This window comes from Trichoderma camerunense (genome assembly GCF_050948025.1).
Source record: "Trichoderma camerunense strain CBS 138272 chromosome Unknown V8C40scaffold_12, whole genome shotgun sequence".
Taxonomy (NCBI): Eukaryota; Fungi; Ascomycota; class Sordariomycetes; order Hypocreales; family Hypocreaceae; genus Trichoderma; species Trichoderma camerunense.
In genome coordinates this window covers 489490-742116 of record NW_028145358.1, presented here as the reverse complement: position 1 = coordinate 742116, position 252627 = coordinate 489490, and the positions used below count along the sequence as shown (strand labels likewise).

The 252627-nt window shown below is 51.4% G+C and overlaps 81 protein-coding genes across 81 annotated transcripts in view; 43 read left to right on the top strand and 38 right to left on the bottom strand.

Annotated features, from left to right (window-relative positions):
- The window catches only part of V8C40DRAFT_280455 (NAD(P)/FAD-dependent oxidoreductase), a 1512-nt gene extending 454 nt beyond the window's left edge, over positions 1–1058 (bottom strand). Inside the window, exon 1 of the mRNA XM_083221399.1 lies at positions 1–1058. This exon is cut by the window's left edge and continues 454 nt beyond it. Within this exon, the coding sequence (XP_083071667.1) occupies positions 1–940 (940 nt within the window). The 5' untranslated portion in view covers positions 941–1058.
- A 4492-nt stretch (positions 1059–5550) lies between these two features.
- On the top strand, positions 5551–7599 carry V8C40DRAFT_249340 (uncharacterized protein). Its single transcript, XM_083216732.1, has one exon. It carries the CDS (start codon positions 5853–5855, stop codon positions 6921–6923), a length of 1071 nt encoding a protein of 356 aa, XP_083071666.1. The 5' UTR covers positions 5551–5852; the 3' UTR covers positions 6924–7599.
- Positions 7101–7741, top strand: V8C40DRAFT_45563 (uncharacterized protein). Its single transcript, XM_083222997.1, has one exon. The coding sequence runs from the start codon at positions 7277–7279 to the stop codon at positions 7682–7684; it is 408 nt and encodes a 135-aa protein (XP_083071665.1). The 5' UTR covers positions 7101–7276; the 3' UTR covers positions 7685–7741.
- Positions 7742–13558: 5817 nt separating this feature from the next.
- V8C40DRAFT_249333 (ABC1 kinase family protein) lies at positions 13559–16204 on the bottom strand. Its single transcript, XM_083216731.1, has one exon. It carries the CDS (start codon positions 16181–16183, stop codon positions 13853–13855), a length of 2331 nt encoding a protein of 776 aa, XP_083071664.1. The 5' UTR covers positions 16184–16204; the 3' UTR covers positions 13559–13852.
- A 243-nt stretch (positions 16205–16447) lies between these two features.
- V8C40DRAFT_249331 (splicing factor ESS-2 family protein) lies at positions 16448–18280 on the bottom strand. The gene has a single exon (XM_083216730.1). The coding sequence runs from the start codon at positions 18042–18044 to the stop codon at positions 16704–16706; it is 1341 nt and encodes a 446-aa protein (XP_083071663.1). The 5' UTR covers positions 18045–18280; the 3' UTR covers positions 16448–16703.
- A 120-nt stretch (positions 18281–18400) lies between these two features.
- On the top strand, positions 18401–20972 carry V8C40DRAFT_249330 (protein serine/threonine phosphatase). Its single transcript, XM_083216729.1, has 7 exons — positions 18401–19084; positions 19160–19240; positions 19307–19742; positions 19802–20045; positions 20107–20468; positions 20536–20660; positions 20726–20972. Exons 1-7 carry the CDS (start codon positions 18944–18946, stop codon positions 20762–20764), a joined length of 1428 nt encoding a protein of 475 aa, XP_083071662.1. The 5' UTR covers positions 18401–18943; the 3' UTR covers positions 20765–20972.
- Positions 20468–21453, bottom strand: V8C40DRAFT_249328 (uncharacterized protein). Its single transcript, XM_083216727.1, has 2 exons — positions 20586–21453; positions 20468–20513 (listed from the first exon to the last, which is right to left on the bottom strand). The coding sequence occupies exon 1, from the start codon at positions 21390–21392 to the stop codon at positions 20958–20960; it is 435 nt and encodes a 144-aa protein (XP_083071661.1). The 5' UTR covers positions 21393–21453; the 3' UTR covers positions 20468–20513; positions 20586–20957.
- A 283-nt stretch (positions 21454–21736) lies between these two features.
- V8C40DRAFT_249326 (transcription elongation factor SPT4) lies at positions 21737–22548 on the top strand. The gene is made up of 3 exons (XM_083216726.1): positions 21737–21945; positions 22018–22271; positions 22335–22548. The coding sequence occupies exons 1-3, from the start codon at positions 21868–21870 to the stop codon at positions 22366–22368; spliced, it is 366 nt and encodes a 121-aa protein (XP_083071660.1). The 5' UTR covers positions 21737–21867; the 3' UTR covers positions 22369–22548.
- V8C40DRAFT_249324 (domain of Kin17 curved DNA-binding protein-domain-containing protein) lies at positions 22459–23726 on the bottom strand. Its single transcript, XM_083216725.1, has one exon. The coding sequence runs from the start codon at positions 23596–23598 to the stop codon at positions 22597–22599; it is 1002 nt and encodes a 333-aa protein (XP_083071659.1). The 5' UTR covers positions 23599–23726; the 3' UTR covers positions 22459–22596.
- Positions 23727–23868: 142 nt separating this feature from the next.
- V8C40DRAFT_249323 (mRNA splicing protein YJU2) lies at positions 23869–25151 on the top strand. Its single transcript, XM_083216724.1, has one exon. It carries the CDS (start codon positions 23975–23977, stop codon positions 24875–24877), a length of 903 nt encoding a protein of 300 aa, XP_083071658.1. The 5' UTR covers positions 23869–23974; the 3' UTR covers positions 24878–25151.
- V8C40DRAFT_249322 (uncharacterized protein) lies at positions 25092–26611 on the bottom strand. Its single transcript, XM_083216723.1, has one exon. It carries the CDS (start codon positions 25893–25895, stop codon positions 25680–25682), a length of 216 nt encoding a protein of 71 aa, XP_083071657.1. The 5' UTR covers positions 25896–26611; the 3' UTR covers positions 25092–25679.
- A 3288-nt stretch (positions 26612–29899) lies between these two features.
- V8C40DRAFT_249319 (uncharacterized protein) lies at positions 29900–31196 on the bottom strand. Its single transcript, XM_083216722.1, has 2 exons — positions 30903–31196; positions 29900–30832 (listed from the first exon to the last, which is right to left on the bottom strand). The coding sequence occupies exons 1-2, from the start codon at positions 31098–31100 to the stop codon at positions 30089–30091; spliced, it is 942 nt and encodes a 313-aa protein (XP_083071656.1). The 5' UTR covers positions 31101–31196; the 3' UTR covers positions 29900–30088.
- A 141-nt stretch (positions 31197–31337) lies between these two features.
- On the top strand, positions 31338–33170 carry V8C40DRAFT_45441 (HAD-like domain-containing protein). Its single transcript, XM_083222996.1, has 2 exons — positions 31338–31907; positions 31973–33170. The coding sequence occupies exons 1-2, from the start codon at positions 31399–31401 to the stop codon at positions 32817–32819; spliced, it is 1356 nt and encodes a 451-aa protein (XP_083071655.1). The 5' UTR covers positions 31338–31398; the 3' UTR covers positions 32820–33170.
- Positions 33042–34923, bottom strand: V8C40DRAFT_249312 (uncharacterized protein). The gene is made up of 4 exons (XM_083216721.1): positions 34792–34923; positions 34532–34718; positions 34236–34284; positions 33042–34177 (listed from the first exon to the last, which is right to left on the bottom strand). Exons 1-4 carry the CDS (start codon positions 34819–34821, stop codon positions 33211–33213), a joined length of 1233 nt encoding a protein of 410 aa, XP_083071654.1. The 5' UTR covers positions 34822–34923; the 3' UTR covers positions 33042–33210.
- A 139-nt stretch (positions 34924–35062) lies between these two features.
- V8C40DRAFT_249309 (mitochondrial 37S ribosomal protein uS9m) lies at positions 35063–36576 on the top strand. Its single transcript, XM_083216720.1, has 2 exons — positions 35063–35975; positions 36088–36576. The coding sequence occupies exons 1-2, from the start codon at positions 35144–35146 to the stop codon at positions 36177–36179; spliced, it is 924 nt and encodes a 307-aa protein (XP_083071653.1). The 5' UTR covers positions 35063–35143; the 3' UTR covers positions 36180–36576.
- Positions 36577–42399: 5823 nt separating this feature from the next.
- On the top strand, positions 42400–44329 carry V8C40DRAFT_45350 (uncharacterized protein). The gene is made up of 3 exons (XM_083222995.1): positions 42400–43594; positions 43649–43906; positions 43969–44329. Exons 1-3 carry the CDS (start codon positions 42838–42840, stop codon positions 44037–44039), a joined length of 1086 nt encoding a protein of 361 aa, XP_083071652.1. The 5' UTR covers positions 42400–42837; the 3' UTR covers positions 44040–44329.
- Positions 44330–47710: 3381 nt separating this feature from the next.
- V8C40DRAFT_249298 (calcineurin regulatory subunit B) lies at positions 47711–48909 on the bottom strand. The gene is made up of 5 exons (XM_083216719.1): positions 48693–48909; positions 48571–48623; positions 48355–48428; positions 47913–48247; positions 47711–47813 (listed from the first exon to the last, which is right to left on the bottom strand). Exons 1-5 carry the CDS (start codon positions 48742–48744, stop codon positions 47803–47805), a joined length of 525 nt encoding a protein of 174 aa, XP_083071651.1. The 5' UTR covers positions 48745–48909; the 3' UTR covers positions 47711–47802.
- Positions 48910–49813: 904 nt separating this feature from the next.
- Positions 49814–52486, top strand: V8C40DRAFT_249295 (enhancer of polycomb-like-domain-containing protein). The gene is made up of 3 exons (XM_083216718.1): positions 49814–50174; positions 50527–51297; positions 51376–52486. The coding sequence occupies exons 1-3, from the start codon at positions 50028–50030 to the stop codon at positions 52150–52152; spliced, it is 1695 nt and encodes a 564-aa protein (XP_083071650.1). The 5' UTR covers positions 49814–50027; the 3' UTR covers positions 52153–52486.
- A 1699-nt stretch (positions 52487–54185) lies between these two features.
- Positions 54186–55241, top strand: V8C40DRAFT_275739 (tRNA N6-adenosine threonylcarbamoyltransferase; the record flags this gene model as incomplete). Its single annotated transcript, XM_083220759.1, has 1 exon — positions 54186–55241. The coding sequence occupies one exon, from the start codon at positions 54186–54188 to the stop codon at positions 55239–55241; it is 1056 nt and encodes a 351-aa protein (XP_083071649.1).
- A 246-nt stretch (positions 55242–55487) lies between these two features.
- On the bottom strand, positions 55488–57485 carry V8C40DRAFT_45254 (5'-AMP-activated protein kinase beta subunit, interation domain-containing protein). The gene is made up of 3 exons (XM_083222994.1): positions 56541–57485; positions 55859–56429; positions 55488–55782 (listed from the first exon to the last, which is right to left on the bottom strand). Exons 1-3 carry the CDS (start codon positions 57350–57352, stop codon positions 55735–55737), a joined length of 1431 nt encoding a protein of 476 aa, XP_083071648.1. The 5' UTR covers positions 57353–57485; the 3' UTR covers positions 55488–55734.
- A 1166-nt stretch (positions 57486–58651) lies between these two features.
- V8C40DRAFT_249281 (uncharacterized protein) lies at positions 58652–59946 on the top strand. The gene is made up of 3 exons (XM_083216717.1): positions 58652–59325; positions 59440–59454; positions 59550–59946. The coding sequence occupies exons 1-3, from the start codon at positions 59110–59112 to the stop codon at positions 59844–59846; spliced, it is 528 nt and encodes a 175-aa protein (XP_083071647.1). The 5' UTR covers positions 58652–59109; the 3' UTR covers positions 59847–59946.
- Positions 59770–62571, bottom strand: V8C40DRAFT_249278 (kinase-like domain-containing protein). Its single transcript, XM_083216716.1, has 6 exons — positions 62071–62571; positions 61916–61997; positions 61757–61859; positions 61257–61653; positions 60969–61160; positions 59770–60897 (listed from the first exon to the last, which is right to left on the bottom strand). The coding sequence occupies exons 1-6, from the start codon at positions 62214–62216 to the stop codon at positions 60228–60230; spliced, it is 1590 nt and encodes a 529-aa protein (XP_083071646.1). The 5' UTR covers positions 62217–62571; the 3' UTR covers positions 59770–60227.
- Positions 62572–63497: 926 nt separating this feature from the next.
- On the top strand, positions 63498–66182 carry V8C40DRAFT_249275 (asparaginase-domain-containing protein). Its single transcript, XM_083216715.1, has 2 exons — positions 63498–64154; positions 64301–66182. Exons 1-2 carry the CDS (start codon positions 63968–63970, stop codon positions 65680–65682), a joined length of 1569 nt encoding a protein of 522 aa, XP_083071645.1. The 5' UTR covers positions 63498–63967; the 3' UTR covers positions 65683–66182.
- On the bottom strand, positions 66044–71133 carry V8C40DRAFT_249274 (ubiquitin-specific protease UBP15). The gene is made up of 10 exons (XM_083216714.1): positions 70339–71133; positions 70120–70267; positions 69586–70045; positions 68569–69511; positions 67855–68504; positions 67640–67788; positions 67150–67579; positions 66777–67091; positions 66590–66719; positions 66044–66526 (listed from the first exon to the last, which is right to left on the bottom strand). The coding sequence occupies exons 1-10, from the start codon at positions 70571–70573 to the stop codon at positions 66417–66419; spliced, it is 3570 nt and encodes a 1189-aa protein (XP_083071644.1). The 5' UTR covers positions 70574–71133; the 3' UTR covers positions 66044–66416.
- A 2251-nt stretch (positions 71134–73384) lies between these two features.
- V8C40DRAFT_45128 (protein kinase PKP2) lies at positions 73385–75495 on the top strand. The gene is made up of 4 exons (XM_083222993.1): positions 73385–73779; positions 73913–74032; positions 74097–74379; positions 74441–75495. The coding sequence occupies exons 1-4, from the start codon at positions 73595–73597 to the stop codon at positions 75239–75241; spliced, it is 1389 nt and encodes a 462-aa protein (XP_083071643.1). The 5' UTR covers positions 73385–73594; the 3' UTR covers positions 75242–75495.
- A 53-nt stretch (positions 75496–75548) lies between these two features.
- On the bottom strand, positions 75549–77695 carry V8C40DRAFT_249266 (septin CDC12). Its single transcript, XM_083216713.1, has 4 exons — positions 77321–77695; positions 77059–77221; positions 76663–76973; positions 75549–76604 (listed from the first exon to the last, which is right to left on the bottom strand). The coding sequence occupies exons 1-4, from the start codon at positions 77423–77425 to the stop codon at positions 76026–76028; spliced, it is 1158 nt and encodes a 385-aa protein (XP_083071642.1). The 5' UTR covers positions 77426–77695; the 3' UTR covers positions 75549–76025.
- Positions 77696–78175: 480 nt separating this feature from the next.
- V8C40DRAFT_249265 (snoRNA-binding rRNA-processing protein PWP2) lies at positions 78176–81265 on the top strand (the record flags this gene model as incomplete). The annotated part of the gene is made up of 3 exons (XM_083216712.1): positions 78176–78254; positions 78386–78498; positions 78576–81265. Coding segments are annotated over exons 1-3 (2699 nt in total), but the record flags the coding sequence as incomplete, so codon positions are not given.
- Positions 81266–81268: 3 nt separating this feature from the next.
- On the bottom strand, positions 81269–82944 carry V8C40DRAFT_267385 (questin oxidase family protein; the record flags this gene model as incomplete). Its single annotated transcript, XM_083219848.1, has 5 exons — positions 81269–81737; positions 81808–82243; positions 82320–82620; positions 82733–82774; positions 82831–82944. 5 exons carry the CDS (start codon positions 82942–82944, stop codon positions 81269–81271), a joined length of 1362 nt encoding a protein of 453 aa, XP_083071640.1.
- Positions 82945–83592: 648 nt separating this feature from the next.
- V8C40DRAFT_249259 (nucleosome assembly protein) lies at positions 83593–85735 on the bottom strand. The gene is made up of 4 exons (XM_083216711.1): positions 85401–85735; positions 85197–85329; positions 84169–84891; positions 83593–84091 (listed from the first exon to the last, which is right to left on the bottom strand). Exons 1-4 carry the CDS (start codon positions 85554–85556, stop codon positions 83985–83987), a joined length of 1119 nt encoding a protein of 372 aa, XP_083071639.1. The 5' UTR covers positions 85557–85735; the 3' UTR covers positions 83593–83984.
- A 656-nt stretch (positions 85736–86391) lies between these two features.
- V8C40DRAFT_249257 (copper homeostasis CutC domain-containing protein) lies at positions 86392–88229 on the top strand. The gene is made up of 2 exons (XM_083216710.1): positions 86392–86702; positions 86784–88229. Exon 2 carries the CDS (start codon positions 86834–86836, stop codon positions 87770–87772), a length of 939 nt encoding a protein of 312 aa, XP_083071638.1. The 5' UTR covers positions 86392–86702; positions 86784–86833; the 3' UTR covers positions 87773–88229.
- V8C40DRAFT_249252 (alkaline-phosphatase-like protein) lies at positions 88210–91260 on the bottom strand. Its single transcript, XM_083216709.1, has 5 exons — positions 90011–91260; positions 89762–89946; positions 89623–89701; positions 88892–89565; positions 88210–88809 (listed from the first exon to the last, which is right to left on the bottom strand). Exons 1-5 carry the CDS (start codon positions 90551–90553, stop codon positions 88326–88328), a joined length of 1965 nt encoding a protein of 654 aa, XP_083071637.1. The 5' UTR covers positions 90554–91260; the 3' UTR covers positions 88210–88325.
- A 1153-nt stretch (positions 91261–92413) lies between these two features.
- Positions 92414–93381, top strand: V8C40DRAFT_280441 (uncharacterized protein). The gene is made up of 2 exons (XM_083221398.1): positions 92414–92947; positions 93012–93381. The coding sequence occupies exons 1-2, from the start codon at positions 92740–92742 to the stop codon at positions 93299–93301; spliced, it is 498 nt and encodes a 165-aa protein (XP_083071636.1). The 5' UTR covers positions 92414–92739; the 3' UTR covers positions 93302–93381.
- Positions 93382–93426: 45 nt separating this feature from the next.
- V8C40DRAFT_249248 (tRNA-guanine(15) transglycosylase-like protein) lies at positions 93427–95194 on the bottom strand. The gene is made up of 2 exons (XM_083216708.1): positions 94736–95194; positions 93427–94676 (listed from the first exon to the last, which is right to left on the bottom strand). The coding sequence occupies exons 1-2, from the start codon at positions 94977–94979 to the stop codon at positions 93475–93477; spliced, it is 1446 nt and encodes a 481-aa protein (XP_083071635.1). The 5' UTR covers positions 94980–95194; the 3' UTR covers positions 93427–93474.
- A 713-nt stretch (positions 95195–95907) lies between these two features.
- Positions 95908–98244, top strand: V8C40DRAFT_249247 (uncharacterized protein). The gene has a single exon (XM_083216707.1). It carries the CDS (start codon positions 96041–96043, stop codon positions 98105–98107), a length of 2067 nt encoding a protein of 688 aa, XP_083071634.1. The 5' UTR covers positions 95908–96040; the 3' UTR covers positions 98108–98244.
- A 148-nt stretch (positions 98245–98392) lies between these two features.
- Positions 98393–99505, top strand: V8C40DRAFT_249246 (alpha/beta hydrolase). The gene has a single exon (XM_083216706.1). The coding sequence runs from the start codon at positions 98636–98638 to the stop codon at positions 99410–99412; it is 777 nt and encodes a 258-aa protein (XP_083071633.1). The 5' UTR covers positions 98393–98635; the 3' UTR covers positions 99413–99505.
- V8C40DRAFT_249245 (Spc98 family-domain-containing protein) lies at positions 99459–102406 on the bottom strand. The gene is made up of 2 exons (XM_083216705.1): positions 102204–102406; positions 99459–102124 (listed from the first exon to the last, which is right to left on the bottom strand). Exons 1-2 carry the CDS (start codon positions 102273–102275, stop codon positions 99584–99586), a joined length of 2613 nt encoding a protein of 870 aa, XP_083071632.1. The 5' UTR covers positions 102276–102406; the 3' UTR covers positions 99459–99583.
- A 122-nt stretch (positions 102407–102528) lies between these two features.
- On the top strand, positions 102529–104549 carry V8C40DRAFT_249243 (glycolipid 2-alpha-mannosyltransferase-domain-containing protein). Its single transcript, XM_083216704.1, has 4 exons — positions 102529–102945; positions 103026–103286; positions 103361–103979; positions 104045–104549. The coding sequence occupies exons 1-4, from the start codon at positions 102798–102800 to the stop codon at positions 104199–104201; spliced, it is 1185 nt and encodes a 394-aa protein (XP_083071631.1). The 5' UTR covers positions 102529–102797; the 3' UTR covers positions 104202–104549.
- Positions 104550–104555: 6 nt separating this feature from the next.
- On the bottom strand, positions 104556–105883 carry V8C40DRAFT_44919 (WD40-repeat-containing domain protein). The gene is made up of 2 exons (XM_083222989.1): positions 105686–105883; positions 104556–105613 (listed from the first exon to the last, which is right to left on the bottom strand). Exons 1-2 carry the CDS (start codon positions 105729–105731, stop codon positions 104595–104597), a joined length of 1065 nt encoding a protein of 354 aa, XP_083071630.1. The 5' UTR covers positions 105732–105883; the 3' UTR covers positions 104556–104594.
- A 683-nt stretch (positions 105884–106566) lies between these two features.
- V8C40DRAFT_275730 (uncharacterized protein) lies at positions 106567–109322 on the bottom strand (the record flags this gene model as incomplete). The annotated part of the gene is made up of 2 exons (XM_083220758.1): positions 106567–108331; positions 108394–109322. 2 exons carry the CDS (start codon positions 109320–109322, stop codon positions 106567–106569), a joined length of 2694 nt encoding a protein of 897 aa, XP_083071629.1.
- Positions 109323–116442: 7120 nt separating this feature from the next.
- V8C40DRAFT_249234 (uncharacterized protein) lies at positions 116443–117198 on the top strand. Its single transcript, XM_083216703.1, has 2 exons — positions 116443–116685; positions 116741–117198. Exons 1-2 carry the CDS (start codon positions 116515–116517, stop codon positions 116804–116806), a joined length of 237 nt encoding a protein of 78 aa, XP_083071628.1. The 5' UTR covers positions 116443–116514; the 3' UTR covers positions 116807–117198.
- Positions 117199–130253: 13055 nt separating this feature from the next.
- On the top strand, positions 130254–131767 carry V8C40DRAFT_249215 (PQ-loop repeat-containing protein). The gene is made up of 3 exons (XM_083216702.1): positions 130254–130709; positions 130792–131004; positions 131069–131767. The coding sequence occupies exons 1-3, from the start codon at positions 130543–130545 to the stop codon at positions 131481–131483; spliced, it is 795 nt and encodes a 264-aa protein (XP_083071627.1). The 5' UTR covers positions 130254–130542; the 3' UTR covers positions 131484–131767.
- Positions 131768–133209: 1442 nt separating this feature from the next.
- On the top strand, positions 133210–134931 carry V8C40DRAFT_44679 (uncharacterized protein). The gene is made up of 3 exons (XM_083222987.1): positions 133210–133408; positions 133572–133745; positions 133930–134931. Exons 1-3 carry the CDS (start codon positions 133303–133305, stop codon positions 134595–134597), a joined length of 948 nt encoding a protein of 315 aa, XP_083071626.1. The 5' UTR covers positions 133210–133302; the 3' UTR covers positions 134598–134931.
- Positions 134932–135044: 113 nt separating this feature from the next.
- V8C40DRAFT_44675 (methylenetetrahydrofolate reductase (NAD(P)H) MET12) lies at positions 135045–137773 on the bottom strand. Its single transcript, XM_083222986.1, has one exon. It carries the CDS (start codon positions 137617–137619, stop codon positions 135595–135597), a length of 2025 nt encoding a protein of 674 aa, XP_083071625.1. The 5' UTR covers positions 137620–137773; the 3' UTR covers positions 135045–135594.
- A 445-nt stretch (positions 137774–138218) lies between these two features.
- V8C40DRAFT_249207 (leucine--tRNA ligase NAM2) lies at positions 138219–141467 on the top strand. The gene is made up of 2 exons (XM_083216701.1): positions 138219–138887; positions 138964–141467. The coding sequence occupies exons 1-2, from the start codon at positions 138366–138368 to the stop codon at positions 141325–141327; spliced, it is 2886 nt and encodes a 961-aa protein (XP_083071624.1). The 5' UTR covers positions 138219–138365; the 3' UTR covers positions 141328–141467.
- V8C40DRAFT_249206 (cystinosin-like protein ERS1) lies at positions 141291–142999 on the bottom strand. Its single transcript, XM_083216700.1, has 2 exons — positions 142368–142999; positions 141291–142207 (listed from the first exon to the last, which is right to left on the bottom strand). Exons 1-2 carry the CDS (start codon positions 142516–142518, stop codon positions 141534–141536), a joined length of 825 nt encoding a protein of 274 aa, XP_083071623.1. The 5' UTR covers positions 142519–142999; the 3' UTR covers positions 141291–141533.
- A 2356-nt stretch (positions 143000–145355) lies between these two features.
- V8C40DRAFT_249199 (uncharacterized protein) lies at positions 145356–145993 on the top strand (the record flags this gene model as incomplete). The annotated part of the gene is made up of 1 exon (XM_083216699.1): positions 145356–145993. A coding segment is annotated over exon 1 (236 nt), but the record flags the coding sequence as incomplete, so codon positions are not given.
- Positions 145994–146076: 83 nt separating this feature from the next.
- On the top strand, positions 146077–147572 carry V8C40DRAFT_249196 (uncharacterized protein). The gene has a single exon (XM_083216698.1). The coding sequence runs from the start codon at positions 146226–146228 to the stop codon at positions 146997–146999; it is 774 nt and encodes a 257-aa protein (XP_083071621.1). The 5' UTR covers positions 146077–146225; the 3' UTR covers positions 147000–147572.
- On the bottom strand, positions 147120–150464 carry V8C40DRAFT_249194 (citrin domain-containing protein). Its single transcript, XM_083216697.1, has 3 exons — positions 149927–150464; positions 148572–149762; positions 147120–148490 (listed from the first exon to the last, which is right to left on the bottom strand). The coding sequence occupies exons 1-3, from the start codon at positions 150113–150115 to the stop codon at positions 147756–147758; spliced, it is 2115 nt and encodes a 704-aa protein (XP_083071620.1). The 5' UTR covers positions 150116–150464; the 3' UTR covers positions 147120–147755.
- A 1406-nt stretch (positions 150465–151870) lies between these two features.
- On the bottom strand, positions 151871–154726 carry V8C40DRAFT_249191 (cyclin-like protein). The gene is made up of 4 exons (XM_083216696.1): positions 154644–154726; positions 153437–154582; positions 152833–153372; positions 151871–152767 (listed from the first exon to the last, which is right to left on the bottom strand). Exons 2-4 carry the CDS (start codon positions 154553–154555, stop codon positions 152483–152485), a joined length of 1944 nt encoding a protein of 647 aa, XP_083071619.1. The 5' UTR covers positions 154556–154582; positions 154644–154726; the 3' UTR covers positions 151871–152482.
- Positions 154727–156978: 2252 nt separating this feature from the next.
- Positions 156979–157875, bottom strand: V8C40DRAFT_249185 (uncharacterized protein). The gene has a single exon (XM_083216695.1). It carries the CDS (start codon positions 157788–157790, stop codon positions 157164–157166), a length of 627 nt encoding a protein of 208 aa, XP_083071618.1. The 5' UTR covers positions 157791–157875; the 3' UTR covers positions 156979–157163.
- An 885-nt stretch (positions 157876–158760) lies between these two features.
- Positions 158761–160227, top strand: V8C40DRAFT_44515 (uncharacterized protein). The gene has a single exon (XM_083222985.1). It carries the CDS (start codon positions 159108–159110, stop codon positions 159843–159845), a length of 738 nt encoding a protein of 245 aa, XP_083071617.1. The 5' UTR covers positions 158761–159107; the 3' UTR covers positions 159846–160227.
- Positions 160228–160930: 703 nt separating this feature from the next.
- V8C40DRAFT_249179 (uncharacterized protein) lies at positions 160931–161275 on the top strand. Its single transcript, XM_083216694.1, has one exon. The coding sequence runs from the start codon at positions 161041–161043 to the stop codon at positions 161251–161253; it is 213 nt and encodes a 70-aa protein (XP_083071616.1). The 5' UTR covers positions 160931–161040; the 3' UTR covers positions 161254–161275.
- A 299-nt stretch (positions 161276–161574) lies between these two features.
- On the top strand, positions 161575–161998 carry V8C40DRAFT_267363 (uncharacterized protein; the record flags this gene model as incomplete). Its single annotated transcript, XM_083219847.1, has 2 exons — positions 161575–161638; positions 161898–161998. The coding sequence occupies 2 exons, from the start codon at positions 161575–161577 to the stop codon at positions 161996–161998; spliced, it is 165 nt and encodes a 54-aa protein (XP_083071615.1).
- An 85-nt stretch (positions 161999–162083) lies between these two features.
- On the top strand, positions 162084–164388 carry V8C40DRAFT_44443 (Zn(II)2Cys6 transcription factor domain-containing protein). Its single transcript, XM_083222984.1, has 2 exons — positions 162084–163023; positions 163097–164388. The coding sequence occupies exons 1-2, from the start codon at positions 162280–162282 to the stop codon at positions 164222–164224; spliced, it is 1872 nt and encodes a 623-aa protein (XP_083071614.1). The 5' UTR covers positions 162084–162279; the 3' UTR covers positions 164225–164388.
- Positions 164389–167514: 3126 nt separating this feature from the next.
- V8C40DRAFT_280427 (major facilitator superfamily domain-containing protein) lies at positions 167515–169260 on the top strand (the record flags this gene model as incomplete). Its single annotated transcript, XM_083221397.1, has 2 exons — positions 167515–168585; positions 168748–169260. Exons 1-2 carry the CDS (start codon positions 167728–167730, stop codon positions 169258–169260), a joined length of 1371 nt encoding a protein of 456 aa, XP_083071613.1. The 5' UTR covers positions 167515–167727.
- A 128-nt stretch (positions 169261–169388) lies between these two features.
- On the bottom strand, positions 169389–170822 carry V8C40DRAFT_44424 (Alpha/Beta hydrolase protein). Its single transcript, XM_083222983.1, has 2 exons — positions 170334–170822; positions 169389–170268 (listed from the first exon to the last, which is right to left on the bottom strand). The coding sequence occupies exons 1-2, from the start codon at positions 170465–170467 to the stop codon at positions 169518–169520; spliced, it is 885 nt and encodes a 294-aa protein (XP_083071612.1). The 5' UTR covers positions 170468–170822; the 3' UTR covers positions 169389–169517.
- Positions 170823–173254: 2432 nt separating this feature from the next.
- On the top strand, positions 173255–176622 carry V8C40DRAFT_44404 (alkaline phosphatase-like protein). The gene has a single exon (XM_083222982.1). It carries the CDS (start codon positions 173437–173439, stop codon positions 176095–176097), a length of 2661 nt encoding a protein of 886 aa, XP_083071611.1. The 5' UTR covers positions 173255–173436; the 3' UTR covers positions 176098–176622.
- A 2344-nt stretch (positions 176623–178966) lies between these two features.
- On the top strand, positions 178967–180532 carry V8C40DRAFT_267358 (uncharacterized protein; the record flags this gene model as incomplete). The annotated part of the gene is made up of 6 exons (XM_083219846.1): positions 178967–179134; positions 179198–179305; positions 179361–179657; positions 179725–179813; positions 179880–179947; positions 180012–180532. The coding sequence occupies 6 exons, from the start codon at positions 178967–178969 to the stop codon at positions 180530–180532; spliced, it is 1251 nt and encodes a 416-aa protein (XP_083071610.1).
- Positions 180533–182269: 1737 nt separating this feature from the next.
- Positions 182270–183721, bottom strand: V8C40DRAFT_267357 (uncharacterized protein; the record flags this gene model as incomplete). The annotated part of the gene is made up of 1 exon (XM_083219845.1): positions 182270–183721. The coding sequence occupies one exon, from the start codon at positions 183719–183721 to the stop codon at positions 182270–182272; it is 1452 nt and encodes a 483-aa protein (XP_083071609.1).
- A 424-nt stretch (positions 183722–184145) lies between these two features.
- Positions 184146–185882, bottom strand: V8C40DRAFT_267356 (RNA polymerase III RPC4-domain-containing protein; the record flags this gene model as incomplete). Its single annotated transcript, XM_083219844.1, has 2 exons — positions 184146–185341; positions 185414–185882. The coding sequence occupies 2 exons, from the start codon at positions 185880–185882 to the stop codon at positions 184146–184148; spliced, it is 1665 nt and encodes a 554-aa protein (XP_083071608.1).
- A 510-nt stretch (positions 185883–186392) lies between these two features.
- V8C40DRAFT_249155 (UreD urease accessory protein-domain-containing protein) lies at positions 186393–187780 on the bottom strand. The gene is made up of 2 exons (XM_083216693.1): positions 187607–187780; positions 186393–187552 (listed from the first exon to the last, which is right to left on the bottom strand). The coding sequence occupies exon 2, from the start codon at positions 187450–187452 to the stop codon at positions 186460–186462; it is 993 nt and encodes a 330-aa protein (XP_083071607.1). The 5' UTR covers positions 187453–187552; positions 187607–187780; the 3' UTR covers positions 186393–186459.
- Positions 187781–188067: 287 nt separating this feature from the next.
- On the top strand, positions 188068–192333 carry V8C40DRAFT_249154 (cohesin subunit IRR1). Its single transcript, XM_083216692.1, has 3 exons — positions 188068–188570; positions 188652–188860; positions 188940–192333. The coding sequence occupies exons 1-3, from the start codon at positions 188177–188179 to the stop codon at positions 191811–191813; spliced, it is 3477 nt and encodes a 1158-aa protein (XP_083071606.1). The 5' UTR covers positions 188068–188176; the 3' UTR covers positions 191814–192333.
- Positions 192108–194796, bottom strand: V8C40DRAFT_44305 (uncharacterized protein). The gene is made up of 4 exons (XM_083222981.1): positions 194493–194796; positions 194294–194433; positions 193238–194237; positions 192108–193181 (listed from the first exon to the last, which is right to left on the bottom strand). The coding sequence occupies exons 1-4, from the start codon at positions 194644–194646 to the stop codon at positions 192403–192405; spliced, it is 2073 nt and encodes a 690-aa protein (XP_083071605.1). The 5' UTR covers positions 194647–194796; the 3' UTR covers positions 192108–192402.
- Positions 194797–195222: 426 nt separating this feature from the next.
- V8C40DRAFT_249149 (karyopherin alpha) lies at positions 195223–198424 on the top strand. The gene is made up of 3 exons (XM_083216691.1): positions 195223–195879; positions 196202–196711; positions 196770–198424. The coding sequence occupies exons 1-3, from the start codon at positions 195646–195648 to the stop codon at positions 197679–197681; spliced, it is 1656 nt and encodes a 551-aa protein (XP_083071604.1). The 5' UTR covers positions 195223–195645; the 3' UTR covers positions 197682–198424.
- A 401-nt stretch (positions 198425–198825) lies between these two features.
- Positions 198826–203279, top strand: V8C40DRAFT_249147 (RNA helicase). Its single transcript, XM_083216690.1, has 2 exons — positions 198826–202826; positions 202890–203279. The coding sequence occupies exons 1-2, from the start codon at positions 199037–199039 to the stop codon at positions 203138–203140; spliced, it is 4041 nt and encodes a 1346-aa protein (XP_083071603.1). The 5' UTR covers positions 198826–199036; the 3' UTR covers positions 203141–203279.
- A 279-nt stretch (positions 203280–203558) lies between these two features.
- V8C40DRAFT_267350 (DNA 5'-adenosine monophosphate hydrolase) lies at positions 203559–204571 on the top strand (the record flags this gene model as incomplete). Its single annotated transcript, XM_083219843.1, has 2 exons — positions 203559–203667; positions 203775–204571. 2 exons carry the CDS (start codon positions 203559–203561, stop codon positions 204569–204571), a joined length of 906 nt encoding a protein of 301 aa, XP_083071602.1.
- A 10-nt stretch (positions 204572–204581) lies between these two features.
- On the bottom strand, positions 204582–206115 carry V8C40DRAFT_249144 (uncharacterized protein). Its single transcript, XM_083216689.1, has 2 exons — positions 205305–206115; positions 204582–205205 (listed from the first exon to the last, which is right to left on the bottom strand). The coding sequence occupies exons 1-2, from the start codon at positions 205708–205710 to the stop codon at positions 205087–205089; spliced, it is 525 nt and encodes a 174-aa protein (XP_083071601.1). The 5' UTR covers positions 205711–206115; the 3' UTR covers positions 204582–205086.
- A 520-nt stretch (positions 206116–206635) lies between these two features.
- On the top strand, positions 206636–208375 carry V8C40DRAFT_275720 (kinesin-3 family protein uncB; the record flags this gene model as incomplete). The annotated part of the gene is made up of 2 exons (XM_083220757.1): positions 206636–206711; positions 206814–208375. 2 exons carry the CDS (start codon positions 206636–206638, stop codon positions 208373–208375), a joined length of 1638 nt encoding a protein of 545 aa, XP_083071600.1.
- A 197-nt stretch (positions 208376–208572) lies between these two features.
- Positions 208573–209795, bottom strand: V8C40DRAFT_280425 (uncharacterized protein; the record flags this gene model as incomplete). The annotated part of the gene is made up of 1 exon (XM_083221396.1): positions 208573–209795. The coding sequence occupies one exon, from the start codon at positions 209793–209795 to the stop codon at positions 208797–208799; it is 999 nt and encodes a 332-aa protein (XP_083071599.1). The 3' UTR covers positions 208573–208796.
- A 1048-nt stretch (positions 209796–210843) lies between these two features.
- On the top strand, positions 210844–212584 carry V8C40DRAFT_249136 (translation initiation factor eIF 4e-like domain-containing protein). Its single transcript, XM_083216688.1, has 3 exons — positions 210844–211310; positions 211378–211685; positions 211758–212584. Exons 1-3 carry the CDS (start codon positions 211141–211143, stop codon positions 212090–212092), a joined length of 813 nt encoding a protein of 270 aa, XP_083071598.1. The 5' UTR covers positions 210844–211140; the 3' UTR covers positions 212093–212584.
- Positions 212294–215943, bottom strand: V8C40DRAFT_280422 (beta-lactamase-like protein; the record flags this gene model as incomplete). Its single annotated transcript, XM_083221395.1, has 12 exons — positions 212294–213262; positions 213353–213540; positions 213603–213627; positions 214612–214694; positions 214757–214783; positions 214842–214976; positions 215044–215135; positions 215213–215426; positions 215492–215525; positions 215591–215662; positions 215734–215821; positions 215919–215943. 12 exons carry the CDS (start codon positions 215941–215943, stop codon positions 212884–212886), a joined length of 1362 nt encoding a protein of 453 aa, XP_083071597.1. The 3' UTR covers positions 212294–212883.
- Positions 215944–216314: 371 nt separating this feature from the next.
- V8C40DRAFT_249128 (ribosomal biogenesis LAS1 family protein) lies at positions 216315–218074 on the bottom strand. Its single transcript, XM_083216687.1, has 2 exons — positions 217330–218074; positions 216315–217038 (listed from the first exon to the last, which is right to left on the bottom strand). Exons 1-2 carry the CDS (start codon positions 217812–217814, stop codon positions 216444–216446), a joined length of 1080 nt encoding a protein of 359 aa, XP_083071596.1. The 5' UTR covers positions 217815–218074; the 3' UTR covers positions 216315–216443.
- A 631-nt stretch (positions 218075–218705) lies between these two features.
- On the top strand, positions 218706–220051 carry V8C40DRAFT_249124 (uncharacterized protein). Its single transcript, XM_083216686.1, has one exon. The coding sequence runs from the start codon at positions 219317–219319 to the stop codon at positions 219872–219874; it is 558 nt and encodes a 185-aa protein (XP_083071595.1). The 5' UTR covers positions 218706–219316; the 3' UTR covers positions 219875–220051.
- A 2002-nt stretch (positions 220052–222053) lies between these two features.
- Positions 222054–223010, bottom strand: V8C40DRAFT_267343 (uncharacterized protein; the record flags this gene model as incomplete). The annotated part of the gene is made up of 1 exon (XM_083219842.1): positions 222054–223010. The coding sequence occupies one exon, from the start codon at positions 223008–223010 to the stop codon at positions 222054–222056; it is 957 nt and encodes a 318-aa protein (XP_083071594.1).
- An 11172-nt stretch (positions 223011–234182) lies between these two features.
- On the bottom strand, positions 234183–235750 carry V8C40DRAFT_249106 (Ribokinase-like protein). The gene has a single exon (XM_083216685.1). The coding sequence runs from the start codon at positions 235610–235612 to the stop codon at positions 234875–234877; it is 738 nt and encodes a 245-aa protein (XP_083071593.1). The 5' UTR covers positions 235613–235750; the 3' UTR covers positions 234183–234874.
- A 960-nt stretch (positions 235751–236710) lies between these two features.
- V8C40DRAFT_249102 (ATP-NAD kinase-like domain-containing protein) lies at positions 236711–239077 on the top strand. Its single transcript, XM_083216684.1, has 3 exons — positions 236711–237088; positions 237168–238377; positions 238460–239077. The coding sequence occupies exons 1-3, from the start codon at positions 236966–236968 to the stop codon at positions 238903–238905; spliced, it is 1779 nt and encodes a 592-aa protein (XP_083071592.1). The 5' UTR covers positions 236711–236965; the 3' UTR covers positions 238906–239077.
- A 113-nt stretch (positions 239078–239190) lies between these two features.
- On the top strand, positions 239191–240559 carry V8C40DRAFT_249101 (Emopamil-binding protein). The gene is made up of 3 exons (XM_083216683.1): positions 239191–239832; positions 239900–240035; positions 240095–240559. Exons 1-3 carry the CDS (start codon positions 239431–239433, stop codon positions 240295–240297), a joined length of 741 nt encoding a protein of 246 aa, XP_083071591.1. The 5' UTR covers positions 239191–239430; the 3' UTR covers positions 240298–240559.
- Positions 240473–240936, bottom strand: V8C40DRAFT_249100 (glucose-repressible protein Grg1). The gene is made up of 2 exons (XM_083216682.1): positions 240733–240936; positions 240473–240672 (listed from the first exon to the last, which is right to left on the bottom strand). The coding sequence occupies exons 1-2, from the start codon at positions 240852–240854 to the stop codon at positions 240585–240587; spliced, it is 210 nt and encodes a 69-aa protein (XP_083071590.1). The 5' UTR covers positions 240855–240936; the 3' UTR covers positions 240473–240584.
- Positions 240937–244527: 3591 nt separating this feature from the next.
- V8C40DRAFT_275718 (uncharacterized protein) lies at positions 244528–246533 on the top strand (the record flags this gene model as incomplete). The annotated part of the gene is made up of 4 exons (XM_083220756.1): positions 244528–244754; positions 244811–244971; positions 245024–245400; positions 245463–246533. The coding sequence occupies 4 exons, from the start codon at positions 244528–244530 to the stop codon at positions 246531–246533; spliced, it is 1836 nt and encodes a 611-aa protein (XP_083071589.1).
- Positions 246534–247126: 593 nt separating this feature from the next.
- On the bottom strand, positions 247127–247916 carry V8C40DRAFT_267336 (dolichyldiphosphatase; the record flags this gene model as incomplete). The annotated part of the gene is made up of 2 exons (XM_083219841.1): positions 247127–247786; positions 247860–247916. The coding sequence occupies 2 exons, from the start codon at positions 247914–247916 to the stop codon at positions 247127–247129; spliced, it is 717 nt and encodes a 238-aa protein (XP_083071588.1).
- Positions 247917–248275: 359 nt separating this feature from the next.
- On the top strand, positions 248276–251443 carry V8C40DRAFT_249093 (uncharacterized protein). The gene is made up of 3 exons (XM_083216681.1): positions 248276–248568; positions 248651–249344; positions 249411–251443. Exons 2-3 carry the CDS (start codon positions 248765–248767, stop codon positions 250925–250927), a joined length of 2097 nt encoding a protein of 698 aa, XP_083071587.1. The 5' UTR covers positions 248276–248568; positions 248651–248764; the 3' UTR covers positions 250928–251443.
- Positions 251444–252627: the final 1184 nt, after the last annotated feature.

Here is a 252627-nt window from a genome sequence, read left to right as displayed (position 1 = left end):
CCTTGATGAGGTGGACGGTCTGCGCATCTGCGACACCAGCCTTGCTTCCCTCCAGGTTACCAATATCGCCAATGACAAAGATGTTGTTGTAGCCCTTGGCCTGGAGAGACGCGGTCTGGTTGATGTATCCCTCGCTGTCCAAGAGAGCCGCCGGAACAAACGAGCTGTTCGGGGTGCCTCCGGTTGTGGGGAGGTAAGCCTGAGTCGTCAAGGTCCTGGTCTTGCCGTCGGAGCTCGTCAGCGTCAAGATGGTGTCGTTGCCCGAGTACTCGACGTTGGTGACCTTGGTGTTGGGCACCAGCTTGACCTTGAGCTTCTCCAGCTCCGTCTTGGTCTGCTTGCGGACGCTGTCCATGACGGGTGGTGCGAGGGGCAGGGAGTCGTTGTAGATGAAGTAGACTTCCTTTCGACCCTCCTTGGAGTACTCAAAGCCCAGCTCGCCAGCAGTCTCGGCCCCCGTCTGGCCACCACCGGCGATGACAATGCTCTTTGCATTCTTAATCTGCTCCTGCACCTCGCGGAGACGGCTCTTGGTGTGCTCGGTGTCGCCCATGGACTTCCAGGGCATGTTGTCCTTGGATGAAGTACCAGTGGCAACAACGAGAGTGTGGTAGTTGATTGTGCGGCTGGCACCCGAGCTGAGCAAGACATCAACAGTGTTGCTAGCAGGATCCATGGCACTGGCGACACCCTGGACAAAATCAAACTTGTCGGCAGGGTATTCCTTGAAGAAGGGTCGGAGGTCAATCATGGCCTTGTCGTCGGCCAATTGGCCAGGCACAACGACTCGGGGCATGGCAATGGGCCAGTGGAAGTGAGTGTTTGGGGCGACGACAATCATGTTGTAGTCCTTTTCCTTGAGGACAACATTGCGCATGGTCTGGCGGATAAGAGGCGCGGCAGCAATGCCAACGCCCAAGACGACAATGGTTTTGGTCATTTTTGGAGTAGATTTTTTTGTGTTTCCTTGCTGAAGATTTAGACTCTGGTGGCAGCGTTGTGAGGAGGTGGGCAGGGGGTATATATATGTAGATGGTTTGTGGTGTTATACCAGAGAACTGAACACTGCTTGCGGAGGTAGGGCTCGGGATAAGGCACTTGCACAGGCACGGACACCAGGCTGAATATATACCAGATGTTTGTTCTTTTGTACTCCGCAGCCCCTATACCCTTGATGGACAGAGCAAAAGCGGTCCAAGCAAGCAACAAATTGCATGAGCCGTTGCCACTTACACGCGAAACGTTAGGCCGGAATCAAAAGACCCATGCCAGCCAGCAGGATGCAATATTACGATATCCAGCGAGGCTCAGGACGTCACACAAGCTGCTCATGAGAACGAGATTAATAATATTTCGGCATCTTCCAGGTGTGCGATCCTCCGCCGGCAGATCAGAATTTTGCATCTTGCTCTTCCAGACGCGCGCGCTACATCTCACGAGAAATGGCACTAGCAGCCTTCCCAGACCCGCTGTACATGGTTGTAATCTGATCGAGCTCAAAACGGCAAATGAGATTGAGGCGGATGGAATCTGGTGCTGTACGAGTACTCGTATAACAATACGGAATAGGACTCAATCAGGTTCCGAAGAGACTTAAAGCCGCACCAATCCCGGGATTGTACATCAGGATTTAGCAGACAAAGAAGACAAAAATAATTCAGGATACTCCTTCTGCATTCCTGCTTCCTTCTCATTCCTCCGTCCCGTATCCAGTAGTCTACTACCCAAAACGTGACCAAGTAAACAACACAATCTTTCAACCCTCAAGGGATATGATGCATGTTTGAATGAGTATGATTACAAGTAAACTGACAACCGCGCGGTGAACTAACAGCTGAGAGATCGCCATCAGCATCAGCCAATCAGCGTCGTTAGCGCCGGCTTCCCGCTCGTCACGCTTGCGGAGTTTGAAAATTAGACTAATTGCTTGTCTGATGGATCTCTTTTATTATGCCAGATAGCTGTAGGGGCACTGTAGCACTGGCGGAGAGAGCTTTTATCAACCAAGAGATTTGTTTTATCCTATTGGCAATGCTTACCAAGGTCGGGCGCTGACTCAATTTTTCAGCCTTGAACAGGGTCTAGAATTTGTATGTCTTCTTCTTTTCTTCTTTTTTTAGTCTTTAGCTTGCGGAGTTGAAGTGCTCTCATAATCTTTTGGCTTTTCCAGCGACGGCGCAATCTCTTTTCCAAGACGCTCCGATTCCGAGGTTTATCTTACCCGGGACTTATCTCAGTCAATTTGCTTTGGAATGCTGATTACAATAGCATCAGTAACATAGATATGATGATGCATCATTACAGATCTCGTCTGCTGTTTTTCAAGTATGGAGCAGAGGGATTGCGGTTGTGGTTAGTACACATAATATGGTTGGAATAGCTGACGCATGTGATATGCTGGTGTCCAACAATTCCGTTCCTCATCTCACTCACTCACTCACCCAACTTATCTTACTCAAATGCGCAGAAGAGAGTGATGTCTATTTATCGCTCTTCATTTTGTAGCAGCGTAATGGCCAATTTTTCGCCTTTTCCTTGACGGGCCTCATAGATCTTTGCCGTTCTGATGAGATCGCCCTGACTACGAACTCTGCCAAAAGATTCAACAGCTCACTCGCAGGAGGTAGCTTTCGTCAAATGAATCGCTAGAAACATGAAAAATTGCAGAAAGAATCTGTTTTGAAGCCTCCACCAAAAGGAGGCTATCGTGGATTTTATTTACAGGGTCGATGCTGCTCTTAGCCATTCACGCAATTGACTTTCATGGCTGCTTACACGGCATGCCATATTGCATAAGCTACTTCTTGTTCACCTTGTTGAGCGACTGGTCGGATTGAAGTCACGATAACATATGTATCTGTCAGATGCAGTCATTCACTTCCCGCCATTTGCTCTCAGTAACCCAACACGCGTCAAATCCATAGCCAGCTCATCATCCACTAATGTCAAAAACACTACAGCTCTATCCTACAAGCTATTCCCTAGAAGCTTTACTAGTTCTTCCTCAAACGCACTCTTCCGCAAGGAGCATATTGGGGGCCTAAAGAAACGGTGAGGCGAAAGCGTACCTAGTATGGAGGGAGCGGGCCGTCGCACGGGAAGATCGATCCCGCCGCCCATAGTCCCGACAGTGCTAAATAAGCTCTTGTACTCGCCAAGGTATGCAAACCATCTACTAGCATACGCCCATATATCCGAGCACTTCCCGCAGAAATCTGACATCGGACACATACAGGAGGGTGCTTGAGAAGGGAGGGCTTGAAACCTGTTGGTCGAGTTGCTCTCGCCAATCTATGTCTCTACGCACACGCACCTTTCAGTAGGAGGGTAAATTTGCCGGCCAAGTTGGTGTCTACCCCCCCGGCCCAACAACTCACACAAAGCCGTACGGGAGATAGGAGTAAGGGCACAGTTACACGTACCGCCCTCCCAAAGGCCTGTGACCGAGCCCTTGAGACAGGCCAAGCAGCCATCACCCACTCTGTGAAACCACGGAGGGTAAACAGGAGCCCATGACACGTCCAGTACACTCTTCTGTCCCGTCGACACTTTACATGTCATTTGTGATAAAGGGGAGAACCAGTTGATCGACAAGTTACGATGGGCCGCCCTGGCCGCTTCGAAAAGCTAGCAAAAGACAGAGAGAGACACCACCTTGGAAAGAACCAAGGGCGAGGACCCTACCACGCTGCTCGTAATTTTGCGCTGAGCAGAGGGCGCTCTTTTGGGCCAAGGCTGTGTGTCTCTGGCGCCGCGTACTTTCTGTTTCAGCAGACACATGTTTTTTCCCTCCCGCCCTTGCGTCCCCTTTTGGAGTCCCAGCACCCAAGATGGCGGTGTTGGGGGCGTGAAATGTGATGACGTTGTTTCTTCCCCTCCCCCCAATGGCCGCTACCCGAGTATTCGGAGTTTGTCTCGTCCGCTTCGGGCATCAGGGCCGGGCTCTCTCTTTCTCTCTTCCTCCCTTGTTTTGGGGGGGGGGGGGGGGGGGGAACAAGGGCGGCCCCATCTGGGTGCTAAATACCGACAGGTTGGTAATTAATCTACTCTGTGTGCAGTGAGAGGCGGGAAGAGAGACTCGTGCAACAGCAATAGTTGTGACGGGTGATGCTGTCACACCAAAGCTGTGGCCGACGGGTGATTGCCAACCGGACAAGTCGTGCCTGACCTGATGTGTTAATGTAAACATGATTTGAGTTTATTGTAGATATTCCGTACCTTACGTAGTATTCACTGACTTCTAATGTTATTTGTAGCAATATACCTACCTGGAACGCGACCCCTATAACGTTTTACATGGACCAACAGCTTTCACCTCTCGTTGAAATGAACATCCCGCCATGCCAAAACACAGGCTAGGTCCCGTCTGTTTGGCTGCCTGTCTTTCCTAACCACCCTAGCGCCTGGTAGCATCAATTCCATACCTGGCATTCGATCGGTAGCAACCGGTATTTGGGGCTAAATCTTTGAGCCTCCCCTCCCGCTCCCCCCAAGTGCGCGTGTACTCGTACGGGCATGTGCGAGTTTGGTACTGGACTGGGATGGGTTCAACGGACGCGTTGCTACATGTACCAACTGCACCTGTTACCAGTACCGTGGATAGATAGACTGGTGGCTTTCGTTGCATCGCCCAGTTTCTTTTCCTGTACCTGTTTATGTTCATGTTCAAGTTCCTGTCCCTGCTTCAGCTTCTTGCATGTACCCGTGCATCTCATCCATCGTATCTCGTACAGTACCGGGCCGACCCCTTACCCCTGTGCCTATCCTTGTACCTGTGCCTGTGCTTATTATACCAGATTACCACCTGGGCAGCTTATTATAATACCGGCTCTACCTGGTAGCTGGCTTCCCGCTGCTGTGCCTGGTATAAATCCATGGGCACTTGGTCACGGGCATGTCCCCTGTACCTGCAGCCAACACCTGCACCCGTGCCTGTACAGATGAGATACAAGTCCATGTTACAAGAAACGAAACGCGCTCCTCGTACATGTACTGTATTCTCAGCAACCGGGCAGGCAGGCCTGTGGGGGAATGTCTGATTGTGACTTCTGATTTGTGTTGGATCGATCAGTTCTCACGCCCGAAATCTTTCGGGATTTCTGGACAGCCAACCAGAATGCTGGACTTGCCCTCCCCACATCGACATGCGCGCTGGTACAGGCACCAAACGGTCCCGTACTCGCTAGTGCGACCTGCGGTAGCTCGATACAGCGAGGACACCAACGTTGGGTCCAAGCGCTGGTAGTTCAATACCTAGACGCAGCTAGCATCCGCGCTGTTAGCATCGAGTATCGTGTTTCCGCACTACTGACAGAGACAGGTACTGTACTTGTACCTGCTCGATTGAGAACCGCAGACCCGTCACAATGCTATACCTCAGGCACAAGTCCCTGTACGCCCGCTGCAGATCTATAATTCGACCAGCCAGGGCATCCCGGTCGTCGCCCGTTGTGCTAAACTCACACCCCCCTCCCCCCAATCGCTGCCTTTTGGCTTTCTGCTTTCTTCGCAAGGCCCAGGAAATTGCCGGCCTGCTTAGCTTTTCTCGATCCTGCGTGTTATAAAGATTCGCTCCCTCCCGATTTGACTGCGCTTGGCCCCGGCAAATCTCGATTCGATTATTCGATTCCTGTTGTTCCGATAGTTTGTTCAATAACTTTGTTTTGGCCTCATCCTAGCTGAGCCCCTACCGTACCTTATATCTTGCTTACATCGATTGACATCGACTTGGGCCATCGTTTCTCTTCCTTCACCACACATAACCTCTCTATCTCCCTACCTCCTACTACCTATCTACACACTCTCACGCAAACACCATACCTATCCATCACCAAAGAATCGAGCATCACACCATGACTGCCGTCTCTCCTCCCCACGTCCCTCGGGAGGTTGACTTCATCTCCACGGAGGAGTTGATGGCCATGACTCCAATGCAACTACGAACCCTCGTCATGAGGAGCGGCATCCTCGAGCCCAGAAAGGGCCCTTGGTCCCCTGAGGAGAGCCACCGCCTGGTGACGCTGGTACGGTTGATGGGCCCTCAGGACTGGGTCAGCATCGCCTCGTACATGGCTTCTCGCAACGCCAAGCAGTGCCGCGAGAGATACCACCAGAACCTCGACCCGAATCTGCGGCACGATCCCATCTCGGAAGACGAGGCCCGCCACATCATGGACCTGTACGCAAAGTACGGCACGGCATGGGCCCGCATCGCCGAGCATCTCCCTGGACGCAGCGACAACGCTATCAAGAACTATGTCAACGGCCTTGTCAACAAGACCAGACGGGCTGAGGAGCGGCAGGCAGGCCATCACTCTGCTGCCAAGAGACGGGGTTCTGGGCAGTCCACCCTCTCCAGTGCTTCTCCTCCAGCCCCAGTGTCCTCCGTTATGGCTACGTGTTCTTCCTCAACCGGCACAGTCTTCACTCCATCATCATTCGGTTCCCAAGCACTGGAATCACCAACCTTTTCCGACATGACCGACTCGGACAACAACAACTACACAGTGGCATCGTATCGATTACCGGCTCATTCGCCGGAACTTGCACAGCCCCTGGCTCATCATCCCACACTCTACCAACAACAGGCCCACGAGGCATCCATCTTTGGACAGAGTAGCTATGGCTACATCCAGCAGCACGATAGCCAGCGTCCTGATTCTCGCTCCTCCGAGCCGTCGGGCCCGTCTTTCCAGTATTCCAGCACGGACCTTGCCCGATACTCCATCTCCGGTCCAGCTTCACGAGAGCTTACGAGAGACGTTGCGATGCAAAACTATGAACTTCCTAGGTTACAGCCACCGTGGGCAGAAAACCAAATGTCGCACATGACAATTCTGCCGCCCCCAGAGCAGAGTGTCGCAGTCGCCCCGCCAAGTCACCAGGTCGACCCGAGGATGGCCATTGCGAGACTGTTGGTGTAGGACCCAACAACCAGCTTTGACTGTCTTCTTCTTTTCTTTTCTCCCTAGCTTCTCTACCCCTTTCTTATAATTTCCTTCATCTCCTCCATATTATTCCTCGACTTTCCCCTCCTATTTTCTCATGTATCATTTCCTTTTTCTGATCTTGAGTCTCTTTCTTTACATGTTTTCCTATTTCACTGGCCGGTTTATATCATGGTAGAACAGCCTCCAGATGGCAGCGTTTTGTTTGGGAATTTCAATGCATGTCGCTTTGGGCGACATTGGGTACTGCGGAAAATCAGTCACATCACGATGGAAGGCGCTTTGGGTTATAATAGCATCCTATCCCCGACGAGGGCGATGCAAGGAAAATGTGTGTTTTTTGTGTGTTTGTTTTTGGCACTTGGAATTTTCTTGTCTATATTCATAATACCCCAACTTCTCAAGGAGCATCGTTTTCTCCTTCTTTTGAAAACTTTTCCTTGACTTTGTTCTTGAGTTGGTGTGATTTGGCTTGGCTGGGATGGAAATGGGGCTGGTTTTGGGGCAACCTGCAAGGCTTTAATTACCTGTCGGGACCTGTAATGAACTGTGGATCAACTGAGAGGGACAGGATTTTCTGTATCAATAGAGTTAGAATCAACGAGAAACCGTTTCTCGATTTCTTTACATTAAAATGCATTACCGAATGCCGAGTCTTGTTGTGGGTTGCCTTAAAAACGCCTCTTTTTCGAGCACCCCGAATGCGCTCTAATTTAGTCGCCTTGAGCAGAGTTTGACCTAACCGTTGAGCAAAATCGAGCAATTGGATCATTAGATAATCAGCTCGAATGAGCCCTTGAACAGCTGTACAGTCACGTTGTCTGGTGGTATTCGTCCTGTTAGATTACGTCAGGAGAGACAGCGCCCTCGCGTATCTGTACGTGACCAGAAGCGGAAGTTGAACGCCAGGCCAGCTCAAAAAACGACAGACAAACAAAAACAGTCGCCGGGAAACGCCCGATCGCGAGCGTGCATCCCTTTTGCAGCGATCTGGCACCAAGAGAAGCATCGGGAACGCCTCAACGGCTCTGGCGGGTCCCTCCAGTTTTGAACGGGGGGGTGTGAGCCACTTACATAGCGACAACAGGATTGCCCATGATGTCTGCCTTGGTCTCGTTTCCTCTAGTAGGCCCAATTCCCATTGATGGATCCTTTTTTGCGCCGCCCCCCTCCTCCCCTTCTCCTCTAGGACTAACCAAGCCCCCCCCCCCGGCAAGCTGCAGTTGCAACAGTCTTGCGATGGATGATGATTATTTTTCGCTCAATCTTTCTTCTTTTCCCCCTAGACCCCAGTTCCCGGGAGGGGGGGCCAGAGGCAATTTGACCGTTGAGATGGGCCTAAGCAGAGTGACTTGTTCTTATCCCATCCCAAATCCTTCCAAGCCACTTCACCCCCCCTGCCCTGTCCGAACATTGATTTGCAACGGCTAGTGGACAAGTAGGCAATTATTACGAGTTACTTGTACGCCTTTGCTGGTTGTCGAATTCCACCCCTTCGTCTTTACGCTCCTCTCACTCCCTCTGCCCCCCATCCATCCTTGTTTCCGGGCTGGTGGGAAGAAGGGAGGTGGGCATCATAGGTTTCTGTTTATTCAAGACTTTTGGGGTCGAGAGTGTTTTCTATGGGTATTAGGAATGGATCTCGCTGTGGCTAGTCAGCTGAGAAGGGGGTGCGATGGGGCCGGGCCCAAAGGGGGCACGAGGATGGGTGATGGACGTTTACCGAGGTTATGTGGAAAGAGAAGAACTCTGAGTCGGAGAAAAGAAGAAGAAGGAACAAGGTGCGTAGTTTGGATCACAGCAAAAGCGCAAGATAGGCGGACGAGAACAGAAGAGATCAGCAACGGTGGGAGAAAAAAAAAGTAGTAGTGAGGTGCAAAAACCGGGCATTCCTTGTGCTCGTATTGGCGCGGCGTCTTGGCCTGCGTAGCAGTGATTGACACTTGCCAATCTCCGGCCGGAAGCTGCGAGAAGCCGGCTACGATGTGGTGATGTAGGTGGGCATGTTACTCATATTCGTACAGTCATACAAGGTGTGTGTTGCGTTGGATCCCTGGAGAATACATGCAGTAGATACGATACAGTAGAGGGCGCGGCGGTCGGCATGAGGCGCTCCGGGACGTTTTTCTCCCCCCTCTGTCTCATTACAAAACGGTTTTCCTTCAAAGAGCCATTTTTTCCGATTCCATCTGCCGGACGACGGGGTCCTCTTCCCGCCAGCCACCGCAGTGGGCATTCTTCTAACTAAACATAAAATCAATCTATTCAAGAGTGTTCGAGTCGTGAAAACAAGGTCGAGTCAAACGGTCAAGAAACGGGGGGGGGGCAGACAGAGAGGAGACGCTCTCCATCAAGATTCCGGGCCCAGCTTGCGATGGATCATCAATATCGCAACACACACCCCTCCGAAGGGGCGTCGACGCAGTAATCCCGAAAATTTTCGGGCGCACGTCCCGAAGCCTTGCGCTCAGCCGTTGGGAGATCCGTTGCCGATGGTGGGGCGCGGCGTGTGATTGGCCCGCGGGCTTGTGACTGGGATATCCGGGACCAACAAAAGTAATGTAATAATAATACATACTCGTATGTACAATTGCTTATAGGAGGAGAGGAGCTGCTGTCATGTACGATTACTGTAGTGCATTGTATTGCAGTGCTGCTGCAGGTGTGTATTAGGTAGTCGCAGTGCTTGGCAATATTGACTTAATGCCCGAGTAAACGGTGCTACTACGAGTATATCATTCATTATACCATCATAGAAGCAGATCCATGACAGACGAGAAAACTAGAACAGTTAGAGAACGGATACGAGACGATCCGACACGACCACGACACGAACCACCCACCCCTAAACAAAGATGCCCACAGATCCATACCCATCCATGCCATCCTCTCCCATCTCGCTCTGGTTTCTACAATCAGCCGCCCCCCGCCCTAAACCACGAACAGCAGCTCGCCGCCGAACGCTGCCAAATCGCCCTCTAACCGTTTTCTTTCAAAATCTCGGTCATCACACGCACACACAAAAAAAGTGACCGATGAATTTGTGCATGAGAGGGACAGGGAAAGAGAGAGCGAGAGAAGAGAGAGAAAAGATTACGATGCACCCCCCCACATCCCTTTTCACCCCTCCTCCCCTCCTCCCCTTTTTACTCTTACGCCCTCTCTCTCTCTCTCTCAACTTTTTAACCCATTCAGCATGTCTCTCCCCATGTCCTTGGCAGAGCAATCTAAGTGGCACAAGTCCGAGAGAGCGGTTCCATCGAGGAACGCAGCTGAACCCTTGCAACCCGCTCGTGAACTCTTCCCACCTCCCACCCTCTGAATTGAACCCGGGATTTCTCTCTTCTCGAGTACCTACTGTAAATTGGTATTTTGGTCTATTGCCCCTATAACCCCAGCGTCTTACTGCACTGCACGCGCACTGATTAATGTTCTAGCCTTTCTCTGCCCTGGTTTACACCCCCTGCCTGTCTGTCTATTTTCCAATTTTTTCTTGTTTCTCTTTATTAAAACAAAATCCCACAGCGACCGACTCCTTGTTTATTTCAAGAGCCCCCGCATGCGCGCATCCCAAGAAGGATCTCATTGCACATGCACAGCCTTAGTAGCATGCAATATTCTCCCAGGGTACATTTTTAGCTTGCCCGCCATCGATTCGGCGTTCGTTTCCAAACACAGGCAGCTAGAAACAAGCCAGTCAGCCAACACCAATACCAACACAACAAGGGGGTGGCCACCCCAGCCCAGGGCCAGACCAAACCAGACATGAGCAAAAAAAACAAGAGAGAGAGAAACAAGACAGAGAGAGAGAGTAAATAAGGGCCAGCCATGGACCAGTATGTAGCCCTCCCGCGTGACAAATTGCCTAACACTCTACGGAGTACACACCTACACTATTGCTCACACCTAAGTGCTAAGGTGGCACCTACAGTAGTCCATCGTAGAGTAGTTTTCTCCTTACACGCCTCCTCCCTGCTTTTCGTTGGCCCTTAGCCTTTTAGCCTTGTACCAACGTCATGAACGTTGGAGATATTGCCATAGCTCTTGGGGCGGGCGGCTGTCAGCCTCTGACGCCGAGAATTATAGTCTAAATCAGAGCAGCCGACCAACGCGAGAATACTAGAGAAGCGTGAAAAAAATACAGAAGGAAAAAAAACGAGCTGCACGATGCGGGTTGCAGTCCCTGCTTTCGAGGCTAGCCAGCTCCAGGGCCGGGCGCTGGTCCCAGCAGTCAGTTCAGTCAGTTGCTCAGCAAGAGACCAGATGGAACCTTGACAGCTCCAGTTCAATTGTTCGCCGATGGGGTTCAACAAGATGGAAAACCCGTGTAAAGTCTGTGCTGTGCCTGTGCCTGTGCCTGGGCCTGTATCTACGAGTACCCGTATACACTTGCCGTACTCAAACATACCTGCAAGTTACTGCACTCATCCCATCTCCACCCTTCGCCCTTGTCCTCATTCAATTCATCCATTCTTCTTCCTCTCCTGTCTCGGCCTCTCTTTTGTTCCTTGTCCCGCCTCTTCTCTTCTTCTTTTGCCAGGGGTCCCAGGAATCCGGAGCTGCGGCCACGCATCCGCACATGCTGGCCCTTCGGTGGCGAAACGGCCTAAACCGCTGCTGCATCTTCGCTTATCTAATCGCGCCCTCTCGGCAGCCGGTAATTGGATCTCCGGCTGTCGCGTGTAACATACCTAGCGTGTAGCATGTAAGATTGAAGACGGGAGGGTAAAAGCCAGCCCGCCCCGTGTGTGTCTGTGTTTTTGTAGGTACCTGGAAAGTACCTTTTGTTCCAAGCTGCAGCAAATTTACGCATCAAAAACACATAAGCGTTACAAACTTGAAGACAGAGCTTGTGAAGCTCTAAATCAGCGGGTTACCAGGTTTTTGCTATACGTGTACCCGTAGGAGCTATACGTTAGTGCTGTAGTGGCTACTAGGGTGCCTACTTGAATACTACATCGACAGGCCCAGCCCACCTGTCACATGTGTGTGTTAGGCAGTATTTCGAGCCCGGAGATTCAACCTCGGCGGGTCACTCTCTGTCCTTTGCAACCACATGGATTCTTTTTTATACATGTAGGTAATGTACTTCAACAGATGCTGATGCCCAGCTGTTGCTGCTGTTGTGTATCATCTGGAGTCTGGGATATACCTGCCAGGTTGGGTAGGTGGTAGTTACCTAGTAGTACCTGTTAACGATGGATAAAGATTAAATGCTACTTTCTTTGAGCGCATCATCTTGCATCATCGGGTCCCCTCGGTTGCCTTATGCAATAGATAGTTGGAAAGACCGAATTAAAAGATAACAATGTTCAACATATAGCAGTCAGGTCCGACCGCGAGATCAACATGCCGAGGCTGGTCTTGTATCAATTCTCCCTACCTGAGTACTTCGTCACCTTTTTTACTCCTCCATCACCACCTCCTCTTAACCAAACTCAGCGGCAACCCCCCCGAGGTAGCCATCATCAACAGCATTAGGCATCTTACCGATAGCAGCTCTAACCATGGCTCTCCCAAGATGTATGACCGAAAACGAGTGGCTTATGGGTTTACCGATACCAGACAGCGATAGGCCAATAGATGTCGGGTCATCCAATTTCGAGCCGCAACCTCAAATATCACCCGACCTGATCACTTAGGAGATGATCGAGGAATGGCAATCTTCTAGAAATCGGCCCCAATTCGCTATTTTGTTGGACTTTGACAGACTCCCGGAAAGGACTAGTTTATTGTCCAAGTACCTTGGCTTCTCCAAAGTGCATCACCTTTACTATTTTGCCGATTTTATTGGTAAGGTTTAACAAATCTATGGTGTGACTTCTCATTCCGATCACATCCTGTCATCGTCAGATAGCAGGGGAACACACAAATCTCATGCTTGTCTCCCCTATCATATAACCATGTCACAGTCACTGGCTAATCGTCTATTATAGTCCCGCGTGTAATATCCCCCCTAATCGGCCTCGTCGTCGTCATGAGGGGTAGCGTTCAACGGCCCAATGAAGTTGAATTTCCCCGCAGAGCCGCGCTCTAGAACACCTTGGCTACCATAAGCGAGGATAACCCGTTGAAAGAAGCTCTGGACAGAGGTAGAATCGATGAGGTTCTAGTAAGCTTTAAGAATTGGGATGCTGAACCTCGAGTACAAAATCACGCCGGCCCATTCAAGCTTGATTCAATGCTCACTGTAATTGCTTGCATGTACAAGTTGATCAAAGCAAACCCTTCAAGATTCAGAGAGCCGACAGAGAGTTGGGAAAACGAATGTGTATGGGGCATCCATCACGAAGACTGGCAACGCGCCTACGGAATCATCACTTTCGTCAAATATCGCAGAGCAAACTTCAAGTATTGTCCTAGGGCTGGCCCAAATAAATACCGGAGCCATCGTATAAAGAGAGAAGATTGTTACGCCTATGCTACGAAGGGCATCATCGATTTCGTGGCCCAAAAGCAAGGAAATGTGGCCGGCAACGGAGTAGACGAGTCGGTGAATAGCGTGGCTTATAATATAAATTTGGATATAGATTGGGATACGGAGATGGCGACAGGAGAACAGGAATACGAGACTTAATCGGACAGAAGCGGTATAAGAGAGGATGGAGGAAGCGTTGAACAAACTCAGATTGATGTTGATTAGCAGCATTGCTATAAGTTGAATATTCTTTTGCTCTCATTCAAGTCGTCATGCGACCTGTCGTTGTTGTGAGAAAAGGCCATTGTATGCTCGTATCAATATGCAAAATTAGACAAAAGATTACCTTCTTCTCCACTCAATCTCTTCCAACAGTAAGAGAGAAAAAAGTTCTATATGCCATGTCTCTAACAAATACTTTTTTTACTAATGTTACAGTTGATATACGTCCCGCTAGTATTACAACAACACCCATCGGCCGAAGCTCTCACGCACGCTCAACATAGCCCGACTTGGCCACGCTGTTGGCAAACAGCTCGCGGCACCGAACTTTGCTCTCCAGCCTCGCGCACAGCAGAAACGCGCCGCTCAGCTTCCGGTGCAAACTGTACGTTTCCTCGGGCGGCGGCGCCAGTCGTTCGTTCAGCATGACTGGAATAAGCGCCCTGACTCGCTCGGTAATGGTCTGGTCCTTGAAGTCGTAGACCTCGGGGGCCGATTCGAGGAATGGCTCTGCCAGCGTGAGGACTGATTGGATATGCGCGTCTAGCATCGTCCTGCTCTCGTGGCCTGTCAGGTATCCCAGGCCCTCGGAGAACTTCTTGACGCCTGCTCGATCGGAGCGTGATGCGCACTCGAGGAGCTGCACGTACTGCGAGATAAACTCCTCGGGGAACTCTCGCGAGGCCCCAAAATCGAGAAGCTCGAGCTTGTTGGTGCCGGCGTTGTAGAGAAAGTTGGTCCAATTGGGGTCCGTCTGCATAAACTTGAACTCTGTAATCTCCCTCAAGCACAGTCGCAGGATCTGCGTGCCAATCCAATCGCGCTGCTCCTGAGTAAACGACTTGACGCGAGTGACGCCAATACCATCGAGAAAGTCCATGGTCAGGACTTGCTTGCCAGATGCTTCCAGATGGACATTTGGGGCTTCGAAAACGTCCTCTTCACCCTGGAGAAGTTCCTTGTACCGCTTCGCACACTCGGCCTCGCGAGTGTAGTCACATTCCCAACCGAGTTCTAGTCTCGCGTTGTCAATTGTCTTGTTCAGGTAGAGGCCCTTGGGAAGTAGCTTTGTGGCCGTGAGCAGGATGCCGAGATTGTCCAGATCAGAGTTGATGGAATCGGCCACGCCAGGGAATTGAATCTTGACGGCCACTCGCTTGCCGTTTGACTTGAGCACGGCTCTGTGAACCTGGCCAATCGAGGCGGCCGCAATGGGCTTCTCTTCAAACTCGCTGAACAGGTCTCGCCAGTCGGATCCAAGGTTGCTGATCAAAACACGGTCCCGCTGCCACGCCGGCATGTAGTCAGCTCGATCCTGAACTCGCTGGAGCACTTCCTGAAGAGGTGCTGGCATTGTTTTTGAGTCTTGAAAGCTCATCATTTGTCCCAGCTTCAGAGCGGCACCTCTCATCTGAGACAGCTTTGCAACCAATCTCTCCATATTACCCCCACTGAGTAATACAGACCCTTCACCACCGCCTCCAAAGGCTCTGCTCACGCTCTCCGTCACAGCTCCGCCAAACAGTCCAGCAGCTAGACCACCATAGTTGAGGATACGACTAAATCGGGTAGCGGGTACTTTGGACTCTCGAAGCTGATAGGTGGGTACATTCACGGGTGGTGCTTCGGGGATGGCCGCTGCTTTCACAGCTTCAACAATTTCCTCATCTACCTTTTTCGTGCTAGACTGAGGTTCTTCTGTAACTGTATGAGGGCTTGATGAGGTCTCTGGTGAATTCTCCGGCGTGGTTTCCGGCACAGGCTGTGGTGAAGCTTTTGTAATATTATCTGTAGCAGGCTCTGGCGCAGTCTCTGTAGCAGCCTCTGGTACAGCCTCTGGTACAGCCTCTGGTACAACCTGAGCTCCAGGAGGCGGCGTACTTGTTGACCCCGGTGTTGTAGTTCCTACGGACTCTGATTGTTGTACACTCTGCTGAACTTCACGATCTGCAGCGTTAACAATATTGCCCTCAGCCTCAGCAGCAATTGAAGGAGTAACATCCTCCACAACAGGAGGTGGTCGCGGCCAGTATCGTAAAGGATGCTCCTTTGCAGCACTACCGCCAGCCTCTTTACGGCTATCTGGCTTTCCGCGTTGCTTGCGTAATGAGTCGAGAATTTGAGAGCCTCGCGCAGTGTGAAAGATGTTGACGTCAATCCCCTGAGGTACGTCCAGCTCTTCCTTGATCTGGTCCTGGTTCTGAGCCGGAGAGGCATTCGGAGGCGCATTCTCTATTGTTTGTCGTACGGAATCACTTCCGGATAGTGAATTTTTGAAGATTGGCTGCTCGTGGAGCTTAAAATCTCCCGGCTTTGGCCCCTCAAAAACCGGCGTAGACTCGGATCTCTTCTCACCAACATCATCAGCATCCACAGCCTCCTTTCCCACAGCTTCACTTCCATCGGTCGGCTCCTTTTGCTCCGGGGTTTCCGTTTGCACTGAACCAGCAGCCTTACTCCTCAAAACGGACGCAACACTCGACGTCCTGCTATAGACGTCGAGCTGCCGGCCGCGAAGAGCGACATGCTTTGCTGCGACAGACCGAGAGGCATTGAGCACCGCCGCAAGGTCAATCGCAAAGTTCACAAAACCCATGTGAACTAAGCAGCCGCAGATTCACCGAAACAAAAAAAAAAAAGCACAGTCTTGAAAAAGCTTCTGTTTTGCGGACTCGAGATTCGTTATGATGAGTTGCAGATCGGAAAAGGCCGCCAAGTTTTAGTTGGATGTCGTTAAAATATGCAGTTAAGCGGGGCGACGGAACTGCATGTCACCAAAGCGCATCATGGATTCTAACTTGAGAGTAGGCTCTGAGCGATTGAGAATGCGATCTAAATCGTATTACCAAATAGATGAGAGGGCGAAAATAAAATAGATATATGAATAAATAAATATCTGCATAGTCAATTCTTTACGAATCTCTCGACTTTCTATGTATTTCTCTTCTGGTTAACAAACTCAGTGTATAAATTTCCATTTGACTGTTCCTCGTCAAAACGCCATGCTAATCCAGTTTCCAAAACACCACCAATATCCTTGACTCGCTCTTTCCAGAATAAAACACAAATAGTAAAATGAATAGTGTTGCCGCAGTCCCTCAGTAGGAATAGTCGCATTAATCCGATTTAGGAGGCACTCTGCTGACGCTCCTCAAAAGCGAGCCTTTGGGTTTCCTTGGAGTTGCTTGTCCAAAGGAATCGGCTGCTTTGCCTCTCAGCGGGGTCGCCATCTTGTTCCATAGCCGTTGGGCGGCCGGTGTCAAGCCTCCCGATACTCTCGGGCCACTAGTGAATCTCGGTGTCTCCATCTGACTGGCCTTGCCCGTGAACCCTCTTCGCTGAGACTCGCTCTTGGACTTGGAGATTCGCTCCACCATTCGCTCGTGAAGGAGCTCTCGTTCCCTCTGATCTTGGATTTTGAAAGGGTTTGTCGCATCCCCGGGTCCCAGGTTGATAGGTGCAGGCATCTTGATGGATGCGTCATCGTCACCGTCTTCGTCATCCACAAAGGCGTACCCATTCACTCGCGGGGTTTCACCACCACCGACAATGCTGGAGTCGAGATCTTGCTGTCGTGGCTTTCCCGCAATAGCATCGCGTACTGACGACATGGTTGGGGATGGGGGTCGTTGTGGCACATGAGGTTGCGGCATCCTCGTATTCTCATAGCTAATCGATCTTGGCGCCATGCGAGACTGCTCCTCCGCGCTCTCGGCAATCGTCTTAACCCCGTCTTCGAGGCCCTCTGGCTCAAACATGAGGCCATTCCGTGGGGCTGCCTTCCAAGAGTCTGGTCGTGCAGGCCGCTCTTCAACATCCCGGATGGCCAATAAATCTCTCTTGAATCCATCATCAACAAGACTCCGCGTCTGTTCTAGCCTGTCGGTGACCTCTTTCTGTTTGATCATCTGCTTCGAAGGAAGCTTATTTCCACGCCAGAGCCAGGCGTATTTATCGGCCCTCTTCTGGTTTTGCTTGTCGATTAGTTTGTAGAAGCTCTCATTATCTTCACTGGTGTAGGTGGCCTGAAATGTGGACAAGCTCAGGTTGACGTTCAGCCCCGGTTTGTCCTGCGCGACGCTTGTTGCCACGGACGCTGGTGTATCGCCAACATAGCTAGTGGGAGTGCTGTTGCCGTTTGTGATGTTGATTGATGAAGAGGTTCTGCTGGGTTTCCGACCAGGGGTCATAACGTGTCGAAGTCTCCGGCTGGCGCTTGATATCCAGGCAGCATCTTTCGACTCCATCGCATCAAGATACTCCTGCTGAATCTGCGTCTCCAAAAGGCCGGGAAAGAAATCTCTGGCAATAATCTGCGAAAGCGCCTCAGTGTACGTGTCTTCATCCAGCACTTTCTTGGGCCTCTTGATCTTTTTTGCTGGCGGTGGAGGCGGCATCAAATCTGTGTCGGTCCTCTTACGCACCAGGGCGTTTGAGGCCCCAGCCGCAGACTCCATGGCGGGCCGTGTCACGACGAAGCCAGGGATTCGTTTTATATCTACCGTATGTTTGATGACGTGGTTTGGTTCCTTGGAGTCTGCTTTGCTGATGTGAAACTGGCTTTTGATTATGACAAGAGGTGTTGTTTGTTGATGTGCAAGTAGGAGAGTTTGGGCCGTTCAGTTGTCGAAATGAGTGACAAGGGTAGAGTCGCCATGTGAAAAGTACCGTGCCAACTGGCAGTACTCCGGACTACTGCCGCCACGCCAGCAAGGCCCTTGTCACTCGCCCCCACGAGCCGCCACATGTACATGTACGGGTACATGCATCTATCCGACCGCAGCACGCACCAACACACACATGGCCGCCATCCAGGCTTTGTTATATGCGCAATGCAATGGACGGCGGAAAGCCACAGTCTGGCCTTAGGGCTGGCTAGGCCGCTGGAACATGGACGCCTCCGACATCCACAGGGCACATGGCAGCGGCAAATAGCACAACCTGGTAGGCCCTACAGGGGGCAAGCAGCCTATTGAGGAGCCTCTGGAGCAGCCTAGAGGAGCCGAGACGGGCATCTGCACTTGGCCTTCTCCTCATTCGGACCTTGTTAGGACCTTGTTAGCCCAATCCAGAACCCACTCTGCATCCCCAGTTCTTTATCGATTCCAGGTTTTGGGCTCTCTTTGCGAAAAGTCCAAACCTCTCACTTGCTCCTCCAGACGCTGCGCCTGTGACCTTGACCGGCCGAGGACAAAGAGCCCGTCTTTCTTGTATAGATTTCCCATTGTGCATTCTCCCATCTCCGAATCCTGCGAATTTCTCTTGCGACGGTCTGGCGCACGCGATATCACGGCCCTAGGCTTCCTCCCAATATCTCCGCGTGCTCCAGTCCAACTTATAATCACCCCTCTTCACCATGTCGCAAACGGCTGTCGAGTTCAAGAACCAGGGAAACAAGGCGTTCTCCCATGGGGATTATCCTACAGCAATTACCTTTTACAGCAAGGCCATCGACGCAGATGCCTCTGAGCCCACGTTTTTCACCAACAGAGCCCAAGTGTGTAAACCCGACTTCGCTCCGTCTCGGTCTTAATACCCCAGGCTGCAGCTTGACTAACTGACTTGTGACTAGGCATACATCAAGACAGAAGCATACGGATATGCCATTGCCGATGCCACCAAGGCTCTCGAGATCAACCCGAAGCTGGTCAAGGTAAAAGATTTCCACGGCCGCATTGTACAAGATTTGGGGGCTAAATCAAGACTTTTCGATGTGTAGGCATACTTCCGCCGAGGCCTCGCCCGCACTGCGATTCTAAAACCCAAGGATGCGATCGAAGACTTCAAAGAGTGTGTCCGGCTGGACCCCAACAACAAGGATGCGCGACTCAAGCTGGAGGAATGCAAGAAGATTGTGCGCCAGCTGGCTTTCTTCGCTGCCATCGAAGTTGGCGATGAGCCATCGGCTGCGGAGGGGCTTGATCTGGACTCCATGGTCGTGGAGGATGGCTATGACGGAGCAAAGCTCGGAAGCGAGATGACCCAGGAATTTATCGACGACATGATTGAGAGATTCAAGAATGGCAAGCTCCTTGCGAAGAAATACGTCTACCAGATCATCATTGCCGTCAAGAAAATCGTATACGACGAGCCCACCATGGTGGAGCTGGAAGTTCCCGAGGGAGTCGAGCTGACTGTCTGTGGTGATACCCACGGTAGGCAAAACATATTGTGGCATGGTTATTGCATGGTGCTAACCTATTCCCGAATCTAGGCCAGTACTTTGACCTCATGGAATTGTTCCGACGAAACGGTGTTCCATCGGATAAGCATTGGTACCTGTTCAACGGCGATTTTGTCGACAGGGGTTCTTGGTCCACCGAGATTGCGTTATTACTGTACGCCTACAAGTGGCTACGACCCAACAACTTCTTCCTGAACCGAGGAAATCACGAGACAGATGACATGAACAAGGTCTATGGCTTTGAAGGAGAATGCAAAGCCAAGTACAACGAGAGGTAAATTTGGATTTTGGACTTCGACACCAATACGGCCAACATTTACTGACACCCACTGTAGGATTTTCAGGCTATTCTCCGAGAGTTTCTCAGCATTGGCCCTGGCCACATTAATTGGATCCAAGTACCTGGTTCTCCACGGCGGTCTATTCTCCGATGATAAGGTTACATTGGACGACATTCGCAAGCTGAACCGACATGGCCAGCGACAGCCTGGTCAGTCAGGCCTGATGATGGAGATGCTGTGGACCGATCCTCAAGACGAGCCCGGCCGAGGACCCAGCAAGCGAGGAGTCGGCATGCAGTTCGGCCCCGATGTCACCAAGAGGTTTTGCGAAAACAATGGTCTGGAGGCCGTCATTCGAAGTCACGAAGTGCGCATGGATGGCTACGAAGTGCAGCACGATGGCAAATGCATTACTGGTATGTCTCATGTTGATTGGACTAGCTTATATCGTCGCAGCATAACTAACGATTGATGATTCTTTAGTTTTCTCCGCTCCGAGATATTGTGACTCGACCGAGAACAGGGGCGCTTACATCAACATCGGACCGGATTATAAGCTTCGGTACGAGCAGTTTGATGCGGTACCGCACCCGAACATTCGGCCAATGGTGAGTCTCCCTCTTATCCCTCTTCCCTCTGCTACTTCAGGAGCTGGCTCTAACACATAAAATAGGCCTATGCTCAAAGCTCTCTGATGTCGTCCCTCATGTAAGGTATTAGGTCGATCCAAAGAGAGGCGATCAAGGGCTTCTAGGAACCTGGGGGTCGTATAAACCCTTAGCCTCCGGGTATTTCAAGGGGTATCAAAAAACAGTAAAAAGCTTCTAAATATGGTCATGTAAGAGGCAGCACTTAGATATACCCCTTTGTAGATAAGGTATTTTAGGTTATGCAGCATCAATGCCTCAATTGTTCCACAGCCGATCCTGTCCATGGCTTCCAACCATTGCGCCAAGCCAGTCGGAGCACTGCTTGATTCGTAGGAGAGACTCGATGCCTCCATCACTGGTGCCTTTCCAGGCAGTAAGCGCTGCGGCAAAGGAGCCGAGATCTTCTCGGGGTACTCGAACCCAGCATTCCGATCCCTCGACTTTGAGAATATCGAGAGGAATTGAAGTGCCAGTTAATCCAAGGAACTGACGTAAAGCGGCTGTGCAGTAAGATTTGACTTGGAGATTGTCGAGTTCAACAGCAGCATCGGGAGGATTCGTCAGAAGTTCTAGGTGGACGTATGAGAAGGGTGGCGATTTGATGATGCATGTGAGGAGTTCCTGCGTTTTGTGAAGTCTCGACTTGTCTAGTATTGACCGCTCGGCCTCTAAATTTGTGTTTTGGCTCATCTTTACAAGATAATTTGAATGGGGGAGCGTAAGTTGTTAGACTTGGGAGTGGTGTCTGGATGGTAGCTCTTGGAAGGTGAAAATCTAAATTGCGTTTATTGCATGTTTTGGGTTAGATGCATGCATCAATCGTAGTGCAGTCTGGTGAATCTTTGGAATCATAGAAATACCCAGAAACAACATAACGGGATGCACTGCCAATGGAATTGAAGAAGTATTGGAATGAAGAAATAAACCAAATATTTAAAATAGATATTATATAAATGCAAAATTTCGCATGAATCCTCTTGCATGTCAAAACTCTGCGGACAGCTCCAACACAAGATACGTACTCCAAGCCTCGGAAGCAATTCCGCACTAGCGCTCCTCCAGCGCCCTTCCGCCAAAATGACCCATTGATAGATTCCATCTTCAATCTTCAGCCTTGCCAATTCATCCAACAAACCTCGCCTTCTCCCTCCCTCTACCGCGCAGCATGTCTAGCTTCGTCACTCCCGGCCAGCAGCGCTACCTGCGCGCCTGCATGGTCTGCTCCATCGTCATGACATACAGCGTCCGTCTCTTCTCTTCTCTTCTTCTCCCCCCAGAAACGCGAGCCAACTGCTGACCTCCCAAATCTTTACAGCGCTTCCGCGACGAAGGATGCCCCAACTGCGAGGAATTCCTGCATCTCATCGGCTCGCAGGACCAGATCGAAAGCTGCACGTCGCAGGTCTTTGAGGGCTTGATAACGCTGGCCAACCCGGCCAAGTCGTGGGTCGCAAAGTGGCAGCGCTTGGACGGATATGTGCCCGGCGTGTACGCGATCAAGGTCTCGGGCCAGCTTCCCGACGAGATTCGGTCCTCTCTGGAGGATGAGTATAGGATACAATATATTCCGTACGTTTTTGGAAGGATTGCTCTTTGTTTCGGTGAGAATGAGAGACTAACTTGATGATGCAGGAGAGATGGCACGCAGACCGAGGCCGATGCTTAAACGAGTATGGATGTTCACACAATGATTTGGCGTACAACAGAGGCGAATACGGCGTTTTGGTGATGGAATCAAACATTGGAGGACCAAAGATTAATATATAAATTGTTATTAGGTCATTATGGTATCTATGGAAAACGCAACATGCTACAAAATACATCCGTTCCCATATGCAATCTATACGCTATATCAAAACCCCCAAGAACGCCATCCCAACCCGTCATGTCCCTTTCAATGATTCCTCTGCTTTTTACCGCTAGGCATCCCAAACCCGACCGAGCCGCTGGGTCTCTTCCTCTCCATCTCTTCCTTCATGATCCTCTCGGCCTCGCTCATTTTCTTGGGCTGTTGGAATGCAGAGCCCTTCTTCGACCCTGAAGCCAACGCGTTCTTCTTTGCCTGGGCAAAGACGTTCTTCGTCTGTGGTTTTTCGCCAAACTTCAGAGACACCCCGCCAAAGCCCCCTTTATTCGCGACTGGCTTTGGTTCCTCCTTTGACGCGGCGGCATCTGTCCCCTCGTTCTTTTCGGCATCTTTTGGTCCTTCAGGCTTATCTTCTGTAGATTTGTACTCCGGCTCCGGCTTAGGCTTCGCGCCAAACGACAGCTTTATTTTCTCGCCATCTTGTCTTTTGAGTTCCCTGTCTTCTGACTCCTCTTCGCCTTCTCCATCGCGTTTCCCGGCGCTCTGCTGTGCTCGTTTGATCTGTTCTCGAATCATGCGCTGCTCGATTTCTTCGTCGCCCTGATCCTGGGCTTCCTTCCTCCTCAGCGCCTCTTGTCGTCGAAGAGCGTCGGGCGAGTTGTCAATCCAGCTAATGTGAAGACCCTTTTCCGTCTCTTCCACTCGGCAAATACCTTCTTTCCCCAGATACTTGGCAAACTCGGTCAACGACGGCCATTTCGTCGCGTTCATGTGAATATGCTCTTTGTTGGCAATGTATTCCTGGTAGAACTGGTTGATCTGGACTTGCTTCTCTCCATGGGCCGTCTTGAGCAGCGACAGAAAGTCCTTCAGGAACTCGTCGCTATACTGGTTGATGAACTTTTTCGGATCCTCGCCGACGACAAGCATTTGTCGCACGTGGCTTTCGGACTGGGTGTGCATCTTGAATCCATTGGCGTCGCGACACTGCTTTTCGCAGACTTGGCAGTACCATCTCAGGCGCTGGAGTCCTTTTGACTTGAGCTTGTTGCCCAAGTACTTGGTAGAGCCAACTTCTGCCTTAGGCATATTGCTCTTTCTGTTTTGTAAAGGATTATTCTTCCGGAATCGGATCCGACTGCAGTGATAGTCAAAGTTACAACGTGAGGGCGAATAAGAATGGACGTGAAATGTGACGTTTTGTTATGGAGATGGCAGTTCAAGGTGTTGCCGGGCTCAGCCTTGCATGGGAGACGAAATCTTATCTTATCGCCACACTATCTATTGCCGAGGTTTCTCCAGAGACATTACCTCAGCCTTATTTCTCTTGGATGTCAACATTTATTGTTACTGCATCAACGCCACTCCATCAGCTTCTCTCTTCACAGTCTCCTTGTTTCACGTATTCAGCGGCTGCTTCGCGTTCTTCACTCCACAACTACGATACCCAACACCACAGCCCGAAATGTCTGAGCGTAAAGTTCTTCAGAAGTACTACCCCCCGGATTTCGATCCCAATGATATCAGCCGCCGCCGAGGACCCAAACCCACAGGGCCGAGAATCCAAACCGTCCGACTCATGGCTCCCTTTTCGATGAAGTGTTTAAGCTGTGGCGAATACATCTACAAAGGACGCAAATTCAACTCTCGCAAGGAAATCAGACCAGATGAGAAATATCTCGGCATCCAGATCCTCTTCTTCCACATCAAGTGCACAAGATGCAGCGCCGAGATTACCTTTCGCACGGACCCGCGCAATACAGACTACGCGATGGTCAAGGGCGCCATGCGTTCATTCGAACCCTGGAGGAATCGAGAACTAGCTGAGGAGTCGGTAGAGGAAAGACTGGACAGGCTGGAAAAAGAAGAAGCCGAAGCAGCGGGCGAGGAAGAGAAGAATGCAATGGAGGATCTCGAGGCCAAGAATGCCGATGCTCGACGCGAAATGGCTGCGGCCGATGCCCTTGATGAAATCCGACAGCGAAACGCAAGGATACATCGATCCGAAAAAGAAGGAACGGATTATGCAGACACTATAATTCGTGCTGAGGACTCGGAACGGGAACGACAGGACAGAGAGGATGAAGAAGCGGCCAAAAGAGCGTTTGCGGCAGCGGCAAAACGACAGGGCAACTCTGCCTCGGACGGTCCTGGCGAGTTGGAAGAAACAGTCACTGAAGGTGCCGAGTTTTCAGCACCAAGGGACGGTGACATCGCCACGGAAAAAGCTGCGCCCTCATTAGAAACCAGCACAGCATCATCATCCATGCCGCCCCCACCGCCGCCAACATCTTTCAAGAGGGTGGTGAAGAAAAAGAAGGATCATTCTGCGTTGCTTGGTATAAAAAAGAAGCCCTCTTTGGTGTAATGGCTGGGAAAGAAGGATGTGAGGGATGCGTTTTAAGCGTCGGGCCTTGAATATTACGAAACATAAGGAAAATTCAATTACTCCTGATTTATGACATGGCGTTTATACAGGGCTGGTGTTAATACCAGGCAGGAATGGGTTCATTAATGAATTATAATTTTGTACACATCACACATGGTCACTTGGCTTCATATAAATTGAGAGCGAAACGACTGGTAAATGTTTGAATAAAGATTGCCATGGGATTGGAATCGTCTCAATTCGTGTATGCATCGTCGATTGCTATTATCATTATCATGTACGGTGGCTTTCCAGCCTGATATAGCCCCCTCACCCTTCCAACTGTCCAATGTCCCAAGTATTTACTGCGCCAAAGGAATCCGAATTCCCAGCCAATTAGTATCCTGCCATAAAAATCCCCCCGAAACGCCGTGCGTGTATCATATAGTCGTAAAAATCAATAATAAATAGAAACGAGCGACAAATTAGCGAGTGGCACCAAGTCGGCTCGTTTTCGATGTGACGCAAGAGTTGCTTTTGCTGTAGTGTAGATGCGTGATCGGTAAAAAGAAGTTGCTTTGTCTCTATACAGGCATTCCAATCTTGGGTTTGCTATGTCGACGGCGTCATTCCGTACTAGACTATCTCGAAATTCATTTTTCAAGTCCCGCCCAGATTACCAATGGAGTTCTGCCATGATAGCAAAACCACTAGGCAAAAAGAGAAGCACCGCTAAAGCTTAACATGCGCAAATTCAAGCAGCGAGTTTTCGCTTTTGGACACCCGCAGAAAAGCAAGATGGTTACATCGCAGGTGCTGTGCCGTTGGTCATGGATGTGCCGACTGATGATCGGCCCGAAGCACCGGAACTTGTAGGTGACAGGGCAGCTCCAAAGGCCTGCATTTGGCGTTTTGTGTGGTCGTGGATGAAGCGAGAGTAACTTGAGATGCTCTGCGGGGGGGGAGGAGAGTTTGTAGGCATGGAAACAGAGTAAGCGTCTTGTCTGCCGGGCATCATGGCGAGTGTTTGATTTGATGTTGTATGAATTGGGTTGAGTTGAAGTGTGGTGTTATATAGATGTCGAGGGTGGTGTGATTTATCCTCTAGCTGCTGATGAGAGAGTACGTAGATGTGGTTGGTGATGGTGTGATACGATGGAAGTTTTCAGCGAGGAGGCGAGAGTATTAAGTAGTTGTTTGATTGAGGCTGTCAACAGAAGGTGTTGGATGGGCCGATTAAGGATGACGTATTGAAGTAGAGGTGTAAGGCAAGAGCTAGGCAAGGCTGTGGAAATCAACAGATGCTGTCGTGGCGAGCCTGGAACAGAAGGAGCGGATCTCAGGGTCTTTTATAAATGTGCAAGACACAAACCAGGACCCTCCACCATCCAATGATCATTTCCCCTCATTCAAACCTCAACATGCATACATTCAAGGGGATCAGACTAGGAGAACTAATTTGCTAGTCTAGGGTCCTCTCGACGTCGACCTCTTCCTTCACCCCTCCGATAGCTCGACCGACTGCATACCACATACCAAACACACGCACAATTACTCACAGGACACCCTCAAAGACCCTCACCTGGGCCATCCTTGGCCATCCTGTCCGCCCCAGCCAAACGAGCTGATCGGCAGTGGGCGAATCAACCGACGGTAGCGCAGGTGAAAATGGCGTATCACTACATACTTAGCACGGCGAACAAGGCCTGTTCCCTGCTGGACGCTGCTCTTTGGCCACCACTTGCACGGTGATAATCGCCTCCAGCGCCTCTTCGGTGTTAGAACGCTCCACCACCGCTCACCCACCGCTCCGCACAAGCTCGACACCCTTTTTGGGGTCCGGCCGGCTGCTGTTCGCTCAGGGTCCTGCGAGGCCCACGCCACCACAATCATAGTGGGCCGGCCTAGCGAAGATGGAGATTGTCCAGGGATGTGCAGATGCTCTTCCAAGTTCTGGAGGCGATACGTATGAGCAGTCGAAACGGTGGGCAGCAGACTGGAGAAAACGGTCCAAGTTTTGCCTGCCAGAGTCCCTGCTGATCGGAAATCGTCATGCTCGTCACACGCGTGTCATACCGTCCCTCTTTGGCCTTTTTCAAATGCTTCTTCTGGAGCAGATAGACTACAGACTGATCCAAGTACCGTGGACGCGATACTGTGGGCACCCATCCGCCAGGAATTGGGAATTACGGGGCTTCCAGCCAGCATCATTGCTTGACGTGTGTTCTTTGTTGCCCAGAAAGCTCTGGCTTGTTTAGAGGCAACTGCGTCAATGGGCACGCTATTCTCCTCCAAAGCGCCCGTTGCATCAGATGAATGCATGCGCCCGCCCTCTTAGGCCATGTCTTGGACAAGGCGAAATGTTCGAGACCCTTTTCTTGTGTCACACAATTGCACGCCATGCTGCAAGCTTAGGGATATCAACCTCTAGTCCTCTATCCATTATTCAGCATTGACAGATGCCGGAAACCGGGGCTTCCGGATATTCTATCTGTGCTATTGGCCAGAGATTTCGAATTAATCACTGCATAGCTAGCGTATCCGTTGCACATGCAAATCTCCCTAAGAAGGAGGAAACGCGGGCAGATTAATCTCTCCAAAGTTCCAAAGAGAGGGAAACGCGGACAGGCGAGATCAACATCCCTGCCCCTTGGGGCATCAATAGAGGGGGTTATTCTCCATTTCCTCATGGGTCAAGCTTCGAGAAAGAGCGAGCTACGATTGCTCGCTCCAATTAGGTTATGGAGTTTGTGTGCCTGAACGGTGTTACTCTCACCCATGCAATTTTGAGGTCCATTTATTCAATGATGCGGCATCCTAGCAGTTATTCGGGCGCAATCGAGATATGAGCTCAACGGTTGATCAACCTAGGCCCTACCAAGCCTACGAAGCAGATATGCACGTTGTGGCTTTCAACTTCAACGTATTCAACGTGGCCCTCATCGAGATCAAAGAGCGCCGCTTCGTTCAACATCCACTTATTGCGAAGAGGAAACATTCTTTACTACTGGAGAACGACGGCAGAAGCCCAGATCCGCCTGCCCCCATCCGATTCCCCTCTCTCGCCTCTCCAGACGCCTTCGAATCTGAATGAAGTCACAATGCTCAAGGAGGGAAACAGTACGGTCAAAGCTTCTCCAGCAGTGGTGGCCATACTGTAGGGTTGACGCATTACAGCAGTTGATGGACTACCACGTCGAATCAGCCAAAAACCTGGCTGGAATACCCAATTGAAAAGCCGCTGTATGTGATGTCACCCGTTACCCCACTGCGAAAACGGCGATGCTTCCAGCTCTGAAAACGTTGCTCGATCTGGGCCAACGTTTTCGCCGCCTCCGTCACGGGGTCCACATCACGTTCCTCTACGCCATTACGGTGCGCGGATCGACTCTCATGTTATCCAAAGTTGTTGATGATCGTCGTGCGGTGGCCTTGACGGTTCGACGAGAAAATCACCCCTAATATGGTGCTACTGTACGTCTCATACGGAGTACTGCGCGGTTTATCATTGGCTTTCTCCTACGACCAAGCCAAGCTTCAAGGTCCCTGCGTCACACGCCGGTGATCGACATTCAAAGTCTTCGACATGCTTCTCTCCGCAAGCGAACCAAGCTTTTGCTAAACCATCACATCATTTCCCCCAGAGCTTGATTGGGCCAGCCTCAATTCTTTCTTTGGCTTTCCCTCTTGAGCCTAACCACGTTGCACGGCACCATCCGTAAAGGTCAACTTTGTTGGTGGACTTTCTTGTGGATCAAGACATAGGCAAAGGCCAACCAGCGTTGCTCGATCCCTCGAATCCATGTGCCTTCGTCGAGATCTTGAGTGGCCATAACCGCCAGTTTAATTCTCATGATCCACCTACGCCACTTAGCCTTCTTTTTCTCTTAGTTACACCTCGGTGGGAGCAACTCCAAGGTGAACGAGAATCGCTTGCTTGCATGTCAAGCATGTATTGCTCTGCAAGTATAGGCGACGATCCCGGCATTCAACAGTCGCCGCAACCTCTGGCCCCTGTCGTGCGAGAAGGCTAGCATCACTCCGTCACCACTAGATGCAAACCTTACAAAGACCTCAGTGACAGTGGAACCATCATCATTTCTGTATCTATCCAAGTTGAACAATTGTGACCAAGTTCGTGTATTGCGTGAACAGCTGAAAGAAAGGAGGCCATTCACAGAAAGATGGCAAACCTGCAAATGCTATGTGGGGTACGATGAGCGAAGACAATACCCTTCACGTCATACCAGCCTGAACCAGAGTATGACGTTTGTACGACTTGATATTTGCCTCCATTCAAGACATCTCTGAGTATCGTCCAAGGCTACAACGCAGTCATTTATCGAAGAGCCTCTTCAAAGCCAAGAAGACAATACACGTCGACGGTCATCAAAGTTATGATGAAACTAGCGCGGCTAACTGCATGCCTGTCGTTTATGAGGACCGCTAGAGTTGCATCAAGACTCGCACGGAGCGTTACATCCTCGACTGTGACGAAGTGGCAAAGTACTAATCATGTCGGTTTGCAGATTTCATCGTGATACCAAGATTCGCGCCTACCCATTGGCTTCCTTTTCCTTTTCTCATACTCTTGGGACAGGTCGCTCTTGAAACTTCTAGCAAACTAGTCAGCAATTGTCGAACGAGCTTCGATCATGCATCAGCGGCAGTTCAACAAGTCGACCCTCATGCAGACTATGTCATAATCTGACCTCGCCCGCCATGCACTTGCCAGGATAAACACGTGAAGAGGCGGCCAGACATGATGGCGCCGGTAGAATACAGAATTCTCCTCATCACCAGGGTGATCGATGACCTCACAATGCCTATCTCTGAAGCTATCGCCAAACACTCGGCGCTCTAGCATTCAGCCTGTGACGCAGTCCGACAGGGGAGATCTGCAGTTCAAGTGGATTTTGCTGCCGTGGATTTCAAACTCTATTATCGGTACTGTGGTATGAAATGATGGCTCAAATCGGCGATGCGGTGCCATTTGGCGTCAATTAGAAGTGATTCTTTCACGAACGGCTTCATGGCCTAGTCGACCCTGTTTATTCTCAAGTCAAAGGAACAACTGAATGAGAGTTGCAGGCAAAATTGTTCATCTCGACATCGTCCACTTCGATAGGGGGCGAAAAGAAGCAAGTAATTACAGGGATTTCTACTCCGTGTTCTGTCATAACTCATTACATTAAAAGATGGAGAGAGACTCTAATGACGCCTCGACTTCCTCTCTAGCGAAGCCAATTCTTTCTTTTCCTTGCCCACCACCTTCTTCCGCTTACGCTCAATCGCCTTATCGACTTGCGACTTGCTCATGCTTGCATATCTATTCATCAGCACTTGCTTCTTCTGCTCGCTCTTGCGCAGGTAGAAGGGCTGCTTGCCCTGTGCCACCAACTCCTTTTCCTTCTTTCGGTGCTCCTGTAGTATCTTTACTTCCTCCTCCTTCTTCTGGCGGGCCTTCTTCTTAGACTCCATAGATAGTAGCTGTCGCTTCAAATCTTCCTTGACTGTGACGTCCTTAGTCTTCTTGATCTGCATGCGTAGCTCTGCCATCTCTTTCTCGCGGTACTCATCCAGGAAAGCATAGTTCCTGGAAAACTTGGCCTCGTCTACTTCTCCCGAAAGATTGTCGAATCGAGGGTCGCGAGTCTTGCGGCGCGGATCGGCGAGGATTTCGCGGCGCCTGCTGACGGGCTTCTTGGACGTCATTTCCTGTGGCGCGTGTTTGGAGCTTCTCTTGGATGCATCTACTCGACTTGATGGCTTCTTGGGTTCTCGTCTTAGTGATTCCTTGGATGTGCGTTCTGTAGGCCCATCGTCTTTGGAGGCATCCGCTTTGTTCTTCTTTTTCTTCTCAGAGGGAGGCAAGCTGGCTGCTGCGCGAGCTAATGCGCCGAAAGAGATGGATGAGAAGTCGACCTTTGGCGCATCTTCTTCCTCTTCTTCAGACTATAGTTGATTCAAACCATGAGCATCGTAAACTTGTAATCTTCTTTTTTTAGAATCGAATGGTGCATACCTCTGAACCGGACTCTGCTTCGTTCAAATCCTCATCCTCATCGCCGCTGTCATCTCCTTCTTCAGAGACTTCTTCAGAGACTTCTTCTCCTGAATCATCCTCTTCGCTGGCACTCAATTCCGGTTCCCAGTCTTCTTCGCGCCGGGCTTTTACCCGTCTCTCAAGACCCAAGGAGCCGAGCTTTCTTTTGGAGGACATTTTCGTTTTCGTTGCGCGTACAAAAGCGTGAGGTTGGATTATCGCAGCAATCTTCCACCCTAAAAGCTACAGCAGTAATCTTCTTCCTACAAATTATTTTTTGGGAAGCGTTATCTTATCGATAAAGAATCCCTGCTCGTCTGCACGGTTTAATGTGCGACTTATGCAAGTAACCAGCAAATATGTGGGGGCTTAGCGTCCGGAAAGTTGTTTGACCAACACCAAAACTCAATCATTCTAGTGCAAACGACCATCTCGCCTCGATAATGCCCTTTTGCAAACTTCGGAGGAGCGCTTAATGTGGCCACGCAGGGTAATCACGGGACTCTCCTGCTCACTACGCTCTGCCTCAACCAAGATCCGGACACAGCCACTATCTAGCAAACACCGGAATCCTTCATCTCGCAGTCCACCGCTACGACAATCCCCCTCCGAGGCCATCGGGCCAGACACCTACGAGGAACGTCCGCCGCTCGTTTTACGCTCTCCTGCAGAAGTCCACTATTCCTCAACAACAAGCGAGCAAAGCAGGGGAAAGGGCAAAATGAAGCCCCAGAGCATCCAAATCCCAGGGCTGACTCTGCTGAACAATCTGGCGCCCCATGCGATTGCGCCGACTTCCGAGGGCAGCCTCATCAGTCCTACGGCTCCCCAGTTGCCAGCCAAGGCGCCATATGTGCTGCCACGAAAACAAAAGGAGAATAAAAAGGCAAAGGCGAGGAGAGCGTTGGCAGAGGCACAGGCACAGGCTGCCATGAGTCGCATGGCGCAAGACGCTGCTCCTGCTCCTGTCTCTGGCCAGCACGGGTACGATTAATCAAACTCCCCTTCTTCCACAAATCAAACTACTAACAAGTCTATTTTTTTTGTAGGGCCTACAACTTCAACCATTTCGACCTCACCAACGCCAACAACTTCATGAACCTCCCTCCCAACAACTTCCGCAACTCCAACAACTTCATCGCCAGACCCCCTGCAGTCGGGCCCCGATTCCCCCCCAAGAACCTCCCTCAAGACGGCCGCGTCGCCCCCAGCAAAGCATCCGGCGGCATCCCCGATCCCACGCCTCTCTACATCGCCCAGTCTCTCTCCCATCCGTCCTCCCTCCGCAACCCCCGCCGCATCCTCGTCATCATGGACCTTAACGGCACGCTGCTCTACCGCCCCAACAAGCGCAACCCCTTCAACTTCATCCAGCGGCCCCACGCCCGCGAGTTCCTCGACTACTGCGTCGACACCTTCCACGTCGCAATCTGGTCCTCCGCCCGCCCCGAAAACGTCGACAAGATGGTCGGACAGCTGCTCTCCCCCCAGCAGCGCGCAAAGTGCCTCGTCATCTGGGGCCGCGACAAGTTCGGCCTCTCACCAGCCGACTACTCCGCCCGCGTCCAGTGCTACAAGCGCCTATCCAGCATCTGGAACGACCCCAGCGTTCTCGCTTCCCACCCTGCTGCAGCCCAGGGTCAGCGCTGGGACCAGACAAACACAGTCCTCGTCGATGATTCGGCCGAAAAGGGCCGTAGTGAGCCCTACAACATTCTCCAGCTTCCCGAGTTTGAGGGACTTGCCAATGAACCTCCCAATGTGCTGCCGCAGGTCCACGACTACCTGAATACCCTCTGCTATCAGACCAACATCAGCAGCTACATACGAGATCGCCCTTTTATGATAGACTCAAGCTATAGCTTGCCGCCGCCGCCAGACTTGCATATGGCATAGAGATTTTTGGCTATTAGGTTCTTTGATTACACATACAGCGCATATTTCGATGAAGCCTAGTTGGGACTTCATGCCTCCTACATAGATCTGTACGCTCTACAAGTTCGTTGGTCTGTCTAGAGCATTCTAGTAGACTAAGCCTTTGAGCTCTTCTTTAGATACCCCTCATCTTATACTTTTTTTCATATTCACACATAAAGGGGAACTGGCACATAGCTTAGACACTTTTTACGGTTTTGAATTGGTTTCCTGCGGCCTTGTATAAGACTACGTAGGCATGTGTGTGTGTACAAGCACATGAGATATCATCATTCATTCCCTTCAACCCTTTTTTTACCCATAACCCATCATCACTTCATAGTTTGTCATCCTCCCCATCCACTGTCGTTCTTTATTTGAAGACGTGGCCGTCGGCGTGAGGGTACTCCTTGCCGTTGACAATGACGGGCTTGTCCCAAGACCACTGAGCCTCAACAAAGGCACGGTCCTCAGGCTTGGTAGGGTCAAGCTTGGTGAACTCGTAGCTCTCGTAGTCGGGAGCGACGTCGAAGACAGGGACGTAGTCCTGGCCACGGATGACGAAAGCACCCTCAATGACGGAGTCGTTGTTGGTTCCGTAGACGGAGGTGCATCCGAAGAGGTACTTGCGGGAGCCCTCGAGACGGTTGTTGAAGCCGCCGATGAGGTTGTTGGACATGAAGGTCATGGCAAGCTCATCGTTGTACTTGTAGGCAACCTTCCAGATGGAGTACTCGTCGAATTTGACGTTCTCCCAGAACCAGGCGAGGGCAGCGGGGGTCTCGCTGTTGGAGTACTGGCGCTTCCACTCATCGAGAGGAAGGGAAGCCTTGGGCAGAGCTTCAAGAGGGTGCTTAGCCTTGGGGGCGGCAGCAGGCTCCTCCTCCTCAGCAGCGGCGGCCTTGGGGGCGGGGGCAGCCTTGGGAGCGGCCTTGGGCTGCTCAGGCTTCTTGGGGGGAGTGTTGGTCAGGACGGGAGTCTCCAGGAAGGGGAGCTTCTCGGCGACGGCAGTGTAGATGGGCTGGTTAACAATGGTCTCGTACCAACGAGTAACAGCGGGGTGCTGCTGGCGCCACTGCTTGTCGAAGAAGTACTGGAAGCCGCGGTAGAGGAGGCCAGCGCTGAAGAGATCAGCCAGGGTGATGCGCTCACCAACGAGGTAGGTGTGGTGAGTGAGGTGCTCCTCAGCAGCATCAACAGCACGGGCAACCTCCTTGGAGAGGTCATCGACAGCCTTCTTGTTGTAGGGGGAGGCGCCGGTCAGGGGCTTGATCCAAGCACCGATCTTGGGGGCGACCTCGGTGTTGAAGTAGGACATCCATCGGAGGATGGAAGCGTAGCTAACAATCTGTTAGATTTGAGGCGATACACTGAGTAGAGTAGAAATGCGCGACTTACTCCTGCTTGGTCTTGCCGAGAAGGGTGGTCTTCTCGTTCTGGGAGGTGACTGTATCATCAAGTTAGCTAGAGCATCACAACACGTTGACCCTAGAAAAACTCGAGATTTGGAGAACAAAGAAAGGTGCAAGATCAGAAGTTGTCGTTATCAACACAGGAAAAGTTTTTATTAACATTTCTTTCAGACAGGGATAACTTAAAAATACTCTCATCATTTTGGCGAGCGACCGGAGGAGTCATGATGTGTCGACAAGAAGAGCCAGGAAAAATATGCGAGCACAGAACAGGATACGTACCGTAGATGGCGATAGCAATGCTCTCGCTCAGGGCGAAGCCATCCTCGCCGAGGAAAGCAGGGTACTTGCCCAGAGGGTGAGCCTTGAGGTGCTCAGCAGTGGGCTTGCCAGCCTCAACGTTGGAGATGTTGAGCTCGAGGCCGTTGGCCTTGGCGACAGCCTTGATGGCGGTGGCACGAGGTTGGTCCTGCAGCAGGAAAAGAGTGAGCAGCCTGGCACAAACACAAACAACGGTTACGCGTATGATATGAGAGACTAACGGCGGTGGTGAAGAGAGTTCCGAAAGCCATTGTGACTGATGTCGAGATGCTTGACTGGAGAGTTGAGAAGGGAAGAGAGGAAGGGCTGGGGCGATAGAGGAATTTTTTTTTTCTAATGAGGGGAGATTAATGCCCCGCGGTGGCTGTTGAAGCAACAAAGAGCAAGAGTTATTATGGGGCTTTGTGGCTGTTCTGTGGCTGGTGCTCTGGTTCAATTGCTTGTTATCTCCACGTGATGCAGTCCAAAGCTGCACGCCAAATGGCGAGGTTATCGTGGGGGAAGATTTTGTGGTACCACGACTTGGAGGATCGCAACGTCGTCTCGAATCTCCTCGACCGACGCTCGGCAACAATGGCGACAATTGCAAGCGGCTTGCGGCATGCAAGATGCACAAGCTCGATTGCTGCAGCTCAATGGCGGCCGGCAATCCTCCCGCGGTCGAGCTTTCAACTCGCCATCCGGTCCATAACCAGCGACTCTCAAAAGCCTCCCAGTCTTGAAATTGAAGCCGCCGAGTCCGTCCCGATCCCCTACCAGGGCGTTACGCATGCGCGAGTCGTTCCGGCAACGCCATCTTACTTCTCAAGAGAACCCCAGTTCAACGATTTATACATTGGAATCTCCAAGTTGCTCACCAAGTACAACCACCTGCCCACAGTGCCGCCAAGTGAGGCTCCGCAGATGCCATGGACAAAGCTGGAGGAGATGCGGGCGCAGATGGGAGAGCCCATCAAGTCATCACACTATGCAAAGGTCATGCGGGTGGCCAAGCGCTTGAATCTCATCGAGCCCAGCCTGCGGCCGCAAGAGGTCAAGGTGGCTTTAACGGAGTTTACAAGAGACATCAACCCATTCTTGAACATGCCCAACCCTATCACGATTGACAAGTTCGGGCGTGCCGTCGGTGTGGGAAAGAGAAAGGAGTCAACTGCTCGCGCGTTTGTCGTGGAGGGAACTGGAGAGATTCTGGTCAACGGCAAGACCCTGAGCGAGGCGTTTGGCCGCGTGCACGACCGTGAGAGCGCAGTCTGGGCACTCACTGCCACGGAGAGACTGGACAAGTACAATGTCTGGGTCTTGGTTGAGGGAGGCGGCACGACCGGACAGGCTGAGGCCATTACCCTGGCCGTGGCGAAGGCGCTGGTCGCTCATGAGCCGGCATTGAAGACGGCTCTAAGAAGAGGTATGTTCAATACGAAAGCCAACCTGGCTTTTTCGGTGTTTCTTTTTTGTCTCGATTCCTTGCTTTTTCGGTCTTTACGACGGCCTGCTAACGTTGCATCTCCCCAATTCAGCTGGCTGCATCACACGCGATCCCAGAACAGTGGAGAGGAAGAAGCATGGACATGTCAAGGCCCGAAAGATGCCTGCCTGGGTCAAGCGATAGAAGCTGCACGGGCCTGGATTTCCCGCGGCGTTTGTAAGCTCGGCTAGGCGAGATTACGCAGGACGCTTGCTTGAGAGCGAGCCTAAAGGGCGCTTATCTTTCTCTCTCTCTCTGCCTCTATCACGAGAGCGGCATTGTACCATCTACAAAATCTGTATTTATAGAACCCTACCTTACCTAGACATTTGCTACTTGGGGACATTTGGGTTATCTTGGCCCATGCCGAAGCATTCAATGTTATAATGAAGTATGACCAGCACAAGTACGTCGTAGTCGCCGCACGGCTGTGCGTAATCACTAGAGCACATTGTGTATGAACTTCCATCTTGGCATAAGGCAAATCGAACTGTGTTTTCAGTTGCTCCTAAGCATAAGCAGTCAAATCCAAGAAAAGAACGGGAGACACGTCATTGCAGTCATGGCTTACAATGTCTACCTAGTTCAATGCATGATATAGTATTCGAGTCAGTAACGTGTGTCTCATAGGACTCAGCCGCACAAAAGGAAGGACAGTGACATACCTAGGTAATGAAGGGCGTAAATGTCTTTTTTCTTTTTCTCTTTTCTTCCTTCACTCCCCTCCAGTTTCCTTTTTCTCTGTCTTCTAGGTAGCGAGTGAAACTATTGGGTATCAAGTAAGGATCCCACCACGGCTTGTAAATGCCTGCAAAAAGGAAGAAAAAATGATGCTACGGTGCCAACCAAAGGGCGAAAGAGCAGGGTAAGCAAGATGTGATACTACAGGCAGACTTACTCTTTTTCTTTTTTTTTCTCTTTTTCTTTTTGGGCCCTTGAATCATGCAAGTTCCGGGGTTGTGAAGCTGACCGGCCCTTTTCTGTGACATGCGGCGCAGTACAAAGAAAGATTATATCGCCGCTGCCCGTCCGTATTGGCGGAAATTCAGGCCGCCTTTGTTTGTTAAACAAGCCACACTTGCAATATTTGACTGTATTCCTCAATGCGCCAAGAGCTACGCATATCTGAAAAACGATGTATTCAGAAGGTGGCTGCAGCTGAGCTTTTCACAGCCTCCAAGTCCCATTCCTTCAGACAAAGGAAAACGCATCGAAAGTCATGAAGCTTGTTCTGACGGGTCGGATCCGACCCGTATGGCCCGTTCAGCAAGTTTAGCGAGATCGACATCACAAGTGACACACAAGCTGGACATGGACAATCAAGTTCAGCTCAAGTGTACCCCATGTCCATGGAATCGAGCCTAGATTCTCTCCCAATTCCTGCCAATGACGTCGAGTCAGGACATGCGTCAGCAAGGGATTGCGGTCTCAGCCGCGCGAGGCCCGTCTGTGCCATGTATATTGTTGTCGTTATTACCGGGTCCAGGGTAGGGGTTGGCAGACCAATAGAAGGCGGCATCATTTACAAAAGGGTGACGCAGGAGGGTTTCCTTTCCCCCAATACTCTTTCTGGTAGCATAGGGTGTCACATCCCGTGTACTTATGGGGGTAGTTACATCCGCTGGAGCGAAGGCCAGTCCTCATAGCCGCGGCAAACTGAATCTCAAGGGCAACTGAGCCAGGAAGCGCAGGTGATCGTACGATGATCGAGCGAGAGTCAACCAGGCAAGGTCATCTATATGCCTAGTATCTCTACCGGTATGTAGGTACCAGCATCGGATCGGCGCTTGTTTTGGTCTCCCTCTTTTCCTTTTGTATGTCGGTGTCAAGGACAGGCCCTCGGCTCATCAAACCCGAAACTCGCGGTACAGGGGAGGTAGCAAGAGACAGCTGGGGTAAAACACGACCAGGATCAGTCTTCCCGACCACTGCTATGTAAGTGCTCCACAGAGCAGCTGAATGTTGGGCATTAGCCTCTGTGGTGACGTGACAGGCCTGTAGTTGCAGTCGTTGATATGTGTGTACATGCTTCGTATGTGTGTGTGTTAGAGGCATGTCCAATCTCTCTTACTCCTTGCTTTAAACAACTGCCTGTACATACCTCCTGGCTGGGCATCAATGCTCGCCCTGTCTCGTGTATGTGCTCGTGTATGCAAGCTTCGACACGGCATCGGATCCGCGGTAAGTCCCTGTTAACTTTGGGCGAGCCAGACGAGATTATTAGTTCGTGCTACCCATTTCCGCTGTCTTGGGCGTGCGTCGTGAATGCCCAAGGAGCTTACCCCGAAGTAATTCAAATCATACTCCTGGTGGTATCTCCGTAGTAGTAGTAGCAATACTCCGAACAAGCAAAGCTGCTCCGGGCATGTGAGACATCAGACCACCTTCCGAGCTCTTACAGCCATGAATGGCTCGTGTCATAATCAATATCATGCGCCCGGGTCCCCGTAGTCGCTTCACTCGCGACTATCGTCAATGTTGCTTTTTTTGGGCCGGCCGGTTTTGTAGTCCGTCCGAGGTACTTCGCATCCATCGGAACAGCCTCGCGCTCGTGAGAGATTGTGATTACGAGCACTGCTATTATTAACCTAGCGAAACAGCTGCTGCTGACAGGCATTGAGCAAGGTCGTACACTTTGTAGATTGACGGCATAATCGCTTCTCGATTCCGTTAGTGCTCCCGGCGTCTTTGCCCCTGTATACACACCCACTCCTCACAACTCACCAGATTGGCCAACATCTGGCCAGAAAGCCCAGCGGTTTTTTTTTTCCCCTTCACTTCTCAGCGGAACATGGTTCAGAGCTCTTGGAAAATTATTCTTAGCTGCCCACGCTACACAAAGCCGAGCCCATCTCCACACTGGCTTTTGTTCCTCCTAATGGCTGCTCGTCGATGGAGTCGCTGTGGACCAGGCCGATGGCTCGCCTCTAGCACGGCCCTAGTGAGCTGCATTTTGCCTGTATTTGCCTGCTCCGGGCTCGCAGATTGGCTGCTGCCAGGATTTGCGTTGCAGCATGGCCTGTCCACGAAAAGGCACCCGAGCTGTGGACTTGACGCACGCTGCACATGGCCGTCCCGCGCTGGCCTCCACTCCGCGATCGAAATTCTTCCTAATCCCCTGTTCCTGGTCGTGGCGAGGAGGATGGCAATACCATAGACTGAGCTGAGAGCGTAGAGCGAATCCGATGAGAAGAAGCATTAGGAGAAGCATTAGGAAGAGGAAAAAAGAAACGACAGAGGGTGGAAGAAAAAAAGAGAGTTGACGCAACACAATTGGTTTCGCACCTGTGAAAAGTACATGTACATGCGCTTTGGGGTGTGCCTTCCTCTTCTCTCCACCGAGTGCCTGTGCCAGAATAATTACAGCTGCTCCTGCCCTGCAACAACCAGCAATCCTCACGTGCAGAGTAGTACAAGTGTAGTACCTCTATCATTATGAGATGAACTCTATTAAAAAATTCTAATTATGTACATGCTGGCGTCCGTTGTGCAGCTAAATTACCTCTACTACTATCAATCTGGTGGTACCTCAAATTAACGACGGGTTGTACAAGGGAGATCTAGTACTCCCGCCCGCATCTCAAAATTCCAAATCGCAATAACAGACTCACCTTCTACCAACTTCTGCTGCCTCTTGGCCATTTTCTCCTCTTCAAAGCTCAGCTCTGTCTGTCAAAGGCCCTTGCAGGTGGCTTGTCCAACGGGCGTGTCGATTCCAGGGGTGTGTACCTTCACCAAGCGATACCAGCTAGGCATTGTCTTAGATCAGAGATCTTTTGCTTCACCCGTGGGTAGTACATGTGATAGATTGGCGCCGTGTCTCGTGATCTGCTTTTGCATTCGGTATCCGACAGGATCATACAGTACTCTGACTGAGACATGCAGGTCCAGTACTTCACACAAGTCAGCGAGTAATTCACGACGCTTCACCTCATTTCCAGGGCATTGTGTGTCTCGCTCAGTTGGGACGACCCGGGTTGTCGGGACGCCTCTTGTCAAGGCCTGGATCGTTTGCGACAACCCTAATGGCCGGTCACTGAACGGGGAATTTCCCCTACCCCCGGCAGCTGACATGCTGCTTCTTTGGATCGACGGATGGCCGCAATAGCAAGCTGGAGGCTGTGGGCATTGAAACCTCGGTCATCCCCGTGTGTTGGACTAACCTCGAAAGCAGACCACTCGCTGCCGTGTTGCTGGGGCCTGGCCAGCCACGGCAAAACAACCGGCCTCCAAGCGCCGTCATCTATACGCTTTTAGCCACGTCTGGTCTGACGCCCACGACAAAAGAACGTTTCTGCTGGCTTACCGAATGGGTTCCTTTTCCCAACTACTCGTATCAGAGAAGCGCGATTACACGTGCTCCATTGGAAGGAGTGCCGTCTCAACAAACCCCTAGCCAGTCCAGGCTCTGCGTCATTGTTCAGCGGCCTATTCTGCTGTCATGTTCCAGCTCCAACCCAAGGGTGGTAACAAGACAGCCAAGCGTCTCAGACGCCCTTATTCATGCAAAAACCCTAGGCTGGTGCTGTCATGCGTTAACTTGCCGTTTCTATTTTCCGCCCTGCCTGCCTGCAATGCTCATTCGTCCGGAAAATGGCCACAGCTACTGATGCTGCATGCATGAAAATGACACGCTTGTTACATCCGCCGCCATCTCTCCAGCCATTGATGAATTGGCGCAGGCAGAAGGAATGTGCGGCTTCTACTTGCTTACGGTATTCGCCGCGTTCAAGTACCGGCTCATCAACTACCTAATACCTGGTTGGCGGGTTGTGTTCCGACAGGCATTGCTTCCAGCTCCAGACGACGGAAATGGGCCTTGCTCACAGGAGTCTGTTAGGCAAAAAGACGAGAGTACCGAAGCATGCTGCCAAGCCCAATCCATCGCCGCGCCCATCCACTAAGTCAAGATGCGAATCCACTCTGTTTCGAGTATGTGGTCTCTGGCGGACTTCGTTGTTTCCACTCTTGAGCAAGTCTGAGTTTTCGCTTGAGCATTTTGTCCAATCGCGAGTCTAGAAGCGACGTCTACGAGTCCCTACTCGTACGCACCTTTTAGTTTGTGGGCTTCGCCTATGCGTACTGTGTACAAAGAAGAAAAGCACGGCGCGCAGTTCCTTCACTGTTACCTCTCTGGTTCCTTTCTTTTGTGACCCATCAAGGGGCCACCCCTGGCTTGTCCTTCTCCAACGAAGCCTCTTTTCCGCCGTGCCGGATGACCAGGGGGTGGCCACACGCAGATCCCAAATAATACCAAATCGACAATTCAAACTCTCACCTCTAGCCTTGCAGACTAGTGACAGCCTACCGGCTGTATCGCCCCAAGTTCTTCTAGGGCCAACGCAAGGTACAGAATACGACGGTATGTCCAGCACCCCGGGTCATACCAAGCGCATCTTGGCCGATGTGGCTTCCACCTTTCGCTACTGACAAGCAGCCCTGCTTTTGCATTTCTGACTTGCCGCACATTGTCTGGACCCCTAGACGGCACACTCTGGACTGCATACTGCTGACATCCCTCTTTCCTGTACTCCGTCCTCCCACACACCCACCGGCGACATGGTATACTGCCTCCTAGGGAGGGAGTACACGCCTCTACTTGTGCCTTTTTGCCTCCTTCTCGTCCTTTCTCTTCCTCCTGCCTCGTCCTCTCTCTCTCTCTTTCTCCCTCATTTTCATTAGCGTGGATCTCGGAGAAGACGGTTTTGTCAACTAGTTCCCCCCTCGGTATAAGACCCGATGATTCCTCCAACGCCAGTCACCCGTCGGTCTCCAGCAAGGCTCCATCGATTTAATCATCTAGTATCACCACTAGTTTCTCGGTCTAATCCCCGCTGTTTTGGGATCTCAACCAAGTTTGCATTCCTCACCATCGTTATCAACTCTTGCATAGTCACACTTCCCACGCCCACATACATCATCTGATTGGCAAAGGCTTTGCCCTTGCCAATTTCTCATTTGGCCTAGGCTTCCCTACCTCGGCCATTGGGTTCCTTGTGCTATTTCCTGGCAACCCACTCTGTCAGATTTAGAAAGGGTAAGCATCTAATATTACAAAGAGGAGAACAAGCTGTCTTCCCCAAATCCTGCTTAAGGAATTCTCACCTTGAACCGTCACCGGCTTGATTCCAAGCCTTTCAGCCCTCCAACAACCTGCTGTGATTAACCTAACATCCTTTAAGCAGGCAGCCGGTGTGTCCCGGAGTCTCAGACTAGGTCGAGCTGGTGGAACCTACCAAGCCTACGCCTCTCTGGCGCCCGGTCCCTGACGTATTGCCATTTGGGGCATGATGAACTAGGCCGTTGGCTCCGCAAACCCGCCATTGAGAATTTGCGAGTTTGCCAGAGGGTAGCCGGCTTTGTATTCGTCACAACACCTCATCGAGCCGGGGGAAAAAATCTCACATCTTTTTCTTGCTATTGTTGGAGGTGTCGGCTCTCGAGGCTTGATGAGCTTTACTAACAGGCTATGACATCGGTCTCTCGACTTGTCCACCTAGCTTACCTTTTCTCTCGTTTGAGTGTTTAACATCCCCAGTTGCAACCATTTATAGGATCATCGTATTAGCAGATTTGATCCAGACACCCACCCACCACTTTCTAGTAGCTGTCCACACACATTTGTCGATTCGCACTTCTCGTTTCGTTCACCACACTTTCGTTAAAAAAAAAAGGTCATTCGTTTAAACCCCGCGACCGGTACGGCTACAAAGGTGCCCATCTTGACTCTATACGATCGTTCTCCAACAGCACTGCCTCTTCGGCGCAACGAGAGGCTTCTTGCGACAAGGCCCATCGGGGCATGGACAACCCCAACCAACATAGGAGGCAGAATGACCCGCCTACCCATCACGCTCCTGCACAAAGATACTCAGTTCAGGGTTCTGTAGGCGGTCCCTCTGAACGCTATCGAACGGCGCCCCTTGCATCATCTTCAACTCCAAGAGGTTTGGGGGGTGCGCCGACATATAGTACATATTACCAAGAACCCGCAGCCGCCTTTTCAAATCCGACAAACATGCCAACGACGGCTATGGCGTACGGGTCGGAATACGGCGCCGATTCGAGACCACAAACTCAGGGTTTCGGGGGCTACAACACGGGTATGATGATGTACAACGTGCCGCAGCCAAATACGCAAACTCCAGTCTATGACGCTCAACAATTCGGGCAACGGCAGCAGGCAGCAATGCAGATGATGGCACCGGATGTCACGTCAACATACTTTAATCCCGAAGCAGGGAGCGCGGCAGCAGCAAGCATGCAGCACTCGGGCCAGGGGAGCAGCGCTTCAGCTGGGGTATATCAACAGGGCCAATCCATGAGTTACGCGGGCAACATGCCTGCTACAGGCGCCATGCAGCAGACCTCAGGAGCCGCGGATTCCGCCATGGGAGAAGGGCAAGACTATGCTACGTCTGGGCTTCAAGAGAAGTGGCAAAACTACCAACGACAACTAGGATCCGTCTTTCAGGACATATCATCTGTTTCGTTGGAAAGAGCCGCCGAAACCCTTCTCAACATCTCTGGGTGGTTGCTCACGCAAGTGGCAGAATTAGGTATGAAGAGAGCAAAGATGGGTAAACTTGACATTGTGCTTACATGCAGAACAGGGCTCAGCCAAGATGACGCCAGCCTTCACGCCGAGAGAATAAAACTGTGGAACGACTTTAACCATGCGTGGTTAGCCCTTTGTTTTCGACAAAAAGAAATCATGTCATCCGGTCAGCAGCTATCAAGATCACAGCAGGTCATGTCGCAGGAAACGATAAAGAAAATGGGCGACGAGCTTGTTCGACTTTGCGACGGTATTGAGAGCCATGGTTTGGTTGATTATCAGTACGGAGTGTGGGAGGACCGAATCGAGACAGGTATAGCCGTTCCCTTTCTTTTTGTTGTTGGTAGTTGAAAGATGTGCTAATCAACCATCTAGTTCTTGAAGAATGCCTCGATCTCTACGACTCCGTCGAAGCGGCCGCCGGTACAAGCGGAGGATCTCGCTGATTCGCTTTTGCATACGATGCGAGTTACTACTACGCATATGACCGATACAGATGCATAGGCCACTTCGATGCTGGAGCGAGAACAAACGGCTGTTTACTTGCTTTTCAACTTTGTTCGTTGTCTTGTTTCTTTTTCTTTTCTTTTGCTTTTGGTATTACCCTTGCATTTCTAGCGGCTTGGGAAGTGTACATTATACGATGGGAACTTTCGACACGGCCTCTCCAATAGCGAAAACACGAATATTAACAAGGTTAGATCGGGGAGGAATAACATGGAGGAGAGGTTTCATAACTGGGTCTTATGGGTTACGGGATGGACGGATGGATGGATATTTGGGACATTTTTGCTTTTCTCGGAGGGGGCCGATGCATGTCTCTTGGATCAGGCCTGTGTTTAGTAGGGCGCAAGGGGGGAGGGCCAGTGGCACAGCGTATCAAGTGATACGTCTGAATACTCCAATGGCTCTAGCTACGCTTGAATGGGCTGGCAAACTGGCCTATACACGGACACGCAAACATTCCAAAGAGGCACCTACAAACACGATGATGCAACACACACACGGGCATAGAATGGTAAGGAATGCCATGTCATATTGGGAGTGCGGCTCCTAGGCGAGCGGATTTCTGGCGAATTTGGTACGACAGTGTGGGAACTGGACGGGAATTTGGTAGACAACATGGGCAGGACAACGGCGGGAGCGGGCAAAAGCCTGCGGGGACCGAATGTTTTAGACAGGCGGCGTTGGATGTTGGACTCTCTGGCAAAGATGTGAGACTGGCGATTGCTTCTCTGCTTTTTCTGTTTCTTTTCCTTTGTCTTTTGTTTTTTCTTTCCTAATCTTCATCACCCCGAGTCGAACAATAACGAGGGACTTATGCAAGGTTCCCACTAAAAGTTTTTGTTTTGTCTATTCACATATTAAGTGTATCATGTTTAGACAATTGGTTAGATTATAGCCGGTCTGGGCCCTCAAGGGCAGCATCAGCCGGCTGGAAGTGGCACACAAGTTGCTAATGACTAGGTACATAGCAAACAGTCTAGATAGGCGGACTACGAAGAAGTTGAAGCCCGTGAATGAAACACGAGGCTGTGTATCTTACAAGTTTGTTGCGTAATCCCGTTGGAACCTTTGTGGCATGGAGCAGGCATGAATGTCGTGTAGTCGAGAACCGCCGCTTATATCAGACGGTCGTCGGTCATCGGTCGAATTATCCAAGGGCCCCTGGACCGTAGCAGCCGGGTAGGGCGAGAAACGATGGATGGCATATGACGTCTCTCGTGTTTGTGCCAGAGCGTCTCTGTTTGTCATGCACCCAGACAAGTAAGATTCCCGTCGGGGATAAGCCCGGTCCCGAAACCGGCTTGTCCCGGATATGCCTCCCGGAAGCCTGCAAGAGGGCGCATGACAAATTCCCATCCACTGCCCTCGTTCACATGGCAATTGGAAAACTAACGCGGCTACAGCCCCCAAGTGAGACGACGGGGCCTGGGGGCTAGAATCAGGGGAGCAGCTGATGCTAGCGTTTCATGGGGTAACGTTAAATGTGCTGCTGAGATTTTGACGTCGGAGTAAGTGTGCGGCTTACCGGCTGAAGCGTCTAGCGGGTAGGTAATCAGGATATTCCCCTTGCCCTGTCGGCGCCGCTTATCATCTGGGCCCTCATCTGGGCTCTTCAGCCGGGGGCTATCGGCAGTTGTGGGTGGACGCATAAACACAGGCTGTTAGCTGCATACCCGGAAGCGCTTGGCAAGCAGCCTCACAGCCAACGCATTGGTGAGGCGACAAGAGAAGCCACCGAGTCACCTGAGTTTGGTTGGTGTATACTGACGGGCGTATAGAATACGCCGAGGGTAATACTCACCATGGTGTCTCAATTGGGTTACATGTAACCAACCAACTACTCGTATTATTGCTTTGTCTTTGCCAAGGTTGGTCAGATGCCAGAAACCAGGGGTGAAAAGGAACTTTGTCTCCGGCCATGATAGTGACTCGCCCGGGTTGAGGATGATTTATTTCTGGCCGGTTTCTTGCTGTAGCCAACAGCCGTCTGCTTGCCGGGGATATCGTGGACGAACGTGTAAGACGTCATCTCGAACCCAGCTTTGGTCTGTTTGGGAGCTATTGCCGAGGTGTAGCTCGTCAAAGGTTGATTTTCGATCTATCGTAATTTGATCTGACCTCTCTAGACTGCATGTGACGGCAGTTTTGTGCAGGGGTAGCAGATCAGGGAGTGCGTCTGCTGCCACCATTGGGACAAGACGGTGATTCCCCAGATCCAGCTGGTTGCTGCTAGGGCAGTGGGAGGACAAGGAACTACCTGGTAGCACTGCCGATGGATTAGTATTACATATCCCTAGACACCTAGCTGTGAGGAATATGTAGAAGCAGGTGAGGGAGGGGAGAAAGCTGACATGCTGAAGTAATGAGAGGTGAATCGAATGGATGAGAAGAAAAAGTGTTGAGGAAAGGGGGAAAAGAAGGAGAGATGTGTCGTTGTCACTTATAGCATGTTAAATTTCTTAACCGACAGCTTACTAAGTACTTTAAGAATCTAGGAGAGGGAAGGAGAGAAGGAATGGCGGATGGAAAGAGGTGACGACGACAAAGAGACACTTCAAAAAGAAGAGAAGGAACTACTTTGGAGAGTGGCTGTGCTGAAGAGCTGAGATGCAGGACCTGCTTATAATATGATATTCAGGCACTATATAGTGATAAATAAAAATGATGAGATGCCCTCACGGCGACTAAAGAGTAGAAAAGAAGAAGAAAAGGAGGAAAGGAGGGAGAATTGCATTGCCAAGTTACAACAATGTCTCCTAATCAACATGATGGAATCGGCAAAGCAGCCACACAAGCCTCATGAGATAAACTTGTTGCTTGGGTAGACGAAATCCTGCCATCTCACAAACCTAGGTATGTTTTAGAGACCTGACGAGGCAGATCGAGACAAAAACCATCATTGGCCCCTCAACCCTTTAGGAGTGTCCTCAGTGTCGAGTTCCTTATCATCACTGCGTCAAGTTCTGCCGCCAACAAACTACACAGCAAGTCTTATAGCAGATGCTCGGAAAGCCTCATCCAGATACCCTTACCTCCTTTCTTCCAAAGCTATCGTAGACTGAAATAAAAGACACTCGGGAATAAAAAAAAGCAAGTGCCAGTAGAATGTATGCCGCGGCCAAACAAATAGTCAGGCCAATACCCAGTACCACCAACCTCGAAACTAATCCCATTCGTCCAAGCTGACATTTCCGTGCTCATCTTGTCTCGGCCGTAGCACCAATCCGGTGATCCAACACCAAACTTTTTGAGTCACCCATGTTCAACTAGAAAGAAATAGGTTCATGTGTGGGACGCCTTGATTGGCCTGAAAAAGTCTCCCACATTGCACCACCACCAATTCGCCACAACCGCTACGAGACACAAGACACAGAGCGGTCTGGTGGAGGGCTCCAAAGTCAATGTTTCTCCTTTTTCGGATTTTGGGGCGAATCTATATCCGTGACAGCTATACCTTCCTTCACAAACGAAGAATGTACCGTCTTTCGCTGTGGATTTGGCTGCAGTCACCCATGCTCGTTTTTCCGGGGGGTATATGTCTTCTTTGACCAAGCAGAAACCTACACACATGGATAGTTGAAGAAATCGAATGTAGATATTCATTATCATAACTGCTGTATTCCATTATCCACAAGTATTCGCTCTCGGCGCTGTCTGCCCGAGACCCAAGGCTGCCCCTTTTTTCTCCCCTCCCACGGACGCTTAGAATTGGTCTACATCGCCAGCCAGTTAGCACATCGCCACCAAGGACAAAAGATGGGAGATGAGAAAGTGACGGGAAGCAAAAAAAGAAAAAGAAAATAAAAACGCACCTAGAGTCATGCTCATGCTCACATCCGTATTCTCCACCATCTTCGTAAACTCCTCAAAGCTAATCTTGCCGTCCTTGTCCAGGTCCGCCTCCATTATCGTCTTGTCGACAATCTGCTGCAGCTGCTGGTCCTTCAAGTTGCTGCCCACCATCATCTTGAGCACGATGAAGAGCTCGCCGTTGCTGATGTAGCCGTCGCGGTCAATGTCGTATACCTTGAAGGCGAACTGCAGCTTCTGCTCCTTGTTGCCCTTGCTGCTGAAGGCGCTGAGGCCCGACACGAACTCCTGGAAGTCGACATCGCCGCCGCCATCCTCGTCGAAAATGGCGATCATGCTGAAAAATCATCTATGTTAGTGGTTGAATCCTATGAAAGGGGGAGATGGTAATGCGAGCGGTGTATGGAATCGCTGGGGGAAGAGATGAAAGGGGGTAGAACGAACCGTGTCGCAAGCGGGTTGGAGGAGATTTGAGGAAGGCTAAGAAATTCGTCTCGTTCGATTGTGCCAGAATTATCCTGTAGTAGAATATCAGTTAGTCTCGTGTCCTGTTCTGTCTTGTCCCGCCTTGCATCGTCTTTGTTGAAAGCGGCGGCGGCAGCAGCCCAACCAAGCAGCCGGCCACGATGCGCCGCGCTGGGTCTCCTTGTTCAATCGTACCTTGTCGAGTTTCATAAACCGTTTCCTTAACCGGTCGACCTCCTCTCTATCAACTATGCGACACAGGATTAGCAGGTGAGACCGAGGATTTCAAGTGCTCTTAGGGGGAGGCGGCAGCCTACAGTTGGATCCTTGGACAATGTTGTCCAGCACGGTACTTGTGGTGTTGCCCATGTTGCAGGCGCAGCGACTCTTGCGCTAGCGGTGTCTCAATAAAAATGGTGTTTGAGGAGGAAATGCAGCGGATAGTTGGTAGGCGTGAGGCTAGTTGTGATATGTAGCGGTCATGTATCTGCAGTCATGAATGTCGTCTGCGTGTATGTAAGGCTTGTATTATTTACTGTACAAGGCCGACATTCTCCTAGAGGGGTAGCTGGTCATGTGCACGGACCACGTCCCTTGAGATTGCCTCTACAGGAGATACGACGAATATGTAAGAGTATGTAAGCCGCTTGCTGCTGCTGCTGCTGGGCAGAAACAATAATTCAATTCAGCCTTGCGAGAATGAAGAAAATAATGCTGCCAAAAATGGCTGCATCGTAGATGTCATCACGTCTAATTTTAGATGCTGCAGATGATTTCCATGGTAAAAAAAGAAGGCAATTCATCGTGGTGTCATTCTGCGAGATAGAGTTGGGAGGCAACTTTAACCTCTAATGGCAGAACTCTATGTGTACTTGACATCGTGGCTAAAGCTTATGGCTGATAAAGGACATGCGATTCTTCAATTCTTATAATCATGCATCTTAGTACTTACTAGTCTACTATGTAAATAAGCTGAGCCGCGAGTATAATAGAGTTATGATAGAGCCAATACATGAGCACGGTTCACCTGCATGAAGCCGTCCAATACACGTAGAAGCAGCACGGAAGCGTCACAGCTCCTTTGTACTGGTGCTTGATTGCTTACCTAAAGATAGCGATTGCAGAAAGCAAAAACCCGCCATGCCAACTTTCGGCTCCTCTCCGGCAGCCTGGGCGCGTTTTGGGCTCCTTTGTGGCCCGCCGCCCAGCCAACCAGAGGCGCGCCTCGCCCAGTGTGCCAATGCCTAGGCACCACTCGCCCACTGTTTTTTTTGCTCAGCAGCGCAGCGCGTGGGCCTTGCTGGCGACTTCAGGGGAGAGGGAGAGCCAAAAGGAGGGGGTGGCCCGAGCGCCCACATGTACCTGCGCCCGCCAAACACTATGGCGCCGTGACTTTGGGGCGGACCTGCGCTCGCCATCAAACAGCCGCAAATTTCCAGGCTTTGCACCAGTGAAAAATCTTCGCGCGGCAAAACAACCTCAACGTCACCTCATCGAACGCGAGCATTGAGCCATCAAAAAACCCAAACCACAACGCCTAAATCGTCCTTCTGTTATCAACAGGCGACTGCGGACGTCTCGATTTATGACTTGATCTCTTTTTTTTGCGGATTTTCCGCTGGCTTTCTGCCGTCCTTCACCACCCTGGCAACATGTCATCCCGCAAAGTCCGAGTCAAGAAGTTGACGGTCAAAACCACTCTTCCCGTGCTCAGAGAGGATCAGATCGATGCTACTGAGTATGAATCACTACTTACCGAGTCGCAAATCGCGACCGGAGTCGACCAGACTGAGGAAAATGTGAGTCCTTTTCCCTCCATATCCACGCCACCGCAACTTCTGATATCACGTGTCACGTCACGTGCTGTCTCCTTACCTTACCTCTGCCTTGCCTTTTGCCTACCAGCGTATAAGTCGAGATGGCATATACGGAGTGCTGCATATATGATGGCATCATCCATCCTCATGTATCTCACTCTAGTATTTGATCACTCCTCTTTTTTTCATATTATTCATTTTCATTCTTTTTTTTTCCTGTCATCATATTCTTTTTTTCTGTCATCAACTTTTCTTCATCACTTCTTCCTCTTCCTTTTTTTTCTTCAAACGTAATATAGACTGACATCTTCTCTTTTTCTTCTTTCTTTTGTAGGAATACCATCTCCAATCCATTCTAAAAGAGGCGGGCACAAGCAATGATCAAGAAATTCCTGTGCCTCCACCGCAGGAAAGCGACATCAGCTATGATGGCCTCTATCCCGCAGCCTTTCACAAACCTTCCTCTTATATCCGATTTTCTCAGACGGTGGAGGAATGTATTAGCTGTCAATATGACATGACAGCTGATGACAATGAATTTCTCAAATCATATAATAGTAATCCTCCCGCCGCTGGGCTGCTCAGCGAGGATGACTTCGAACGCATCATGGAGGTGTTTGAAGACACCGCAACAGAGCAAACACCATTTGCATCAGTCGACAATACTGTTGTCGGCTATGATATGATGGTGCCCGGTCTCAATCAGCTTGGCTCTGCATCCATATTGCAGCACGCCAAGCAGATATATGAGTACTGGAAGTCTAAGCGGCAGGAGGAAGGAAACAAACCACTGCACCCAACCATCAAATTTGAAACACATCAGGAGACTGATGACACCGACCCATACGTCTGCTTCAGACGGCGGGAGGTCAGGCAGACAAGGAAAACAAGGTCCAGAGACACTAAGATCGCCGAGACGCTCAAGCGTTTCCGTCGCGAGCTCGAGGATGGCCGCCAGCTAGTGCTATTCGCATACGAGCGAGAGATGATGAAACGAGATCTATTGCAAATGGATCGGGCTATTTTCGAAGAAAGGGCTCGTCTGAAGCAGATCAAGACAAAACTAGGCATCAAGGGCGACGACGAAGACCTAGTCAACCAAAAGGTATGTTTTGAACCCAGGCCAGCTTGGCCTTCAACACGTATAACGCCACTTGGCACTGACACGAAGGGAATTACACAGTCTCAGAAGCGAAAGCCTGTAGAAGCTGCCGGAGCTCAACGGCCTACGACACAGGTCCGGGTGCCGGTGCGGCCCGATGGACGCTCCCACGAACAAGACCTTGTGCTGCTTTCTGACCAGCTTGCCGAGAAGGAAAATGAACTCCGTAATGAGATTGAGACCAAGGTGCAGAATCATCGGAGGTGGAACCAGAATCATATTGATCTCACTCGAGATCCGCTTTCGCCGGTAAAAGCGTTGGGTATGGAGCTCAAGTTCAGACCGGCAAAGACGCAATACTTAATGACGCCGCCGGCATCAACGTCTTCGGAGTCGATGGATGTCGATGACGTACCTGAGCCTATGCAACTGGACAAGCTAGAGCTGCCAGTATTCCAGTTCCGTGGTGCGGACGTCGACGAGACACCGCAAACTAATCAGCCGGCGTTCCGACGCCGTATCGGCCGACTCCAACGGCTCTGGATCGATCGAAGAGGTCTTTCGACACCTTCTCGGGCAGACGCGTACGAATACTCGGACCGGTGGAAGTATGACTCTGACGATGAAGACGATGAGCCTCCCGTATATGAGGTTGATCCCTTTGACACAAGAGCGCTGAAGTTTAGGGCTACTATCCCTCTCAGCCCATATATCTTCCGGGCGAGGCCAACGGCCCCTCCAGAAGCGGTAAACGGCGTAGCAAATGGAAACAGAGTGCTACCGCCGCCGCCACAACCGCAACAGCAGCCGCAAGCGCCGCACCCTCCTGCAGTCCAACAGGCGCAGGCGGCATCATAAAGAAACCCCCCTCTCCCCGATGAATCCGGTACTGCATCCCTGTATGAGTATGGGTGTGTGTGGAGGTGTATATAATTTTTCAGCTCTCTTTTTTTCTCCAATCACGCTGGTCTTGAAGGGCTCTCAGGAACGGACAGGACGGGGGGAGGTTTGGAAGGAGGAAGGATATCTTCGAGGTAGATGGAAACGACCGATGTATAGTACCTTAGCCTTGGTCAAGGCATTGCGAGGAGTTGGGAGTTGGGGTCGGTGCTTTAGGATTAGAAGAGGAAGAAGCCCCCCCAGCGGGAGCAATGAAGTAAAGAAAAAAAATCATACGAAACCTCGAACTGGCTTTGACCAGAAAGAAATATTTCTTCATGCGCCATCCAATTCGTGTGATAAAGTGTATATGAGTCGGCGATGGAGGAGGAAGAGCCTGTCCTTTTTGTGCGAGCTTTTTCACAAGGCGGGTGTCGTGACGCAGCCTGGTCTCACCTCACGGCGACCAGGGCGGATGACGTGAGGGGAAGCAGGCTGCGCAACGTGAGCTCGCCGGTTCTCATGTACGGTCGAGATCGCCATGGCATCGACAGCATTCGGTAGCAGGCCGTTGGAAGCTGGACGCTGGCCATGGCTGGCAACAGAAGCTTCGTGTCCGTCCTCATCTTGACTGTGTCTGCTGCGAGGCTGCCGTTAGCTGTGGGCTGACGAAAGAGATGTCGGCAAAGGCGCCGACACATAATCAGGTTCAAAGGGGGATTCTGCCTTGCAGCCAAGGGCACGACAAACCGGAACGCAAAACATCCAATGTCTCATGGCCAGCTCCCATCATGAGAGATTTTTGCAACGGAGCAGCGACCTGGATGGGTTGAATTTTCTTCTTTGTGCTTGGTGTGTTTTTTTTTCCCTGCTCCCAGCTAGAGGGTAAAGGAAAAAAGTCGAGGGGAAAGAAAGTGAGTGGTCGATGTGGACCGCGGGAACGGCTGCAAGTGGATTTTTGGGGGATTTCCGCCCACACAGGCGGCAGAAGCACGCACTCAACGGGGGACATGGTAGTACCAGGCAGGCAGGTATTGGCCGAGTAAAAGGCGCACCGCAAGAGTACATGCCGTGGTGGTACAGGGCCGAAGCGGGCCAGGCCATGCCAGGCCCAGGCCAGGGAAGAGCAGCGCTTTAGTGCGAGGGTGGTTGATGACAGAGCGAGTCCTGGGAGCGCTAAAGGGGATTTGCCGACAGGGTCGCCGAGTCTCGCAAATCCCAGTGCCTCGGAGAAAGGGCAGCGCGTTGGCGGGAGATTGTAGTAGTGTCTGAGCCGCGTTGAATGGAGGAACATGAAGCTTTACAGAGAGGAGCAAAGAGGAGGGATTACGGAATACAAATACGAGTTCAACGAGAGCTTTGCAATCTTACATAAGCCGGCGCAGGATGGATGCTTTGAAACGGCAGAGATACAGAAATTGGGAAGGAGGGTAGAGTACAATCAACCGCAAAAAGGGAAGGATGCTTTGCTGCAAGTGAGCGGCGCCCCGCTATTTTCTGCTTCTGGCCTATTGCTACGCTGCAACGAACCCCTCCATTTTTTTTCTTTTCGACATTTCTCGTGAATGTTGAATGCATCATCATCCATCATTTGCTAGGCGAACATCCCAAATCTCCAGAGACTTACTATTTATTTTCTTTCGAGATTCTGTATTTTGATAAAACCATTTTCCGTTTCCCGTTTTAGAACAGCTTCACTTCTACAAGAGAGCCATCAAGACAACGAACAGCCTCTATATAGCGATATCTAAATCCCCCACCTCCGTGAAAGAGTCACCACATCCCAGGACATCGAGAGCATCGCCGGCCGGGCGCAAACGTAGCGCAGTATTGTCAACTGCTTCATCTTCCACAGACACCCACTGAGAATCATATCGGCCCTCCAGTCGCCCAGCATGGCCGCTGCCAGCGTCGCATCTCCAGTCCCGCATCTTCCAACCTCTGCCTCTACCTCCATCACACCCGCCTCCAACACATCTACATCCACATCTACATCCTCAGCTACATCAGACATGGCCGCAGCGACCTCCAAATCCTCATGGATCGCCCTCGGGTGCGAAGGCTCCGCCAACAAGCTCGGCATCGGCCTCATCCGCCACACCACAACCTCAACCACCATCCTCTCTAACCTGCGACACACCTTCATCTCCCCCCCAGGCACGGGCTTCCTCCCCAAAGACACGGCTCTGCACCACCGCACCGAGTTCGTCACCCTTGCACGCCGCGCCATTGCCGAGGCCGGCATCACGCCCGCCGACGTCGACTGCATCTGCTTCACCCAGGGTCCCGGCATGGGCGCTCCGCTGACCAGCGTCGCCATCGGAGCCCGCACCCTGGCCTTGCTGTGGGACAAGCCGCTGGTGGGCGTCAACCACTGCGTGGGACATATCGAGATGGGCCGTGATGTGACGGGCGCCGACAACCCCGTCGTGCTCTATGTCAGCGGCGGCAACTCGCAGGTGATTGCCTACGCCGAGAAGCGCTATCGCATCTTTGGCGAGACGCTCGACATCGCCGTGGGCAACTGTCTCGACCGCTTCGCCCGCGTCCTCAACATCAGCAACGACCCCGCGCCGGGCTACAACATCGAGCAGCTGGCCAAGAAGGGCACCAAGCTGCTCGACCTCCCCTACGTCGTCAAGGGCATGGACTGCTCCTTCTCCGGCATCCTCGCCAGCGCAGAGGCCCTAGCCGCACAGCTGCTCCAGCTCGGCCCCGAAGGCGCAGGCTTCACCACCGAAGACCTGTGCTTCTCCCTGCAAGAAACCATCTTCGCCATGCTGGTCGAGATCACCGAGCGGGCCATGGCCCACGTAGGCAGCAGCGAGGTCCTCATCGTCGGCGGCGTCGGCTGCAACGAGCGGCTGCAGGACATGATTGCGAGCATGGCCAAGGAGCGCGGCGGCAGCGTCTTTGCCATGGACGAGAGATTCTGCATCGACAATGGCATCATGATTGCGCATGCCGGGTTGTTGGCGTATAGAACGGGTTTCCGCACATCACTTGAAGAGAGCGTGTGCACGCAGCGCTTCAGAACAGACGATGTATATGTCGAGTGGAGGGACTAGAAATATAAAGCAAAAGAATACAAAAAAGAAGATAAAAAATAAACCAATCATAGACAAACACACAGAAAGCAATGATGGGTCATCGTGAAAAGGGAGGAGGAGGAATAATCAAACTGCACTGTAAATTGTGCGAGCATTCATACATCTCGCCCATCTGTCTATCTGGTTGGTTCATTGCGAACCCCTCGGATCTCTACTGCAGCCACCAGGCTTCTTCACCATATAAGCCAGCGATGTAATAACCCGCAGCTGATTTCCACCATCCCATGTAAAAAATGCCCATATCATGGCACTTTAAAAATAAAAACGTAAACAGAATACCCCTCCGTGAATAGAGGAAATAGAGTAAAAAGGGGGAGTGCGGGAACAAAAACCATAAAAAATAATACACATTAACCCTCTTTGAAACGCCATAAAGCGGCGTCTTCGACCAACACTCCTCGTCTTCATCTACCTTCTTTCCCCTTCTCTCCTTGTTTATGGAGACCCTCTTTTAACCTTCATCTGTAGAGGTAGGCTTGTAAATAATTGTAGTGACATACTGTAAAGAAAAAAATTTGTTAGCAAATACCCCAGCGATGACAGTCCCCCCCTTAAACTCCCGATACTCAACTAACCTTGTTGTGATATCTAGTAGTTGCTGACACAGCCAGAACATTGTTTTTGATACTGCTGGTCGCAAGGTGATTCAAAACGGTATGGTTGGGCATGTTCAAGACGCTGTTGTCATCCTTCATCAGGGTGGCAGCGTTGAGGATTGGTTTGCCCAGGAAGCCGGGCAAGCTCGGCGGTGTCGTCAACTTCTCTATGGCGGACACGGCATTGCGATAGGCCGGTGATTCCTCAGCCTGGTCGAAATCGAGCAGGTACTGTGGGATTTGACCATTGTAAGCCTCTTGTGGCAAGACAGGCTTTCCCCTGGCCACCTTGGGCTCTTCCTTGGACTCAGAATCGGCTTGAGATCCGCTCTTCTCCTTTGCGGCTTCGGTAGCCTCGATGACTTCGCCTTTTTTGGTCGCCAATACGTCATCGGGGTTGACCTCGATGTAGTTTACCAAGTTGTTTCCAAAATCAACTGTAGTGGGGAGTTCGGGTGATGTCTGCATAATCCCATCAACCAAGAAGCGGATGTGATGGGTGCCGGGCAGCACGTGAATCGTGGCGGCAAAGACACCTGGCTGGCCCTCGCTGTAAAGTCATAATTGTGTTAGTAAAACCCATATAGATCAGAAATATGTGCAAACATTGTGGGCACGTGCTAAGGCACCAACTCTGTTGTTATGGAGCCATGGCACTTACACAGGACGTAACCGAAGCTTTCGATTCCAGTGGAAAATGGTACCGGTGACCCAAATCTTTTCACCACCTCCCCTCCATTCAATCCTGGTGGCAACGACGGGCCTGGTCTTGTCTACGCGTAGCTCCTCGCCCTCGTCATCCTCGGCCGTGCCCGAGCTGAGCGCGGAGCTCTTCCTCGTCAGGGCTTCGGACGAATCGCCAAGCTCGAGATCAACCAGGCTCTCGTCGGGTCCAAGGATGGGCGAGCCAGGCGTGTGAACCTCCTCCTCAATGGGAAGCGGCAGGCGAGGTGGGCGCATCATGTACATGTCCGTCAGGCTACTGTTGGAAAAGAGCTGGGCATCGAAATTTGGCGGGATGCCTGGGATATGAGGACGCGCCAGGGACCCCTCGATGGGGACGGCAACGGGCTTGGAGGGTTCGTCGCGTAGGATGGGTCGCGGCTCGGACGGTTTTGGGCTGCCGGCGACGACGGCCGCGGCAACGGCGGCAGCGGCGTTGGCGACGGAGGAGACGGTGCTGCTATGCGGCGAGCCGCTGAGCGAGGAGACGCCGGTGGCGGGCACGCTCTTGGTCTTGGGGTTGGGCACGGAGGCGGCGATGGAGCCCTGGGCCTGGAGAGACGAGGATTCGGTGGCGGCAGCGGCGCGGGCACCGTGGATGGGGATGATGTTGCGGGATCCGTCCTTGCGATGCTGAGGCTGGCGAGGAGACTGAGACTGAGACTCGACGCCTGGCTGCGGCTGCGGAGGCGACCCAGACCCAGACCCAGGCCCGCCGGCCTTGTTGGACGCCGAATGGTTGTTACCCATGGTTTGGGAACCCGACCAGGGGTGGCGGCAGGGACGTGGGAAGCGAGGGCGAGAAGAGAAAACAACAATCCCAGACAGAGGATGGGCTGCTAGCGGGAGTCAGAGGGGGGTTGCAGAGACGACCGGTTGGCGGCTTGTCGTTGCACAAGGCACCGGCGAGCAGGGCTGGGCAGCGGGGAGACTCGCGTGACGATGCTTGGGCGAACGTGGTTGGATCGCGGCGTGCTGAGAGGATGAAACGGCGGTGGGGGTTTTGAGGGATCTCGATGTGTCGATGTGATGTGTCTGTCTGGGTCAAGAGGTCATCTAGATCGGCTCTAGACGGCGGTGTTTTTTGGGGGCCGAATGTTATGTTCGACGACGAGCTGCGTGCTGTGTTTATGCGGTATCGGTACCGTCTTGTCTTGTCTCGCGGCGAAATCCGATCAAACACTCAAACGATCAAAACGATCAAAACAGCAATCAACCCAGTCCGTCAAATCAATCCCGTCCGTCAAATTCCAGATCCCGATCCCGGGTGGAAATTCCCGAGGCAAACACTCAAAGCGCGCGAGAGGGGCCTTTTTCTGCTGATGGCCGTGTGTCTTGTCTTGTCTTGTCTTGGGTTGTCTAATCTCCTCCGTCCTGCATGCAGCACCTACTGTACAGTGTAAGAGGGGACGCTCGTGGGGGTTCCAGGTAAGGTTCCTTTTTTTCTCCCCCTTCAGCTGTCGTGTCGTCTCGCCTGTGCCGTAACAGCCCGTCGTGCAGCAGACGATCGTGGGTTGGAGGAACTGGAGCGGGAAGCTGGCCAGTAGGATCGGGCCCATGGGGGGTTTGTGGTGGGGGAATGTGCTGCTCTTATCTGTGGTTTGATGCTTCTTTCTTTGCCTTGGGCCTGGCCAAGTACCTCCGGGTGCAGCGCGGGTTAGCACCGGCGTACTGGGTACATATGTCCTGTGGGTGGACACATGCTGGCGGTGGGCTGCAGAGGTTCCCTGTACCTGGGCTGCAAGCGTGCTATCCACATCCGGGACATTTTTTCCCTGGTCCTGCCATGACGACACTCTATTAACAACCGGAACTTTAGCCTGCGCGGGTAGTCACAGATGATGGGCTTCTGTACCTGTATTGCAGCAAGAGCAGGCACCTGTCAGCGTCGGCGATTTAATTAATAGCCAAGACCGCTACCTAACTTCAAGTCGTTTATTAAAATCCATACTAGTACACAGCTGCTATCACGAGATATGCATGTAATCATACTTACCTATCAAGAAGTATATAGACAAGAGGGCCTTTTGACAATTCCTCATCTCATAGAGTAAGCTTGTATCATCGAATATTCTATCGGAAATCCTCCATCTTCCGCTTCGTACCTACTTACACCCATATCTTGAGAGCACATTCTAATGCGCCACTCCAACTTGTATCTGCCATACACAACCAAACACCATAGCAGAACGAGATAGCAACCAAGTTCAGAAGAATCGATTAATTCTAATAAAATAAAAAACTCACATGTCACACAGTCCGAACCCAGTCCTCGCATCTCTCAATATCTTGCATTATACAATATAAGCCAAGCTCCAGGTTAGCCCCGCCACACCTCTCCAGCCACACTCACAAACACCCCATACCTCACCTCACTCATACCACAACAATATCCCCATGCAAATGTACCCTTGAATCACCACCTTTTCCATACCTCTCTCTCTCTCTCATATTTCTTCCCACCCCCCAAAACTCTTCGCCCTCATGCCAAATATCCTCTCTCAAAAATGGACAACGTCTCCGCCATCCTCGACCACCTCCGCCCCGTTTTCCGCGTCTTCTCCTTTCTCGGCCGCATCTTACTCTTCCCCTTGCGACTGGCCTCTGTACCCTTGTCGTATCTCCTGAGCGCCCTTCGCATCGTGTTTGCGCCGGCGATATACCTGGTTACGTACGTAACCGGTTGGTGTCGGGCTGTCTTTGATTTTATTCTTGCTCTTCAGGTGCGTTAATTTCCCGTTTTGAATTGAAATGTCATCTGCTTTCGTCTCTGTTATATCGCTTTGACGTGTTAGTGAGACTTGTTGCTGACAGTCACTTGCGTATCTGACATATAGCCTCTGTATACATTTGTACGTCTTCACTAAAATGATAAAGCCCAACAAGAAGATAATCATCTATTTCCTCTAATGTAAGTAAAACAAGATGGCTAATCTGTTCTTCATAGCTCGCCACTGCAGCAGCTGTCGGCATCTTCGCCGGCTTCACCCTGGCTACCTCCTCAACCGTCATCACATCATACCTCGGCATGCAAGACAGTGGCAGCACCGCCCAAGGACCTCGCTCTCGTGCCTCCCAGGGCAAAAAACCACTGTCGTCCTTATCAACACCAACTCTCAAAGACGATTCATCTTCTAATGAGGGAGAGTGGTACTGGCCTGATCCCTCTCCCTCACGCCGCCGTGTTGCAACTGGGCTTCTGTCACAGACGATTCTTGAAGAAGAGGACGACTCTGATATATGATTTTCTTCTTACAATAGCTACTTGTGCGCTTCTAATGCTTTGCCGGCGTCTTTACGCGGCCCCCCTTTTTTGCATAGTTTGAGTTTATACATGCAGTGCTATTGCCCCTTCTTCTGTGACGGTAACCCTCTTCATCCCAACTGCTGCTACTGCTGCCAAGGAACAGAGCAGCAAGCGTCCTCAAGCTCAACCATTTACATCCTTCATCTGTTGCCTCCAACGCCATTCCAAGACCCATAAAACAAGAAATTCTGTCAAGGGAACTATTTCCATGGGATATCATAAAAAAGTGCAAAATGGCTGAAACGTAAGCCAACTATCCATGACCATATGTATGGCTCACATATCTATGCGTGTTATGTTGACGGTCGTATGTTGTATTCATCGTCGATACATGTCTCGGTCACGATTCCTATCGTGTATCGGGGAGCGGCTTCGGCTTCTTGTTCGCCGCTCTCTGTCGTATCGTCGCCCACTGTCCTTACTGGTAGGCCGTCGTCGGTCATCACGAGGCCGGTCATCGTCCCTGCGCCGACCTCCCGCCTCTTCCTGCCTATAGCTCGGAATGTAAGTGTCTATATCTGGTCCACGGCCCGGTCCGCGGTTGCGAGGCGCTCGATCTCGATCTCGGTGGTCAGCATCCTCCCAGTTTGGCGGTCGGTCCTGGGGAGGCCGTGACGGCGGCCCACGCTCTCGGTCCCGCCAAGCAGGCCGCCTCTCGTCCGGACCACCGCCCCTGAAGCGTCCCCCGTTGGCACCACTTCGCCCACCATAGGCGTCATTGCTGTTGAACCCGGCAGTTGCTCCATTCGCATCGGGACCGAGGCCAACCGTTCCTCCCTTGGGGGCTGGTGGCAGGGCAGCTTTGCGGTCGTGAAATTTTCTCCGATCAAGCTCATGGCTCTCTTCGTAAGTAGGAAGCTGGTGTGGTTCCATTGGTAGCGGCTCCTTCTTGAAGTACGGATGTTGTAATGCATCCACGGCATTAATCCGTGTTTTCCAGTCCAGTTTCAGCAAATCTTTTAGCAGGGCAATTGCTCCAGAGCCGTACCTAAAGGAAAAGCGTTAGTCGCATATAGTCAATCGTGGGCATTAGTTAACCTTGGGCGAGTGGCAACATACTCCCTAAAGCGGCTTTGAAGATTTCCCGGTCGTGACCTGGGGGACAAATGTTCACCTCCAGGTAGGCTCTTCCATCTCGGCATAGTCTCATCAGTAGGCGAGCCCATTAGATCCCATATGAGTTCGAGTTGGTGAGCGTCACTCTCGCCAGCAAGAATGGGTTTGCCGAATAGCATTTCTCCAAACACACAGCTATAAGGAGTCAGCTTCGTTTGAACCAGTGACATTCATTAGAGAGAGATGACAAGGAGATTAGAACGTAGAAAACAAGAAGAGGCGTCGTCTTACCCAACACCCCAAACGTCAATAGCGGGGGTATATCGTCTTAGTTGCAGCAGAAGTTCGGGCGGACGGTACCACCTAGTGACAACCAACCCGGTGTAGTCTCGTCGGCCTTCTCCAACAACATGGCCTGCCCGTGGCGTTGGTCCATCGTAGTGGCGGGCCAGGCCAAAATCAGCAATCTGGAGAATGCCCTTGTTGTTGATGAGAAGGTTGGCAGCCTTCATATCTCGATGGAGGACGTGATTATCGTGAAGGTAGCGCAGACCTTGGAGTAGCTGCAGCATATAGCACTTGATCTGAGCCTCTTTGAAGTGGACAGATGGATTATCGAGAAGGCCCGAAAGATCGTGATCCATATAGGGCGTCACCATGTACATGATGGGTTTCTTGCGCTTATCGGCTACGTATAACTTTGTTAGTCAAAGAAGAATGATATAAGACACAGAAAAGGATGACGAAGAAAATGAAATATCAAAGTAGAGAAGATGGGGGGAAATACTCACTCTGTCTCGTGGGGTGCTCTACAGCCATGTCTTCCAATCTTAGAATGTTTGGGTGCGACAGCAGCTTGAGTAGCTTGATTTCTCGCAGAGCGGTAATGGGGAACTGGAGCAGGTCAGAGGAGAGAAAGCGAGTTTGGTTTGCCTGGTGCCGCCACCTACACCGTCTTTTTCATGGTGCATAATAATCTTCTTCAAGGCGACAAGAGCGCCTGTCTTGCGGGATCGAGCGCGATGGACCTCACTACGGTGAAAGTGTTTGCATTAGCTTCCCATCTCTAGCTTTGGAGATGTGAAATAACAGGGGGCTCCCATACCCAAAGGTACCCTCGCCCAATTTCCCCTGCAGCTCATAGTCGGCTATCCGGGAGCAACCTTGAAAGCTGGACTTTGGTCTGCTGTGATTCAGGGCAAAGGTTCGTGGTGAAGTGCCATCGGGGGTCGTTTCGGAGGGTCGATCCATGACGCGCGCCGGGTTCGTTGAGCGGAATCGCTGGCTCAAGCAGAGGCAGAAGAAGCGTCAAGAAGAATTGTAAGAGAGGGAGAATAGCTGGGCGACGCTTGTTTTGGGCAAATGAAGCGCGTTTTATGGGAGAGTCGTGGTGTGATGGGCGCGCATCGTTCTTTGTCTTGGGCCTTTGAAACCCCCCGCAAGAGCGTCGTCGAAGAAGCGGATAGCGAACGGATGCCGGTGTAAGGAAATATTTCAGCAGTAGATAATTACTGATTCGATTTCTATTGTCGTCAAGGAGTTGCGATGGCCCAGGCGCGAGAGGAATGGCGAGGAGAGACTGAGAGATTTGCCAAATCAAGAGAAGAAGAAAAAAAGGTTGAATCCGCGAATTGAATCGGCGCTGAGCAGAAAGTCAAGGAAGATGGCGTTGAGGGCTCGCGCTTATCCCAATCGGATGTGACAAGAAGCTGGTGGAGCTGTACCTGGATTGTACTTGAGCTGACGGCATGGAGCTGCGGGAGGGTGCATGTGCCTGCGCGGTACTGCGTTGACAATAAGTTGCGCTGTACTTTGTACCGGCTCTTTTTTATTTCTTTCAGTATTCGTTGATGGATGTACAACCCATAGCAAAAGGGAAATCTCCGTCGGTAGATAATTAGGCGTCATCCATCGTCTCCGATCAGTGGCCTCGCAGGGCAAGTTTTCGATTCTCAGGACCCAAAGTGACGTAAGGTACTCAATACAGATGATGTTGGAATATGCCGAATGGAGACGATGGATGGATGGGCAAGGTTCAAGTAGGTACTTGCAGACACGGCTAATCTGGCGCCACCGGACATGTACCGATACTGTACTCGGCCATCTGCATCTTGCTGCACCCCTGAAGGCCGCCTCTGATGCTACTGGACTGCATTTGCGCCCGTGGAAACTCCCCCAGATCTGGATTGGGACTATTGACTGCGATTGATGCTAATACGGAACGAGCCCGAAGCCGAGGGGAAGAAGCCCGCCGTTATTCTAGATGCGTTAGTGCTGTATTATTAGAGTGTGCCTGTATACAGAGGGATCTCTCATCGAATTGATCCCATTTCAATTAAAGTACTACTCCGTACAGGTACTACAATGCATATCACAAATTCACACCTTTACTCTATCACCTTCATCCATGCTTGCACATCTATTTATTCCTTTCCGAATAATTTACGTTACCAATGCACAGTAATTAATTAAAATAGTTTACACAAAAGGCCCAGAATCCAAAAGAACAGCCCCCCCAAAACCACATGATAACATGCACCTCCGATTCTCGAGATTCTATTACCCCTTCGTATCCACTCCGTCGCCTCTCTTCCTCGCGTGCTAGACTTTTAACAGCAAAATGGCTGCACATGCCGACATTTGCTATGACTAAATTCTTATCAAACTTTTCTCCTTCTCCTTTGTTCTTCCTGTCCGTTTTTTCCCTTGTCCGCATGACGAAGATTTTTCGTAATTAGCAAGCAACTTTGTACTACGCTGTTGGGCCGCCTCTTTTTCTTAGTCCCTTTTTGCTGCTTCCTTTTTTTCCTTATCTGGAGTATATGTACGGGTGCGGTACCGCCTTTGATAAGAACAGTGACCTTCCGCACTTTTACATCCAAGCTTTCAACCTCTTCTCCATTCGTGTCACTTTATTCTCTAGCAGTTAATTCTTTCATATCGACATCTTTATTTTTCTCGTCTTCAGTTAGATAAACTCTTCACCTGCTGTACTGCCTCTCATGTCGCCCGCCATCACCGATTCGCCTCCCCTCAACGCCGGCCTCCCGGAGTCCCGGGTTTTGATCATCGGCACCGGAGGCACGATATGCATGCAAGAAGGGCCCGACGGCCTTGCGCCCAGCGATGGATTTCTGGAGAGTGCCATGGCCCCCAGGCCGACATTTAATGATAAATCAGAACCAAGTGGTGAGTTTGCTTTATTGTATATACTTGGGTAGCTGAGAGTGAAGCTCATACCTACTACACGTTCTGTCCCGGATTCATATAAGAGCACACATATGGGTTCGTCTTCATATTTAAAAACAACTAGCTAACATTTATACAACCTCAAGTCAAGCTGCAAGCATCCCGCAGCGGTCAGATGATCCAGCTCGACAGCTTGAGAACACCTCCAACAGCCTACCAGAGACACGTCCGCTACTCCGTCCTGGAATTCGACCCGTTGCTCGACTCCAGCAACATCTCTGCCAATGACTGGGCCAACATGGCCACTGCCATCAAAGAAAATTACCATCTCTTTGACGGCTTCGTCATCCTCCACGGCACTGATTCTTTGGCTTACACGGCCTCTGCCCTCTCCTTCATGCTGGCCAACCTGGGCAAGCCCGTCATTCTTACCGGCTCGCAGGCCCCAATCTTTGCTCTCCAGTCCGATGCTGTGGACAACTTGCTCGGCTCGCTCATCATTGCCGGAACCTTTGTCATTCCCGAAGTATGCCTCTTCTTCCGCGACACGCTGTACCGTGGCAACCGCACTACAAAGGTCTCAGCCGCCTCCTTCGATGCATTTGCCAGCCCCAACTGCGAGCCCTTGGCCAAGGTCAACGGCCTTGGCATCAATGTCAACTGGCATCTGGTTCTCCGACCCACCACCATTGCTGAGTTCCACGTCTTCAAGCACCTCGACACAACCCATGTTGCCTGTCTGCGTGTCTTCCCTGGCATCAAGCCTGAGATGGTCGACGCTGTCCTTCATCTTCCGGATCTAAGGGGCCTCATCCTCGAGACTTTTGGCATGGGAAATGTCCCAGGTGGCGTTGACGGCCGCCTCACAGAAGTGCTTCGCTCTGCCGTCGACAGGGGCATCATCATCGTCAACGTCAGCCAATGCGTCAATGGCTTCGTGTCCCCCGTCTATGCCCCTGGAACCCAACTCGGCCGCATGGGTGTCATATTCGGCCTCGACCTTACGGCCGAGGCAGCCCTTGCCAAGCTCTCACACCTCCTCGCCCTCCCTAACCTCACTCAAAAGGACATTGTAGCCCAGTTTTCCCGCTCGCTTCGTGGTGAGATGACTGAGATTGCACATCCTAGCTTCTCTCACCCAACCCCTCCCCTAGACGCCGCTTCTCGCTTGACAGCCACCGAATCTGCCTTTACAGCCCTCGGCTACGCCATCAAAAATGGAGAAATAGACGTCGTCAGGCAACTCCTCGAGGGCGAAGGTAGCCGGCTTCTCAAGACGGCCGACTACGCCGGCAACACCGCCGTGCACTTGGCTGCGGTATCAGGCAACACCGAAATCATGCTCGAGCTTCTTAAGCGCGGCGCCAGCGTGCACGAGCGCAACAGGGCGGACAACTCACCGCTCTTCCTGGCAACGCTGTCTGGCAAAGACGACTGCGCGCAGCTTCTCAAGACTGCAGGCGCCCACCTTTCCGTCGAGGAGATTGAGCGGCGACCCCTAGCCAAGCATCACCAAGAGGCGGAATGAAGTAACAAGAGGATGACGAAGTACGACAATAAGATTAAAGAAACCGAACCGCACAAGGTTGCGAGACTCGATATAGACGACGGTATGAACAAAACCTGTAGATAAGGCTACTATGATATGAACTAGAAATCGGTGTATTACTTCATGAAAAACGGGCTGGTTGGCATTGACTATGGGTTGCTTTGATGCATATTGGAGATCAATGAAGAGCTACTGATTGAACCAGGGGAAAATTCGACGTTGGGATATAGAGCTTCAAGGGGGAATTCAACATAGAGATTTGGAGAGCATACGGGCATCATGAATAAGATGCCACATGCACCCATCTTATACAGTCACGAGGCATTCATAATATAATCTTGGACTTATTTGATTTGATAATACTACAATAGCCGTCTTACAGACTTGAGAACAACATAGAGCTATCAGAGCCAATGCTGGAGACCACTTCAATCCAATATGCTCATTGTATTGATATTTTATCAAAACATATCTCATCCACCGTTCGCCTGCATTTCATGCGTCGCCACATGCATGCTAAAAACACAAGAAGAGGTAGCAAAGAACAGCAATAAGAAAACGCCCACTGTCTCATGACAAAGATATGAACCATGTCGGTGTGGTTGATGGGTATGAAACGAGATATACCAAAGACTCCTGGAGCCATTCACCAAGTCTTTCCACATTGCTGCGTGTTTTTATCGTGGACACGAGCTTAGCTTGTATACCGTCGCCTAACGAAGGAAAAGGTCCCCAACGCCGTTTCTCAAGGATCTTGATCTATCCGGATGATCGAAACCAAGATAGTCATCTTCAGATGAGGCTATGTTCCATAATTCGTCGTCTGTGTAGTTGGCTGAGGTTAGTTTCAAAAAGCTCTCGTCATCAGTTATGAGTGTAGACGAACCATCATTAAGATATTGTGGTTTTGAATAGTTTGCCCTCCTTGCAATAGCAAACTTAATCTTCTCAAAGCTCTTGCCCTTGATACCTGTCCTCTTCTCAAGTCTCTTCTTGGTGTCGACAAACTTCTCACCCTGGGTATTGTGTAAGTAAAAGGTTTTCAAACAACATGGGTTTCTCAATGTACTCACCTCCAAGAGAAGGAACTTGAAGGGAACGCCGTGCACTCTGTTGACTTCATTTTGGAAGTGGAACACGTGAATGAAGTTGTTGTCATCAGCAGCCAGTTCTTCCTCCGGGATTCGCTCGGCAAAGATCTGTGTATACTCGTTAAGGTTCAACACAGACTGATCGCGAGCTGGCTCACGATAGAATCTGTTAGAACTTGTTTCGTAAACCCTTATCCTCCCGCCTTCCGCCTCGTCGGGAATCTTGGCCTTCTTGACTAGCGCTTGTATCAAGTCCTCCATAGTTCCGGTTTTTGAAACCAGCAGGTCAAGTTGATCCTTGGAGCGACAAGTTAGTCTAGTTGAAGCCTGCAGCTGTGCATTATCTGATACATACCTCCTTGGTGATGCCTTCGCTCAGCCATGTGACTTTAATGTTCTTCTTGGTATCGAGCTCAGCCAAACTCATCTCCAGCACCTCAAAGTAAAAGGCATCATTTCTGTGGGTCGAGTTCAAAGTGTTTGACCCCATAGGTTGCAAAATCTGCTTCAAAGTCGGATTTGTGCCTCGTCTTACTGGAGTCTTGGGGTTATTGGTGCTTGCATTGACCGTCCACAACCGGATATGTGTTGAAGGGGCTTGAAGGTGAGCACCGACGCGTTCAGCTAAAACATCGTAGGTGATCTTTGAGTTGAGAACAAGCTCGAATGGTGGATACTGTGCTGGGTCAGATCTAGTAGGATGAGCGTGGAATTTTACAGTTCGCTTGTGTTCGAGGAAGTCATAATATTCACGAGCATCCTCGACGCGATCGAATGACTTGTTACTAAAGGAATGTCAGTCATCATTAGAGGAAAAAAATAAGGTGTTAGGCAGCAGAACATACACTTCCTGAGATGCCTTGTCCGCCACACGGCCATTCTCAGTCTTCTTGTCAGAAGTACGTTGGAAGCAAATAATATCACCATCTTGAAGTTCAGCAGCCTTGAGAGTCTGCTTTCCCTTTAGAGGTTCAATCATTGTCGGTTTGATTTCCTGTTTGAGATAAGACATTAGCCTCCTTGTTTGTCATGGGATTCGCGTAGTTAGTTTCTCTCATACCTCCCACATCAACAACTTCTCGTCAGAAGAAAGCTTGTCGCCCCAACCCATCTTCTGAAGAATCATGGGAACAAGCTCGTCGACCTTCTTCTCCTTGCTAATGTACAGATGGCCCACGCCTTCCAGAGTCTGCTTCTCCACATCGAAGTGCTTCAACAGCAATAGGATGGTATCGCTCTTTATTTGAGCGCTATTTGGCTGGCTTTGATATGATGCCCAGACAGGCTCGCCGTTTTCATTGACCTCGCTGGCGACCTCGGCCCAAACTCGCAAACTCGTGTCTCGGTGTGCAGCTGAGCGGGAGAATATTTCTTCAACGGTTGGCCGCAGGTCCATGATTGGTTGATCTGGCCGAATTGTTTTGTTTTGACGATTAACCATCAGCCACAGCCTGACGCGAGATGGATCCTGACCCATATCAGAGGCGACCTGAGCGACAAATTCTTGCATTGGCATAGCTCGACGAATGCGGTACAATTTAGGTGCAGCAGGATCGAGCTCAGGATTAGCATCAAAGACACAAAGATCGGTGCCTCCATAGTTTGCAAACGTGTCGTTTGTGATCACCTTGGCCATCATATACAGATGCGCCTCCTTTTGTTCACGTCGACGAGCCTCCCTCAAGGCATTTTCCTCTTCAAAACGCTCCCCTAGAAGAAGGAAAATTCAGTCAGCCATTTCCAAAGTCATAAATCAAAACAACATATAACTTACTAAGAAGTTTGGGGGTGTCCTCCTTGGTGACGGGGCAGAGGACTTTGTCAAGCCGAGATTGGCGGATGTATACCAACATGTAAGCACTGTTCTGACGCATGATCGGGGCCTTCTTTTGAAGAGGCGCTCTGGGGTAGCCGTGAGGAGTTCGATATTCTCCACCAAAATTCTCTTCCAAGACCTCTCTGGAAGTGGCCTTGGTGACTTTGTCATCATCGTACTTGTAGAACCAGCCGTCTTTTGATGGCTTGATAAACGCATAATAGTGACCGGCGTTCAAGTCGCCGCTGTGTACAAGGACACCGTGTAGTTGGTAAATCCAGGGCTCGGATCGGTCGGCCTCGTCCATGAGATAGGGGGAAGCGTCAAAAGTGTCAGGGAATTCGTAGCGGTCATTAATCTTCATCATCATGTCTCTTTGAATGTCATACTCGAATCGTTTGAGCTGGAGGTGCAGGACGTCTGGGAAACTGGTGAATATGACGCCCTTGTTGGCATCCTGCAACTTGTGCTGGTCACCGGCAAAATATTGGTTTTCTCCGTCCATCTTCTCGACCTGGATATAGTCTTGGAAACTTTCCAAAAGGTTCTTGTTTCCGCTGACGTTGAGCTGGATATCCCAAAAATCCTCAATGCGCTTGGATTCGTAGTCGACATTTATGCATGAAATGTACGTCTTAATCTTACCACAGAAAAGCTCAGGCAGTACGTTTTCGGCCTTGGTGCCCTTCATCTTCTCCTCCATGCGTTCCATGAGCTTTCGCGACAACTCTTGCACGTCTTGCTGCTCGAAGATGTGTCTCGTTTCCCAGCCGAAGGACTTTGTTAATTCATTCGTGCCAACCGCCTGCTCGGATGTCTGCAATTGATAAAAAAGGCGCTGCAGAGTGTAGGCAGAATTCTGCATGCTTTCGTCATTTTCTGTTGGAATTTCGTAGATGGCCTATGCAGAGTTAGTATCAGGTGTTGGACGAGGTAGGATATTTCCCATGCAAGAAAGGAGCAGTGAGAACTGACTTTTCTGAAAGCGTTTGTAAAGTATAGCGACTGGAGAAGGGAGTTGAGGTAGCAGGTGGCACCTTGGTTCTTGAGACCAACATAGCCGGTTTCTTTTTTGGAGTCGTAGTTGGTAAAGTTGTGCCAAAGCACACCAGTCTCGTCCTCGACAAAGCGGACATAGGCTGTTATGTTAGCAGTGTCGTTCTCGACCAGAGGCCGACTGTCACCTTCCCAGGGCACGTTGAACATTCTCCGAATTTCAACGAAGCGGGTAAAGCCCCAATCGCCTTCCTCCTTAGTGAAGCGATGATGCGCGGCATGATTGACATATAGGCTGGGATCATTAGGGTTCCAAAGGACCAAGCCAAATTGCACGCAGCAGCTCCAATTCTCGGGAATGGCATCAGGCTCGAACCCGTGCTCCAGGTAGATGGAGCATTGATCAGTGTTGTTACCATGGGGAAAGAGAAGAATGCGCCTAGATGTAGCAATGTCAGCTGGGAGCGAACTTATACACGAGCATGTATGTATATCAAATCGTGGTAAACGGACCATGGAAAGCCGCCTGCCTCAAATACGGGGCCGTGTTCCCGCTTGCCAAGGCCTCGCCAGTTCTCGACCGTCCATGTGTGTACAAAGTCTTGGAGGATTTTGGGCTCGTCGAGCAGGGGCGGGAGAACAATCTCTTTCATGGCCTCATCTGCAGTAGCACGAGTCAAGTCAGCGAGGGCGCTCTTGTCGGAAAAGAGGGAGAGGAAGAGAAATACGCACAGTCATTAGCTAGAGGCAGATCTTGTAGCTGATCGGCCTCATGTTCGACGGCGCCTTCGGGGCTGATGATGGCCACAGATTCTTTCTCGGGAGCGTTGGGGACGCCGACATAGTCGTCTGTGTCGACGACCATGTCGTTGGGTGAAGGAACGTTGTAGCTCTGTTTGCGAGTGGCATCGTTAGCTCGGATTCGATACGGCAGCCCAGGTTGGCGGGCTTCGTCGTCGGACTGCATGATGACGATTGACAAATTCAGCTGTGGTGAGGTGAAAGTGAGGGGCCCGAGACAAGTAGAAACGCGAGGTCACCCAGCCTGGATCTAACCGGATGCTTGTGGCGATGCCTCGGAGCGATCGGAGAGCAGAGCTCGCCAAGCTGGGAGGCCCTCGGAACGTTGCGACTTTTCCCCACGCTGCGACGACGACGAGGGCACTGGCGATGCACTGCAGCAGCTATGATGGCAGGCAGGGACAGGTCTCGACGAGAGGAGGGAGGATATTGAGGCTGAAGGGGGGATGGAAGACGAAGAGATGAAAACGACAAAGCCAGATCCAGAGCCAGATCGGATCAAAGCACAGCCGGAGACGTGGGACGTTGTGAAGATGCAGATGATACGATGATGATGATGAACGATGACGATGACGATGATGACGACTGGGGTCGTGAAGCGCAATTGCCGGCCAGAAGACGCAGATGCAGATGCAGATGCAGATTCAAAAGCACAAAGGCTCGGCCGAACTCGACTTGATACTAGAGGTAGAGGATGATAAGAGGTAAGAAGACAAAGAGACGTACCATGATTTCAGAAAGGGCCTGAGGCCAGAGGCAGGCCAGGAACGTGCAGGAGCTCCAGCTGTTGCAAAGCGCTGGCGGGGTGCAGGGCTTGCGATGAAGAAGGCGCGTGTGTGGCGGCTGCCCGTGCTGGCGGATTTGGGGTTGGGGAGTTGCAGCGGGAGCAACGGCAACGGGCAAGAGCAACGGCCGCAGTACTGTATGTAGCTCTAGGTACTCAAGGTACTAAGGTAGGCAGGCAGTAGCGGCTTGGATGAGCCTTGCAAGGGAGGCAAGAGCAAAAAACCACATGCAGTGCAAAGTAAAAAAGTCAAGTACCAAACAAGGCGCCGGCAGCGAGACAGATTAGAGACAGATAAGATCCCTATCGGCCAGCCGGCAAAAGTTGGTTCGGTTGCACAGTGGGCGGGTGGGTTTGACAAGGCGACCAGAAGCCAAAAGGAATTTGATCAATATGAATCAGCTAAGTAGACAATGCAAACTGAACAACCAGAAACCCAGAACTGGCGATGGCCGAGGCAAGGCGGAGTTGGGTACAAAGGTCCAGATTTTTCTGCCAAGTGACTTTTATTGATTTCTCTATTTCGTCCTCAGTTTCCTAGTGGAGTAGCGGCGAGAAAAAAAGACTTCACGAAGCTCTGGCATTGGCTTGAACATTGCCAGACCCTCTGGCAGCTGGCGTCATTACGTTAGCAGCTATGGGCTTTTGGTGGCGGTATGTGTTTTATGACCGCAAGCTCCATTCTTTTTGGGGTATTGAGTGGTCAATGGCTTCGATGGCCGTAGCTAAGAGGCTGCAGCAGTGGTGGAGGAGGGGGGAAGCTTTCCTACCTTGGGAATGTGCTCTGCTCCGTACATAGATGCGATGGAGGAAAGTGTTCTAGGGGGAGCATATATAGTGTAGCAAGCTGAAATAAAGGAAGATTAAAGTACACGAATATCGACGGCACAAGCTATTTTCGTCGAGCCCTAAGAACGAGCTGGCTTTGATCCCTCGGTATAATACTCATGTACCCTGTTGAGACAAAGACAGTCAAGCTTAACAAAGAGACAATCGATGATGGTTGCTGGACTGAGCTGAGCTGCGTCGTGATAAGCGAGAACCTGCACATACCCCGCCAGTCGGTCAAGACCCCGCGGTATCCATCCGTCGCAGCCGAGTACCGCTCTAACAGCGATCGACTTTGCTGAACCTCGTGCTCCCCACCTCACTCCGAAAGGACCCCACCTCGCCGCTGACTAAAGATATCTTGGCCAGCAGTTTTGCTTGTGACTGATGGTACACTTGCATTTGTATTATCAAAAGCAGCAAGCATACAGTATCGAGAAGGGGGATAATGGTCGCCAATATATTTCTTCAGTCATGACAATTTAGAATGGCAAATTTGTAGACGCCAGTTCTTTGCTCTCAATTTGTACCGTATGGACAATCTGGAGAAGATGGTGACGATAGTGCAACGCACGAAATGCAGATCAATACTGCAATCTGTGTGTGTGGCTGCCTGTAGCAAGCTAGAGTGCCTAGCTGGTAGGAATAGGCTGCTACAATCTTGGAAACTTGATGCTTTGGCATTGACCTGCGTTGGAGTGACTCAATCAAGGGGATCACTGCATGCGATTGTCACAAAATTACATGTGATGGATGGTGCAGTGGCGGGATTCCCATCCGTCTAACCTTTGTACTTATACCGGTTGTGTCACTTTGCCGCGCCTTGTACGCCCTTCTAAGCACATAATTGCTTACACCTTTGTGTACTCTCTTGCAGATTGTATCTTTAAGCTTGCTATAGCCTTTCATTTCATGTTTAGTTGGGTGGCGTTTATCTAGGTACCGACCTGGGATACGCAAAGTTCTATCTGGTCGCCTCTCAGAACCCTTTTTACACTTGACTCCAGGCTGCTGCAGGTACTTGGAAGCTTGACGCTACCAGGTGGGTAAGTGTAAGTGTACGTAGCTGTATGTACTGCAGAGCTTCGTTGAACCAACACAGCGACGGCATCAGATATTAGTCTGTATGTAGCTTCAGATGCTCTAAACAGCATTAATCCCCGATTGTCCCCTGTAACCCAAAGTTCTAGCCCAGTGATTCATCCCTCTGGACTCCAGAACATGCCGCCATTCGGAGTGTGCCGATACCGCAGTCTGTGGGGCCCTTTTCGCCAGGCTTCAGTCTGACCAAACCTTAAGCACCAGATCTACCGGCACATGCCTCGGAGCTGCCATATTAAAAGCCATTTGCCCTGGCTTGACTTGACGACGAAACAAGACCAAGCGCTCCAATTCCCCTCCCGACTGATCGCCTGATTCTCGACTTCTCCTTTCTGCATCGCATTTCCATTTCCGCCTCTGCTCCGCTTGTCTTCAACACTGCACCGCTTACTATTCGCACGCGACACGAATCGTCACCAGCTTCAACTAGCTTCATCTCTCTCCGATCTCTCTTTGCTGCATGGAACCGTGGGCATGTTCTCCGTAGCGCTGCGCTGCCACGGCAAACGATGTCGACCGTTTGCCAACTCGACGCTCAATAAAGCGATTCCTCGGCCGATCTTGATAGCGACGTCTCCTCTTGCGAAGATTCAGAAGAGATATGCGGCTCAGGCTGGCGCCAGCAACGGCACGTGGCGCCCGGTTTCTGTGTTGGACGAGTATGCTCAATCCATCATCACATCCATGTTCAACCTCATATTTGACAGCCCATATCGCTGTTCATTCTCGCACATCTTCATGTCTCTCTTCCTAGGCGAGCGCATGCGCTAACGTTGTCGTCTCCTCGTGTAGATGGGTTGCGAAAGAGGCACGCCCCATCAGCTTGCGCCAGCTGATGGTATTTGGACGCTCCCTAACTGAGTCGCGACTTATAAGCTCTGCAAACTACGTCCGAACCGAACTCCCAGTCAGGTAATGACGTCGTACTTCTCATTTTGTCAATGTGAAGATGCTAATTGTGGGATGCATTTTACAGAATTGCGCATCGGATCCGTGACATGCAACAGCTTCCCTACGTTGTTGTAACAAACCCACACATCGAAGAGGTCTACCAGCTCTATTACAAGGCGTTTGACACCTTTCGCAAGTTTAAAGAAATCAAAACGTTGGAGGACAATGAAAAGTTCTGCGAGGTTATCAGCCAGAACCTCAAAGGCCACCTGACCGTCATCCCCAAGCTCGCCATGGGCATTCTCGAGTGCGGCCGCCTGATGGACCCCAAAGAGCTGGATCACTTTATGAATGTCATTCTTCGATCGGTAAGTCTTCTCACCACCCCATCTGCAATGACAACGGAGAAGCTTACTGTGAGCCACGTAGCGCATCTCTCGACGAGTCATCGCGGAGCAGCACCTCTCCCTTACAGAAACTTTCAACTCCCCCTACTTCTCGCCCGGCGCCACCCTCTCCGAGTCCGACTTCATAGGCGAAGTCTTCATCAAGTGCTTCGCCAAGGATGTCATCAGCCGCTGCGCAAAAGCCGTCACCCAGCTCGCCCGCTCCACCAACGGCCCCCAGGTGCAGGTGCCCGAGGTGAAAATCGACGGCCACCTCAACGCCAGCTTCCCCTACATCCTCAGCCACCTCGAGTACATTGTCGGCGAGCTCCTGCGCAACTCCGTCCAGGCCGTCATCGACCGGCATCAGCAGCAACCCGACCACGCCTCCTCTCCTCCCCCGCCCATCGAAGTCACAATCTGCGAAGCGCAGGAACACGTCATCATCCGGATATCAGATCGCGGCGGCGGCATTCCCCGCGACGAGCTGCCGTACCTCTGGTCCTTCAGCAAGGGCCCCCAGAGCCAGAAGCGCCTCGAGAACCTCGGCCAGGTGCCCCGCATGGCCGCCACCATGCAGGAGCTCCATGTCACCGACGAGCTCGGCCGGGCTGACCTCAAGGCGCCCACGTACCTGGGCTCGCTCTCGACTCTCACCAGCCGACCCCCTAATCTGCGGCTCGGCATGGGCCTCCCTCTAAGTCGTGTTTATGCCGAATACTGGGCTGGCTCGCTGAACCTGCATAGTCTGGAGGGGTACGGCGTTGATGCCTTTTTACAGATTTCGAGATTGGGCAATAAGAATGAGCAGCTCACAACAAGAGCTAGCATGGACGCTGTTTAAGCATTTGTTTCCAAGTCTTGACAGTTACATTTTTGTTTTCGGAAAAGGAAGAAGGGGGAAAGGGGCGTCTCAGCAGGCATCAGATCATGGAGCGTTTTATTTTGCTTCTTCATCTTCATCACGGGCTTTGTTTCTGATTTGGGTATCTATGATAGGATATGTCTACCTATTCTGTCAGAGTTGGCAAGGCGTTTGGTTAGGTGTTATACTTTTGTCTTTTGACTCTTCTTACTTTTACTTCACCACCACATCCAACAAACGTGGTGAAAACACTAGCTTCACTCTCAAGATTCCCTATACTTAATGCGCATCATGAAGGCCTTATTAAACTGGTATCTCTACTGACTCAATTACATAAGACTAGAAAATGTACCTAACTGAAATGGGAGTGCTCAAATAAAAGAGGAATAAAATAGGGCTACATTATCAAAACTTCCAGCACTCCCCCTACTTGCTGATTTTGGGCAACGGCCGTAACATGGTGCTTTGCATCCACCATCAAAGCCCGCTACCGCGACAGTTCCGGTACAAGAACCGAACAAGACAAAATAATAAAGAAGACGGAGCCTTCACCTCGACAACTCATCAAAAAAGATCTTCTCCTCCCGTAGCAATAGCTGATTAGAATATGCATGAAACAAAGTGCCGTACGCGGCGGCAATTCCATGTTCGACCTCTTCAAGCCCAGATCTGTATCCGGGGCGAGGTGGACTGAGAAAACCCGACATCATGACACTCCAACGCCAGCATTGCGTGACAGAACCAAGCCACCATTACGAATAATTTATCGGCGGCCGTGGCTTCGGACGGCACCACCCTGCATAGCCTCAAGCTCGTTCTCCAGCTGCTTGATCTGGGCATGGGTCTGCTCGAGATCCTTATTGAGACGATCACGCTCAGCAATGAGCTTCTGTTCCCATTGTCGGAAGCGCTGCTCCTCGACCTTGACCTGCTCAGTGAAACGCTTCCGCAGAGCCTCTTCCTCCTCCTTGAACTTGGGGTTGTCGAGCTTCCGGGGTCGAGCCTCGCCGAACTTGCGAGTCTCCATCTGCTGTGCTCGGTAGGCCTCGTAGTGCAGCTCCTCAGTGGTGTGGATGAGGTCGAGCATGTGAGTGCGGATCAGGATGGATCGCAGCTTCTTGAAGTCACAGTGGTCCTCGTTCTCGACCTCGGCAACGCCCCAAGAGTACTGGCGGCCCTTGACGATGCGACCATCGCTGGTCTTGACATCCTTCTCGGATCCGATGACGGCAAAGGGCATAGCAGCCATAAGACTACGCGCGTGCTGGGCGGCAGCCTCGTCATCCTCCTCGATAGGGGGCTGGTAGATCTTGATGTTCTGGGCCTCGATGACACTGACAATCTGCAAATTGGTTAGCAAAGGTGGACGTGGGGAATATGAGTGGTTTGCTTCATCGTACCCTCTGCTTGAACTTGGCCAGATCGGCGGGGCTGAGAGTATCAGCCTTGGCAATAACGGGGATCAGGTTAACTCGGGAGCAGAGGCGCTTCATGACCTCGATATCCAAGGGCTTCAGGGTGTGGCCGGTAGGGCGGATGAAGTACAGGCAGGCATGGACACGGAGATCAATCTTGTCCTGACGGCGCGGCTGCTGCTCCTGGAGCATGTAAGACTCGTGCTGGTCGTCGAGGAACTCGATGATGGGTTGCCAAGAGTCGCGGTTGTTGACATAGTCACCGAATCCAGGGGTGTCGATGACGGTCAATCGAACTAGAGAGCATCACAAAACTCAGGCTTAGCATGTTGTCTCCTCCACAACGTTACACCACCCCTTAGGCAGCTAGGTAGCTCTTACCCTTGAAGAACTTCTCCTCGAGCTCGGCCTTGGTGATTTCAATCTCGACCGTCTTGTCGACCTGCTTCTGGTGTCGGCGCTTGTGGTCGGCGTAGTTCTTGATGGTCGTGGAGAAGAGGGTGTTGATGAAGGTCGTCTTGCCCAGACCAGACTCGCCAGCAACCTAAAGCGTGTGTGTTAGTTAATGTTACCGTTGAAACAATCGAGCTCGCCAGGCCGCAGACGCGTTTGCAAACGGCCAATCTCGAGGGCAATCGCGTACCATGATGGTGAAGCTAGCTCCACGCTTCGCGACAATCTTGTGTCGCTGGTTGGGCAGATTGGCAATGCCAATCGGTGAGGCGCTCTCAGCAGCTGCGGGAGCCATCTTGCACACGTGGAGATGGAGGGGCTACGGGATGAGTGTCTTGGGGGAGCTTGAGAGACGAGCGAGAGGACGGTAGCAGAGGATGGCTACAGATGCTAAGGCAAAAGTCAAGAGACAGGAGGAGGAATATCAGGTGGCCGATGGCTCTGGTCAAACGGAAAACAAAGTGGAGGTTCGCACTTCCTGAGCTTGAACTTTCAGGGGATAGAAGGGGTTGAGGCGGTCGTATCCCCCAATTTTCCACTCTGGCGAATTGCCCAGGGGCTGCTGGGTGCTGATAGGCCAGGTGGCGGATTGGGTTTAGCGGGCTGGTACGACTTGGGTTGGACTGGGCTGGACTGGGGAGGGATAGGCAGAGCAGGAGCAACGGCGGTCGGTCTCCTTTTTTTTGGTGCTTGCCTTTTTGTCTGTTAGCATGAACAGGTTGGAAGCAGAAGCAGTTGGGTAAGGTTCTAGGTACATTAGTGTCTCACGCTTTTCAGTAGAACAGTCGGTGCAGTAACATGTACACGCTACCTACCAACTCCAGATTAGATGAGATGGCCAGTGCGCTCCCGGCATTACTACAGTAGGCCTTTGGTGTTTGCAGTGTACGAGCACTAAAAAGCAGTCGTACCACTTTAGGCTTAGAAGACTGGAGCGGAATAAAGTGTCTGCCGGACTTTTAACGGCAAAGGGAAAAAATTGAAGAAAAAAAGCCCCGTATCGATAAGAAAGTCGCAGCTCTTTTTTTTTGATGCGACGGCGGCACAACATATCAGAGCTTCATCTCTCAGTTTAGTTTGTTCATGATCATGGCAAGTGGTCGACAATGAAGACCGATTTCAGGGTATGTTGCAAGACTTGATTTTATCTCATCAAACCATTCCATCATCACCCAATTGCCCACTGCACACAATAATCAACTGCGATTCCCGTCTCCAGGTTCCGGGTCAACGGCTAACCTCGAGTCCTTGATAGTTTTCCAACTTGCTGGGCACTGTCTACTGCCAAGGCAACTTGGTCTTCAGTCCAGATGGCACCCATCTATTCTCGCCCGTCGGCAATCGCGTGACCGTCTTCAACTTGGTAGAGTATGTCATGCCGGCGCATCGTGCCCATCAAAGTCTCTTGGACAAGACGAAGCTGGATGGCTAATTCGATACAATAGCAACAAATCCCATACCCTACCATTCGCCCATCGCAAAAACATTGTTCGAATCGGCCTCTCCCCACGCGGAAACCTCCTTCTCACCGTTGACGAAGACGGCCATGCCATCCTGACCAACGTTCCCCGCCGCGTGTCCATCTATCACTTCTCCTTCAAGTCGCAGGTCACAGCGCTCTCGTTTTCGCCTTCAGGCAGATACTTTGTGGTGGGATTGGGGCGCAAAGTCGAGGTCTGGCATGTGCCTTCAACTCCGGATACCAATGCCGACGGAGAGCTTGAATTTGCTCCCTTCATAAAGCGGCGCACTCTCACCGGCCACTTCGACTCGGTCCAGCATATCGAGTGGTCCAGCGACTCCCGATTCTTCTTGACAGCCTCCAAAGATTTGACGGCAAGGATATGGAGTGTGGAGGCTGAGGAAGGATTCATCCCTACCGTCCTGGGTGGCCATAAGCAAACCGTCATTGGTGCATGGTTTTCGGGCGACCAAGAGTCGATTTACACAGTCAGCAAGGATGGCGCAGTCTTTACCTGGAAATACGTCAAGCCGCTCAACTCTACAAAAGATGACGAGGATGAAGATGATAGCGATGATGAGTCGGATATGAGATGGCGAATTGTGGAGAGGCATTACTTCATGCAAGGTAGCGCACATGTGCGATGTGCCTTTTTCCATGCCGAAACGAACCTCCTGGTGGCCGGTCTGTCCAACGGTCTGTTCAGTCTCTACGAAATGCCCGACTTCAACAACATTCACAAATTGAGCATCTCCCAGAGCGACGTCGACTTTGTGACGATCAATCAGAGCGGAGAGTGGCTAGCCTTTGGTGCCTCAAAGCTGGGGCAGCTGCTAGTCTGGGAGTGGCAGTCGGAGTCGTATATCCTCAAACAGCAGGGTCATTTTGACTCAATAAACTCTCTTGTCTACTCACCGGATGGTCAACGAATTATTACCACCGCTGATGATGGCAAGATCAAAGTGTGGGACATTGAATCTGGCTTCTGTATCGTCACATTCACCGAACACACCAGCGGCGTCACAGCTTGTGAGTTTGCTAAAAAGGGAAATGTGCTCTTCACGTCAAGTCTTGATGGCTCCGTCCGAGCTTGGGATCTCATCAGATATCGAAATTTCCGTACCTTTACAGCCCCAACAAGGCTTTCCTTTACAAGCATGGCTGTTGACCCTAGTGGCGAAGTAGTAGCCGCAGGATCATTGGACTCATTTGACATTCACATCTGGTCAGTGCAGACTGGCCAACTGCTTGATCGGCTAGCTGGTCATGAGGGTCCCGTATCTGCACTGGCTTTCACACCGAATGGTAACTCCTTGGTGAGTGGAAGCTGGGACAGGACAGCACGAATCTGGTCCATCTTCAACAGAACACAGACAAGCGAGCCATTGCAGCTGCAGGCCGATATTCTCGACATTGCCGTCAGACCAGATTCCCTTCAGCTGGCAGTTTCCACAATCGATGGCCAATTGACCTTTTGGTCAGTATCAGAAGCTGAGCAGACGGCGGGTCTCGACGGGCGCCGCGACGTATCCGGAGGACGAAAGATGTCAGACCGGAGAACTGCTGCGAATATCGGTGGCAATAAGAGTTTCAGCACAATCCGATACAGCACCGACGGAAGCTGTCTCCTGGCCGGTGGCAACAGCAAATACATCTGCCTCTACTCCGTGTCCACCATGGTGCTACTCAAGAAGTTTACCGTCAGCGTGAACCTGTCTCTATCCGGAACACAAGAGTTCCTCAACAGCAAGTTCCTGACCGAGGCCGGCGCCCTGGGAGAGATTGACATGCAGGGAGAGGCATCCGACCGTGAAGACCGCTTCGACGCGAGCCTGCCCGGATCCAAGCGTGGCGGCGACCCTTCGGCGAGGAAGCAGAGGCCCGAGGTTCGGGTTACGGGAGTTGCCTTTTCACCTGCCGGCACGGCGTTTTGCGCTGCTTCGACGGAGGGCTTGCTCATTTACAGCTTGGACCACACGCTGCAGTTTGATCCGTTTGATCTCAACATTGAGATTACGCCTGCGTCGACTTTGGCCGTGATGGAGAATGAAAAGGACTACCTCAAGGCGCTGGTCATGGCATTCCGACTCAACGAAGCTGGCCTTATCAAGAGAGTCTTCCAGGCCGTTCCTCCAGCTGACATCCCTCTCGTTGTCGCCGATCTCCCCATCGTCTATGTCCCGAGACTGCTCCGCTTCGTGGCCGCCCAGACGGAGGAATCGCCGCACATTGAGTTCTGCTTGCTGTGGATCAAGGCGCTGGTTGACAAGCACGGCGCTTGGCTGACGGCCAACCGCGGAAAGGTGGACGTTGAGCTGCGCGTGGTGTCGCGTGCGGTTGTCAAGATGAGGGATGAGATTCGGAGACTGGCCGATGAGAACGTGTACATGGTTGACTATTTGTTGAGCCAGGCTGATAATAAGGACGACAAGGACGGCAATGGCGATGTGTACTTGACGAGCACGCAGCAGAAGACGATCGATACGATCATGAATGGCACGGGCGGCGAGTCTGACGACGATGGTGAAGATGAGTGGATGGGCATGGATGATTAAACTTGATATTCTTGAATAAGGAGCATACATGGGTTTTATTTACATTAGAGCTAAAACAAATGCATTAAATGAACAAAAGTCCTTAAGCCATCATGACAAGCTATAGTATAGACCTCAGAGACTACAGCTTTACATCAGCCTCCTTGGGCACATTTTGCCATGCATCCTCAAATCCAGCAGATCTCACCCACAAAGAAGGTTCCTGGGGTCCCTCTGTGCTCTGCAACAAGACCTGATGCATCTTCAACCACGTCTCGTCATCCGCTATGCGAATCCACGGCCTATCAGCAAACTTTTGCGATAACTTCTGAGCGATGAAGAACGCGCGGACGACTTTGATGGTATGTCCATCGTCGAGAATCTCGTGAAACCGCGAGAGTAGATCCTCGGGCTTTGTCACGGAAGCTACAGTGCTGTCCTTTGGAGTAAACGATTTGAGGGCGTCGAGACGTAGCGGCGAGCATCCGCGGGCAATGTACTGTACGACGTCGAGGCGGATTTTCCATTCGAGGATGCGAGCCTTTTGAGAGGGTGTGAGCCAGGGGAAGGAGAGGAGGGTGACGAAGAAAGGCGATGAGTTGAGATGATGACTACGAAAATCATTTGTTAAGTAAGTAGAACAAAACATGCAGTTCTGAAAGAGGAGATGAGGGGGCTTACATTAAGAAAAAGTCAAACTTGGGAACATTTGGCGGATGAAAAGCCGCCGTAGCAGCAACATACGCACACGAATGAACCATCTCCGCCAATCTCTCATCAAGCTCATCTTCTCCAACTCGAATCTGCTTCAAATACTCCAGCGCCTCGTCGGGGGCACGGACAAAGACGCCGTCGTACACCTTGTTTGAATCCCCGTACTGAGCACTCGTGGCGAGTTTTTCGCTGTACTGCCTGACGGACTCGAAGAGCTCGGGCAGGGGAGTTCTTCTCTGGGCTGATTGGGATTGGGGCTGAGAGGAGGCGGCTTGCTCGACCTTTGTGAGGAACCCGCCGACGCGGTTTTCGTGGACGGCGGCTTGGGCGAGGCCTTCAGCTACGATGGCGGGTTGGTGCCATTCGATGCCGTACATGAGTTGGATCAGGGGGTGTAAGAAGCCTAGATGGGGTCATATCAGCATCGTATTGTGTTCAGTTTATTCATATGGGTAGTGGAAGACCGTTTGGACACATACCAGCAAAGAGGCGTCCAAAGATTGCTTCACTCCTCTCATCTCCCTTGAATACATACTCCAGCAGAACCTTTTCCCACCCCTTTTCCTCAATCTCGTCTTGAAAGAACTTGAGAAAGTCGGGATAGTGTTTGCCCTTTCCGAGGTACGGACAATCTGCTGACCACCCACTCTTGAGCTCCTTGACGACGTCAGGGTGAGTATTCATGGCCTTGATTTGATAGGAGTGGTTCTCAGCGTAGGCTTGCTCGAAGACGCTGGGGGAGGCGCCGGTGGCATAGAGAGAGAGGAGAAGGTGAACAGTCTAGTTTGTATATCTCTTAGTTTGATTGAAGCCCGGCATAATGCATGGGTATCTCATATGAAGGGTAGACCAAAAGGGAAATATTTCATGAACCCAACTGGAGAGAGCTTACATGATTATGAAAGCCTTCCGCGTTGAAGAATACATGGTGGCTCTATATTACTTCAGTTAGTTACTTATTCAGTCAACATTTATGAGAGAACGATATACCTCAAGATCCTTTTGTAATAGCTCAGAGACCTTTGCCGCAGACTCGCCCGTCTGCGCCCACTTCAACAAGCCCGTATCAGTGGCGGGGACACGAATCTGCCACGGCGTCGCCATACTTGAAGCAGGATAAATTTTACTTAGATTGGGAATTATAGGTAATTGAGTGGTTTGAATCGAGCGTATCGGATTGTATCTGGGATTCAATCGCAAATGTAAATGTAAAAGAGTTGGTCGCGTTCTGAATAGCAGTGAAGATGAAGATGGGATAAGTGCCATGGCGTCAAAATAGAGGCAAAGCGGGCACAATACAATAATTATAGCTCTGCCATTGCATCACAAACCACGTGCCTCCCACCAACAGCTCTGTCCAATTGCAGACATTCAAGATTCAATATTCCGAAGTAGCACGCCGGAAATGCATCAAGGTTGCATCAAAGGTGCATTTCTCATGGATGACAAATTCTTGGTGTATTCAAGGTTCGTTGATGACGGGCCTTGTGTCTGGCAAGTGACTTAGTATGGCATGGCTGAGCTGCGGATTGGTCTAAATGGAAAATGAGGGGGGCCTCGTTACTCAGGAATTACTCCGAGTCAAATGGCAAATAGACAAGTCGAATTCGAATTTGGGGGGAATTGGAGAAATGGGAATCATGACGCCCAAAGCTGAGGCGAGTTGGAGAGGGGCCGTCAATGTCACGTTTACATCATAATATGGGATGGGCAGTAACCTTTAATCCGATGCCAAACGGTACTAGCCGTGATGGCCATTGAACAGATCAAAGCGATGTAAATATCAAGAAATAAACGTCTGTAATTCATTCACATTGTCAACATCGACATGGAAGCAAAACAATTACAAGACGGGAACTGGGGGGGGGGGGTTTGTGCGTGATATCATTGTTTGCCCGCCGCCTTTTGCCAATCTGATTCTATCTCAAAAGTGTCCATCCTGCTCACTGTCTGAGCTCCCTTATTTTGCTTGTTTAAAAACCCTTTCCCATCATCATCGTCATCAACTTTTTTTTATATCCATCCCGTGCCCAAGTGGCTGTATATATTTCGCCTGATTTCGTCCTAGTAGAGAGGAGGAAAAATCAATCCAAAGGAAAAATAAAAAGAAAACTCGAAAAGAAATCGTTAAATCATGAGCACGCTTAAGCCTTGCGCTTCTTGGAGGGCTGGGCATCTTCCTCCTCATCATCCATCTCCTCGTCAGACTCAAAGTTGATGTCGCTCAGGGCATCCTGCTCTTGGGCCGCCACTATTGACGTCTTAGCGCTGTTGTTCATGCGTCCTCCGATTCCTCCGATGAATTTTCAGAGGCGTGAATGTACTCACAGAAGTACTTGATGGCGCCGGGCCAGAGATCCTCGGCGATGCAGACGGCAAGGTCGTCGGCAGTGGGGAAGATCTCCATCTCGTACTCGTCGTCATCATCATCCTCGTCCTCCTCCTCAGGCTCCTCCTCGACCTCCTTGCCCTCCTTGCGGGCCTTGCGCTTCTCCTGCTCCTCCTTGAGGGCAGCCTGGTTCTCCTCCTCGGAGATGCTCAGGCCGCGGAAGCCAAACCAGGCGAAGAAGCTGACGCCGTCGAGGCCGGTGCTCTCCATCTGGCTCTTGAGCTTCTTCTTGGCCTCGGTGTCGTCACCCTTGCCGGCCTTGTCGTCCTCCCAGACCTGGTAGACGAGGTCCAGCATGCCGCTGGTCAGGTCCTTGTCGGCCTTCCAGTTGATCTTGACAGGCTCACTGACGAGGCCCGCCCAGCCATCCTTGTTGCGGCGCCACCAGAACTTCTTCTCGAGAACCTTGTTCTCAAAGTACTCGTTCTCGCTGAACTCGAACTTGATGGAGATGCTGCGAGGGTCGCCGTTGGGCAGCTCAAAGCGCTCCACAGACAGGTTGACCAGAGAGCTCAGGAGGACGGCTGAGTCGGTAGGCTGGACGTACTCGTCGATATCCGGGGGGGCCTGCTCGAAGACGAGGGGCCAGAAGTTGGGGATCTCAGAGACGACCTTGGCACGCTTGGCGTACAGGTCCTTGGTGAGCTTGGCCTGTTGGCGGACTGCGAGGTGAGGATAGTGTTAGCTTGTGGGTCATTTATTCACATCAATCAATAGAATGGTGGAGGCTTCTAAGAGTTCACTCTTCTTCTTATGCCATTCGCAGCGGGAAAGGAGACACGTCGGGTAGGATCTCGACGAGTATCTTGCCGCTGAGACTGTAGAAGCAACAAAGTACATGGTAAGAGTAACAGCCTTTCCGCCTCTATCTCACCACTTTTCACCAGGGTGAAGTGGAAGAATGAATGAACGGGCAAGATTCATATTTGTTCAGGTGTATGGCAAATGCTGGCGCGGGGTGACTTACGAAGCTCAAGCTCAACTTCCTCGAAATCATCCTCGAGATCCTCCAGGATCTCATAGGAGATGGGGTTGTCAATGTTCTCGGCAGACATGGTGACGGTAGTGAGGTGTGTGTAGTGTTGCGATAATAAAAAGAGCTGGTGGTTTGACGGTTGTAAGTTTTGGGACGGAGGGGGAGCTGGTGCTTTATACCTAGGTATGTACGTACCGAGTAGTGCCTGAGGTAATGTGTGGTGGAAATCAGGTACCGACGAATATGACGTCTGAGCTGGCTGATGGGGTAGGAGAAAATTTTCTCAGCTTGCTGAAGGAAACAAATCAATGCCGAGAGTAGTATGGAGTATCTACATGTACCTAATGGCATGCAAGAGAAAAAAAATGGATGGACGTCGAAAGAGCTTGCAGGCAGATTTGTCTGGGTGTGAGTGGATGGAGCTTCGCGGTACCTTGCCTAGCACGGCATCGGCTCCCTGGCACTTGGGCGGCCTTGGGCTCGAAAAGGCAAAACCAGGGTGCACTAAGCCCGCTGGAGCTTGGTGAAGGGTCCACTGACTCGAAGCTCTTGCAGGCGGAGGGTCCACTGGAAGGGCAGCCTAAAGAAAAAAAGAAAAAATTGAGATGGGAGTTGTTGGGGAGCGGTACTCGACGAGAACATACAATTTGTATAGCCAGAGCAGGTCACCGATAGTTTTTTCTTGCATTGAATTCTCTGGGCTCCACTTGAAGGGAAGATGAGCGTTAAAAGGCATGAAATTAGAAGAAGAGAGGAGAAGAGGCCAGAACTTTAGTCTAGGCGGCCCCAGATGCGGCGAGACGGACAAACGCCACCCCCTCCGAAGCTTTCTTCTTCTTTCAATCTCTTTTTTGATGTGGATGCTTGGCATTGCTGCTAATATGCTGAATGAAGCATAATACAAAAGAACAAAATAATTGCAATAGAAGTGCCAGGTATAAGCACCGATAGAGCATGATGGTTGGTATGCGGAAAGCTGCATGTTGGGGAGTGTGTAGCTGCAGACAAAAAGCTCGGATGGCGCATTGTGAGTGGGATGCAGTCTCTTGCATGAGCTCACTTTCTATCCAACACAGTGCAGTATCAGATCACATCCCATTCATTTATTCATCCTATTCAACCACTTTCTGTAATGAAATGATTCGCATTGTGATTTTTTACAATGTGCCTGTCCTTGAACATTTTCTTCTGCAAAATTTCTTATCTGCAACTGATAAGCCGTGCCCCTCCCCCGCCTCACCCACTCATCAATCAACCAAATCAACCCCCCACCTTTCAATGTTCCATATCCTCCCTCTCCTTGAACATCTGAAACCGCCTCAACAATAACGAAATCGGACAATAGCTTGGCGGCACAATTATTCCTTCTGTTAATTTCAGTTTCACATCAGTTTCCCATTCTTGTTCAATCTGTAACCGCCTTTCATCACACCAACCAATATGAGATGACGCCGCCTATTTAAGCCCTCCAATCTTCTTCATTTTACAAGGCAAAAGGTGCTTTCATCCTCCTTCATCCCCTCCCTCATCTCCATCTTCAACTCCATACATCGGAGCTTCGTTGCTAAGTCTCAGCAGACAAACACAAAGACTCGCATCTCTACCTCCCACCTGGGCACGTTTTCGTTATGGACGCCACAATGCCCACCCCAATCGATCTTGGACAGTCAACCAAGCTGAACTGCGAAGTCGCAGTCTTCAGTGGCGCCTCCGGTCTCGAGGCTCAGGCCATGGGTGCCAAACGCATCGAGCTCAACGCTCCAGGCTCGTACGATGAAGGCGGTCTCACGCCCCCCGTCAAGGAGCTGACCTCGATTGCCTCGCAGCTTGAATGTGCCGTCCGCATCATGATTCGCCCTCGTGGCCCGCCTCGCACTCCCGTCCAGCAAGTGGGACAAGACCAAGAGAAGAAGAAAGCGGAAGATGAAGAAAAGGACCAGGTCCAAGTCCAATATGATCCTCTCCAAGATTTCATCTACACCGACGCCGAGATCGCTCTCATGGAGCAAGCCATCCACAACTTCAAGGCCACCAGGGTAATGAACCCCATCCGCGGCGACGGTTTCGTCTTCGGCATCCTCAAGCTTCAGACCAAGCCCTCCACTCTCGCCAAGTACCCAGGCCTCACCGTCACCATCGACGAGGAGCGCTGCAAACTTCTCATCGACGCCGCCCGCCCCTTCCCCTGCGTCTTCCACCGCGCCTTCGACCCCATCGCCGCCAGCGAGCGCTGGTCAAAGGGCGTCGACATCCTCGTCCGCTGCGGCTTCGACGGCGTCCTGACCTCGGGCGGCATCGGCAACGCACACGAGAATCTCGAGAAGCTCGACGCAATCTGCCACCGCGCCGCCCCCGGCAGCCTGCAGGTCATTGCCGGCGGCGGCGTCCGCCGCAACAACGTCCACAGATCTGTGGCCCAGCTCTCCGTCCACGGCACTAAGAGTGTCTGGATGCACACCGCCTCGCTGGCCAACAAGGTCGACAAGGACGGCCGCCGCGTCGAGGAGTTGGACGCGCGCGGGCTGACGGGGATCATTTCTGTGATGAATGCCACAAAGCCCGACTAGAAGTCTCCGGCTGACCATTGGCGCCAACACTATGCCCATCTTTACCAGTAGCGGTGAGATCTCGTACTTGTTTTTTTTTCCCTTTGTGCAGCAAGAATCTCTCGAAAAGTTGACACCGTTGCGAATTTAACATCACTCTCTACATTCGAGGACACGATTTCAGCATCTTCTCGAACGTTTTACTTTTCCTATTTCCCCCTTGTTGTCTCTTTTTACATTGGAGGTGATGAACTTAAAATTCCATTCATTTGGTAACCAGCAGGCGGCTTTTTCCTTTCTCTCTTTCTTCCCCTCCCCCAAAAGCATAACGAAAAGAACAAAGATGGCAACGTTGCTAAAGGATAGATTTGATGGCCTTCAGGGCATACCACGTACTGGCTTACAAAAGGTTTAGATTTACATGAGACACTTCGAGCAATAGAACCGCGATTGCAAAATTCGATTAACAATTTATTAACTCTCTCTTTTTCAATCGTAAATTAAATACAGCGCATTATCGTGACAAACGCTTTCATCTATATATACCTATTTAAATCCTCCACAAAAACACCCTCTAGCAGTCACCCTTGCCATGGGCCAGGCCCAAGCAGTTGGCAATCTTGTAAAAGATGTCGACGTTGTTGTAAGTACCACCAAAGGTCTCCTGGCAGGGGCCGAGAGCGAAGACAGGCACGTCAGTCAGAGAGTGGACACCCTGGGCCTCAGAGGTGGGAATGGTTCCGTTGATGACGATGCCGTCAACGCCGTCCTCGGGGTTGACAAAGTACTCGCTGCCAATGGGAGTGGCAGGCAGGCGAGGGCCGTTCTTGTGGACCTTGTAGTTCTCACGGTGGTCAGGGGCAGCGCCGACACCAGCGGCAAGGGCGTAGCGAGGCTCCCAGTTGGTAGGGAAGTTGACGCCAGTGCCGTAGCTGATCTTGCCGTTTTTCTTGGTGTATTGGGAGAGACCAGACTTCTCGTAGACGCCAATGGCATTGCGCTTGGCGCGCTCGTCCTTTTGGGCGGTCAGGTATTCGGTATCGGCGGAGCCAAAGACACTGTTTGACGCGTTAGTAGCTGATCAGTTTATATAGCAAATGGAAAGGGGGAGGGGGAGGATAGAAATGCAGGGAGACATACTCAAAACCGTGGCCGTGGTCAGCAGAGACGACAATCAGCGTCTCTTCATAGATACCCAGCTGCTTGAGCTTGGCAACAGTAGCACGGACGGTGTCGTCGAGCTCCAAAAGATCACCCAGAGCACGATCGTAGTCAAGGACGTGCATTTGCTTGTCAATGGAAGCAGCCTCGGACATGAGGAAGAATCCCTCCTTGCCACCGCGCTTGTGCAGGATGTCAACAGCCTTGAGGGTCATCTCCTTGAGACCGGGCAGGTCAAGAGCAGGTCCCTTTCCACCCTTGGGGTCGTTCTTGAAGGCCTTGAGGTTGTCCTTGTAGATGTTGCGGTCCAGCCAGACGGGCATGACACCCTGGCAAAAGACACCGAGAGCCTTCTTGTTGTTGTCGGCAGCGAGGAGGGACTTCTTGTCAGTGCTGACAGAGTAGCCCTTCTTGGCGAACTCGGCATAGTAGTCCTTGCCCTGGTAAGAACCAGTACCGGGGAGGAACTGCTCAGCACCGCCACCGAAGAAGACATCAGGACCACCGTGGTTGGTCCAGGAGTAGTTGGTCATGCCGTGGAGGGCCTGGTCAATCAGGGAGCCGTACTCGCTGCGGCGACGAGTATGGCCACTGAGAGCAATGGGAGTGGCATCGGCAAGGAAAGCCGTGGAGACAGCACCCCAAACACCTTTCTACGGCAGGATGTTAGCCAATTTCTCATCATATACTCTTGATTATTGTATACTTACGCGGACACGGCGGAAAATTTCAACAATGGTCTCAACCTTGGGGTCATCGAAGGCGTTGGGAGAGGAGTCAGCGTGGACACTAAACATATCTGTCAGCTTCTATCGGAAATGATGCCATTTCTAGCCGGAAAGACTATACCCCATAGCGTTGACGGTGCTCTTGTGGCCAGAGTAGAGAGCAGAGGCCGAGTTGGCAGAATCGGTGATGTAGCTGTCAATGGAGTGGGTCATCTGGTGGCCCAGGACGGGGAATTCGTCAAGCTGCAGACGAGTCTGGTATTTGCCGTTGATGCTCTGGTGTCCAAGGAGACGAGCAGCGGTGATCTACACCAACATCAATGGTTAGCAATTGGAAGATGAGGTTATTCACAGCTCAATCGCAACATACCATGTTGGTGGTCATGCCATCACCAATGAAGAAAATGACGTTCTTGGCCCTCTTCTTGGTGTGGAGGTCGCGGACAACCCACTTGGCGGTGGTCTTCTCGCCATTGTAGTAGTTCAAGGTGACGGTGTAAGTGCCCGGCTCGTAGAGAGCAATCTTGCGGTACGCCTTGGAGGCGACGTTGACAACGGAGGGCTTGTGGGCGTCTTGAGCAAAGAGGTCCTCATACCAGTTAAACGTCCACTTCTCGAGCGAAGGTTCCTTGATGTCAAAGGCTTTGGCAAAGTCCTTAGCCTTGCCGCCGTCCTTGGAGATGGTCACCTTGAACTTCTCGTCGGGCTTGCCGTTGTGGGCGGCCTCGGAGCCATTGACGGGAGCGTGAACTTCGACACGCAAGTCAAACAGCTGGCCGGGGAGGAAGTCGCTCTGGTCGGGAGGCAGAACACATCCCAGAGTCGGGCATGTTCCCAGGCGCTGGAAGGTCTGGGCAGAGACGCCCGACAGCGAGGCTGCGAGGAGGCTGACAACTCCAAATTTGGCAATCATCTTGGGCTGTGGCAGCTATCCAAGCTATACAACGAATTGAGGAGTGCAATGACTGCAGGGCAGCTGGGGGTAAAGCAAGAGGAGCGGCATGACAAGGCTCGTCAGTCCCTTATATACAAATATGACGGGCGATCCGGTCCTCGCGTGATGACCATGCCGAGCAACGCAAAATGTTGCAGCCAGCGGACAATTCCGTTAGCTTCCCTGGCCGTGTGCAGCATTGAGCAGACGGAGAGGGATGCAAGGCACCTTGCAACTTGGTCGAAGGGCATCATCATCCCTGCATTGTCAGTCCATGGCGTCTGGGCTAGAACCACCGGCTATGGGCGAATACACGAATGTGAGGTAGCATCCATCGCTCTATGATACCCCATTGGCTCAGCCGGGCCCTTTCTCGCGTGGGGGAAATGCACGTTGCAGATTGCAGATGCCTGTTGTCTACTTGGGTGTGCTCGAAGCCATGCTTCCTCCATCGCGATGCCAAGCAACGTGGCGACACAAGAAGCAGTCCCCTTATTGTCGAGCACACAAGCACGTGTCGTCTCGATGCCAGAATCGAGAGTCCGAGGCCCTGCAGTAGGCGGCGATGCTCGTGGCTCTTGGCATTCTCTAGCAAAATCCAGGGCCCAGCTTGGCGTATCTGGATCTCGTCCGCCAGAATGACGCCAGTCGTAGAGAAGAAAAGCAGCCGTGCAGTCTTGATAACCTCATCCATCAAAGTCGTTAGCTCACGGGTTTCAAGGGACTTTCGTCTGCAGCCGAAGGTCTGTCGATCTTGGCGCTCGTCCCGTGGGTTGAAGTCATCATCTCATTGGGCGCTCCGAGCTGGCCCTGGTTCGTGTTTGCCCTGCGATTCGACAATTCAAAAGTTCGCAGACTCCACAAGTCGACAGGCACCGGCAGCCATTTGAGGTAGCACTGCTGGAATTAGACGTATTAGACTAGGTTTTTCTGTTATTGTTATGCTTATTTCTTATTTTCTGAATGGGTATGTGGTCGTACCCTCCGCGGTATAATAAGAGCAGAATGCAGATCCAAATTGAAGAGGTTTGCGTTGCTGTCGATCTCGTACCGTAGGATTTCCTCGTATTGTGTTGTTTCTTTTGCCCTTGTTGAATATGGGCATGGCAGGCAGGAAATACTATTGCCGTCAAGTATAAATCCAGCGTCAGCACATCCGGGCTTGCATGTCGCAAGGTTGCACGGCATCCAGAGCTGAACAGCCTCTCGGTCGCTCTCAAGCAACGGACGATACCGATACGTCCAACGAGGCCGGTTTAAGTGGGCAGCAGTGACAAATAGCCCCCGTCAAGACGAACTAGATGCCAACCTCGTCTCAATCCGTTGACCGACGCTGCGTTCATCGACTCTGAGTTGGGCCCACGCAGGCTCACTCGTCAGCTCGGTCCATCAGTCGATAGTCTTTATGTTTAACCTTGGTTCAAGCTTAAATCGGGGCGCATGCTTTTCGGACAGAGCCCGGTCGGCAGCCTTTTAGGCGTTGAATCGAGGCCACATGCTGACTATCGTCGTCGTGGTGTTTTCTTAAATCTCGTTGTTGCCTTTGCATCCACGGGGTACGAAGTAAATGGATTGAAATCGTTATCGCGGCTTACTTAATCCCCAGCATCTGGAGGAAGGCACATCCCAAGGCAGGAGCATCCATTCCCATTGCCGACTAGGTACCTGCCAGTAGCTGAATCTTTATCTGATGTCCATTCATTGTTATACTTATTATAACAGCTGCATAGAGAAAAAAACCCCCCAGTTCAAGGCTTGCCATAGTTTCCTGTTCTCTTCAGTAGACTATCCGACGTATCGGATTTTGTCTCCTCACTTCACATATTCCTATCACTATGTCGTTTAAGTTGATACATGGAAGTGGCTGTTGTAAAAGCCAATTGAACGAATCATTAGCTGAGATACCTTAACACTAGAAGCTTTGCTGACGCCAAAACACAGTAATCCGCAGATATACAGCAACCGCCGCTCTGCTTCATAGAGAGGGCTGGAATGCTTCACAACCTTACGACTTTCTTCTTCTCCATCTCTCTGGAATGCACTCACTTGCATGGAAACCCCATATAAACCCCTCTTGCACAATCGGGTAGAGGGGACAGAACCGATGGCACAATGCTACACGTATAAGCATAAAAATTTGAGTGAATCCATGCAGCCCCTCTAGCATGTCTAATCAAACTGTACAAGACATCCTCCAATACCAATTTCGAAACCCCAAACTTCTCGAAGAAGCTCTCCGGGCCCCAGGCACAGATCCAGGAACAACCCGCCAAAACCCAAGAGCCCATGGAAACAAGGGTCTAGCCATGATTGGAGACGCCGTCCTCCGACTCGCCGTAGTCGACGACAGCATCATAAACGGGAAAACTACCCGTGAGCTTTCCATAGTATCCATGAACCACCTTGAATTCTCTCCCAAGCTGATTTGAGCTTGCAGAAAGCTGCCAACAGATGTGCGTGGCCGAAATCTCGAATATCGCTTTGAGCAACACGCTGCAGAAATGGGAAATCGGTCAGTTTGTCAAGCTGCATCCGGGTCAAAAGGGTGTCATATCTCCAGGCACAGGAGCTTCCACTGCTGAGGCGCTGGTTGGTGCTGTGTGGATTGATTCGGATCGAGATTTTACCACTGTTCATCGTGTAATTCACAACCTTGACATTGCTAGTGAATTCTTGCAAAGTGGAAATCACTTATGTGGCAAGGCCGAGACGGCTGTGGCCGCATAGAACCAAATAGTCCAAGGTCAAGATTCATACATAAATTAAAAGGACACTCGCTTTGTGCATCCTTAATTTTTTGTAAACCTACCATTCAAGTAGTCAGTAAAATCACGGGAATCCATGGAGAAACTGTTATCTTTTATCATTTTATTATTTACCTCGTTTGTCGTCTATTCATGCTAATTTATACTCAATGTTGCTACAGCCTCTTCCACATTAACCACCGCCACCGGTGTAGCATCTTGACTCTCACCACTAGGTGTACTGCTTTCCGCAAGATTCGTAATCTGTGCCGATGCTGTCCCCTTTTCTAAATCTTTCCAAGCCGGTTTGTTGATCCTATCTGCGTCCGCCTCGCTCTTAAAGTGATATCCTCTCGCCCTGGGTCTTTCGCCAGTGCCTTCAGGAAACACAGGCTCATATGAAGCAATAAACCGACGCGCTTCCTCCTCGAATACCGCTTGCCCTTTAGCAAGGGCCTCTCGAATGCCCACGAAGAATTCGTTAACGACGTGGTGGTTGTGGATTTGTAGGAGGTTCCAACCCAGCATCTCCTTGGCATTGAGTAGGTGGTGAAGGTATGCTCTGTGGTGTTTCAAGCAAGTGTAGCATTGGCAGCCTTCTACCAAGGGAACAACGGCTGTGTTGTGCTCTGGAGACCACATGTTGATTCCGAGAGGTCGCACTTCATCAATACTAGGTGGTGGAAACGAGAATGTCATGGCGACGCCGGCGTCAGAAGTGATATTTGCAAAGGACAGTGAACAGATGTCGATGCCAAGGGATATCTGACGCAGAACCTCTTGTGGAGTTTTGGGAGGATCCATGCACAATTTAGGAAGAGGTGTTAACGGAGGATAGTTGACAAGGTCGGGAAGCAGGTTTGCATCGTAAACCGCTAGACCATCTAGCTCTCCAATCACATCTTCTGATAGATGCCTCAGATAGTCCCACTGGATGGGATACTCGACTGGAAGCACTGGGGCAAACAGAGAGCTATCCAAAGGATCCGTAGGCTTGGACGAAGCCAGCTTACCCAAGAATTCATCCAACCATACTTCTGTCCGTTCCACCATTCGCACCAGCTTCTTAGATGAGGGTGTCGCGCTGGTGTGAGGCAAGTCGGCCATTGGCAGCACGATATCAGGTTGCAGCGACTGGACGTAAGATGCAAACTCGGGCACCGTCACATTGCGGAATCCGGTAGAAGTGAAGACGGCGAGAGCCTTGGGCGTGTTCCCGAACGGAGTTGTAATGGCCGGGCACCGTCGCGGACCAAGTACTGAAAGAGTATTTGACGGCAGGGCTGTAAATCTATGCAACCGGCGCGAACCCTCTCCGCCAGGAGTATGCTGAATGGGAGGCTCTTTTTTCTCAATAACTACCCGTTACAATCAGTCAATGACCTCGTCATGAGTACAGGCAGGTTTGATGACTTACAGTCTTCCAGCGCCATGTAAACTCCGTTTACAGATGTGTGTCTCTTGAGGTTGTCGGGGGTGAGATGAGGAATCGCCCCGCGAGATGTGACTGCGAAGAAGTTTGGTGTTTCGACGACCTTTTTGCCCGGAAAAGACAGCTTTCCTAGACGGGCGGCAGAGCCATCGGCGGCGGCAGAGCTTATGAGCTCGAAGATTTTGCGGCCAGACATGTCGGAAGAATTCTCAAGACTTGGATCACTCATTTTGAGTTGCCACCCCTTCTAGGGTTGGGGAGTGAGAAAAAAATTAAGAGAATAAAATAGTGAAAAGGCAAATGAATCTATGAAGCAAAGGGGTATATGAGAAAAGTCACGATGCGTCTTGTAAATGAAGCTCATCAAACTTATAGTCTATGCATCAAACACTCGAACGACAAATGATTGAATCCCACAATCTTTCTGTGATATGGAGAATACTCATGGCCCATCGATAATTCATACTAGCTGCGGTGCCTGACTGATAAGACATCTTGTTCGTCTTATCTTTTGCCGATGTTTCTCCGACGTTTAGCACATGCGCTTGGCCTCTTGCAGCCATTGCGTCTAAATCCCGAATCTTCAAAGAGATGGACCCTTTAATGGAGCAGAAAATAGGCATCAAATGCCGGTTCGATGGCTTCTAGTAGCGAGATGAAGCCAGAGGATTTGCCGAGAGAGACTTCGTATCCATATGATTATGTACTGTAGATACACGTATCTCGCCTGCTGTTCTCCTTTATCTCCGGGAGTCTAATACCTAGTAAGAGAGTTTATTGAAGCCCTCAAGTGCATAGTGCATGAACGCATCCGTCAACCATCGAATGCAACATCAAAAAACCACCGAATCAAGAGCGTCGCCTGCGCCTTGTGTCTCGTCGGCACTGCTCAATAGCATCGGCAACTGCCAACACGATCGTCTCCAGAGATCTGCGATTCGTGATCTTTAAAAAGACCTCAGTCGCGCGTGATATCCCCAAGTCAAACAGAGACAGAGACAGCTTCATCCAATCACACCCCATAGGCCCAGCCGCGTGCCGCTTACTCCGTCTCTTCCATCCTCCATCTCCAAACCTCCCGAGCTTCCGGCGACCCACCAGATCCCCCCCGTATTTAGAGGCTGAGCGGCCGCGTTTGGGATCCGTTTTTAGTGGCAGTTGATTGACCTTTTGTTCGCTGCAAGCTTACGTTACAGGCAAATTCCCCGTCTGCCCTAGGCCATTCAGTCAGTCGATCAATACGAGTAGTTGCCTTGCCTGCCAACGCAGCAGGATTCTTCTTCCCCAACCATGGTGAGACCGCTCGAGCCTTACCACGACAACGATGAGAGCGAGCCACTCATGAAGGACGACCCGGAGCGAAACGATGCCGGCACAGGCGCTGGAACTGGCGCTGCGTCCAGCACTGTTGTCACTGAAATTGACCATCCCGATGCGCCGCTGGAGATCCCCGTCCAGGCCGCTACAGCCGGCCGCGGGACGACGACGCTCGAAGTCATCGACGACAACAGCAGCAGCGACGGCAATGCGCCCACGCCGCGCTTCATACAGGACGAGCGCTCGTCCAAGCGATGGAAGAAGATTCCCTACCCGGTCCGCCGCGTCCTGGCCGCCTTTGGCAAATGGGCCAAAGGTCCGCCCAATCCGCAGCCGTACCGCATAAAGCCTTTGTTCCCGGCCGTGCAAGAGTATCCGCTGTATCTCGTGGAGCGATTCCTGCCCAAGGCATACCGCTTCTGGGCCATATTCCTCTACTTTTCCATATGGGTCATTACATTTGTGCTCGTCAAACGCCAGGAGACGATTGCCTCTACCGTTGAGGGATGGGGCCAGTCGCAGCCGATTAGCTGCGGCGACACATACTGGAGCGCGGGCAATGGATGCGGCTTGGACGGAAACGACTGCAGGCCCTTCAATGGCAGCGGTTTTGCCTTCCAGTGCCCAGCCTCGTGCGAGAGCTATCACGTCCTGAATCCCAGGGCCGTTGGTGACCAGGAAGTGATTTACCGGCCAATGGTCATCGGAGGGCCGTCCAACGACGTCAATCCCGAGCTGGCCACTTATCGCGGCGACTCCTACATTTGCGCTTCGGCAATTCACGCAGGCATCTTCCCCAATGGCAAGGGAGGCTGTGGCGTTGTCGAGCTTGTTGGCCAGTACCAAGAGTTCGTCAGCTCTCAGCGACACGGCATTCTGAGCGTCCCCTTCGACTCGTACTTTCCTCTAGCATTCCGATTCGTTCCCGACATCAAATGCAGGGCCAAGGACGAGAGATGGTCCATCCTGGCTGTTTCAACCGTTTTCACTGGCGTGCTGTCGCTTTTCACCTCCTCGCCCGCTCTCTTCTTCTTTCCCACATTTGCCGGCATGTTCTTCGCGGTCGGCATGTCACTAGACCAGCCGGGACATTCTACCGTGACGGATCTGTTTTCCAACATCCTGGGCAAGTTTCTTCCTGCCATGTTTTGCGCATGGGTCATGTACGACAAGATGGGCGTCCGCCGTACGCTCAAGCATCTGACTGCGCAGATTGAAAAGACTGTCCTGTGGCTGGGCGCCTGCTGGGTGGGCGCTCTCACCAACTACACGCTGGACTTTATCCCCATCCAGCGTCTCAATAAGCATGATCTTGATCAGCAGCCTGGAGCTAGAGCAGCTCTGGCCACCATTGTCATCATCTTGTTTTTCATTATCCTCTCGCAAGTGTTTTACTTTAGACAAGAGGGTCGGTTTATCCCGTATATCAAGCTATACGCCCTGTTCATCTTCAGCATTCTCATCTCCTTGACGCTCCCGGGGCTGCAGCTGCGCCTCCACCACTACATCCTGGCGCTGCTGCTGTTGCCCGGCACGAGTATGCAGACCCGGCCAGCGTTGCTTTACCAGGGCATCCTGATCGGGCTGTTCATCAACGGCATCGCCCGCTGGGGTTTCGATCCCGTGCTAGAAACGCCCGCAGCCCTTCAGGGAGACGCACAGAAGGGATCTCTCCTCCCGACCATCTCCCCGCCCGTCATTTACATCGGGGAAGGTCCGCATAGCCCTTCCAACATCACGTTCACTTGGAACCAGCCGCCGAGCAAGATCTATGACGGCATCAGCATTCTTGTTAACGACGTAGAGCGCTTCCGGGGCTATTTCGACGACATCATCGACCGACAAGACAGCTTTATTTGGTCTAGAAACGGCACCCTCGGGCTGCCGGAGTACTTTAGATTTGCATACATGCTAGGAAGCTCGAGTGGGGATTATACCAAAGCCGGCATTTGGTCGGCCGAAGGCGAGTGGACGCAGATGAAGGCCGGGCCGTCCCGCGTCAAGGCCAGGGACACCCAGGAACATATAGTCCGACGATGATTTTTTCCCTTGATGCGTTTTGATGATGTTTGTTTATACTGGATACCTCGAGCTTGCACTGTAGTTTCATATATATATGTCGTAGGTTGTATAGAAGCAGTCTCTGGATAAATGACATATTACATGATACCTATGAATCGCTTCCCTGATGCGTGTCTTGTCGGGTCTTGAATCACGAATTATTGAATAGTGGATCCTCCGGCGCCGGGACAATGCTCCGCTCCGTGAATGCCTTGGTGAGATGCCGCTTTATTCTACCTAGATTCCACTGGCATCTTGCTTGACCTTTGATCATACAGCTTTTTGACAATACTGTGCGAAACTATGAATATGTGAAAACGCCAATCTCAGGCCATCTAAGCGAATAGTCAACTTTTATCTTTCATCTCACCGGCAATAGCCACTCCCCACCACGTCAATTCTCATTCACCTTCAACCTCAACAACCACCACAGCAAAAACCGCCACCAAACAACAAAACAACAGGAAAAGAATCACCAAACCCTCTCATCAACTTCATCCTCTAGCCATGCCTCCAAGAATCCCCACAGAAGCAGACTTCTCCCCCATCTCCCCCATCCTCCCCCACAAACTCCATTTCCCCTCCCCGCCCGAATCAACAACCTCCATCCTCATCCTCTTCCACGGCCTCGGCGACCATGAAATCCCCTTTGCAACATTCGCACGCAACATGTCCCTCCCCGGCGTCCTCGCCATTTCCGTCCGCGGCACCGCCCCTCTCCCGGCCGCCTTTGCACCCGATGCCGGAGACAAGCATTTTCATTGGGGCGATGACTTGAGCGTCGACACTAACACGGGCGATCTGGATCCCGACCCGGGGTTCGACAAGGCTGCGCGACTCGTCATACAGAAGCTCGTCAAGGACACGCTGATTGACCGGTGCGGATGGGAGATGAACGATATTCTATTCTTCGGCTTCGGACAGGGTGCATCCTTGGCGCTGGGATTAGCTTCCAGATTACGAAGTGTAGAGCGCATAGTCGACATCTCAGATGGTGATGAAGCAACGAGGAATAAGATCGGAAAGATGTGCAAAGGCGTTGTCTCGATTGGCGGGCCACTGCCACAATCCATGGTTCCCTCGTTGAGCAGCCGCGAAAAGAGTAATACTCCGGTGCTTGTGTGCCAGCTGAGTGAGGATGAGGCGGATGCTGTGAAGAGGGAGTTTAAGGATGTTAGGGTCGTGAATTGGAAGAGAAGGGAAGTGGCTATGCCGAGGGACAGAGACGAAATGTTTCCCATTATGAAGTTCATCGCGGACCAACTCAACAAGGGCTTCACATAGAGAAAGATGAAAGCTTAAGGAAGAGAAAGAAAGACAAAATAATGAGTACCATCTCAAAACATCTAATGTGACTTCTTCTTGAATGGACTGTCCATTGGACATATTATCTAAAAGGGTATCTTTCTACTCATCGTCTCATCGTCTCCCTTCTCTTCCAATATTTGTATCCCATCATCTCCTGTTCCTGTTGTCGCCCGCCTGTAGCATATCTGCTAGAATATCCCACTTCGCAGACTGCGTATCGCTCGAGGCCCTCGCAGCACCCTTCAACCCGGAACAAATGAAGCTCAAATGTCCATCAAAGTCGGCCTTGATCTCTTCCAACACTTCTATATAAGCCTCGGTGTCGAGTCCATCCTCCCTTACCACGCCCTCGCTGCTTTCATCCTCCTGTCTAAACAAGTGAGACGGCTCGGACCCATCCTTTGCGGCTTTCCCCTCTCTGGCCAGTTCCAGCTTAATAGCAAGGTCCATGATGTCGAGGATTCGCTCCCGAATGAGCTTCATCTTATTCCCTAGACAGGCTTGTTCAATCATTTGCTCTAGGTATGTGGCGTGAACTGAAATCATCGAATCAACATCCTCAGCCGCCATGAGCTCACGTCGCATTCCCCGCTCATTGGGTTCTAGGACAAGCGTTGCTAGATATGATTGAAGAGTCGTGCAGAACCGCAGCAGATTTCTGCGAGCGGTGTAGAACAGAGCACGCTCGTCCCAGTTTTCGTTATCGGTCGTGTGGTTTTCGAGGATCTTGGGTTTGTGGAGGACATGAATGGCTCGTCGCAGTTGCAATAGCAGTGTGAAAATAGATTGATAGTTCCCCATGCTCTCTTCGGAGACAACAATCTGGACCGGCCATGCAAGCCTGTAGTCAATCTTGAGATACGGCAGAGCGGCCCTCATCGAGCCTCGGGCATCTGTCACAGTCATGCGGGTGCCCTGAACACTGACGCTCACAGATAGGCGGCTTATATCAACCAGCGGCATAAAGGCATCTTGAGCAGTTCCTGCAAGAGCAAACCGATCATACCAGACTGGGTTCAAGTTTTCCAGCTTGTCGAACAAGTGATCTGTAAAAGATGCCGTGGCAAACCCGTCCGACATGAGATACAGCGCCTGGAGTGCGTCTAGTGATGAAGAGAGTTCGCACGTGTCGTAGAGAGCATCCTTCAGTGTGGTGGAAGTTTTTCGGTACTTGCTCTGGATCCATCGATTGAAAGCCGCGCCAAAGAGGTCCGGGAAGGTAGCCAGACCGAGACCTTCCGGGCAGACGTGCTCAAAATCCAAAGATGGCTCCTCAACGATGGATGAGTTACCCAGGTCGTATTTACCTAGGAGCCGCAGCACAACAATGTTCTTTCCGGCATTGTATATCCGATGAGCGGCAGGCTTAAGAAACTTTGGAGCGTGCAATGTCCCCTCTGCTGTTTGGCGGAGTTTGAATCGACCCTGCCAGATGTTGCTCATGGGCACTTTGGTCGGGCTTTCAAAGATGAAGAAGATTTCGTTTTCTGACGAGATGCGCCCTTCGTCCATCCAATGCCGAATCGGGCGAATGTAAACTTGAAAACATTCAAGAAAGATCCGGGCAAGAAACTCGTACGTGGACATGTCATCTTTTAGCTGGGCCAATGTGGTTTCGTCGTACAGGAGCTCAAGGTACCGGAATGTATCTGATCTTGACGTCTCCTGAATCTGGGCGATGATGTTGGACAGCACAAGCAAGGGCTGTAGCCAAGGCGCAATTTCGCCGTGAACAGACAATAGAGTGAACATAACTTCGGACGTGGGAGCAGCAAAGCGAGCCTCAATCTGCGAGAGCTTGGTATCGAAATCTCGAAGTCGCTTTGCAATGCAGTCTTGGAACGCCTGTAGATGTGGAATGGCCTGCGGGTGGCTAACGAACCTCCGAAGCAGCAGGATGCGCCAGCCAGATTCTGCAATGGTGTGTATCACAGATTTGTACGTTTCCCAAGCGATGTGCTGCATGTGGAAATTCGGCTCTGGCAAGCCAGTGTTTTCGTTGAAAAGGGTGGTTTTCAGCCCTTGCAGCATAGAGAGGATTTCCCTGACAATGTGCGTCTCTGAAATGGAAATTTTCTGAACGGTCCCAATGTCGTCCTTCTCAGGCACCACGGTCCGCCATTTTTGTGTCGACTGAAGAGCCTTTAGTAACTCTGTGTCCTCTGGTTGAATAATGCAGTCAGTGGCAGTCCTCCCCTTTTTGTGCAGGCTGAGATCTGTATCGTAAGGGTGATATATCGGCACTTCGATGAGTGTTTCATCGTCAGGCTCTGCTTCGACAACCTCGTCTTCTGAATCGCGCCCGTAATCAATCGACTGCCACAGAGTCTCATCCTCAGCCCAGCCATCCTCCCGAGCGACATCCTCCCAGCTAAAGGTTTCTGCTTGCTCCTCTTCACGCAGTCGTACGGCATCTAGATCGCTAAGCTTTGTTTTAAAGGTCGGTTGGTCGGATAATCCTAGAAGCAGAGCCAATATCTCTGGGTGCCACCTGGTGGCATGTTCTTCCAGCCTATCCAGGCTATCGCGAAACTCGTCGGCCAGGTCATCTCGGTTGTTAACGCGGAAGCGCTCTTCCAGCCCGTCAAGAGTGTGCCAGACGTCGAATTGGTTTATGCGCAGGTATGCCTGCGACTTAATCTTCTGCAGGGTGGCATCGTAAAGGACTTTATATCGCCTGGTTCGTGTCTGGGAACGCGGTTCAAAAGGTCAGCCCTTCGGATCGTTCTGTTGATACTCCTTTGTTGAGGTTCCTCTTCCTCCCCACCTTGCTGGAAATGCCAGTGGCAGCTTCGATGAGCTCCTCAGTGAGGGCTCCAAGTTGTGCGGCGTAGGCCATTGCCAGTCGTTGGCATCTTTAGCAGCAGTGGCGGCCAACCGGAGCTGTTTGAGACGCACAATCGAGGGCCATGTGGTGGTTGGATATGGATATGGATGTTCAAGATAGGTTGGATCAACTGATTGCATGTGCTGAAGCTCAGTGGTTTGACTTAGTGCACGACAACTGCGCAGGTGCACTTAACGGGCCTCCTCTAGCGCGTCTCTAGCGCGTCTGTGGGGAGATGATCAACTAAACTGAACCTCTCATCGGCAGGGCATTTTTTTAGCGCCTGGTGGCATAAAGATAAAGCAACAAGCGCCCCTTTCAATTACTGGCGATGCTCGAATAGCAACATTCACAGAGACGACTGGATGCCCGGCCATATCGGATAGGCCGTTGCCCTCAATTTGCTGTATAATAAACCAATCCCCATCACTCTTCATTCCGGTACAATAAACGAGATCCCATGGCCAATTAATCCAGCAGCCTTGTCATCGGGCATATCGCAATCATCATCTCCTCCCCTTCGCCCTCGACATCATGGCTATTGCCCGGCCAGTTCGAGCCCTGGGCACACTGGCCCTCGTCCTGTGGTGCTTCTTCCTCTATCAGCTTTTCAAGCCTTCGTCTGGATACAATAGCCCGGGCGATCGGTACATTAACTTTGAGCGCGACCCCAACTTGGATCGTAAGTAGCTGCAGCCAGGGTGGCGGATTAATAGGAGGAAAAAGCAAGCTGTATTGTTAACACATCTGCCTGCTGTATAGCCACCGGCGAACCCGAGGGGACTCTCGTACGAACCTCTGCGAAATATGCGCCCGATGCCGAAGACACCGATCGAGTCAGCGCCACGCTGCTAGCTCTTGTCCGCAATGAAGAGGTGGACGACATGGTGGCATCCATGGTAGATCTCGAGCGGACATGGAACAACAAGTTCAACTACCCCTGGACCTTTTTCAATGACAAGCCGTTCTCGGCAGAGTTCAAGAAGAAGACAAGCGCTGCAACCAATGCCACGTGCAACTACGGTATGAATGCTTGCTGTCCCAGCTCTAGCAATGGCCATATCATCGTGGACTAACAAGCAGTCAAAACCACACAGAGCTCATCCCCAAGGAACACTGGGACGCGCCCTCATGGATCGACCCCGACATCTTTGAAGAATCAGCCGCCGTGCTCAAAAAGAACGGAGTCCAGTACGCCAACATGATGTCCTACCACCAGATGTGTCGCTGGAACAGCGGCATGTTCTACAAGCATCCCGCCCTCAAGGACGTCCGCTACTACTGGCGCGTCGAGCCAAAGGTCCATTTCTTCTGCGACGTCGACTACGACGTCTTCCGCTACATGCAGGACAACAACAAGACGTACGGCTTCACAATCACCCTCTACGACGACCCGCACACGCTGCCCACCCTCTGGCCCCAGACGGCCAAGTTCCTCGCCGACCACCCGAGCTACCTGCACGAGCACAGCGCCATCAAGTGGGTGGTCGATGACATCCGGCGGCCGCAGCACAATAGAGAGGCCCAGGGCTTCTCCACCTGCCACTTCTGGAGCAACTTTGAGGTTGCTGACATGGAGTTCTGGAGGAGCAAGGCTTACGAGGACTATTTCGAGCACCTCGACCGCGCGGGAGGTTTCTTCTACGAGCGATGGGGCGATGCACCCGTTCATAGCATTGCCCTGGGCCTATTTGAAGATTCTAGCAAAATCCACTGGTTCGTTTATCTCACAAAGCAGTCATCATCAGCAGAGCTATTCTTACTCATCTCTATATTTACAGGTTCCGTGATATTGGCTACCAGCATATCCCCTTCTTCAACTGCCCCAACTCTCCCAAATGCAAGGGCTGTGTTACTGGCCGACTAACGGATGGTGAGCCATTCCTCCACCGAGAGGATTGCCGTCCCAACTGGTTCAAATATGCTGGTATGGGCTGAGAAAAGGGTTTCATACAAGGGAGGATGAAGCATGTGACTTCAATCCCAACCTATACCTACCAACCATCACCTACCTTCTTCACACGCGCTCCATGCCCACGCTGTATCAGGAAATACAAGACATGTACATAAGATTCTCTTTTCATGATATTGCCATGGCTCTATCATGCAAAGCACTGTGGTGGAAGCGAGACTTCCACTGGTGCACCCTTGGTCACAGTTGTTGTTGGGCGCTGGTGTGGCTATATTTATGGCTACCTTATGGATACTTGGAGAGCAACTACATCATGATCCGCAATGTAACATCTTAGGGAGGACGAAATAAACGAACAAACTCCAATTGTAAAATCGTAACAATGCTCCGTAGTTGTCATCACATGTTGTCGTATTACGCTATAACGCCCCAAAGACTGTCACTACTCCAGACGTTCCTCCTACACAGAACTGGTCTCCCCAGCCTCCGTCCCGCCATGCCATACAGCTGATGACATTGTTTCGCACTTTCGGCTTGCCGTCTTTGCCAATCAACTTCTTCGCCTCGTAGCCTTGAGGCCCCCACGGCACTGTCACCTTGGCCACCACCTTGCCCGATAGCAGATCCCACGCCCAAAGCCTGCCCGAGCCGTTGGCATCTGTCTCGCCACCCATTTCGTCTCCAGCTACCACGTATTTCTCCCTGCCGCCCAACAGCGACTGCACTCGCAGATCCTCGTTCTTCCACAACGGGTCCGCGTACGCCCGGAGACACGTGCCGTTCTCGCGATCCATCAGCCTCAGCTTGCTGTCCAACGAGCCCACCAGCATCGCCTTGCCATCCTTCGTAATGTCCAAGCTCACCACGCTTGCACCAATGACATCTGTAGTACACGCTCCCATGCGCACATCGTAGCTCCTCACCCTCCCATCCACACTCCCCGCGATAACCTCGGGCCCCCTCACCACCAAGCTCGTCACCGAATCCTTGGCCTCGCTCAGCACCTGTATCGGCTTGAAGCTCGTGCTGCGCACATCCCACAGCCGCACCGTCGTGTCGAACCCGCCGCTGACCACCAGCGAGTCTCCGGCACCCGCGAAGCTCACGCAGTTGATCCGCGCCGAGTGGCCCTGCGCGTTGCCCCCAAACCTCCGAATCGTCACCGCCCTGCTCACATCCCACAAGAATACCGCCCTGTCACCGCCTCCAGACACGAAGCTCTCATTGTCAGACGCGACTGCAAGGCTCAACACCTCATACCCATGCGCAGCATACGTCTGAATAAGTCGTCCTTGTGGCACAGCTGGCTTTGCGCTGGGACGAATCTCAGGGACAGACGTGCTGGGGAAAGGGTTATAGAGCCGGATCGAACGATCCGCCGACCCGGTGAGGATATAATTCCCAGGAGAGGCTGAATAAGCTACGGCATGAACGGCGCCTGAATTGTGTGAGGTTAGTTATTAAACGATTGCCGGTCTGGGGTGAATGAGAGCGAAATGGAAAGACGAACCATTGGAGCCTAGGAGATGCGCCACGGGCTGATCTGGGAAACTCATTTTATAAAGCACCACGGCTCATCACATCATGTTTCTGCAGCAGCGTTTGCTTGAAGAACCACGGCCGCAATATGAGAGAGGTATGCTGAATAGAAGATATGAAACTTGAATAAGAGAAAAAAGACGGGCTCTTCTTAGAACGACATAGTGATAGTCCCTTCCTTGCTCCGTTTAGAAAAAAAAAATCCCGGTTTGCTTGCTAACAAGAAACCCACAGCGTAAATAGGCAGATTTACTGCGGCGAAAAGTCAGAAGAGGTCAAGGAAAAGGTCTAAGTTTCCTCACAGTAAGCGATTCGTGATTCTCAAATACAATTGATATATACATCTGGCGGAGGTTTTATATGTTTAGAATGCGTCACATGATGCGACACGTGACTCATCCAACATCTTGTAAATCCAAGTGCCAAAAAAGGAACTGCCCAGTTCCTTGTGTTAAATGACAAGAGATGAAAAGCTATCTCATATATATACATAAATACATACATACATCAACGTTGCACGTCATCCTGATTTTGTAGGCTCCCAATCAATAAGGATACAGATTCGCTATCAAGGCCCCCTTGACACATCGAATGCCCAAACTCCTCATCCCATGTCATCCGATTCAAGTTGCCCTGATCTTGATGCCTCCTGAAATGCCCAAACGAGCAGCGATCTAAAAAACGCTAAACCATGCATAACACGTTAAAATATTCCTAATTCCAAAGGCACAAGCCCATATCCAAAAGAAGCTTAAAAGAAAATGAAACACAAAAGGAAATATATATGTATACGAAGAAGAAGAAACGCGCCGTTCTAGGGGGCTGGAGGCCCTAGGCGGATAAGGATTTGATTTAGTCAAGTCCAACATAAATCACGTCCATGTCCTTTGGGAATGTTTGCTCAATGGGATCCAGGATCTGCCAGTGGTTGAGCTCCTTTTCCTTCGTATCTTCCGAGAGAGGGAGCAGTCGATAACCTTGAATGGGGCTCGGCGGTCGTGATCCCAGCTCGCGAATCCGATTCAACTTTTGTAGACGTCGGTCAATAGCCAGACGGTCCTTGGAAGAGGCCTCCCAGATATTCTTCGTCCTGTCAACAGCGGACTTGGCAATAAGAACTCGCTCAATCACGTCTCCCAGGACAGTCATCGGCCCAGTTGCAGTCAAGACATCGACAGCTTCTGTGACCGCAACAGCCATCGCAGGAGGAGGAATTGTAAGCAATGCGGACCTGACTCGCAAAATGCGGTCCAGACTGTTTAGCATCTCAATGACCCTGCCCGCATGCTCTCGGCATTCGGCCGAATGTCCCAATTGGACATCCTTGGGCAGTTGGCCGGCTCCATGACGATGTCGGTTCAACTCAATCATAGTATGATGATAAAGGAAATGCATACTGAGGAAAGAGCCGGTGCTTCTAGTAAAAGCGGCCGCTTCGAGATTTGCACCACCAAAAGCCAGACGAGGGGGCAAAGAAGTAAACCAATTCTTGGCCCTCTTGATGAGATCTTGAAGCTTTGCAGTCTCTGTTTCGGTAGACGTTCGTCTAAGCGCCATCCTGTAGATGGCTGCTTGGCAATCCGACCAGATGTGCACCATTTCGATATAATATCCAGTGACACTGGCGTCGGACGATCGCTCATCGGTTTTAGCAAGACCACCATAGGGGTCGAAAATACGCGCATGAGACTCGACTTGCTTCTCGAAGCAGTGAAGATCAGTAGGGAGCTGTGTGTAGATGTCTTCCGCGTTGACCATTACCGGTCGCTCCGGGAATAGTCCACTAAGCCTCTCCAGAATGAATAGAGACCAGAGCGTCCTCCTGCGTGCTTCAGCATAGCCCGTCCGGTTCAGCCCCAGAGGGTACATAGCCATGCCCGATTCCCTAGAGTGATCCAGTTCCAAGCTCAACTGCAGGCATGCAGCACTGGCAGCTGCAGAAGAGATCAACTCATCAGCTTCTCGAGTTCGACAGGTCGAAATATAGTAAACGGCAAGAAGAATTCTGCTCTGTACTAGCTGCAGGCACTGCACTCCTGTCATCTTCTGTGCATAGTGTGCCACCTGAGCATACTCGAAAGCAATCTGCTTAGGATCACCGCAGAGTGCAGAGCCAACCGCTAGAGTACTGTACAAAAGCATCAAATCCTCGGGGCTTTTTTGGCCACGAGAGGAAACGACCCAGCGCTGGAAGGCTTCTTCAGGAAGAAATTGGAGAATCATGGTGTTGTCAACGTTGGCGAAGAATCTGGTTAAAGCGTTCGTGATCAAGTCAGGAGTCGAGGCATAAGGATCCGTCCTCCAAGCACGACCAAGAACCTCATCGGGAATTAGAGGCGGCTCAGGGGGTGGCTGTTCAGTGATTCGCGGTTTAGAATAATACATCCGAGCATTGAAGGGAGCGGGTGGTTCGCCGTTGGAGATGTATGCCTCGGGGCCAAGTTTGAGTCGTTTGCTGTATCCACGGTCCGGAGAGGCGGGCCGCATTCCGGCTCGGGGTGATCCGGGAGAGCTTACATCACTGATCGAACGTCGTAGGTCGCCGGTTTCAAGCTGTCGACCATCATCGAGCTCGGCCGGAGACGTCGATGGCGAAGTGTTATTCCCTCCTCTGGGTCTAGCAGTATTGTAAGCGATGTTCCAAGAAGGTGGCTGTATATGTGAATTTCCTAAACTTACGCATTCTTGAACTTGCAAACACGGCCAAATTTCTCACACTGGACGCATCGTGGATAGTCCGGATCACACTTGATCTTCTTCTCCCTGCAAGTCACGCATGCAATGGCCAGCCGCTTGCGAGGCTTGCCCGCCTTTGTCACGCCCCAGTGAGCGTTCACCGCCTCGCCATCAATCACTGTTTTACAGTGACTTCCGTCGTCGTAGAAATAGCACATGCCTTCGCCGGGCACCTCTGCTGCCCGCACAAATCTGGGAAGAAAATGCGTACCGGTCCAGATTTTCGGACCCAGACCATCCTTTGAAACTGCAATCTCAGAAGTGATTGCAGTAGCTGAAGTCGAGGGTGTGTTGGTGTCCGAGCTGTGTACTTGGCTAAGTCGCCGTTCAGAGTAATCGTGGGACGAGTCTTTGGGTCCGGGATATTGGGGTCTCAGTTTATCCTGAGGCTGTAAATACTCTTGCCTGCTATCCTCACGGTAGGCGGACCATTTCCGGGGTAATTCGGGTTCGTAGCGGGCATCAGAACCCCTGTGGCCATGGTTTGGGTATTCGGGCGAATGCGACGCAGGAAGGGAGGATGTCGTAGCATGAGTTTGCTGTCTCTCGGAGTAGTTGTATGCACCAAATTCGTATGGGTTTCTTGATGGCGGCTGAGAAGGTGAAATAGCCTGTGGGAAATAGGAGCTCAACAAGTTTCCACTGGAAGAGATTCGTGGTCTATCCAAGGGAGAAGGCGAAGGGTAAATCCCAGGACGTTCCGTGTGTGGCGAGTTGAGAGGTCGCATAGATGACGGCGGACCAAAGAGGCTGCTTAAAGACGGAAGCTGCTGTCCAGCAGTCGGAGTTCCAACCGATTCCTGTCGACCTCGGCCGCCATCTGTATTGCCCTCAGCAGACATATCGACGGAAGCCTTGCCATAGCGTGACATGGAAGCAGCAGCGACAGGAACCGAAGCACGAGGGCCCCAGGCAGCTTGTTCTTCTAAAGGTGATGACCTTGAAGAAAACGATGTTGCGCTTGGGCTTACAAGTTCAGGGGGAGTATCCGGCGGGGGGGCTCGATGCAAAGATTCCAGAGCTGGTAGTCCACCCATTGAGGAGAATATATCACTGTCTTTTTAAGGGACCAGTAGCTGCTAAAATTGCATCTCCAAAGAAGAAGCGAGGTTAATGAGAAAGAAGAGCGCCTAACGACGAAAGGAGCGGCCAACAGATATTAAAATCTTCAACCGGACTGTTCCGCGAGCTGAAAAGGGAAGAGGAAGTTTGGGTGCGAGTGGCGGAGCCTTGAGGACCCAACGACTGGTGAAATGCCCAAAAATAGGATTGCTGGTCAAGTGAGTAAGGTGAATCAAATCCGACTTGTAAGTGATCAGGTGAGTGGCGTCTTCTATGACACTTCTTCCAGCCAGGGAATCGAGATAGAAAGGGCCATGAAGAAGAAACCAGATGTAAGTGGGCAGAGTTCAATCTTTTAGAAGAAGGTCGACATCAACAGCCCAGCGGTAACTACCGACTTATTGAATCTGGGGGAGAAGATGGGGAAGATGCGGGCGAAGAGGCGACGGAGGAGGGTATCAGTGGCTTTTGAGATTTAAGCCACCACTGCCCACAAAAAAAGAGTCCCAAGGAACAGGCAAGGTTGGAAAGAGGAGCTAGCAGGGTCCAGTCCAGTGAACGGCAGAAAAGGAACAGATACACCGAAGCAACCCCAAACGAGACCAACAAGGGCAGTTACCAATGAGCCGGACACGGCTGAGGCCTGTAATGGACGGAATTCGTCCAAAAAGCCTAGGCGAGCGCACTCCTATGGTGCTGCCGGGTGGATACAAGGCAAATAACTACCTATCTACCTAGTTAGCTAGGTCGTTGGTCGGTATCAGTCTTGAGTCAAAAGTGACCGGAGAGGGGGGGTCCAATGGCCCAGGAAGCCCCAAAAGGACCATTCGATAGTGCCGCTCCGGACCTGAACTTATGGATATGGAGCGTCGCAACCCACCTTGCCACACGTGCGTGGTGATCCACTTGTGCTGTTGTTGCCGCGGCCCTACAGACCGGGACCATGGGTGCAGATTTGTCCAGGAGGATGGAGCCCATACGAGGGTATAATCTGATATAGCGCATCGTTGGCTCTGCTAGCAGTGAACGGACCCGTCGTCGTCATGCCATCATGGGGGGCTTCCTGGGGGTCAGAGCCGTGATGATATGCTCAGGTGCTGGTGGCCCATGACAAGCAGCGTGGAAGGCCTAGGGTCTGGCTGCCTGGCTAGCATCATCAACAAAGGCCATAAGCCTCACGCAGCTGCCCTGACCTGACCGATGGGGAGATGCCAGCAGCAACGTCTCACAGCATAAGCCGCTTTCTCGCCGGCGCTGTCCAACAACCGCCACGGCTGCGCTGCGCTCCGCTGGCTGCACTGCCGGAAGGAGGATCCCGCGACTCTTTACGGCGTAATTGAGAGAAATGACTAGGTAGGCTGGATTTCGTCGGTCTGGCATCGGTACTCATCCCATACTCCCCCCGAAGGCCTCTGCGCATCTGGCAAAGGAGATTTGGCGACTGTGGCTGGCGTCCGTACGAGGGCCAAGACCAGCTCGGCCCAGGGAAGATGCGGTCTTGATACTCAATGGGGTATCCTGGTCGCGCGCTAGATGGATTGATGGCTGACCGGGGCCATGACGAAGCGGCGTGGTTCGCGCAGAAAAAGAAGCAGCAGAACACAGGCGCGCGCGCACGGAAACAGATTGCGTCCACACCACAATTTTGCCGTGGCTGGGAGGGTGTGCGCACAAGCACTGGAACTGGATGAAGCGACGCAAGTCAGCCGCACCGCACACACCCTTCCAGTGGCCCTTCCAGTGGCGGCTTGTCTGTCACTCCCGCAGCCTGAGGAAATTCCAGGAGGCAACGAAGCGACAGCAGACGGGAGATGGACGGAGTATTGCGGAGATAAAGCGTCGTGGGAGATGCAAAAGGGCACATGGTGGAATGTCACAGTACAGTGTTGAGGTTTAGGATTCGAATTTTAATATCTCTTCAATTAATATGCTGTGCGCTTCTTTTTAGCCGAAAAGAAGAAGGTGGCAGGAGATCAACTGCCTCCAGCTCCAACCTGTAACATGCGGAGTAATAATACTCGTGCTGTACAGTTGTGGAGTGTACTGTAGCACGTAGAGTATCTGCTTTGCCTGCTTGCCGTCATACAAGTTGGACGTTGAATAGAAGTGCCCTACAGGTCCCTACAGGTTCCTACGGGTGCATCATACCAAAGGTGGCAGGAGCAGCAGGCAGCACAGACTTCCATGTGCTGGAAACGGATGGCATGACATGCGCATTGTTCAATACTGGCAAGTGCCGACAGACACATGGGAAGTCACGAACCAGGCCAGGTAAGGCCACAGAAGCTAAAAAAAAAAAAAAAAAAAAAAAAAAAAAAAAAAAAAAACTACAGAAAAAAAAAAGTGATTGACGAGAGCCGATCTCACTCACCTCACCGTGTCAAGTACGAGTACGCGTAATTCCATCCCTCGTACATCTCGTACTTGGACCACTAGCCGGCGAATCGTCACAGACGCATGGCAGACGCTTTTCTCGATATCCACAACATTACAAATCGATAGCCCTGGAGACGCTTTGTTGGTTGGTGCTGGCCCTGCTGGGGCTACGCCCACCCCCCACGGCCGCTGCAACTGTGCCACTGCCCCCTTACAGCCCGGCAGATCGAGGATTCGATGGGCCAAAGAGGCTCAAAACACACACAAAGGGCTCTTGGTTTGCCGCCGGCATGTGCAGCGGCATCGACGAAGGCGTCCTGCTGAACCACGGCACGCATTAATTCCGCACATCCAAGCATCGAGGCCGCACGGGGCACCCGCCCATCTCACATTTCACAAGCCGGCGCGATTGCCTACGGTACGGTGATGCCATAGGCCTACCTCTCATAGCAGTTCACCCATGCTAACGTGGTTTGCATACTGTACAGCTTCCTGTGCGCACGCACGTACTCGCACGAGTACGCCGAGTACCTGTCCTTGGAAAAACAGGCTCTCTGTTACATCGCAAGACCCCGAGGCTGCTCCCTGCATGGCGACTCCATTGCTCGTTGCCTTCTTCGGTTGCAGGTGCAGAACATCCAGCAACAGCAGCAAGGAAGCCCGTGTACTTGTTGGCTCTCCCATGATGTCTGCCTAAAAATAATTGCACGAGGCACGTTGGCCGAAGTCCAAACATTGTCTGTACGTTGGTTGTTGAAAATCAGATTGGTCGCCTCTGTTGGCTGCTTGGTACTTCTGAGGCCCGCGTGTGCAAGAGCCGGGCTGAGACAACCAAAAGTACCATGATTTGCGGGCCTCTACCCGTACCTGTACAAGCGTTCCCTGCTTCTCGCAACAGCGACCTGAGGTCACATTGGTACAAGGGTCCCCGAATGTGAAGGCTCAGGGATCTCTCGACAGGGTCTTCGGCGCACTAAAAAGGATGAGCTCGGCAAGCATTCCGACCTTCTGGGGTTGGTTATTATTGGAACCGTGGTCGTAGTGGTGTAACCATGTGGGTGGGAGCGACTGCAGATTATCACATACAGTGGTGCGCCATGGATCAGCGCATCCGAAACAATTCAAGTGAGATATTGAACTGATTTCCCGATCGATGGCCGTGGATGATTGATCCAAGCTCATGTGGGCTATGGCCATTCGCTGGTCACCATCCAGCGCAATCACATCAGAAACGTGCAGAGGCCCTCGACCATGACCCCTAGGCATTCAAAAAGTACTGCTTTGCGTTTTTTTTTTCTCCTTTGATGGGGACTACATGTGCAAACTACGACTCGCTCAGCCCGGCGCACTCTCTGTTTTTGTACAGGTATGCTTGGCTGGACTCGCATGCACCAGAAGAGCTTCACAAGTTAGCCTGCCGTGAGATAGCAGGGGATCGGCTGACAATCCCACCTGCTTCATCCCATAGAAGGTTAATTAATCAACAATTATCCCGAGCACACGGCGACCGGGGTTGCCTCGTTGCTTTTACCTTCCTTGGCATGTGAGTGGGGACTCATGGAAGCAATAAGGGTGCAGTACATACAACTTGGTTGAGAAAGCGAAGGCTCTCGTGAGGTGGTGTGGATGCTGCGTGGCAAGCCTGGGTTTCGTTTGTCGGCAGTCCAAAAGATTCGCTATGGCCTGTGCACGCAGCTTACCGCTCCAAAGCAAAGCAGACATTTGACCACATTCAACGAAAGGGCAAACACAAACTGGTCGTGCCCGTGTTGTCAACAAGCGGTTGGAGTACGCAGAAAGCGACAAATCCGCCGCAGTCCTTTTTTGGGACACCTCATGCCCAGATTTGGCCCCATGCATCGGGCCATGTAGGATTTTGCCCACAGCCTCGGCCAATGCTACTCATCTGGAGTAGTACAGAGGATGTCCTTGTTTGCGCACAAGAGTACTTTGAGTACGAGGCGTTGATGTTTCATTCCCACCCGTTGTTCTGTTGGTTCGAACAACGCCGCCTCACTGGGCACGTTATACGTATGATGTGTGTATCATATGATAGCAAGAGAGGGGACGGGAAAAGTACTCGAGCCCAAAGCAGCATAACATACTAACAGCGCTTGTTTGCATCTCACAATGGGCGGACCTACTGCGAGAAAGACCGTGTTCCAGCAATGGAGGTGGTGTCTCAATCGTCATTTGACGGTTCGTCGGCGATCTTCTGCAGGCACTCTAGACAGTGCGGCCCTAGCGGAGTGCCCTGTGTCTCCCGTCGTCGTCTTTGTCGTCTTTGTCCTTCGTCACTGCCGGGTTCAATAGCGCTGATGAAGCCTGTACTCTATTCGTCTGGTCTGCAAAGGCAAATCCACCTCTTGTGCGAGCGAATCCGTCGCACCAAGACGATCGATGCTACCTTATCTGTCCAGACGAACGAATGTTCCATGTTTGTTAGTGTGCCAAGGGCGGTACAGCAATTCAATCAACGATGGCGGTCCGGTCTCTAGGCTACGCCATATTCCTTTGTGAGAAATAGTCCGTTATTTGCTTTCTCCGACAGAGCCATTTCATGGGGCTATGCAAACAAACCAGCAGGTGGAATTCTGCCAAGACGAGGTACCACACCCAGACTGCCAACGCAACATGGACATATGGAGCAGGACGCATATGATGGCATGTTGTATCATCTCTCAGCCGCATATGTGGGATACGAGCGGGAAAATTGCGTATGATCCCAGAACTCTGGTAGCTTCACGTCTGGCTTCCACATGAAGAACTCGAGCATCGGGACACACGTTCATTACATTAGCAGGGTGCTGCTTGCCATACACATACGCACACGCATACGCACATACGCACAACACGGCAGAGAACCTCACAAGAGTCTCGTTCTCAGCACCGCCGAGCTATCATTTCGCTCTGACAGCCTGCAGCAGACCAACGGGTGGCTCGTGCATACAGCTACGGCATTTCGTGGACGCTTGAGCACTGCCGGAGTCGGACTGACCAGTGACCGAACCTCCGTCGGAATTCCACGTTGTCTACTTGTATGGAGTATCTTGCAGTTGACTAGAATTTTGGTGGCTCAATTAGGCCCTCTCGTCTAAAATGCACGAGTACCAAAAGATCTCACTCCCCCTAAACCATGTTTTATATCGTTCCATCCACTAACTTGAACCAAACAAGATGGATGGTTCTCATAGCGCCATGCCGCTACTCCAAACACAATGCAACAAACTCCCGTGATTGCATCATACGGCTTTACGAGACTGATCAACAGCATCCACTTGAACGTTCGTCGGCATGCATGGTAAAGATATGGAGGAAATCTACGAAGTTTGCCGCCCAACAGGAGCTCTTCTCGCTATCAGCGCTATTCATGATCTCTTCGTATTTCCTTTTGTTCCACATACTATTACTTGGCACGTATAGCGCGAAAAAAACAGCCATCGCTATGATACAGCGCTGTGCTAGACACCGTTAGATCGCAAGAATCGTCACTACCAAAGATTGTAAGAGAAAATAGCGCAAGGCGGGTCGCTAACGAGCACCGGCGAACACCAACTCAGACAGTTAACTCCACAGCAGGCCCTGCGGATAATTTTGGGATTTCACCCCCCCAGTCCGGGGGCTAGATCGCCACGCCATCGATGAGCACGGACTTTGACCCCAGCATGGAAGCGCTGGAATATTCTTTTCATCAAAGGGGCATTTATCAGTCGGCAACATCCAGAACTGATACTGTGCGCCGATGCGTAATCTTAAGATATGGCGGTACCCCGGACCTCGAATGAGAATATTCGGGCAGTACTGGCTCACAAATTACATCTGAGGGATGTTCTAGACGGCCATGGCGACCAATTACTAATTTGAACACAACAATAGCTGTTGCATCCAACATGCATGTTGACATTCTGCCAGGAGTTTAGACCAAACCGAAGGATAGTACGAAATGCCCTGTCGCGTGTGATTGTAAGCAACGCAACCAACCTCAGCTAGATATGCAAATCACGGAGGTCGTCACATTGAGCACTCGGCTGCTTAGCCCTTATCATCCTGTAGCTTTTACGGAGCATCTAGCACAAAGTTCGCCGAATGTGCCGGGCTACTAATGCTGTACATCACCGAGAGCTGGACGGTGCCGTCCCCCCTCGGAGCAACGGGTCAACCACACCAGCGTGCCTGGATCCGCTCTTTCACCTTGCAAATGAGAATGACGAGCGGGCACCAGCGAGAATTGCTAACGAGTACGAAATATCTGACGCAGGATTCTGCCGGATGCAGACCTTGCACTGCATACGAAGGACGAAATACATCGTACGAAGTACAAGAACCCCTGGCACATTCGCCCAGCTACCGGCACCTGGAGCTGCTTTGATAGCACTTACTAAACACGCCTGTCTGTACCCCAGAGCCCACTTCGCCGTTCGGTTTGCCCGCGAAAGTCCGCGGCTCTTGCATGGGAGCCCCGGCTCCCAATTGCCTGAACAAGCACCATCTCCGGATCAGCCATGCAACGCTAATCACGGTATACCTAGTGAGAACCAACCAGCTCGGCCGAGTCTTTCATCGACGTCGTCACATCTCGCGACCCCTACCATAGGTATTACGGCTAGTACAGTAATAGTGCTGCTAATGTTACCTGTCTTCCATCCGTTCTTGCAGCATTATTCACTACTGCAGAAGTTACCTTCCAGGGGGGCAGCACTGCATACCAGCAGAATCTGTTCAATCCGGAGAAACAAGATTCTCTGTTTACACAAAGTGCTAATATTATTTGATGCTCTCAGTTTGGTTCTGCTAACGGTTTGCCCCTTCAATAACTACCTGGTAGAGTGTTTCAGCTAACAACTTCGGATAGAAAGCATTCCCTACGACAACAGTGGCGGTGCCACTCTACCCACTGACATCCTCAAGTACGACGTGAGAATATTGATTGTTGTTAGTACACATTTTCAGGGTCCATGACAGATGAAAATCTGGGTCGCTTGTTAGTGGTGCATGGCTGACAAGTTCCCCTTCCGCCATGGATGCGGAGTAAGACCGGCGAAGACTTAGCCGGCATGGCCCTTGACGCTCAGATCTGACACTACAGCAGAACTACGTGCAGAATTCCAGCCTCTCCTGCTTATCCTTGAAATGGACTCAGTGCTGACCGGCCCATGTAAGCAGGAGCATCAATCTATTAATTTTTAGCGCGTCCCGCGACTTCTCACGCACCATGACTATTGCGTCTTCTATTTTGAATCACCGAATCTAAAGAAGGAAAAAAGAAGGATCTAGGAAAGGCCATCTAAGAATACAATCAAACTGCTGCTGATGCTGCTGTTGCTACGACTGCTAATCTCAAACATGAACCGTTCGCTATTCACCCCGCCACGAATGGACCAACCCATACGAGTGCTCAATCGTACATTGGCAATTTTCCCACTGTAGGACTTTGGGTGTAACGTGTCTTTAGTTTGCGACTCTATCTTCTATTTTTTCAGCCGCTACTCGTTGCCAGGGATCGCCAAAAAACGTGAACTACTTATTCTTCTACGCACAAAAGAGTACATTTACGGCTGAGTTTCAAGCCACACAGGCCTGCAGCGGCTTTCGCAACCTCGCATTGTGGCAAAGATGGGTGATCCTTTTCGCCGTCTTTCGGTCCCGACGGAGAAGCGAAGTCCAAAAAGGCTCGGCACTAATCATAATTCGGGGATAGCCTCTTGTTCAGCAGCAACAATTGACTAATTTGCTGGGATCACAGCGTTCTTCCAGGTGTTGAATCCCGACTGCGTCCGAAGCTGCCAAGCTTATACGCCAGGGCGACTTTACATTGCGTGAGCACACAATGGGAGCTTCCTACGCGAATCACGATTCATGGAACTCATCTGCCGGCATGCCTCCCCCATCCATGCTTTTACTCCAAAGCATACATACCGTGACAGTTAATGCACTCAGATGCCGCCAGGTTTTATGATTGGCGAATTCATTGTTGAGTAATGCAATAAACCTGACCAGCAAAATTCTGAGTCATTAGTTGATCGAACTAGTCATGTTCAACAACTGCCGTTTATATTTGTCAATGATTACCGCGAGCGCGAGATTACTACGTGGTAGTATCGATTTGACAAATAAAGAGTCATTGCACCAAATGAAAGGCCACCAACGCCGGATCAAGTTGAGTAAATTTCTGAGGTTGTATGAGGACTGCAAAGCAACAGTATAATCTGCTAATTTTTCAGGAGCGTGTGTTCCAGCGGCAAATACTACCTGCAACAATAGTGCGTTCAGCTATGCAGCCGCCCGACTTACAGTATGCGGAATATCATCCGCTGGTTTCTCCAAGCAAAGGAATCCACCTGAAGAGGACATCGGCGTTACAACCTTGTTTCCTTGATTTGACTGAAGGGCTTGTATGCCGGCTATGTCACTGGCACACACCCAATGCATCCGGCGCAATTTGTCTGAGCGTAATCCGCACAGGGCACTTGATGCAAGTGCGACGCTGGGCACGTACTTACAGGTATCCCTAGATATGCATTACCATCAGGCGGCAAATCCCCCTTTTTCAAATGGTCCTTGCACTCAGGCAAAGCAAGAGCCGAGCTCACAGCTAGAATATGCCGGGAGCTCGGGTGGCTTCCCGTGTGTACGGTGACAAGAGTGGATGACACGGCACGAGCAGCAAGAACCAAAATTAAGGTACGTCACATACGGAGTACAGCTATACGCAGAGCCTTTCGGCCGGCACAGCTGTTGCAATACCATTTAGGGGGAACGTGACATTGTTTCCCCCGTGCTCGAAGTCCGTAGTCAACGCAATCTTACAGGGCTCGGATGCCGGATCAGTGGGAACCCTAGAATCGGTCACTTGGAGACAAGTCTCTTGTCATTTTTAATCAAACCCAAGGCTTCTGGCCCAGCAACTGCCGGTGATTATCACTGAAAGTGGAAATCCTGCGTGTGGATCAGAGACGGCCAAAGCAATACTACTACTTGTAAGACACTGATCGCCATTCATGCAACAAGTGAACAATCCCCGGAGACGGACTCCAACTATGCATCCGCAAGTTTCTACCAACGGGGCTGTGCGACAGGTACGTCACAGCTGCCGGGACGAATGTCAGATGAAACAAGGTGCCGTACGGCCTTCGGGAGTTAATCTATACTCGTATTTCCAGCCTCGCTACATCACCAATGCCGCTCGGCTGTCAGAAGATGAGTTCGGCACCAGTTTGTTTTCCTCCGAATGCACTCCTTTGCCCATCGTGGTGCAATGCTCCAATCGACACGGCACTTGGCACTTGCCAATAACTGCAGCTGTCAATGCAAATAGCGTGACAAGCATGAAGTCAGAGTTGCAGCTGTGGTGTATACCGACTACGCAAAGTTGCCTAAATAAGCATTCCCGGAGCACAGTACGGAGCAACACGGAATCGGCAGCCAAACTGAAATGTGCACGGGCAATGTTACAGTACTCTTACCGGACTGTACCAGGAACGATTTACCTGCACGGACCCGAGACAGGAGAAGCCTAGCGGCCGCGCACCTTGTTGTGCCATGTGAAATTCGAACTGGCTGAGAAATAAGCTCTTCAAGCTTTGGTCCCGATCTCGTACGAGCACGGAAAGCAAGACGCCAAGCGCGCTAGGCTAGGTTCTGGGATGCCTCTGTCTCAGAAAGATTGGCTTTTCCAGCCGCTTTGATGCCGTCTCAATATCGAAATATCACACGGAGTCGCACCTGAAATGCCGCCGTGCATTGCAGGTACGAGCACATTTACGGAGTAAGGAGTCAGCCGCCGGCCTAGATCAGACAACCGAATACAGTGCAGTACCGACTTGTACATACAGTTGCTTGTAGCTGCAGTTGTCAGGCTATTCTGCCCTTGCAGGCCGCGGAATTTGGTGTAATGATCCCAGACGGATTTCCCCTTTGGTCTCGACTTGCATGGCTGCGCCTGAGTGCCCACCTTCAAGGACACCCCCATCGCGGGTAGTCGTTCTGTACCGAGCGAACCGCCCTGCTGGAGTCTTTTACTCCGGAATTCGGGGAAATCACAAGCTGGTATGAGCGGGCCTTTCGAAATTCGCAAGCAACTCCCCGGCTATCATGCCTAGCGGAACATGCGTCCGGCGCAGCTAAGGAGCTGACCCAAAGGGAAGATTTGCGAGATAAGAAACAGAGCATCCACTCTTGCGAGCGGCAACTCGAAGAATGACAAAGCGTGTATGTAATAGTTATTACAAGCTGCCCTTGGCAAAGGAGCAGGCCAAAGAAAGGTGCCATGTGCCGCTACAGTGCACCCCAGTCCAGAATAAGCATTTCCTTCGGCACTTTCCAGCGCAAGTGCCGTTCTTTGGGATGGTTGAGGGCCGTGACTGGGTTAGCCGACACATGACGGCTTTCCTAACAAGAAGCAGGCCCCGTCTTCTACCAAAGATGCTGTCTGCGGCAGATGCTCCAAAAGCCAACACGAGAAGATAGGGGCGTTTGGATGATACCCGTGCCCGGTTATCCAACACGAGTGTTTAGCAGCCCCCTCTAGAACTCGGACAAGAAACGAGGCTTGGGCTATGGAGAGTCAGCACTGCTAAACGACCGCCGACTCGCAATACGCCGCAGCACGCCGCGGACCCTCCAAACAGTGCAAGTACTGCTGGGACGGAATGAAAACCGCACCTCAAGCCTCTTGCAGAGATACAGGAGGTCGTGTGCGTCCTTGAGATTGTATGGCTTGCTAGGGGAGATGCTTGGCTCTCCACCCCCTTAGCAGCAGCACGCCGTCTTACGAGCGCTGTTGCTGCTTCTCGTCCTCCTTGCTCTTGTTTCCACGGAACAACACCAAGGAGAGGCACTTGACCCCCACAAGTTTCGCCTGGGTCTTGACCAGAAAAAGGAAAAGAATGCGCGCCCATGTGTCTTCTCCTAAGCCTTTTCCTGATGCCACCATCCCTGGCGTTTCCACGTGCATGTCACCAGGATCACGTAAACAGCCGGAATTTGGGACTGATGGCGGGCTGGCCCTGCGCAGCCAGGAGAATCCCTCGTGGCATCCCGGCACACTGCAGAGGTTGCCTGCTACCTACTTTGTACTGGTGGCTAAGCCCCTCGTGTGCGGGAAGAAGCCAAAACAGAGATTCTAGCAGCAGCGAAGCGGCGGCCCGCGGCACCCATTAGCATCGTAACATGAGCTACAGCAGATAGGCGGCATCGTGTGGCCTCTGAGGTGACATCGTCGCCGGCCCTATTCCCTATTCCTCCACAAGGTTGGTGCTACTACTACGACTTGCCCTCCACGGCCGGACGCCTCTCTGCTCCCGGTACGCAGTTCATCTGCCGAGCACCCTGCGGCAGCGGCAGCGGCAGATCTTGCGCAGGAGAGGAGGCCTTGGTCTGCCAGGGCCGCTTCTACTGTACCATCTGGTTCTGTCTCGCTCTCGCTCCCTCTCTCGACGACCAAACTGGCTACTAAGTAGTTATCTACTATTGTACAGACTAGGACTTTACGATGACATGTTCGGGCTGCCCAGACCCAACACGCCACGGCCAAAGAAAGAATGAGGGGAAAATGCCGCGTGCTCATTGTCCGGCTCTTCTCTAACGGCAGCAGGCGTTCCGCTGGATCGCACGAACGCTTCAGCCGCTCGATCGAAGACCACCAATCCGCCAACCACCTCTCCTGAGTGTCATGCTCTCGGCGCTGCTATCGAAACAGCAAAGGGAAAAAAAGTTGGAGTTCGGCGTCCAAACGGCGCTTCTTTGACTGGGGGCGTGTCGTTTACAGTTAGCGAGCGAAGGCTTCTTTTCCTTCGGTGTCCAGAACGAAACAGGCCCTTTTGAGGGGTCCACCTGAGAATTGCCCCGGAAAAGTTCTTGGGGAAGGGGAATATGCACGGAACTAGGCTTGGAGGGGGGCTGACGCCGAGCCGAGCGTACGTGCGCGCCACGCCTACGAGTAGCATAGCGAGAAGACAAATGCCCCTCTCTCGGCGAGATGAGGCAAAGCACCTCGGGTTGAGGAAGTGTGGGCTCAATGAGAGGCCATCCGCGGAGCTACTGTGGTGATATTCCACTGCTGCGGCACGGCACCTGCAAGATTACAGTACACGATACGATACGAGAGTGTGCTCGCTCGAACCCGGAGCAACTCCAACTCCAGGCGGGATGCGGAGACGGTACGGTCTCACACTTTCACGGAAATGGGGAGACGCCCCGAAAAGGGCTCTTCGATGACGGGCAGTGGTGGCCTGTGATCGTGGCCCACGGCCCGCCGCGGCTGAATGGGGGTGGTAATCAGATCCTGACAGGCTACCCCCTTAGCGCGCGTTTTGCTTCTGGGGAGGGGAGCCGGAGACAGAGAGAAAGCCGAAGTGTGGCGTCGCATCGGTTTGAAGAGAGGCGCCGATGCAACCTCATGACATGGCAGAGCAGGGATTACTGGCAATGCCAATCTCATCTTTGATAAACCGTGTATCTGGGCAGATGGTGAGTTTGCTTTTCGTTTCGTCGTGTTCACCAACAGGGACGCTACTCAGATTGGGCCCGGCAGCTGGTGTGAGTGAGTGAGTGAGTGAGTAGAGAGGCATTGGCCGTCTCTTCATTTCTCTTCATGTTGACCAACTTCATCTCCCTGCCCCTGTATCCCCGTCGTCAGCCAATCCTGCAAAGTGCTTATACTGCAAATATCCCTTAATCAACTCATTCGATTTTCGGGCTTTTCAACTCTGCTCCGCCAAAATGGCCAACTTTGAGGTAATACGAGTACTTGCGAGGGCACCCAATCCGGCCTGTTTGTTACTTTTTTCGGCACACAGCCATGGCCTCCCACTTTCGTCATTTTGATAAATCCCTTTAGTGCCGGCATGGTGACCAAGTGGTGTGGCACAATACAGCTCTCTATTCGTTTGCCGTTGATGTAACTGGTCATCTGCAGCACTTGTCCAGCTACGAATCGACGCCCGGTCTCAAGGTTCAATTCCAAGGCCCCTAGAGGCACTGCAGGGAGGTCTCGTATGTTCAGCCTGCATTTCCTGCTGTTTTGAACAGATTGAGTCTTGGAGCATGGGCATCATTGTTCCATGGTTTCCATGGATGGGCAGTGCCACCCATGCTCTCTTCTGGCCTGGTTGAGCATGCATAGAAGGCAAAGATCTCAGTCAGACTCGGGTTGCATCAAAAGACTATGAGTCTACGGATTGTGGGGTTTTCCAGTTCCGCATTGCTGGATTCGGGAACTTACGCATACTCGTGCTACTAATACCGCATGTAGGTAAGAGTGAGAAAGGTTCCGGGGCCTTGGCTTACTCTTATCTCGTCGTTCTTCTTTTTCCCCATCCCCCCCTTCCCTTCTCCTGGTTTCCAGGGCCCAGCTATGTTTACCCTGCAGGCCGCTGGGCTGGCCCATTTCGTCAAAGGCGGTGATCAAGTTCGCCGAAACTCTCCTGCAGCGTGATTGTACAGTATGTGATAGGACTTTTGCTGGTGACGCCCTCTCTCTCTTAGTCTTCGCAGCCAACGCAAAATCGACAAAAGAGGCACGCGCGCGGAGGGGGGAGAAGAAGAAGTAGAAGAAGGGAAAGTGTCCGTGAAAGAATACGGAGCAGAAGGATCTGACTGTTCTGTCGGCTGATTCCTACCTGCCGAGAGTATGTCCGTGAAGGAGGGACAAGATGACTCCTTCGAAACGAAGACCGGATTTTTATCCCCCTTGGCCGTGTGATGTTTCAGGTGATTAGCTGAGCATTTTGGAATCCCCCATTTGGCCCCTGGCCGTGTCAATGGTTCTTTGCAGGGCCGGTTATACTACAGGCCCGGAGAATTGCATTTGGCGGTGTTCCAAGTTTGCTGTACTGTTGCTTCTGTTGTTGCTGGCATTCGCCTCCGTGGCGAGCACATCGGTTTGGAGTGGTTCGACACGTCCGGCATTCCATCGAGCTCATCACCTTGAGCAATCCCATATCGCGTGCATGACTTCTGTTGCGAGTAATCTGGCCGACGGCTGGTGGATTCGGTTCCCTGCTTAGGGGAGGGGGTGGTGATTTCCATGTCCAAATCCGTCCACCTATCGAACAATGGATTGCCATATCAGCCGACGGTTTTTGGAGTTAGGCCCCATGGGAATAGCGTCAGTTGTCGAATTGGGGTGTTCTTCCGTACAGGCTTTCTATTGGGGCGCTACCCTAGACCTGGATGCTTACTTTTCTGGATACACTGTGACTGAGCGTGCTTGTAGCTTTGTGTTCTTTGGAGATTGGATATTGTGATGAGATATATCATTATAGTGGGCTATATTCCAGAGTAGCCTCGGAAATGAGATTGTCAGCGTCAAGAGGTTGTACAAGATTCCTAGTTTGACGTGTGAATTCGCGAATTTTGATACGCTTCTTAGAGAAGGCGTGCTACAACACAAGAAAGAAACGTATAATGATATATTACATGTATCTACGAGGCTAAGAACCCCTCGATATCTGACATCTTAATACGTAATCGCAGGGTTCTGCCTTGACTCTCGTTGGCCCGCGTTAAACACTCAACAACTATCGACGATCATCACCATGTACTGCCATTATAATAAGCCCGAAATGCCTATTGCGTATACTCCCCGCTCTTCACGCATTGATTCCATAGTCTTCGTGGCCCATGCTATAATCCTCGATATATATCACATCTGTATTTGGAAAATCCCATGCACGGAAGCCCTTCTTCCCCCTCTTGTTCCCATGAACTCATTAGCCTCGCCAAAGGAATCGAAACCCAGTCCACTCCCTTGTCTTCACATCTCCTCTCGGCCGAATTGTCACGAAAAATGCCAGTCCTAGCGGCGATTCCCTCATGCGAACCGCTGGTCTGCCCTTTTTGGTGATTTGCTGCGAAAGAGGTGTTTAGCTCAGGTACGGTACGCACACGCGAGATGGAAGAGGCCTCACTGCATTTGCATTGCGTGGCCCACCCCTTCGCTTTTGACAAAGGATTTTACTTTTTTTTTTTTTTTGCATGGAGTGTTACACACAGCCTGGTTGTGTAGAGACAAAAGATCGGGGGGCTGAGTGATCCTTCTGTTGGGGAGCCTTGTGAGTTCTTCTTCTAACCGCTGGATCCGGACGAGTTAGATGCCATGGAATACAGAGGGGTGCTCGACATGGATAGGTTGATCCTGTAGCGTAGGAGAATGATTTGACATGGTGATGTAACACAGTTCAGGCGCCCAAGGCATCTTTGGCCGTTCAGTGTATCTGAAGCTGGCCCATATACACCGAAACGGCCCATGGAAAATGGAAGCATAGGTTGCGTAACGGGGTTTTTACACTACCAAGGACTAGAATGGGCCATAGCCTACACTGTAAACTGGTGGAATGTAGAGTTAAAGAGTCGAGCACATATAGCATGGCTGTTGGTTTTCCGTAACCAGCCATGAAGAGAGGAAGAGCCTGTACTTGACATTCCCTGGTTGGCAGGATGTCATATGGGGGCATGGCTAAAGGATCTGAGCGTTGATCTCATGTCCTTTTGCTGTAATAATCTCAAATACAGCTTTACATATACTTAACCATGAGCCAGTGAGCAAAACACACTACAACGGGGCCTATTGTCTCGACTGTGAATCCAGCGTAGTACCGTAGTCATATAGACGACGGTTTACCAGTGGCTGCGAGCTCAATTCAGCCTTTGTATTTTGGTTTCAAGTCACCATGTAGGTGAACAATGCAAAAAAGTGGTTGGCCAGATAAGGTAGGTTCGAGATGCTCTTTTCGTGGGACTTCAGGTTCAGGACAGTCCGTTCGATAATCGCGATACCTCGTTGGGAGCTCAAGAATCGACTTCTCTCACTGTAGAGCCCCTCAACAAAGACAAAATTACACCAAAATAAATGCCAAAAAATGAACCAAACATACAACAGCCGGTGTTCGCCAGTGGTCACCCACCTGACTACTAATCAGCCTCTCATCGTCTTGACTCTGGGAGAGCGGACGGGATCCCGTATTTTGCGATGGATATGGTCGTATGTGACGGTATTTGGAGGCAAATCTACCTATACAACTTGTCTCTTTGCAAAGACAAAGCTAGATTCTCATCGCGGAGGAAAGGAGGTTCAATAAGAGACAATTACCCACCCCCAAGTCCCCCAGGTACTCTTCAGGTGGCAGCGGTGTATCGTTGACTGAAAAGCGAGCCCTTGAGGTTCGAAATTTGTCTGTGAACTGCAGAGAGAAAGGCCAGCCCGTGCAGCTCGTATATGCGACGGCCCTCGGCAAACCAACATCCAGAGCCAGATCGGTAAATGAGCTCTGCACGTCCACAAAACGAACTAGTGGCAATGCTGAATGAAATGTTGCTTGTCAAGTGGAAAACATGGGCGTATGCTGCGGCAGGCGCAATGTAACGTCATCAGCGCAGCTCAAGTTCAGCTCTTCCTGTGTATTATCGTGGGCACCCCCCCTCGTGATTGGGCTTCGTCAACTGCCTGGATCTTTTGTTCGGGCTTGGTTGCTTCTCGCATATGTCGGCGCAATCCTTCAGGCTCTATTGGCTGAGCCACTGGCCATTGGTGTGGCACGTTGTTAACAGCTTGGCGGCATTCTTGATTGTTGGTAGACCGTGGTGTGGCACGACTAAATTAAACGCGGAACGTCCCAGCCGCCTCATGATCTGGCGATGCCCAGATTTAGAGTGGTGGCGATTCTACCCCTGCTCAAGCATCTTGCGCTTTTTAGTGGCGGAAACTCCGAGGCCTGTTAACGCTCTTTTTTCATTTTTTCCTTGCAAGTTGACATTTTTTTTTTTTCCATGTTGGGTATTTCGTATTGCGAAAGTTGGCACCTAACAGCTCCCGAGCCGTTGACAGATCATAAAGGCTTCTCGCCGGCTATATACGGATCTCATCGTGATTTGGGTCGCGTGATGCTTCGGTAAATTGACTTTGAACTTTCTCATCAGATAGTAGAAAGCGTTAATTCTGTTTCAGAAAGACGTCAAGTTGGTGGTGTGTATTGTGCAGCTGATGTCCATGGACCCGACGTGGGGAGATTTCGTGCATCGAGCGAGTGCCGGCTCGTACTAGACAACGACAACCGGCATAAGCTGTTTATGCATACAGATGGATCGTCCGCCATCGGCGACTCTATGGCGACTAGAATTGCTGGCCAAGAGCAGCTGAAAGGTCCTGTGACAATGGCGACGACCGAAGATAGCTTTGTACATGTACTCCGGGGTCTGGATATCCCTGGCCAGCACGCCACAAGCATGGGAGAGATTCGCCGACCAGTTATCATCTGATATCCGTGCTTTCATGATTGATAGCCGAACCTCCTCTCGGATCGGCTATGTCCTCACTGTTGGGACGTACATTGCTGTATGGGTGCGTATGATTGCTGGAAGAGAAGTATGGTGGTCAAAGTGTGTAAAAATGTTCGTAGAGCGTTGCCTTTGGAGCACCTATTGGGGGAGGTACTGTCTTTGTCACCATCAGGTTTCTATGAATCTTGGTGTAACAGCATTTCGGCCCGGCGTTCAAGACATTTGAATAGTCCATTCCCGAAGATTTGTTGAAAAACAAAAGGGTAACAGAAGATCCGAAATTGGCAGCTGGTAGGCCGTCCATTGCTTAACATCTCTTAGGGGGGCGTATTTGCTGTGGAATCTTTGAGATATAGCAACTGTGAGTCTCTCGAGAAAAAATCCCACGACCAACATGAAGAGCATTTTTCCACGTCTGAATTGCTGTTCTTATATCGTTTCACAGTACATTAGCCTTGTACTTGCTATTTTATTCTTGAAATGCACATAATAAGCAATTCTCGTAGCCTCAACAGTAAATGGCAAAGGTTGGTAATACAGGTGGCATGATGTTATGCCGGACGCAGAATCGGTTTCGTCCAGTCTCGCAATTCATTCATCGGGCCGCCGTCACCTTTGTACTTTCAGGTGAATGCAATGACAGAATAAACCGGTAGATATTATAATCGTTGAAATCGAGCTGCGGGTATGCACTGTTGCAAATCCTGATATCTCATGTGTCTCTTCACGCCACTCTCTGTCAATATCATCCTCTCTGCATGGGATCAAGATGTTGCAAGTTATTGTGTATAGCCATTAGAGCGTTCTGCAATTGCACTTTCTCTAATATGGCCATTTCCATGCCCAATTCATCGATCTTATTGCACCGGCCTTTATCTTTCAAATGGTCTCTTGTCTAAGGGACTTGTAATTCTGGGGCTCAGGATATGAGGGACCCTCCTGAACGCGTCTTCGTCTCTCGATCGCATCCGTTTCAATTTCAAGTCACATGAAACTTCAAATCGCATGTCGAAGTTGAAAGCGGCGGGAATTAGAGGTTGGTTCTAACGCTGTCGAAGCAACTATGAGGCAATGTACCATGCCATTCAGTTGCCAGATTTGCGTTCGACTTGACGAGTCGTCGGCGATAGACGATTGGTTTCAAGCCACATTATGAATAGGACAAGCGCCCCAGAAATATTATGAGGATTGAATCCTTTCATTCCAAGGAAGATATTTCTGTTACTGCAAGCCACGCTGTTGAAATCGTTGAGATAATGTGCGGCGTATGGAAAAGGAATTGGAAATTGCCTTGTATTGATGCTGAACAACCATAGCACCTTCCTGCTGACGGCTTTGGCACTCGCCAGAGAAGCATCGTTTCGAGCTTCGTTCTCTGGCGGATAGGCAATAAAACAAGGACCTCATCGTCGTCGTCGTCGTCAAGTTGTAAGCAGACATCTATTCCCAGATCCACTACCGAGTCTCATTGGCGACATAGTTAACTCGGGTAGCTTGGAAACTTCTCGATTGAGACGACTGGCGATATTGGCATACTCGTGGGCAGCAAATGGGGAGAAAGTGGCCAGCCATCTCATGCCTGTCTCAAAATTGATGAGATGAAAGTATGAATACTGGGACCTGGCCTGAATAATGCAATTGTGCGACTAACGACAGCGAATGAGTCCAGATGAGCAGGGTTGACATTCTCAACTCATTTGGGAAGTTGAGTACGGCCGTCGGGTCCAAGATCCGTGACCAAGTAAGACAACTTGATCTCTCGGCTAATTGCTGTCTGCTGGAGCCCATGGGAGTTGCGAGCTAGGTGCTACCGAATTAGTATACAAACATTGCCAGGTGGATGCAATGATTATCTTGCTTACCATATCTATCCCATGATCTTGTTGGCTGTATTGGAACCCTTCATTGAATCGAGGTATTCGCCCCACAGCAGCGAGGACTGGGCATCCATGAAGCTGCTGACAGTGAAACGCAGAGTAAGAGAACGTGTGCAGTACCGGCCCTTATCGTGGGGGCATTGACATATATCTCCAGTGAGCCATGTGGGAAACTCATTCATTGCAGCGCCGTTAGAAGCATTGAGGGCTATGTCTTCTTCTTGCCCTTGAAAGTGGGGAGGTTATCCCAAACATTCGTTTAAAGTCATGGCGAATGAAGTTGATCTGGCAACCAAATCAATAATATGTCATTGATCAATTTGGGTGGATCAGAGACCCTTGGTGTTTGCTGGGATGGGATAAGGAGAGAGATAGGAAAAGAGAAAAGAGAGAAAAGGGGGGAAAGATTGGAAGCTCTCAAGCACTGACTTGACATGGGGTCAATACAGGAAGGTGGTGTCTCGTGACTCTGAGACATTGTACTTTCTAGTGGGTACGTACCTGGGTTGTAACTTCAAGGAGGTTGTAAGCCAGCAAACAGCCCAATTGGTACGCTCTTCGGACTAAATTCTCGAGATCACTAGGTTGTATAGCTCCCAATATCATAGGAGTGCCATTCAGTGCCCCTATTTGACTACTCAGTATTCCAGTGACTGCATCAAGTTCAAGTGTTGGAACGGGACGCGAAGAAAAGGCTTCGATTATCTGGTACTCTAGTGGGACTTACCGAAGTAGGCAAGGTACTTGTAGATGCCCGGTTCTTTGAGTATCTGCTACTGCTAGCACTCCCTTTTGGTATCTGCTCTTATCGTCACTTTCTTCTAGCATATCTGCTTCTGTAGCTGTATGTCTCTATTATCTGCTAGCTATCTTTCAATTTGATATGACGGATGTCGGATAGCAAGCCTGAGGCGCTGAATGGCAGCTCCCTTTATTATGCATATGCTGATACCTTATTCCGTTTATTACTAGTAGTCGACCAAGCATATCCGCTGGATGAAGCCGTATTTGCTCTAGGTTTGCTTAGCCTATGAGTTTATACAAGGCTAGCGAATCAGGGCTGACTCCAGAACATTGACGATGCTAATTAAAGACGGTAGGGCTGTACCTGCCCAGCTCGCCAAGCGCCATGCCAAGCCTAGGTACCGCCCTAACGCTGATCGATGCGGTCATTCTGCACCTGTTCCCCTGTTGCTCCGAATCCATCTCACCAGCAATTTTAAACTTCGCTTTCGTCTTTTACCGCTTCTACTCTTCATTTCCCGAATCGCCTCTCTTTTCTCTTGACCTTTCGGCGCGCTTGGTCTGCCGGGTATATTTTTAATTGACCTATTCAGTTCCATTTTGCCTTCATCTTCTCCCAGAGGCAGAGAAGCACGGCGTGTCCTTCGTTTATTCTTGCTGCCACTTCTTTAGCTACCACTTCTTGGATATCCATCTGTACCGAACGACGACACTGCACCCTTAATTGTTCGCAACTTACGACCCCGAATAATCCGCCATGATGCATTGGCTCGCGACTTTGACGGGCTACATAGCGCCGCTCTTCCTTATCCTCTCCCCCATCATCTCCTATGGCGACCAGGCCGTATCGATGCATCGCAAGAAGACCAGCGCGGGCTTCTCTCTCGATATTCCCCTGATTATGCTTGTCGCATCGCTATTCAGGTGCGTCTTTTTGCATGAGCCAGTTCAAGGCTCTACTATCCGGTAAATCCGGCGCAACAGCTAACACGGAGCGGGAGAATAGGATCTTTTACTGGCCCGGCGCGCGATTCGATGCAAGCTTGTTAATACAGTCTCTGATTATGGTTGGAATGCAAGTAGCGCTGCTCAAGATTGCCCTTGATCACCGACCTGCACCTTCAAACAAGGGCGGCGAGGCCGGCCTGCCTTTTGCTCCGCCAGAGGGTGTCTTTACTCAAAGACCATATAACTTTTGGCAATGGAGATCGCCGAAACCGTTGAGTCTCACCAAAGAGGAAACTAGCGCTTGGAAGTATCGGAAAGGCTAACACAATGGGCAGATATTGGCAATTCATCGTCTACCTCTTCATGGGCTTACTCGCTGGTGAGGTTGTCGTGTCTGGTATGACACCTGGCTACTATCCCACATATTCCGAGCTCGTCGGAATCATCGGCCTCTCCGTCGAAGCCATTCTCCCGATCCCACAGATCATCGCCAATGCGCAGTCCAAGTCTTGCAAAGGCTTTCGAGTATCCGTGCTTGCTAGCTGGATCGGAGGTGACGCCATGAAGATTTACTGGTTCTTTACTGCCACGACCGAGATCCCGCTAGCATTCAAGGCGTGTGGCATCTTCCAGGCTTGCTGCGACTGCTTCCTCGGAATCCAGTACTTTTTCTACGGAGATGGCAAAGGTGCTACCGTCAAGGGACATCCGCTGCAAGAAATTCCTGGCCAGGAATTGAGTTGGAAATAACGATGTGCTGTTGAACTTGATTATAATAGACTAATGTTAATGAATCCCATGGCTGGTACTGGTGTCGGCCGGGTGTGAACACACCTGTATTACTTCTATATAGACTTTATGATTAGAATACATATATATTCACCCATTGCAATCTTTGTCGTGGTTGCTGCTCTGTACTTTGAGAGCGTTAAGCTGAGATATCACGATACCCCGTGGTGGAAAGTCAATGGAAAGCCACAGTGGGTAAAATAGCAGTAACATTCAAAATAGAAATTAAATTGACAGCAAAATACATGATATTCTTTCTTTTCATCGTAATTAGCTCCAATTGCGTTGATGTGTCGCTTTCTACCCAATGCGATTTCAGCGCCAAAGTCACTCCTTAGGCGCTCTGCACCAAATTCTCAGGACAGACGCCCAGCCCCCCGACTTTCTCATCGCATCTGGAAGGTGAGAAACCTGTCGCATACAACATAGACGGAGTACATCCAAAGTACATCAAGCGTTCCCTAGTGTCGAGACGCCCATATACATACAGCGAAGGAGAAGAAATTGATAGCCTAGTATCGCTTTATACTTGGCTCTTTTTTCCTCATTTGGCACCGCTGCGGCTAGGGGCCGAATCGCGGTTCGCGTAAAGGAGAACGCGAAAGTACTGCCCAAGTCATCTGCGGTGAAGCTTGAGCTGCAGCTATACAACCACCATTCACTCGTTTCTCGTCATCTTCGTTTCTACCTTTTTTCCCCCTTCGCTCATCTGGTTAGTATCTCATATTGTGTTTCATTCCCGGAGCGATTGTAAAATATATATTGCACTCTGGCCTAGGGAGAAGAAGCTAATTGATGCCTGTATAAGATTGTCCAGGATAATTGTCATGCCATAGACAATTCGCGGATAGCTGCTTTATCCCTGTCAATATTGGAAATCGTATACAGTACCCTCATCGTTGCGCTTTTGGATGCTTTCCAAGTATAACAGGTATTTCGCTATTCACCCAATCTTGATCTCTCATAGCCACTAACTAACGTATAGTCTTCAGTCTTTATACCCATACATATTCATCCATTCAATCCTCTTTCATCTCTAGATTTATTTAATTCTTATTTCAATCCCTCAACGGCTCTCACACCCAAACGGGTAAATGCTTAGTTGAACCGAACCTTGTTTCTCGGTAGGCCGCTTTCTCTTTTGATACCGCGTCTCAAGTTCAGCATCTTCACCTCAACCACCTCCCATCAAACCCGGTTCTCAATATCAGCCATCACACCTAGTTTCTTTCATTTCATTCGTTGCACCCTAGCTCTACCGCTATCTACGGGATAATTGCCTTATCAACCTTGTCGAATTTCGCGCCCTGAAATCATCGTCTCCGCAGCTTTGGCTTGACAGCCCTCTGCCAGCTGGCAACGGTCTCTCCCCCCAACCAGATTCACCTCTCATTCACTTTGGCCTTTGCCCTCTCGTCACTTCATCTTCAGCTTCTGGCACAGGTCAGGTGACCAAGCTGCTTTACTCCCCATCTGCATAATTAAGCAGCTCTTCGGCTCTGCTGCTTCTCAACTCTCCTCCTCCTTCACGCATCCGCCCGCGAAGTTCTCTTGATGCAGCGACCCTAGTGCGTCACTGTCATCTTTTCATTTTACCTTTGCCTATTCTCAATATCAACAAGTATCATTGCTTTGCGCAGTTCAATCTTTATTCCCTCCAAATTGTTCGGCGATTTCCATTTCCAGTCTCAACCAACTTGACCGTTCGTCATTCGACCTCGCCATCGCCTCTACTCGCTGCTAATAATTGACCTCTCCATCAGAATATAATAAAATCAACATGCCTGCTGCCAGTTCCAAGGCGAACTACAAAACCTACGAGGCTCAGGCCCGTATGGTACGTGCCATCGTGGCAGCTCACCCTGAGGTTAAGTGGAACTACAAAGGTAAGCAACTCTTTTCTCTTATTTATCACCAGTACTATTGGCCTTTTCTCTTGCCTCAATCCACGATTGAAAGATCTTGGATATGAGTTCTCTTTCTGCTTCATCTGCCGCCTTTCATCTTATCGTTGTTTTTATTGGGGCGAAGGTTGACGCTTCGTCCCAGAAATTGCTGCTTGCTATGGATCCGACATGACTGAGCACGCTCTCAATCATCGATTCCGCCGTCTCAGAGCACAGTCGGTCATCATTCGTGAAGGGCGCAACCAGGGATTCGATCCCAAGAATATCTGCCCGGACGGAGATCTTCCTGCTACTCAGGAAGCCGTGGAGAAGAAGAGTATGCTTTGGTCCCTGGCGCTTGATTCTTGATTTCAAGGAGTCTGATCTTCCATACTCATCACTTCCGAATTGCAATGTCACCCTCTTGCTTTCAGTTCCCAACATTTCTGCATTGCTTTGAGTCGGACAACATCAATCTGTTCATCGACTTATCAGAACACAGCTAACCATTGTCTCTACAGATATCGCCAAATACTTTGGCCAGTCTACCCCAGATGGTATTCAGTTCCAGTTTCGTGGATTCAAAAAGGATGCCGATACCCTCCGAAAGGTCGAAAGTGAAGGCGGCGATGTCGCCAACTGCCTCCAACTTGGTTCCGGCGGCGGCAGTCTCGTTTCCACGCCGTCCAAGCCCACCGCCGCTCGTTCAGGTGGAAGCCGAACCGGCACTGGCACTGGACGCAAGCGCGGCCGCAAGCAACCAGACATCATCAAGCGAGCTTCGTCAGATGAGGATGAGGACGAGATCGCCGACATTGACAACTGGAGCGAGCACGAGGATACGCCTACCAAGAAGCCCAAGGCCGGAGGAGCCTTCCCGGGCCAGAGAAACGGGACTCCAGGTCGCAGGGCCGCAGCCAAAGCCACCGCTACGATCGCTGAAGCTTCTGCGCTGCTCGATGCTAGCGATTCCCAGCCCGAGACTGATGCTCCAGTTGGCCACTTTGCCTCTGTCTTCACCCCCGTCAGCGTGCCTGTTCAGCCTGTCCAGGCCTCGTTCAGCGGCAGGCCGATCATTGGCATGAACACTGGACCTCCTGCAGTCAGCTACCCGCCTTCGGGTCATTATGTCTCGCAGTCGTTCCAGATGGGTGATGCCGATGATCTGCTAGGCGACGGTGAGATTTAGAAAAGAAGGGATGATAGAGAAACGCTCTCTGTCTGCTTTCCACCTCAACAGTTTCCATCGTTCGGAATCGCAGGTGGAAACTTCTCCCACTAAAATAAAACAAAGAGAAAAAAAAAAACCTCGTATGGATGAGATGATTGATATTTGAAAACCGGATCTTGGTGGTTACCCATTATGAAGGACAGGGACTGCGACCACGGTTTGCGCATGCACGGCGTTGGCGGAGGAAAGGAACTTTGCTTTTGACTCGTCTTCCCCACCCAGAGACTTGCGTATTTTCTCCTATTTTCATGTTTGGTAATTTCTTTTGCCCTTCTCTTTGCTTACACGATTTTCATACGGGCACATCTATCCCCTTTGTTTATAACGACTTTGCTTTTTATTCAATCTCAAATCCGTCATTTCATCTCTCCCTTTTCCCTAAAGAATGACTTGAGGGAAACCGGTTCATTTGAGTCATGAGTTTTTCTTTTCTTCTTCTTCTTTTTCATTTATTACAGTGCTCTCTGGTTTCGGAGCATGAAGAAGCAAAGACGATGAGGGGAATGATAGGAAAATAAAACTCGGTGATTTGATCTTCACACGCAGCAAACTAGGAACAGGGTGTCGAATAGCAAAACATGATGCTTTTTACGTGAAGCTCGGTGGTTCGTAGAGTGAATATAAAATGAACAGTGCAAGCTTCGAGTTGAAAGCAGTCTTGCCTGTTGACTCGGAACTCTGCGTGTCTCGCATGATCTATCTAAAAAGGGTGTTTTTCCCTTCTCGTTTTGTTTTCCTTTGTGTGCCAGAGTTGAGTCTGAGGTATGAAGAGATTGTAAACTCTCGTCTCCTGCATCTCCGATGAACAAGTTGATTAATAAGCCCCTCTCACACTCTCTCTCTCTTACAATTCGAATGATGCTTTTCGTGGTATTTGGTTCTTTCTTTTAACAATTGCCAGCGCCTATATCCATTACCTCACTCCAAAACATCTCTAACAAGCCGTGACTGCGTCTCATTCGATCAACAACCTCCACAAAGCTTCCGTGTCCACATAGTCGTGGTGGATGATGTTCACAAGCCAGCGGTCCTCTTTGATCTCGTCCAACAGCTTCTGGCTGTCTGACCCTCTTCCATACACCTTTGCCCACTCGGCCCAAATATCAAACGCCTCCTCGCTCCAAGCGCGGAAGCTGACCTCTTCGATGATGGTTGGTGTGACAATCTCCTTGCCGGGGAACACTCCCCACGTCACGGCATTCGTACTCGCGCTCATGACGGCTCGGCCGGAGCCACCGCTGACATCGGATGAGATGAAGTCGCCTTTAGCATTGCTGGCATAGAAACACACCACTTCCTCAACTTCGGCGGATGTAAGTTTATCGTAGAGAATCTTCCAGTCGGCAGATGGGATGAAGAACTCGACAAATGACTTCTGGAACACGAATCCAGAGGCTGGGCCCCATCCGAATGTGGAATCCGTCGACGGCAAGCCGTTGACAGCGGGCTGAGAAGCAACAGTCCACCAGCCCTTTCTGTTCATGGCCTCAAGTTTGGACTTGATAATGGAAGACTCGGGAAGAAGGTCTTCTTCGCTCCAAGGGATGGCCGAAATCTCTCCTCTGATGTGTCTCACAAAGATGTCATTGATGTCACTGGCTACCTTTGGATGTCCCCAAAGTCTAACGGCCTGTGTGACGGACATGTGAATGCTGACGCCGTAGCCGTCAATTTCTCCGTAAGCGGGCGAGCGGGCATCACCAAATCGACCGTTGGGGAAGTCGTCCCATGTCGCCTCACGACCAAGAGCGCCCTCGCCCTCAGAAATGGCCAGTGTGTTTGCACGAGTGTTGACACTTTCGGCGGGAATACCAGCCTCTGTGCTGGTTGCTTCCCACTCTGGGTGCGTGGCGGCCCTGCCAACGATGACACGGTTGTGCGGGTCTGAACCGACAGAAGATTGTCTTCTGCCCGTGCGTGCGTGGCTGGACGAGCGAGGTGGTACATTACCATTGACGCTGATCTTTGGTACCACCAACTGCGCCGCTGCTGCGACAGTCTCATCGACGACGGCTTCCTCATCCTCAGTGGCATCGGGAATCAGCTTGGTTCTCTCGAGGATGAAAGAGATTGACTTTTCGAGGTTGAGCGTGTAGAAGTGGAAACCCTTGGGGCCCGGGGTCCTGCTTTTGATTTCTCTAATCTGCCCAATCAACTCGCTAACGATATCAACCCCGACCATTTTGACCTTCTCGTCGTCTCCCTTAACAGCGTTGAGGCGGGCCATAGTCTCTTCCGGTATCTTGGCATGGCTTAGCTTTGCCGTACGCTTGATCATTGCATAGCTTTGAATGGGCATCAGGCCTGGCAAGATAGGTATCGTTTTGAAGGCGCCACTAGGGTGGCTTCTCAGCCTTGTTTCGAACTTTTCGTAGGCCTCGATATCGAAGAATAGCTGGGTCATTATGAAGTCTGCTCCAGCCTGGACTTTCTCGACAAGGTAGGGGAGATCATGTTCAAAGCTTTGGCCCTCGGGGTGGCTTCCGTCGCCATGGCCCTCAGGATACGCAGCAACACCAATGCAAAAGTAGCTGCCATACTTCTTGCGAATATACTTGACAAGGTCAATTGCCCATGTAAACTCCTCAGAAGAAGCCTGGTCCGGCTCGTCGGCGTCTCGGTACTCGGCGCGGGGCGGGTCTCCTCGCAAGGCGAGAATGTTGCGGATTCCCAGTGCTCTCGCATCTTCCAGCGCCTGGTCAATTAGGGCCTGGCTCATGTTGGTACATGTGAGGTGGAGACATGTCGTAAGGCCGATCTCGCGCTGGCACAGCTCGGCCAACTCAAGAGACTTTTGCGATGTTGAACCGCCAGCTCCCCAGGTGACGTTGACGAAGAGAGGTCGCAGAGCCCTTTCCATTCGCTGAAGACGAACACGCAGATTGGAAAATCCCATTGCCGTCTTGGGAGGGAAGAATTCGAGGGAGAAATACTCCCCATCGGGCGGCAGTGCCGCTATTTTCTCGGTAATCTTGTCCATGTTGGCTGGGTATAAATGAGGCCCAAATGCTGTAGAAGATTGTTGAGGCCGATTCGAGTGTTCGTTCTGTGTTGCTACAAGAACGCAAAACAGTTGGAATTCAACGTCGAGTGAGGAATTGATCGATGATTGTCGAGTTAAGCTGGCGTGTAACTCGTTTGCTGGCTGATGATACGTTCGGGATGGATAGATTAGGACCCCCTTGAAGTCTGTCCCGGTCGGGTTGCACTATCTCGCGGCAACAGGTTTTCCAGCCGAAGGGAGCTGCGAATTGCCGGAGATCTGGCCAATTGAAAACGAAGTAGGTATGCTGCAAGCCTACGAAGTGTCCGTAGCGCGGTATCCGATGCCCAGAGAGAGGCGTCAATTGACCCAGCGAGAGAGTTGCAAGTCTCTGCTTGGGACAAACAAGCAAACGGGAAAGTTTTGCGATGCCGCCGCAAAGGTGGCGGGGCAGCAGCCATTAAGCAGCAGCAATGGCGGGGTTACGTCCGTTGTCGCTATCGCTATCGCACTGGGGGAGCGCTATGACGCATCCGAAGATCCCCTACAGGGCCGTGTTAGAGCACTGGGGGAGCTCCGATAACAACCGTGGTGCAGAAAAAAAGTCCGGCGATTTCATATCGACATCGAACCATTCCGTCTATGACACTACATTCTCTTCTTCTTCTTCTTCCACACTTCGTCTCTGCTCAACCACAAAGACTATTGCGGGAGACTTGGCGCCGCAATATGACCGTACCATAATGCACATGCTTCATGGCAGCCGTATGAGCCTCAGAGGAGCCAGCCTGGCTCCTTGCCGCCGGTATATAGCAGCTGGTGCAAATGGGGCGATAAATCGGCCATCTGCCCTCACGCGACACGACCCACGATGTTTGAACCGGAGATGGTATGCAGTTGATCTTGTTGGTCTGGACAAGAAATGGCGCCAGGTCTGGGACCAGAATCCTACGAATGGCGAGCCTCATGCCGCCGCATTGTCGGATGGCCAAAAGCATAGCTACATCTTGCCCATGTTCCCGTACCCCAGCGGCACCCTCCATCTTGGCCACCTCCGAGTGTACACCATTGCCGATGTGATTGCTCGATACCACACCCTAAAGGGCGACAAGGTGCTGCTGCCAATGGGCTGGGATGCCTTTGGCTTGCCCGCTGAGAATGCCGCCCTAGAGAGAGGTGTTCCACCTGATGGCTGGACTAAGAGCAACATTACCAAAATGAAGAGCCAGCTTGACGTGATGAATGGCAGCTGGGACTGGTCACGGGTAAGTGTTATTTCATGATCCAATTAAGAACACGACCAGTATAGATAGAATTGAGCTAATTGGAAAACATATTTAGGAATTGACAACTTGCGATCCGGATTTCTACAAACACACGCAAAAGCTGTTCTTGATGCTTCACGAACGCGGATTGGCATATCAAGCTGAGGCCGAGGTTAACTACGACCCGGTGGACAAGACAGTATTGGCAAACGAACAGGTGGATGCAAACGGATGCTCGTGGAGATCAGGCGCCAAGGTCGAGAAACGGAAATTGAAACAATGGTTCTTTCGCATATCCGAGTTTAGCGAGGAGCTCCTGAAAGAGCTCGACAGCTTGGCCAAGGACGGTGCTTGGCCCGAGCATGTTATTTCTCAGCAGAGGAATTGGCTGGGAAAGTCGACTGGTGCTGTGGTCAAGTTCCCCCTTATGGCTCTTGGTAGGGTCAAGATTGATACCGCCCTCGAAGTGTTTACGACCCGGCCCGACACCTTGTTTGGGGTTCAATATCTTGCCCTCGCCTCCAATCATCCCGTGGTGGCCCAGCTAGCAAAACACGATCCGGAGCTACAAGCGTTCCTCGACACCCTCCCTGGACTGCCCCCAGACTCCAAAGTCGGGTATCTGTTGCCGCATATTCGAGGCATCAACCCTCTAGCCTTTCACGAGAAGACCCCGGATGCTACCAAGGAATCGCTGCCCATCTATGTGGCCTCCTATGTATTGGGCGACTACGGTGAAGGGGCCGTCATGGGCGTGCCCGGCCATGACACCCGAGATCACGCCTTTTGGCGAGAGCACAACATCGATGAACCCATTCGCATGGTTCTGGCTGCGTCCGAGGACGAATCAACCACGGTGTTGGAGAACGAGCCATTCGTCGAACACGGTTACATGACAGAGCACAGCGGCATCTACCATGGCAAACACTCCAAGGAAGCGGGAGATATGATGATCCGTATGCTTGAAGGCGCAGAGCTTGCGAAGCCCGGCACAAAATGGCGACTGAGAGACTGGCTCATCAGCCGCCAGCGGTACTGGGGCGCTCCCATACCCATCATTCACTGCGATTCTTGCGGCCCCGTGCCCGTACCGGACGACCAGCTGCCGGTTCTTCTGCCCAAGGTGGACAATCACTGGGCACAAGGCAAGGCGGGCAATGCGCTAGAGTCAGCACCTGATTTTGTCAAGACTGAGTGTCCTAAATGTAGCGGCCCAGCTCGGAGAGACACCGATACCATGGACACCTTTGTTGATTCAAGCTGGTACTACGCTCGTTTTGCCGATCCTCAAAATCCGAATCAGCTCTTCTCCCCCGAGGCAGCCAAAGCGCTACCTGTGGACATTTATATTGGGGGTGTTGAGCATGCCATTCTTCACCTTCTCTATGCCCGCTTCATCTTCAAGTTCCTAGCCACTACGCCACTCCTTCCCCAGTACTCTGAGGCGGACGCCCTATCTGCCGAGCCATTCAAGCGCCTCATTACCCAGGGTATGGTCCATGGCAAGACCTACATCGACCCCAAGTCGGGCAAGTTCCTCAAGCCGGACGAGGTGGACTTGACAGATCCATCGAATCCTCTCGTCGTGGCCACAGGAGAGCCTGCTACAGTGGCCTTTGAGAAGATGTCCAAGTCGAAGCACAACGGAGTAGACCCCACCGAGTTCACGTCCAAATACGGCGTCGATCCAACGCGCGCGCACATGCTCTTCCAAGCGCCCGTCGCTGACGTACTCAACTGGGACGAGTCCAAGATATCCGGCGTCACTCGCTGGCTCCAGAAGCTCCACGACCAGGTGGTGGCACTCGCCAAGTCGCCGGAAGAATCACTGCCAGCAAAGGAGTATTTCGCCAAGCGAGGGTCGTCGCCCCCGAGCAACGACAAGGAGAAGCTGTCCAAGTGGGATTCTGAGACGGCGCTTTGGCGCGAGACGCAGAACAAGATTGAATCCATCACGAGGGGCTACGAGAAGATTTACGCGCTCAACACGGTCGTGTCGGATCTCATGACGCTCACCAATGAGCTTGTTCAGCAGAAACACGCAGACCAGGGCATCAGGAGACAGACGGCAGACGCCATTGTGCGCCTCATGGCGCCCATCACGCCCGCTTTTGCAGAGGAGTGCTGGAGCCTTCTTCACCCGTCCAGCGGCTCCATCTTCAAGACGACCAGCTTCCCCGTGCAGGACGACAGCTTGCCGCTGCTCCAGGCGGTGCATATCAAGTGCGCCGTGCAAATCAACGGCAAGCTGCGCGCTACGGTGACCATCCCGCGCCCGCCCAGCGACTTACAGGGCGATGCGCTGCGCGACTGGCTGGTGGATGCGATTCTGGAGACGGAAGAAGGTAGGGGCCGGTTTGGCGAGGGTAAATACAATGTGCGATCGGCCAGGAGGACGATTCCCGTGGATGGGGGAAAAGTTATCAACTTTGTACTATAGAGCAGCGCCTGCGTGACACGATAGAACGGATACCCCAACTCCGTAGATCTTATAGACAATGGACATATATGTATGACATGGCATATTTACTGCAGGTGGCCAGCCCTCTTCTTACTCTTGCCCAGTGGGTATTAGGTGGCGCCTCTATAGAAGGCACCACAAAATCTAAGTCTGCAATCAAAAAACAGTGTGGTCTGGGATCTAATCTAGTCACGGTGCCTCCTCTCTTCATCTGGAAGAAGCCTCTGTTCCTCATCGCTGGTCTCCTTGCCTCGGTATATGACATAGTGCTGGACAATGAAGATGGTGTCAAACACCAAGCTGCAGTTGCCAAGTGCCAGCTTGATCGGGTTGCCCGTAACGCCACTCCAGTCGTGCTGCAGGTAACCATCGATGCCGAGCTGGGCCAAGCTCAAGACTCCCCCGACGATATCGAGGATGATCTGCCAGATGCTCCAACCGCGCGTGCTCTTGTTGCGGTAGTTTGCGAGGATCTGCGGCGTGTACTTGACCAGCGAGACCAAGAGCTTAACATAACCGACGGCGTAGGCAATATCCAGCTCGCACCAGTCGGTGGCCGGGTTCCCAGACGGCGTCGCGCCCACGATGATCCAGGTGATGAGAAGGCCCAGCGCAGAGCCGGCAATGATGCCGGTGACGAAGCGGCTGGGGCGGGTGCCGGCGCTGGGCTCGAAGCCCCAGAGCGGGCGGAGGAGATACTGCGAGGCGGTGATGATGCTGAGGACGAGGGCGTGCAGCGCAAAGGTGATGTCGTTGAAGGCGACGGTGGGGAGCAAGCCGTTATGGCGGGCGGCGTACTGGCTCCGCACAACGGGGGAGTAATACAAGGCGACGTTGGAAGCGAGATACGCGGCGAAACCTGTGAGCACGAGGAGGAGGAGGAGAAGGTTAGCGCAAGCAAAAGAGTTCACTGTTGGACACGATGATCATCGATGGAGTATAGATGGAGTATGATGATGTGAGACAACGGGCGCATTTTGGAGGAGAAAACCAAAAACCAGCGCCTTGGAGCAACATACCAATGATGTTGAGGGTAGGAAAGTCGGCCGTGGTGCCGGACGTGGAGCGGCGCTGCCAGTTGAGCAGCGGCTGGGGGTAAAAGGAGAGGCTCCAGGCGAGTGTGTAGATCCAGCCAAAGAGGGAGGCCAGCAAGGGCAGGAATGCAGCCATGGTTTGTTTGTCTTGTTCCTCTGCCCTTGTTGTTTATTGTTGACGTTTTGCTAACTAACGGTGTTGCCGATGCGATGACGGCTTTCGGGCCTGGAAGTTATTGAGGCGCCGGAAGTACCTGGCGATGGTTGGTCTTAATGCAAGCCACCGTCCCGGATCGGTCCGGCAGCGGCCTGTTTTTTGAGGATGTCAAAGGAGGTGACGACGAAGGTTATTCGGCATCGGATTCGGGATTTCGATCTCGTTGTTGGTTTGCTTTGACGAGGGGGAAATTGGAGGTTGAGGGTGGAAAATCAGGTGCGAGTTCCTATGGAGGGATGACAAAAGTCCCGTGGTCTGGCGCTGGGAAGGATCTAACGAGGTACCGATTGCAGCTTGAGGGGTATGGAGCGGTACTTTGTGTGCGCCTGGTTTTTGCGCGATGCGATGCGATGCGCTGCGATGACATTTTGCGAGCAGAGACGCGATTGCATCATTTCCAGCTTCGATGACCAAGTGCGCAGGTACCGGGTACTTTATAGTCTGAAAGTGGTACCCTGCGATGCATGCTATGCGCTGTGGAGGTAAAAGTATCAAGACAGGAAATGAAAGTACCTCGTATAAGTCGCTGGACTAAGGTACCTGGTAACTTGAAGGCAGTCTGACCTAACCTGGAATAAGGGCAAAACAGTTGAAACCCATAGGATTATGACAGGAGCTGTTATAAAAAGAACTTGTACGAGTACAAATTAAAATATATATGCTCGAAGCTACTATTGTGAAGAATTGATCTCATATGCGACCTCTGTCCTCTTAGCACCCAAGTGACGTCAGCATATTGGTGCTTGAGTCTGGATTTACTGAAGAGGTCTTCAGCCGGTATTATTTCTCTTAGTATTTCAATAGAAAAGCGTCTTGACAACTTCATAAGAGATCCGACATGGCCATTTCACCAGACTAGAGCATTATAGTCATAGTGTGCTATGTGCACATGCTTGACGAACTTGCTACTTACAGCTTTACCTTGTCCATTCGTAGCGTATCCCGTAAATAGTCCCCACGACAACTTCACCATCAACTATAATTAGCGTTTACACGAAAAGTCATATCCAAAACTCGGTAACACGGCTATCCTGACGGTAGTCGGTGGCAGACGGGAATTTTAAAAAAAGGGTGTTAGACTAGCTGATAAAGGAGCAGCTCGTGTTGATATCAGCAGCCACCAGCTCCCATGTCGGGAGTAAAAATTTGTCTGTAAAACCGGAACTCGACTGCCATCATAACCATGACACCGGCACTTGTTAGTCGGTCAGTCATCGCTATACCGAGACTCATCGAGTCATTTTTCATTCATTAAATTCCGTTACTCGGAACACAACCAACTTCAATACCCACTCACCCATCCATCCGAAAACCCCGGGCACTTCATGTTTCGGAATCGGATCACCGAGAAAATCTCCTTTGTTCTGGAATTCTACCCAACGCATTGCTGCATGATACATACATCCATGTGTGTACCTATGTATGTACAAGTAACAAGCAGTGTTCAGCCTTGTAAGCAGATAAACTCCCGTAGCTGGCGGGTACTCGATACAGCTCGGATCACACGGACCGATACGAGTACAGTATCGGACACTCTCTAAAAAAGAAAAAGAACAGAAAAAGAAGATATTCTTTTTTTTTTTTTCTCTTTTGCGTTACATTCCGCAGCCCCTTTTTACTATACCCTCGGCATTGAAAAACAAGGCCAGGCCAGGCCCAGGCATCGTGCGTGCATGCCCGCGTATCTCGCGTGTTTTTTCCTGCCAAGAGTCTCCTTGTCGGTCCACCGTTTCCGAGATATTCGCTATCAGCGGGAGTGGCAATGGTGTGAGGCTTGGCGTGATCGGACGACGGTTGTCGCAGATCCAAGGATGGCAACATGCACTAATTACAGCAAATAAGGCAGAAATAGCGGACCGCTCTCTCTTTTGTATTGACTGTAAAATTTTAATTACTTTTTTTGAGACTTGCTTGTTGGGGCGTAGCTCATCCATCGTCGTCTAGTCTAGAATGCGTACAAGCGCTGTCAGCTATAGCCAGCGAATAAGGGCGCCCAGATGCGTGAGGCCTCGAGAGTTCAGCTGTCGTCCTGGCCGTGACGGTGCAGTAGTCTTGATCCTTCTTGATGAATGCTGCCCGTTTTGGGTGGCTTAGTTACCAGCTGAGGAGGAGAGGGATGGAGGAATGAGGAATGAGGGATGCCCAAGGCTGATAGATGGGCGGATGAGTTGGAGATGGCGTATCAAGACTAGACTACGGAGTATTGCGAGAAAAGTGGCTGGCTGTGGCTTTCCAGCTGCCAAGATGTCAGTCAATCAATATGCAAATGCACGATTGGCCTGCCCTTGATGAGACAAGAATCCACCTTGAACCATGCACAGTATCTATCTCTCTACCCCTATCAGAGGCATTAACTAGGTAGCTATGAAATGATTGCCTTTATGCTTTTGCGGAAGCTGGGCCCCCGAGTCCATGTCATCACTAACATCCATCGCCCTCACTAAGATCATCACTAAAGTTCATCTCCTAAGAATTGATGCTTACATGAGATTGAACGAGAACGAGCTCCGCTACTAAACTTTTTCACTTTCACCAACATCTGACTAGCAAAGTCAGCAGTGACCCAGATCAGTCCGAACCAGTAAGCAATTCGCGAACCCTATTGATCCCTTATCATCGGAGATTCCTCGTTGTCGGGCAAAAATATCCATGACACAAATCAGCAGACTTGACGTGTAAATAACACTAGCACAACCAACTACACACACTTAACACGTATTGTATTGATTGTATTCATTTACTCCACGACTAGGCAACCAACAAACCAACAACTCATTCATCCATTCATATTCATGCACATAACAATAGAAATCAAATCGTATCAAACCCTTTACAGCACAACGACGTAACCATACAGACACAACATACTATCACACCCCTTGTCATACATCAGCCATCGTCGCATCACCCTAGCCACCTCTCCATCGTCAGAATCGGGCCAGACTAACACCCGCCGCATGCCACTAACGCATCAACGTAAACAACATTCGACTAGACCCCTAGAAAAAAAACAACGCCACTCCCACGGCCTAAGCCCAACCCGACAACACCTGCGTCCCGCTCCCAAACGGCCGACCCGAGCGTTCGAATGCCGGTGACGTTTGACCTGCCCTGGTCCTCTATCCCATCTCATCCAATTCAATCAAACGGGCTGAAGCCTCCACCGTTGATTCGTCTGTCTATCTTTCTTACATGGTTGCTTGTCTTTTTTCCCTCGGGCGTTTTTCCATTGGCTGGCCGGCGCAGCCACCCGGATATGGTGGACATCCCTTATTTCCCTTTTGGCGTTTTCCTTTCCTTTCCCTCGGCTTTTGCGACGTGTGAGGCTCACGGTGTGAACACGCCGTTTTATTTTATTTGTGGGTTTCCGATGTACGGACAGGCTAACTTGAGTCTATTCCTGGGCAGCTTGAGCTCTGGGCGAGAAGTGATTTAAATAAGCATTGCCTCCCTCGTTGTATATACTCATGTGCTTTAGATCCATATACACTAAAGAATCACTTACATCTTTTATATATACATCTTTATTTGATACACACTTGGCAACAACCAGATATATTCGTGCCATCAAACTTGATTTACATCATATCATCACATATACACCACTTACACCAAATCTCAACACAATGAGCTACCTCAGCTACGTCTCATCATTACAACGCAGCTCCCAAATGTCTGCAGCCCCAATCACACAAACACCAGCAGCAGAGATGCCCTCATCACCATCATCATCAACACCAAAAGTCGGCTTCATGTCCCTCCCCCTGGAGCTCCGCTTCCAAATCTACGACCACCTCCTCTCCATCCCGCCTCACCCAAAATCCTCCTCCCACCACCACCTCTCCTCCTACGCCCAGCCCTCCGAGCACGTCTATCCCGCAATCCTCCTCGCCAACCGCCAGATCAACTGGGAGGCCACGCCTTTCCTCTACTCGTCAAACATGTTCGTCGCACACCCAACCCTGCTAGCAACGTTCCCCCGTCTGCGCAACTGGTATCCTCCCATGCGAGAGGCCAAGACGCTGGTGCCCATGATCCACCGCTTCCACGTCCAAGTTCGTCTCGACTTACCCCTGCCGTACGACCGCAAGGCTGTCGCGGAATCTTTCTCTGGATTAGACGAGCTCTCCATCGATCTTGTCCAGTCCATGTTCTTGGGCGTCGATTGCAACAACCTGGCGGTGTTTGACGCGGTGCGAGGTGTCAAGAACGTCTACATTAGTGGCAGCACGACTGGCTTCGAACACTACATTGCCTGGCTGGTCAATGCCATGACAAGTCCCTTGGGAGCTGAAGTTGCCCCCTATGAGCCGCAGGAAGACTCTCCCTGGGCACACATTTGGAGCGGACACGCAAATCTCGTCCGCTCATCAATACCCCAGATCGAGAAGCAAGAGTAAATGAAGATGTGCCTACCTAGGTATGCGAACCCCCTTGTTGATTCATTCGTTGCAAATGGCAATTGGCTAACGTGTCGAAAGCAGGAAAAACACTTTTATGTTGCGTTGAAAACTAGGTATCGCTATACATCTACCCATCAAAACACCACTTCTCTCTTCGAAATCAAAAGTCCTCTAAGGCTCCTCCTCCAAACAAATTCCTCTTTTTTCTTTTTGCCCTGGCTGTATACAGCCCCCCTCTAGTCCTGTATCCCATGTCTAGGTCTAAAAGGTCATCTCATACATTCGACGGAGGAAAAAAAAAAACCAACAACAGCCGCAGAGGCAAACCAAGAAAGAATCACAACAAGCGTCATGTCCTTTCCTTTTTTGCGCGCAAGATATCCCTTGTCCTTAGCTCTTCTCTTCTATATCCCTCATGGTCTTATTTTCTTTCTTCTTATTTTCTTTTTTCTGGGTACACACGGGTCGGGTTCGTGTTCGTGTTGATAGAAACACAAAGGAATAAAAAGGGTTCTGAGAAAACGGAAAGGTAGAATAGGAACAAAAAAACAATAGAAGCAAGTATACAAACAACTCGCCCCTTTCGTGATGCAGTATTTTCACCCAAACGCCTATTCTGATGCATCGTATCATCGGAGAGAAATCATACATTGCTCCCCTCGAGTGTGGTTTTGACGATGCACGTCTTTTTTTCTTTTTTCTTCTTCTTTGCTCAGTCTTGTTTTCCACCTCACGTCGTCAGTTCTCTGCTTATTACGCGGCTTGACCACCACCACCGATGATCTTGGGGAGCGATCTCCATCCCTTCTCGTTGGGCAGCTTAACCTTGCCAAAGTCCTCGTCAAGGTCGAGGATGATCTTCAGCGCATTTCTGCTGCGGGCAAAGGGGCTAGAGTCCAGCTGCTTCGACTTCAACGTAGACAGAGCATCAGACATGCCGAGGTGCACCTTGTCCTTCTGCGCCGATCCGGGCATGGGCAGCATAGTCTGAAGAACCTCGTACGCGGCCAGAGTGAAACCAAACTGGGGCGATGATCGGAAGATACGAGCCGGGCCACCCTTGAAGAAGGCCTTGAAACCCTCCTCCTTCCAGATGGTTTGTGCGCAGTGTCGCAGTCCGTTGTACGAAGCCTCGCCCTTGCGAGCCTCGACCTGGAGACGGGTCTTGATGACGTCGCAAGGCGTCGTCAGGTAGGCCGCGGGCATACCGGCAATGGCACCAGCAGTCAGGAGCTGCACGACGCCCAGCTTCTTGGTCGGTGACTCGCCAAAGAAGTCCTTCTTGAGATGGCTGTACGTGGGGAAATAGATGGCCGAGAAGGGGACGTCTCGCAGCAGACAGGCAGACGCACCCTTATACAGACCCACGAGACCGAGGTTGCGGACAATCCACATGGCCGATCGCTTGGGCGTGCCCTCGACAGTCTTGGCGACTTCGCCCTGGATTTGCAGACGGATCTTGACAATCTCGAGAGGGTTTGTGAAGACCTAAATTAGAAGAAAGAACGTTAGTTAGGCGAGAGCTCATGCGTAATGGTTACAGTAAGAGCCAGATTGTTCCAAACTTACCACTTGACAACCACCGGCAGTACCACCAGCGACAATCTCGGCCCACAGGGGAATGCCTCCTTGCTTGTCGGTCAAACGACCGCGCACCAAATCATTCACCGTCAGCTTGATGGCCTTCTCCGGCGCAACACCAACCAGCTGGGGCAGAACACCAGAGTACAAGCCGCGGACACCTTCGTTGCGAATCACCTTTTGGAAGCAGTCGATGGAGTTCTTGTACAGGCGCTGTCCGGGCTGCGCTCCACGCTGGTTCTGCAGACGAGTCTTGACAAGATCAATGGGGTACACCATGAAGGCACCAAAGGCACCAGCCAAACTGCCCAGACCAAAGTTGTACGCCGACTCAAGGACTTGGTGCAAGACCGCACTGCCCTTGGAAGCGACCTTATCGACAGTCTGGCTAGCGGTGTCCAGAACGTCGTACATGGGGTTGCGCCATGAGGGATCCAGAACCTTGGCAAAGTCGCGGAGGCCCAGTCGACCGGAAGGCTCGTCCAGGCTGGCAAAGTGGAAGAGGATGTCGGCCTCCATTGGAGTGAAGAGCCCGAATCGCGTGAGGCCGGACGCCTCGTTCATAAACTCGGACCTGGTAATCTTACCATCCTTGGTCTTTGAAACGGCGCGGCGCAAAATCACCTCGACCAGGTCCATCTCCATAATCATATTCTGGAAAGCTCGCACGTTGGCATAGGAGACCTTGCTGCTGGCCGAGATGTTGCAGAGGGTGTGCAGGTTGTTCAGCAAGTGGTCCGACAGCTTGTGTCTCGCCGTCTCGCGAATGATGCGCTCAAAGTCCTCCGGGTTGATGTAGCCGTCGCCATCCTTGTCGAAGCGGTGGAAGGCCTGTCGGATGCGCTCGCCCTGGAGGCCTCGCAGCATCTGCGAGAACTGCGCATAGTTGAGGTGGTGACGGTTTTTGTTGGTGCCAATGTACAGCTTGGCCCATTCGCAGTCCCAATCGAAGGGGATGTTTTCGGGGCCCTTGTTGAGCTCGTAGAGGCGCTTGAAGTCGTCGTACTTGACAATGCCGGTGCGGTCGACGTCGAACAGTCGGAAGGCAATTTCGTATTCGGCGTCGGGCTTGAGCAGGAGGTTCTCAAAGACACTCCAGTCGGTCAACGAGACGCGGCCGGTGCCTTTGTTGTCGGCGACGCCAAAGAGGATCGAATATTGTTCCCGCTTGATCTTGTGCTGTTTGCATGCGATGCCTTGTTAGTCACTGGTCCCGCAACTGCACCGATATGACTCCGATCTCCATACAAACAGAGAAAATAAGAAAAGGGGCCTCCAAAAAGTCGGAGAATGAGGGAAAAAGACAAAGGAAAAGAGAAACATGGACTCAATGGCAAACTCACATAATCCTCATCCTTGGGCGCAATCGCATTGATAAACTCGTCCGGTCCCAAGTACAGCTCGCCTGTCTCAGGGTCCTTGATCGCATGGCTGTTGAAGCGAGCCTTGGTTTGCGCCGAGAGCTGCGCAGGCTCCTCGCCGCCAACCAGGCTCTCCTTGACAGCTTCCTTGACGGTTGAAACGCTCGCCATCTTGGAGAAAAGTAGCAAATCCGAATCTCTGCTCCAAAAAACAAACAAAAAAAATGCCCGCGGGGAAGACGGGATAAAAGTTGTTGGCTTCTTGTGGAGGAAGAAACGGCGAGGCTGTGGAGCTGGATAAGTGGGAAAATCGGGGTCTGGTACGACGGGGGGACGAAAAAAAAAAAGCGCCAAAAAAGAGCAAACGCCTGGAAAATGTCGGAGATGAAGCCCCTCTATACCGTATTCCCCTCTATCTGTATTTCTAAGTCTATATCATGCAACAAGAAAAGGAAAAAAAAGAGGAAAGGAGGAAAAGGAGAGAGAAGTGAAGCGTCACAGGATCGCGAAAGAAGCGGCGAGTAAAATTATGAGGATGGAAAAGAAAAAAAATTTATATTACTCCTGATGGATGGAAGCCAATTGACGGATGGACGGCTGCAAGGTTTGGCGAGATGCCACCTGTCGATGCATGTACCTGGTACTGTGTGCGCCATGTTTCCTCCCCCTGGCCGCCACTGAACAGCTAAATTGTATAGCGGTCAGAAGATGCTGAAAGGCGCCACGTGAGCATCAAAGAGCGGCGGACGACCTGCTTAGTACTCTGTACTTGACACGGAGTATTCCACGACGACATGTACCAGTACTCCGTGCCTGTGCCAGGGGACTAAGCCTTGCCAGGTACTCGGTTCCATTCTAGGGCTCCCGAACACCAGCTGATGAGATGTGCGTTTGGTACGCCCTTGACGCCGTACCTCGTGCATCACAACGGGAAACCACCCACATGACTTGCTTGTACTCTCTGAGGGATTAAACTAGAGTCCATATCGTAAATAAACACACAGCAGCACGTAAAAATGGCAGATTGCAAACGAGTATGCGATAAGCCTGGCTCTGCAGATTACGCCATCTTCCCTCAACCCGGTGGTACAGGTACCTTCCGGCTTCAACCGTTGCCAGCACGAGCATTCGTACATGCACCTCAGACAGCTGACATCAGATCCTGCAGCCAGCCCTTCTCATCCAACAAAACCATAGGTTCGAAGGCGGTCCTGGGTCCGGGTTTGACGATGCTTAATATTCTCTTCCACCGAATTACCCCGACTTCTCGATACTGTTGCCAGGTAGCAATTACTCCATAACGGTCCATTACACTCCGTAAATTCTCCAAGATTACAATGTTTCGTTTGGCACTAGCAAGCCGCTCAAATCTGGGGTCGGAGCCAGTCGGAGATGATTCGGCCAGCCCGGCGCCATTTAAGTACCAGCTACCAACAGGCTGCTGGCATTCAAAGCAGTTTTGGTATGGTAATTGACCCATCTAGCTGGGCTGGCCTCAAGTCAAAGCACTGTGTAAACCCCCAAAGTATCTCCACGGATTTAGGCTATAAATGTACAGGTACCTCAGCGCGGGAGAGGACAACAAGGTGCTAAGAAGAAGGCTGGTTCCAGAAGACACAGATTTGCTTTCCGGCCGCCACCCGGGCCGGTCTGACTCCCGGTCGCGACTCTAATGAGTTTGGTGCCATCTGATCCTTGGCATTGGTGTGTAATAACTGTAGTGATGCTGCTGCTATCAATCAGTAGATAAAGTCCATTGATATCGAGTCATCTGGCATGCAGCATGGAAACAGCCAGCAAGTAATAGTGTTCCGTAGGTCCGGAGCATTCCGGAGGCCCGGAGCTGCGTGCATAAACGGTGAATTCGGCGGTCAGCAACACACGATATATTCAAGCATGGAGATAGCCGCTGCGCTACAGATGCAAGTCTCCAATGGCAATTCAGCAAGCGTCCGTCCGCTCATTAAGCTCTTTCGGTTGGCAGAAGAAAAGAAAAAACGGGATCCATAATGTAATGCCCAAATAAATAACAGGGCGGTATTAATCCATACAACTTTCTTCAGTGTGATATTATCAAGGCCAGAATCTTTCCCCAGCTTTGGCGAAGCACATGCCCTCCCTAGTGCGCCATGCCGACCCTTCCTGTTTTTGCTTTATCCATTATTATCCCATCTTTCCCCCTCCAGCGCCTGCGTGGTATATATAAGTCCATCCATTACCGCCAGTTCCAGAGCAAGCCACCAACGCCAGACAGTAAAACAACATAGCTCAAGAAGAGTGAGAAAAACAAAAAGAAGAAAATTCTCGTCCAGAATGTGTGATGTGTGCGTGTGCGTGCGTCATTGGCTTCGTAAGATCGCCTGCAATCCCCGAAAAAGAGAACAACAAAAATGAAATCGTAGTGAGCAAGGTCGGGGTCGAAAATTAATAAGGAATCGCATCGCAAAGCACGGTGGTATCATGTAGCCACCTCAATGGGCCGTGTGGTGACATCAAAACGAAAAATTACAGCAGACAAATGCTCGGGGTGCCTCAATCTCACCCTTCTATGGAGATGAGACGGCTCGCATACTGCAGTTCGGTAGCACTTGGGACGCGGACTGGTTGCAGGCGACGAACAGGTGTCGAGTGGTGCGGGAGCGTGAATCCAGCGTCGAGGGCGTTCTGGACCTGAACTGACGCCTCTTTGAATCGCTTCTCTCGATATTTCTCAAATACGGCTCCATGATGCTTGACAGGGTTTTCACAGCACTCAATCATTATTGTCACCAGCGATTTGAGCTGGCTCCATGTATAGCCTGAGTAGTGAACGTGGCGCTTGGTCTGTAAAATGTTTGTCAGTCAATCATTGTCGAATATCTGCAAAGTTGAGAAAAAGAGAAACTCACCCATTCGCCCTTGTTCAAGATGAGCCTAGAGAGGCAGTGCGCACCGGCAGCAAGAAAGCTCGGAGGTGAGGCCACAAAGCGCTCATCCATAATAGTGAGCTCCAAGAAATATTTAGCCAAAGTTCGAGTATCGAGATCATAATCGTCGGCCTTGCTGACTCGTCGCAAGAAGCTCATGGGGCCTGGCCATCCCAGCTCAAACCCGAGCATGCTAAGCATGAAACGCTCAGCCTTTAGGATATCCTCCGTTGTGTAACCACTGTCCACCATGTAGACTATTTCGTCTAATGACGGGCAGTTGATTTCTTCGTACTTGGACGCAACCAAGATGGCCGTGGCCCCCACCAGCTGCAGCTTTCCGATAGAAACAATCTTGCAGGATAGGAACCGGTCGATGTAGTTGACAGTAAGGAAAAGTGTCTCTGGCAAGAGATTGAAGCGGTGATGCACTTGCACCAGCCAGTCCATAAGGACAGTCCGCATGGACCACTGGATCTCTGTTTGCATTTCCATATAATGGGCATTAGGGAGCATCTTCATCTGCACGAGGGGGTCAGCGATCAGCGGCGGGCATATCCTAGAATGACTGGGTCGGTTTCCTTACCTCCATTTCTCTCAGATACTCAAAAATCTCTTCGCCGTACTCAGCAACCATGCTGACATCCCACATCTCCTCGTCAACCTCTTCCGGGGTTATGGTCTGCTCGACCTCGATTCTAGCTTCGTCTAGTTCACACTGCACACGGCTGGTTACTCGTGGGGCGAGAATGGTCGTGGCGTTTCCTAACGTCATGTCGCGGGATCGAGTCGAATGAGCCGTCGTGTAACCCTGATCTTGATCGTCATATTCCTCATCCTCTTCGTCCCAGTATTCTTCGGCTTCGGAGAGTGCGAGAGTGAGGCCCTCTTTGTAAGTTTCAATATTAATGGCGGGTTCCTCGGAGATATTCGGGAGCTTAGCCAACACCTCAACATGGCTGTCGTCGTGATTCACGTCTGCACGTGGGGCCTCCTCAGGTGGGCAATTGAGCGAGTCCAGATAAGAATCGCCGCTGTTCAAGAAATCTTCAATCAGGGCGGGCATTGCTAGAGGTTCGATATCGATTTCAATAAGGTTTGGCCGAGTGGGAACGCGTTCGATCTTCTCGACCTTCTCGACCTTCTCGGCTTTGCTCTGGGTTCTCCGCAGGGTGGGCTGTTGCTGTTTGAGTTGCGGCTGGCTCTTGTGATGACGAGGCTGCTTCGAATGCGCCTCGGGGGCGGCTTGAGCGGAGGAACTCTTCTTTTGCGTGAGGCCATTGTTCTTGGTCTTGTTGCTGTGTAGCTGGGGGATATCGATATCGAGTTTATAAGCAGACTCTTTGGCGGGAATGTTTGCGGGCTTCTTCTGCAGAGGCTCCGCACGAGCTTCCGTCGTCGTGAGCTTGGATTTGTTGCCTGCCAGAGCTGCGGGTCGCTGTGCAGGTCGGGAGAGGGAATCTTTGCTAGTCTTTACCGCGTTTTCCTTATTCAGAAAGGATGCGGACGCGTGATTCGTGGACACCATGGCGGCCTTTTTGATACCCTTGGCCTCCTCACCACGTCCTCCCAGAGACTTGGACACGTTTGTCACATCACCAAAGGCAGCACGTTTAGCGGGGCCTTTGAATCCAGCCACAGGGACTGCCAGGGCGGTACCAACAGCTCCTGCTGATTTGTGGCGCTGATGAAGGAGTTGCTGCATGTTCTCGCTGCCGCGCGGTCTAAAGGGCTAGATGGAGGAGATAAAGGGTCAGTATGGCTACAAATTGAACCAGGGTTGCATGATATACGATAGATGGAAAAGAAAGGAGTGCAAAACGTAGAGCCAAGGAGCCATTTTGCTAGTCTCTGTCATGTTTCTAACATACCCGTGCGTCCATTATGGGAGAGGCCGTCTGCGCCTTGCTTTCGAGTCTTTAAAGATAATGTACACTGATCTGGTAGAATGCGCGAAATAAAGTTATGCGAATCAAGGCGAAAAGGCGGCGTAGCCTTTCCACTGATTGACCCGCGTCGGGATATCATACAATAAAGCTGTCCGTGGCGTGGTGTCCAGGATGGTCCGAGATTCCAGCGTCGCACTTCGGAGACAACGGACTCCCAAGGATTATCAGAACAAATTAGACGGTGACGCAAAATCACGTCAAATTGAAGACCCAGTACACAGCCTTGGCTTGTCGACCATACACGGGGGAAAGAAGAAAGCGGGAAAGGGGCGAGAGCCTGATGAGTATTTCGTACAAATGGAGACAAAAAAAAAAGACGATGTGGATTTGGGGAAGAAGGGAAACCGCCCCAGTTGGAAAGGAAAAGATGCTGCTCTCGTACTTCTGGGCCCTGGTCTGTCAAATTCCCCTCAGCCGCTGAGAAGGTGCAAGGTGGAAATTGGCGATAGCGACAACGACAGGGAATATGCGCCAGCTCTCGCTTGCAACTTGGTACGAGTACTCGTATGCAGGCAGCAGGAACAAAAAACCTGAACGATGCGCCGTTTGCAAGACGTGCGTTGTTAGTGGTTGGAGGCTGGGGAGGAGCCTGGAATTCCGGGGGATTTAATTCATTGGTCCCTGGTGGTGAGAAGTGCCAGACTCTGTGGTTGTATTTTCCAATGTTTATTTGTTTATCCCCAAGCGCTGCAGACGCTTTAGCGCAAGAAGGCCATACGAGTACTGTAGCTAGGCTGGAGCTTCGCTGAGCTACCGCGGCGTTGGGGGTCGGCATGCGCGCACGGGCCATCATGCGAACATGTCGCGTCATTTGCCTGTCGTCCCGGAGATGACGATATTCCGGGGGGTTGCGTGTAGCACAGAGAGACGTACCGCCGGGCCGCTAGTCCGGTTGCGGCGCCCGGACGATCTCGTCGCGTCTCACTTGAGATGACGAAAATACTCAGAGTTTCACTTTTGCGAAGATGCAGCAGCACACGCGGGCGGCGATGGCCTCTAAGTCGTGTCAGCGTCTGCTGGATATCGCAGCGATAATGGATTTGACTTTTCTTTACCGGAATCACGCCGCAGCGGCGAAATTACGACCGGCGCATTTGAGCGCCTCAGACGCGTTAGGGCTCTCATCGGAAATTGCGCCAGTATAACACGTGTTCACGTGACGAGACGCTGCCACTTAAAGTGCTCTTTCGACTCCCCCCACTCTGGACGGATTGAAACATGAACATGCCTCAGGCAAGGGAAGACGGTTCGAGGACTGACGAGGAACGAGAAGGGCGCTCGCGCTTCCGTTCGAGGCGCGATTGAGACATGTCTTGCAGCAATGCGGCTGGCGCTTCGATCTGGTTTTTGCGACGCCCCGTGTTGTAAGCTCGGCAGTTAAAGTGTAAGCTACTGAGCTACTAATAGGCGATAGTCCTTCCGGCCAGGCCGCTTCGTTATTTGTCGTCGCAAACCCCATGCGAGCAATCTGCGCTTGGATATCGATGATATAAAAGCCGGGCGCTATGAATTGCGACAGAGTGCGGCGGTGGTAATGGCCTTTTGATACAGCAATCGCTCTGGGAAGGCATTGGAATCGACGGAACCAGGTGTCGCGACGACGCTTGAATGCCATTCATCAAAACCCCCTCATCCAGCCTCTCTGAGCAAGGTTGCACTAGTCGACCCAACCTTACGTCGCAATGCCCGCCTCAGCCACGATTGTTCTATTCCAGATTCCTGGGCATTGAGCTAACTTACCGTGATAACCGTATGAGCTCGCGTGCTGCTGCCCTTTGGTGCCGAGTCGCTGGTTGTTGAGCTGAGCCGCCTGTCGCAAGCCTCCCTGGATGGATCGCCTGGCTGCTCATTTCAGCTTCAGCCGAACAACACCGTGTCTTCCCATCATGAACCCGTCTCAAACACTGACGAGCATCTCCCAGATAAAGGCCGTGACAAGACCTTCTTTAAGGTGACGTGTGCTTCCAACTACCACTGCGCAAATTTAAACCCCCATTGCGGCTCAAATGAGCGATTTGGGGCATGTCCCGTGCGAGTTTTGACGATATGATATCATATCTTACCCCATTTAATATCGCCACCGTGAAGAGGAATTCGTTGCCCTGAGCTGCGTACTTTGCACATGCACAACGTTTTACATGTCTACTACGCACAATATCACCACTTTGCGTTTTATATCGACTTAGTCAACTAGCCATTTATCAACACCAACGAGCAGGGCTTGGGCAAGAAGCCAGCGCTTCAAGAGGCCAGCCCTGGGCAGCGAACACAGGTGCTTTGTGCGTGCCGATCCGGCCGCAACATGGTTTGCTTCTTATGTTTCAAGTTATGCTAGTGTCGGCCGGCGCCACAATGGTACTGAGTTCAACGATGGCGTACTTGTAGATACCGGGACGGCTCTGCCACGCAGTTTGACAAGCAGCAATACCTCTGCTGCGACGGAGTATTGTACCTACATACATCCATCCAGCCTCGATGGCGCATACTGCGGCAACACGGGAAGCAAGCCTGGTACGACGCCGCATGTGTGCTCCGTGTCCCGTGCCCGTACCCGTACCAGTGTGTACGTCCGCGTAGAATCAGGAGATCTGATGAAGGGGGGCTCGTAAAAGCAGGCTGCGAAGAGTGAGTGAGTGCATGGCAGCGACGAGGTCCGCAATTCGTTGGGAAAGCAGAAAACAGCCGTCCCATCATCACTCGCATTGCCAAAGGAATAACAACGCACACTCGAGCCCACAACACCGGAGCTGTTGTATCGCAGGGCGGGCTCTCATTGGGACGCTGCTCTGCATGCATTATCCGGCCTGGGGCACAAATGCAGGCGATCATAAACTTTGGCCACTGCCGCAAGGCACACACACAGGAGAGGAGAACGGGGCCCAGCAAAAATGCTCCTGTCCCGTTGATGCTTGGGAGCCACCGTTCTGGCGCTGATTCGGCACGCATCTTGTCCACCCAACCGTGTATCCACAAGCCTCTCAGCGCATGCATCCAGGCTTGCGCGGGGGGGAACAAAGCGGTGACTGATGAGAGACGGCTGTTCGTCCTTGTACGTACTGTGCAGCATAGATGCGACGCTCACCCTAGACTTAAACTGAGCTGGCGTCAATTCTACTGTACAGTACATGTAGTCTATGTGTTGGTGTTGGTGTTGACTTTGTGAGAAACATCTCTCAGGGTACATACATGTACGTTCAACTCCCATCCACCTCTCTTAAGACAGGCATGCGACTACCGCTGCTATCCTACTGCGATGAGGCGAACCCTACTGTATTAGCACCAAGAAACAAGAATGAATAAGGATTAGAGGGAGGCTTGTCATGGCAAAACTGGGCGCACGCTGGCTGCAAAAGACGACCAGCACGGACGCCTGCGTGCTGCCCGACCTCAATGTAATGCCAACCCAACGAATATACGAGTACAGTAGCCTTGGGAGAAGACGCCTCGCACGCCTGAGAAGTATACAAAATCGCCTCCGACTGGACACTGAAACCGGGGGACCCATAGGAACGACATGGTCTGCGACTTAGCGGGAAACTGAGCTTGTGCCACTGCAGATGATTGGATTGCCCGTGCCTGGACGGAGTAATCGTCGAGCTTTTTTTCCTGTTCATTTTTCACCTTTCTTTTTCCTCTGCTCTGCTATTTCCTTAGTGAAATCTCCAAAGAGGGTCTCGAAACAGCAAAGGCCGAAGAGGGGAAATTGGGGGGAGAGCATGAGAGAAGAAAACAAGTTGGGTGTAAAAAAAGGGGACAAAGTCAATTCGTAGCTTGGGTATTAGCCAAGCCACGCATAACGCTGGTCGCGATTTGCGCCTTTCTCAGCGTAGCCGTTGCTCCAACCAGAGGCTGACGATTGACGGGCCATGAAGCAAACATTGGCCTGGTGCTTGGGGGGTTTTCCCCTCCTCTCCCCATTTGAGAGAGTTTGGGCCGATCTTGCGACGACAGGAGAGGGGCTGTCAGGCACACCACTCTCTCTGCTCTGCTCAGTTCAGCATCATCTCGAGTGGACAAAAGGTTGAGGCCAAGGAAGCACCGCAAGGCCCAGAGACAGCACAATTGATTGTCCATGTACTCTATGCTTGTACGGAGAAGCAGGAGCAAAGCAGACAGGCAAGCATTTGCTGGGTGGCTGCTTGATTACCCCGAGTGTTGCAGAGTTGAAGCTGTTCTGGATCGTCCTGTGAGGATCGAAGCGGTGCCGAGCCCCGGCAGCACACTAAGCATCTAGCACAAGATTCAATGCAGCCAGCAGGCAGTCATGCTTGGGACAGACGCTACGAGTATATGAATCGATAGCCATTGATGCTCGAGTCAACTGGCCTCAACTTGGACCCTTTGCCCAGCCCTTGCCGCTACCGCCTCAGTCTGGCCTCCCCACCTCTCCTGCTTAGCCCACACTGTTGCTGTTCAGGATCCCTGCAGGAGGAGAAACGGGCGCCTCTGGGCCGGCATCTGATGCGGCGCCCATTGGCCATCAGCAGCGCTCGGGAATTAATATTGGAAGAAGCACAAGCACAAAGAGGGAGGGCCACGGAGCAGCTGGAGTTGGTAAATTTAGCACCCAGCCGCTGGATATCGGCCTTGTATGCTTGGAGACTAGCAGGACTCGCTCACCCATGCCGCGGTGACGGTCCAGTCCAGCTCGTTCGTTTCGTTCTCCCTCTCTCCTTTAGCTTCGCCCGAGGTCGAGAGCCTTTCCAACAAGCGCTCGTCAAAATCCTGTACATACTGGGTGTGCCAGTCCCAGCCCATGGGGGTCGTCGGAATGCGCTTCGCGGAGCCTGGTTCTGGCTGGGGCCCTGGCCATTCGCTGTACAAGCAGGACAAGTCTGGATGTTTGTCTGCCAGCGAGTGGTGCGGAGAGGGTGGCGGATCAATCAATCAATCGCAATCAATCAATCAATCAATCAGCACCAGACCGCATGGACGCACGTCCGCACACGCACGCACACGCACGCCCAGCGTCCTGCAGCTTCGACTTCTGGGATGTGCTCCCATGCTATGCCATCATGTCACATATCGGCCACTGCCAGGCAGTGATACGACACGAATACCTGTACGTTTGGTAGTTACATGCTTCGTACATACAGACAGCACTTATTCCAAGCAAGAAGAAGGCATCGTAGGTATTAGCGCTTCGCAGAACGGAGATTGAGACACAGAAACAGAGCAGAGACAAGAGCACGGCACACACACACACGCCGTCTACACGATGGGATGGGATTGGACACGCAGGATTCCTACGCTGCTACTGTACGAGCCATGTATCTCTGGTCGTGCTAAGGCAACAGACTACATGTAGCTCGACACACTCTGCATGTCAGTTGCCGGCTCACATCTTGGGATCGCAGGCCATGAGGGGCTGGTGGCGTCGCCTTCGCTGTCCGTGTGGGCCCGTCTGGCTGAGTTTGACAACGAACAACTCCATAATAATAGATGATGCTACTACGCGAAAATGGCCGACGGGGTCACCAGACTAGGGACTTGATGAGTTGGTGACGGGTCAAACGGGCCAAACGAGCGGTCTCTGCACCCTATGCCCTTTCCGGCTGCGTTGCCATTCGCCTCAGCACCGTTCCCCTTTGAATCCGACCCTCTCACGGCATGGCAGAAGCCCAGTGTCTAACCATGTCCGTGTGCGAATACATGGACGAGCACAGTAGCTTGCGCCCACACGTGTGCGTACTGTGCAGTAGCAGCAGCCGCAGCAGCAGAAGACGACGAGACGAGGAAAAGAAGGGGAAGAAAAAGTGACCACCGATATGTACGCTGCCCTAACCATCTGCTGTGGTGCCTGACGAAGGATGAGGGTTTTGGAGATGCCGTCATCTTATAGGTCCGTTGGATTGGCTGGCGTTTTGTGGCCGCAGACGGGCATTGATGGAGCTTGGTCTCCTGTCGAGAGACTCCGGCTTGGCTTTTCTGACCAGTACGAAAGTAATGGAACATGGATTGGATCAATCCAGCTCTATAGACATGTCGAGTATATTGCCTCCCTTGGTTGCGAATCTATTTGCCAATTCAATCGCAACTGCTGCTGTCAAAGCCAAAGCCAAAGCCAAAGCCAATGCTGGAGCGGCTCAGTACAAGTACTGTATCTACCTACATCCAATGTAAGCGGTGTTGAGTCACCCCACGGCGAGGGCTTCATCACACTATCAACTAGCAATGCTTAATTTCTTTAGCTCTCTCTACCGTATATATAGCCAAGGGCGTTAATCTCAAGCCTTCGTAAATGTGCGCGACGCGAGAGACAGTAGATCGAGGCGCAAGGTGGAAGCCGGCTCCCCATTATTCGTCGGCCCAGTTCCAGTTTGTTTGCGCCGTACAGCACGGCATGGGATGGCCACTGCAGCCTGAACAGCAGCCTTTTCCCCCTTGCTTAGAGAAGCGCCGTTTAGTAGCAGCTAGACCAATGCTAAATAATCAAATTAAAGTACATGTTTGAGAGAGAAAGGGTTCCAAATGCCACCGGGCGCAAAAAGAAGAGAACAAAAAGCCCGGCGAATGCGACTGGGGGCAATGGCCCTTGGGGCGTCGAGACGCTGATCCAGTCCTACAGCCTGCTGAACTTTTGCCTCCAGGGTTCCCACAGCGCCATCCAGGCCTCGCCGCCAGCACGTTCTCTAGCGACCACAGGCCCTGAACCGCCGCGCTACAGGCGCTACAGGGCGCTTCCAGAAGACTGCGACAGCAGCGCCGTGTTAGTGAGCCCAAGCCGGCAGCAACAAAATCGTTCGACCTCGCCTAGCCAGCTCCTCTTTTCCCCATGCACACATTCTACCAACTTGGCCTCCAGCAACAGCTTTTGCAAACCACTCCTGATACATCTGGTGAGTTCCATCGACTCTCTCGTCGTGCGCGATCATGCATTTGCCCTGAATTTGGCCTCACAATACGCCCCCGTCCCTTGGATTCGCACCTCATCCCACCCCCCGTCCTGGCTTTGCCCGGCGCCTTCGTTCACAGCAGCTTTTTCTCCTCCAATCCGTCCCGACTGAGGGCTTCGCGGTCTTCATCAACTCTTGTTGGCAGCCTTGTTCCGAGTCCATCGCAGGCGTCCATGGCTAACTTCGCTTGATCGTCTCCCAGATCTCCTCCAGAGCGCCGCCGCTCTCGCCAGTCCTCGTCGCCGCCGAATCCGCCGCCGCGCCAGCCAGGAGCTGACCAAGAAGCAGGCGCTTACCGCATAGCCTGGATGGTGATGAACTTTTGACATTGCCTCATCATTCATCGTCATCTAGAGGCGGAAGAGCCCATATCGAGTCCTGGCTATCGGCCGGTGATGAAATTGCCCGTCCTCCTACTAAGCGATTCTCTTGCCTGAAGCTGCTGGCTCTGTCCGACCAAGGCAAAATCCGCACCCACGTCCCCAGCCCAACTCTCTCCACGGGGCTTTGATCGCCATCCCCTCCTCTTCCATCCGATTCGACATTACACAAGTCCATCAAAAAGAAGGACGAAACATAAAAACATGAATTCGTTATCCCCCATAAACACTTCTGGCGGCATGTCGGCGGCGTCCTCAAACGGTGGCAGTGTCTCGCCTCGTCAGGCGCCGAGCCCCAAGAACGTCGCATTTGAGCTGCTATTCCTTGAATCGCCTCAATACCGTGCGCGCTTGCCCATGCGAGTCCAGATTTATCCTCATGATACCACGGACTCGATTGTTACAACCGTCAAGAACTTTTACGGCTTGTACTCGGGTCCTCCCGGATCAAAAGGCGTCAGCTTCGAGGACGAGCTTGGCAACACCCTGATTGCGCGATATGAAAATTTCCGCAACAACATGATTGTCTACGTTCGAGTCATCGAAGAGGCTCCCGTCGGCGCCCTAGAATCACATCACTACCGCGGCCTTCATATGGGCGCTGATTCTTATTACGGGGGCGACGGCTACGCCCTCTCTCAGCGCTACGGGCCCGAGATGGCCCGGTCTTATTCGACATCACCACGCAGGCGAAGTCCTTCGCCGCGGGGACGCAGAAGCGACTCCTCCAGCACCAATGGCAAAAAGGGTCGCTCTCGCTCTATCAAGAGCCGCAGCCTCCATAACCACACCGATGCCTACGCCGAGAGCATGAATGGTTACAGCAGCGGTGATGGCGCCCCGAGCACCGCTTCCGCCCGAGCAAAGGAGCAGCTCGGAACCACCGACATTAGTGTTGAAAACATTGTCGAAGGTGGCCGACGGAAGAGGGCCAAGTTTGAGAGCTCTGTAAGCGTCGCGCATCATCACTACAAACGTTTGTTCGCGATTTTGCTAACCCTTTTTTTTTTCTCTCTTCTAGGAACTGCCTCTATTCGCACCGCCTCAGATGCCGGCCGCTACTTCGAACCCATCCGTCTCTCCGGCCAGACGTATCGAACATCACAGGCCATCTCTGTCTTACGTCCAGACTGGCCAAAACCCTTTTATAAACCCACGACCGCTACACTCTCCGCAGAGCTATGGTAGCGGGCATGGGTTGAGCATGTACTCGACCCCTGTCTCCAGCGACCGTCGCGGTCGGGGCAGCATCTCGTACGGCAGTCATAGCATGACCCATGGCATGGGCATCCTCCCAACTCCCGACCCCACCGTCGGAAGCTGCATGTCGGAGGAAGACAAGGATGTCGCCATTCAGCTCATGCGGCTCGGTGAGATGTCTAACATTTCCCATGGCCGTACGTCTGCATCAACCTTGGAGGACGCTTTTAGCGGTCGAGCCGACGGCGTATCGTCTACTGGCGCAACTAGCGACAGCGACAGTGACAGCGACGCCGAGCTCCCGCCATCTCGTCGCCAAAAGTTGGATCTGTCTGGTGTGTCCAAGCAGATTTACCAGACCACCGAATCACACTTCATGCCGCCCATTGACGGCGCCGAGGCCAGCGGTGATGATGCCGACTATGAGGATGGTCTAGACGTCAAGCCGGCTCAGAGTAGGTCGGTAAAGAGCAAGCCTGCTCCCATCGCCGTGCCCAAGCCTGTCTCTTCCAAGATCAAGGCGCCCCGCGCTTCCAATGGCAGCAAGACAAAGAAGCCGCCCATTGTGCCCAATGGCCCAATCTCCCCCGCGGCCTCCACCACACACTCCAGGAAGCAATCAGTGGTGTCCATTGGACATGTCCCGCAAGCCGGAGAAGATGATCAGCCTGATCTCTCTACCAAGCCACGCTGCCAGCGGTGCAGGAAGAGCAAGAAGGGCTGCGATCGACAACGACCTTGCGGGCGCTGCCGCGATGCCGGCCTCTCAGCAGATCAGTGCATCAGCGAAGACGAGGGCAACGGCCGAAAGGGTCGCTATGGTCGCCACATGGGAGTGCCGCTGAAGAAGGAAGAGATCATCATCGCATCGCATCCGGCTCTGTTGCCCGCGGCACCCATCGCTGCCAACACCATGACTGCCGACAAGGCCAAGAAGCGTAAGCGGTAGAGAACAAATTTGCTCGTGTGCTTTTTTGTTTTCCCGCGCGCCAGGCTCTGTACGATGTGTGTCGGTTAGGAAGCAAGAAAGAAAAGGAGGTTTTTTTTTTCTTTTCCTCTCCCTGATTCTCAGCTCAGGGTCGCTCGGGGTACTACAGTCCCTACAATGTTTATTTTCTCATGACGGTCCTACAGTCTCTGAATTGGACGCTTGAGATACAAAAGAGCAACAGGGTGGTCGGCGGCTATAGCCTGTTGAGCTTGTTTTTTATTTCTTTCTGGCGCAATCTTCATTTTCTCACTTGATGCTATTATGAAGATGTAATCATGACGGCCAATGCAAGGCCATTACACTCCTTCAATGGCGTTTGGGATGTGTATCAGGTGTCATTTATCTGTTTTCGGCTTATTTCTTCATTTTCTCCTCTTTTTCATCATCGTTTCTGTTTCTGCTCTCTTCCTTTCGCATATGCGTTTTCAATTGCGTCATCACCAAGCTGCACAGCGAAGCCAGCTACATCAACAAATGACAGTAGGGCATACGCACACAACTGCACCATCTCTGCAACTTGTGCGCAAATCACATCAATGGAGGGAAACCATTGATCAGGAACGAGGGGTTATCACCAAAAAAGGTGGCCGTGGCGAGCTTTGGAAAAAATGTCTTGCCAACGAAGGTTAGGACGAGAGGTGGGGAGGAGCGTGTCCGATATTTTCTTATCTCCTTTCTTCCTGTTTTTTTTCTTCTTTTTTCTATTTTCCTCTATTATTTCCTTTCGCATCCTATGTCTAAAGTAAAGAAGGATTGGTCGGGTATGGTGGCACAAAAAAAACAACGCCGGTTGGAGCGCTCGTCTTTGGTGTGATTACAACTGTCTAGTTTCTTGACAGGGGACGGGTGGCAGGGAAGGAGGTGCTCTTTTTTTTCCTCTGCTGTTTTTCTGTTATCTTTTTCATCTTCCTCCGTTTTCAAAGTTTCCTATCTGTTGCGCCGAATTTTCAGCGATTCGTGGTCGGTAGTTTGCGGGTTTTTTCTATCTTTGACAGTTCTTTCCTTTGAGATTCTGGTACAGCTCGTTCCTGTTTTCTGGAAGGAGGGAGGGGCTTGCCTGGGAGGAACAAATGGCATAGCACAGAGAAAGGGAGCGCAATTGCGCTTCGAATATACGGGAACATGTTTTTATAAAAAAGAAGTCGTTTTACATTAGCAGATGCGCCTTGACTGTTTTTGCGATGAGTGATGGGTAATGAGCAAAGGACAAGTTTTGGCCCGTTTCAGGCGATCCCGAGCCGCTAGGGCGTTTCGCCCGATGTTAGCTTGAGCGCAACGTCGCAAGGATGGGACGCACCAGGCGCTTCGAATCCGCCCTGCAGCCGCGCAGCGCCAATCGCTCACCCGACACGATGACGGTATCCATTCCAAGCTGAATGCCGCCAGAGGAGCATCTCCGCCAGCACTCTTTTGAAAAACATCTCGCGGCAGAGGTGCAAGTGTCGTCAAACTTGGCTCTCCCGACCATACCCCATACAGGCTAGCGCCGTTACGGGCCGGCAGAAGCCGGCGCAAGGGGATCCTTTTGGGATCCAGGGGTTCAATAGCCGATTGGTCCGGGTGGATGCGGGGTCATGTGACTTTGCACGAGGACAGAGGAAAGACAACGATAAGGGGAAGGATTTTGTGTGTGCGATTTTCCATCTGGGGGGCTGTTTACGTCATTGAGTTACCCCGCGGATTGGAGGGGCTGCTTCGGCAGAATTCTGGAGAAATGAGAAGATGCAAAAAGAAAATGAAGCTGAAAAGAAATATACAGAATGCATGAGTTTTGTGTCGCATGAGTAAGTCGATTTTGGACTGGTGGAAAAACAAAAGGTGAGAGGGCAGCTAGATAGTGTATTAATGAGTTGCATTCATTTCGCCAACCGTCGAGGTCTAGTTCGGACGTGAAACTCCGCCAGCGAGCGGTAGCGCTCTACTTTTCTCTCCAGGCACCGGGAAGCGCACCGCCACTGACGGATAATGTTCTGCAGCGAGAAAACAATGCTAAAAAGAGAGGGCGCGCAACTTGATTGAGCGAATGAGAAGCAGAGAAAAGGAATTGGAAATCAAATAGAATAGCTTCCCGCTTTTATTTTTTCTCTTCTAGTATTTCTTCTCCCGAGCTTCGTCAAGTGGGCTGGAATATTCCTTTTTTTTTTTTCCACAATTTTTTACGTACACATTACCTTACGGGAAGCGGTGAGAAAATTGGGGGCCTGAGGCAGGCGATAACCGCAACGGAAACAAAAACAAAAAGACGAGCAAAAAATTATTCCCAAGTCGCCGATTTCTGGTTCGGCCTGATGTGGGCCCGGGGAAGCCGGACATCGGAGCGGGGGGGAGGGGCTGGGGCTGGGGCTGGATAAGAGAACGAGAAAAAGGTTCCCCAAGGCCCAAGTTACCCTGTATTAGTACGATGTAAATGCTTGGGGAAAGCAGGATTTCTTATGGGCATGTGGTTTCTTTTTTGTGGGTTTTGTTTCGGGTGTTTGTTTACGCGGGAATATTGAGCTCCGTCGGCACGTTATTACTGCTTTTGGCAACTTGAAGGATTGTGTGTTGAGAAGAGTTATGACAGCTTATCGGTTGTCTATCGGCCGTATGTCAATTGTCAAGATGAAAGACAAATCTCGCCCCCAAGAGATATGCCCTTCCGACGTCCCTTAATGAGACACATCACATGCTCCTTTGAATTACAGAAGAAAGGATGAAAAAAATTGAAAAGAAACAGAGCCAATTGGCCTGGCCAAGCCCACAAAATCACCAACCCCTTACATGAAAAAACACAATGGCCCAGCTGATTCCGTGCAGCCGGGCTCGGTGAAAGATGCTCCGGTTCTAGCTGCCGATTCGGCTTCTAACGCGATCCACTCTGGGCCCCCCCTCCCTCTACTTACATGTACATTTTGCTTTAGGGCGCGCGCGTGCACCATCATGCTTCGCTCACTCGGCAGATAATACCACTATGTAACTTCGTACTTTTTTTCTTCTTTGTTTTTTTAAACTGGGCTTGGTCTGCTGGTTCCCTTTTTTTTCTACTGCGCCGCTGATGAGTCTATTGATAATATCACAGCGCCCTGCACCAGGGGGGCGATATCGGGGGCGTCATCCCCGAAGAACGGAACGGCGTTTAGGGGGATGTCCTTGCAATTGAACTTTTACTTGATGGAAAAGTAATAGAAGCTGATAAGAGAGAACCGATGCAAGGCGTTTCGGCGGGGAGTATATAAGTGTCTTCCCCGTACGAGGCAGAGCTAAAGATGAAAGAGGGTTTGTTCTTGTTCGGTGGGAGCTTTTCGCTTGAGAAAAAGAGTGGCATGGCTTTGGAGCTTCTACAGCTTTGTTCTTGTTGTTCGATGTGCTATAGGAAAGATTGATTTTTATTATTACTACTTTTTGTTTTATATTAACTGTCCACTAATACGATAACCCCCTCTCTATATTTATCTCTTCTTCTCCTTTCGTTAATATTGATCATGACGCTACGAGATGATGAGAAAGATGCCTCCTCCCATGGACCTGTTGCCGTCCAGGAGACCAGTGTCCTCGGCAACACCACTTCCAACTCCAACAATGACAACTCATCACCAATTGTCATAAACACTGCTCATGACGTCGAGCTGGCCGAAGAAGAAAAAGATTACGGACCTCCCCCAGACGGCGGTCTCCAAGCGTGGCTCCAGGTCCTCGCAACACACCTCATCAACGCCATGACCTGGGGCTACGCGGCGTCCTTTGGCGTCTACCAGCTGTACTACGTCGAGACACTCGGCCTCCCAGCGTCCCAAGTCTCGTGGATTGGCTCCGTGCAAATCTTCTTCACCTATGTCATCTGCGCCGTGTCCGGCCGCCTCGCCGACGCGGGCTACACGCGCGAGACGGTCGCGGTAGGCACCTTCATGGCCGTCTTCGGCACCTTCATGACCAGCCTGGCGACGACGTACTGGCAAATCTTCCTCGCCCAGGGCGTGTGCATCGGCTTCGGCCTGGGCGTGGCCTTTATGCCCGCCATCTCCGTGCTGAGCTCCTACTTCGACAAGAACAGGGCCTTTGCGCTGGCCGTCTCGGCGGTCGGCACCTCGGTCGGTAGCGTGACGTTCCCCACGACGATCCAGTATCTGACGCCCAAGATTGGCTTCCCCTGGGCGGTGCGCTGCGCGGGTTTTCTGGCGCTGGCCATGGCCGTGACTGCAAACATCCTGCTCAAGCCAAGATTGCCGCCGCGCAAGTCGGGCCCTCTGTTTGAGATTGGCGCCTTCTCGGAGCTGCCGTACCTCTTGTTCTCCATGGCTGCGTTTGTATACTTTTATGCTCTCTACTTTGTCTTCTTCTATGTACGTAAGCGCAGTATCATGATGCGTGTGTTCCTTTTTGTCTTCTTGGTTTTCTTTCGTCGCTTCCGTGAAGTGGAAATCGTGACTTGCTTGCAAAAAATCATCAAAATAACAAAGAAAACTACAACTCCAAAAAAATGTCGTCGTTAACCCCTTTCCTAGATTAACAGTTACGCCCGTAACGTCATTGGCTTCTCCAACGTTGACTCCATCAATCTCCTCATTATCACGAATGCCATGGGCATTCCCGCGCGGCCGATTGTAGGATTCCTCGCAGACAGATACACCGGCCCCATCAATCTCTTCGTCACGGCCACCTTTGTGGTAAGCATAATGCTGTACTCCTGGATCGGAGTCACAACCCGGACGGGCATGTATGTCTTTAGCGTTGTCTACGGCTTATCTATCGGGGCCAACCAGGGCACGTTTGTCGCGTCCCTGACAAGCTTAACCAAAGACCCGCAGAAGATGGGCATTCGATTTGGCATGGTAGAAACGCTGTGTTCGCTGGCGACGGTGGCTGGAGCTCCAACCGCAGGTGCCATCATTGACCACAACAATGGCGACTTTTTCTGGGCACAGATATGGGGAGGAACTGTCATGGCTGCAGCAGCGGTCATCTTTGTAGCATGTCGCATATCTGTGACCGGATGGAGATTCAAAGTCAAGGTTTAGGCGGGCGGCTAGTAAGTCAGCTGCCGGTAGAATTGGTTCGATCGGAAACGGGGCGAAAAGGGGAGGGGGGGATCGGGTAGAATGGCGGGGAAAGATGTTAAAAAAGAGGGAGGATATTCACAATGACGAGTGACGAAAATGTATATATGCCGATATCGGAACATGGTTCACCAAGGAAGCATGTTTTCAGGTAGTAGTAATAATGACGACTTTAATCAATATGTACTAGTGTTTATTCGCTGGGTGTTGGATGATGCTCAGCGTTGCTGCAGCTCTGCTACGGCTCGGGCTGCCAGAGTCGCAACCTGCGAGCCGTCTTCCCAGATGTTGTCATGTTCAAGGTGGAGGTTCCTGAGGACAAGCGGCGTGATGCCGTCCTTGATGAGCTTTGCCTCCATGATATCAAGCTCGGGCATGTCGATGGCAGTATCCTCTGTAGACGCTGCCAAGATGAATACACGAGGGAACTCGGGGCACAGGGTTTTGAAGCTGCCGGGAAACTTTGCGGGAGATGCTGCGTCCCAAGCTAGCCTGTCTGGACCAAAGGCATCGATCACGAATGTCTCGTAAAAAGTATCGTGCCTGTCTACAATACCTCTCAAGTCGTGGATGCTAGCTATGCTGATGAGTGCTGCTGGAAAGGGCGCGACTGGACCCCAGCTATCGGATATGCCGCTGTTCATAATGACCTGGTGAACCAAGGTGCCGCCGGCTGAGTGGCCGATGAGCACGTAGTCGTTGCCAATGCCATATTCGGCATTCAGGAGCCTCAGCGCGGACAAGACATCTTGGACATGATGCGGATGCTGGGCCTGACGAAACTCATTCTCCGGCGTCGAAGCTGGATCCTGGGGAAATCGAGGATGCGGAGACAGGCGGTAGTCGAGGCTGGCAAAGCCGCGAACCGCAGATTTCGGCAGATCAGCCAGCGCCAGCATATGCTTGATGGACGGCACAAAGTCATTGATGTTGTTTCTGGGGTCTCGCCACCCGCCTCCATGGACAAAGCTGTCACGGATAGAGTTAGGCTCCGAGTCTGTTCCACAGCGGGAGTAACGTCAGCGCAAACGTACATTATCCAATAGGCTGGCGTTGAAGGTGCCGTTTCTGGCTCTTCAAACTGCCAGACACCGACTTGCTGGAGCTGGTGCTGTCCGTATTGGTGACTGGCATACTTGAGGCCGGGGATGTCTGGAGAAGACGCCATCGTGACTCGTCGCTAGGGATGTTGAAGGGTCCAATTCCACTGGTTGGTTGGATGCGCAAATTGGAGAGGGGGAGGCGGGGTGCAGATACAGGGTTACAGAATATACGGGAATAGATAGAATTGAGGCCTTTTTTGCTGTTATTTTCCCTTTTGTAATCTCTTGTTTTTGTATTTGTCTTGTCTCAGCATATAGCGTCAGATTGTGGCCAAAGCGTCGATATCATGAAAAGACCAGGAGTAAGGAGATCAATGTCAAGAGGCGGCTTCGGGTAGAATGCCGTGCCGTCTTCATCTCTGGATATAATGAGAGACATTTCCACGGGCCGGCGATTTAATGAAAAATACGGGGTAGCGAGTCGCTAGAGGTCTTCGAGAAGGAGGCTAGCGGTGGCTACAGGCGGCAAAGTACCTGTACTTGCAGGGCGGTTCCTGGTCGTCGTACCGGTACCTGTGCCTGTATTTTGTCGATATTTCACAGCGCACAACCGCCCATTATTGCCATCCAATTCAATTCAATCCATTGATAGCCCCGAACTAGTCCTGCGGCAGCTGACCGAGCGTCAAGTCGAGGCCCACCTGCAGCAAATGCTTGGCAATACAGTCTAATCGGAAGCGGGAATCAATAAAATAAGCCAATCCATCTCGATGCGAGTGATTCGGCAGAGTGCGAGAGGGGAAAGAGTGCAGCAGAGTAAAATGAAGAATCAGGGATAGGGGCGGCTGTGCGGCTCCGTTGCATGGTATCGTACCTGTACTTGTACTCGGGACAAGTACCGGATTTGATCTGAGAGATACCCTCACTGAGAACACATCAATTGTCCAACTCTCAAAAGTGACAGAGCGGCTGAAAGGCCGTCAATTCTTGCCATGCGTTTCCCCTCGCGTGGCGGCTGTCTTTCAGCTACACTCAATCGCACCATCGCACTGTTGGCTCAAATGAGCACAAGGTGGCGGCGAGCGGGACGAAACAAACGGGGGAAGAAACAAGAGGCTTGACTCAGCCATGGAATAGTTTTACAAATTAGCTCGAGGCTAAGCTTTTTGCGACAGTGTCCGCCACCCTGTTTATACTGTATCTGTGTCGATACCTGCTGAACTTGGCAGTAAAACGCTAGCAAGCTAAAAATATGATAAGATAGCCCATCCATGCCATCATATCTCATTGTGCTTCTGCATATCCCCGCTGTCGAATTGGTCTCGATGAATTAGTTATCAATGCAACCAAGTCCTGTTTATATGTCTACGTTCTCCAGTCATTCTTGGTCCAAAGCGGTGCGATCCGCTGCAATACGCTCCGTCGGTGAGGTTGTTGCTGACTTAGCAGGATATACGAAGATCTTGCTGCTTCGATCAGGTTGCGCAAGTGTAACAAAACGACCAGGTATACTGAGCCAAGATCCATGGAGAGGGGAGTAACTGCGTCATGCAACTACATCCGTCATCAAAAGTGAGGCTCACAGCCCGCACTTGCGCACTTGACGCAGATCAATGGATGGATGGGATTCCACTGTGAGACCAGATGAAACAAAGACACGGCTTGTCTCAGTCTTGGCCCAGCCCACCCTCACGGTTGGGTTTGTCTTACTGGATTGCATGTAACAGCCTGCAAAAAACTCTATATCAGCTTAACCAACGCCAAAAGCGGGAGACGAAAATGTCAATTGCCGGCAGTGCCAAGGCATTGGTTACCAAGAATAAGCATGTTGCTGAGATAATCCCAAAGTTAATTCCCAAGTTGTTCTAAATTTAATACGGGCATCTGGACCTTGCCGGAGTCTTGATGTTGTCGCCGCGGGGATAACGCAATCCACCCCTCAGAATGCAACTGTACGATAGAGATCGTGTGCTCCATTTCCATTTGTCTTCACTTGTGCCAGGATTCCTCCTGTACGAGTTGGCTGTCTGTGACGAAGACTGCAGTAGCACGAGACCTTGTGCACCCGCTGTCCGACGAGCTTAGCAGTAAATAGACTCATCCCGAACATGCAGCTTCAATACGAACCACACCATTGCCAGCCTCCAACATCTGGATTGTCTGGATTGTCCCTCTGCATTTCCTCTTGTAGACTAACTCATCATCGTCGCATCCCCCTCTTTCTGGCAATGCATTGACACTGAAAATGGGATCATGGCGCACACGGTGTGCTTGTACCCGGTACTTGATGCATGCGACCTATTCGGGACAGTGCGAGATGTTTTAGCGGTCGAAATAAGGGGTTGCCGACCCCCAATTGCAGCAGGTGCCTAAAGTACCGCTACCTGCGAAGTAGTGGCTAGACACAGCTAGCACTAGGTCACCGAGACATAAAAAGGCACAGCGCAATAAATCTCGGGAAGTCATTGGCGTGGCTTGGCGGGCTCGCGTGGGGCATCTCCCTCTGGCGGTATTGCAGGCACGCGACACTGACTAGAAAGTACCGGTACAGGGACTGTACGGAGCACGGAGCGACTCGACTCGACTCGGGCGAGTAAAAACGAGCAGAACTTTTGTTTGCCCAACTGCCACTCCCGCTTTCTGCTTGTAAATCTCATCGTCCGGTCTTTGCGGTCTCTGCTTTTAGTTTGTGCGCACGCGATCACTGTCTCTCGCTGCCTTTGGCACTAGTTTCTTCCCTTCGTTTTCTCTTTTCCTTTCTCATTATTTATTTATTTTTGCGTTGCTCTGCGGCGTTGCTCTGATACCGAGGCGGAGACAGTGTCGCGATCCCGTCGCCAAGGGGGAAAGCACCAAACGAAGCTGGAGAAAGAGAGCACACTATAAACCCTCTTCTACCGCTTCAACAGCGGCGCGTTGGATATGAGAAGCGTCACTTGGTGCTAGCATCGTGAGCCTCTCGTTTTTGCCTTCGGCCCTCTCTGCCCTTTTTCTTATTTCGACCTCGGCCGCGGCCTCGACTTCGACCTCAACTCATCGAACGAATCCGATTCCGACTCAACTCGATTCTCCTTTCTTTTCAGTCTATTTCGCGATGGAGTCGACGCGCCGCTTCGCCAGCGGCATGGCGTCTGGCATCCGCTTCTCCAGCCCGACGCGGAGACAGTTCCATTCCGCTGCCTCGACAGTGACCCGCGTTTCGGCACCTGTCCTCCGGGTTCTGTCTGCCTTTGCGGCTCGATTCGTTTCCCGAGAGTTCCTCTTTGCCATATGCGTCGTCGCCATCATCAGCAGCAAGCTGGTCCACATATATGCCCATCTCACGGCGCTTGCCTTCTCCTCCATATCACATTGGGGCCTCACCTTTTTCACACAAGATAGCATCTTCTTAATAATAATACGGCTGCTGCTCGATACGGATATCTACCCATGGCGGTGGCTGCGCATCGTTCTCACAACGCTGGCCTCACTCATCGTCATGGCTGTGCTGCTCCTATCAGCTGTCAACAACTCATTCTTTGTCGTTGCAGGCTCTGAACCGCATTGGCGCAATGCTGGCCTGGCTAGCAACGCCTCTTCTTGGAAACTGGCAGTTACTGGACTGTTTACCTGCCTGATTGTGTTGGCTATCGATCTGGGCATCAGCTGGGTGACTCAGGACATCTTCTACTACCTGGCTGGCCTTGTCGTGGACCTGCTCAGGTGGCCCTTCACCTTTGTATACAACCTGATCCCCTACCGCGTACGCCCTGCGGTAAATGTCGGATACGCTCACATCCCGCAGCAAGATGTCGAGGGCGGAGCTGAGCTCATGGGCAAAGAAGACGACGATGTTGACACCAGCGGTACTTCCAGCGGCTCGAGCGGCTCGAGCGTCATCTCTGATAATCGTCGAAAGTCGAAATGGACCACTGCTCTCTATATTCTTGTCGGCTTCACACTGTTCCTCCAGATCCTGCTGTATATTGTCCGGCCGAACGAAGGATCTTATGCCTACATGTCGTGGACCTTGCCGCTGATACCCTTTGCGGATTTTGCTCACTCATCGCCTATTTTAGCTACACTCACTCCCGTCTACGATAACAGCATTGGTTGGGCCTGGGATAACCGTACCGCACTGGTTGAGCCGATTCGATGGGAGTGGCTGCCAAAGGAACCCCTCGCAGGGTTTGAAGATTGGTACGATCAGGAGCAGACCCACTATCGTGCTTCCCAGGATCCCCTGAAAATATCCAACCTTAAGAACGATCTCCTCCCGGAGCTTCGTGACAGACTGGCAAACATCACTATTAAGAACGTTGTGCTCATCAAGCTCGAAAGCATGAGAAAGGATGCCTTCCCTGTCAAGAAGGATGGCTTGTTCTATCAGCTTGCAGTAGAGTCGTTTGAGAACGGTACACTCCCGAAGACGGCCGAGAAGAAGATATCCACGCTCACCCCCACCGCCAACTTCCTGACGGGAGATTACGAGGATGGCTTTGAACACAAGGAAAAGAAGCGACGGGGTGGTCTCAACGCCAACAACTGCCACACGACCGCCAGCTACACCCTCAAGAGTCTGACTGGTACACTCTGCGGACTGTCGCCCCTTGTCGCCGATTTCAATGCTGAAGTATCGCATCACATCTACCAACCCTGCTTGACCCACATCTTTGATGCCATGAACCTTGGCCTCGCAAATTCTTCTAAGGACGCCGACAAGAACGACTTTACCACCCACAAGTGGAAGTCTTCCTTTATGATGTCCGTGACAAATGGGTTTGATAAGCAGGATGAGCTCATGGTTCAGCTTGGTTTCCCAGAGAACAACACTGTTTCGAAGGAATATCTCAAGAGTGACGACGCCAAGTTTGGACCGGTGGATGAAGAGGACATCAACTACTACGGAATGCCCGAGTACGTCATCGAAGATTACATCCGCGATGCATTCAAGACGGCCAAGGAGAACAATGAGCGAGTGTTTTTGACGCACTTGACCAGCACTACGCACCATCCTTTTGGGCTCCCCGAAGGTGTAGACCATGTGCCCATTACTAGCGAAGACAGCACCAAGCTCGACAACGTATCGAAATACCTCAACGCTATTGGATTCGTCGATGGCTGGCTCCAAAAGATTCTGGATGTTCTGGATGAGGAAGGCGTTGCTGACGAGACGCTGGTTATCTTTGTTGGCGACCACGGCCTCTCGGTCCCGGAAAACGATGGCATTACGCCGTACTATAACGCAAACATTGGCAACTTCCACGTGCCGCTGGTCTTTTCACATCCTCAGCTACCTGCTATTGACATTGATGACGCAGTTGTCTCATATCAGATTCTGCCTACGATTCTTGATATGCTACTTGAGACCGGCTCGCTCTCTCCATCCCAGACTGGCATCGCAAAAGACATGATTGACAACTACGAAGGACAGTCAATGCTGCGAGAGCTCATAAACTACAACGAAAAGACGCACCAACCTAACTGGCAATTTACCGTCATGAACCCTGGTCGAGCAACTGTTGCTGTTCGTGACTCGCTCGAACCACACTGGAGGCTCACGGTGCCCATCATTGAAAACACCGAGTGGCGCTTCACCGACTTGGATACAGAGCCCCATGAAGAGAAGCATCTCGTTGCTTTTGAATTTGCCGAGTTTTTGAGCAAAATTGAACAGGAGAGGTCACCTGAGGCAGCCCAATGGGCAGAGCAAGCTGCGTTTGTCGCACGATGGTGGGTTGAAGAGAACAGTTTGCGCTGGCACTACACCCCATAAGGATGATCCCGCCGTCTTTGAACTGCGACTCTGAAGGGTCCCGAAAATGACTCTTGAAAAAGTTTCAACTTTTTATTCTTCTTTACACCCTCATGACATATTACCAGATATCGACATCTGTTGCATTGTTTAAACCTTCTTTTTACACCACACATACTTTCTTCTTCTTCTTTTTCTACTTTTTGTTTCATTTACAGGGGCATTGGGGCATTAATATTTTTTGTTTGTTCTCCTTTCATTTTTGTATTCAGTCAGGGTATATAAGGCGTCTCGTACTTATGATTGTGAATTTATGGGTGGACCGTTCAACACATGCCTTTGGAATTTCTTTTTTGGAGGACCGGGTTTGTTGGTCCTACGGTAGACAAAAGAGGATTTGGAGCTGCCGAGTCTTTTTTGGTATGGCGCTGAGGATGTTAGAGAGGGGAGACATGATGGAATGTATATAGTAGATTAAGATTACGTATATAAACTCCTAGGCTCAGCGGACAATACAGAAAGAAGATGAAGACACGATGAGTTGATATTCTGGAGAGGTGGCCCCAAGTAACGTGATATGATGTGATGAACAAGCATACGTGTATCTACAGAAGTGGTGTGCTGTTGATCTGGTGCAATCTGCGGAGTATTGTTAGTCCCATCTATGCTTGTATTGTATGCTCAGACTGATCTCCCTCGCCCCAGATGATAGCACACATACATTGCTCCCGTGACCGTGACCGTGACGTATCGTTTGAGTCTTGTGCAACGTGATATCTGCATCTATCTCTATCTATCTGCATGAAGCATCTACGACAATCTCCCCCGTATCACATCACAATCTGCTACTACAAGTGTCACTGTCACCACTACACCAGCGGCATCGTGACTCTCCGTTCCTCAAGCACCCGCCGGGCCGTGAAAAACGTGATTCCGTGCCTTCCATGTCTCAGTTCAGCCCTCGGCTCACACAACAAGATTTTTTATTTCTCCTTGTCCCATTTCCCCTCAAACTGCTACTGCAACGCTTTTTTGCCCACTCTCTGTATTACTCCGTGTTACCGATTTTAGCCCGCTGGAGGGACAAGCGTCTGGCTGCCCAGCTTTTGATGCGGAAATTCTCCGATCGTCAAGCGAGACAGTGATTGTCTGTGATTCTTTGTGATTGCTCTGTGATTGTTCTTTGGGGGATTGGCCAGTTAGATTCTGTGTCGCCGCAGAGGCGCAGATGAGAACGGTCACGAGGAGACAAGAGAAAAGGAACCAAAGACGAGCGATGAGCGATTCACTGCCATATTTGGTATGTGAATACGCTCATCGTTGTTATCTTGGTAAAATGATTGTCCCAACCTCTCATCTCTGCTTCACTACTCGTGCTTGGAATCTAATGAGCGCGCAAGCTCAGCGGCTTAGAAATCACTCGCTTCGTCCAATTCCGCGCTTCTATTCGCTCGTTTCCGGCACCACCATCTCATGCACCTGGCGCCAGATTCCGACCAACCACAGCCGCTCGTCTAGATGAAGTGCCTAAAGGGAGCCGGGCCCCGAAAAGGGTTGCACTTTGCGAGGGACCTTTTGGCTCCTGTTGGTTGTTTTTGTGTGGCTGCCACTTACAGGGGACGACGAGAAATCGAATCATCGCCGTCGCAATAAACCAAAGACCAAACAGCGTGTGGAGAAGCGGTGTCTGGGACCGGAGATATTGAGGTCAAGGTTGTTGTGATGGTCTGCTTGCAATCGGCAAGGGTTTGTTGGACCATTGGACGCCACAACCGGGCTGTGACAATGATAGAACGCACTTGGTGCTGATGAGAGAAGGGAATGACATTCGCGTTGGTCAGCTCCTGTGAGTCTTTTTTCCCACGGGATTGCTTCTTTTACCCGGTCAAACACCGGACTGTGTGGCACGTCGTTGAGACGCTTGCTGATTTGACGATTGGCATGAAATCTGGCACTTCTCTGATAAGATGGCTGTCTCTCTTGTCCTCTCTCTCTCTTTGCGATCGGCAGCACTCGCTATCGCTCGGCCCCGTTGTTTTCCCCCTCCCGAAAGCAAGGGTTTTCAACGGTTGGCGATTTGATTCTTCAAGATCCGATAGACGCATGTCTCGCTCGAATGTAACCTTGACAGGGCCCATCCGCTGCGGGTCACATCACTGCACGTCGACTTGTTAGGGCCACAGCGCTGCGAGGCCCATGCCGATATCACACTCACATTTGCCTATTACCACCAACGGCGTTTCTATATTGGAATCCTTTCAAGGTGGATGCTGGGCCGTCGTGCCACTCATGTCGCAGGCATGGACGAAGCGGCCCACTTGGCTCTTGGGAGATGTGTATGAGCAACAGGAAGCCTTGCCCGATACGCGTTTGCTCCAGTTCGCCGACCCGGGTGCATGAAATTCAGCAACTCCGTGTCCGCAAACTAGAGAGTGAGAAGTGGACGATATGGGTATGAGATCCAAGTATCCGCCTAAGATGAGGGCTCCCGGTTGTGATATCCCCATCTGGACGGGGCCGTGAGTTTGATATGCCGGTTGTCGATCTGTCTGTGACCCGTCTCGTCGCTCCAGCAAGCTCACGGCGCCCCTAGTTTGTTGCCGGTTGTAGATATAGCACCCGCTGCTTCGTCACTGTCACTAGTTCGACTGTGCTTGTTGCTTTCCCTCGTCTCCCCTACCCTTGGCCCTCTTGCTACCCTCGGCTGCACTGCCGCTCTCGCTTTATATCCCTCTCTACCCCATACCACATGTTATTCTAAAATCTCGTGCCGTCCTAGTGCTCGTAGTTCTTCTACTTCCCTTCCCATACCCTTCTCATTTTGCAGCCGTCGTGTTGCTATGCCCGTCGTCAGCTGTCTTTATCGAAGAAGTTGGGACGTCGGATCGTCATGGCCGATGATCATGTCAACTTGAATGAATACAATGGCGCCCCTATGGTGGGCACGTGTATAGCCTTCCTCAGCTTAACATGGCTGGCCGTGGGGCTGAGGACATACACGAGGGCAGTGGTGATTAAGAGCGTCCAAGAGGATGACTGGCTCATGCTCGTGGCTCAGGTTCGTACGGCTGGCACTGCTAATTCTTCATCTCAGAAGAGTGTAAACTAAATTGGTGTATAGGCCATCTTCACCCTCTCCTGCGCCTTTGTTTTTGCTGGTGTACAAGATGGAATGGGGAGACATAATGATGCTATTACGGATGATGGTAAAAAAGTCTCGGCTCTTATGGTATGCTTCGCTTTAACACTTCACCGGACGGACATGCTCTGACTCTGTTCTGCAGTGGCAATCATTGGCCACCGTCACGTATGTCATCAACATGATGTTCATCAAGCTGAGCATTGGCATCTTTCTGTTGCGCCTGTCTGCTCGAAAAGTCTACAATTGGATCATATGCGTCAGCCTGGTCATCATCGGCATCTGGAGCCTCGTGATTTTCTTTTACGACATCTTTCAGTGCACGCCCGTTCAGAAACAGTGGGATTTTCGGATTCAGGGAGGGAATTGCGCATCGCCCAACGACATTATTGCTGCCGCTTACGCTATCAGCGTTATGACAATTGCATCTGACTGGCTATATGTGAGGAGACCCGTTACCTTGACGATCTATAGAGTTGAACTGAAGCTTACATTTGTTACTTCATCAGGCACTCCTTCCGATACCTATGCTGTGGTCAGTCAAGATGACAAGCCAGGCCAAAGGAACTGTTATCCTCATCCTTGGCCTTGGTATCTTGTATGAAGCCCCTTTCCTTTGATGAACGACTACCCGTTTAAAGATGCTAACTGTATATGAAAATAGTGCTAGTATTGCCACTCTCATTAGAATCAAGTACTTGAGCTCACTTCAAGACACTAGTGATTTGCTATGTATGTCCCATATCAACTGCCCCCTTTTTACATCCACGATTCTGATGTGTCATCTGGTATATAGTCTCGGCAACAGACGTGATGATATGGACCATAATCGAACCTGGAGTAGCCATTGTTGCTTCTAGCCTCGCTACAATTCGGCCTCTTTTGCGCGCCTGGAAGATCCGTGGGTTCGAATCAACGGGCCGACGCACACGTAGCGCCCCCTCTGGCTACGCGAGACATACCGCCGACGATGGAAACATGGCTACCATTGGCCAAGTCTTTGGACCAAATGATGTTTCTCTCAAGCATGTCGAACCTAGTTACGATGCAGCAGCCCCTCAAACTTCCGCAAAGACGACCATTGGCTTGACCTTTGAACAGTCCCATGCCAGCAGAGCCATGGCTAGCCGACTAGACACTCAGCACCAAGGGAGCCATGCCAGCGAAGGCAAGGAGTACTCACCATCGCGCAGTGTCAACACAGAGGCATCGCACGCTACCACTAATTCCTCTGTATTCGATGACATCCACAACCTTGAGGCCCAAAGCCAAGAAAACGAATACTATGAATACGGCTCCGGCAAGAGAGGGCACTAAGCTCCCTTGCTCGTTTACCTTTGGCGTTCTTCCATTTCATCTTTCTCTATCTTCTTCTTCTTTTTCTTCAACAGATTTGTTGGGTCATGTTTCAGTCACGGACGGGTTCACATTCGCACTATTTTAGCCGCATTAGACAGACAGGCCACGACCGCCCCCAAGGCGAAGTACACGACGGCCTCACTTGGCGGATAAAATCGCAGGGTGGATACAGAAAAAAAACATGGCATGGGAATGGGCAACCGGGTTCGGCTAACTATATAACGCTATTTGCTTACAAGCTTTGCTTTTATCGTACACCAAAGTACGAGTATGTAGAAACGAGAAACACCTACTAGGTACAGTAGGATTTCAGGAACCAAGAAAAAAACACCGCAAGGGGTCTTGGACGAGAGGGGGGGAGGGAAACAACAATGACATGATTTTTTGTTGCTAGGCAGACACACTTTGTGCGCATATACGATTCCTGCGAAGGATTGTTACATGCTGTTTGCGTACCTGCATGCGTGCATGCATATTTCGCTGCCGTTGGGACATGGGTTGGACCGACGAAGGAGGGGGGATGAAACTCGGGATAGTTTCTTGCCCGTACGTTAGTGAGCCAACATTAATGCAGCAAAAAAAAGAACGCAAAAGCTGAACATGATCATAAAACAAAATACAGATAATGCACGGACAAGAGACTGCAAGATTTGCTGGCTACGCTTCACACACGCGACTTATTCCCACTGTTGTCCTTTTTCTATAATTGGGTGAGTGAGCCGGGCTGTATCAGTCTTAGGTCGTGAAACCATACAGGTTACGACGGCTGGGTGGAGGAGAGAAAGGACCAACCAATCGCCGACCTTGTCTATTTGCGACGGGGGGGGAAGAGATGAGAGAGAAGGGGGGGGGGGCTTGGAATTCCATGGTGGACAGAATAACAGGATGATTCCATCTTTGTATACAAGTAGATGGAGAACAGATGAGCCAGGTAACTGAAATAGACATCGGAGGACATAGTGAACACAATGTGGAAATAGAGAACAAAGTATATTGGAATAAAAAAACACGGTTCGCTGTTCGTGTCAAGAAAGTGCGTATACCTGTATGGAGAGACACGCGTATTCTCTCCCAGTCAAAAGGAAATCATCGCTTCATCGGCCCGGTATCGCTGTGACATTATTTTGTCCACCCTCTTCAAGCAAACCAACGTCGAGCCTGTTATCCGCTAGCAGGGGTGCCAATCTATCCTCAGAAATCGCTTTTCCCATCGACAAACTATTGATTGTTTCCCGCGTTCCTGCGTCTGACTAGTGCGGCCAAGCCCCAGTCCCAGTCCTAGGGCGGTGGTTCACCTGAGGAACAAGTCTGAGGGCGGAGTTTCTCTCGGATGGCAGCGTGCACCTAATCAGGAACCAAGAACCAAGAATCAAGCAGCAGGGATTAGCAGAGAGAGCGGGCGCCAGCATCTCTAAGTAAGCAAGAATGTGCATTAGCCCTTGATCATGTATTAGTCTGAAGGAGGGGAATACAGCTAGTCGTGAGATGGCTTCGGCGGAACGACGAAATGGCGGTATACGAGTATCACTCGTCTCAGCTCTGACGTCGACGAATGGACCTGCTTACCTTTTGGCTCAAGTATTTGTTGGAGGTGAAGCCTGAAGCGCATCAGTATCAATACCGTCCTTGCCTGGATGGGTTATAATAGACAAACCGAACACTTTCTACTCCATCTCATCATGGTAACGGGGCATCTCATGATAAATGGGGATGCCGATAGTTTGGATGCCGAGTATTTGGACGCTGAGAATTTGGAGGCCGAATTGGAAGACGCTGACTAGGAACACGGCGGTCAAGTGTCAACATCACCACCCTTGCCGGATCATTAGCATTCCCATTCGTAGCCACTCCATCCATAGCCTCCTCGTTCGTAGCTTCTTCGTTCGTAGCTTCTTCGTTCGTAGCCTCTTCATGGGCGTCGAGTCTCACTAAACGATTTGCAGCTCGATCAAACACATATAAAGGAATCATCCTTGGCGCCTCATTCGGAATTAGGCCAGATGGAGGCATCCCGGGTGAATGTGGGACATGTGGAGGAACTCCGAGCGGTTGAAGGCTATATGGATGAGGGCCATATGGATTAAAGCCATATGGTGGAGGCGCAAGTGCATCATGGCCATATGGAGGAGCCGAAGTTGGATGAAGAGCATCTCTGACTGCATCTCTAACTGCCCATCTAATGAACTCTTTGACCTGAGCCCAATAGTCATCGTCTTGATCGTCATCGTCTTCAGAAATCCGCCTCTCAAGCCGGTCAAGTCGTTGGTTGGTCCTCCATACTCGATTCGCAAGTCGAACCGCGGCGTCGGTCTGATTGGCCACCCTGCGATCGAGCTGCCGAAGCCGTGCGTCAACAGGAGATGGTGCCTCAACGCCATGATTGTTATGCTCAAGCTGCTGAAGCCGTCCGTCCAATGCCTGTAGTCTTTCCGTAACGCCATTCATGCGATTCTCGAGATCTGCAAACCGCTCGTCGAGTCTCTGTCTCATGTCGGTGATATCATTGTTGTTATTCGACCGCTGAAGCTGTCCGTCCAATGCCTGTAGTCTTTCCGTAACGCCATTCATGCGATTCTCGAGATCTGCAAACCGCTCGTCGAGTCTCTGTCTCATGTCGGTAACATCATTGTTGTTATTCGACCGCTGAGGCCGTCCGAACAACGCCTGTAGTCTCTCCTCCAACGGGATGTTGGGGCCCTGGGACCGTTCAATATAGGGGTTCAGTGTATTTGCCAGGCGGTCCTCAAAATTCGGGGGATTGGCATCCCCGTGGATTTCAGCTGTAGCATTAGCATTAGAGGCGCTCTGGGGAAGGAGAACACGGCGAAGAGATGCGTTAGCAAGCCTCTCAGACTCCTGGATCAGGGCAGCGGCAGCCATTGAGGCGCTCTGGGCAAGGGGAACACGGCCAAGAGATGCGTTAGCAAGCCGCTCAGACTCCTGGATTAGAGCAGTCATTGATGTAAAACTAGTGGTGCGTCGTGGATTTCCTGTCAAGACATTCGTATTGGTTGCGGGATCCGTGTCAGATGAACCCGTGCTCTCAGTATTGGTTGCGAGATCCGTGTCAGATGAATTCGTGCTCTCAGCCTGGTTCTCCTGATGTTGCCAGCCAGCGTGATGGCCTGATTGTGAGGTATCTTCCATGATGTTATTAATGTTTGTTGCAGAGAAGAAAATTGTTATTCCCAAGAAAAGACGGATAAAAAAGTCAAAGTTCATGTAGGGAGCGAGCCGTGGAGATGAAGAATGGATGTAAATATAGTGGCAAGGAAACGAAAACAACCGGAGAAGACAACGCCTGGGGATGGAATGAATATATAAAGGGGAGAAGGTATGCGCTGATGAAAGGTACGATCAACTGCATCTGATCGGATCTCACCTGCCTTGCTCTGTATTTTGACTCAAGGGCTGGATATGACCTTCCATTGGACCAGCCCTTGAAGCTTGCCCTATGTAACACCAGAACCTCCATGAAAGAGCGAAATCACCAGGCCAAAGCAATACTCACTTCCATAATCATCTGACATGGTGTTGATGTTTCATTATGTTTATTCATTCATTTATTGTTTCATTGACTCGTGGCCCCAATGTCGAGCTCCTCAGGCGCGACTTCCCACTCCTCCTCCTCGTTCCATATCGGCGCGAGCACAAAGCGACCCATAATCTTGCCCATGCCGATGCTCTCGCCCGTGGTGACGCCGTTTTGTGGCTTCTCATCCGACTCCTCGACGATGACGGCCGTCGTGAGGAAGTTCATGCCTGCCGCAGGGCTCATCTCAAGGATGCGGCCTCCCCAGTCCAGCTCCACCTTGCCGGATTTTCTGACGTTGAGCCGGCCGATAAGACCACCGTTGGAAAGCGCCTGGGACCTGAAACCATTTCTGCGCTCTTGCTCTTCATCCTCTTCATCTGACTCCTCCTCCTCTTCCTCTCCTTGTTGTGTAAGGTCGACGGGCGTAGCGGTTGATGACACGCTTAAGGGGGTCGCATGCAGACTAGTAGAGTGTTGCTCCTCTTCCTTGACTTTAATGCGAGGCTGAGGAGCGGCAACCTGCTTTAAGGGAGGGAGTAGCGGGGGAAATTGGAAGAGATATAGTCGACCATCCTTGTTACCAGTCTCGTCTGCCTTCTCTTCGCCGTCTCCGTTGATCGTGATTGCGCCGAGTTCGCTCGCCAGAAGGCTCAAATCCGTGCGAATCATATTCTCCTCAGGATCCTGAGCTATCGGCTTCTTGGCCTTTATCTTGGCCAAAGGCAGCTTGCCCTCATCTGCAGGCTTGATATCAACATCCAGGTCCATGGTATCATCTGTCGGCTCCTTCTTGACTTTAGCTGCCCTTTTGGCACTCGTATTCCAATCGCCTTCTTCGGGTTGGTCGGCCGGTGGTAATGATCCAGGCGCTTCACCATCAACCCAGAGGCTTTCCTCTTCGTCCAGCGCCTTCTCCGCCGCCTCTAATTCCGCAGTTGTAGTAACAACCACGGGTGCTTCCTTGTGTTCCCGTCGGAGTATGCCCATGGGCATGACGCCCCCTGGCCGGGAATGAAGTGCAGCCAACATGGCTTCGTCTTCGCTGTCCAGGTCTTCGTCGTGTGCCATTGTGTGAAGTTTGTCGGCGTTGATTCTCGTTTCTCGGAAGCCCCCCTCGCTGGCGAATCCGAACCCAGAGCCAGGCTTGCCTTCGAATTTACCAGTTCTCGCGAAACCACCACCGCCACCACCACCGCTGCCAGCACCAAACCAACCTCCACCAGCTGTGCCGCCTACCGAAATTCAATCCCATGTTAGCATCATAGACGACGTATAAGCTCATCGACAGCTTTATTCCGACATACCTGGACCTCCCATCCCTGAAGAAAAGGGCCCGCTAGCTCCGGCTACAGGCCGCCCAAAGCCGCCTCCTCTGCTTCCCATGGCATCACCACGACTTCTTTTGCTGCGGAATCGTGACCGGCCTCTGGCGCGCCTCTCGTCTGCGGCTCTGTCGCTCGCCTTCTGCTGTTCCTGCTGGGCCAGCGCGTCTCGCTCTGACTCATCTCGACGAACGTTCTTGGGTCTGAATCTGCCAGTCGAAGCTGCGCCGCGTGCCGCCCGTGCGGATGTAGCACCTCTCCGAGCTGTTGAAGCTGCTGATTGTGATGAAGCGCCCTGATCGGTGCTTGACTCTGCCAATCCCATGTTTGCTGTTGGCGCTGCATTGCTGGACAACTGATTTGAATCATCCGCGCCTTCGGTCTGCGATCTTGACGAGGCGGCGGCACTGCCTCTGCCCACGCCTCTACCGGTAGCTCTGCCACGAACCATGTTGTGTATATGATGATGAGTCAATCGCGGTCATTGGATTGAATCGCAGACAATTCGATGCTTTCTGTCTAGAAAATTCAAAGTTTTGGCGGGGCTCTTTTTTTAGTGCTGTAACTGGGCTGGTGGGGGACGAAAGTATAGAATTAATTGATCAGATCCATGGATGCTAAAATGCACGATTACATACAGAAAGGCCCCTGTATCCGGCCTAACGGGCACTGTACTGAGCTCCACCAGGGCTGAAGCCGCTATTCTTGTTTGTAACTTTTGTAAGTGAGATTGATGACAAGGTTAACGGGAACGAGACTTAGAATGATGATAGATCGGTGGCTAAAGCGAGGCGATGACTACAAATGTCATTTCTGTGACAAATGTGTGAAATGGACGACGCCTCAATGCAGGTGGTCATGGGATCGATTGACGTAGTTCTTCACATGAGTTGGCTCTTCTGATTCAGGGAGAGAGGCGAATGCATCTGATGATGCTGGGGAACCTGTAAGCAACTCCAAAGTGACTGGCAATCAAACATTATGCTTCATACTGGTACTGGTACAGGTATCATGAAATATAGAATACATCAAGGCTCAACACACATGAGAGCTGAATGCCCGAAATACGCGGCTATGCTTCCTTCTCTTGCCAGCATTGTCCCAATCCATGATCGTCCAGCTTCAACAGAAGCAGCCCCAAACTTGACAATGACACATCCTCGAACCTGAGCCGCTGACCAAAGCACCCCCTGCTGTCTTTCCATGTCGATTCTTCGTGATCGCCACTGCTCAAACTCTGGCATTTCCTTCGAGTCCCTCTCTTGATCCTCTTTTGAGCGAAAGTCGCGAGATCCAATCCGTGGAAGAGCAGCGAATTCTCTCATGAAAAAGTCTCCAATGGGTGCCATGACCGGTCCGCGGAGAATAAGTGTGCCCAGTATACTCGTTTTAGGCATTGTGTCTCTCAGTGACAAGCCAATTGGCTGGCTTCCACCTTGGCTTAAGATGATATTGTCCCTGATTAGCAGTCTCTCCTTTTGCGCCGGGTCAGATCCTTGTGTCCAAACTTCATTGCGCCCTTTCCAGCTCTTGAAGCTCCAATTTTCTCCGCGCGCTATCCGTCCTTGCGTAACCCAATCCAAGAGACACAACGATGCCCGATTGGCCAGGTTAAAGACTTGAACCTGCTCATACACGCTGTCTTCAAATGGCTGGACAGGGTCTGGCAATAGGCAGACTGCAGCATCTTCGTCGATTTGGACTTGTAACCTCTGGCTTGTAACAATTTCTGGCGAGGGAGACTTGAATATCTTGGTGTGGCCCTGAGTGACTAGGCTGAGACTCGATCCTTTATGGACACGAATAGTGAGATTGACGCCATCACCGCCAACCAGGCCACCTCCGTATGATAGGAGAAAGACCAAGGCGCTTTTCTGGGCCACTGTGGGCGAGGGCGAGATCAATTTCAAAGGATATTGGTAACTGATGGTCTCAAGGCCGCTGCCTCCAGCTGGAAGCAGTCTCACGACGATGCGGCCATCACCAGGGCGAGATGTTGATTTGGGGAACGGCGATGTCATGATAACCCAATCATTGCTTGTAGGAGATTGAATCAAGATGCTACAGAGGCACGCTCCGGATCATTGATAAACTTATATAAGGCGTGAAGGGTCACGGGTGCTATTGGCACGAGTAAGTATAAGTGTTTGGCTGCTTATCTTTGCCCGCACTCACGAGATGGGGGGTTGTGAGAGTTCTGATTAGCGCAATCAACCCCAAGATTTGGCTTCCGTGAGCTTTTCCAAAGGAATGGAATCATTGCCCTTCATGTGGCAACGGTTATATATTGAATTGCACTGTGACATCGGCGCATGCAGCCCCGATAAATAGCATATCATTCGATTCTATTATGAATCTAATTACCTATTCGCTGTAAAGACGTGAGTTTTATCTCTCAAATAGAGGGAAGCTGTCTAAGCTCTGCTTGTTTGGGCTTAGACCTCCCTCGTCTTTAGTGCCAAAACAGGACTAGCTCAGCGTGATCCCCCAAGCTTTCTCCGCATTTTGACACGTAAAAACATTCTGCCGGGGTTCAGCCGATGCTAAAATGGGCGGCTCTGCCCACCTCGAAAATCAAATCAAATGGCCCTGCCAGAGCATCGCTGCATGACACAAACGAACGCGACTCGCCGCCAGAACTTTCCCCCTCGCTGCAAATTGCCCGGACCTGCTGCCCCCCGGCCTGGCATTCGAGCATGCGCATGAAGCCATAGAGCCAAAATCCATCCACCGACACTCGACACAATGGACAGCGCCACCGCGTCTCCAGAGCCAGAGTCGCGTCGTCGATCTGGACGCGTCGTCAAAGCTCCCACCAAATACGCGCCCGAACCGACAGCGGCAGCGCCCAAGCGCAAGCGGAACGACGATGAGGCGGAGGACGACGGAGAGGTTGAGAACGGCGACGTGGCCTCGGACGAGGACATGAGCGATGCTGCGAGCGACGCCGAGAGCGATCACGATCATCCTGCGCCGAAGCCGCGAAAGGCGCAAACTAGCCGCGCAAAGAAACCAAGCACCAAGAAGCCCAAGATCAACGGCTCCCGGCCCGCTGCAACGGGGGCTATTGCGCGCATTCCTAGTAGACCAAAGAAGACGGTTCGCATCGACCCAGGAGAGAAGGGAACCGGTCTGTTTGGTATGTCTCCATTTCATCTCTGCAGCTTGCCCCTCCCTTCCCCCTCTACATGGGTTTGACATTGACATAATTGTTTCGCAGCCGACATCTTCGCATCAGGCGATTCTCCCCAGTTTGTTGCTCAACAATGGCTCGAAAAGTACAGGGAGAGCGATGCGGCTGCACTTGGCGATCTCATCAACTGTATCCTGCGGTGCGCGGGTTGCGACCTGGAAGTGACAGTTGATGACATTCGTGATCCGGAGAATATCCCGAACCGACTGTTGGATCTGCAAAGTGTCTATCAAGAGGTGCGTCTATGAGGATCAATAGCCTGAGATTCTACAGCTCGTTGTAGGAGAAAGACAAAATTGCTAATTAGCTATGCAGCAACAAATCGTCGACTACCCCTTGGTTGCCAGAGCCAAGGGCACACGATCATTCCGAGATCTACTTATTACATTCTTCCAGGCTCTGATCGGTCTGCTACACGAGACCGATGTCATGTACAAGGACGTAGACCTTGTCGACAATCTCCATGCTTGGTTGGCCAGCATGTCTTCTTCGCCGCTACGTCCTTTCCGCCACACGGCAACGACGATTGCTTTGGCTGTACAATCCGGGCTTGTCGAGGTTGCTAGTATCCTCGACAAACGTATTGCCAGCATTGAACAACAGTCGCAGGCTTCGAAGAAGGCCAAAAATAAGGGCAAGGCGGACGAAATCCAACGTAACCTCACCGAGGCAAACAACTATAGAAAGATCTGTAACGATGCTATTCAGTCATTCTTCGATACCGTCTTCGTCCACCGATATCGCGATGTTGACCCGAAGATCCGAGTGGAATGCGTTGATGCTCTCGGAATATGGATATGGAACCTGCCCACAGTCTTCCTAGAAGCTGGCTACCTACGTTACCTGGGATGGATGCTGTCTGATACCAACGCTGGAACTAGACAAGAAGTATTGAAGCATCTTAGCAAGTTGTTCAAACGTGATGCACACGGGATGGGCCACTTCATCGACAGATTCCGGCCCCGACTGATTGAGATGGCAACGATCGACGCTGATGTGTCCGTCAGAGTTACTGCCATATCTGCCATTGACGCGCTGCGAGCGGCTGCCATCCTTGAGCCCAACGAAATCGACGCCATTGGAAGGCTCATCTTTGATAGCGAAATCAGGGTGCGCAAAGCGGTTGTCGGTTTCTTCGTTGCCTGCATCGACGACGTAATTGAAGGCAAAATTGAGGAGATTGGTGGCTCCGATGCCCTAGAAGAGCTGGATCTCGCTGAAGAAGACAACTATGAAGCGCCAAGAAGAGACTGGCTTAACTTGAAATGCCTGGCCGAAACCCTCACAATCTATGATGCGCAGGTTGAAGAGACTCAACAGACAGAAGGATCGTCGTTGGATCTTGATGTTGACTTACTGGAAAGCACCCTGCCTGACACGAGGATTTCGCTGGCATCTCAAGTGCTCTATGACAGAATCTCAGAAATCAAGTCCTGGGAGATTCTGGCTGGCTATCTCCTCTACGACCATACGACAAGTACCAAGTCTAAATCAAGAGCAAAGTCAAAGGGCAACCCTTCAGAAGATGCGTTCAAGAAGGCGGTTGCACCCAGTTCTGAGGAAGAAAAGATTCTCCTTGACGTTCTGAGCTCCGCTATCAAGTCGAGCTTGCTGCAACATGCGGATCATGACAAGAGCAAGAAACGCGGTCCCCGTACCGAAGCTGCTGAGGCTCAGGAGGAATTGGCCTTGGAGTTGGCCACCAACATCCCAAAATTGCTGAGCAAGTATGGTGCAGAGCCTGAGACGGCGGCTATTGTCCTCCGGCTGGAGCGCTACCTCAAACTGGATGCTTTCCAGCAGTTGCGACAAGACTCTAGCATTTACGAAAAGTTGCTGGATGAAGTTATTACGCAGTTCAACAGACATGACGATAAGAGAGTCTTGGCTGAAGCTGCCGCCGCTTTGTTACATGCTCGGCAATATGCAGAGCTTGAAGAAATGACAGACGCCAAACTATCCGTTCTCTGGGAGGTGGTCATCAATTCGCTTCGAAGCTTTGACACAACATGCGAGCTCTCTGCAAGAGGAAACTTGGAAGAGGCACCGCTTCAGGAGCTGTCAACTATCTTGATGAAGATCAGCAAACTGGCTAGTATTTCAGACTGCGTTGATGTCCTCGAGATTGCTCCTTCAAAGGGCGCCTCGACATCTCCGGCAATTCAGATTCTGATCAACATTGTTCACAGAGGAGAGTACGAGGCTCAAGAAGACGACATTGACAATTTAGAAGACGAAGTAGTCACGTTGGCAATTAAGGCTTGCCAGTTCTACTTCATGTGGAAGACGCGCAATCTCTCGCAGCAGCTATCTTCTGGCGCCGGCATCGCCGATGAAGAACTTGATAGCTTGTCGGTTCTGCGGCAAACTTACCGGAAGCACCTGATTGTGACATTCTCGTCTCGAGCTTCTGTTGACCAGCTTCGCCTTTTCGCAACCGGTAGTCTTTGTGACCTGCATCTAACTTTTGCAACATTGCGCCCTGCGATTAGCAACTTCCGTCCCTCGAGCTCCGCATCTAAAACAGGTGGCAATGAAAGGTTCAAAGTATTACTTCAGCAGATAGAGCCTGGCCTCATCTCTGAGCTAACGTCAATATTTGACGGTGCTGAGAAGCAATATGCAAAGAAGGCCAAGAAAGACAGAGTACTAAACGAACCGGCTGAGGATGAGGATCCTGTCGATGACGAAGAGGAGTCTGACGAGGAAGACGAGGACGAAGGCTTGTCGAAAGAAGAACGCCTCGCCGCTGAGCTCAAGGCTGAAAAAGCTCTCTGTGAACTGACAGCCAAATACGTTCTTGCCATCACGGCCAACCTGATCGACCCCAAGGGTAACCACGTCAACAAGCTCAAGCGACGATTACAGCGCAACGAGACCAAGCTGGGCCACAACTTCAAAGAGGTTGTTGCCTATCTTGACGAAGAGAAGATTGCCAAGCGCAACAAGAAGCCCGCCAAGGCGGCTCCGGCAGAAAAGCCGCAGAAGCCTGCCCTGAGCACCGAAACTGTCCACGATGAGGACGAGGACGATATTTTCGAGGATGTTGAGCCGGAGGAGGGCTCGAGAGAGGACCTTCGGCGAAGAGGGCTGCTGGATGACCCTATCGAGGATGATGACGATGAGGAAGAGCACGAAGATGCTGATAAGCTAAATAACGATGACGACGACGGTGTTCTTGGAGACTGAATGGATAAAAGACAGAAAGAAACATAAGGGGGAAAACAAAATCAATGAGGGAGGGGTGGGTTTGATAAAAGCCCCTCCGTTGTGGATATGATATTTTGTCAGGGTTAAAGGGATTGCTATTTTTTCAATGCCAGGGTATCAAAGCTGTTGTGCTTTTTTTGTGTTACGCCAAATGTCTCTTCTTCCTTTTTATTATTGCGGCATCAATTCTTTTGCTTCTTTTTTACTGGGGGTTTACTGTTCTTCCCTTCCTGATATGTTTCCGATGAACTTTGATACTTTTGAACAAAATATTTGAGGGGAAACATCAGGTCAAGCGTGGGAGATTTTTTCTTTTAGAGAGAGAGGTTGGTTCAAGTCGCGCGACTATTACGATCCGGGTGGCATTTGAATGCAGGCAAATTAACGTCTAAAAAGATATCCGACAAGTCAATAATAGTGTTTTTTCTAGTTTATTTGCATGAACGCCCTGCCTACCAATTTCCCATAAAACTATCATTCTATTTGCATCGTAAACCACATAAATCAGTCACTGATAGTTGAATAATTCTACCTGCACTTGCCAGTGACTCCGAACAGATCCCACAAATCAAGTATATGCAATTCGTGTCCCAAAAAGCCCAAACATTCTCTGCCATCTCATGCCCTCGCCAGCGTCTGCCTTGAGGGGATCTTCCTCGGGAACTTCGACTCCGTACTGGTGAATGCAGCAGGAAAATGGCCTGCTACAGACTTGCGACGATCCCGGGCCCTGCTTTTGCGGTACCCTGCCTTCATCATCGGAACTATGCAGCGGGGGACGATTTACGCCCCTGTTCGTCAGCGCTGCTTGGCGTTTGTTTTCTTCTTCCAGGCTCTTCTTTTCCTCTAGGTCACCCCATAGGAGAAATAGGCGCTGGCGTAGGGCCTCGAGATTCTTTTGGTCCGAACGCAAGTCAGAAGCGTCCAAGCTCAAAAGACATTGCGCAGAAGGGTTGTTCACTGCGACCCAGAGAGTTCTCTTCTCTTTCTGGTTTTCCCCATGAGAACTCGCATCTTCCAGTTCCAAGAAGAACCGCCATTCCCACTCACGCGCTGTCGAACGATCTACTGTTTCTTCTTCTCCTTCTATGTCTGCGTCTGCATCTGACTCTTCATCGGAAAGCATCTCGAATTCCGGATGTTTCTTTTTCTTTAGTTTCTTTGGTTGAGCAAAGTCCTCGAGGTCAGGGGGCATGAAATTGACAACCCGAACGTTGGCGCGGTACTTCATGTTTACAAAAGGAAGCTGCAGCTTGACTTGCTCGCCATTGATATCCGTTTCTACGTATACGGGATCTAGCATGTCGCCAATGGTGCTGATGGCTTTGTTTTCGTTTTCGCATTTCACTAATGATGTTAGGTCTCTATTCATATGCAATGCAATGGAGGCGGGGAGAGGGTACCTTTTGAGTATGCAGTTGATGTTACAGCAGATGTTTCAGTGGACATGCCATTAGACATTACTGTCGACTCTCCTTGGTCTGTGGTCCTCATCTGTGATAATATTGAGATTTCTGCCACCTTAACCGGTTTCTTCGCCTTTTGTTTAGGCTTTTTGTTCCTCCTCGGCTTCTCAGCTTGGGGCGGCTGCATCTCGGCCAAGTCACTCTTCCTCTTCTTTCCAGCCAATCCTGCCTGAAGGAGCATTTCCTTCTCCCGTTCATAGTCGCGTTTACGGCGGACAGCCTCTTTTAAGCGAGGATCAGGATTCTCCGTGTCTGTAATATCCATCTGTGCGATTTGGATCTTCCAATCTGAACGCAAGTAGCCCTCAAGATTGGCGGCGTTGTGTCCATATCTTATGTGAAGATTCCGAAGCATGACCCAAGAGCCTTTAGAGAGTTCATGTTCTCTGATAAATGAGGTATGGGGTTCGAAGCAAGTGACTTGCATGCTCCGCTTCCCAAAGGGCCCTTTCCACTCACCGCCGGTGCTAGCTTCGTATGGCAGGTTGACTCCATATCCGAAGGGGTCAGGAGCTTGGCCACCAAACCCCTTGAATGCGAAATGAAAAAAGCTGTCATTCTCCGTAAAGTCTGATACCCATAGAGTAATTTTGTCGCTGGTATCATATGGCTGCCTGACCAATTGGACTATTACATCGGCAAATGTGCTATCTCGGACATCCTTGAGCTCCTTGAATTTGTCCGAGGCGTTGGCGGATTTTGCCTTCATATCTTGGAACTCTGCCTCAGATGGAAGATTCTTCTTGTCTATGGAATGATAGAGAGACGAAACGTATTCATGTACTGCCTGTCCAGGGCTATGAGTCGTTTTTCTTTGCTGAGGGCGTAGGGCTTTCAATGCTCCTTCTGGTGGCCGTGGAATCTGGTTTGCCGAATATAGATACACATCTGTGGTCCAGTGTGTCACGAGTGATAGTGTATCGGAGTGTGATTGCAGCTGGCATCTTTGTTAGCATGTAAAATCTACCATCTTCAAAGGAAAGGTCGAGCAACCTTGGCCTGGTAGAGCACTATAACGTCACCAAGGCTAGGATCCGGCATCTCATTTTCCGGCCGGAATATGTTGATGGCGATGGAGTTGGACGAAGCATCTTCATCAGAGTCATCACATAGACGGATCTCACACTTCCAGTCTAGACATAGAGTAGGCACTTAGAACATAACCACTAATGGTGCAGAAAGCAATGCTCACCGCTTCTCCTGGTAGGAACGGGGGTTCTGAAGTCTTTGACGACGCCAATGACATTCAGCAAGTTTCCCACTCCACGCTTACGGTCCAGTATATCTCGAATCGATATGAAGCCGCTGGGCAGTGAGTTCTGCCGCTTGTTGAGAGGGGGAGCCATAGTTGAGCATGGCTTTAATCATGTGATCAAATCAGTCACGCCTGAAGCATCACCAGATACGACTCAACACAGTGCAAAACGGCCACAGGGCCTCAATTGCTGTGGGGAAGCGAATGGCGGATTACGTGATGGGACAACGCGTTTTACGACGATGATTTCGCGTCTTACAGAATGTGTCAATTATGGAGTTAGAGGGGCCAGATCTCCAAGGCGCGAGAGCACGTGACGAGAAGTGAAGAGAGGGGCACTTGTACTTTGTACAGCGTTGAGCTTATTGTGAGGGGTACCAGCCTTGAACTTAATGTGGAAAGGCTTCAAAGGGTGCTGTGATTGTGATTGCGATGACAACAGGGTGGCCGCAAGGGGGAGTGAATCACTAACGGGTACTGCGTGTAGTACACAATCCTTTAGTACCTGCAGGTATTTCACTCGGCAGAGGGACTTGAGGGAGTATGTTAGTGAATCAAGGCTTAACAGACTGTACTGAGGGGAACTACCGCATCAAGGTGGGGTAAGCAGGTACTGGAGGATACTGTCTGAACAAAGACAACAGGCAAAGACATGTCACACCCTTAGCTCAGCCATCGAATCTTGATGCCTTAGGCACAATGTCTGAGCGCCGGCGACAGTGAAAGCTTTTAGCGGCTATTCAGCGCTCTAGCAACGGGAACAGGCAGTAAAGCCTGCTAAGCCTGCTGCAGTCAATTCTTGCCGCCCTGCTAAGTTTAGTACCTACCTTTCCGATTTTGACTTTGCCCTGCAACCCTCTTGATTTCTCCCCTTCTTCCGCAGCGAACTTTTATCCCCTTCACTACCTACTACCGAATAGCAGGGACGCATCCAATAGCACTTTCAAGGACTGAGATTCTTCGTCGACGGTGCCATCGCTCGCATCCTGAACCGTCCCCGCGCAACCACCAGTAACCCCTGCTCTGCTCTGCCTGCCCGCCTTTCCACCGTTTTCGTCACCAGCAGCAGCGCACATCGCCAGTCAGCACCATGGCGGACCGATATATCCCAGAGCATCGCCGAACCCAGTTCAAGGCCAAGAACACATTCAAGCCCGATGAGCTCCGTCGCCGCCGTGAGGAGCAGCAGGTCGAGATCCGCAAGGCCAAGCGCGAGGAGAACTTAGCAAAGCGACGAGGCATTGGCTCTGGCGACAGCCGTCCTGGCGCTGCTCTCGGCGCCGCCCCCGACAGCGACGATGAGTCGGCTCCTACTGAGTCTCAGGTACGCAAAGCTCTAATGATTTCCTTGCTTCACTCCATGCCTATCCATCGCAAAGCCGTCGCAAGACCTTCGCAAGGCGCCCCATCTGCCTTGCAGGTTTTGCTGTGATGCTGTGCTTTTGCTTGTGATGTGGGGGAAATATGACTGGACCCCACCTCTTGGTGGCGGGCATTCTGACCGACTGGCGTGAGAGCTGCGCATGGGCTGTTTTGCAGGCTCGTTGCAGCCGGAAGACAGGATGAGCGCAGTTCCAGTGCTCTTGTGGAAATACATATCAAAATTTGGAGCTGGCATATGGATCGGCTAACATGACATTGATTAGCTTAACGAGGATCTTCCTCAGATGGTTTCTGGTGTCTTCTCCGACCAGATCGATCTCCAAATTCAGGCCACCACCAAGTTCCGAAAGCTTTTGTCCAAGGAGCGCAACCCTCCCATCGAGGAAGTCATCAAGACTGGCGTCGTTAGCCGCTTCGTCGAGTTCCTGCGATCCCCTCACACTCTTGTGCAGTTCGAAGCCGCCTGGGCTCTGACCAACATCGCCTCTGGTTCTGCCACTCAAACCCAGGTCGTCATCGAGGCTGGCGCTGTTCCCATCTTTGTCGAGCTGCTTGGCAGCCCCGAGCCCGACGTGAGAGAACAGGCCGTTTGGGCTCTTGGTAACATTGCCGGCGACAGCCCTCACTGCCGTGACTATGTCCTCAGCTGCGGAGCTCTCAAGCCTCTGCTTAGCTTGCTCGGAGACAGCCGCAAGCTGAGCATGCTCCGCAACGCAACCTGGACCCTGAGCAACTTTTGCCGTGGCAAGACCCCGCAGCCTGACTGGAATACGGTACGTATTCTTAACTTTATCTTGTTGGATAAAACTCTAACAGTGTCTTCATTTACAGATTGCCCCGGCACTTCCCGTTCTGTCCAAGCTCGTCTACTCTCTTGATGACGAGGTCTTGATCGATGCCTGCTGGGCTATTTCTTATCTCTCTGATGGCTCCAACGACAAGATCCAGGCCGTTATCGAAGCCGGTATCCCCCGCAGACTCGTCGAGCTTCTCCTGCACGCATCCACTTCCGTTCAGACCCCCGCTCTTCGATCCGTTGGTAACATTGTTACTGGCGACGATGTCCAGACCCAGGTCATCATCAACTGTGGCGCTCTCCCATGCCTCCTGTCTCTTCTGAGCTCGACCAAGGATGGCATTCGCAAGGAAGCCTGCTGGACCATTTCCAACATCACTGCCGGTAACTCGTCTCAGATCCAGGCTGTCATCGATGCCAACATTATCCCTCCTTTGATCCACCTCCTGCAGAATGGTGATCTCAAGACCCGCAAGGAGGCCTGTTGGGCCATTAGCAACGCCACATCCGGTGGCCTCCAGAAGCCTGAACAGATCCGGTACCTCGTTGCTCAAGGCTGCATCAAGCCCCTGTGTGACCTCCTTGCCTGCCCCGACAACAAGATCATTCAGGTTGCTCTTGATGGCCTGGAGAACATTCTCAAGATTGGAGATTTGGACAGACAAGCTGCAGGTGACGGTGCCGATTCCATCAACCGCTATGCGCTGTTCATCGAGGAGTGTGGTGGTATGGAGAAGATTCACGATTGCCAGAACAACGCCAACGAAGAAATCTACATGAAGGCCTACAACATCATTGAGAAGTACTTCTCTGACGAAGAGGAGAACGCAGATGAGGGCGCTTCTCAGCCCACTGGCGCTAACGGCACCTTTGGTTTCGGCACCAACGGCGCCGCGCAGTCGGGAGGATTCAACTTTGCCAACGGCGGTGATTCCATGGACATGTAAAAAGGCGCGCGTTATTCTCGTGAGCTTTTGGGTTGATACTTTGATGCGTCAAGCTGAGAGATTCTTCGCCTCCCAAAATTGATTGGCACCCCCCAAGACCATAACCATAACCACCTCCCCGCACACCGTTCACGACATTGTCATCAACACGAACAGCAGAATACACTGTGTTACAAATTCTGCTGACACAACCCCCAAAATTCTTGGCAACAACACACTCCCCCTTTATCCCTTAATTTGGCTTGACAATCTATGCGAGGAAGGAAGAAAGAAAGAGAGAAGGAACAGAGTAGCCCGACTGAATAGCAGGCCCTATGGTAGCTTGAAAGCTCCAGCCTGAGGAGAAATATGCTGTGTCTGAGGAGGAGTAATCGAATTTAGTATGAAGCAGGAAATACTGGGCAAAAATCTCGTGGATACGGGTCTAGATGGCCATGGCCATTGATGAGCGACCCCCCGATCAACTGCCTGCCTGCCTGTGTTTGGGTCTGGTAGTCTGACGGCATATACCACAGTGACACGGCGGAGAGAAGCCAGTGCTAGTGCATTGCGCTTCTGTCGAGAGAGAAGTTTAAGAAGAAGAGGCTGCTCTTGATGCAACAATCAAGTGTTTGTGCATCTCACGTCTACGCATTTAGCTAGTGAAATAAGACGCAGGTTATCCCATCTTTGATGTGTCTATGATGTTTGATGTTTGATGATGATGCTGATACAACATGCGATGGGAATGTTGAATATTGCTGCCATTACTGTGTCGTCAATCAAATATTCACCTTTATGGTGAGAAGCCTCTCAGCCATGTCGAGCATCAAATCCGATATTGTTCCTGGGACAGTATGCAGACTGTAGTGAACAGCCCAATGCCTAAATTGCAGTAGGAGGCCAAAATGTTGGATAATTATTGCAAAAGAAATCAGCAATAGTAAGTAGATATAGAATATTCAAGTCTCTCTTTCTGATTTTTTCTTTCTTTGGGGAGATGGGGATGATGAGACTTGGAAACAACTGCCCTCATACAAGTTTTGGCGCATGTCTGAACTGTTACGATCCTAGGTTTCATACACAGTGCGAAAGATGGCGAGCCCGATTTGGACCCATAAAATTTCCATATCGCCGATGCATCTGGCATCACTGAGATGAACCAAAAAAAATCTGAGCTTGTTGGGAGAAAGGAGTAACGCCCAATTTTTGTCTAATTTGCTTGATTGCTCGTTTGCTCCATTTGCTCCATCTGTTTGACCTCCTTTGCGTTGCTGTAACGGGACAATCTCACCGTCTTTGTTTGCCTGGGAATCGAAGAGGCGGACTGATCTTTTCTTGTTCTTGTTTGCGTCACAACCACAGCTCCGTATAGTATGGTAAAGAAGGGCAAGGTGAAGGCCCCCGCGCCTGCACCAAGCCAAACCTCTGCAGCATCCAAGGATGGGAATGGGAGTGGTAAAGGTAAAAAGGGACAAAAGGCAGCGGATGCCGCTCCTGAGGTGTTGCCGCCGGCACCTCCCAAGCCGACGGTGAAGCAGATCATCGGAGGCTCGTCATGGACAGGCAAACTGCCGGTCAATCTGCTGAGCGAGTATTGCCAAAAGCAGAAATGGGACAAGCCGGTGTATGACACGCGGAAGACGTCCGAGGGCTTCTCTGTCTGGGTGACGCTGAGTGCCAAAGACATCAAGACGCAACAGCTCATCACCTTGGAGCCGTTCAAAATCCCTCTGACGCACAAGCATCTGCTCCTAAGGGACACGGCATTGGAGGCCAAGCATGCAGCTGCGACGTATGCCCTGTTTAGGGTGTGCAGCATGCAGAACAAACACACGGTTCTTCCCCCGGATTACAAGTCCTTATGGAAAGATTTCCAAGCGCTCAAGACTCAAGATGTCAAGGACGGAAAAGCTTGGATGTACGAGGCCGATCCCTTCAAGACCCTGCTTGAACGTCAGGATGCCAAGGCTGCTGCTGAGAAGAAGCGCAAGGAGGTTGAGCAGGCCAAGGCCAAGGCTAAGGAGCTACCCGGAGCGGCAGGCCTGGTGCTGCTAAGCAACACGGGATCTGTATCCAATGCTATGAAAGGCTGGACGACGGTGCCCAAGGTCGAAATGGGCAGACAGACCAGGATTCAGCTGGAGTCGCTGCTGAGAGACGGCGTGACTTGGAACCCCCATGCCGTGACCATGCCTCCAGCTGAGAAGAAGAGCGTCGTGTCGGAGCTCGGCAAGCTTGGTTTCCGTCAGAGCCACGTAGAGGAAGCTGTGGGATACTGCAAGGACCGTCAAGAAACACTAGAGTGGCTCTTGATTCACGTTCCCGAAGATGATCTCCCGCGGTGGGCTCTTCCGGAGAAGTACTCAGCTGGCGTGACCATAGGAGCTACGGATTTGAGGAGGGAAGGCATCATTCAGCGTCTTTCGCAGACTGGATACTCTGTGGAGCTATGCACTCGCGTATTGGATGATCACGGCGGCAATGAAGATGCCGCTGCCGAAACGCTGCAGAATATTCTTTTCCCCGCTGCTACGGCAAGCCAAGAGGGTGCCGAAGAATCAGGGGGCGACTTTTTGGACTTTGGAACGCCTCAGGAGCAATGGGATGAGGAAGTGACTACGTTGGAATCCATCTATGGCAACCATTTCCGCCGAGATGGCGATAGCATCATTCAAATCCGCCTTGATGGAGTAAAAGACGCGCAAAACGGAGATGTGGAAACCTTTTTACAGGTCCGCAAGGGTTCGAGCTATCCACGACACATTATCCTCGCTATCATTGCTAAGCTGCCCTCATACATCAAGCTCAGTATAGTGAAGAGAATGCTGGCGCATATCGAGGAGGATTTACGAGACGAGCCGACAAAGATATATCTCACCGTAGACTGGGTCCAGCAGAACATCAACGACATCATTGCCCACCCAGGCAAGCTTCTAGACATATCGGCAGTCTCCTCTGCCGCCTCTGAGACGCGGCCAGCGAAATCGGTGGCCAAGAGCAAGCGCTCTCGAGGCCCGCCAAGGCCTCTCAAATGGATTGTCGACGCAAAGAGCAAAGAAGAATGGCTTCGTCGGCAGGGAAGCCCGTCACAGAAAGATATGGTCACAAAGCGCCAGGCCCTACCCGCTTGGCAGATGCAGGATGCCATTGTTCAAACGGTGAACAGGAATCACATCACCATCATCAGTGGTGAGACTGGTTCAGGAAAGTCGACTCAGTCTGTTCAGTTTCTCCTGGATGACCTATACGAAAAGGGACTCGGAGGATGCGCAAACATGATTGTCACCCAGCCACGGCGAATTTCGGCGCTGGGACTGGCTGATCGAGTGGCGGAAGAGCGATGCTCGCGAGTGGGAGGCGAGGTGGGATATGCCATTCGTGGCGAGTCCCGACAGTCAAGAGATACTAGGATTACCTTTGTCACGACTGGTGTGCTACTTCGAAGACTTCAGACGTCTGGTGGTCGAGTGGATGATGTCGTGGCATCTCTGGCCGATGTCAGTCACATTATCATTGACGAAGTTCATGAGAGAAGTCTTGACACGGACTTTCTTCTGAATCTGCTTCGTGAAGTCATGATCAAGAAAAAGGACATGTTGAAACTAATACTCATGTCGGCAACGCTTGATGCCGCGACTTTCAAGAGCTATTTTGAAACCGAGGGGTTGAGCGTCGGAGCCGTCGAGATTTCCGGCCGAACGTTCCCCGTTGAAGAGTACTACCTTGATGATGTGGTTCGTATGACGGGCTTCGGTGTTGATGGACCCGACGATGGAAGCTTCATTGGTGACGAGACGATGGGCAAAGTTATTCAAAAATTGGGCCATCGGATCAACTATAGCTTGATTGCCGAAGCCGTCAAGGCAATTGACTACGAGCTATCGTATGAGAAGAAATCGGGAGGCATCCTGATCTTTTTGCCCGGAGTTGGGGAGATTAACCAGGCCTGCAACAATCTCAGGTCCATCAACTCACTCCACGTTCTCCCACTACATGCTTCACTCGAGACGAAAGAGCAGAAGCGAGTGTTTAGCAGCCCTCCTCCTGGCAAGCGAAAGGTGGTCGTAGCTACAAACGTGGCAGAAACTTCCATCACGATTGACGATATCGTAGTTGTGATTGACAGTGGAAAGGTCAAGGAGACTAGCTTTGATCCGCAGAACAACATGAGAAAGTTGGAAGAAACGTGGGCCTCGCGAGCGGCATGCAAACAGCGACAGGGCAGAGCCGGTCGTGTGCAAGCAGGTAAATGCTTCAAGCTCTATACTCAAAATCTGGAGCAGAACATGGCGCCTCGACCGGAGCCGGAGATTAGACGAGTGCCTCTCGAGCAACTGTGTCTGTCAGTACGAGCCATGGGTATGAAGGATGTAATTCGATTCCTCGGGCGATCTCCCACTCCTCCGGAAATACCGGCAATCGAAGGCGCCATGACACTACTGCGGCGCATGGGGGCTCTGGATGGAGACGAGCTCACTGCCATGGGACAGCAACTGGCCATGCTGCCAGCAGATTTACGATGCGGCAAACTCATGGTATTTGGCGCCATTTTCGGCTGCTTGGACGATTGCATCACCATTGCCGCTATCCTGAGCACCCGGAGTCCGTTCTTTTCACCTCAGGAGAAGAGAGATGAAGCTCGGGAGGCTAGAATGCGCTTCTACACAGGAGATGGCGACCTACTGACCGACCTGGAGGCTTTCAACCAGTGGGATGACATGATGAAGGATCGAGGAACGCCGCAGCGCCAGATCCGAGCATTTTGTGATGAAAACTTTTTATCCTTCCAGACGTTGACAGACATTTCAAATACGAGGAGCCAGTACTACGATGCTTTGACAGAGATAGGCATGGTTTCTCCTTCTTCTCAGACGTCTGGTTCTCGGAACGCTCTGCTCCTGCGAGCACTTGTTGCATCGGCATTCACGCCGCAGATTGCGCGGATTCAATATCCTGACAAGAAGTTTGCGAGCTCCATGTCCGGAGCGGTCGAGCTGGATCCCGAGGCGAGGGCGATCAAATACTTTTGCCAAGAGCCTGGGCGAGTGTTTGTGCACCCCAGCAGCACGCTCTTTGGCAGCCAAGGGTTTTCCGGGAATGCGGCCTACATGTCGTACTTTAGCATGATATCGACCACCAAGATTTTCATCCGGGACCTGACTCGTGAGTTTATCCTGTTTTCCTGCTACTTTTAGATGGTTTTGAATACTAATTGATGCGTATCAGCTCTAAATGCGTACACGTTGCTCATGTTCTGCGGGCCCATCGAGCTCGATACTCTGGGCCGTGGTCTCTTGGTTGACGGATGGCTCCGGCTCCGGGGCTGGGCTCGTCTGGGAGTTTTGGTGGCCAGGCTGAGGGCCATGGTGGACAATCTGATTGCTGACAAGGTGGAGAATCCGGGGTTGGACCTGGCGGGGAACAAGATTATTAAGTTGGTGATTAAGATGATTGAGCTGGACGGGCTGGATGCTTGAAGCGGGTTGCCGGGATATACGGAGCAAGAATACGGAGTACCTAAGATTTAACAACATGCCCATCCCGTCTATGAGTGCTGGTGATGGACATTTGAGGCTCGTCTGAATTGAGTTTCATCAAGTCCCCTCAACTGTGAAGAAGACGACGTGAAATAAAGAAGCCAAATGGAAGCCAATGGCCGGTCTCTATGATGGCATAATGAAGCCATTCCTCACGATTGGTGGTGGGGCTGCCAATTCAGGCACCGGAAAACCAGGGAGTTCTGCAGCCTACAAGCCATCACTTCACTCGCTCACTCACCTTCTCCGCGGGCTTCTTTCTGAACCGCCCCGGATCAGAAACTTTTCATTTTCAGCAGAAATATTTATATATAATTCTTTGAGATTCCTCTTCACACTCGCCCGCCATTCCTTCATCATGACGCAGGCCGACGCACAGTCAGACTCTGAGGAGGGATTGACGCGGGAAGAGATGCAGCAAGAAGAGGAAGACGAGCCGCCTTCAAAGAGAGCGAAACAAGATGCATGTTAGTAAAGCCTCATTTTACTTCATTTTTCTTCGATTATCACAGATGCCTTATGTCTGAGTAAGCAAACATCCAACACAAAAAGCTAACATCGAAAAAACAAAAAGTCGCCAAACTCATGGCTCCCAAACCAAAAACCATCATCCCCTCCCCAAAACCCCCCAGCTCAAGACCTCACCTCTTCAAGAACCGCATGGCCCTCGGCGCATACATTGCCTCCCCGGAATCATACCCTGCCTCAGTGGTCATCTACTACAACGCAGACTTTGTCGTCATCCACGATAAATTCCCAAAGGCCACCGTCCACACGCTGCTGCTGCCGCGGTCTCCCAAGCATACCCTTCTGCACCCCTTTGAGGCGCTTCAGGACGTAGAGTTTCTGGAAAAGGTCAAGGAAGAGGTGGGTAGGCTCAAGGTGCTCGTGGCGGCGGAGCTGCAGCGTAGGTTGGGCTCGTTTAGTCGGTCTGATGCTGCGAGAGAGGCTGTGCTTAATGGCGATGCGGAGCCAGAAGAGGCACAAGCTGAAGCAGCAGCAGAGGGACAAGATGAGAACGACAAAGGAAAAGAACCGCAGCTGCCGCCGGGAAGGGATTGGATGGCCGACCTCATGTGCGGCGTTCACGCCGTCCCGAGCATGGGCAACTTGCACATCCACGTGCTCTCGCGAGACATGCACTCGCCGGCGATGAAGCACCGCAAGCACTACAACTCCTTCAACACGCCGTTCCTGGTGGACGTGGCAGACTTCCCGCTGGGCGAGGCCGACCCCCGCAGGATCCCCAAGGACGAAGGCTACATGAGGCGGGACTTGGTGTGCTGGCGGTGCGGGAAGAACTTTGGCAACAGGTTCAAGGAGCTCAAGGACCACCTGGACAAGGAGTTTGACGAATGGAAGCGGGAGTGAACATATGAGAGAGAGACATTGATGAGACACGCGGCACATGAAAGACAACGAAGAATTGTACAAATAAGAAACATTGCTGATTTTTGCCATTGCGCGTCGCACGTAGCTTCATAGTGCGGGAGATAATGATTACAGGCCTTGCGAGCAGCAGGTGGATGAAACACGTCGTTTTTCGTGCTGCGCCAGACTTCCCTATGCTTTTGTTTCCATCCAGCTGAAGCAAGGGGATCGATTCCTTAATAATACAATCCGGAGCTCCCCAAAAAGAAACAAGAAATAACAAAACGCCGCCCCAGTCTTCCCTCACAATGCTGTTGGACATGTTCAAGGGGAGATGAACATGACCAATACAGTTCCCGTCCTGCTTCGCACACCAGCCCTCTCTCTTTGCCACATGTTTTCAGTCCAAACAAAAGCCGACTCGACTCGCGCGCGCCCAAAAGCCCTCATTCATCGTCATTGTCATAATCAACCTGGTCCTCCTGTGGCAGAGAAGGCAACATTGCAAACCACAATCAGCCAATAATGTTCTTGAATCGTGAGAACCACGCAGGTGATGTGAATGATGATGAAGGACCGACCTCGTATTCGGGAGACTGCCGCGGCGTCCCATCGCGTTCACCACCAGTCACGTCTACAAAGGAAAATTGGCATTGCGTGAGCTGGTCCGTCTCTTGCTTATTCTGAGGAAAAAAGATTTATGTGGCTTTGTGTTGGCGACGGTTGGACTTACCACCGATACCTGGCTGGTTCTCGGCGGCATCATCTCCGGCTTCAGCCTCAGCATTGGCCTCGGACTCTGCCGTCTGCTCCTGGTTGTCCTCCTGCGCCGGCACAACGTCTGACTTGCGCGGCCTGCCACGTCCACGCGTCTGGCCCGGGGCCAGCGGCGCGCTGGGCTTCTTTGGTTTCTTTGCCCGTTCCTCGCCCGCCTTGGACTTGAAGCTGCCCTTTGGCCTTCCGCGAGGGCGGCCGGTGGGCACGTACGGCTTTGAGGGGGACTTTGGGTTTGCGCTCTTGGGGCGACCTCGGCCGCGACCGGGCGTCTTCTTCACGCCAGCATCTTCGGTGGGCTGGCGAGTGATGTCCGCAGCGGCATCGGCAGCCGTTGCCTTGGCGTCGTCTCTGGTGCGCGCCATGGAGCACTTAGAGATATGGGGGGAGAAGTATTTGTCTTTTGTTGACAAGGAAAAGGGGACACGGGCGAGGGTGGGTTCGCAAATGGTATTCAGGCGGTGGAACTCGGTTGCCACGGGAGAAGTAGGAATTGGTGTTGCGATAGTGTGAGGTGGTTGGTATGATACGGAAAATAAAAAGAGAAAAAAAAAAAAAAAAAAAAAAAAAAAAAGGAACGGAAATGATGAGATACGCGACTTTGCGCGAGTCGAGACAAAGCTAGGTACAGCTGGGGCTAGCTGCGTTGCACGGAGCTGTAGGGACCTGTTTTCTGTGTCCGGGGAGCTGCTGACGCGTGAAAGGGCAGCTTTCTGTTGCTTGGTTTTGTTGAGACAGATGCGTGGTTGGAGGAGATGACAGAATTATAGAGGCAGATTGTGGTTGAATTTGAGGTGGTTATTGTCTGGGTTATTTTGACAGTGAGTGGCTGGTGTTCTAAGCTTCACAAAGGGAAGAAGCCATTAGGTAATCAGCCTCCCCCACACAGTCACTCGCCCCGGACCGTCAATACGGAAGATCATCGGGCAATAGAAGCTGAAGCTGTGAAGCTATCGACGCCATCAGCCACAGTCAATAAAACGAAAGCCACAGTCACACCAAGATGTGGCAAGTGCAGCCACCCCTGTCCCTTTACCCCGGCAACCGCCGCCAAACTCAATCACCGGCATGTAAACAAGCAGCATCCAGACAAAGAAAGGCCGACTAATGTAGCACATTCTTCGCCTCCGCCTCCACGATAGCTTCCATAGCATCTTTGAGACATTGCGCACAATGGCTCATGACGAAAGACTTATGCCCTCGTCGCCCTCGCCGGCGCCCGAGGTCCGGTTCATGATGGCCTCGTCGTCGGCCTCGACTCCATCGCTGCGATCGCGAGATGCCGCCGTCATGCCCGTGATTTCGAGGATGGATCGTGGCGGCAACGTCAAGGTTGTCGTCAGAGTGCGCGCCTTTTTACAGCGAGGTAGGTTATGATGCTTCTGGGGTATCAATGAGATGGGGAACCAAGAGGGGAAACCAAGAGGTCAAGAGAGATGAGAGAGAAGCTAACTAAAAGACTAAATAGAACTCCAACGACGAGCCAGATGCCTGGTCGAAATGGACCCCGTATCCCACATCACCACCCTCAGGGCTCCCGACGAACAGGAAACTTCCGTGGCCTCAAGCCCGTCCAAGTCTCGCAAGCTCACCGACAAGAGCTTCGCCTTCGACAGCTCCTTCTGGAGCCACGACCCCGATGACAAGGACTATGCCAACCAAGAAGACATCTACAACAGCCTCGGCGAGGAGTTTCTCGACCACAACTTTGAGGGCTACCACACATGCATTTTTGCATATGGCCAGACTGGCTCTGGCAAGAGCTACACCATGATGGGAACGCCCGACAATCCTGGGCTGATTCCTCGAACTTGCGAGGATCTGTTTGAGCGCATAGACGCCGCCCACAATGATGACTCAAGCGTCGCTTACAACGTACGGGTTTCGTATTTCGAGGTCTACAACGAGCACGTCCGAGACCTTCTGGTGCCTGTCATCCCCAACACACCCCCCAACTACCTCAAGATCCGCGAGTCTCCTACCGAGGGCCCATATGTCAAAGATCTCACCGAGGTGCCTGTACGCAACATTCACGAGATCATGCGATATATCAAGGTGGGAGACGCATCTCGCACCGTGGCAAGCACCAAGATGAACGATACTAGTAGCCGGAGCCACGCCGTCTTCACCATTATGCTGAAGCAGATTCACCATGACATGGAGACGGACGAGACCACGGAACGCAGCTCTCGCATCCGGCTGGTTGATCTGGCGGGCAGTGAGAGGGCAAAGACGACCGAGGCCACGGGGGCACGACTTCGAGAGGGCAGTAACATCAACAAGTCGCTTGCCACACTTGGCCGGGTCATTGCTGCGCTGGCAGGTCCTAAGCAGCTGAGGTCGGGCAAGAGAAAGGATGTGGTGCCGTATCGAGATTCGATATTGACGTGGCTGCTCAAGGACTCCCTTGGAGGCAACAGCAAGACAGCCATGATTGCATGTGTCGCCCCCTCGGACTACGAGGAGACACTCTCGACGCTTCGATACGCCGATCAGGCCAAGCGCATCCGCACTCGTGCCAAGGTCAACCAGGACCACATCTCGTCTGCAGAGCGTGACGCCCAGATCGCCACAATGGCGCAGGAGATTCGGATGCTGCAGATATCGGTTTCGGACTCTCGCGAGCGCGAGAAGAATGCTCAAGAGGCAGAAGAGCGCTTGGAAGAGTACCAGATCCGCGTCGGCACCATGCAGCGCATGATGGAGGAGCGCAGCATGGTAGCCGAAAGCAAGATCAAGAAGCTGCAGATGGAGAATGAGGCTCTGAAGCTACATCTGAAGCTGGCTATCGACAGTCTCAAGAACCCCATCCCGCCGGTGCAGCTTGAGAGCAAGGAAGAAGAAGAAGAGGAAGAAGACGAGTACGAGTACGATTCGGAAAGCACCGCTGCTGACGATGAGCTCCAGCAGGAGATGGAGCGCTATTTGCAAGACATGGGCAACCTGCGGAAGCTCATCGGCGGCGACCTCGACAGATTCAAGGATACGGACAGCGTGCGGATGCCTCTTGGTGTGAAGCAGAATGTGTAGCCAACGATTAATGATGATGTGACGACGGCGATGCTGAGTGATAAGATTTTAGCACTGTTTCGGCCAAGTTTGTTTTATGTCTTTTTGTTACGCCAAAGGGAATAATACGTTAAGTTCCCCTATATGGCATACAAGGTTGTAGGCGTATGAGCGATCGTGTTTACAGGGGAAGAGGGGCTTTCTTTACAACAGAATGGCTTGACGGAAGAGGAATCATGTTTTGTTTCTAAACTTTGTCCCCTTTATCCCTCTTTTCTTCTCCTTCTCTTTTCTTTTTGTCCTTTGCTTGCTCTTTGCGTGAATCAAATCAATCGAATTACACACAGCAAACGAAGGAAAGGGTCATGTTTCATTGTTTCTATGACTGAGATACCGACTTTAGGATTATATATATCAATATGTACATCCAAATAACTTGCTATCAATGATTCTTCTTCCTCTTCTTCTTGACACCTGAAGATTGCTTACTGTGAGAGTGACTAGATTGAGTGTGATTAGATCGAGAATGATTGGGTCGAGGCCGATTAGATCGAGACTGATTAGATTGATTGTGGTTAGGTCGAGAATGATGAGCTCGAGAATGATTAGGTCGAGAGCCATTGGGCTGAGAGTGATTAGGTCGAGAGTGATTAGATCGAGAGTGATCAGGTCGAGAACTCTTGTTGCCCTTGGAAGCAAATTTCCGCTTTTCTCGACGTGTATTTGCACGAGTATTGACATTAGCAAAGGGATTTCGCAGCGCAAGTGCTTCCTGGTCGAAATCATCAATGTCCATCGGCTCTGCAAGACCGTAATCCTCGGTAACATTGACTGGAGGAGCATCCATCATGACAATATCCACCGCCTTTGCAAGATGGTACGAGAAGCCCAAGCTAGTCTTTGGACTAAAAGTCGAAAACTCACTGGTGAGCAGCTCACAAACATTCAGCGCTGCGATGCGATGAATCACTTCGGGGATGTAGTAGATGATTGGCGAAGCCTTGAGGTCCTGGGCAACGATGCGGTCGTGGAAGCACCTACCGTTTCCTCCTACGTGCAGCGTATACGCATCGATCATGGCGGAGAAGAATTGCTGGGCGGTGACGAGGGGTCTGATGTGTGATAGGGAGGACGGGGGAGTGTTGATCTCGCTTAACCTGGTGTTGGTGTTGTAGGCGAGGTTGCTTCTACATCTGCAACCGTTGAAGGAGTTGAGGCGGGCAAAGGACCGGATGCTAAGATCGAACAGGAAAGGGTGAGTCCAGAGGACCTCGTCTATATTGACTGGGGGGTGGTTGAGTGGTAAAGGGTGATGTTGCTGACACCAGGTTTCTGCGACGGAGGAGAGATGTTGGATCTCGAGGGCGGAGTTGCCACGGTTGAGGTAGCCGAGGATGATGTCGAGAGCGTGGAAGTGAGGGTTGAGATGGTTGTGATCCATGGGGGTGCGTGGTGTTGAAGCAGTTATGCTTCGGTTTGTTTGCTTGTTGCTTAGCATGAGAATACGATAACATGTAGTTTGATGGATTACGAGTGTTACATGGCCAGATGCGTTTTACATGCGTATATATTTATAAGTATATCAACGACAAAGACGTTAGATTTCTTGTATTGATTCACATGTCTGACGAGATGGTTGGTGTTGAGAGTGTTCAATATGGCAAACAGACTCCAAAAGGTTGTCTCTTGACCGTTGACGTTGAACAGCCTCGATACGTCCATCATTACTAACCTAGTGCTCATATAAAATTATTTTCCAAACTGAACAGTGCAGTGAACAATCCAGTGCATGTGTACTTGAACTGGTGCTGAATGTTATATGCTGGAATAAGGCGCTTGACATGAATACACATGTTCACCTCACCATGCCACGAGAAAGGGGAAAACATGACTTCATTACAAGGTGAAGAGTAAAACTCACTCATCCATACTCATCTATGAATCCGACGGCTCGCCTGTAGGAGGAGCACGGGTAGAGAAGCTACCGGAGTGAGCTGCAAGGAGGTGAAACAGGCACCAGGTACCGTGAGACTGGGGAGACTGAAACGGAACAAAACAAACACAGACGGTTTACATGAAACAAAGGCGCAGTGCGTGCGAAACACAAGCACACGTCGGTTAAAAAATGACAAAGAGACAAAGAAATCAAAGAATCAGAAAAAACTGTTGTCGATCCCACATTGTCAATGGATTGCTTACTTTCCTCCCCGGCTGCGTCAGGTGAAGCAGCTGCCCGCCCGTGTTTCCGATAATCCATGGATGGGAATCAAGAGCCTCCAAAACCTCAAACAGGAGAGAGGCCTAGAATTGGCTGGTTAGGTGTTTCGACAGCCGCCTGTGGGGAGACGCACAGCCACTAACAGAGCCCTGGAGCCACTAAGACAGCGCTAGACCCCTCGCCGGGAAGCCACTGGCCAGCCTCTGAAGCCGCCCGAACCTGGAACCCCGCCAATCAATGCCAATCAGTGCACCTCAGCGCATTATCACGAGTGACACGCCGCAACTTACACCTCACTCAGTCCAGTCCAGTTGACTCGTGAGCCTGCAAGCAAGTCTCGCCACTGCAGACCAATTGAGGCTCTGCATTGCTGACTTCTCTACTTACGGATAACTCTCCTTGTCTATCTATCTATCTATATCTAGAGCACTGACTGTCCCGGCATCGTCATCTCTTCTTCTTCTCTGCCCCTCATCTGCTTCTCTTTTCCTCTCATCTCCTCTTCTTCTCCTCTCTTCTTCTTCCTCTTCCTCTTCCTCCTTCTACCACATCACACCGCAACCCAACCATGGCCACAAGACCGCAGCTCTTCACGCGCGGCCTCTCGGGTCTCTCGCAGAGCTCCAGCGCCGGCGACGTCAGCTCTCCCGCCGAGCAGCGCGACGATGCGAAGCGCAACCTGTTCAAGTCGATGCGACCACTGCCCACCCAGCACTACTGGGACGTCTACTTTGACCGGTTCGTTCTGTCTAGCCTCGACTGTCTCTATTGCTCTGTATCTTGAACGTGCTAACCAGGTAAAAAGACCCAAGGAACAAAAGCCCGAAGCCGCTGGCCAGACCGAATACACGGCCCAGCTCGAAAAGATTGGCACGCAGATCGAGTCGGTCCAGGACTTTTGGCGCTACAACAACAACACCCCCGTCGAGAACATCAAGATGCGCGAGTCCATCTACCTCTTCAAGTCCGGCTTCAAGCCCATCTGGGAGGACCGCCGCAACATCAACGGCGGCAGCTGGACGTTCCGCGTGCCAAAGGCCATCGGCCCGGACTTTTGGACTCGCATCCAGCTGCTGGCCATTGGCGAGAAGCTGCAGAGCGTCATTGACGATGGTATGTTTTCTCTTACTCTATGTATTCCTCTTTTCGGCAACTGACTGACACATTCCTTTCTTCCAAAAATAGCCGACCAGATCTGCGGCGTTGGCCTCTCCGTCCGCTTCAACTCCCACCTCATCACCGTCTGGCACCGCGACTCGTCCAAGCAAAACTCCGTCGACGCCCTGATAGCCTGCATCCTCGAGGATCTTCCCCCGGAGCTTCAGCCCAAGCCGGACAACTACTTCTACAAGAAGCACTCGGACCACGCCGGCTTCAAGGCCCCGCCCGAGCTCCAGGCCGTCCTCGACTCTCAGAAGCGCAACGCTGCTGTTGCTGCCGCCAAAGCTTCTGTGTCTGCGCCTGCTGCCCCTGCCGTGCCACTTGAGGCGCCTGCAGTGACTGTTGAGCCTCCGCAGTAGTTGTCTACTCTTTTGCGATATCATACCTCTTCTTCGATGAGCGAGAGAGCGATAGCATAGTGTTTCCTTTTTCTGGGTCCTTATTGTTCTTCACATCTCCCGTGCAAAGGTCTTGAAATGCTACGGCGAGAGACTGGGGTCCCAACTTCATTTATTGTACACTCGACATCTTGGGTATGGTGATGATGTACGGCGTTTTTTGTTTTTTTTTTTTTCTCACCATTGGGTTTTTCTGGTATACAAGGATAAAGTCGTTGTCTGCTTTTCCTTGTGTCGAGCATTTTCCAGTTATCCACAATTTGGCACACGTTGCTAAATCACAGTTCAGAAAGCGTTGTAATGCAGCCATTTAGAATTTCCATTCCATCAGGTTGATAGATGGTCGAGCATAGCTTTGCGAAGATTCTATATATATATACATATGTACATGTGTTGACTACTATAGCTACTACGCCTTCGCCAGCATTGCATTGTGGCATCCATCATAACCACTCATACGTCCTCTTCCGTTATTGCTCTCATGTAAGTAGTACTCGTCAATAGAACTTAACAACATTGAGCATATTGCGCCCAGCCAAAGCAATAGCCGCACAAGCATCGAAACAACTTGCAACTCCCAGCGCCACGCGAAATAAATACCAAACAAATCCAAAAGCTCGCTCCCAGCACCAAGGCAGAATGCAAATCCCCCACCCCTATACCACATCACACAACATTACGCATCAACTCATCCAATATACAGATATAGACAAGCTCCATAGAGCAGAGGTCCCAGTCCAGCCATAGGGTCATCACCGCCAAACCCCAGCACTCCTCATGACGCTATCAAACTCCTCCATGCCCACGCCCCTCGCAACGCCCACGCCGCCGTTCGCCTCGAGAATCATATCCTTGAGCAGCTCCTCGTCCACGTCCTCCTTGAGCACGGCAGCGACGCGGCGCAAGTGGGCCAGTGTGATGGGCCCGTCGGCACCGTTTGTGAAGAGCTGGAAGGCCTCGGCGAGCTCCGCGCGGTGAGCGTCCGAACTCCCGCTACTATCGCGCGCGTGGAACTTGAGCGCGCAGATGGCGAAGAAGGGCTCGTAGGTGGCGTAGCCGTCGGATTCGGGGTCGAGGATGGCGATGAATTCCTGGAGCTCGGCGGGGGACGAGGGGGGGATGCCGAGGGCGCTGTTGAAAGAGTCAAGTTAGCTTTAGTTAGTTTTTTACACACCCCTTGTTATATATCATGTTTTCAATTCGTTTTGGGAGAGACCGTACATGAGTGTTGATTTCAGGTCGTTGATGGGCAGCACGCCGTTCTTCTCGCCGTCCATGGGCTCCGCGAACAAGCTAAAGGCTTCCTTAATCTCACCCTCCTCCTGCGCGGTGACATTGTGCTCCTTGGCGAGTTTCGACTGTCGCGGTTTCGATGCGGTGGAGGGGCCGCCGGATTTGCGCTTCGGAGGCTTTTTCAAGGAGAATGTTTTAGCTTTTTGTTCGTTCGTGAATCGTTAAGGAGGGGACGAACCATGTGAAAGTGAACAGTAGCTGCTCTATGCAATATAATATACGCTTGCTGCTGGTGATAGTATGATGGTAAGGCTGCTGATGGCGAGGCGGAGAGGAAGTAGTAACAATCTGAGACTTTTCGGTGTTGTGTTGGGTATTCTTTTGTCTTATTGGGCTCTGTGAATGCACGTTGATGTCACTGGCGCGGAATCTGGTGATGCGAGGCGCGAGGCTGAAGGGGAAAATATGTACAGTGCGTTTCTTAGTCACTGTAAATGTATATACACTGTGGGACCACTTTATCTTTAGCTGTCCATATTTAAGCTGTGAGAAAAAAATTCTGTTCACTTCACTGAGAGAATACCTTCATTTTCTCGCATCGCAATGTCGACTCGAAATAGAGAGTCGTGACGCATCTGCGATACCTGGGCATCTACAGGATCCAATACGAGGTTCTCATTGATTATGAGAATGCGCCGAGTACCTACAAATCCGGCAGCGATTCAAACGGTCTCCAACCCAAGAATCCCCTCGTGGACAAAACGCTCCAGTGCCAGGTTTGTTCGATGTCTCATGCGTGAAGCCCATCCACAGTGAAATCATCCAGACTCATCACCTCATCCCCCCTCTTCTTGCACCAAACCAAACCAATCGCTTCTAAAATAGCTAGAGCTTGCCGCCTCAGAATGCTCAACAGCGCGCAAGTGTGGACAGTGAAGCAAGAGTAAAACCCAGTCGAGTCACTCTTCTACGACGCGATTTCCAGTGGTTAACGAGCGGCATCTGCGCCTTTTGCGCTGGTGTCAAGTAAGCCATGGAGACAGACCAAGATGAAAATCGTTGCATGTGTGAAAAATGTCTTATGAACGTGCATATACATGTACATATGTGTGCTGCCACCATCCTGAATTCGTAGATAAATAGTCTTAGACACCACCATCAGACATCAAATTTTGGCTTCCAAAGGCCTGGTGGCAACGTTAGTCGCCGGGCCTATTCGCATTTTTCACACATTCGCTTCTTCTCACTTGAAGTTGTTCTTCATCTCCCTCAGCTTGCTCATGACAGACACGGGGTCCGTCTCGCCTGTCGCCTTTTGAATCTCAGGATCCTAGACACCATCGTTAGCTCAGCCCCTGATCCAATACAGACTGCTGCTGAGGGTAGACTTACCTGGACTCTCATAAAGACATTGTGCTTCTGTTATTACATGGTTAGCAGCTTCTTCAGCTCCGCTTCTCTGTGTGTAGCCACATACCTTCTCATCACCAATCGTGAATTTGCCAGTGGTCACCTCGTTGTTTTCGGCAAACGCCTGGAGGCTCTTGATGGGCTCTGTCTGAGAGACGGAAATGGTGAATCTGACGTTTGACTTTGTGTATTCGTGTCCGGGCTAAAATGAGCAAGGCCCGTTAGTCTGAGCTCGTTCACCATGCTCAGTCAGTAATTCCACAACTTACATAGACAACCGTATCGTCTGGCAGCGCTCCGAGACGGTTGTTCAAGGCTTCGTGCATCTCCGCCCCATTGCCTTCGAAAAACTTGCCACATCCTATGCAGTGGTCAGTTAAGCACATGTCCCTCATTCATACCAAAACGAAAACATGAATGGTTTCGGGCCAATCATACCACTGATGAAGAGGGTGTCGCCGGTAAAGACGGCCTTGCCGGTTGAATCTTCCATGTAATAGCAGATACTGTCCTGCGTGTGGCAAGGGGTGTGCACAGGCTTAACGGAAATGTCTCCAATCTTGAACGTCTCCTCGTGCTGTGGTGTCCTGGTGACGCCTTCGCAGTCTTTGCCGCCGATGATGGCGAGCTTGTCGTTGCCCAGATCAGACAGCTTTTGATAAAACGTCAGTTGGATCCCTAAAGGGGGAGAACAATATCAGGTCAAGGTGGATGTACCAGTTGCTTGTTGCCTCCAGCATGATCCCAGTGGCTGTGATTGTTTATTTGCATCAGATATCCATTTAAATCCATGACGGCTGTAGAAAAAATGCATACTGGTGGGTGTTGACAATAGCTGTCAAGTTAATCCTGCCAGATGAAATGGCATCCTTGAGGATAGGGGCAACCCTAGCACGCAGTCAGCTCACATGCTTTTGTTCTTGGTCTCTAATTCATAAAACGTAAATGATATGACTTACTCCGGAGGGTTTGCCGGATCAATAATGACGGCATCCTTGGATTTGTCGTCAATCACAAGATAGGCATAGTTGTTGGAGCTGCCAACCCCTACTCAGGCCATTAGCTCGACGCCGCTCAGTCTCTTGCTCTGCTCTTTTTTCCCCATTTCATTTTCCTCGTCGACTTCTTTGCCAGCAGCACTTACACATGGGAATCGACTGAATATGCATCTTGCGTGAGCTGTTTAAGAACTGCGACTCGGGTTAATCAGCAATGAGGGGCAGCTCCAGACAGCTTAGACCAAGCCATGGCACGATCATCTCACTTACGGAACAACCAAATCTCTGAGTGAGGAGCTGTCTGCGAGGCAGTATCAATCTATTCATAGATCCACGAGGCTCGTCTTTGGGAAGACCGGTACAATGTTCAAAAGAGGAATTTGAAAGTCGATAGCTTGATGTCAACGGAGTTATCGTAAGCCGTAAATACTGAGGGGCAATTATCATCATTATTAACAGCCACGTGATTGGCTGCTTTACACACTCGACTCCGCGAACCCGTAGGAGGGTGACGAGAGGCTGATGGCATCATCTGAAATTTGGAATCTTTTTCTTTTGCATCGCAGTATATCCTTTGTTCAAAATAAAAATGAAAATGGGGTATCTTTATTGTCCAAATATTGTCTCACACAACACCTTTGCGCCATAGAAATCACAAATATCATAGCCTTTCACGCTATGCCAATGGGCTTCGGTTTCCAAGCACCACTATAACGGGACCATCCGGTGTTCGGCTCCGGGCTTCGGTCCGGATCCAGGTCCAGATCTTGCTCTTGTTCCTGTCCCTGTTCCTGTTCCTCCGGCATCCCACTCCCCTCCGGCTCCGGGTGATTTGCCTCTTCGGTGGCCATAGCTGCCATATCTTTGGACAGTTTCAAACACTTGAGAAACACTTGGTTCCCAGGCAGCGTCTTCTGCAGCTCGGCAATTGTCGTTTGCAAGTAGACCAGATCCCACTGACGTAGCTGCCCCATGATTTTCTGTCTCGCTGCCTCGTCGTCTTCCCGCAGATAGGACAAGACCAGCTCTTTGCATGGATCTTTGGCCTTTTCTGCCTCCCCTAGGTGCTTCCAGTAGTAGTCCCAAATCCAGACCAGAGCCTTTCTTGCGGCGGATCGCAGCTTAGCAAGGGATGGCAGCTGCTCATGCGTGGCCTGATGCCTAAGCTCAACAAAGGTAGCCGGCAAGCCAATGTTCTTGGCGATTGAGTACATGCTCTGTTTACGCAGCTTGTCTTGATGCCCATCCAACAAGCCTGTGACGAAGCTGACAGCATATCAGTTAGCGTCCTCGTTCACACAGAGAATGAAAGTGGCAGACGATAGCCATGACACCATCTCATCGCTGCCTTGGACGTAGCCTCCCAAATGTCAACGTCCATGACGTCCTCGGCCGCATATCTCATGCAAGAGATAGCCCCCATCTTTCCTCTCTCTCTTTTCTTTTCATCACATTCTCTTCTCATCCAACCATCCCCTTCAAGAGTCCAGACCACACCCCCAGGCAAGCCACAATGTAATAGAAAAGAGGGAGAGAGAGCCCCAGAAAAAAACTTACCGACTAAAGGCAGCTGCATATGCAGCCCTCACAGCATACGTCGATGCTCCTGCATTCCCCGTGGCCGCGGCCTCGTCACTCAGGACTGCAGCCATGAGCAGTGCCGTCGACTCCACCATGTGCGGACAGTTGCCGCGCTGCATCCACATGGAGACTCGCCCCACGGCCTTGTGCTTCTCTCCGTTTCCCTGCTCTCGTGATGTCTGGTGATTCTTAGCCGCAGCCGCAGCGGTGGTGCGCCGTGCATCCCCCTGATTCAAGCCCTGCCCCTCCTCTTGATGCTGCTGGCCCTCGGCGTCTGCGTCTCTGCCACCCTCGACTCCTCCTCGCCTCTGGTCCTGATTCCGTTGCTGATGGTGGCTGTAAGCTGCGCCGCCCTGGATGCCACCAACGGCCTGCATCAACGCCTCAGAGCCATAGAACTGCTCCCGCACAAGGAGCAGCTCCTGGCGGTCTCGCCAAGGCGTAAACACATACTGCACCATCCGAGCAGGCAGGGGTCCCAGGTACCGACGTAGCGGGAAAAAGAAAGAAGAGTGAAATGGTGTGACAAGTTTTAGGAAATATGAGAGACGGTCTTGATGGTAGCGGAAATGCAAAACAAGAAGCGTGGTGAAGCAAAAGCGGTCGACTATTTTAGTTTAACCTCACCAGTGGGGTATCGATCAAAGAGATGCAAAAATGTTCGCTAGCGGAGGCCCTTTTCCTATTATAGTAGTAATAGGCATAAATAACTTGGGAGGTGAGAGGGAAAAGAAAAAAAGAAGACATATAAAGACTAAAATTTTCACCTCGATTCGAACTCCGTTATCGAATTCTCCATCCGCAAAAGATATTGATCGATGCAAAGCCCCATCCGCTCTGCCGACAATGATTCGCTACAGGCGCTCCATACGTGTACTCGTACAGATACAGTATTTACGAAGCACGGTACTTACAGTAGTACGGTACTCACTCTTCCACCACCGTCACATCTACAAGGGTAAAGCGCCGCACCTGTGCTGTAACACTGGTCGTGACTTTAACCCATTCTGTGCCCTGCTGCATGTACAGCCAAGTTGGGGTCTCGATTCATTCTCTTGCTCGACTCATTACTAAAGCAACATATATGCTCATATGATACGATGGTACCCCCATGCCATGTGCAGGTTTAATTGACAATGCATTTCAAGATGACGGTATACTTCATTCAGTATAAAGCACCATTCGATGGAAAAGCAAAGAGAACTAAACAAAGAGGCGGCGGGCCTGCAGAAGCGAAAGCAAAAAAAGGCAGAGATTTTCACGATCTCGTGCGTGAAAAGAAATTTCATTCCCTTGCACATCCGTGACGAGTTTCCTCTTTGAAGTAGCAAGAAATCCAGTTCATTTAAAACTATGGATTCGTACTAAGAAAAAGAGGAGGAGGAAGAAACACCAAAAGGCAAGTCCTCGAGGCCCACTCGGAAAAGATCAACCGCTCCTTTTTTCAGCCTTCGTGCTTGTACAGTATGGGCATTGCTCGACCGGTCATGACGTCTACCAACGGATTCTGATTTTCAGCTTTCCCGCCCGGAGATGGCCATGTTGGGTGCAAGAGCATCGCAATAACCAAGTTCGTACTCGTGTCGGAATCTTAGTACCATACAAGTACTAGCAAGCCAGGCACATGCAAGGTAAGGAAGGCCATCGGCATCATCATCGGCTACGACCAATTGCAGCCCCAACAGCCCGTCTCGCATATCACACTTGATACGGCTTGCAGTAACGAGAAAAAGGGAGAAGAAATTAAAGACCTAGGGGAAAAGGTCGGCAACGGAGAGCGCCAAAGTAGCGTATCATCAGCAGTTAGCACCGTCACTTTTCTGCACGTTACAAGTAGAAGCATGTACTGCTGCGTATACCTTACATTGCAGAAGAGGCATTTTCCCTTCCGGCATCCGGGCTGTACAATGACTTGCTAGGGAGAGCCACCAGTGCAGACGACTGTCCGTGTAAACGCAGGGTCATGCTGCAAGAACCAAGAGAAGGCAGAACGACCGATATCTCCAGTACACAAGGACTAATATCCGTCAAATCTGTCAGCTGCAGAGGAAAACTCGGGGGTTCAGGGTTCAAGTATGGAGTAAGCAGACGGATAATGCAGGTAAGTGGTGGCACAAAACCACGGACAAGGCTCCAAAGCACGGGGGGTCCGCAACAAACGTCGTACACTACTGTACGCCTCGTTACTTGCCACTACAATCCCAATCCCAATCCCAATTTCGTCAGGATCAATGTGCTCCGTCACAGCAGCCAGAGAGCAAAGTTGCTGGGGTCTACTCCGTACTGCGCCCCGTACAAGTATGCCCGGCATTCAGCTCCCCATCACCAACTCGCACTTACTCGTACGAGCACTCGTATGTCAGTTAGCACGCAAGAAACTCGGCACCCTCGGGCTTTAGTCCGAACAATATGGGAACAGCAAATCTTCAGGCAACCTCAATCTCTAAACCACGACGGCCCGGCATACCACCTCACAAACAAACCCCCCACCTGCGGCGGAAACAAGAGGCAGAAAGATTAAGACGAGACGAGAAAGAAAAAAAACCTTGCCTGGCCCGCTAATGGATGCAACTCAGGGATGCCTGCAGAGCGCCAAATGGCACAATTACCGGCACGAGAAAAAAAGTCCAGACCAAGACAATCCGTCTAGCCTAGAGGAACCGCATAATTAAAGAGGAGGAGTACGGAGTAAAGAAAAAAAAGAAAAGAAAAATTTCCTACGCACTAGGTACCTTACCGCAATGCTTTACCGCCCAAGCCGCGCCCACCAAAAACCCGCTCCCAGGACCACCTCGAGAAGAGGAAAAAAGAAGAGGGCTGGCTAGCTCTTCGTGGCACTCGGCGAAACGGGCCCGCGGGGCAACAAAGAAGTTAGGTAGGCTTGCGCTTGTTAGTCTAGCTGGGAGTACGTACGGACCGCAGTTTCAATACCTACTCGGCTGGTCTCCGTATCGCAAGTCAGCCAGTCAAGGTGGTGCTCTTGTTGGTCCGCTCATCTTTCTCTTTTCCCACTAAAAACCAGCACTTCGTGCGAAAAGCAGCCCCATTCTGCTACTAGCTGCAATGTTATTCCCCAAGCAAGCAGCCACAGATTACGTATGAGGAGGGGGTCACTTTGTCGAGCACAGCCGAAGCTTCAGCTTGCTTTTGTGACTCAATCTCTCGCCCCAGTGGAAAATATGCCCAAAAACAAAAGCGAAAAAAAAAAGGGAGCCGAATACCCACGATCATCCGCTGAAGCCGCACGAGTACTCCGTGCTGAGAGTTCCAGACGTGTACATGTCTCGAGGCTTTCCCAACGGTTTCGTCCACCAGTTTTGCACTACCGCATCTACCTGTAAATTCATGGCTGGAGGGGCACATGTGCGGTAAAAAATAAAGTGCCAGGGATAAGTATCCAGGTATCAAGACACTTCGAGCTCGTAAATATACCGTATATAGGTAGGCAAACTGCAAGCATCAGCAGGTTCCCATTACTTGATAGCAGCAGTAGAAGACACAGGTACGTACTGCACAACCTTCAAAAGCTCTCCCACATCGAAAATGCACGGATCAAAACCACCCGCGCTAAAAATAAGGGACAAGCAAAAAGCAAAAAGTGGGAAAACCCGCAGCTCGAAAGAAAGCGAGAGAGCAAGAAAAAAAAGAGGACAAAATAAAAAAGGGAGGGGGTGTACAAACTGCCGAACCCGGATGAAAGGGAGGGGAGGGTGTGGCTACTAAAAGGGGGCAACGGGCAAGCAGCAAAAATGTGTGGGGTGGGGGGGAAGAGGAGGAAACAGCACAAGAAAGAGAAAGCGCATAGGAGGGGGGGGGTCCATGCTCTTGGAGTTCAAGGGGAAGGAGAAAAAAAAAAGCAAAGGAGAAAACTGGAAATTTTTGGCCAGTCAGCAGGCGCCCCTACAACCTTCCAGAATGCACAGGACCCACTCCAGTTACCCCACCGACACATGTTTGACAGGGGTCTGTTAGGTTAGTTCGCTTGCTGATGTTCGTTGTTTTCTATTTTTTGTTTTCTCGTTGCTTTTTGCTGAATTTCTGTTTTTGTAGCCGGGATGCTGCACAGACCATATTTATAGAATCACGCATGTATTCGTACCAATATTATATACACACGGAGCAGAAACAGGAGAGGTGTGCACGTCGGCTGCTCAGAACCATCCGGTTGCTCCTTGATTGTAGTGGGGCTGAACATTGTCTCAGAGGTACCTGCCGTAGTACGAGTACATGCTCGCAACAGTGCCTGCCGCTAGTAGCGCTACACCAACACAGGTACCTACGGGACTAGCGTTACCTGTACCTTGGTGGGCTTGGTCACTTACCACATGTCCCAAGTGATGAGTCTTTTCAACATGTTATACGTCACTCGGTTCTCTTGTTCTGTGGTATTAATCTTCCATAGCATTTGTTTGGCGTGAGCCACCTGAGCACTAACTTTGTGTGTTCTATGTACATGCGCTATTCTCAATATCCCATGCCTGATCCTTGTCCTGGGGTATTTTTTCGCTGATCCCAAAATATTGCCATCCAAGCTCGTCCAGAGCAGGGGGAACAAAAGCACCAAACTCCTTATCAGAAACCTCTGAATATCCTTGCGGCAACCAGTGTTCGCCGGTGTAAAATAATACAAGTCATTATCTTTTTCTTCAAATCCGTCAAGTGTCCGTGATGCATCGTAATGTCGTATCCTTCTCCGGTAATTAATTATCATCTTCTTCTTCCTCTTCCTCCTCTTCCTCTTCCTCCTCTTCCTCCTCCTCCTCATCAGATTTTGGGGGCTCCCAAGTCTCCTCCAGTTTCAGGCCCTTGCCAGTAGGCTCCCGAGGTCGGACTGAGGATCCGAGGAGAGACGATACAGTAGACCGGTAGTTGTTCAGGTGTGGGTCCTCTTCATATTTGCCAGGAGTATCGTAAAGCCCCATGCCAATAAGAATTTCTCCCTCCTCTTCTGGCTCGTCCAGCACTTGGATGGCTGCCTCAGGAAGAGTTGGCTGTAATGGCTGGGTAGGCATGTAGGAGGAAGGCGTAGGTGGAGTAGTGTCGATGTATCCAAGGCTGTATGCATCAACAGCACTGTTCAATGTCGACATTGCAAATCGATCATCGCTCATATTGGGATAGCATGCTGCCAACTGCCACTCATCGACTGGTCGAGTGGTCATGGCCTCGGTACCCATATAAGTGGGTGAAGGCGGAGAGAAAGTTGGTGATGGTGAAGTGTTGTTTGAGTAAGAAACCATAGGCGGGGATGGCTGAGATGCCGAATGGTAGTTGGTGTACTGGGCATGTTGCATGGTCGAAGGTAGCCAGTCAAAGGAGGGAGTTTGTAAGTATTCATCTTGAGGTGATTGCATATGCATCGATGGATGCCAGCTGACAGGCCGTCGTTGGCTTCCTGATGGAACTGGCTGAGAACCCGAGAGGTAGTCTAGGACTTGCTGTTGCCTTCTCGCTATCTGAGAAGTCTGAGAGTCGTTTACGATTGTGCGTCTCCTTGACTTTGCAGCGGACGATCGGGGGCTGTTGTTCGCACTGGAAGGCTTGACGACTCGAGTGGCCATACCCACACGCTGTGTAGTCGGGCCTCGAGATGGTTTGATATAAAGATTCTCGCAGTATCTATTCCAGCGAGTTGATAGAGAGGCTTGAGAAGCCATCGGCTCCCCAAAATATGACTGCATCGTTCTGATAACGGTTTGGATATATTGGGCTTGGACGAGTAGTAAGTATTGCTGATATAAATGTCCAAGGGGTTGTGTTTGCTCGTGGGTGTATGATGGTATTGAGATGATTCGTATTGCAGATGATGTTGTCGGGTGAGAAATGTTGATGAGCGGCAAGGTGAAGGATAGCTGAGTATGATATAGGTGAACACCACGGTCCGGGGGAGAACGAAAACGAAACTATTAATACAAACTCAAAATGCTAACAGTTAATAAGAATGGGACGGTTCCCAAGGGGGGGTGTACAAGTATCGTTCGAGGGATCAGAGTGGCATTAACAACCGGCCCAAGTAGGGATGGTTCAGAGGGTAAATCACAGCCAGGGAATAGCAGTGCATGGGCTTGGTACGCAGTCGTACTACGACTAGTAGTCCGAACCAGATCCAACCGACCATGGATCTGGAAGTGGGCCAACGAGACAACGGTACAGAGCGTCTAGTGTAATTAGTGTGGTACTCCTCCGGCCGTAGCAGTAGGCGACGTTTCTTTTTTGGTATGACGACGGCACAGGCAAACGTGCGGGTTGCATGGAGATTGAGCCAAGGCCTGCTAGCCAGTGCACAGGGAGTAGGTATCCAGATCCAGGATTGTCTTTCCCTTAGTACATGCATACTGGGACATGCACAGGCCCTTGACACCATCCAAGACATGGCCGGTCGGGATTGGAACACAGCCTGCGAGCCGACATACATGCCTTCTTCGTTCCTTGGCCGGTACGTCATACGGGGCGAGGCAAGGGGTGGTGCAAGGATGTCTCATCGGACGGACCAGAGCTCCAGTCGGGAGAGTAGAACGAGAAGGAAACGAAAAAAAAAATTGGGAATGGGGCGCCCCATTAGCCATGGATAGTCATCGCTCTAGAGCGGCGGCCGTGCCGGAGACAATAGTGCGAGCCCTCAGAAGGAGAAAGATGGAGCATTTGCGTTTGCATGTTGTGAGAATCTGGCCTCTGACAAGCGTGACTGTACCAAGGTACTGGGATGTATGTACCTTGCGGATACTTGGGTGAAGCCATCCCAACTACCACGCTTGCTTGTGAGCGACGCATAGAGTACCCACCAAACTCAGGATACCCTCGGGTCTCTTGCGGCGGTACTCTGTGCTCGCATACCGGTAAACCATCTCGGTCGAGGGATGGCTGCCCTGGCGAGATTGGAGGCTCCAAAAGTCCATGTCACCGTGCCGCATACCAAGATTTGCATGGTTAGGCGTGACTTCGGGCTATTCAGAGATGCGAAAATACCTTGAGTGCGGGTAGCAAACATGTTCGAGTAATGGGACTCTAGGCGGCCCTTGTACGAAGAAGTCGTCGGCCCAAGGCAGCCAGCGATACTCCCGGCGCACTGTAAACGACTTGTGGCATCGTGAGTGGACACACGCCAAAGCAGAAGCACTACAGGTTTTGATTCTGATAGTACGGAACAGTAGCGGATTTCTGCGTGTACGAGATACATGTACTCGTCCTCTTCCAGGTTTTGTAGCGCCCAGCAGGGAGCACAGACAGCCGGCAAGATCCTAAGCAGGGCTGACATATGATATTACCAACTAGCACGAGGAGGACTTGGTTAGCAGGGCGCCAACAAGAACAGACCTGAAGCAGGGATACTTCCGACGCTTGGGTCGAAACAACAACCACTTGGGCTCCGTGCTCGCACCGCCGTGCTGGATGCCAGGGCAAGCCGCAGGCTCACGAGGAGAGCGCCAATGCTAAATCCCTGCAGCCCCACGCTGAAGCATAAAGGTTGCAGGCAAGAAGTGATAGAGAAGAAAGAGGCAGCCCCTCCCCGCAGGGCCATCTTTCGGTCGCTTCATGGAAGGGATGGCGAAGGATTTGATTCCCACCCAAGGGGGTCCAGGTAATGGCATCCTGTCAGCTTAGCCAACCAGCATCGGCCATAGGGAGACCGGAGTGTCCGTGGTAGCTCTGCTGGAGCAAAAGATCAGAATCGGCAGGGCGTGCACAAGAAAGCGGCACGCCTCATCCCCAGCTCACGGGCCCTTCACAAAGCCGTCCCTTGGCCTTGGAATGCTCGTCTAGCCCCACTAGCGACGTGGCGTGGTGTTCCAAAATAGTGTGGTGAGTCTTGCAGAGAGGCTGTCCACAAATCTCACCCACACAGGCGGAGTCGAAGATGCACATCACGGTCCAGACAGAGTGATTGACATCCCCACATTGCCGGAACCCTTACTTGGGTTCATACGGACACCCCGGGGCTGCGGTGGATTTCGCACCAGAGTCTGGGAATGGAGCACGGCCGAGAGACTGCGTGGCGTTAGTCTATCCAGAGACACGAACGAGCGGGTTCCAAGGAGGAGACAGATCTCATCGCTGGTTCATCGGTCGTTAACGACTGGCCAGCATTTGTGCCGACCTCATCATATTAGCGGTCCCTTCCGTCCAGCCGCTTACCACCGTGCTCCATATCTGCCATAAATGTAAGACAAGTGAATGACGCCAGCCCACCAGCTGTTGTGCTAGCTGTGTGGCTGCACAGCAAGCGGTGCCCATTGGGTGTCCTGGGGCTTGTTGTCGTTGTCGTGCCTGGAGCTGCCACAGTAATTTTGCCGATGGCCATGTTGAAGCCAATGTCGAATGGCGATACAGATGCTGCTTGTGCCGCTACTGCTGAGCGCCAACATACATAGCTTCGAGCATGCATATGCACTCTTTTGGTTGTCTGAGGGAGATGAGAAGGTTGTTCTTCTTGCAATCCCTCGTAAAGAATAGTGGTAATACGAATACACGTACACCAGGGAGAGAGATGGGCAAAGTGCAAAGTCCCACGCCGCGCATCAAAGGGGCAGCAAAGATGCATTTCATCCTCGTGCTCCGCAATCAAACAGTAGCCAGGCAAGACACCCGACAGCGCCTCCCTCACTCTGCTGGGTCAGAAGCGGCAACAATGTGGAAAGAGCAAGGCGGCATGGAGCCCCGCTAATTCGCGTTCGCGTATCAAACGGCTGCCGTCCGAGTACCAACTGGCGCAAAATCTCGGGATGGAGGGGCCTCTCTCAGGTCGATACATGTACCGCACATGGACGGTACGGTAAGTAAGCTGCGGCTGCGTGGAGTTGCAATTTAGTAGCAGAGTGCAGCACCAAATCGCCACTCGGCCCTGCCAACCTGTGCAAGCAGGTACGGAATATGGCACCTCGGAAGGCACATGTACCGCAATACTTCCAAGTTGTAGCGACGGGGAGCTCCGCACTGATACCAAGCAATATTGTCGCCTGGTCCCTTGATGCGTGCAAGGCAAGTACACGTACGGTAGGACGGGTCACAATGGTAAATGCCAACATAACTACGAGGTACCTGGTACTACTAACATCTTACTAAAAGTCCAAAGACACCTTTACAAAACATCCAGTGTCAGTCCTTCATGTATTGCAAACAGTCACAAGGTGCTGCAATGGGTACAAGACATGCTCGTAAGGGATGATGGAACATAAAAGGTACGAGTAATGACACAGCACTGATTGAGGCCCGCCCTGTTGCTCAGCCCGACAAGGAAAAGAGTGTCATCAAGACCAAGGTCAGGATTTTGGCGGAATTGACCCCATGGCCCGAAAAGCAACTGTCATCCGCGCATACAGGTACAAAGTACATGCTGGCACTATTTTCGCTCCGACGATGCCTGCTCCGGTGCGCCAGGGGAGCTACCTGGGCAGTACCTACAAGGGCCTATTATAGTCTCGTACCGTAGGGAGTACTGTACTTGTACCGTAACAATGCTTCAAGAGGAATCTGATGCATGAGAGTGCAGCCCAATATACGGTACTTTGAACTTGTACAGGCATCCCCCTCAATGGGCAATGGTGGAGAGTGAGTGGCGGGCTGCTGATGCTTCATCAGGCGAGCGATTATGCCAGCGCTACTAGGACCAGAACAACTTAGAGCAGCATGAGGCTTTGCCGAGAGACGAAGCGCCCCTGCCGGAGTCACCTGAAGATGGCTCCAATCCAAAAGGCCAAAGACCCGACTCTCCGCCTGCCGGTCTGGGCTGCCTGTACCCATGCTGCGACTGCGGAGTACTACCTATACAGTCGTACTATCTAATAGGCACTGTGGTGCGCCTCCAAGCATAATGTCCAGGACTATTTGGTGCCTTTCCTGTAGCGGGTTGGCATCAAATGGATCAATGGTTGAGCTCGTTTCTGTTGCCAATCCTGGCAGCCTCCCGAGCCTCAAGGTATTGATTATGCTGCTACCATACTTAGATATGTGCAACAGTTTGGCGGATCAATATGCCCGCGCTGCCAGGAGGAGGTATTGCCTAGGTATTGGCTCGTACAGCATCTGAGCCTAAGACATTCATGTCGACCGACACTGCAAGACGAATTGGGGCCAGCGGGCAAGCATTGCGCACCAGCAGTCACTCATACTAGGGGGCGTCCATGCAATACCTTCGTTAAACATGCAGTTCACAAGTCCCAACAAGATGAGAACCACGAACGGACGGACGGCCGGCAAGGAGCACCGGAGAAGTCTTGCTTGCCCCCCGATGCTACAATGGTACCTCCCTAGGCGCTGATTTTCAGCCGCTATATCACTGCTCTAGTACTCGTAGCATGGAAAGGGCACTTTTCAAAATACACTGTGCGCGAGTTTGCTGGAGATGGGTACCCGTACTCCTTCATAGTCCATACGAGTAGAGCAAAATGCTAAGCCCGCCAGCTGAATACGTCACCCTGTGAAATGCCGGACAAGCAGTACTAGCATCTTAGCATAGGGCGCTTTGCACAAGCCAACGAATACCAGAAAGTATTGAGGGCAGTCATTCTGCAAGCAGAGCGATGGTGAAACTCGGTTGGGCCAAGTTACTCAAGTACGTACTCGTACGGAGCCCAGGCGGTGAAAGTTTGCAAAATGACAGCCAAGTCGAGCCACCAGACGCTTGTAAAAGCAGTTTGGTACATACATGATGCCTCAGCTTTCTCAACCACGGGTACGCGTCCAGAGACTCGTCCAACATTATCGCCGGTCAGCCTTTACACTACCAGAAGTGCTTGCCCACTCCAATCACAGCACCTGGTCGCCGCTGGTGCCTCTTTGCGCCCCTTTGTGCCACTCCCACGCACCACGCTACCGGACAGGAACTAGCACCGATGGCTTCCAGGCTGGACTGGACAACAAAAACAGCAGCCTCTTTTGCTCCACAGTGCTGTGTGTCCAGGTTCAGTAGTGTTGGCGGCTTTCACAGTGGACGCTTTCTAGAGCGCCATGCTTGTCGCTTTGGACCGCCTGCATGGCTGACTGCGGTCGGCTCGCACTTGTGCCAGCCAGCGCTGTGGTTGTACCCGTGCTAGCAGTGCTACTGTACCTACACTTTCGCTCGTCTGCCCCATCCAAATCCTTCTCCGTTGCGCCACCATCAGCTCCAGGTCCAGCGAGAGCCTTGATTAATCTGGTTGCTTGTCCAAGACCAACCAACATGTGACGCCTTGCAGGTCCTGGTCAGAGTCCGGGTCCTGTTAGAACCAAGAGCACAGGCAAGCCCCGTTCTGCACAGCAGCGAAGTCCGGGAGCCCCTCAGCACAGGTCATGTCGAGGCCCCCGGCGCATCTGCTTGTGCTAGACTTGGCTTTCTGACCATTGATCACATCCTGAAATGGGACCATGGCTGATGGAGACAGCTGCCCTTCGACAGGACAGCCTGCGGAGATGGGCCTGGAGCAATTACAGGGGGTGGTAAGGGGAGCACAGTACTCCGTCCTCGTACCGACGTGAGTGCTACTAAACCGCTTGGTGCTACCTCTACTAATGGCCACGCGAAAGCTGCCGCTGGCATGGTTCAGGCTGCTGGATTACTGGGGAGAATTCCGGTCGTTTGCATTTAGCATCAGTCGACTTGCCCGCGACGCACGTCTTGAGTCATATTTGTTCTGGCGCTCGACGAGACACCCAGTGGTTTCATGCCAAAAGAGCTAGAGGAACAGCCGATCACAGGCCAGCTTACTTCCGCCCTTCTCGCCTTTCGTTTCTCGCTTTGCGGCGTCTATTACTGTTATTTACGTGTACGGAGTAGTACCTAGTGGTATTACCTGTGGGCTGTAGCTGAACGCAGCTTCGCGAGGCACTCGCCCATCTTCTGCCCCAGTTCTCAGGGCGGACGACATCTTGTCATGTGATCGCTTGACGCCCTGGCAGGGAGCCGGATTTGCTTCTCCGTATCTGCTCAGGTCAGGGCAATCCTCCTTCGTCAATCTTCGGGGACCCGGCTGCGCTGGCCAGGATAATGGCGCCAAGGGCAAGGACGGAGCACTACCAGCATTGATGCCCTCCATACCTGGAACCGAACCCCCCGCCGCGATTGTCCCACTCAAGCCTCCGGTGACTTGCAAATGCTCGGACGGCTCTTGATCCACTGGCGCCGTGACCTGGCGGGCCGTGTCCTTGTCGCACTTGTGGGGTTGCAGCGAATGGCGACGGCGCCAGAGAATGAGCCCCCTTTTTCGCTGCTCCCTCGACAATACGATGATCGGCGTCACTCGCCCACCTTGGCCAGGTCCAGACTGAGCCACCCGGCAAATGCGTTGGTCGCCGCATAACCTTTCAGCCGTCACCGGTGGCGCACCATGCGACAGAGGGCTTCCTCTTTGATTGTTTGTCTCGGCACACGAATGCGCTCTAGTACAAGTTCCTCTTCCTCCCTGCCATTGGCACGGAGTACTTCAGACATGCCTCAACGCCGCACGCCCTTTTGAGCAAGGTTCGCCGGCCGTGGTGATCATGACCCTGGGACCAATGCTGGTCCCTCGGCTACGAGTGCCTCAATAACCTAGCACTGCTAGCAAGTGCTTGGCATGGCTTTTAACTCTTGCTGCAGGCCTCTTCCGTACGTTACAGCCCAATGCGGGCGTCAATGTCCCACGCAGCCATGTTTCAACCAGGACAACTTTATTGCTCAGAGTTCCACATCCTTGCCTACCCTAGTTGGACTATCCGAACCAAGACAGACCTGTCTGACTACGAGCACTTGGACATTAATTCTCCCCAAACGTCGCAGTTGTCGCCCAATCCCCGGCATCCGACGCTACATGTCCGAGTACCACTACCGCCACCAGAAGTGGTCAGGACGGAGCTGAGTTGCAAAAGCCCAGGCCGTCATTCTGGTTCCACGCGGCGCAACTTGGCTAACACGATGCCGAGTGATGGATGTTATAGCAACTTACTTTATCCTTGTGCCTTGTGAGATATCGGTTGTGGATGGCTTTTCATACTGCACCTACGCCATCCACTAGTTGTGTATAGGCCATCGCCGAGAACCTTTTATCCACCACCAAAAAAATCTCACCTGCGCCGGCAGCGCACAACATTCGTCTTTATAGCGGGTTGCTGTTTTCGTATGGTTGCACACGTTGGCACAACCAATGTGACGACTGCAGTGGCGCATATCACTCTGCAGACAGGCCCAAAGCCCGCGTCCCCCCTTTTGCTGGCATATTGCATCTATGGCTTTGGCCATGCAACCAAATTCACCGACTCCGACCAAGGTGACGCCTCATTACTACCCTACAGCCTCCACATATTAGAAGTGTTTTCTCTGCACGTGAGCCGAGAGAATAATTCGGCAGAATGAAAGAGGAGTGGAAGAGCTATGTGAAGGGGTGCCACAAAATGCGAGGGCAGGGCTACTTGATGATCTGACCATTCACGCCCAGCAGCCTGTGGACAGTAAGGCTGGATTCTTACTAGCAGCTCATCTTTGACCACCAGATATTACATGCCCACGGAGAAACAAGTCGTGAAATTTACGACCGCCCCAGGGTCATTACTCAAAGTAGTGTCTGGCCTTGTACCATCAGCGTTGGCGGCTTTCTACATGGCTACCATGACGCGGCAAGCGGTTGGTTCACAGCAATCAAAGGCAAGACGCCACCTACTTTTGTCTGTGTCAATCTGCGGGAGGTATTACAAGTAGGGGCTGGCGAGCCGAGTCTGTCGCAGGCGGCTGGCCCCCCACACCAATGGCACGCCTTACCAAAACCAGTACCGCAGGGCCAGCACAGGACTTGGCCCGTACAGGTATTCTAAAGAGATACTGGAGACCAAGGCTACTGGCAAATCCATGAAGCCTACCAGCAGGCCAAGGCGTCAAACGTGGAGATGCCAGCTAACGGTCTATTGCTCAACTGCCCCCATCGTCCTTTGGCGTATGAAGCACGTCCTAGACTACGACGGCACTACAGCATGTCCATCTAGCCTGTGCATGTGCACTTTGGCCTGTCTTACTCGTACTTCGTACTCCGTACAAGCATACAACCTGGATCCTGGCACCCTGGCCAAAAATATCGACGCCACACGGTTGTCATGGTGCTGTTCTACTTCGTACCATACTATGGAGTACAAGTACTCCTACAGTAGCTCCGACTGAAAAGTCGGGGATGAATTAGTGGAGTTGCATGTTGAGCCTCGTCCGACACCCAATGTGCCTGCGGTGCCGATTTGAGGGCCGCGAACTTTCTCAAGGCCATTCTGTCGCATATGACAGAGTGCTCACTATCTATTTGCCCTGACGTGGAAACAAGTCAATGAGTCAATGAAACGTCTGGTGCTGATCCTTCCATTTACAGTGGCATTTGCTATTACACGTATTTTACGCCCCGAGGCAACCCTATGGGTTCCCGGTCGACGGAGCGCGTAACATCAAAAGGAATGCTGGGAAAAGGTGAAAAAAGTCCGGAGCCCTGGGAGAAATTCACTGGCAAAGCTGTACCATCTTTTGTCGATTTAGACGAACGGGCACATTGATAATCTACCCAGTGGCCAGCAGCTTACCAAAAAGGAACAACAGCAGGACTTGATTATTTGGTACCGGCATGGAGCGCTAGGAAACATCAGATTGGTTCCTCCACTGGCATCTGTTGTACAAGCAGGCCTCGACGGAGCCTCTGTGTCACTCAGCTACCGCCTTGGCGCCGGATGCCTTCCGACATCCCACCTTCCCTCGGCGTCGAACGGCTTGCGGCGATCGACCTCTCTAGGATGCATGATACTATTGCATTTATTGCATCACTTGACTCTGGAATTCGGATTTTCGTCTTTTAGTCCCCCCTGATGATTGCCCTGTACAAGGGGAACAGCTAAGCGTCAGCATGCTCTTGGTGCTTCCTTCGCAGCTGTGTTTTGCTGACATGTTGTTGTTGGCCATTTCCCCATCTTGGGCACAGACTCTCTTCAGGGCCAGGTCCAACAGGGAGAAAAGGAGGGGAGCAAAAGTTAAGCGATGAATCAAGCTAGCAAGCAACCAATATTTGCTACAGGTATGATTTCTCTGGAACAGGTCTGCATCGAGGGGCTCCATCAACGGTAGCAACGGCGAATCTGCTATCGTACGAGGACTCCCTGCCAGCTGCATTACAGTACGAGTACAAATGCGCGATTGGAATGTTGGATCAAGATTCGGCCGCAGCCTAGCAATTAAACAAGAGGCGCCCCCATCGTTGAATTCTAAAGAGACGCCCCCCTCAGCCAAGTATTCGCCACCCTCCCGACCTGGCTTTGGCCCTGATTTGTTCGTTTCACTTGACGCCCGCAATAGGCTACAGATCAACTGCAGCTCCCTCCTTGGGACATGGCGGCGATAGCAGCCTGCGCGCGGCAGCCCGTACAACTTTGCCGTGTGTATGGAGAAGGCAACGCAGAAACGGCCGAAACAGCGCGTTTTGACGTGGGTAGATATTGGGTTTCTTTCGCTGGCCCTTGATCCTCCACCCATTCGCTAGGCATTAACAGGGAATGATCTGGCTTGGTTCATTTAGCCTTGGCTGGATGTCTCTTCCCCAATGGGGGTGTGCCCTTAAAACTTAAGCTACGGGCTGGTGTTCCCGATATAGCTTCTCGATCCTTTGTGTCTCATCCACCACCCTTTCATATCTCCCCTCCAACAGGTGTACGGAGTACAGTCACGACATTTATCTTAAGCGCCAGCCTGGTGACAGACATTTCAGTAATATTATCAGCTAAGCTCCCCAGCCAGGTCAACCTTTGGCCCCTTTCGCGGACCTAAGAGACGGAAATCCTTGGCTTACGAGCACCACCAACTCGTGCGATGATAGCTACCTGTGCTCTATATTGGGAGTCGAAACGGGCAGCTCGTGTAGGGAGCACTGATATTGCAAGTAGTGGCGTCATAATTTCTCTTTTCATCAGTCTTATCTGAGATCGAGGGCAACAGGACCGGCGTCCGCGGCCATTGTACAAGTACGAGTACGCATATGAGGCACTGGTCATTGGTAACCATATCTCTCTTTCTTTTCCCTCTAGACGCACGGCGGTGGAGAGGAGGGGAAGGGGACGAAAATCACCCTTAGGTTGGTGACCAGCAGCTTGTTTGCGTATGCAACCTGGTATGATATGCACAGACTAGCGATTTGAGAGATGGGGGTTTGCTTGCCTCGCAGGCGATTTGCAAGCTGCTCGACGCCAGCCCCACAGAGGCCGGAAAGTCGAGACACAGCAGCTATGATCGTCTGCCCACAATTAATCACCGGCCTTTCAAGGACCCCTCGCAGTCACTGTCGCCTTTGCCCTTTTGCTCCCTCTTCTTTGCTGGGCGTCGGATATTGCATTGAGATGCCGCAAAGCCTCACGAGCCAATGGCGTATCATACATGGTCTTTTCTCTCATTTGACTCCGTTCTCACTCTCCACCTCACGGGCTCTTCCTCTGCTCGTTAACACCAACCGGTTTCACCGCTCCTTACCCCCTTCCTTCGAGCATCAAAACAGACAACCCTCCGGCTTTGAGAGGATTGCTAGAACAGCACACGGCTTGCTGGTTGTCTGACAGGCCACCATGTCGATTGTTGCCAAGTACGGCGTGCTCTGTGTGCTCATCCAAGTACAACTTTTGTTGGTGATATTGTACTCGTACATACTTGCCCATACGAGCAACCCTTGTGCTTCGCGTTAATGTCACCTAGTCCTGAAATGGGTACAGTAGCCAACTCCTCTCTGGTCTTTGTTTTCGCCTCCGCCCACCCAGGAATGGCTGCTAGCATTGGCGCGAACGCTACTTGTACCTCAGGGCCGCGCATTTCTAGGTACAGAACATCTTGGCCGCTTCCCTGGTCAGTCAACAAGGCGGCTCCGACCCGCCTGCTGGTTTGTTTTCATCACGGTGCGAGGGCTGAGCCGAATGCTAAATTGAAGAAGCGATCAGGACGCATTGCCTACTAGCCAGTCGTGGACATGTGCGCCGAGCCCCTGAAACCCTTCCCTTTGGACCTTTGTCGTGGCCAGGTGCACGGCGAATCTCAGCCCGTGGCTTACATCCCAGCTTCTGTCGCGACAGACCAGGCTGTAGAGCATTCCCGCGACGAAGGTATCACCCGCTCCCACCGAGCTAATGGCAAGGACGTGTCAGCTGCTGCAGTGCCTCAAAAGCTCCGTGCTACTCGCAAATACCAGCCCAAGGGTTGAGGTGCGATGCCGTCGAGCCAAATGGGGAGGGCGGCATGGGGCACCCGAAAAAGAGACCTCGCGCTGGGGTAACCTACTCAACGACCGAAATGGACTTTGCACGGCTTTCGACGGGACAGTGGACGATCTGCTCAGACGACTGGCACATGGAGGCTCCATCCGCACCCCAAGTGCATACGAGTAGAGCAAGGGACCTACTCGTACTGCTGCTACATGAGTTGACCATGTCCGAATCAGCGGCAAAAAACATTAGGCAAAATAGATTCGCAGCAGGGCGTTTGGAGAAGGGCACGCTTACGCTTCCCGTCGTCGTTGCTCGTCCACGAGACACGACTCGGCAGACCCATGACCGCAGCTCTATGCACATTAATCTCTCAGCCTTTTGTATACCTTTTTGGTGTTGTCCGCTTTATTTCATTTTCTTCTCTTCTTCTTCTTCCTTGCCTTTGGCGGTTGGGCTTGCGACCCCCTCGCATACGAAGTGGTGCTGCCGAAGCCAGTTCTTCCGCTCCCCATGGCACAATGCTACATACCTCTGCCCAGGATCGGGAATAGAAGACCACATTGGCCTCGGCTGCGAGTTCTCGAAGCCCGTCTCTTCCCGGCTTCTCGACTTCGACGCTGATTTGCGCGTTTGGCAGCTTATCACGCAGCTTGCGGACGCACTCTAACGTAGTATTGGGTATGCGGCCCTGAGCTAGAATTGTCAGACAAGGATTGTTGAAAGGGTGTCGAAGGATCAGATGCTGTGGCGTCTCTCGCTTGACACGGCCATTCGCGGGCGCAGCTTCACAAGGCAGTAGGGAGTGTGTGTTTTCGCCTTTGAGCTGGACTGGACTCACTTCAAAGTGCCACCAGGTCTCATCGCTGGGGTTGAATCTCCGCACAACGGCCTCGAACTCGTCAACTGTCATTTCTGGTAGGTCATTGTAGTTTATGATGGTACGGCTTCCCGTCTGCTTGCTACGAAAGATGTAACTGCTAGCTGCTTGGGTGTGCGTCTCTCGGTAAAGGCAGTGCTCGAAGTCTACAGGTGACGACTCACCAAAGGACTCCTTGATATGCTGCGTAGCGAGCGATGATTTGCTCGGAAGTGGTGACACCAAATGCATGCAAAGGGCATCTTGTGGCCCGACAAGCTGTTGGAGTACCTCGAGCGAGTTGGGGCAATTGCCTCCTCGTCGGATTTCGAGGCTCGAGGCTCGTTGCTTTGCATCTTCTTGTGGGTAATGAGGCACGCTGTCGGTGAGTGTTAGAATGTGATGTATGTTCATGCTGTAGATGATGTCGGTTTCGTGACTTGCCTCAGAACGGTGTCCACGTAACAGGCTCCGACGAGGATGAGGTGCTTCATTGTGGTAGACGGTGATTTCTTAAACTGTACCCGTATATGAACAGCCTCGGTGGATTATGGTTATTAACTGATCCTCAATTGGCGTATGTGATGTTTTGGTTTTGAGATCGTGAGAGAGTTTAGATGTGGTTGAGGCTCCCCGCCCGACCCCACTTGTTCTATTCAGTAGTGAGTCGATAATAATTTTCGTGCGTGTAAGTCGACTTTGACTGTGACTATTCAGCCTTTTTATCTACACAAGAGAACTGAACTATGGAGCATGAAGGGTCCCAATAGATGCACTGGATAGATTGGCATGTACTCTGAGATTACAACTTGTGATGGCATTCATATCTATTTGTACTCGAGAGCGCGCCACTCTCACCTACCCGGGAGGCTGCTTGATGAATGTAAAAAGATGGCGGTGCACATGCATGTACCGACTATGGATTGTGATATAATAGCTATTTTAACTTGATTAACATATATACAACCAACAATTCAGTAGGAAGAACTCTCTAGTATAGGAATGCAAGTTTGGATGATGCTCACGATGAAGAATCGAGTTTGGCTGACAATACTACCTAATCATTTGCGTTGCCTCAAGCTTTGACGTCATTTGACTTAGATCACCAACACCTCGGCTTAGAGAGGTACTTGGTGCTACAGGTAGGACGTTGGATAATTGATGCTTGATACCTAGTATAAAGCAAGCTTTCTATTATATGAATGTGCTACTTAGTGAGATGAGCAGCAGCAATTGCACTCGCATCGTGAGGCCATTCCCATGAGAAGAGAAGGATTGATAACAATGGCCGAGTTTGACGGGAACTCTATTCCCCACCTCTCGATTTAGCACCAGGCCATGTGCATGTGGCAATGCGAGAAAGCATGCTGTCCCGTCGATCGTCCGAGATCGTTCAGCTTAATTCTGACAAATTCAACTGCACCTCCCCATCGATTGCCATTCCATTCCGCTCAATTGGCAGACGATACACAGCTTCAATCATTACCGCTATCTACTCTGACGCAGCGCATATTGGACCGAGATCCAGCAGCTCTTTTGTAACACGGCGTCTGAAGCACATGGACCGCGGCGCGACCCCGCGATAACCCACTCAGCTATTACATCATGGGCTGGGACTGCGAGGAAGATCAGCAAGACGGGCGAGATGGGCGACCAAAGCCTCAAAGGCACATTACGTTTGAAGAGGCGAGCCTGAATGGGAGTGATGAGGACGATGGAGCTGTCGAGGTGAGTGTTGCTTTCGTTTCTTTCTCTAGCCAAACCATGGTTTCCATTCTGTGTAAGCCCATGGGCTGATGATGATCAGGTCACTTTCGATTCAGGCAGTCCATACCGGAGGAAGAGCTCACTTGTCACGTCCGAGGCTCCTGTTCCTCAGACAAAGCGCATCCCGCCGGGCCGACGTGCTGAATGTGTTGTCCATCAATTGATCGAGGACCAGCGGCGATCCAGAGGGAGCTCGGCTGCGAGCTCCCCCAACCGCAACCTCCACCATGCGCATCCGATATACACGAGCCACCACGATGGAGCGGAGGACATTAGCGGAGAGAAGAGGATGGACAAGGTCGTTGATCGGAAGAGCCCTGGTCATGGGCGGAAATCTCGAGTGGTCGTGGACACGGCCGGCTTCGAGGACGATGACGAATGCGGCCTCGGGCAGGTTGACCAGAAGGTCTGGACAAACGAGATGACCAAGACTGATTCCGAGACGGATCTCACGCAGCAGCAAGACGAAAACCTTCATAGCCGCATGTTGACTAAGAAGCAACTGAGCGATATGGCGTGGGGGGTTCGCGAGCTGAGCAGACGGCTGAGTAGTATGCGCATCCGCTTCCGGGTGAAGTGCATCTTTCTCTTGACAAAGATTCACGACTCGGACTTGATTATCAACACGAGAGCGCTGGCACAGTGGCTCCTCAGCAAGGAGAGAGACGTCAAGTATGTCGTGTACGTGGAGAAGATTCTCAAAACCAACAAGAAATTCGATGTGGGGAAGCTGGTTGACGACTTGGTTCACGACTATGCCAAAGAGGGCGGCGTGGACGAGGACACCGCTCGAGAAGATATTCAGAAACGCCTGAGATACTGGGACGAGGGTATGTGCAGAACACGGCCTCACCAGTTTGACTTTGTCATCACCCTCGGGGGCGACGGCACGGTTCTGTACGCGAGCTGGCTTTTCCAGAGGATCGTGCCGCCCGTGTTGAGCTTTGCGCTGGGGAGCCTTGGGTTCCTGACAAAATTTGACTTTGAAGACTTTAAGCCGATCCTCAACTCGGCGTTTTCAAAGGGCGTGACGGTGAGCTTGAGGCTTCGCTTTGAGTGCACCGTCATGAGGAGCGTGAAGAGGAAAACGCCCGACTCGGAGTCTGAGGAGGACGGCAATGAGCTGCATTATAAGCGCGATCTAGTGGAGGAGCTGATTGGAGAGGAGAATGAGGATGAGCGGACTCATCGGCCGGAGGGGACATTTGAGATTTTGAATGAACTCGTGGTTGATCGAGGACCAAACCCAAGTAAGTCGCCTTGTCTTTTTTTTTTACTTCTTACGTAGGCAAGCGTCACAGAAGCATTTCTAACCGCACTATTTCTTTGCAGCAATGTCATATACGGAAATCTTTGGAGACGACGAGCACTTTACTTCGGTGCTCGCAGATGGCATTTGTGTATCTACACCGACGGGCTCGACGGCTTACAATCTCGCTGCCGGCGGCTCCTTGTGCCACCCTGAAAATCCCGTCATGCTAGTTACATCCATCTGCGCCCACACGCTGTCCTTCCGACCCATCATCCTGCCCGACACCATCGTGTTGAGAGTTGGCGTCCCCTACAATGCCAGGACGGCCTCGTGGGCCAGCTTTGACGGGCGAGAGCGGGTAGAGCTGAGCCCGGGCGACTATGTGACTGTCAGTGCGAGCAGATATCCATTCGCCTCGGTCCAGACGGAAGGACGCAGGAGTGAGGATTGGATCAATAGTATTAGTGGGAAGCTGGGATGGAACACGAGACAGAAGCAGAAGGGATTCAAGGAGTGGGACGCCTGAGGTGTGAGGTGACTTGCATGGGGGTGTATGGTGTTTTTGACTATAGAGGTCAATGGTTTCACGGAGTTTCATTCATGTTCAAAATGTTGGGTAATTCTGTATATCTAGGCACTAAAGGCAAAAACCATAGGTAGTTGAAAATTAAATAAAAGCAATATACGGAGCAGTAAGACAGTATAAGCGCTTGATGGAATCAAGTCTGAGATGAGCCTCGTTGCAATAGACCCACCCCCACAATAGCTGTGGCCTCCTTGTCTAAAATCTTGCGACCCCACGCTAAGAACAGCCTACAGGACAAGCTCAAGAGAAGAGATTACTCTGTCAACATCTCACTTCCATTGAGTGTGTGTCACTTGTGCTGTGTTTTTAGCACAAAGAGTCTGACTCTGCCATTGAATTTGCAAACATCAACATCCCCAGCATCTTCCAAACCTCCATTGACCACCATACAAATCCCAATTGAATCTTCGACAACAACAACACGATCACATCTCCAATTTCAACAAACCAACAAAACAAAACAAAATGGCCGTCCAATCCTCCCTCCCGCCCGACCTCTTCGACCAAACCACAATCATCTCCCTCCTCTCCACCCTCGCCATCGTCCTCGTCGCCTACTCCGTCTCCCGCATCGCCCTCCCCCGCGCCTCCACCACCGGCACCGTCCGCTTCCTCTTCATCTGGCACCTCGCCGACGCGCTCTGCCACTTCATCCTCGAGGGAAGCTTCCTCTACCACTGCTTCTTCTCGTACATCCCCGCCAGCGAGGTGGGCGATCGCCTGGCCGACCTGGTGCCCACGCCGTACAACTTCCTGGGTTACGAGAACGGGCGCGTGTATGGGCCGCAGAGTGGCGGGGATAACCCGTTTGCGCAGCTGTGGATGGTGTATGCGCGGGCGGATAAGAGATGGGCGGGAGCTGACTTGGTATGTTTCTCTTGTTGTGGGCTGTTGTTCTTGTTGGCTAACCGTGGGAACTGGGATCGTTATACAGGGCGTTATCAGTCTTGAGCTTTTGACCGTCTTCTTTGATGGCCCTCTGGCTGTGTATATCTGCTATCTGCTTGCCAAGAAGAACCCCATGGCCAACATCTGGATGATTGTCTTGGCGACTTGCGAGCTCTACGGAGGTATGTAATACGGGATAGCAAGAAACAATTGCATGGATGTGATGGCTGATGTATACCAGGCTTCATGACTTTTTGCCCCGAGTGGCTCACCGGCAACATCAACCTCGACGGCAGCAACTTCATGTACATGTGGGTGTACTTGGTCTTCTTCAACATGCTGTGGGTATTTATCCCGCTGTTTGCGGTTGTGTATTCGATTCGCGACATTTCCAATGCTTTTGCTGTTCGACAGGCGGAGACGCAGACCAGGAAGAAGCTCTGAGTGATGGATATGTTTCTGGGTTAATCAGGATATCTAAACGGGAGCGTGATAATATCTCTTGCAGCGAGTTGGAAGTACCGCCGAAGTTGTAATCTGGCATGATTCAAGTCGTGTAGATTTAAGAGGCAAGATATTCGAGGATTACAATCACATGCAGGCAGAGAAAAAGGCAAGATAGGCCGAAAAGTTTGTATTATAGAGTTCTCATAAGGGTATCGACTATTTGTCTCTCAAGACGGGGTAGAAGCAAAAGTGTTATCGCAATCGTTCCCTCTCACTCAGTCCATTTAGATGGCCTGCTTGTGGGCCTCGCCCTTGGCGTCGTGCTTGGACTCGTCCATCTTGTCACCAACAGCGTCCTTGGCAGCGGAGGCACTGCAGAGCACATATTGTTAGCTGATGTTCGTTGTTGAGACAGAGTAGATAGAATCTTACCGAGTGCCGAGGGAGGCATCGGAGTCCTTGGCGACCTGCTTGTTGGTCTCCTTGGAGGCACCAGAGGTGGCCTGCTGAACCTTCTCACCGACGTAGTTGGCGCCCTGCTTGATGGAATCCATTGTGATTGGTTGGTTGGTTGGTTGTTTGTGTGAAAGATTTAAAGTTGAGATGAAGATCTGAGATTGTTTGTGAGGTTGTGATGAGGAGGAGAAGTTTGAGAGATGAAGGGGGGATGAAAGAAGTTTATATAGACCGATGATGGAGGGGAGGGAAGCGGCAATCCACAACCTTGATTACCCCCTAGAAGAGCTTAAGCCATGGCATTCCTTCCTTCTCCATCATGTGAAGCAGGAACATGGCGTCATCGAAAACACATCATTCACCGGCCAAAGCTTGTGAATGTACAGGCAGGCAGGATTCATGTGTTGGAAGCGCCCACTATAGTACAAGACTAGGCGGGGAGGTACAAGTCACGGTGCTGATTCAAATCCCGATTGACATTAGATCTTGGTGATTTCTTGCCTACGATGGATGTACCTGTTTCCACCATGAATCGTTAAGCGCAGATACCCGCTTTCAAACACTCAATGTACTCGTAAGGCCTCGTAACGCAACTTGCCTGGAGACAAAGCAGTTGCACGGAGGAGTAAAGCTTGCTACCAATGGATGACATCATGGCCTTGAGCTCGAAACGTCACTGTTTGGTACAGAATGACAGAATGTATGTGCAAAGTGGATTAGTTACTCCGTACGGTTGGGCTACGCACGGCCACCGTGAGAGATCCCGCCGACAATCGACGGTTCCGTGTCAATCAATCGGCCGTTCGCAAGCTTATTGCCCACTGGCTCTTACAAGTGCATTCTGACCCAAATGTGGCTGGTAACGGCCTCGTCCTGTTCGTCCAACAATGAATTGGTGGCGACGCCACACGTGGCGGCTAGGCTACGGACCCGTCGTGGTGGGGCCGCCCCGAGTGAATGACGCATCCATGAAATAATTGCTACGATGGGCTTCCCTTTTGCAAGATGCAGCGTCTGCCGTGCTGCAGGCATCGGCCTGCTGATGCGAGCATCGAGATCTCCAGGGACCCCAAGCCGGAAGCTTTCCTCCGCCACTTACCTAGTAGCAAGACACGGCAACGGCTATCGACTGCAATCCGGGAAGCTTATTCTTTGTATCAATGCGGGCAATCGCGGGGGGTTTATGGAACGGGTAACATCAAATGCCGTGATACGATGGACATTGCGGTTGCACGTGCCTTGAAGCGTGACAAGTTGCCAACTTGATTCATCGCGAGAGAGCTTACCGAATCATGACGCTATGAAGCTTGTGAAGCTTGTCCTGGATGCAACGATATGCGCGCAGTGATCAGCACTTTGACAAAAAGAACAAGTGTCTACTTTCCAGGTATCGATTGTTGCCTTCAAACAGATCCTGTATTTCCCCTCTATCACATGAGATACCGACGAACAGCTCCCTCAATGCTGCCTCCATTCTTGACATGCCGTCCGTCAGCTTGACGTGGAGCATGTGGGAAACCTTCGCGTCTTGCGGGGTCCAAAGGACACACGCATACATGTCTGTGGACGTGACCAAACACGTGTTGCGCTCTTGCTGGCACATGTAGGTGTAGCTTTTGGCGTTTGAGCAAGATGGCAGAATTTGGCTTGCTGACTGTGGCCTCAGAAAGACAACAGTTCATCACAGTTTCATCGTTACAACAAGCACGCCCACGATAAATCATCTCTTCAGGCTAGGCCTACCATGAAGATCAAATAAAGTATACCCTGCGAAGCAGCTTGGCTGAGAAGATTCTTAAGAAGAGTTTTCAAGAAGGATGAAAAGCCTTTGATTGAATGGACGGCCTTTGACGGCTTGGTCTACCAAACCAACAGACAAGATTACGCGGTTATTATTTTGTCGAGAGGACTACCTGTTGAGTATGAGCTAAGCTCTAAGGACTCATCACAAGCATCAGCTCTCGAAACAACCGTCTAGTTGTCCTAGAGCACCGTCGCACCCAGGGTTCGTGAGCTGAGATGTACTTTTGCCGTGAGCAGCATCATGTGAGAAGCCTCAGAGGGAGATTCGGTCGAGCTATCTACGATCAAGCACTGCGATATGACATTGGAGACAGGGTCACGATCGATGAGGCCCACGTTGACTCTGAAGCACGGCTTACAGAGGGAGGTTCTCCAGATGATGTTTTAGCCCGTCAACTGGTGCACCAGTGCTTATCGCATCAGCATGGCCTCCAAGATCCACTCGAGCTCGCACCCTGGATGACATGCCGCGTTGCCTCTTCGAAACAGCCACGAGCCAGGCTCCTCTCCTCCGTACGACAAGTCATATTTCACACGCGTGTTGCAGTGATAGTGATAACCAAAGAGTGCTTTGTACGATACAAGACGTGATGCCTCTATAAATGGGACCCACAGACCACATTCACACCAGGGGTTCTCCGCGGATAGCCTAAGCTCGGTCCGGGCATAGCGCCTCTTTACCTATTACCGCATCTGTCTGTAGACGGACACTTTCGTCGCTACGTGCAGTAGTACTAAGCTTCAACTCTTACATCTAGCAAGGCTCCTGAGTTTCGAAACTCGAATCTGTTGCAAGTCTGCTTCAACCCCCGCCGCCACCGCCCTGATAAGATTCGGGCAGTCTGTAGCCGGGACTCGGTCAGAATGAATTATCGTCATGATCACACGGCTAATGAGTTCTGGTCGCTGAAGAAAACACGCACAGCCACCGTGGGAAGTGCCGGAGTGCTTTGACGCAGTTCTCTACCCCGGCTGTTCCCCTTGGACTGTTCGACTTGTAGTAACCAAAGCGCGCAATGAAAACTCATCATTGAAGGGACAGGCACCATCAATTGATTAATTCTCTGCGTCTCATCGTCTTCGTAGCCTAGACAGGCCCCTTCTCTCGCTTCTATTCTTAGTCGTCTTCATGTACAGGAAGAGGAGGAGGGAGCCCAGTGAATGAATCAAGACATTGGCCATCTCTACAATTAGCTTCATCGCCACAAACCCCTGACCAAGACAACGGTGTCTACCCTAACCGTTGGTGCCGATTGAAACGCAAACCCATGCCCTGCTAGAGATGGAGCTTGGAATCCTCTCCAGCGTGCTCTGCCCGGATCTCCATGTCCCGGAGTGCCCTGTTCACGCTTGCGTTTCTTGCCCCACGCTATCCAGCCTTCTTCTGTCCGTCCGTCTCATGTGTTTCTCATGTATCCCTTTGCCTTCTCTACTCGCTCTGGTAGCAGTATTTGGCATTGGTCTGGAGTAAACAGTGTTTCTCCTCATTCCCTTCTTTTCCTTTCCTTTTTGTCTTCCTTTGACTTTGTTCTATTTCTGTTCGTAGTCGTCTGGACGACTGACACGGCTGCTGTTTTGCATTCGGTTCACTTGGATAGTTGGGCTTTTGCAGGCGTGCACCAGTTATTACACTAAACTTCTCAAACTGTTTGCTTCTCTCATTCGTTTCTTTGCTTCCGCAGGACGATAGCAAATTTTCACTTTTGTTTCTCTTTCTCTCTATTTTGTTCTCTTCTCCTTACGACTGTTCATCTCCAGCTGTACGACGACTTATACGGAACACGACGAGTACACCTATTGACGTGGTATTCAAGGCGCCGATGGCAATCTAAGGCGTGTCTCGTCGAGGATTCGACGCCCGGTGCTAGATTGGCGAAAGCTTTCGTCACGAAAGAGCAAAAAAGGAAGCCATAAAGCAATCAAGGCATAATGGACAACTGGGACATGCTATCAGAACAACAAGGGGGGATGGTTTGGGCCAGGCAGATAGACAACGATGTGGGTGGGTTCCAGTTCATGGACAATTCGACGTCCGCGATTATCAACGACCTCAAGTTCGCCGTTGCCAAGCAGGTCCGGACCATGATTATTATTCTTGCTGGATTCAATATTGCCATGGCTGTGGTTCTGGCATTCGTCATTTTTCGGAATTGTTACAAGGGAGCGAAGAGGAGTGATCCAGCTTTTGGATTTCGGTATATTCTTCCCTGCTCTCGTGGAAATACGCAGCGTGTGGCTAACTGTGGCCTAGTTCGTCTGTCTTCAAATTTATAGAAACATCAGAAATATTCCCTTTCGTCTTGTCTATCGGCATAGCAATACAGGGTATCGTATATGTGGTTAGCCAGACCAAGGGGCTGGAGGGGCTCCTGATCCTCGGATGCACGTCAATATCTCAGGCCATGTTGCCGGGTGAGTTTCTATCACTAGCAAACCCCCTAGAGCTGTTACTGATCATTGGTAGCCTTATTTACTGTCCCGTATATACAACTCATCTTTGGTTTGGAAACAACTGTGCAAGCACTGAGGCGGCGACCTTTTGAACGGCGATCCAGATGGGTCATCGTTGCCTGCCTCGTCGTTGTCATCATTGGTGCCGTGGCCATGTATGTGGTAACGCGCTTTATCAGACCACCAGACTTGTGTTATGCTTCTCTTTTCTGGTTCGTCCAGACTTGGAGGCTTGAGTCGTTCGTCCTGTTAACGACAATCTCTTGCATCTTGATCATCGGGGCCATAATCATATTTGTTCGACTACATCGAGATCCATCAGTCGGCATTATCGAAAGGACGGGCGCCTCCAGAATGGTTTACTATATGATTCTGGGCGCTGTTATAAACGTATGTTGTCTCAAAATCCCCATGCTTTCCTATTACAAGCAACTAACAGGGAAATAAATTAGGGCTTGATGGCTCCTTTCTTCTTTAGCATCTCATCTCAAAATCCACTCGCACTGACAGAAATACAACTGAGCCTAAATATGGTGGCTTCCGTAGCAAGCAACGTATCGGGAATCACATTTGGCGTCCTCTATCTCTTCCTCCGCTCCCGAAAGATGCAGAAGATAGGCCCGCTAGGGCATCTTGAACTCGGTGCCCCGCGAAAAGAAAAATCCGTCGAATCATGGCCCGGGACAGATATTTTCAACACGCAGATCGAGCAACCGGTCTCACCGGCGAGGATATTTGAGTCTCGCGCAAGTACAAGAATGTCAGAGGCTATTGGAGAGACTGCGGAAAACGCAAACGGAAAGGGTCACGGCTTTGAGACGATCCCTATAACACCTTCATTCAACAGAGTTGCTGCTGACAGCTCCGAATTGATGAATGTGGCTCCGTCGCCAGTTGCGACTCGGGCTCGGAAAGACTCCTATAGTCTGTTTCCAAGTCAACGAGAGGTGGTTGAAGCGAGACCCAAAACCAGCAATAGTATTCTTCTTCCTTCCACGACTTATTCGCCAACGGGAGGCAACGAAATCACGGCACGTGGCAACGAGATGTTTATAGATTTGTTGCCGCCACCTTCGATCCGCATTTCGGGCGCCCCTAGACACAACCGAGACTCTTCGCTGGTGTCTTCTGCGACAGTCCAGATTGGTCTGAGAGTATCTAATCTTGCCGATGTGACGCGCTTGGAGGCCCCGTTCTACTTCTCCCCTGAGAGGCCGTTTCCGCCTACTCGCCCCGATTCTTCTTTTGCTGCCAGGCCCTCATATACACCCTCTACTCGTGACATTGGCCTAGCTGTCAGTGATGACTACAGGAATTCGACTCGCTCGCCTGTCAGGACAAATGCTGAGATGGAGCAAAGTGAAAAGCCCATTACTCTCAGTCCTACAGTATACAGCCCAAACAATGCTTCTGTTTCTCTACGGGCAAAGGCAAGCCGCAGGAGCATTGACTCTATTCCTTCAACGATAGGCGCTTCCAACGCCGATGCTAGTTACTCAGTCGGAACAACGGAATGGATTTAGATGACTGCTCAAATGCTTTGGTTCTCACATTGCGACTCTTGGGGTTGACCCCTGAGTTTCCGGCTGTGGCTGTGGCGACTTACACGGGGCGCAATTCGCAAGAAACCATGCGCACTGAAGTCCTCGATACCCCTGACAAATTTCTTTCTTCTCTTCCTTTTCTACTCTTCAGTCCTTCTGTGAAGGTCGTTTACTTGGTCTCTGGGGGGAAAATGTGATGGAATGCAAGCGGGCGATGTATTTTTATTCCCTTATCTTATTTCCCCCATTTCTCTTTTCCTTTCTTTTCTTATTCTTCTTCTCTTTCAATTCTTCTCTTCTTTTCCTTACTCACGTATGGAAACTCTTTTTCAGGTTCAAGGAAAGGCGGCTTCCCGGTATAGACTGCTGGGGCAGTCAGGTATATGAGAATTGCAATGTACGGATAGGCTATGTATGAGAACATGATAGAAGACGTCAAAATTAGACCTTACGAGACATGTTTCTGGATAGCCACTTTTGCTCGTATGAATAACGGTTTTTATAAAGTAACCATGAGGAACCATTTGCTGACGTTGCCATCATGATTTTGCATATGCGCTTGTATGTCTCGTCTAGTTTGTCTTCGTCTTCGTCTTCTTCTTCTCTTCCCACTTTTCCCATCCCGCCTGACACATGTCTTCTTCCACCACCAAATCGCGTATTCTCAGCAGCCTCGCAGGCGGCAATTCAATGCCCCAGGCCAGCCATCCCGTCCTCCTAAGAATCTCCGTCGCCACAAACCAAACCAGCGCAAAGATGAGCCCCGCAGCCGCACCTGCAGCCACCTGTGTCGTTGTATGGTAATTCAAGTAAATCCTGCTCCACGCCGTTGCCGCCGCCACGAGTGCTCCAGCAAGACTAACCGCCAGCCTCTCGACCAGAGTCCAGGGCCGCCCGCCGTCGAATATCGTGGCCCTCGCCGGTGATTTCCCTTGCGCCAACGGCTTATGTCGCACCAGGAGGAACAGGGCGAGGGAGAGGCTCCAGAAAGCAACGAATTGGGCGTGCGAGCTAGGCATGCCGTAGCCCTTGCCGTGGATGCGGCGCGGGCGTTCCTCCTTGATGACTCGCTTGAGTATGAAGTTGAGGGCCTCGCAGGCGAGTTGGCCGGCAAAGGCTAGACATATTTCGGCTTCGCGGGTGGAAAATATGAGGGTGGCGTAGACGACGCAGAGGGCTTGGGGGAGGAGGGCAAGGTAGGCGCACACGAGGGAGACGTAGTCGTCCGGGTCCTGGGAGAGAGAAAGATAATTAGTTAACTGGTCTAGTGGGCTGAGGAGAACAGCATGACTGGTGGGAACTTACATAGTAGACATGTGTGACGGAGAGGGAGGCAAGCGTAGAAGTGTAATCTTCACTCATGTTTGCGGTTGATGAGTTCATGATACCTCGATGCAAGTGGAAAAGTAAAGAGTGAAAAGAAGAAGATGTAAGAAGAGAATCTGGATCAGGCTGAAGCTACCGATTTCATGACATTCCCATCATGCACCATGCAAAAAGCAATCGCCCCCAAGTCAAAAGCGACGGAAAGCTGTGAAGAAAGGAAGAAATGAAAAGTGATGATGCAAGGACACATCCAGATGCATGTGACGGCATTTCGGGGCTGAACCAAGGAGAAACCGTGGCTTGATTCTGGCAGGGGTGTGGCGCAGCTCTCAAGAACCCGGAGGCGAAAAATTACAGAACGGAAATTAGCAGATTAGGTAGCCACGGCCCGCGACGCACAGGATTAACGGCTCCTGCCTGACTCTAGTAGAGCAGAAGAATAGCGGTAGGTGAATGAATTTTGGGCTCAATTCTTTCTAAGAGTTTCTACTGCAAAAATATTCAAACGCTCGGTGATGACTCAACAGCGGCAAATAGAGATGGATCTGTAGCTGTATTGTTCAAGTTCTTTCTTATTTCTTGTTTTTCTCTTCTCTTCTCTTCTTTTTGGATATATATTTTCTTCCTTCTGCCGTCTGTCTGTTTGTCTCTCTGACCAGACACGACACTCACTGAGCAATAGCGTGCTGTTAGTATGGCGAGCGCCCTTGACATGATTGGATCAAGAATTATCGCCGATTAAGTCTCTCTTTGCTCACGCTTTGCCACAGATTTCTTGCACTGCACTGTCAACTGTCAGCCAGCTCTTTCACGAAGCTCGATAGATTTTGTCACCGCCATCTTCTCTCTCTTGTCAGCGGACATGCTTCAGCCGTGCAGCCGACATGGATCATTCAGCAGTCGATGACGATGATGCTCGCGCCACCGAGCTGGAAACCCTCGAGGCCATCTATCCCGAGCTTCGCCGTCCAGATGGCGCTGGATTCGTTTTTGAGCTGGAGCTGCCCGTGGAACCGGCTGCCCCTGTGACCGTGACCTTTCCTGCCGCTGCTGAGCCTGGTCAGGTTCTCAACGGCTCAGCGTCTGATGCACCGGCATTGGTAGACTCTCTGCAAGTCTCTCACCTACCTCCTCTCACCATGCATATCACTCTTCCGGATGGCTATCCCGCAGAATGTGCGCCCCTGGTCAAGATTTCAACCACTCCTCAATGGCTCTCGGCTGAGAAGCTTGCAAGTCTTGCGGGAGAAGCATCCCAACTGTGGGAAGAAATGGGACGGGACCTAGTGGCCTACACTTATATCGACCACATACAGCGGGCTGCTGACGATGTGTTTGGGGCCATTACTTCTGAGGGAACTCTCCAGGTCGATCCAGAGCATAAGCTCGCTGTGCTGGACTACGATATCAAAGCCAAGAAGGCGGCTTTTGACAAGGAGACGTTCAACTGTGGCATTTGCTTAGGTATGTATAAACCAGTAGCCTATATCAACTCATGTTCTCATACTAACCCACCATGATATTCTGTAGATCCCAAGAAAGGGTCAAAGTGTCACAAGATGCTTGACTGCACTCACATTTTCTGCTTGCAATGTCTCCAGGATTTCTACAATGATGCCATCAAAGAAGGCAACTTGTCGACTGTTCGCTGTCTGGCCCCCAACTGTGCTAAAGAGCGTTCAGCGGCCGCAAAGGAGGAAGGAGAAAAGAGACGCAAGCCCAAGACTTTCATCAGCCCCAGCGAGTTGCTTCAGATTGGCCTCTCTGAAGACATGGTGAAGCGCTATGTTGACCTCAAGTATAAGACGGAGCTTGAATCTGACAAAAACACCATCTACTGCCCACGACAGTGGTGCAACGGAGCTGCGCGCTCCAAAAAGCACAAGAAGCCTGAAGGTCTCGACTTTGGCGAAGCTTCAGATGCCGAGTCTGATCAGGACGAGAAGGGGGAAGCCAACGGAAAGAGCAAGAAAGGAGCAGACAAGTTCAACCGTGGTGACCTTTTGTCCGTCTGTGAGGATTGCGGATTTGCTTTTTGCAGTAGATGTTTTCAGTCATGGCATGGAGAGTTCTTCCAATGCGCCCCGAGACGCAAAGATGGCGAGCTTACGGAGGACGACAAGGCTTCTCTCGAGTATCTCAAGCTGCATACGAGTCCCTGCCCGACTTGCAACGCCCCGGCACAAAAGACTCACGGCTGTAACCATATGATTTGCTCGCGATGCGACACACACTTCTGTTATCTTTGCTCCTGTTGGCTGGATCCAGGGAATCCATATCGACACTACAACCAACAGGAAGATGGCAAGGTTACATCATGTTATATGCGCTTGTGGGAGCTGGAAGGTGGCGATGGCGATGATGTTGGTATAGGATTCGCTGGTGGACGAGGTGCTGCGGCAAACAATGGTGCGAACGAAGCCGTGCTTGAAGATGGAGAGGCTCTGGACGAGATTGGCTTGGAGATTGAAGAGGTGGATGACGAGGTCGAGGGTAATGTCGATGCCAATGCCAATGCTAACGCGCCGGTGCAGCTTGACGAGAACGGCCAGAGAGTTGCTGTAGCCCGTGAGGCTCCCCTTGTCCTACGACTTATGGACAATCCAGTTAACAACGGCAACAATAACAACAACAATCAGGGGCGTGGCGGGCATCGAGGTGCAGACAACCAACCCGCCAGAGCCCGCGGCGGAGGAGCAGCAAGAGGCCGTGGTGCGGCACATGGTCCGAATCATCGTGGAGGCCAAGCTGCCAACAATGCTAGAGGCCATCCTGCCAACCGTGCAAGAGGTGCTAGGGGTGATGCCCGTCGAGGTCACGACGGCGTACGTGGAGGAGCGCGAGGTCGAGCTGGAGCTGCAGGTCGAGGAGGTGCTGCGAGGCAGAACCCGGACCCGAATGACCCCAACAATCAGAATCAGGACGGGCTGGACGCCGATCAGGAGGCGTGGGTTAGACACTTTGTTCGGATGGCACTCCTCGATGCGGAAGATGAGGTTGAGGGAGGCGATTCAGACGAAGAGGACGAGAATTGGCGTTTTCGGTGACACTCGAGGCAGCAAACTTGCTCTCAAAAGCCTACGGATCGGTATCATTCAAGACCAAGAATCTCCCAATGACTACGAATACTCTACAAAATTACCTATTCATGCGCCTGATGGGTCGTTTTGACGTTTCAACATGTTGCTATCTTTGCTTTTTTTTTTACTCTATACAACAATTCAGCTAGCAGGGTGATGCGGGAAAGCACCACCATTCGGCCCATTACACGCCAGTTTGGAGCATATCGACACCACGGACATTGCGCAAAGGGATGCAACGGGACATTGGTCGTTTAGCGATGGAATAATCTACGCGTCTACGAAATTACATTTGTGTCAGTTAATAGTTGAATAGAACGTTACATAGATCGATCTGGTCGTGTTTGTCCGTGGTCCGTGAGAAACAATCTTCGGAGCCCATAATAAAACAAAACGGTCAGGCTAGTGCCGCCTAGCGAGGCCGAGGAAATGCCATTGCTCTTCAAATTTCACGACAAGCAAAAGACAGTCTCGGCGTTTCTGTCCCATTTCAAGAAAAACGACCAGAGGGGAAGGCCCGCGCCAAAAACGCAGATGCCGCTACCGGGTCCGAGCGCTTGGTGGTAGTGCTAATATCGCCTTGACGAGCTTTGCTGATCCCCGCCCATCGTATCGAAAACAGAAGGTTGATGATCATGTCATTCGGCACTCAAGCCGCGATGCTAGCTGGGAAAGCATGTCTCGGCCGTAGAGACAGTTTGTACCACTCACTCCCTTCCATGGGCATGGCATGGAGCGTGCGTGCCTCGTATGGGGGAGTGGTAAGACAAAGCAAAGGGATAGAGAGTTGATACTGCCGCATTGGGCCATCGGCCATGGCGGAGAATCCCTTTCGGGCCGTCCGCCTCACCTGGCCACTCAAAGCTCTTGTCCATCACCATCTCCTCCCAAGACATTACCAAAGCGTCGTTGTCTCCGAGACCACGCGGCGGACGGAGCAACAATGTGCAGAATTTTCGGGGAGCCAGGGGGGAAACCGCACGCATTGGCCAGTCAACATAGAGGGATAATGGGTTAAAAAAACGGAAAAAGAAAGGAAAGTGAGACACCCCTAACCAAAGAGGTGCGGAAACTCGACGCCAGCTTGCATCCTCTTCGGCCACCACCGAATTCATAAGCACTTGGCTGGCTTACAAAACGGCGTCGGGGCTTGGTACGGTGCTCTGTATGATGGAGTCGTGCATGTAGGTATACCAAGTATATGCGGCATACAAAACGGGCGATGAACGCGAGAGCAGAGGTTTCTGCTGCTCCTGGTACCTTGAGTAGTAGCATTGGTGGGACACAGGGTGTGAGCCGTTGAATCGAGGAGCAAGGCAATATAGAGCAGATAGCACGTTACAAGATTCATTAAGCATAAAGCGCCGACATGTTGCAAGTGCCGTGATCCGCGAGTCAGCCCTTCTCTTGAAACAAATAACACTTGGTATGCAGAGGTTGAACAACGGGCATCTTCATCCTGAAAGAAGATGGTGGTTTTGTTTCACCACTGCAGCCAGGCATTTGGTGTCATTAGGGTTGAATAAGAGCAAACGTGTCCTCTGCGAGGCGTGTTCCCCTTGACGCCATGCGGAGAATTGCAGTCTTGAGCAAAAGGTCATTGAAGTTTGTCGTCCGAGCTTCTCAGCCGACCAGATCATCCTCGTGAGGCCCTCCACTCGTACAAT

Coding starts and splice junctions, on each gene's coding strand:
- V8C40DRAFT_249326 (XM_083216726.1), top strand. CDS start 21,868: ATGTCTAGCTTCGTCACTCCCGGCCAGCAGCGCTACCTGCGCGCCTGC. Junction 21,946..22,017: donor CCATCGTCATGACATACAGC/GTCCGTCTCTTC, acceptor AAATCTTTACAG/CGCTTCCGCGACGAAGGATG. Junction 22,272..22,334: donor TATAGGATACAATATATTCC/GTACGTTTTTGG, acceptor TTGATGATGCAG/GAGAGATGGCACGCAGACCG.
- V8C40DRAFT_249185 (XM_083216695.1), bottom strand. CDS start 157,790: ATGCATGCGCTGAGAGGCTTGTGGATACACGGTTGGGTGGACAAGATG.
- V8C40DRAFT_249281 (XM_083216717.1), top strand. CDS start 59,110: ATGGACAACGTCTCCGCCATCCTCGACCACCTCCGCCCCGTTTTCCGC.
- V8C40DRAFT_249215 (XM_083216702.1), top strand. CDS start 130,543: ATGATGCATTGGCTCGCGACTTTGACGGGCTACATAGCGCCGCTCTTC. Junction 130,710..130,791: donor CTTGTCGCATCGCTATTCAG/GTGCGTCTTTTT, acceptor GCGGGAGAATAG/GATCTTTTACTGGCCCGGCG. Junction 131,005..131,068: donor CAATGGAGATCGCCGAAACC/GTTGAGTCTCAC, acceptor CACAATGGGCAG/ATATTGGCAATTCATCGTCT.
- V8C40DRAFT_45350 (XM_083222995.1), top strand. CDS start 42,838: ATGGACAACCCCAACCAACATAGGAGGCAGAATGACCCGCCTACCCAT. Junction 43,595..43,648: donor CACGCAAGTGGCAGAATTAG/GTATGAAGAGAG, acceptor CATGCAGAACAG/GGCTCAGCCAAGATGACGCC. Junction 43,907..43,968: donor GGAGGACCGAATCGAGACAG/GTATAGCCGTTC, acceptor TCAACCATCTAG/TTCTTGAAGAATGCCTCGAT.
- V8C40DRAFT_44443 (XM_083222984.1), top strand. CDS start 162,280: ATGAATTCGTTATCCCCCATAAACACTTCTGGCGGCATGTCGGCGGCG. Junction 163,024..163,096: donor GGGCCAAGTTTGAGAGCTCT/GTAAGCGTCGCG, acceptor TCTCTCTTCTAG/GAACTGCCTCTATTCGCACC.
- V8C40DRAFT_249243 (XM_083216704.1), top strand. CDS start 102,798: ATGGCTATTGCCCGGCCAGTTCGAGCCCTGGGCACACTGGCCCTCGTC. Junction 102,946..103,025: donor GCGCGACCCCAACTTGGATC/GTAAGTAGCTGC, acceptor CCTGCTGTATAG/CCACCGGCGAACCCGAGGGG. Junction 103,287..103,360: donor CAATGCCACGTGCAACTACG/GTATGAATGCTT, acceptor AAAACCACACAG/AGCTCATCCCCAAGGAACAC.
- V8C40DRAFT_249093 (XM_083216681.1), top strand. CDS start 248,765: ATGGATCATTCAGCAGTCGATGACGATGATGCTCGCGCCACCGAGCTG. Junction 249,345..249,410: donor CAACTGTGGCATTTGCTTAG/GTATGTATAAAC, acceptor GATATTCTGTAG/ATCCCAAGAAAGGGTCAAAG.
- V8C40DRAFT_249179 (XM_083216694.1), top strand. CDS start 161,041: ATGTGCGCGACGCGAGAGACAGTAGATCGAGGCGCAAGGTGGAAGCCG.
- V8C40DRAFT_249275 (XM_083216715.1), top strand. CDS start 63,968: ATGTCGCCCGCCATCACCGATTCGCCTCCCCTCAACGCCGGCCTCCCG. Junction 64,155..64,300: donor TGATAAATCAGAACCAAGTG/GTGAGTTTGCTT, acceptor TACAACCTCAAG/TCAAGCTGCAAGCATCCCGC.
- V8C40DRAFT_249106 (XM_083216685.1), bottom strand. CDS start 235,612: ATGCATTTGGTGTCACCACTTCCGAGCAAATCATCGCTCGCTACGCAG.
- V8C40DRAFT_249312 (XM_083216721.1), bottom strand. CDS start 34,821: ATGGCTTTCGGAACTCTCTTCACCACCGCC. Junction 34,719..34,791: donor GAACTCTCTTCACCACCGCC/GTTAGTCTCTCA, acceptor TTCCTGCTGCAG/GACCAACCTCGTGCCACCGC. Junction 34,178..34,235: donor CTCGGCAAGACCAAGCAGGA/GTAAGTCGCGCA, acceptor ACAGATTGTTAG/CTACGCTTCCATCCTCCGAT.
- V8C40DRAFT_249100 (XM_083216682.1), bottom strand. CDS start 240,854: ATGGATTCCATCAAGCAGGGCGCCAACTACGTCGGTGAGAAGGTTCAG. Junction 240,673..240,732: donor GATGCCTCCCTCGGCACTCG/GTAAGATTCTAT, acceptor TGTGCTCTGCAG/TGCCTCCGCTGCCAAGGACG.
- V8C40DRAFT_249245 (XM_083216705.1), bottom strand. CDS start 102,275: ATGGCCTACGCCGCACAACTTGGAGCCCTCACTGAGGAGCTCATCGAA. Junction 102,125..102,203: donor CCACTGGCATTTCCAGCAAG/GTGGGGAGGAAG, acceptor CCGCGTTCCCAG/ACACGAACCAGGCGATATAA.
- V8C40DRAFT_249248 (XM_083216708.1), bottom strand. CDS start 94,979: ATGAGTGATCCAAGTCTTGAGAATTCTTCCGACATGTCTGGCCGCAAA. Junction 94,677..94,735: donor TTACATGGCGCTGGAAGACT/GTAAGTCATCAA, acceptor TGTAACGGGTAG/TTATTGAGAAAAAAGAGCCT.
- V8C40DRAFT_249206 (XM_083216700.1), bottom strand. CDS start 142,518: ATGGCTGCATTCCTGCCCTTGCTGGCCTCCCTCTTTGGCTGGATCTAC. Junction 142,208..142,367: donor TCCTACCCTCAACATCATTG/GTATGTTGCTCC, acceptor TCGTGCTCACAG/GTTTCGCCGCGTATCTCGCT.
- V8C40DRAFT_249298 (XM_083216719.1), bottom strand. CDS start 48,744: ATGGGCAACACCACAAGTACCGTGCTGGACAACATTGTCCAAGGATCC. Junction 48,624..48,692: donor CATTGTCCAAGGATCCAACT/GTAGGCTGCCGC, acceptor TGTGTCGCATAG/TTGATAGAGAGGAGGTCGAC. Junction 48,248..48,354: donor TCCAACCCGCTTGCGACACG/GTTCGTTCTACC, acceptor ATGATTTTTCAG/CATGATCGCCATTTTCGACG.
- V8C40DRAFT_249319 (XM_083216722.1), bottom strand. CDS start 31,100: ATGTCCTCCAAAAGAAAGCTCGGCTCCTTGGGTCTTGAGAGACGGGTA. Junction 30,833..30,902: donor AAGCAGAGTCCGGTTCAGAG/GTATGCACCATT, acceptor AATCAACTATAG/TCTGAAGAAGAGGAAGAAGA.
- V8C40DRAFT_45563 (XM_083222997.1), top strand. CDS start 7,277: ATGTGTGTTTTTTGTGTGTTTGTTTTTGGCACTTGGAATTTTCTTGTC.
- V8C40DRAFT_249247 (XM_083216707.1), top strand. CDS start 96,041: ATGGTGAGACCGCTCGAGCCTTACCACGACAACGATGAGAGCGAGCCA.
- V8C40DRAFT_249149 (XM_083216691.1), top strand. CDS start 195,646: ATGGCGGACCGATATATCCCAGAGCATCGCCGAACCCAGTTCAAGGCC. Junction 195,880..196,201: donor CGGCTCCTACTGAGTCTCAG/GTACGCAAAGCT, acceptor GACATTGATTAG/CTTAACGAGGATCTTCCTCA. Junction 196,712..196,769: donor CGCAGCCTGACTGGAATACG/GTACGTATTCTT, acceptor CTTCATTTACAG/ATTGCCCCGGCACTTCCCGT.
- V8C40DRAFT_249191 (XM_083216696.1), bottom strand. CDS start 154,555: ATGCAGCAACTCCTTCATCAGCGCCACAAATCAGCAGGAGCTGTTGGT. Junction 153,373..153,436: donor AGTATCTGAGAGAAATGGAG/GTAAGGAAACCG, acceptor CCCCTCGTGCAG/ATGAAGATGCTCCCTAATGC. Junction 152,768..152,832: donor TCTTGAACAAGGGCGAATGG/GTGAGTTTCTCT, acceptor AACATTTTACAG/ACCAAGCGCCACGTTCACTA.
- V8C40DRAFT_249252 (XM_083216709.1), bottom strand. CDS start 90,553: ATGATTGCCAAATTTGGAGTTGTCAGCCTCCTCGCAGCCTCGCTGTCG. Junction 89,566..89,622: donor AAATTTTCCGCCGTGTCCGC/GTAAGTATACAA, acceptor ATCCTGCCGTAG/AAAGGTGTTTGGGGTGCTGT. Junction 88,810..88,891: donor GACCACGGCCACGGTTTTGA/GTATGTCTCCCT, acceptor CGCGTCAAACAG/TGTCTTTGGCTCCGCCGATA.
- V8C40DRAFT_249323 (XM_083216724.1), top strand. CDS start 23,975: ATGTCTGAGCGTAAAGTTCTTCAGAAGTACTACCCCCCGGATTTCGAT.
- V8C40DRAFT_249196 (XM_083216698.1), top strand. CDS start 146,226: ATGAGCTACCTCAGCTACGTCTCATCATTACAACGCAGCTCCCAAATG.
- V8C40DRAFT_249278 (XM_083216716.1), bottom strand. CDS start 62,216: ATGGATCGACCCTCCGAAACGACCCCCGATGGCACTTCACCACGAACC. Junction 61,998..62,070: donor TTGGGCGAGGGTACCTTTGG/GTATGGGAGCCC, acceptor CTTTCACCGTAG/TGAGGTCCATCGCGCTCGAT. Junction 60,898..60,968: donor CTTCAAAGCCGCTTTAGGGA/GTATGTTGCCAC, acceptor CTTTTCCTTTAG/GTACGGCTCTGGAGCAATTG.
- V8C40DRAFT_249101 (XM_083216683.1), top strand. CDS start 239,431: ATGGCCGTCCAATCCTCCCTCCCGCCCGACCTCTTCGACCAAACCACA. Junction 239,833..239,899: donor GATGGGCGGGAGCTGACTTG/GTATGTTTCTCT, acceptor ATCGTTATACAG/GGCGTTATCAGTCTTGAGCT. Junction 240,036..240,094: donor GACTTGCGAGCTCTACGGAG/GTATGTAATACG, acceptor GATGTATACCAG/GCTTCATGACTTTTTGCCCC.
- V8C40DRAFT_249322 (XM_083216723.1), bottom strand. CDS start 25,895: ATGATGCCCGGCAGACAAGACGCTTACTCTGTTTCCATGCCTACAAAC.
- V8C40DRAFT_280441 (XM_083221398.1), top strand. CDS start 92,740: ATGTCTAATCAAACTGTACAAGACATCCTCCAATACCAATTTCGAAAC. Junction 92,948..93,011: donor CATAAACGGGAAAACTACCC/GTGAGCTTTCCA, acceptor TTGAGCTTGCAG/AAAGCTGCCAACAGATGTGC.
- V8C40DRAFT_249144 (XM_083216689.1), bottom strand. CDS start 205,710: ATGGCGCGCACCAGAGACGACGCCAAGGCAACGGCTGCCGATGCCGCT. Junction 205,206..205,304: donor GAACCAGCCAGGTATCGGTG/GTAAGTCCAACC, acceptor TTTCCTTTGTAG/ACGTGACTGGTGGTGAACGC.
- V8C40DRAFT_45441 (XM_083222996.1), top strand. CDS start 31,399: ATGTGGCCACGCAGGGTAATCACGGGACTCTCCTGCTCACTACGCTCT. Junction 31,908..31,972: donor CCTGTCTCTGGCCAGCACGG/GTACGATTAATC, acceptor TTTTTTTTGTAG/GGCCTACAACTTCAACCATT.
- V8C40DRAFT_45128 (XM_083222993.1), top strand. CDS start 73,595: ATGTTCTCCGTAGCGCTGCGCTGCCACGGCAAACGATGTCGACCGTTT. Junction 74,033..74,096: donor CGAACCGAACTCCCAGTCAG/GTAATGACGTCG, acceptor TGCATTTTACAG/AATTGCGCATCGGATCCGTG. Junction 74,380..74,440: donor TGAATGTCATTCTTCGATCG/GTAAGTCTTCTC, acceptor TGAGCCACGTAG/CGCATCTCTCGACGAGTCAT.
- V8C40DRAFT_249328 (XM_083216727.1), bottom strand. CDS start 21,392: ATGAGCCAAAACACAAATTTAGAGGCCGAGCGGTCAATACTAGACAAG.
- V8C40DRAFT_44515 (XM_083222985.1), top strand. CDS start 159,108: ATGCTCGAGTCAACTGGCCTCAACTTGGACCCTTTGCCCAGCCCTTGC.
- V8C40DRAFT_249128 (XM_083216687.1), bottom strand. CDS start 217,814: ATGGTGCAGTATGTGTTTACGCCTTGGCGAGACCGCCAGGAGCTGCTC. Junction 217,039..217,329: donor TATGCAGCTGCCTTTAGTCG/GTAAGTTTTTTT, acceptor ATATGCTGTCAG/CTTCGTCACAGGCTTGTTGG.
- V8C40DRAFT_249154 (XM_083216692.1), top strand. CDS start 188,177: ATGGACAGCGCCACCGCGTCTCCAGAGCCAGAGTCGCGTCGTCGATCT. Junction 188,571..188,651: donor GAAGGGAACCGGTCTGTTTG/GTATGTCTCCAT, acceptor ATTGTTTCGCAG/CCGACATCTTCGCATCAGGC. Junction 188,861..188,939: donor TGCAAAGTGTCTATCAAGAG/GTGCGTCTATGA, acceptor TTAGCTATGCAG/CAACAAATCGTCGACTACCC.
- V8C40DRAFT_249234 (XM_083216703.1), top strand. CDS start 116,515: ATGTTACCTGTCTTCCATCCGTTCTTGCAGCATTATTCACTACTGCAG. Junction 116,686..116,740: donor TCAGTTTGGTTCTGCTAACG/GTTTGCCCCTTC, acceptor AACTTCGGATAG/AAAGCATTCCCTACGACAAC.
- V8C40DRAFT_249324 (XM_083216725.1), bottom strand. CDS start 23,598: ATGCCTAAGGCAGAAGTTGGCTCTACCAAGTACTTGGGCAACAAGCTC.
- V8C40DRAFT_44424 (XM_083222983.1), bottom strand. CDS start 170,467: ATGGCGTCTTCTCCAGACATCCCCGGCCTCAAGTATGCCAGTCACCAA. Junction 170,269..170,333: donor ACGCCAGCCTATTGGATAAT/GTACGTTTGCGC, acceptor TATCCGTGACAG/CTTTGTCCATGGAGGCGGGT.
- V8C40DRAFT_249257 (XM_083216710.1), top strand. CDS start 86,834: ATGGACGCCACAATGCCCACCCCAATCGATCTTGGACAGTCAACCAAG.
- V8C40DRAFT_249331 (XM_083216730.1), bottom strand. CDS start 18,044: ATGGAGTCTGCGGCTGGGGCCTCAAACGCCCTGGTGCGTAAGAGGACC.
- V8C40DRAFT_249309 (XM_083216720.1), top strand. CDS start 35,144: ATGGCGACAATTGCAAGCGGCTTGCGGCATGCAAGATGCACAAGCTCG. Junction 35,976..36,087: donor GAAGACGGCTCTAAGAAGAG/GTATGTTCAATA, acceptor TCCCCAATTCAG/CTGGCTGCATCACACGCGAT.
- V8C40DRAFT_249194 (XM_083216697.1), bottom strand. CDS start 150,115: ATGGCGAGCGTTTCAACCGTCAAGGAAGCTGTCAAGGAGAGCCTGGTT. Junction 149,763..149,926: donor CGCCCAAGGATGAGGATTAT/GTGAGTTTGCCA, acceptor GCATGCAAACAG/CACAAGATCAAGCGGGAACA. Junction 148,491..148,571: donor CTGCCGGTGGTTGTCAAGTG/GTAAGTTTGGAA, acceptor CTTCTAATTTAG/GTCTTCACAAACCCTCTCGA.
- V8C40DRAFT_249155 (XM_083216693.1), bottom strand. CDS start 187,452: ATGACATCGCCGTTCCCCAAATCAACATCTCGCCCTGGTGATGGCCGC.
- V8C40DRAFT_249295 (XM_083216718.1), top strand. CDS start 50,028: ATGTCATCCCGCAAAGTCCGAGTCAAGAAGTTGACGGTCAAAACCACT. Junction 50,175..50,526: donor TCGACCAGACTGAGGAAAAT/GTGAGTCCTTTT, acceptor TTTCTTTTGTAG/GAATACCATCTCCAATCCAT. Junction 51,298..51,375: donor AAGACCTAGTCAACCAAAAG/GTATGTTTTGAA, acceptor GGAATTACACAG/TCTCAGAAGCGAAAGCCTGT.
- V8C40DRAFT_45254 (XM_083222994.1), bottom strand. CDS start 57,352: ATGGGTAACAACCATTCGGCGTCCAACAAGGCCGGCGGGCCTGGGTCT. Junction 56,430..56,540: donor AAGCTTCGGTTACGTCCTGT/GTAAGTGCCATG, acceptor ATGACTTTACAG/CGAGGGCCAGCCAGGTGTCT. Junction 55,783..55,858: donor CTACTAGATATCACAACAAG/GTTAGTTGAGTA, acceptor TTTTCTTTACAG/TATGTCACTACAATTATTTA.
- V8C40DRAFT_44305 (XM_083222981.1), bottom strand. CDS start 194,646: ATGGCTCCCCCTCTCAACAAGCGGCAGAACTCACTGCCCAGCGGCTTC. Junction 194,434..194,492: donor CGTTCCTACCAGGAGAAGCG/GTGAGCATTGCT, acceptor CTCTATGTCTAG/ACTGGAAGTGTGAGATCCGT. Junction 193,182..193,237: donor ATCAACTGCATACTCAAAAG/GTACCCTCTCCC, acceptor TAACATCATTAG/TGAAATGCGAAAACGAAAAC.
- V8C40DRAFT_249207 (XM_083216701.1), top strand. CDS start 138,366: ATGCACATGCTTCATGGCAGCCGTATGAGCCTCAGAGGAGCCAGCCTG. Junction 138,888..138,963: donor GCAGCTGGGACTGGTCACGG/GTAAGTGTTATT, acceptor AAACATATTTAG/GAATTGACAACTTGCGATCC.
- V8C40DRAFT_249124 (XM_083216686.1), top strand. CDS start 219,317: ATGCTGCAAGAACCAAGAGAAGGCAGAACGACCGATATCTCCAGTACA.
- V8C40DRAFT_249102 (XM_083216684.1), top strand. CDS start 236,966: ATGGGCTGGGACTGCGAGGAAGATCAGCAAGACGGGCGAGATGGGCGA. Junction 237,089..237,167: donor AGGACGATGGAGCTGTCGAG/GTGAGTGTTGCT, acceptor GATGATGATCAG/GTCACTTTCGATTCAGGCAG. Junction 238,378..238,459: donor TGATCGAGGACCAAACCCAA/GTAAGTCGCCTT, acceptor ATTTCTTTGCAG/CAATGTCATATACGGAAATC.
- V8C40DRAFT_44679 (XM_083222987.1), top strand. CDS start 133,303: ATGCCTGCTGCCAGTTCCAAGGCGAACTACAAAACCTACGAGGCTCAG. Junction 133,409..133,571: donor GGTTAAGTGGAACTACAAAG/GTAAGCAACTCT, acceptor GCTTCGTCCCAG/AAATTGCTGCTTGCTATGGA. Junction 133,746..133,929: donor GGAAGCCGTGGAGAAGAAGA/GTATGCTTTGGT, acceptor TTGTCTCTACAG/ATATCGCCAAATACTTTGGC.
- V8C40DRAFT_44404 (XM_083222982.1), top strand. CDS start 173,437: ATGGAGTCGACGCGCCGCTTCGCCAGCGGCATGGCGTCTGGCATCCGC.
- V8C40DRAFT_249333 (XM_083216731.1), bottom strand. CDS start 16,183: ATGGGTTTTGTGAACTTTGCGATTGACCTTGCGGCGGTGCTCAATGCC.
- V8C40DRAFT_249330 (XM_083216729.1), top strand. CDS start 18,944: ATGTCGCAAACGGCTGTCGAGTTCAAGAACCAGGGAAACAAGGCGTTC. Junction 19,241..19,306: donor TCAACCCGAAGCTGGTCAAG/GTAAAAGATTTC, acceptor TTCGATGTGTAG/GCATACTTCCGCCGAGGCCT. Junction 20,661..20,725: donor ACCCGAACATTCGGCCAATG/GTGAGTCTCCCT, acceptor CACATAAAATAG/GCCTATGCTCAAAGCTCTCT.
- V8C40DRAFT_249136 (XM_083216688.1), top strand. CDS start 211,141: ATGGCCACAAGACCGCAGCTCTTCACGCGCGGCCTCTCGGGTCTCTCG. Junction 211,311..211,377: donor TGGGACGTCTACTTTGACCG/GTTCGTTCTGTC, acceptor CCAGGTAAAAAG/ACCCAAGGAACAAAAGCCCG. Junction 211,686..211,757: donor GCAGAGCGTCATTGACGATG/GTATGTTTTCTC, acceptor TTCCAAAAATAG/CCGACCAGATCTGCGGCGTT.
- V8C40DRAFT_44919 (XM_083222989.1), bottom strand. CDS start 105,731: ATGAGTTTCCCAGATCAGCCCGTGGCGCATCTCCTAGGCTCCAATG. Junction 105,614..105,685: donor GCATCTCCTAGGCTCCAATG/GTTCGTCTTTCC, acceptor CACACAATTCAG/GCGCCGTTCATGCCGTAGCT.
- V8C40DRAFT_44675 (XM_083222986.1), bottom strand. CDS start 137,619: ATGGACAAGATTACCGAGAAAATAGCGGCACTGCCGCCCGATGGGGAG.
- V8C40DRAFT_249274 (XM_083216714.1), bottom strand. CDS start 70,573: ATGCAGTCCGACGACGAAGCCCGCCAACCTGGGCTGCCGTATCGAATC. Junction 70,268..70,338: donor TCTGCCTCTAGCTAATGACT/GTGCGTATTTCT, acceptor GTGCTACTGCAG/ATGAGGCCATGAAAGAGATT. Junction 67,580..67,639: donor GACAAGGCATCTCAGGAAGT/GTATGTTCTGCT, acceptor ACATTCCTTTAG/TAACAAGTCATTCGATCGCG.
- V8C40DRAFT_249266 (XM_083216713.1), bottom strand. CDS start 77,425: ATGGCTCCCGCAGCTGCTGAGAGCGCCTCACCGATTGGCATTGCCAAT. Junction 77,222..77,320: donor GAGCTAGCTTCACCATCATG/GTACGCGATTGC, acceptor CACACGCTTTAG/GTTGCTGGCGAGTCTGGTCT. Junction 76,974..77,058: donor CGAGGAGAAGTTCTTCAAGG/GTAAGAGCTACC, acceptor GATGCTCTCTAG/TTCGATTGACCGTCATCGAC.
- V8C40DRAFT_249246 (XM_083216706.1), top strand. CDS start 98,636: ATGCCTCCAAGAATCCCCACAGAAGCAGACTTCTCCCCCATCTCCCCC.
- V8C40DRAFT_249147 (XM_083216690.1), top strand. CDS start 199,037: ATGGTAAAGAAGGGCAAGGTGAAGGCCCCCGCGCCTGCACCAAGCCAA. Junction 202,827..202,889: donor TTTCATCCGGGACCTGACTC/GTGAGTTTATCC, acceptor GATGCGTATCAG/CTCTAAATGCGTACACGTTG.
- V8C40DRAFT_249340 (XM_083216732.1), top strand. CDS start 5,853: ATGACTGCCGTCTCTCCTCCCCACGTCCCTCGGGAGGTTGACTTCATC.
- V8C40DRAFT_249259 (XM_083216711.1), bottom strand. CDS start 85,556: ATGCCATTAGGTACATGTAGATACTCCATACTACTCTCGGCATTGATT. Junction 85,330..85,400: donor ATTACCTCAGGCACTACTCG/GTACGTACATAC, acceptor TCAAACCACCAG/CTCTTTTTATTATCGCAACA. Junction 84,092..84,168: donor CGGCGCCATCAAGTACTTCT/GTGAGTACATTC, acceptor AGACGTCAATAG/TGGCGGCCCAAGAGCAGGAT.